This window comes from Hemiscyllium ocellatum, chromosome 26, assembly GCF_020745735.1.
Source record: "Hemiscyllium ocellatum isolate sHemOce1 chromosome 26, sHemOce1.pat.X.cur, whole genome shotgun sequence".
NCBI lineage: Eukaryota > Metazoa > Chordata > Chondrichthyes > Orectolobiformes > Hemiscylliidae > Hemiscyllium > Hemiscyllium ocellatum.
In genome coordinates, this window is record NC_083426.1 from 36,314,696 (window position 1) to 36,558,488 (window position 243,793).

Here is a 243,793-nt window from a genome sequence, read left to right on the forward strand (position 1 = left end):
GAAACTATGGCACTGTATATCCTGCCTGATTTCATATGCAGTTACATCCTAAAGATTCATTACATTGATAACTGTATCAGCGCAATCTTGTCTCCCATGATGAAGTTGAACACTTCATCAACTTCACCAACACATTCCACCCTGACCTTAAGTTCACCGTCTTAGACACCTCCCTCCCCTTCCTGGTCCTCTCCATCTCCATCAACAGTGACCGACTCAACACTGACATTTTCTACAAACCCACCGATTCCCACAGCTACCTGGATTACACTGCCTCTCACCCCACCTCTTGTAAAAATGCTATCCCCTATTCCCACTTCCTCCACCTCCACCTCATCTGCTCACAGGAAGACCAATTCCACCTTAGAACACAAGGTGGGCTCTTTCTTTAAAGATCGCAATTTCCCCTCCCACATGATTGATGATGCCCTACAGCGCATCTCATACACTTCCCGCACCTCTGCCCTTGAACCCCTCCCCTCCAACCACAAGGACAGAACCCAACTGGTCTTCACCTTTTACCCACCAATCTCTGTACACATCACATCATCCTCCGCCATTTCTGCCACCTACAAACAGTCCCCACCATCAGAGATATATTTCCCTTCCCACCACTTTCCACATTGCGGAAAGACCATTCGCTCTGCAACTCTCTCGTCAGGTCCACGCCTCCAACAATTCACCCTCCCCTCCCAGCACATTCCCCTGCCACTGCAGGAATTGCAAAACCTGCGCCCACACCTCCCCCCTCACCTCTGTCCAAGGCCCCTAAAGGGCCTTGCACATCCATGAAAATTTTACCTGCACTTCCACACATCATTTACCATATCCATTGCTCCCTATGTGGTCTCTTCTGCATTGGGGAGACCGAACGCGTTCTCTCAGTGTGTTTCAGAGAACATCCCCAGGACACCTGCACAACCAACCCTCCCACCCCTGGGCCGAACACTTCAACTCCCCCTCCTACTTAGCCAAGGGCATGCAGGTCTTGGGCTGCTTCCATCACCAAACCTGAAACAGCCGAAGCCTGGATGAAGAATTCCTCATCTTCTGCCTAAGGGCCCTCCAACTCTCAGTACTCATGTGATTTCACCAGTTTCCTCATTTCACCTTCCCCCACCTTATCCCAGTTCCAACCTTCCAACTTGGCACCACCCTCATGACGTCCTACCTGCCCATCTTCCTTCCCACCTATTTGCTGCACCCTCCTCTCTAACCTATCACCATTCTTGCCACCTCCATCTAATTATCGCACTCTCAGCTACCTATCCCCCAGCCCCACCCTGCCTCCCATTTATCTCTCCACCCCTGAGGCTCCCAGCCTCATTCCTGTTGAAGGGTTTTTGCCTGAAACATCAATTCCCCTACTCCATGGATGCTGCTTGACCTGCTGTGCTTTTCCAGCACCACACTCTCGACTCTAATCTTAGGACTTACAGAAATTTTACCACCAGTATAAGTCCTGCAGAAGCTCAACACTTTTTCCAGAAACTACACTGTATTAACTTTTCATCCCATCCACAGGCTTAAGCAATCAGGCACAATTACATAGATCAGATCAGATCGGATCAGCGAACAGAGTGACAAAATCAAAAATGGATCAACTATTACTAAAGGCTACAGAAAACAAGGTTTCTTCTCTACTTTAATATCCGGCCATGTGAACATTAGAATATGAACAGAATTTTGTTCTTATGCTGTCCATGGTTCCACAACTTACTTAAGCTCACTACCCATTGCCGCACATCACCAGCTGGATAAATGGCAGATTTCAATTGGAGGTCAAGAAACCATATCAAGCTGGAGTCATTGTTTCTGAGAAAGGAAAGATTAAGTGCTGAGCAAATAGGGAAAGCAGCATCCAGAGATTTACTGAAGCCACCTGTGTAACCTACATGAGATATCCAGCAAGGCTGCCATTTCTCTGTGTCTTTGATTCCCAAAGGATATACTGTCTTCCCAGGGCTGTGCTACTGTGACTTAAAAAAAAACGGATGAAGAGAAACAAGAAGAGCAAAGTCCCTCGTCATGCTAACTTTCATATTGCATTAAGCAAGGACAAATAACATTCCACATTTAAAAAAATACATAGCTCATGCTTTGTTTTGGACTATTTTGTATGAGAAATAAATAATTTAGCAAACATTAATAGTTTGATCTGATTGAAAGGCAAATATTCCAAGCATGAATGAAATAAAGACATGGGACAGAGATCAGTGATTACACACGCTGATGGTGAGAACTTTTGTTTCCCAGAGTGGCTGTCAGGTACCCAGGTTAGGTCACAACCCACAGTGTGGATGGTCTGATATCCGAGAGGAGGTGTTGGGTCCTGGAGGAGTAGGTGATTCGGGTCCTGTGGGAGTAGGTGATTCGGTCCTGGGGGAGTAGATGAGTCGGTCCCAGGGCAGTAGATGAATCGGGTCCCAGGGGAGTAGGTGAGTCGGGTCCTGGGGGAGTAGGCGAGTCGGGTCCTGGGCAGTAGATGAGTCGGGTCCCAGGGGAGTGGACGTGTCAGGTCCCAGGGGAGTGGGCGTGTTGGGTTCCAGCCGAGTGGGCATGTCGGGTCCCGGGCAAGTGGATGTGTCGGATCCCGGGCGAATGGGTGTGTCGGGTCCCGGGTGAGTGGGTGTGTCGGGTCCTGGGAGAGTGGGTATGTCAGATCTTCACAGGGATTCAAGTCTCAGGGCAGCTGTTGGTCCCTGCAGTGGGATGTCAAGTTATGGTCAGATCGAGGGAATAACTAATCTGGCGATGTGTATGATAAGTGTGTGGTCAGTTTACTGGTTATTAGGTGTTAGACTATGCATTTAATAGTTTAACGTTTTCTGAGTAAATATTTTGCATCATTTCATAGAAACCCACCAAAATCTCTGATTTAATAAAGGTTTTCAGAGAATTCCAGGCATGGAGGAATTGTCCAGTGGAAAATTCAATTTCCCTGGTAATTCCTTCGGAGTCTGCTATGATGGGCGTGCCACAGGGTGTCCATGCATAACTCCTGTCTATGTTGTAACAAAGACTGTCTGGCCATTGGAAAATCTGCCCCATTATCTTTAGAGATAAGTCTTGGGATTTTGGTCCAGGTCTTGTTATGATCAACTTTTCACTCCAGAAGTGAAGTAAACAGACTCTCGTGCTGACTTCTCCAGAGCAACGATACTAATGTTTATTCGAGGTCTTCAGATCCCCTCTGAAAGTGAGTTATTGTGAAAGTACACCACACCCATACATCCAGAGAGACTTCTGACGTTTTGTACAATTTGGCCTGTGGTTTATTATATTAATCAAAGAGGTGGAGACCCTACCCTTGGAAATGTTAGGTGAGAGCCTATCCCTATTTGGACACTCTATCTTAAATGCTGTCACTCTTTTACTTGACTCAGTTAAGACATTTTTCCTCCCAGATGTGGGGTAATCTAACTTCCAAGAGGACTTGAACAAACTAGTGAATTCTCTGGACTCAGCAGCACCGCTAGGCTCAATGGCCAATGCAGGGATTACAGTCAATCCTCAACAAAGATCACAATGGGCCCAGCCTTTGGGCAGAATCTTATAGGAGCCCGAGGACATGGGCTCTGGCGAGAAACGCGCCAGAATTGTGCTGGAAGTCCAGCGAGGCTAGTCTCAACATTGGGAATGGCATCTTTTATCTAAATTCTGAATGTCAAGATGAAGTTCTTGCTAGGCAATGGAGAGTTGCCTTAAAAGGGGGCTTATTGCTTGTTAATGGCTTTATTAACTGCTCATCTCACCTTGTTAATGTGCAGCTTCCTATTGTACCACCTATTGTCAGCAAGTTTTCAACATGGAATTCAGGGCAGGACTTGGCAATTTCAACAGCCACATGCTAAAAGGTTGTCCCTGATGGGCACCACATCCACAAATCCATGTGCCAGGTTCTAAGATCCCCCATGGCGCTTTCCCAATTACAGCACTAATGGACACTTTTCACTCATGATAAACACACAGCTCATGGACCTGACCAAGCTTCAACTCTGGGCTGTTCACTTGCTCTCTTAGCACTCACTCACTTGGACCTTGCTGGATGCTCACCGCATTCCCTGACTTTCCATTTTTTGCTGAGATTTTTGTAACTTGTCTCTCGGCCAGACATAGCAGGCTCATTGTACTGCTATGTGGCATTACCATTTAGCACAGACACAAAGCCAGGAAGCTTCCCTTGGTTATTAGCAATCCTCAGCTAGGTTAAGGGAGATAGGTTAGGAATCCTGGCACAGTAAGTCAAGGACAGCTTCTGTTAACAATCCAGGGCTTGGACATAGGCATTCAGCTGCTTTGGGCCATCGCAGCCATGATCCGTTTCACATAAGAATGAGGAGCTGAATGTTGAGAAGCAAAACACCGAACTGGGTTCCTTCTGTCCTATTGTGGGCTGTTTTCTCTTAGAATACGAGACAGGCAGATACTAAGGGAGATGAAAGGGAATGATACAGATGTTGCTTTTGGTGTAGATCAGGAGATTTCCCACACGAGTGAGTTGGCAGCGCACGTGGCATGCAGGGTTAGTGGTGTTGGAGTTTGGGGTGGGTGAAAATGAGTGGGGAAGATGTTGCATGCAGTAGTGAGAATGGAAGAGAATGAGCTTTGGTGAGAGGTGGGTTCAACAGCAGCAATAGAGTGAGTGAGAGGTTTTGGAAAGAAAGAAGTGCACAGGCTGTTAGAATGAAGAAAGACATTTTTCCTACATTGCTGTACGTTTGTCTGGAAGGCTGAGACTGCACCAATTCAGATGGCATCCTTGGATCAGACTGGCATGGTCTTGTGTTGTAATCTCCAATACCAGTGTTGGAGAACAGGATATCTTGCCTGTGCAGCACACAATCCAGCAGGACTTTCCAAGTGGCTGCCCATGAAGAGGAGTGCCAATTTCTCTTGTTTGCCAGATCCTGGACAAACGTCGGGAACCACACATGGCCGATTCTCAGTGACAATGCTTGTCTGGGTGCACAATGGGCATTTAAAGGAGGTGCCAGCATCAGGAAGCCATTCAGTCTGGGATATCCCAGCAATGGTGAATTGTTCCAGTAACGATGTGTGGTCAGCACCATTCCCACTAAGACGTTCTACGCAAAGCAATTTGCGTGGTATTGGGATCACAGCATTGATTTCCTGTACTGCAAGATGCTGCCACACTCAAGCTGTGGTATGTCCATCCAGCCGGATAGAAAATTAAAAGGAAGGCTATTGGCAAGATGTGGTTAGAATTGGTTAAAAGGCATGGCACTGGGATATGGTCAATCGTCAATGAGAGGAATTTGTTAAGAAACAATGAGAAGCCTTTCTAAGCCTCATGGACAGATGATACAGACACTTAGCCGAAAAGCTTAAATTCAGCCCTTAAAGCATAATGCCTGTGACTGGGCAAGGGCCAGGCTGTAAGTCTCATATGAGCAGAACGGGAGACTGCACTGATGAGCGTTGCGGATGGGATGGAGTGGATGCAAATGCTGGGGAGTGGCCTCCATTTGGCATATAGTGCCTGATCAAGTGATATCACCCTTAGCCAGCACCAAGTTCTCCAACTGTATGTTTGGTCCTCATTCTTGAAGTTGTGGAAAGCGTCTCAAGATAGGCAAAAGTAGTCCCTGAGGACTTTAATTATGTCGAGGTTGTACAGACAGTTCACCACTTCTGTCTGTTTTGTGTCACTCAGCCCAACCTTTTAATACATATAGCCACTGTCACTTGTTTTGTTGTTGGGCTTCAACTTTGCTGGCAGGTCCATCATATGGCACTTTGTCAAAAGCCTTTTAAAAGTTTATGTTCAAGATATTAATCTCATTATTCTCATAAACCCTTTCTATTCTCTCACCAAAAACAAAAGTACAACAGAACTTTTCACAAATTAACAATTCTGCTCTGGCTTTCCTTTTATCAGTATTTATCAAAATACTATTTTTTTTTTACAAATGATGGTTTCTATAAAGCTTTCATGATTAAACTGACTGCCTCATTGTTGCTGGGTTAATTCTTATGCTTACTTTTTTCAACAAGGGTACAAAATGCAGTCGTATGGTCCTCTGGCTCTTCCTCTGTATCTAGGGAAGGATAGAAAGATAATGGCCAGTGCCTCCACAACTTCACCTCTTACTTCCCTCAGCATCTTCAGTTACATCTCATTCTAATTTTAGAACATACAAAATAGGAGCAGGAGAAGGCCATCTGGCCTGTCGAGCCTGCTCCACCATTCTGATCTTTTCATGGACTCAGCTTCATTTACCCACCTGCACACCATAACCCTTACTAATTAAAAAAAATATCTATCCTTTCCTTAAAAACATTCAACAAGGTAGCCTCAGCTGCCTCACTGGGCAGGGAATTCCACAGATGTACAACCCTTTGGGTGAAAAAGTTCCTCCCCACCTGTGTCCTAAATCTGCACCCCATTATTTGCAGGCTATGCCCCCTAGTTCTGGTTTCATTTGCCAGTGGAAACAACCTCTTTGTTGACTTGTCCACTTTAATTACAGACAGCCATTCTCCTCTTTATCATTTTTTCTAACTCAGTGTCTCAACTGCCTTCTCTTTCACTCTAACTTCAGTTGCACCTTCATCTTATCAGTGTTGTCAACTAGGGTTCACTGATGTTTAGATTATTTACAGTTGGAAACAGGCCCTTCAGCCCAACACCAACCTGCCGAAGCGCAACCCACCCAGACCCATTCCCTTACATTTACCCCTTCATCTAACACTACGGGCAATCTAACATGGCCAATTCACCTAACCTGCACATTTTTGGACTGGAGGAAACTGGAGCACCTGGAGGAAACCCACACAGACATGGGGAGAATGTGCTAACTCCACACAGAGAGTCACCTGAGGTGGGAATTGAACCCAGGTCTCTGGCACTGTGAGCTGAAAATGTGTTGCTGGAAAAGCGCAGTAGGTCAGGCAGCATCCAAGGAACAGGAAATCCTGATGAAGGGCTTCCTGATGAAGGGCTTATGCCCGAAACGTCGAATTTCCTGTTCCTTGGATGCTGCCTGACCTACTGCGCTTTTCCAGCAACACATTTTCAGCTCTGATCTCCAGCATCTGCAGACCTCACTTTCTCCTCTGGCACTGTGCCACCGTGCCACCCGGTGTTGCTTGCTCTTTTGTTTTGCCCATCAAGGGAATGTAATCAATTTTATTCAAACCAACTCCACATTAAAGGCAACCCTGTTACAGTTGCAATAATAGCTTGAATTTTTGCCTACCAATCTCTGATCCCAAATTACCTGAGTCAGCTCTCTACCTACCCATTGAAATTGGCATTCATCCACCAAAAATGGATATAGAACTAATGAGGCACAATATTAAAGGAAATAATGTTCTTTGGTTTTTAAAACCTAAAAATGTGTAAACATATACATTTAACATCAATTTCAAAATTCTTGGAGGAACAATATTGGTTAAATAGGATGGTCCATCACAATAATGCCTCATACAGCTCAGCATAACTCAAAATGGTTCACTGCACAGTGTAGTTGCTGCTATAATGAAACAAACATGGCAGTCAGTGTGCATGCAAAATGGTTCCACAGAAACAATGTGATAATCACCAGACTATTTGTTTTGTTGATGTTATTAAGGGAATGATGTGAAAGGTTTTTTTTACTGGAGTTCAACGTGTAAGTAATTCCAACAGTAACTTTCCATAATGCCATCTTTGAATTAAGGTATTGTTTGACATTTTGTAACAAGCTACTGTTTTCCAGTAAGCTGTCGAGGGCTAATAATTAAGTTACTTCAAATTCACAAATTGAACATGTATTTTGGTCTAGGAACAACATAATTGCAAAGATTGCCATAATAATGGTTCAGAAATGTTTATGTAATCCTATAACACTGTCTAGTGGACAGCAATGTGTTGTATTTTTGAGCAATTTTGAAAAGCAATTACAAATTAACTGTATTAGTCCTAGTAATTTGTTCACAATTGATTTGTGAAATTGGTCAACTAATCAACTAAGATTGAAATGCCAAGTATCCATCAAATCAAGATTTACAATAGCAATGTTTAGTGGAAAACTGTATAATTTAAAATTGAGACATTAAAAAAATGCTAACATTGAAAAGCTTGAAGCAGTACCCATTATTTTTAATTTCATTATTTTTTTTCCTGTTACGTATATGAAGACTGTTGTAATTTTATCAACTAAATTAATTTTACTTAAGTAGTCGCTTCTCTACCTCAGCCAGTCTTGCCATTTTCATTGTGAATTGAGCTAAAGAGTAGCTATTTATTCCTTCCTCTGCAGTGCACCATAGCCCATCACATCGGCTGTGATTATGGACAATAATATACTGAAGGATGGAGGAGGATTAGCAATGTGATTGTGGAACTGCAATGAAAAAGAACATGTGACTTAAGCACACTGTTAAAACACCTTTATTCGATTATGCCATCTTAAAGCATACCACCCCTTTCAGCCTCAAGAAGTATGGATTGGAAATATAATATAGATTATGTTTTTCTTGCTATGGATCGAATTGTGCGAAACCTTTACTATCCATGAGGTTTAAGAAAGTGGTCTCAGTGACATGCCCATTGACTTTCTGTCTTTTTTCATTTGAGTAATGTCTAGCTTTCAGTCACTAGCTCTCACTCAAGTCTCCAATGTAACCAGCATCTCACTGTGCATTGAGTGATAAGCACAAATCTACATTGCACTGTTATGTGGTACATTAGACCATTGAGCCAAACCAATGTGCTATAAAGTAAGATTTGTTGCCCAGCCTGGGAACAGGACAAATAATGAGTAAATCGGACACTAAATTCTAGTTGTCAAATTCTTCCTTTCAGTAGTCATTGTGCTCACATTTAATGTTTCCCACACTCTCCCTCAGAGCAATATATCCTTATTTATCACAGGTACCTGGGTCAGCATTATATATTCTTTTTGTTTCCAAATAATGCAATGGTATCATTAAGTGCAACATATTATGTCAACAGTCAAATATAAAGGTGGTAGTGAATATTATCATGTATTTTGTAAAGACGATCTCATTTTATCTTCTGTATTTTTGATTGCGACCAAAATGAAAAAAGGACTGTTTTAAAACCAAGGTCTGTGGAAGGAATTGTTGCACTTTTTAAAAAAAATTCAAGGTAATGTGAAGTGTGTTGTGTCTGGTGGTTACACTGTGTTTTGTTCAGGAAGTGAGGAAAGTAGTTTCTAGATGGCATAGCACTGGAGGGTGTGTGCAGAATACAATTTGATTGGAAACAAGTCGCTGACTGGTTAGTGTAATTATGACCGGTTGTGATACCAATGTCATTAGCTTGATGACAACTTGCTGATCTTGTTCTGGACAACTGAACATTTGAGGATGTGAACAATTTGTCGAGAAATCTTCAGTCCACTGGAAGGGCAGGTGGTCTCGTCCCCTCTCTCTCAAAAAGTAAAAAATGCTTGGAGAAAAGAGTTTGAAGAACAGAAAATCTGAGCAAGGAGGAGGAACATCTCTGCAGATCCCACTGGATTGATTGAACTATGTTTTCCATTTGTTTTTAACCAGCTCAGAGACCGCTTTGTTTATCTGAGTCTGTCTGTATGTGTGTGCAGGGATTTTATAAGGATGTTAGAATTGGAACTGGTAGCACTAGATGACAGTACATAGCTATTTACTTGTAATTGGAATCTAAATTTGTAATAAACTGTAGTTCTTATTGAATACAAGAATCTGGTTACCATTAACTCGATTCTTACACAGATAAATCAGGGATTTCATGTGCTTTGATTAAATCACTAACGTTATGGTAACCCCTGGAGTCAAGGGGGTTGAGAATTGGCATGTTTTCCCAAGTGGGTTGTAACAATTTCTCATATCAGTATGCAGAATTCCCTTTTATTAATGAAGATTCAATGAAGACTTTAAGTTGCATTGATAAGTGTCAAACTTGCGTAAAGTATTAGTGAAAGTTACAGTAGGAAGCCAAACAAAATTGCAATTAATCATTTTGACACATTTGTGTCTTGGGTGAATGCTTCTCAAACGTTACTTCCTTTTGTGATTATCACATTCTAAATACGGTGCTGCTCCAGCATTCCAAACATCACCGATTGTTTCATTAATGGGTAGCAGCCATTGGCTACTACTTTTTATTTCATGCTGACTTTGCTAGGTAAGGATCTGATACATGGCCTTCCCTTTAACTTATGATATTAAGTGAAGGACAAACCTGTATCCTGAAAAACAGAATCACCAGTTTTATTGTCAGAAGCTCTCAGAGTAGTTTAACACAGAAGCCTAGTCTGTAAAAGGATGTACATGCAGCAACAACAGGGATTTTGCTTTCAAACACAATAGAATGCTCTAACTAAGTTTAGGTTTTATGGTGTGTGTCATTACCATTTTCAAGAAAGTAATTTAATTAAAATAGCTTTCTTCCCTGAGGGTTAAGGTTTCAGTGATTTTGTGCTTTCTGCTTACAGTAATGGAAAATATTGGCAGGAAGAATAATAGGCAATGCCATCATTGCATGATATAAATCTAAGCATTTTGTCAGTTTTTTTAAGAAAGCATTCTGGCTGCATTATTTTGATGGAATAGGTTTCCGAGTTTTTTTTTAACTCTTACCTCAAAATGTCAATTTAAATTATTTTTCCAACCAATTTTTTTTAATATCAGGCATCAACACAGGTAAATGTGAGCCTTAAAAAGGGGTGTAACAAAGGAAACTATTTCTTACAAGCTTTTTCTGACTTCTGTGAAAAGCGAGGATTGACTAGCAGTTGCATAGCACTCCCCCACAAAGAAAAATGTTCTTTAACCAACCTCTTGAATTCCAAGGGCAATTAACCCTGGTATTTAGGTCAGGATTTGCAACAATGGGATTCTGCTGCAGATTTGATGACAATGCCTGGTATGCAGCAGATATTGTACTGACAGCTAATTTTCATCCCATTGATTTTGGTGATTATCAAGTTGTGAAACAAGTGAGTGATCCAATCTGTGAGATTACCATTAATCCACCCAAGGCTCAGTGTATGTTGAACTGAACATCTCAACATTTTTCTTCTTTCTTGAGAAATGACTCACAGTCCTCGTTTTGTTTTGTTTTTATGTTCCTCTTATTTGTTATGATTAGTTTTAGTGATGTGTGTGTCTATATCCATATCGAGCAGTTCTTTATATCTATCAGGAGGTCAATAGATGGAGTGATCAATGCTGCAAGCAAGATGCCCAAACCATGCGATTCCTGGAGCTGATGGGAAGCCCATGTTTTTTTCCACACTGATAGACAGCTCACTAATTGTGAGAGGGAAGAATTACATTGGTTCATTCGCATAGACAGCCCTTGCAGAGGAGCCTTAAAAGTGATGCAAACCTAGACAAAAAAGGTAGGCACTCAGGACCATTTTACTGTCACTACAGAACATGCCATTATGCTCCTGCTGCCAAAAGAACCTTCCGCAAAATCTAAGCAATTTTCAGTGCTGTCTTCACAGCATGCTGTTTGGTTTCTATTGAGTTCCTTTGAAACAATATAGCATGAATATTGCTTTAAAGCAGCCAAGCAGCAATCATAAATAAACCATGCAGGTCACAAACAGGTTCTACATAAGTTAAGTTCTCTTTGAGATATGATCATGCAATTTCACATTAGTCTTAAAGGAATCACACAATGCAACATACCAGACCTCGTATGGCAACAGATGTCAGAAGTACATTGTATATATCTCTTGCTTTGTGAATAGCAATGATGCTGCTCTCTGTTCTCAATGGGGAACCAGCTTCCTATAAAGCAAACCATTCCAAATTCGCCGCATGTACTAAGGTAATAGAAAAAAACAGTGGAATATTTCATGTTGCAAAATTAGGCTGGCTGGATTAGCAGTTGCGTCAAAAGCAGCCTGTATCTTCTGCTTTATTTTTGAAAATGCTAAGGATAACCTTTCAGGTTATTATAAATACAAAACAATTTGTGTCACAACACAACTTGCAGGATTTATATTTATTATTGATTGTGTAAATGGAATTGTCTTGATGATTCATTTGTTGCTACCTAAGCCAAAAATATGCATCAAATCACCAATTTTATTTGAACAACTGAATACTTTTCTACATTAAAAAATAATATAATATAACAACCATTATTCTTTTTTCAATTGATTATATATTAGAAAACACATTGAATTTCTTTGGGTCTTGTGTTCATTTATAATTATGGGACTTTGAAACTATTTCCTTCAGAAATAAAAATATTTTAATCTTTAATTGTCGGCATGGACAAGTTGGACAGAAGGGTCAGTGTCTGTGCTGAATGTCTCTATAACTCTATGATTCTAATAAAGATTTGCTTCAATATTCTGTTCCTTGCTGAGGCCTCATACAGTTAAGTCATGGTGATAGAATATTGGGAGAGATTACACTCATGTAGAATACACTCATGGTCCTTCCTTCTCTTTTTTACAGAAGGAAATTGGGCATGAAATTGGTCTTCAGAAATATGAAATGAGCACAAAACAAACTGACAATTTCATCTCATGTCCAATTTTCTTTTCTTTAAAGTCAGTGGGAAGGGAAGCGAGGTGCAGTGCAATGGGTCTTTTGATTCACCATGAACTTGCTTTGCAAAGTTGGTGAAGATTAATTTTACCCCCATTATCTGGTTAATAGCTCATTGCCTTTTAAGGTCTTGTGACAATTAAAGTTCTCTGTCTAATCATGACACTCTTGTATTAGTACTTAGACTTAGAGATATATAGCATAGAAACAGACCTATTAGTCCAACTCGTCCATGCCAATCAGATTTCCTAAATTAACTTAGTCCTGTTTGCGAGAATTTGGCCCATATTCCTTCAAACCCTTCCTATTCATATATCCTTTGGATCCCTTTTAAATGTTGCAAATATGATGCCTCCATTACTTCCTCCAGCAGCTGATTCCATACTCTGCATGAAAAAGCTGCCCCTTACATCCTTCTTTTATATCTTTTCCCTCTCACCTTAAATCTATGCCCTCTAGTTTTAGACTCCCCACCCTGGGGAAGAGACCTTGTCTATTCATCTTATCCATGCCCCTCATGATTTTATGAACTTCTGTAAAGTTACCCCTCAGACTCCAATGCTCCAGGGAAAGTAGCCTCAGCCAACTCAACCTCTCCACTAAGCTCAAACCCTCCAACCCTGGCAAAATCCTTGTAAATCTTTTCTGAACTCTTTCAAGTTTCACAACATTTTTCCTATAACAGGGAGACCAGAATTAAATGCAGTATTCCAAAAGTGGCCTAACCAATGACCAGTACAGCAACATAACATTCCTACTCCTATAGCAAAGTGCCCTAGGGATATATTTTGTACAAATTCAAACTTTTCTTATGCGGAAATAAGGCAAATAGATTACAACACATGAATCCCCAAGGTTGGTTATCAACTCAGTGTATTCAATATGTAAAAACAGGGATAATATGGAATTCCAGTAGAAGGTCAGCAAAATACAAATGTTGAAAGATAGCAGATGTTTGGTAAGAAATCAGTTGTGTTTCCTACTAAAATGATTCAAAACACAAGTATGAGAAACTACTGCAAACTGTTACTCAAGTCTTTATTTTGATGTTAACAACATGATTTTGTTTTAAATGGTTCTAATACTCTTTCACAAACTTACAAAAGCATATTTTACATCCATATTTTACATGATATACATCCTCAAATTATTCTTGAATAAGACTAAGTAATGCTGAAAATAATTTGTTATTAATTACTTATAGTTTTTGAGGGTGATTTGACTGTACTATTTATATAGTTATTGATCTAATTGAAATATGCCTATGTTGCTCTGTAAGTAGAGATAATGCAAATACCACCGACCTAAGAAATTATACAGTTAAAGACATGCCAGCAGTTTTAACCCTTTGAAGGATGTAGCAGAATAATTGTAACAACATTAAAGCACCTTATTGAACTCAGCAGTACTGAGTTTTTAAATTGAGTTATTAAACTCAGCAGTACTATTCTAAAGTTCAAAGTGTTATCTACGTCTATTTGGTGTTTCAATTCTAGTATCTAATATTTTGAAATCTATGAAAGTGTTGCTGCTTTGATTCCAAAAGTACAATGCCATTGTAATGGTCTTTTGTGGGAATTGGTTAGTTTAGCAGCTTGTAAACAGGAACATCATATATCATCAAAGTTACTGATCGGGAGAATTAACCATACTGATCAATGTGCGGAGTCTCAGGTAAGAAGCAACACACTAAAGATTGCATCTGTCTAGAAGTGCGATAAGGGAAAACTGAATTTTTAAAACCTCACCAGGTGGCAATTCCTCACTTATATGCCTGGTGTGTTGGGGAGCCTGCTATTTGATTATGACTACACCATTGCTTTGATTGTGAATAATTAACTGTGCATTGAACTTGCTGCCTTCCGTCTGGCCCAGTATTACATCACTCAGCATCTTTCTGCAGTGAACCTTTGCAGGCAAGCTTTTACATTTTCAGTAGATGCAAGGACAGTACCAACTTGAAGAATATCGCATAGGACATTGAGAGAGAAAAGGGATATACTCAACTTCAATTTTAAGAAGATGATAAAAACACAAAATTGAAATCTTTTTTGAAGCTATATCTAGTGAAATGCTGCTATTAGACCTGATATATCAACACTATTTGGTGCTGTTTTTTCATTCTGCTCCCAGGTAAATCTTTCCTATCACTCGGACTATGTCTACAGAAGTTTTAATACATTGTAATTGCAATCAAAACTGTTGAGCCATTTTCATGTCAGGAGCCCTATGAAATTCACAAGGATTTTGCCATTAATCTTCAGCTAACCAATGGCACAATTATCTAGCATCTTGGCTCTTTGACCAATTCAGGGTTGATGTACAGGATCACACATTGGACCTGTAAGTTAAAGGTTTCTAGTTAAGGTGACCACAGGAAAGACTCACAAGTGCTTAAATTTTGAGACTGCAGTAACAATGGAATGAAGAAAAGACTTAGGAATATCTTTCTCACCTGGACACCCTATTATAAAATTTGGCAGACTGGAAAGAAAGATGAACTCTTTAGTTGACAGGGGGAACAGGACAACTTCCCCAACTAAGAATACAATAGTGGATGAGCCAAAATATTAACCAGGAACAATATAGTCCCTTCAACACGAAGAAACCTCACCAGGAGCTTAGAGACTAACAAAGACAGGAATTATGTGTGACATAACAATTACAGGTGCCAAGTACCACGCGTTAACTTCTCAGCATTATCCTGAACAGCATTTTTCAGATTTTTTCACTGTTAATTTGATATAGTCCAGAAGGTAAATTTTTGAAGGATAGAACTGGACCCAGTTTTTACACACTTTTATAATCATCTATTTAAGTGTAAAGATTATCAGCATTTACCTCCTAACTCAATAACCAGAATTTTCTCAGTAACTGAAAATGGAAAAGTGATTCTCTTTTCACTGCTTTTAGCTAGTCTGATTTCACAAAAATGCCATATGACAAACAAGTTAAAGGATTTCATCAGAATCTGGTATAAGGATCTGGTACAACCAGGGAATAGTTTTTTTTGACAAAGATTCAGATCCAGATTAAATTTTGGATTTTTTAAAGACTATGTTAACATTCATAATTATAATTGATTTTGTGTGGTATTTTATGGGTTGTTTTATTTTGAATGTTATTGATTGGTTTAGAATGCCCCGGCTTGTTTCAGCTACTCGGGTTTAATTTGTCACGGCAGTCAAAATGTGAGCAGACTTTTCAGAGCAGGTTGCCTGATGTGGATTAGGCTGAAGTTCCCCAGTGATATGAAAACTCCTCATAAAAATGTGTTTTGTTTTTTTCAGTTTTCAGCTACAAAGCATCAACCAGGCAGAATAAAACCTCAAGAGAAATATGTGTAAATGTAGTAATGTTGCATTAACACGTACGATGGAGATATGCACTCACTGAGTACCCTCTGAATTTTGTTTCAGTCCATGTATATTTAAAGAGCACAAATGAATCCTCATGTAATGCCCACTATCTGAATCTACTATTAATGAGTGTTTGTCTGTCTGTTTGAGACACGGTTTTTGTGGACTTTTAATTAAGCTTTCTGAGGTAGAATGTGATACATGAAAATGACAACCTGAGTTGTTAGGCTAATTAAAATTCAGTTAGCATAAATCTCCAATTAAAGGAACAGCAAAATTGTTTTGATGCAGGAGTACAGGGCTTTTACTGAGAACATCTTTCAGAGGATTATCCAGTAAATGATGGTCTTACTAAACAATTCCTAACAGCACTCTGATAACTCTCATTCATTGTAAAAATCAACACTATAACTTTGATTCAATGGCCCACCATGCCAATTAGCCCAATTAAACATAAATTATAAACAATCAACAAACCTTCATTTGCACTTATTCATTTCTCTAGATACCTTACAACTCCATCCAAACAGGTTGAGGCAGAAACGTGTTTGATGAAGGTGGGAGAGCATGGTTGGTCCTCCATTCAGAGAAAGGTGACGGAGCAGTGCTCCCGAAAGCTTGTGACTTCAAATAAAGCTTTCGAACTATAACCTGATGGCACATGACTTCTGACTTCTGCCATGAAAGTGTGAGCCTTACTGAGGCACTGCTACTCAGAGATGATTGTCTCTCCATAGAGTTTGTGCTGGTGTCTCATCTACTTCCAGTCTGATCTCTATCTATTCCCTCTGGCAATTAGAGCATCGTGTAACTGAGGAGAGAAGGTGTTTGTGCTAATATTCTTCCTACTGCTGCAGATATTGCCAGTGCTGTAGGTGCTGATGTTTCCCAAGTTCTTCACCAGAGGTGCAGGGTGGAGTTGCAATAATTATCCTCGGCAGGTGTAAAGAATGAAATCAGGAAGAGCAACTGAGGATCAATGCAATGCTAGACAGGTAAAGTGCTTTCCAAGAACTTGGAAGTCATCTGTCAAGCACTGAAAAAACTCTCTGAAAGAAGGAGTACTACAAATAGCAACTTTTCATTCTGGCCATAGCTGGAACCTAACAGGTCCATGGTCCAAAGTTTCCCACCTTTTCTGTTTTGCTGAAGAAACACTCCAAGTATGCACCACTTTTTTCACGCTACCAAGGTGTTAATAGATCAGGAAACATGTGCCCTGGCTAATAAAGCCAGAATTAATTATTTATCATAATATAGAAATATCCGCATAAGTGTTTCCCTGCTTACCATCAAATATATCTGGGTGAATCCCAAAAGAGAGTCAGGATCTGAATCTGATGTTATCTTTCAACAATTATTGATCCCACGATGCACCCAAACCGAGCTTTGAGCAAGGTCCCCGGTGTATCAGTATTCAAATAGTTAGCCTGAAAAAAGGACCATGCCTAATTTATAAAGCAGCTACTTAAGGGTTGTGAATGTTTTTATGCTTTTCGGTGTTATTGATTTCAGCACTGATCTAGCTCCTCTAGTCGTTTACTATAAAGGCTTATTAAAACTTCTTAGTACCTCACAAAACAGCTGGAGTTAGAATCTTATGCTTCAATATCATATTTGATTTGTGCCTGAAGTTCATACGCAGGTCTGAGCCAATCTCTTGGGAAGGATTTGCATATTGATTCCTGGGGAATGCCCTTGAATGTGCGTCCACGCCTGTCATCTCTGCATGCAGAGCTGTGTGAGCAGCATCGCAAGCAGGAAGGCAGAGAGCTGCATGTGTATTATTGCGGGTAGTGCTTGATAGACAACCGGATTGCACACAGGAAAGGGACTGCAGGTAGCAACTGATAAGCAAAAAGGTTGATTATCAAACTTTTCGAGGAGGATACCAAAATCTGTCTATATCTGGTGAGTGACAAAGGCTTTTAATGTAATTTCCTTTTTTGCTAAAAATTGCCTTTTATTTTCACTTCGCAGCCAACTTTATTAATCAGATCTATGTATTCAGTGTCAGAATAAATAATTTAAAAATGTTTTAATAGCTGGGCAGTTCAGAAAAGTGGTGTACAATGAATATTTCTGTGCTACATTTTCTTATTTTGTAATCATGTATTTCTCTAATGGATTTGATAATGGTCTTTAAAATTAGTTAAATATGTGTGCACGCATTTGACCATATTGGCTGATTAATATTAGACAGGCATAATCAGATTTACTCACAAGGATAGAAATGAGTCCACATTTCTTCTCCTGGATCAGTTTTATTATTGTACTCAAGGACACAGCAGTTGTACTGTGAAATATTCTATCACATTCTGTACAAGAAGTAGCAGACAATCACGGGTGGACAGTGTGGGAGATATAAGTAACTGGTATAAAAATATGGGGAAAGAAACTCGAAGGCTTGGTACTGCAGTGATGTCAAAATGCACCTGTACTTTCAAGTCTTGTACCATAGTGTTAAAATGTGTAATGTCTGCATCAGCATAATCCCATATCTTGCCTATCTATGAAACAAAATGTATTTAAAAATTAGGCAAGATCAAGCTATACCTCCACAAGCCTGTTAATAGAAGTAACCCATGGGTTCCCATTAATCAAATACTATATCGTAAATGAGGTTGGGACTTGTGCTTTACCAAATATTCCGTTTTCATTTGCCTTACGGCTACTGCTTTTAAATTCTGCCCATTGTTTGCTGATAGCTATTAAATTTTAAAGTATCATATTCCTTTATATTAAATCTAGATTAACAAACATAAATCTTCTATATTTAAGGATATTAATTCATACGCTGAGACGAGACATCTTTGATAGCACAGTTTACATATGTAACAAGTATTCAGTGCAAATAAATGATTCATTGGATAAATCTGAATATATATATATAAACAACCAAGAGCTTTACATTATGAATGTATAATGAGTTTTATTCCTGATGAAGGGCTTTTGCCCTAACCATTGATTCTTCTGCTCCTCGGCTGCTGCCTGACCTGCTGTGCTTTTCCAGCACCACACTGTCGACTCTGATCTCCAGCATCTGCAGTCCTCACTTTCTCCTGGTATAATGAGTGTCAACTATTGCAGTAATAACAATCCTTTGACTAACTAAGAAGATTCTAGGTTCTGGTCTACGCCAGATCATAAATATTTCAGGTAGGCTAACACTTCAATCATAAGGGTGTGAATCATTGTCAATAATGCTATATTTAGGGAGAGACATTGAGCTAAGTCCCTGCCTACCTATTCAACTAAACATCAATGATTCTGTGGTATCATTTGATGTTACTAGTAAGTTCGTTTGGTGTCAGGAATCACTTTTGTTATTCAAAGATCACCAAAGATGGAGTGAATATCATCATCTGGGTGTTGTTTGTGAACCTTCCTCAGTGAAATTTGCTGCATTTATCCAAACAAAAGAAGTGTATTAAACTCAAAAGCAATTGATTGGATATAACGTATTTTAAGAACATTCTGACAATATGCAAAGGTCCTCTGTACATATAAGTTCCTCTATTTTCTCCATTTGAATGTCCCTTCAATGATGGCGTCATTCCGTAAGAAAGGGTCAATGTTTACATGATATCCAGCTACGTTTTCAACCCTCCACCATTCCTAAACTGTCAGACTACATATTTGACTTTCGGTGCTATTTCCCTCAATTAAACATTTACGGGAGTAAAGTTCATTGCCTTTGATACACACCACAGGCTCCATTCCCTATTTAGCAACTCTACCACTTTCCCTAGAACCTTCTGAAGATGCACAAGATTGATCACACCTTTGGTGTCATATATTATTCTGAAATGATCCGTCGATCATATATCCATATTGTGCTCTGCAGGCAGATGTTTCCATTTCTATAACATCATCTGATTTTCTCCTGCTTCACCTCATCCAGTGAAGCCCTTATCTACGACTCTGAACTTCTAGGTTTGGGGCTATTCTAATGAACCCATAGCCATCTCCTCACATTCTGCTCCTATTATAGCATCTTAAATGTTGCCCATATCTTAACTTTGCCAGGGTCTCTTTTCTTATCACCCTCATGAATGAGCTGGCCTAAACTGTTTCCCAGTTTTGCAATGCCTCAATTTTAAAATTGTTACCTTTATCTTTAAATCCCTTCATGGTCTTGTTATGGCCAATCACTATACCCTTCTTCAACACTAAAACCCTCCAAGATAACATTTTCTCTAATTTTGAGCCTGTAGCACCTGCAATTATAATTGCTCCATATTTGGTGGCCAAGCCTACAGGTACCAAGGCCCTACTTTCTGAAGCCCCTTCCCTGAAACTATTTATTTTTATTTTCTACTTAAGATGTTCCTTCAACCCTACCTTATCTGCTCAATATGTCCTTAAGTGGCTTGGTGTCAAACTTTGCTTTATAATGTCACAATGAGGTATCTTACAATTTTTCATTACATGAACAGCTACCTATATAAAGTTATTGTTGTAATGTGTAATATACACCAGCTTTGTCATCATCTGGGTATTGTGAACCTTCCCCTGTGCAAATTTGCTGCACTTATCTAAACAAAACAAGAGTATTAAACTCAAAAGTAATACATTGGATACAAAGTATTTTGAGAACATTCTGACAATATCCAAAAGTCCTCTATATGTACAAGGCCTTCTAATTTTTCCATTCAGGTTAGAGGATTCTGTTTCAATGCCTGGTCTGTGCTGAGCTAATTCATTCTACCTCAGTCAGGAACTGATATACTCGGAAAGATAACCTCAGTCAAAATAGAGCACATGCAAAACAGACAATGTTGTCAAGGACACTAAAAGAGTCTAAATGGAAACACTCCATGGGTTCCCACTAATCAAAGCCCTCCCAATACTGTGCGAAAATAGGATAGTCATCAAGTGAGGGCAAGATCAGGCTCAGCCGGGAGCTAATGTTTCTGGATGTAGAATGCCCACTTGGATTAAGGAATGACAAGTAGCTGGCACTTGTGTGAATCTTTTGCAAGAGCTAGAAATAGGCATCTAAACTGATTTTATTATTTATTAACCAGCTTGATTGGTAGATAGTGTCATTTCTAGCTTTGATTAAAATGTAAATGCTTTACAAAATTGCAATATAAGCAAATTGCCAAAGCTGCAACATGATTCAAGAATTTGAATGTAAATAGTTCAATTTATTGGTAATGAAATGGGCAAAACAAGTTTTTAGAATTTATATAAATAATTTATTTTCATTCAGAACTTGAGTAGTGTTGAGAAAAGACATATTTTGTTGAAGCTTTTCATCCTGCACTCAGCAGGCCATACGTAAGGAAACCAATGAATGTAAAGCGACACAATACTTTTTGCTGTATAGGAAGAGAGTGCTGATTGGTTGGCAGGCAGTGTGGTAGAGATGTTGTCATGGAGGGTTGGATGATGAATGACAGTTCTTAGCTTTGTTTAAATTTAAACCAGGCAAATTGGTATAGATTAGTCAAGACATTGCTATGATGAATGTGCATAAATTAATACACTTGACCCTGTATATTGCAGACAGAGGAAACATTAAGTTTCAACTTAACAAAACAGTTCACAGCTATTCTCTGGTTCATTACTCAATATAATATTAGAATGAATAGCTAAATTGATAACATCTCTATACAATATATTCCAAAGTCAAAATTATCATCATGCGGGCTCTTGTGATTAGATTAGATTAGATTACTTACAGTGTGGAAACAGGCCCTTCGTCCCAACAAGTCCACACCGACCCGCCGAAGCGACAACCCACCCATACCCCTACATATACCCCTTACCTAACACTACGGGCAATTTAGCATGGCCAATTCACCTGACCCGCACATCTTTGGACTGTGGGAGGAAACCGGAGCACCCGGAGGAAACCCACGCAGACACGGGGAGAACGTGCAAACTCCACACAGTCAGTCGCCTGAGGCGGGAATTGAACCCAGGTCCCTGGCGCTGTGAGGCAGCAGTGCTAACCACTGTGCCACCGTGCCGCCCCGTAGTGGTAGTGTCGTCCCTTTAAGCCCAAGAATCCTGCATTCAAGTCTCATCTGCTCCAGATGTATGTTATAACATTATTGATTCAAAATAATAAAATTACAACCATTATGATATTTCAGAAATTGGCAAGAATTTTTTAAAAATCATACTTCTTCAGTAGAATCTGAGCAACTGAATCTTTTATTTTCCAGGAGCTTGATAAACAGCAGCATGGTGGCACAGTGGTTAGCACTGCTGCCTCACAGCGCCAGAGACATGGGTTCAATTCCCGCCTCAGGTGACTAACTGTGTGGTGATTGCACATTCTCCCCATGTCTGCGTGGGTTTACTCCAGGTGCTCTGGTTTCCTCCCACAGTCCAAAAATGTGCAGGTTAGGTGAATTGGCCATGCTAAGTTGCCTGTAGTGTTATGGGTCTGGGTGGGTTGCGTGTTGGTATGGACTTGTTGGGCTGAAGGACCTGTTTCCACACTGTAAGTAATCTAAACAGAGGTTGCGAAAACACTTTGAAATGTTAAATGTGCAACAAATCTATTGCTAATAATGCTGTTTTTCTTTATCTGGAATGGGTTGGGCAAAATAACTTTTGTGACAACTGTTGCATTTTGGGGATAAAAGCACTGTTTTTCTTTTCTGAGATGTCCCTTTTAAGTCCAAAGTGAAACTAAGATACCTCTGGAAAGGGCTGTTAATTTTAAAGGTTTTTGTGAAGATTTCTAGTTGGGATGTGGATCTGGTTATTGGTTTGTTGGCTGAGCTGATGGATTGCCATGCACACGTTTCATCACCATGCTAGGTAACATCAGAGGACCAATGTAATATGCAAAATTATGTGTAACAATTGCCATAAACACTACATCAGACAGATTGGCAGAAAACTAGCAAACTGGATGCATAAACATCTACCGGTTTCCTCACACAGTCCAATGATGTGCAGGTTAGGTGAATTGACCATGCTAAATTGCATATAGTGTCCAGGGATGTGAAGGTTAGGTACATTAGTCAGGGGTAAAATGTAGGGTAATAGGGTAAGGGAATGACTTTGGCTGGGATAGTCCTCAGAGGGTCAGTATGGACTTGTTGGCTGAAGGGCCTGTTTCCACACTGTAGGGATTCTATGAACTAGCAGCAAACAGCACGGCCAACTCTCCCTCATCTCAGTACATGTAGACAAGGAGGGCCATCAACTTGACTGGGAAAATGTAACCGTCCTATGACAAGCTAACCAGAGACATGCACAGGAATTCCAACAGACCTGGTTTTCAACCCAGAATGCCATCAATAAGCATGTAGAAAATGACTCCAAATACAAACCACTGCAGAGTAAAACCAGAAATGACACCACCCACCTTAACTGACCAGATCATATGAATATCAAGCAGAGTAAAACAACAATGCTTCATGTACGTATCACTGATGCTCCCTAGCATGATGACAAAACATTTGCATGGCAACTCCACAGTTGGGCAAGCAAATCAACAACCCCAGGGGGGCTGGTTTAAAAACAGAAAGAACTGTGAATGCTGGAAATCAGAAACAAAAACAGAAATTGGATGTAGGTTTGCTTGCTGAGCTAGAAGGTTGTTTTCAGATGTTTTATCACCATACTCGATAACCTCATCAGTGAGTCTCTGGCTGAAGCACTGGTGGCATGGCCCTCTTTCTTGTTTATGTGTCTAGGTTTCCTTGGGTTGGTGATGTCATTTCTGGTGGTGACATCATTTCCTGTGGTGATGCAATTTCCTGTTTTTTTCTCTCAGGGGTGGTAAATGGGATCCAAGTCGATCTGGTTGTTGATAGATCTATCAGAAATGACATCACCAACCCAAGGAAACCTAAACACATAAATAGAAAGAGGGCCAGGCCACCATTGCTTCATCCAAAGGCTCACTGGTGATGTTAACTAGTATGGTGACGAAAAGTCTGAAAATGAACCTTCCAGCTCAGTGAGCAAACCTCCATCCAGAACCTCAACCTGAGCTACAAATCTTCTCAAAACTCACTAAAACAGAAATTGCTGAAAATGCTCAGCAGGTCTGGCAACATCTGTGGAGAAAAATCAGAATTAACTCTTCAGTATAGTGACCCTTCCTCAGAACTAGGTCTGTTCTAAGAGAATCTCTCATCCTCATCATCACTCCATTGGTGTGCTACCATACCCAATTAGGTGCCAGCTGTGCCAGAACAGTAAAAGTAATCTCTCTGATCAAGACCTTCATGCCGTCTTCCAAGCTATATGAAATCAAAGCCTCAGGCTTCCATCTTTTGAACCACAAAGCTGAATTCCAACAGCGGTCATATTGTCAGTAGGGTGTTTGCATAGGCACTGAGCACCAACATTTTTTAAATTGGGATGTATCAACAGTGTACAGTGAAATGAAGATATTCCAGGCAAGATCAGTTTGTCACAACAATTCTCTTTCCAACGTGCTCAGTCCACAAACCTAAAGCAGCCTCTGCTCTTACAACCTCATCCTGATCTTCTTTCCATAAAGGATAATGACTTTTGCCACACTGAAACAAACAGAACAGCTGTGCTATGTCAATAGCTCTGCAAACCTTTTGCAATGAAGTTGGCCACATGGTCCAAATTGTATTCTTGCAGAAATATTACCCTTGTTTGCCTCGTGTGGCCTGTACATGTACCTGGTCTCTGCAATGCTGACTGATTTCCTGGTTTTGACATAGTGCTGTAGCTATAGTTAGTCTGCTGTTATGATGGCAGAGAATAGAAGGTCCAAAGGAAAAGCTAATCTTGTTTGATGTTGATCAGAGTGAAAGTTTAAAGTTGGATGTCAGCATTTTGTTTAAGAAGCTATTTTTAAAGGGCTCCAGAAAATGAAGACCATGGGAGTGATATCAAATCGGAAAGGATGGATTAAAACCAGCTTGTCAGAAACCTGTAATTGGTAAATGAATGCGGTGCCCTCTTCAGCTCACTGACTCCTCAATTACACTTGGTGATAGTAGCTGTTCTGTTTGATTTTTTCAGTTATACTCTTACACTGAGTGCAAGAATGGTGTAAAATCAGAAAGTTTTGTAGTTGAAATAATAGACAAAGTAAATTAACATTGAGGAGATTTGCAAGCAGAAGATTTGACCTGTTTGAAAAATCAATAGAGCTTAATCACAAATACGCTAAAGCACACTTTATTTGAAATAGAGCATTAGAGATACACAGGACAAAAAAATGGCCCTTCAGTCCATCAAATGTGCACCAGTCCAAAACAAAATCACCTGTTCAAATCCATTTTCCAGCATTAGAATCCACAGCCTTGCTTACATTGGCATCACCATTGCCCAACTAGAATCACAGAATCCCTACTGTGCAGAAAGAGGCTATTCAGCCCATTGAGTCTGCACTATTCAGCCCATTCAGTCTGCACTAACCCTCCAAAAAACAGTCCACCCAGACCGAACACCTCCCAATCCCCATAACTCTACATGGGATTTTTATCATGGCTAACCCACCTAAGTTCTCAAATATTATGAGGGTTTCTGTCTCTATGACATTTTTCAGGCTGTCAATTCTAGAGTCCTATCACCCTGTGGGTGAGAAATTGTTTCCTCACATCCCCTTTAAGCTCGTGTATTCACCTTTAAATCTTTTTCCCTTGGTCATCGCTCCCTCTACCAGGGGTAAAGGCCCTTCCTGTCTACCCTACCTATGAGGAGAAAGTGAGGATTGCAGATGCTGGAGACCAGAGTTGAAAAGTGTGGTGCTGGAAAAGCGCAGCAGGCCAGGCAGTATCCGAGGAGCAGGAGAATCGACGTTTCGGGCATAAGCCCTGCTTCAGGAATGAGGCTGGTGTGCCAAGCGGGCTGAGATAAAAGGTGGGGGGGGGGGGGTTGTAATTGGGGGAGGTGCGCTGGGAATACGATAGGTGGAAGGAGCTGTGGGTGAGGGTGATAGGCCGGAGAGAGGGGTGGGGTGGAGAGGTTGGGAAGAAAATTGCAGGTCAAGAGGGCTGTGCTGAATCCAGGGGTTGGGACTGAGATAAGGTGGGGGGAGGGGAAATGAGGAAGCTGGAGAAATCTACATTCATCCCTTGTGGTTGGAGGGTTCCTAGGCGGAAGACTAGGCGCTCTTCCTCCAGGCATCGTGTGGCCAGGGTCTGGGGATGGAGGAGGCCAAGGATCTGCATGTCCTTGGCGGAGTGGGAGCGGGAGTTAAAGTGTTCAGCCACGGGGCAGTTGGGTTGGTTGGTCCGGGTGTTCCAGAGGTGTTCCCTGAAATGTTCCGCAAGTAGGCGGCCTGTCTCCCCAATGTAGAGGAGACCACATCGGGTGCAGCGGATACAGTAAATGATATGTGTGGAGGTGCAGGTGAATTTGCGACGAATATGGAAGGATCCATTGGGTCATTGGAGGGATGTGAGGGGAGGGGGGTTGTGGGTGCAAGTTTTGCACTTCTTGCAGTTGCAGGGGAAGGTGCCAGGAGTGGAGGTTGGGTTGGTAGGGGGGTGTGGACCTGACGAGGCAGTCACGGAGGGATTGGTCTCTCCAGAACGCTGATAGGGGTGGGGAGGGAAATATATCCCTGGTGGTGGGGTCTGTTTGGAAGTGGCAGAAATGATGCAGGATGAAACGATGTATCCAGAGGTTGGTGGGCTGGAAGGTGAGGACCAATGGGGTTCTGTCCTGGTAGCGATTGGAGAGGCCGGGTTCAAGAGCAGAGGTGAGGAAAGTGGAGGAGATGTGGTGGAGAGCATAGTCAACCACTTCGAAGGAGAAATTGTGGTCTTTGAAGAAGGAGGCCATCTGGACTGTACGGTATTGGAATTGGTCCTCCTGCGAGCATATGCGGCGGAGGCAAAGGAATTTGGAATATGGGATGGTATTTTTACAGGGGGCAGGGTGGGAGGAGGTGTAATCTAGATAGCTGTGGGAGTCGGTCGGTTTGTAGTAAATGTCCATGTTGAGTTGGTCGCCCAAGATAGAAATGGAGAGGTCTAGGAAGGGGAGGGAGGAGTCTGAGACTGTCCAGGTAAATTTGAGGTCGGGGTGGAACTTGTTAGTAAAGTGGATGAACTGTTCAACCTCCTTGTGAGAGCATGAGGTAGCGCCTATATAATCATTGATGTAGCGGAGGAAAAGGTGGGGGATGGTGCCAGTGTAGCTGCGGAAGATGGACTGTTCCACATATCCTATGAAGAGGCAGGCATAGCTGGGGCCCATACGAGTGCCCATGGCTACTTCTTTGGTTTGGAGGAAATGGGAGGATTGGAAGGAGAAGTTGTTAAGAGTGAGGACCAGTTCAGTCAGTCGAAGGAGGGTGTCAGTGGAAGGACACTGGTTGGTTCGGCAGGAGAGGAAGAAGTGAAAGCCTCCATATCGTACATGGAGCTTAAAGTAATCCAATAGGCATTTAGTACTGGAACCAAAAGCTTTAATTCCCTTCTCAAAGCCCCATAAATTAGCACAATTAACAGATTGTGATGAGTTTCTGACCATAAACAAACTAGCTAATGAGTACATAACCACAAGCACTAAACATTTTTTGAAAAAAATAAGTTTAAATTTTAAAAATAAGCTGCTTAATATGTAGCTACTTATTAGCAACTTCATCATGATTAATTTGATCTGGAACATCACAGGTTTTGATTACAAGGCTAGCTTCTACTACAATGTTAGTTTAAAACAACACATTGTGTTTTTTCAAAATATTGTTCTGAATGTAACTTGTTCTTAAAATTCCTCTTTTTGCTAAAGTCAGTTGGGCTGGAAAATGTCACTGGAAACAAACCAATGTAACTGAACAGAACATGTGTAAAATAAATATTATATGCGGCAGGTTAAACTGTTGAAAGATGCAGTTTGTTGGATTGTTATGGACAGTTGCTGATGGAGTTGCTTTTATCTTTGAAAGGACTATACAATTTGAGAAGCTCACAGACATAATATATATTAAATTCTTATACCACAGCATAATGAGGCATAAGTTATTGGTTAGTAATTCTCTTAAAAGCAAGTTTTAATCCAAATCAGGCCATAAAAGAGGGTTAGGAAATCTACAACTGTAACAAGGGAGCAAAATTGATGTGCAAGTCACAGAATCTACTCATCTGAATCTTAAGTGGTTTTGGCAGTATTATTTCTATTTAAATTGTGAATCACTCTCAAATATTCCAATTCTGAAGGTGAAGTACCTTTGTGTCAGCAAAACATCATGTCTTAAATATCCTCTTCTACAGCGTTCAGGGTTGCTTTAGTCCTAGAAGGAGAAAAAATGCAAGATATGGAATAGACTGGTGCAACTAATTTTAGGAATGATGAATATTCTCCTGTGAAAGTTAAGGTTTAAATCTGAATTCCTTTAAATGTGCTCTGACCATTAACAAGTACATAACCACAAAAACTAAGCATTTTTTAATAAAAAAAAGTAGAAACTTTATAGCTACTTATTATCAACTTCATCATTGTAGGACTTTCAAAAATGGTGAAAATGGGTGAGCTGGGTATTGAGTTAAAATCAGTTCTTTATGTATGAGGAGACTCAAACGGAGATCTTTGAAATAAAGAGAGGCAGTTACAGGCCTTCAGAAAATCAGAAACACAATGCATGCTCCACACAAACAGCTCACCAGACAGTCAGTTGAGCAGTCATATAGAACAAACCGTAGGGTAAATAGTATCTAAATGACAATTCAATTTAGCAGATTTTCTCTTCTTAATGGTTAATGACTGCAAGTTTCTCTCTGGTCATTATAAAATAACATTCTTCTTGGTTTTGTTGTGCAGTCTTTGATGTTGAATTAGGTTTGGTACAAACATCTGGTAATTAAATTAGATTCCCTACAGTGTGGAAACAGGCCCTTCTACACCGACCCTCTGTAGAGTAATCCACCCAGACCCATTTCCCTCTAACTAATGCACCTAATACTAGGGGCAATTTAGAATGGCCAATTCACCTGATCTGCAGATCTTTGGACTTAAGAAACCGACAATACTTATGAAGCTCAATACAATCCAGATCAAAGCAGCCTTCTTACTTAGCATCCAATTCACCATCTTCTACAAAAAATGCACAATGGCAGCAGTGTCTACCACCTCAATAAACCCATGATGACTCCTTCAAGAGCACTTTCCAAACCTCCAAATTCATGCATCACCTGCAATTTCTCCTTCCTGCCAGACACCACCTTGATTTGGAAAATATTGCCATTCCATCATGATCACTGGGTTGAACTCAAGTAACAGCCTGCTCAGCAGCACTGGGGTGTACCTACAACCTGAAATGATAGTGTTACAAACATACAACTCATCAGCATCTTCTTCAGGGCAGTTAGGGGTGAACAATAAATGGTGCCTAACTGCCCCAAAGGACAGAACATCCCTTCTTCCAGGAAAATTGTAAATCAGTTTCTGAAAAAGTATTCCTTTATCTAGGTACTTATTTTTTATTCCTAAGCATTTTAAAACCTCCACAAGCACATCAAAATAACAGGAAACCTGCATTAACCAGATAGAAAGACAATGGGTAACATGCAAGAAGCATTTACCAATACCCTGACAAAAATATGAAAAGCATAACATTCAGGAAAAGCTAAGGAACCTGTGGCTGTGTTGTCAGAAAAGAAAAGATCCGAGGATGTGACCTGATCAAGTTCTTTAAGATTATGAAGAGCTTACTTGAGAAAGGATGTACTGGCGCTGGAGGGTGTACACAGAAGGTTCACTAAGTTCATTCCCAAGTCAAGAGGTTTGGCTTTTGAGGAGAAATTGAGTAGACTGGGAATATACTCATTGTATTTAGAAGAATGAGGGGGGATCTTATAGAAACATATAAAATAATAAATGTAGTCACAATGTGAGCTGGTTACTCTTTTTGTTGAGGTGGTTTAACAAAAGTGATTGTCCCAGAGATTCAAATCATGAGAAGATCTAAGGTTCACTGGAAAGCTTCCAATGTCTTTCAGTAAGTTGCTCATGAAGGGGAATCACATTGGATATGTATATCTAAACTTCCTCTTGAAACATTGGATTAGAGTATAGGCTGTTGAAATTTCTTAACATGAAGGATTTACTTTCAGTTTGACACTTTAACAAGGTTTAAGAATTGTTACTTAAAGGTCACTATTGTTCTTCATATTGTAGTAAAGAAAAACAGTGGTAGTCTCTCTACCTCGGATGCTCAGCCTATACTCATTGGTGCTTCTGCAAAAGATTGGATGACATTTAGCATGATGTCATTGTTCACAGTTGGATTGTTTGTGATTTTAGAGTTAGGAGCTGTTGGTGCAATTGTCTTCTGTCCCTGAAATCTGGGTATTACTGCAGAAAACTGACCTTTGAGAAACAGTGTTAATCCAGGGTTTGCTGAGATGAGGTCGATACTCCAGTTCGTTTGTAGTTTTATTAAAAATAATCATCTGGAAGGAATGGTAAGAGATAACCAGCCAATATTTCAATCTTGGTCTGAAAGATGTGTGTCAGAAACCCTCAAGTATCCTAATCTACAAGCTATGTAGTAATTTCCCAGGAGGTTTCAATATATGATAGGCAATTACCTTGTGAAAAGGGCCACCATGCTTTGTTCAAGTCAGAGTTTTTGAAGGCTTGCCAGGAAATGTTCAAGAGATTGAAACCTGCTTTTGTTCCTAACTAAGCAATACTGTTGACCCCCAAGTCACCCACACTTACTTCTAAGACATTCACAGTGAACAGGAATTCATTCTCACTGACAATCAGAATACTCTGGTTGACACCTCCACCATGATTGCAAAGCTCCAACCCAGCCAACAGTCCACACTTACACACCATGAACCACCCATTCCCAGCTCCCACCCTTGGCTCACTTGCCACTGATTGCATCCACAAGCATGTGAATATCCCACCAGATATCTGGCCATTCCCCTGCCACCTAGCCATTGCCATCTTGTCACCAAGTTCCTGCTGCTGAGACCCTTCACTAATATGCCTCCTTTTCCACTCACCGACCTGTCACTCCATCCATAAACCATCCTACTGCTTGACCAATTATCTGCCAAGCTACACTTCACCCAACCATCTGTCACTCTTCACCCTTTGGTACTTGCTATGCTGCCCCTCCAAACTGAACCTCTCCATTGACCCTCAGCCTTGTCCTTTTATTTGACTGGTATCCTAATTTTTGTCCCAATGGCACTCTACCCTTTACTCACCTTCCATCATCTACTTGGGATGTACCACTTGAACAAATGACATTACATTTTTAACCATCTGTCGGGCACCAAGGCCCTTACCCCTCTGCAAACTTAGGTACTCCCCCACCTTTCTGCTACCCCATCACTACACTCACTTACCAATTACCTTCTGTCACCAACTTCTCAAAGTGGCTTTGGCACCTTTTAAACCTTTTACTTAGCGGATTACAATAATTATTGATATGAAAAAGCAATAATGGTCTTGCAAGGATTCAGTGCAACGCTGCATTATTTGATAGACTGAGTCTGTGTCTAACTTCCCATCAGACCCAGAAAATCATGCAAAGGTAAGAAGGCAACTTCCCGACACGGAGACAAAAATAGAAGTTACTAGAAAAGCTCAGTAGGTCTGACAGCATCTGTGTAGAGGAATAAGATATTAATGTTTTAGATCAAGTGACCCTTCCTCTGAACATGTTGACTCATCTGGGTTGAGAATAGGATTGGAGCCAGTGGCTCAGGCTCCAGTTAATGTGATCAGTTATTATTATGACCTTTCTCCTTATATACATGGTCAGTAACTATTCTTAGGGTATGGTATAATTAATGCTTTTCTCCACATCTGCCTCCAAGACCTTGTAAATTCATTATAGGCTCAGAGGGCCGCATGGCTGTGCACTCTTATCAGAGAGAGAGAGGGAGACAACTGGTGGTGGTTTAACCTAAGGGTCACTATGCCTCAGCTGAGGTTGAAAATGTGGATCTGCATGCTAGCCCTTTTAACCCATGAATAATTAATCATTAAAGTGAACCTTTTGCTCACACTTTCTCTCCTCAACCACACACCCATCCATCCCAAGAAGTTTCTTTCACTTAAGGCATCAGTATCCAACAAGGCTCTCACTTCTCTTGAAGGATGTAAGGATGTATGTGTTCTGTTTTAACAGTTCCTGGTGTGATGTGGGATGGTATTTCTCTGCAGATAAGTGTATTCTTGGAACTCTATTAGAAAATAGAAGTGTATCAGTGTTGATCAGGACTCCTGGAACAAGATCTGTAAGAAGTTCCTGCTCAGCATTATGGTGTACAGTCTGTCTGATACATTGATTTTCTTCCTCATGTATTGTAAGAGGTCATTCTTTGGGTGACCTTCATCATTAACAAGAGCTTGCTTCTCCACAATAGTCTTCTGTAAAGAGAAGCAAACTTTTTTTTTGTTCTCTTTCTCTCAAGATTTTATTTCTGAATCTCAATGTTGTCAGCCATGACATTTCTTTGTGCAATTTCTGCAGAAAAACGTTCTAAGTGCAATTTTTTTCTCCATACCTGTAACCATCTCCAATTTACTGAAATGTACTACTCACTGTAGCTGATTAATTTCCTTATTCCTTGCTGGAATCCCTGCTGCCTTCTACCATCCTGGTATATGCTTCCATATGTTATACATCTGGGACAGATTACCCTTCACTGGGCTGTCATTGCACTTATACCCACTTACCTAGAATTCCATTGGTCCTATTAACATATGCCATGTAGTAAGATGCAGCCTGCACATTTGTTAATGAACATTAACAAGCTTCATTAAACTTAAATATATAAAAATCATTAATGGAGGATATTGTCTGGAACTCTGCAGACTCAGACTCCAGTATGTGATCTGTCAAAATTGTTATGAAGGTGTAGGTGTGAGAGAGAGGAAGCTAGCAAGGACTGACTGAACGCTAGGGTGTGCTGAACAAGATAAAAATGTAACACTTGATTGAAACAAATGGCTGGAGTTGCATTGCCATGGAACAAAAACAAATTAAAATTTTGCCAATCAGTTTAAATTATGCCCTAGATACCAAAGTTCAATCAAATTTGAATTTGGTGTTTTGATGACATCAAACCGATGACATGATCTGATGTTTTGGAGTATAAAACTAGACATTTTGAAGAGTTAGGGGGAAAATTGCCAAGAAAACCAACAATTATCGACTGCAAGTTGAATAGCTCTCTGAAAGATTATAGAGTCATAGAGTCATAGGCATGTACAGCATGGAAACAGACCCTTCCGTCTAATCCATCCATACCGATCAGATATCCCAACCCAATCTAGTTCCATCTGCCAGCACCCAGCCCATATCCCTCCTAGACCTTCCTATTCATATACTCATCCAAATGCCTCTTAAATGTTGCAATTGTACCAGCCTCCATTACTTCCTCTGGCAGCTCATTCCATACACGTACCACCCTCTGTGTGAAAAAGTTGCCCCGTAGGTCTCTTTTATATCTTTCCCCTCTCACCCTAAACCTATGCCCTCTAGTTCTGGACTCCCCGACCCCAGGGAAAAGACTTTGCCTATTTACCCTATCCATGCCCCTCATGATTTTGTAAACCTCTATAAGGTCACCCCTCAGCCTCCGATGCTCCAGGAAAACAGCTCCAGCCTGTTCAGCCTCTCCCCATACCTCAGATCCTCCAACCCCGACAACATCCTTGTAAATCTTTTCTGAACACTTTCAACTTTCACAACGTCTCTCCGATAGGAAGGAGATAAGAAATTTATGCAGCAGAAGGCCAAACCCGACCTAGAAAATCTACAAAGGAGAATTGACAAAGCTGACTGGTTTTGAAATGTGATTTTTGTTTTGTAAATCTTAACTTTTTTTTTAATCAGACCAGTATTGTCGAGTGGGAGGTAAAAGATAAGTTTAAGAGAAAGGAATTGTAAACAGTTGGCTAATGTTCTCTTTTGGACTTCAAGAATAAAATTGTTAATTGTTACTTTAAATAGTGACCTCTAGAATAGTTCTTAGCCTCTCGGAATTTAACCAATTACGGCATGAGATGAGCTTCTCCGTGTATCGGTTTTAATTAGCAGAGGGGTTTACCCCATGTCGTAACGTAACGCTGAAATAGCTCATTTTGCATACGTAATAGCTCAGTGGGTATTCTTAAAGTAACGGTGTAATTAACTACACAGGTATGCCTTTGCAAAACTTGGAAATATGAACAAAATAATCACATTTTTTCAATAGCCTGTATCATTGGTTGTAGGTCCAACAGTTCACTATTTACATTTTTTAAAATGTATTAATGTCTGAAAATAGTATGATAACAGGTAAGTAAAAACTTCTTATGTTTGAAAACAGTTCTTGCGCATTGATCATATTCTACTCCTTGTCTTATGATCAACAACCAGTTCAGAAATGCAAGAAGCATTCATTTAACTATTTTCTACTAATTTACAAGCTCTGCACAAATGATATTGCATCATTCAGACTGAACATTTCTTTTTTTCTCTCACACACAAGTGTTTGATCAAGAGCTCTAGATTAACGAATAGTCTAACTAACCTTGGTTAGCAGTTCCAACCCCAGATTTTTAATGTAAGGAAATATAAAAGTATATATTTTTCTTTAGTTATTGAGTTGCAGCAGTTGGAGCAGCACCGTGTACATTGCTATAGTCTGGATCTTCATATAAATCCACTAAAGCAATTCTCAGATTTGCTGGGGAAGGGCCAGATTTTAAATGGGGTGGATGTGAGCCACACGTTGATATGTCAGAGTAATTAGGAGAGATTATATTTGCTGCATGTAAAAGGATTTGATTACTGTACAACACATTTTAATTCATAAAAACCAAGCAGGTTGTCGTGGATAATTTTTGGTGAAGGGCCTGATACTGTCAATTCTTTCTAGGTCAGTTAGATCCCATTTTCCAGAACTACAGTTGAAGCAAGCAGTCAAATGATGAAGTATGGTTTGTTTAGGGTAACAGTGTGCTGGTAATTCTACCTGACAGCATATTTCTGGTGTAGACCAAATGTTGGATGAAATTTAAAATAACACTGCTCTGTCAAAAAATGTTTAAAATTTGGCTTTAAAACTGTTATCAAATGAAAATGTGCAGCACATGTAACATGGCTGTAAAAGCAAGGATTAGTTTATATTCCTGTCAGGATTTTACAGATAATGGACAGTATCACAAACTTAGATACTGTACTTCTTACAACATGGACTGTAGACAATAGCCTTCAATTTAAATACTGAGGAAAGCGTATCTCTCATCCAGCAAGATATTTAATTTGAAACTGCTGCGGTCTTGGCATTACTACTTTATGAACAGCAGTGGAGAAAACAGAGTTCAACTGATTTCATGAGATTTTGGAGTGTCACCAATATCTAGAGAACTGTATCACAACCTCAGGGAACACTTTCACGAGTGAAGAGGATAGTATTGAAGACAGGGTAAAAATGTGAGCCCTGAACAAGAAAGAGAAATCAAAAAGTGTTGAACATCATTTTAGCTCTTTAGTTGCTCTAATTCAGCGACATATATATCTTTGAGCCCTGTGGGATTAACTGGCCCTATGGACATGGCCACTGGTAAATGCAACCAGAGAGAAAGAAAATCAATTCCAGAAACAATTTTGTAGGAGTGAAGAAGCAATTGGGTACATAATGCTCCCTGTTGGTTTTGAGTAGAGAAACCAGATGTGTCAAATTCTTTTCTTTTTTCCTGTGTGATACACAGTTGATGTTTTGCAGTCCAGGCAAATATATGACATGAAACTGATTTTTGATAATACGGGCGAGTGACATATGGCCAAATCTCGACCAGGAAAATTTTGTCAGCAAAATTTTAACGATATTCAGATAAAGTTCATACATTCCGAAACTGAAAAGTGACTATTCATTCTTAGCCATAATTTTCAACCCTGAGAATGTGAATTTAACTCCTATTCTAACCTAAGAATATATTGACATAGTTACTAGAAAAAAGATGTTTCTAATCTATGAGGGATCATGAATTGAGCGAAATAATGTGCCGTTCAATTGAACTGTCAGTTGGGTGAGAAAGCAGAACCATGGATCAAAGCAAGAAAATTGACAGCAATTTGGTGAAAGAAATATTGAAGGAGAAATGCAATTTGACACCAAAGTAGCTTTCACTTCGCTAAAACAGACTGTAGAAGGAAACAGTTGCTTCATGAATTGTAAGGTTGGGAATGTCATGGAACAATACCAATTTGAATTATCCCAATTTTACAATATTAACGGTTTGGAAAATAACATTTTAATGTAGAACAAAATAAGTGGGTTTTTTCTTCATCATTCCTGGGAACAAAATCACAGGAGTACACAGTTTTGAAGTTTGATTCCACAGCGTGTGATTTCATTAGTGACAATGAGGTACTAGTATCCAACTGTTACATTGCCGGAATAATGATCCCTTGATGTTTCCTAAGCAGTTTAATAAGATGTTTCGCAGCTACAAAAATATAAAAGTTTAGTAATTCAGCTCAGCAGAATCCAATTTTGAGGGAAAATGCAAATTTGATGACCAGAGGAGAAAATATCAACTATTTGGAGAATCCAATCAGAAGAGCAGGAACAATGCATTACTTAAAATGCAAAAGTATTTTTACAGTGAATTTCAGAAAGCACAAAATTCCCATTGTATTGAAGCTGTCAGCCACCCCCACCAGCAGAATGGCAAATCTAACTGAAGGACGACTCGGATAAACCAAAGGCCTGGATTGGTAACTCCAGGTTAGTCTTGTGCACATTTATCGTATGACTATGTCAACCAATTAGAGAAGAGGTATGCCATGCCAGAGTGTGAAGTCATGGGTGAACAAATATGCACTTTTTTTAACAATGACGCAATGAGACTATTTTACCGTCTTTTGCTAGATCACTCTTGAAATTCAAGGTGAAATATGCAATGATGGAATGTGAATTAAAGAGCGTGTTTCTGCATTAACATGAATGGCACCGAAAAGGTGCTATCTATTGTGATAGGAAGTTTGATAGGAAATTGCTTTGCAAATATAAAGACACTGTCCCTGCTGTAGAGAGGAAAAGAACTGCCTGGATGACCTCCATGGATCTAGAAAGTATCAGGCATGAATCAAGAAAGTGGACAAAATATATCAATGCAAGAAAAGGATTAGCCTTCTGATGATCTGAAGCCTGCCCACTCACCTGCCAGATTCTCTTGCTGGAGCTGCAAAGACTGAGATACTCCAGGATTTCACACTGCAACATGAAAACATGGAAAGCGTACTGGACTGTAAAGAGCAGGGAGGACCTGTCCAAAGACAACACACTCAGCAGAAAATGAGGTATGTTTTCTGGAGCTAATCCCTAACATTTCTCAATGCCCTTTTACTCTGCAGGTTAGAAGTGTGAACATTTGAAAAACAAAGGCATTTTTAACATATTTACTGTTTCATTATTTTAATTTTTCATGTGGAACATGCTAATAGACAAACAGTTCACGTGGGGGCTCTCTTTGCTCTGTTGAAGATTTGCTTAACACAAGCTTCTGCAATTCAACTCCTCTCAATTTTACTGTATGACTATTCAGTGACAATGCAGAACATCCATGTGTAGCAAGCAGAGCTATTTTAAAAAAAACACATATGCAATAAAACCTAGACTAATGGAAAATTTGTGCCACATGGCTGATAAAGTAATATACTAATATTAAAATACAAGTACAGAAACCAGAGGTAATTCTGTTAGCAAGAGGATTTCAGGAAAATTCTGTGACAAGGGATTGAAGCATGAATCATTAAATGACCTAAAAGGGTTGATGGTGTAATTGAGACAAAGACAATGATGATGGAACAATAAACAAACAAGAGTTGGAGCCAGAAAGGCTCAGATGGCAACAGTAGAATAACTGTCAGTACCTACCAGCTGATAAATTGGAGCAGTGTTTATGATCTAGAGACGTTGGACTCAATATTAAAGCTAGAAGGTTCAAATTTATGATGTATGATCGATTTATGGTGTACTGTTTCTCAGGCTTGTGTTGAATACATTTATGATTTTCTGCCCCTATAGCACAGAGAAAATCTCCTTCTCTAAGATATTTTACCTTTGGTGTAATTTAAGACCACAAACTATAGGAGCAGAATTAGGCATTTCAGCCCATTGAATCTTTTCTGCAATTTGATTACGGCTGATAAACTTTACAACCTCATTCACCTTGATCCTTTTACTAATCAAGAACCCATCTATCTCTGTCTTGACAATGATCAATAATTTGGCCTCCACAGCTTTCCACAGCATGGGTTCCACAGCTTAACCGTCCTCTGGAAGAGCTTCTTCCTCACTGCTGTTCTAAAGGGTCTTCCTTTCACTCTGAAGCTGTGACCTTGGATCTGAGACTTTCCTACGAATGAAAGCAGCTTCTCCATGTCCACTCTATCCAGGGACTCTCATTATTCTGTAAATTTCAATCAGGTCCCCCATTGACCTTCTAAACTCCAGAGAGTATAGACCCAGAGACCTCAACATGTACTCATATGACAAGCCCTTCATCCCCTGGATCATTCATGTAAACCATCTTTCCAATGCCAGCACATCCTTCCTTACAAAATCACTTACAATATTCTAAATGCAATCTGATCAGAGCCTTATAATGTCTCAGCAGTACATCTTTACTCTAGTATTCTAGCCATCTTGAAATAACATTGTACCTACCTTCTTAACTGCCAACTGAACTTGCATGTCAACCTTAAGAGAAACCTAAACTAAAACTCCTAAGTTCCTTTGAGTTTCAGATTTCCAAATCCTTTCCCCATTGACCCATCACATTGTAAATGTCATTTTGCCTTTATGAACACTAGGTACAAAACACTGTTTAAACGATTATTGATCATCTTGGAGATGGTGCACAGCACAACAGAATGAAAAGGATAGCCGTGACACAGACCAGAAACTGGCCAAAATTTTAAAAACAGTGCAGCTAAAATGTAGTTGTGAAATATTGTACTGTTCTATAATTATCTTACATTGTCTATTTTATAAAATGGCACTCTGATTAATGCTTCAAATAGTGATGTTTCTGTGATTTCTGTGTTCATCAATGTCAGAAGGAATAACCTTGACAAATGCAGACATTGACAACAGCAATCAACAATTGCTCAACCAGTCTTAATGTATTCAAATTCATTTAAGAATTCATACATTTTCTTTCTCCATTTCACACTGTCATTTAACTTTATCGCTATGATCAAGTTTGGACAGGTCACTGTATCCTTTCAAATCCACTCCTGCACTGGTCATAACTTTAACTAGATAGACAATATTGTAAAGTATAAAGATCTCAGATTGTCAGGCTCAGTATAAAGAGCTGAAAATGTGTTGCTGGAAAAGCACAGCAGGTCAGGTAGCATCCAAGGAGCAGGAGAATCGACGTTTCGGGCATGAGCCCTTCTTCAGGAAAGGGCTCATGCCCGAATCATCAATTCTCCTGCTCCTTTGATGCTGCCTGACTTGCTGCGCTTTTCCAGCAACACATTTTCACCTCTGATCTCCAGCATCTGCAGTCCTCACTTTCTCCAGGTTCAGTATAAAGACTAAGTCAGCTATGTTTTTTGAAGACAATAACGAATAACTGGTTTACATGTATTTCCAAAAATAAATACCTGCAATAAACATGCAAAAATGGTTAACAAACAGTTTTGATTGTGTGTGTGTGTGTGTGTGTGTGTGTGTCTGAGGAGGAATTAAAATGGAAAAGTGTTAGCCTTTTAAAATACTTTGAGCAAGTAATTGTTAGTTCATGAGAAAAAAGAATGTCATGGATTGTCCCAAATAGTGTTTTGAATTGAGGTTATTCATACACACAAGCTGCTGGCTTTGGTTGTCTTTCTGGAATAATTGTATTGGCTGAATTAGTTGTTTCAGACAGCCGGGTTGATTCCAAGAAACTCTTCTTTGGGAACTCTCCAGCAATGGTAAAGATAACTCTGGTTGGACTTTTGGCTCTCATTTTTTCACAGAAGAGCATTGAGCCATTGCCTCTCAGGCCGGTCACACATTCTGCAATAGTCTTATTCACAAACTGGGTCATGTGGTCTGTCTCTGTAAGTTATCCAAACTTCATGACTATCACAACTTCTTGCTCTCTACAGGGTGGAACATCATTGCTGATGGAACCAATGCCTTTTCCTCAGCAACATGACTGTCCTTTAAAACTTATTTATACCGATCCACGTCAGTAAAGAACAAATATTATTTGGATTATATCTCTTCATAACATGATTCATCTTTGAAAACTGTTCTCACTATTCTGGACATTTTGCTGCCCTATGCTGCCTTATTCTCTGAAAAAGATTTATTAATTATAAATCAGGAACAGTTCTATGCTGCAGGTTTGTCTGCTGGGAATAAGATTGAAAATGTCCAAGCTGGTTTCACTTCAGGCAAATAACAGCTGTCAGAGAGAAGAGACTTTGATCCCATAACATAGGTTTGCAATGAAAAGATAAGAGAGACAATAGGATTGTTCTGTTCAAAGACTTTCACATCTTGACAGTTTACGATTTAATGAGAATGACTTTGTTACAGTGAGATGTGTTTTGCTCTCCTGAGTCTATTCAATGCTAATGAGTAAATAGTTGTATAAATTGCTTTGTCATTTAGTGTAATGTCTGTTTACTTGAAGAAGTTGGAGGATTTCATTTTTTGAAAATATCAGATCCTTTTTTCTCTTTTGCATTCGTTCATTTGTAAATCAAAACAATTAAAGTAATAGTTGACTATTTTTAGACATCTACATTACTTTTATAACTAATAAGATAGAATATACGGGTGTCCCTCTGCATCCACAAGTGATGCGTTCCAAGACCTATTGTGGATGCCTGAAACCGTGGATAGTAGCAATCCCTATCATTTAAATGGGAAATTTACCTCCCCAGCAGTCCTCGGAATTATTTCTGGAATGTTCCATGTAATATTTTTGGGCTGCAGTAAACCGTGGATAACTGAAACCATGGAAACCAAAACCACGGATACGGGGGATTCTACTGTATTTGCATAATATATATCTATCAATATTCCATAAATGTTATGTTGGTGTATAAGTTAAAATAGTTATTGATTGTTATTTCAATATTTCTGTCCTTTTAAAATGTTATCCCACACATACATCATTCCCAGCTGGATGATTTTTTTTCTAAAACTCTGCATCTGCTATTCTGAAGGCAGGACAAGGAAGCTTGTGAATATGATTCAAGTTAGCACAGCCTCAGCTCTCCTTCCTCCATGTAGCTATTGCACAATAGAATTAGTAAATAGGTCTAAGAAGTGAAGTTTCAGATTGATGTGATAACATTGTAGCACAAATGGAACGAGCCCATGAGCATTCCGAATTGAAAACCTGTTCGAGCTAGTCTTTCAGAACATAGTGTGATGCTGTTTATTATCTGAGATTTTGCCTGAAGTTCCACATCCCCAGAACGCTAGATCATTAGCTTTTTGCAGAGACTGGCATAAGTAGAAGAACTCTCTGTCATGTTGGACATTATGCATAATCAGTCTCATAATGTTCTTGATTATATTCATCTATGTCTCACAACTTGCATAATCTATTACTGCTTCAGTTTGGGTATAGATTCAGTATATCTCTTGCATATGTGTTGCACTTCCAGTTGTTTTGTTGTTTTCCCATTATCGGAACTTTGGTAAATGTGATATATTATTTTTCCATGTTTCCTTGCTCTTTGAGAACTTAATACCATAATTTCATCCTTCTATAAATTCTCAATATCCCACTGGTCACTGATGTCAAATTTGTCAGAGCTGGAGTATATATTCATTTCACAGGTGCAAAATTTCTAGATTTTGACACCAGTGATAAAGTTGTGAGGTGACTGCCTAGTGGTATTATCACTGGACTGTTAGTCCAGAGTAAAAAGTGAGGTCTGCAGATGCTGGAGATCAGACCTGAAAACGTGTTGCTGGTTAAAGCACAGCAGGTCAGGCAGCATCCAAGGAACAGGAAATTCGACGTTTCGAGGGCTCCGGCCCGAAACGTCGAATTTCCTGTTCCTTGGACGCTGCCTGACCTGCTGTGCTTTAACCAGCAACACATTTTCAGCTCTGTTAGTCCAGAGACCCAGCTAATATCCTGGGGACCTAGGTTCAAATCCCACCACAGCAAATGGTAGAATTTGAATTCAATAACAAAAAACTAGAGTTAAGACACCAATAATAAAACCTGAAAAATGTGTTGCTGGAAAAGCGCAGCAGGTCAAGCAGCATCCAAGGAGCAGGAGAATTGACGTTTCGGGCATAAGCCCTTCTTCTGTTCCTTGGATGCTGCCTGACCTGCTGCGCTTTTCCAGCAACACATTTTTCAGCTCTGATCTCCAGCATCTGCAGTCCTCACTTTCTCCTAACCAATAATAAAACCGTTGTCCATTATCAGGAAAAAAATCACTAATGTCCTTTAGCAAAGGAAACTGCTATCCCTATCTAGTCTGCTCTCTGGGCAATAAATGCTGGCCTAACCAGTGGTGCCCTCATCCTCTCAATGAATATAAGAAGAAACTCCTGGAAACAGGGCATCATTGATTGTGCTGAAGTAGTCATCAAGGCACCTAATCAAAAATGCCAGCATCCCACTAAGAATTTCTTTAAAATCCATGCGGCCTTGGATATTCCACGCCATCCGAAAGGATGGATCCTAAAAGACGAGGGATATCCCTTGATATCATGGCTACTCAATCCTCTTGAAAATCTCGAAAGAGGCACAGGTGGTGCAACCAATGCTATGTAGTTACTCAGCAAACTAGGAACATGAATTTCTGTTGCATGATCACTTTCCAATACCCTCCTGCATTTGTTGCTGTTGTTGTTGTGGTCTTCTGCACTTTCTAATAACATTGAGGACAGTGAGATCCCAGAAGGACAGAGGTCATTCGGAAAGCAACAGATGCTGAGGGAGGAAGAGGAGGTAGAGCAAGATGATACTGAAGAGGCAGGTGCCATACTGTTCAATGAGACAGTTCTATCTTGTCATGCTATGGGAAGGGAATCTGCTTCCTTTTCTTTATCGCCTTCGATGTGAGATGTGATCCACAATAATGAACAAGAGATGCCCTGGTCTTCATACCAGACCTGCAGCTCCCCTTTGACATCCAGTTTTACTCTCTGCATTCACCTTCACCAGAACAAATCAACAGCTTTCACTTTCAGAAAATGCTGCCTTAAGAAATTTAAATCAGCCTCACACTTGATCTACTTCACCTCTGCCGCCTCCATTGGTTCTAAGTGAGCAAGAAACCAAAAACATCAACTCCAACTTCTGCCTCCTGCTTCTATGGAAGATATTCAAGGTTTTTTGAAAATTGAGAAGACAAATTAAATGTTTTCATATATTCCAAGGGGAATGGGATATAATAACATGAGTCATTTTGCCACAGTTGTATAGGACAGGATTGAGTCCACATCTAGACTATTGTGTACAGTTTAAGTCGGCTTATTTAAGAAAAGACAGAATTGATTCAAAGCTGTTCAGAGGGGGTTCACTCATTTGATTCATGGATTAAAATGGTTATTTTATGAAGAAAGATTGAACAGGCTGGGCCTGTATCCTTCAGAGTTCCTAAGCATAGCAGCTGATCTTATGTAAATATATAAGATTCCAAATGGACTTGACAGAGATTGTTTCCCTTTGTAGTAGAGGTTGGAACAAGAAGACATTGTTTAAAAATAAGAGATCTCCCATTTAAGACAGATTAGGGGATTTCTTTTACCTTCAGAGGGTCATGGGTTTGCTGTGTTCTCTTCCCCGGCACAATCATTGAATACTTTTAAGGCAAAGACAAGTAAATTCTTGAATAATAAGGGAGTCAAGGGGGAAAGACAGGGAGACAGGAAAATGGAGTGTAGGCCACCATTAGTTCAGTCATGTTCATGTCAGGCCACTGTCAAGGGGCCAAATGGCTTACTTCTGCCCCTAACTTGTATTCTTATATACAGAAAAGGGACCTTTATATTTCTTTTCTTGAATTTTATCAAGAATCAGAGAAATAAAATAGATAGTATATTGCAAAACAGAACACAACATTTTATATATTATCATGCAGAAATATATTGTCTCGATAATTAAGCCTCACTGTTTTTTCATTCTCAAATGTGTTTCTGTACTTCACATTAGTAATTTCTAAATATGGCTCATATAATTACAATAAGTCATTTTATTATGTCACATATGGGATTAATTGAAGTAATATATTGAGGAGAAGACAACTGAAGGACAGAAAATTGCTGTGAGGAGTGGTAGGTTTGCAAAGCTCTGCACTTTGTTGAATTTAGCTTTTGTCTGAGCAATGCAATCTGCTAAGTGATATTGGTGATTGTCATACATTATTCATGAATGTACCAGTAAAACCTACTTTGCCAAGCACTTTTTTTGTGCAAAGGAGAAACCATTATTGTTAAAGGCAATAAGACATGCTTTATACTAATGTCCATAACTTACTAATGTTCCATCAGATAGGTTTTAGGATAATGAAAAATAATGTTGGACCATCAAGACAAATATGCAACAGTAAAGAGTTGATTTTTCAGTTGGAGTCTTGGAAATGAGAAATTTTATCCCGAGACGTTCAATATGGAGAAACCTGTCCAATCAATTTACAGTACTGATATGCCTTGGGACCTGAGGAAGTCCCCAAACAAAATGTAACTGTTATACTTACATGTGGAATTTTAAGCTTCTGATCGAACAGATTTCTCTCTGATTGGTTAGAACTATGCAGGAGCTTTGGAGTGTTTGTGCTGAATTTATCTTGATTTTCATTGATTTTAATTATAGCAGATCTACAATTTGATTAGGCATGAAACTGTAACTAAACTGGAATGTCAAAGTATTGCAGCAACCAAAGCAATGCTCAGGCCCCACGCCTCTTATGTTCACCCCCTTCCTGTATAGTCAACACTTCACAATATCCTGCTCCACATCCTTGCCCCTGGTCAGCATTCACCTCCTTTCCACTCCCCATCCCCACCCTTCTGTAGCATATGTACTGAGCACCCCATCCCTTCCCTAAACATGTGAACCACAGAGAGTGCTATTTTGAACCATGGATAGTTGATGGATGAAGATTGTGGTATTTGTGAAGATGAAAGCCTCTTCCTGGACTGGTTTGAAGGGCCTATTTGGTTTGCGTTTGTAGAGAAGAAACCACTAATGTTCTACCAAGAAGAGACTTGTAAAGTAGACATTGTTTATTGCGTGGAAGCAATTAGCTTCAAGAAACATTATTACATTTCATATAATTACTATGACTCCAAGGAAATTTGTTGATATAAATCAGTACTCTGAGTTCCTAAAATGTTCTGCCTAATCCCAACCCAAGGCAGTGTACTATCATCAGATTGAGCAGTGTTTAATGTAGATAAAATCTTTTCAAAATAGTTCCCTTTCTGTAAACTTTTGGACAAAGTTCTGAAGGGGAAAATTAATTTCTATTTCGAGAGGCCAGGTTTGATCAGAGGTAGTCAGCATGGCTTTATTAGTGATGTCAAGCCTAACAAATCACCTCAGAGATAAGTTTCTAACCAAACAATAATCCCACCATTTGCATCCTGCTTCTGTGAGTAAACTTCAACTGTTTGTTTCAATTGAGAAGGCAAATAGAATGTTGTCCTATATTTCAAGGGGAATGGAATATAAAAATAGGAATCTTTTTGCACGAGTTGTAAACAACATGGTTGAGGCCACATCTAGAGTTGAATGTCTCCAGGGGTTGACCAAGCATGTAGATGATGGTTGTGCAGTTGATGTAGCTTATGTGGATTTCAGTAAAGCCTTCGACAAGGACCCACACAGGAGATGTTAAAGAGAGTGAAAAAAAACATGGGATCCAGGGTAACTTAGTAAGTTGGACAGAAAGTTAGCTTAGTGGCAGCAGACAAAGTATGGTGGTTGAAGGTTTGTGTGACTGGAGGCTGGAGTTCAGTGGTGTACCACAGGGATCAATGCTGAGTCCCTTTTATTGTTTGTGATATGTATTTTGCAGAGAACACAAGAGTTGGTCCTGGGTTACAGGACAATATAGGTGGCTTGGTCAGATAGGCAGATCAGTGGCAGATGGAATTTAACTCTGATGAGTGTAAGGTGATGCTCTTTGGAAGAAGTAACAAGACAAGGGAATAATCAATGAATGACAGGACACTAGGAAGCTCAGAGGAACAAAGGGATCTTGAGAAGCTTGTCCACAGATCCTTGAAAGTGGCAGAGCAGGTTAAAAGGGTAGTTAATAAGGAATATAGGACCCTTGCCTGTATAAGTCAAGGCCTAGATTATAACAGCAGAGAGGTATCTTAAAGCTGTATAGGATTTTACAACTGTACTATTGTGTGCAGTACTAGTCTCCACAGAATGTGATTGTTAGAAGGGGGTTGCGGAGGAGATTCATCAGGATGTTGCTTGGAATGGAGCATTTCATCTATGAAGAGATGTTGGATCAGCTCAGGTCATTTTCTTTGGAGCAGTGAAGTTGAGGCAGGATTTAATAGAGGTGGATAAGTTGATGGCAATAGACAGGGTGGATAGAAAGCAACTATTCATCTTAATTGCAAGGACAACAACAAGGGGGCACAAGATAAAAGGCGGGATAGTTATTGAAGACTTCAATATGTGTTTCCCACCAGAGGGTGATGGGAGTGTGGAATTCATTTCCTGGGAGGATAGTTGAGGTAGGGAACCTCATAACCTTCAACAGTACTTGGATGAGCATTCGGATGAGAGTTGGTGCAGCTTTGGCAATACAGACTCAGTGGGCTGAAAGGCCTCTTCTATACTGTCTGATTCTATGATACAAAACTGGAAAGTCAGAGAGGTGGGGTTAGAGAGTACACTGAACACTGGGACAGAGGGAGGAATGAGAATGATATCTACAAAGGGATGCTGGGTGTGCAGAGGTTTTATCATTAAAGAAGTGCTGGCATGAGATAATTAATTATAAACAAATTTTTGAATTTTATTTTACTGTGAAACAGAACTAGAAATGGCTCAATCAGCTCTGGGACATATAAATTCTTAAAATGATGTGGCTTCCCCCAGCTATCCTACACCATGAAGGAATAATTGAATTCAATTGATGGTCTCCATTCCTGAAGGATCCAGGATTCTAAGTCTCAGCCAGAAGTATGGAGCTGGATCATGGCACAAAACTATAAGATTGGAGTGGGGTATTCTACTTATTTGGAAAATTCAGGCCATAAAGTTTGGACTCAGGATTTGGGAACATGAACTAATATTGTTTTATAAACCAGTTGTTTTCTTCCATAATAGTACAACATTGTTGTAAATTTTGCTGTGCTCTTAGCAATTATTCACATTTGGCCTGTGATAAATTTGGAATAAGAATAATAGGTAACCTTAATTCAGTTGAGCTGTTGAAGAAAAATGTTTGTATTAACATAAGAAGATAAGAAATAGGAGCAGGAGTACATCATCTGGCCCATCAAGCCTGCTCGGCCATTCAATAATATCATGGCCAATCTTTTTGCGGACTCAGATCCCCTTACCTGCCCGCTCACCATAATCCTTAATTCCTTTACAGTTCAAATATCTATCTATCTTTGCCTTAAAAGTATTCAATGAGGTAGCCTCAACTGCTTCACTGGTCAAGGAATTCCACATTCACAACCCTTTGGGAGAAAGGGATGTGAACCCTTTAGGATTCAATTTAATCCTAAATCTGCTCCCTTATTATCTCCTACCATTGCACACTAAATTATATTAATAAGCTGATCCTTCATTCTGAGGCACAAACTTTGAATTAGCATTCACAAATGAGATTAAAAGAACACCACTCTATAATAGTTCAGAGAAATAAATGTAATAAATGTGAGCAGCTTAAATTTTGTTCCTAATAACTACTGATCATAGTGTAATGCTGGTAGGATAGTTTGCCTTGGAATAAAGTTGGCAAATGTACACATTTTTACATTGTAAAAAGTGTGCTATGAATCCGATTAGGGACTATTTATGTTGACTCTAGAAAAAAAAATCAATTTCCCAGTGTCAATCTTTATGAAGACAAAATGGAAATATGTCTTTATTTTTTCTCATTAGCACTTCAGCTACAGATAACCTCCATTTGGGTGGGAGTGTGAGTGGGAAGAGAGAGATTGTTCAGTAAGCTCATTGGTGATATGTTTTGTTTCATCTAATACTTAAACCGTTAAGCAGTTGCACTATTCAATACTATGACAACAATATTTGAAGGGAGCTTAGTCATTGCTCTGCTATAAGTTTGACATTGACATGCACACTTGGTGTCAAACCTGTATGACTCAAACTGGAATGTACTGCTTCAGAATAAGACAGCATTCCGAAAAAAGAGGCAAAAGAACCAGCTTCCTGATATTTAGATGTCTGTTAATACAGTTTCCTCTGTTTGTTATTGCTTCTATATAATGTACATTGTACAGAGAATATAAGTACTGTACTCAGATCACTTGTTCTGATATCAGTTTGGTATTCCCTCTCATTCATTCAGCTGAATACTGTACTATCTAAAATAGATTAATTTAACATAAACATCGGGCAAATAATGACAATTGAAATATGAATCCCACAATGACCCCTTTTCTCCTTCAAGCCCGATGCTAAGACTGGTTGAAATTTACTTACTGATGTTATAAAACCTTCAAAGGATTCAAAACATTTTGTTGAAGAATTTACTGCCCTCTCATCATTTCTCTATATTGAATTGATTTTGTCATCAGTGCAATAAAACTACTGGAGTGGCACTGGGTGTTGGAAAAAGATCCATCTAAAAGTTCTGCTTCAATGCCTTCAGAATCAACCCTCTTGTGTGCAAATAAAGATTAGAGGAAGCATGCAGAATTCATTCAACTTGCCCAGTTTATTAAGGTTTAGTCAGGAGGAAAGAATCTACCTCAAAACCGAAGATTAATAAAGCAATTTATTTCAGACTGTGATAAATTCATGACCAGCAGTTCAATATGTTGACGTATTAAGCATCTTGGAATATTTCCAAAACTAAAGACCAATTATATGTAAGTTGCTGTTTATTTGTATCATTTTGTTGATTTTAACTTCAAAGCCTGAGTGTGGCCTAGATAAGATGATGGAAACAGTGTTGAGGGTGGGAGGTGAGCACACATGTCTTTGATGAGAGATCTAGTCTCTCCAATACCATTTCCTAATTGAGAGTCTCACCTGATGATGGCTAAAGGCAGTACAGTAGGTTAGACTCGATTCCCTACAGTGTGGAAACAGGCCATTTGGTCCAAAAAGTCCACACTGACCCTCTGAAGAATAACCCACCCAGACCCATTTCCCTCTGACTAAAGCACCTAACATAATGGGCAATTTAACATGGCCAATTCACCTGACCTGCACACCTTTGCATTGTGGGAGGAAACCGGAGCACCCAGAGGAAACGTACGCAGACACGGGGAGAATGTGCAAACTCCACACAGACAATTGCCCAAAGCTGGAATTGAACCTGGTGCTATGAGGCAGCAGTGCTAACCACTGAGCCAACATGCTGCCCATGTATTTCAATCTCCACAAAGATCAACTTCTAGCCTCTGTCAAAGAGAGCCTGTCATGATAATAATACTGGAATGGTCATGTTTTGGAGACACAGGGCGAATCCCACAATGACAGATAGTGAAATTTGAAGCTTTTGTGGTGCAGCAGTTGTGTCCCTATCTCTGAGCCAGGAGGTCCAGCTTCAAGCGCCATTGCTCCAGCAGGGTATAATATCATGTCTGAGCAGATTGCTGAAAAACTAATTGGAAAATGACACACAATAAAGTCCAAAACGATTTTTCCCTTTGCCTTTGCAGCAGCACAGTTGTTCAGTGGTTAGTACTGCTGCCTAACAGCACCAGGGATCTGGTTGGCGGTCTATATGCAATTTGCACATTTTTCCCATGTCCATGTGGGTTTCCTCCGGGTGCTCCAATTTCCTCCCGCAGTCCAAAGGTGTGCATGTTAGGAGGATTGGCCATACTAAATTTGCTCATAATGTTCAAAGATATGCTGGGTAGGTGGATTAGCCATGGGAAATGCAGAGTAATCTGGCTGGGTTGCTTTTTGGAGGGTCGGAGTGAACTCAATGGGCTGAATGACCTGCTTCCACATTGTAGGCATTCTATAATTTGCAATTTCGTTATCCTGACTTTGATATAGAGGAATAACCGAATGACTCCATTCCTGGTGAATGTTTTCTATTTCAAACAGCTTCAGCATTTAATGTTTCAAATAAAGAAAAGAAATAAATCAATAAAAAAAATCCAAACAAACAGAAAATTTGCTGTTGCACCCACCTTACCTACTTCCACCACCCCCACACTCCCTCTCCCACACCCTCCACCACCCCCCGCCCCCCAGCTCCCAGTTCTCAGCGATGATTAAAGAGGAATATGAGCGTGGAGGATACAATAATAACACTGAAAATATATGACTCTCAGAAATCTGGGATTGGAGAATGTGCTCTTCACTTGATTTTGTGGAGGAATCTGAAAGCTTTGCAACACAAACCAATGTTTAGAATTTTAATGCTAGCAATGGTTGTTTATTCTAGTTGAGGCTGTGTCCTAGTCTCGTCACAATGGCTTTGCAACTCTATTGCAACCACACAGAAAGCAGTATAAACACCATAGCTCGATGCATATCGAGTGAAAGATGCATACACAGCAGTTGTACAAAATTCAGTAAGTCACTTTAGTTCCTTGAAATTAACGTTAGATTTCAATTAGCTCCAATTGTTCACGTTGATCTATTTTAGTAGGGGTATTCAAACTGAGAGACATTGGTAAAATATCGCTCAAAGCTCAGGTCATGTAATCCTACTCAGTTGTACATTGTTTGCTAGTTTACCTCATTATAATTTTTTTCAGGATTGAAAAAGAACACTTGTAACGCTGACTAAATAAATCCTTAATCAGAAATCCGAGATGTGTGCAAATTGTTGAGAAGGCAGATTTGAATTTTGTGTTTGCACAATGTTCTTTATTATACATCTATGGGTATAAATTATTTTGGTTGTTCTATTGATAAGAATATCAGTCAAGATTTTTTCAGCTGTATCACCTGAACTCAATCTCGTCCATTGCTATTAAAGTGTCAAGACCCTTATTTCTTAAATGGTCGTTTGCTCACGAGACTTAATCAATAGTCATTTCTGTGTTATCTAATCCAATACTACACTTGATTCTTGAACTGTTGGCTTTTAGGTATGTGTAATTTCTGCTCTTGCCTTTGGTGAAGTGAATTGGCCAGTGTTATAGTGTCTATGGAATTGCAGGGTATTTACACTGCTAAGGTAGCATCTAGATGGTTTTAGGGCATTTACCTGAAGGTGAATGTCCATGCATTAAATGAAATCAAATTGATTTGACGGTCTGGTCTGCAAGGATCAACTAAACTAGCCCAAATTTCATGTTCTGAAAGAAAACAAGAATATGTGTCTCTTCCATTAAAAGCCTGATTTCCATGTATTATTTCCAAAGTGAATATTCACTGCCATTTCACCAAACAGGAATTCCCTATATCTGTCACAATGATAATGTCTGCGTGTAATCTTATGAGACCTACTGGCTCATCTGTAAAGGATTTTCTTCAGATAAAGGTCCAGGTGCTCTTCTGCAGTGCCATGCTTTCCGTCCCACTTGATGAATCTTGACACTGTTATCAGCCTGTATACTGTAGTTGTTCCATTTTTCTGTGAGACTATTTGAGTGTACATTTGCCAAAGTTTGTGCTTCACTATTATTTTGCAAGATAATCCTTATAATACAAGCATATTTAATAAATGCTACATGAAGCAACTAGTATAATAGGAGAAAATGAGGACTGCAGATGCTGGAGATCAGAGTCAAAAAGTGTGGCACTGGAAAAGCACAACAGGTCAGGCAACATCCAAGGAGCAGGAGAGTTGACGTTTCAGGCATAAGCCCTTCATCAGGAACGTTCCTGATGAGGGGTTTATGCTGAAACCGTTGACTCTCCTGCTCCTTAGATGCTGCCCGACCTGCTGTGCTTTTCCAGCACCACACTTTTTAACTCATAAAATAGTTCTGGATCTGGGTTTGCTCGCTGAGCTGGAAGGTTCATTTTCAGATGTTTCGTCACCATACTAGGTAATATCTTCAGTGAACCTCTGAATGAAGCCCAGAGAGTGAAATATAATAATGCCTATAAAAATGAATTGATTTTATTGTATTGTATTGATCTCAGAAAGCTTTACAGCTCCTCCTTGAAGTGGTGCTGCATATTGCTAACATGTTGTGGCCATTACATCATACATTTAACAGAAATGCACTGTGTCCTATATTTATCCATATAAGCTATAACCGCAAAAGAGTTAATGAAGTCCATATTGTGATAAATATTGCATAAAAATTGAATAGCTTTCATTGTGAATCATTAATTTTATATTAAATGTGATAGCATAGATATGGGCTGCACACTAGTTGGTTCATTTAGAAAATCCATTGGAACCAACTTTACAAAGTATTGAATAGTCCCAAAGCAGCTGTTGATTCTTCTCTGGAAAGCAATGCATAAAACTCCTCTTTACACTCTGCTTTAAGTGCAGCTCTTTTAGATTTCATGATCAAATAAATGAGTATGATCTCACGCATAAAGTCTGTCAAATGTGAACCAAGGTTTCATAAACTGGCAAAACATCTGAGAACTGACAAATCATTGTAGTTCTCTCCTTGTCCTGGTATAAGACGAGGAGATTAATAGCTCACTGCTTTCTGAGTGATATTACTTTATTGCTTTTGTAAACCCCCCCAGTTGAATACAGAGTCTTGAATTCAGGAGTGGACTGGTTATTCATGCACAGTTAACAGTTTTAGAAGTTTTGACACTCTGCACCTTTTTACAAGGAGATAAAGGAGACCAAAGTGCTATGCCCCACAATGATAGTAAGCATGACAGTGATGGTGAATTGACATTGAAGTCCAAGAAAGTAAAAATCAGAAGTGATATATAATGGTTATCTGATCCAACAGTGACTCAGCTATACTACTGCTTAAAATAAACTTTCCCCTTAGGTTGCACTCAGATTTCCACCAGTGAAAGAAGGATAAGCTACCCAATCAGATCTAAGGATTCAGCAGGAAGAATTAAATGACCTCAAGCATTTTGATAAAACTGGTATTTTTTAAAATGCACTGCTTTTGAATGTGCAGGGTGACTTACAATCATCCTTGCTGGGAAATCTAATTGATTTTACTGCAAGGAAGCACAAGACAGTTTATTTAATTGTGGGAATAAAATGAGAGCCTTTCTAATTTGTTAAAATATAATCAAATATAATTTCCAATACTATGCTTTGCTAAATTGCAGCTTGTTTTTTCAAAATGTTATGATTTTTATTTTATTTTTCCTTTTTAGTCAGAACTGGGCAAGAGAAGCTTATGGATTCAGGTTTTACTGGTAGATAGATCCTTTGTCTTCAAGGTACTTAATATACATCATCAACTGTAATTGTGTCATGTTCACAAGTTTATTATTATACATTAAGGGACATGTTGTCAGTGTACCTTTAAGTGACATGATATGATCCATCATTATATCATTGTATGTGGCCTGATCATCTAAATGTCTCAGACATCATCCTAACATAAGTGATCTTGAATAACTAATTGCTTGATCTTTCAATACCACATTATTCAAGCCTAGTCTCCTTTACTATGATGTGAACATGCCAGTGTTGAACTGGGGCTGATAAAGTCAGAAGTCACACAACACCAGGTTGTAGTCCAACTGGTTTATTTGAAATGACAAGTTTTTGGGGCACTGCTCCATTACCTAATGAAGGAGCAGCACTCCGAAAACTTGTGATTTCAAATAAACCTGTTAGACTGTAACCTGGCGTCATGTGACTTCTGACTTTGTCCTTTATTGTGAGGATAGCTGCACTGGGTAAAGGTACCTTACTAAATGGAAAACCCACATCACAATGTGTAGAAAAGCTTGTATTAAGGCCAAAGAAATGATAAAGGCAAAAGTCCTTGGCCTAGATACCAGAATGCTAGACCTCCAGTTAGGTATGATGGAGGATACTGAACTTGGATGTTGTGATGTTTTTAAAATCTAAGTATTCAGGCTATATCCTAGAGAGTTTGGATCTGTCACATGAGGAAGAACACCAGAGATGTATACAATCATATGAGAGGCTTGAGGAATCTTTGTGTTTTCTCCAAGGCTCTACAGAGTAATGTATTTCTCAAATATTCTTTCGTAAATTGTTACTCAAATACTGCATGTATTAAATCTAACTTTTTATGGTTAAAACCACAACATACTTTCATGGAGTCAGCGTTGACTATTGAACAGAAAGTCCAAAGACTTTAAATTTTAGTGCCAAGTGAAACCAAGAGTTGGTTAATGATTATTGATGGACTTTGGTGATGTACATTGAAGCCTAAGATTGACATAATTGACACCACATAGCTGGATAAGGAAGGAAACGTTAGGAGAATACAGTACATTGTGACCTAGCAGTATTTTGGCAAAATTCATTAAGGATGGTGGAAGTGTGCAATTTTACAAGAGCACAGGATAATAAGTTTGAAAAGTAATGAGTAACAGAAGAATAGGTATGAGTTTTATCCAGTCTATAAGACGACTTGGATGAAAAGATGGTAGGAAAGAGAATTAATGTGGCAAGCTTCACTTCAGCTGATGCAAATCTGCATGGCTCCTCGGGACAGGCAGAATTTCAATCCATCAATGCCCCTGATATCAGAAATAAAATGCTCAAGAGCCAGAGAGTCATAGAGGTTTACAGCAGTGAAAGAAAAAGAATGAATTTTCATTTATGTGACCTCCATGTGACAAAATGACCAAGATGCTGGGTGAACCCAATGTACATGCTGTCTGAGCAGTGCCAGCTGGTGTACCCAGAGGTCTGGGCCCAGTCAGAAATAAAAATTACAGCATCTTGATTCTTTTTGGTGCAGTTCAGGCCAAACATATAAACATCTCTAGCTGCTGGCATCAACAGCAGTGCTAGTGGCTTGCCAACTGCTTTCAGCAAGTCCCCAGTACCCAATTCATCCATTCGGCATTGATATGGATACCTGACTCCAATACTTTAGTCGTCATCAGACATGACTCTGATACACTAGCAAGATAAAGAGCAAAAGCCATCACTGCCCACTCTGCCATGTTTCCAAGTGTGAAATATTGTTAAAGGTTTGTGGTTTCCCATCCATTAGTTTATCAACTCGCCTGTTTTATTTTGCAAATAAAAAGTACAGCTCTGAAATCCTGCCACTTGGAATTGTGTTTTGTACACTGTAGTTAAAAATTTATTATAGAATACTGGAAAATATGTACCATATTAATGTAAATATTGAGAAATACAATCTATTGCAAAGACTTCCTACAGTGCCACATTTATTTATTTTCATATTTTTTGTAGTCACATTTACTAGACTCTCTGTGAGCAATGCCCTGAATCTACAAATGTCCCGAACGTTTTGAAATGTATTTAAAAATTCATCCATTCAAGGATATTATAAGCATATGGCATTTCTCCAACATATCTTTTGTGTTTTGCTTCTGCTGTATTAAGTCATTGAAATACATAGAACATAGAACATAGAAAAATGCAGGGCAGTACAGGCCCTTTGGCCTTCGATGTTGCGCCGACCCAAGCTCACCTAACCTACACTAGTCCACTATCCTCCATATGCCTATCCAATGCCCATTTAAATGCCCAGAAAGAGGGAGAGTCCACCACTGTTACCGGCAGGGCATTCCATGAACTCACGACTCGCTGAGTAAAGAATCTACCCCTAATATCGGACCTATACCTACCACCCCTTAATTTAAAGCTATGCCCCCTTGTAATAGCTGACTTCATATGTGGAAAATGATATCCCATCATACTGATGCTAAAATGAACCGAAGATTGCCTCCTCCCTAATAGTTACTTCTTGTGTGTAAAACCTTTGTTGTCTGCAGTAAGACAGGTGTGTGAGTGTGAGTAGTGTGCGTTGTTGCCTGTCTCAAAGTCCACCTTGGAGGCCAGTCACCAGAAGGTCCACGGTTGAATGCCCCAGACTGGTAGAGTGTTCTTCGAATGGGAGGAAATACTCCTGTCTGTTGATTGTTGTGCGGTGTCCATTTGTCCATTGTCATAGCATGTGCTTGGCCTCACCAATGTACCATGCCTCAGGACATCTTGCCTGCAGTGTATAAGAGACAACATTGGCTGAGTCACATGAGTACCAGCCATATACATGGTGGAAGGTATCACCATGTGTAATGATGGTATCCGTGTCGACACTCTGACAGGTCTTGCAGTGGCTACTGTGACAAGATTGTACGGTATTGTCCTGAAAACATGGAAGTTTGCTATAAACAATTAGGCAGCGCGATGGCTCAGTGGTAAGCACTGCTGCCTCACAGCACCAGAGATTCGGGTTCAACTCCTGCCTCAAGCAACTGTCTGTATGGAGTTTGCACATTCTCCCGTGCCTGTGTGGGTTTTTTCCCACAATCCAAAGATGTACAGATCAGGTAAATTGGCCATGCTAAATTGCCAAGTCAGGGGTAAATATAGGGTAGGGAATGGGTCTGGGTGGATTACTCTTCAGAGGGTTGTTGTGGGCTTGTTGGGCCAAAGGGCCTGTTTCCATACTGGAGGGAATCGAATCTGATCTGCTTGAGGTTTGGTGGTTGTTTAAAGGCAAGAAGCGGAGGTGTAGGGAAGGTCTTTGCAGGGTTCTCATCCTCACTGATAATGTGTTGCGGGCTGTGAAGAACATGGCAAGCTGAAAAACTATGCCAAGTTCTTCGCAGCCTGAAACATATTATCAATGAGGATGAGCACCTCACAAAGAATTTCCCCACGCCTCCACTTCTCACCTTTAAATAACCACCAAACCTCAAACAGATCACTGTCTGTAGCAAACTGCCTGGCTTTCAGGACAACACCATACAAGGAGCAAAAGCTAGTGCTTCCAAATAAACCTGCTGGACTATAACCTGGTGTTGTGTGCTTTTTAACTTTGTACACCCCAGTCCAACACCGGCACGTCCACCGGCATGTTTATAAAAGTAACAACAAGGTGAGGGTAGTTTATTTAAAAAAAGGTCTAATTCTGTAGAGTGGGTTGATCTGAGCTTTAGTAGTATAGCTTAATACAAAATGGCCAAAGTACCAACAAAATATAATCTTACATTTTGATTTGAGGGATTAATGGAAAGAAAATTGGTATTTATCACAGTTAGAAAGAACACAGCTCAAATTTCACAGTTAAATGCATATAAACACTTCTCTTTTCCTGATCTATTATTCAGTATTGAAGTAAACACTGCAGAGAATTGTGATCCATGAATGTAATACTGATTAATGTTCTTTCTGTCAAGTTGGAGGATTTAATAGCAGAGCAATTTAAATAATATCTTTCTAATCCATTATAGCTCATCAACAAGGTTATTTCTTGTATCTTAAACTATTGTCAAATTATAACCATAGTCAGTGACTATATTGTTCTAGCATTTGAAGAGAAAGAATCAGAATTAGTATTTTTAGATTGTGACCTTTCACCTCTTATTTTCTCTCAGACATTGCTATACTTGCTGAATATCTGTTTATATTTCACATATCCAATATCAGCAGAAATTTACTTTTGTATAGATTCTGCTAGTTTTGTATAGATTCATCTAGCTGTCTATCTATTTTTTACATATAAACTAGCTAACTGCCTAGGCTATAAAATTTGGCACACTCATTCCTGCAGTTTTCACTATGGAAGCTAATTAGATACAAAAATGGCATCTGCACCACAAAGACAAACTTCTGACACAGCACATTCCATATGTCATCTTTCAGAAATATGCAGATCATAATGTCGGTCAGTATGTATGCCAGCTCTTGTGCACAGATGTTCAACCTCAGGTAAAGGCACGGATGGCACTGCCAGTGGCAGTGAAGGTGATTGTGACCCTGAATCTCTTTGGGCAGGGGTCATTTCAGGGTAGATGAAATGACATGTGTAACATCATGAGGATATCATCTACTGTGGCATACGAGCTATGACTGATGCTCTTTAAGATAGGAAAGAGGAGTCATAGCTTTCTCTGACCAGAGATATGCAGGTGGAGCAGGTGGCTATGCCTAGATAGTGGTATTTCCCACAGTGTGGGGTTCCATTGACTATATTCAAATGACTTTAAGGAAACAACAGTTAAATGCTGAGGTGAATCAAACCCACACAAATTACGACTCAATGAATGCACAGTACAGAGGTACTCAGCACATCTTGTGTCTGCTATACTGCTATTAGTCTTGATGTTTTCATTCAGTGCTACTCATCAAGTAAAGCATTGAGATCTGGAAGCAAAGATTACACTGCCAGGAATGCTCTAGAGGAGCTGTCCAATACTCACCTGAGTGAATATCTTGACTCACCTACTACATTCCTCATGACTTGAACTACGTGAGGATACAGCAGTTATCAGCATGGTCATGATGGACAGTTCACGAGGAGGAAGAGGAGCAGGAGTAGATGGAGTGGGCAGAAGATGGCAAAGGACACCCTATTGTCAGGTGGTTGATATCCATCTCATTCAACTGCTATGTCACTCAGCACAAACCTCAACTTCCCATTGGCATTGGTCATGCCCTTAATGTCTGTTTTATAAAATTGCAATTGTGGTCTTAATCTGGAGAACATGTGAGAATCATACCTCGGGTTGAGTACTATTTTCCATCTGCTATATTACCACTGCAATTTGAGATGCTGACAGGTATAACACTACGGAATGGTCTCATCTGACATAAGACAGCCACTTGATTGCTGGTATGACGTAATTACTTTGTGTGGTCAAACAATAGGCATTTTAAACCAATTGGTTACCTAGCACATTACCTGTCTTCAGATCATGACTTTGAAAGCTACCATTCCTCAGAGAACCACCAAAGCATTCATAGTAACAATGCTGCCACACTACCAATTCATACCATTGGTCTCTATCAGATCACTCCAAATTTCATACAAAAATATGTGATGACCTTTTTATATTTCCTTTGCCACTGCCTACAGGTACATTTGTGTCCATTGCAGTGTTACTGTGATGTTCAGCATGGCTAGTGGACATCTGTTGACTTTCATCGGAGGAAACTACAGATTGTATTGCAGGGTGATCTTGCAGAGTTCTGGATCTGGAAGTCTCTGTTTTTGACTGCATCCTGTTATTGTGCATGGCAGCCCTTGGCTGGCCCTCAAGCAACAACAGGGACACAGGAGAGTGGCAGTGGTGGTAACATAAACCTTGTCACTCTGAGAAACGATAGCAAGTTCATGCTTCATCACATCATTGTGACTCCTCAAGCTTAGAACCTTACGTATCCGAGTAATCTGCTGCGCAAGAGACCACAGGACCACAATGCGATTCTTCAAACCCCTTTTGAGCACAGGTATATGCAGCTATGTTGATAGTTTATCGACTCTGCATGGTGAAAAAACCTGAGATATCAGATTCACAGTCATAGTCAGGTTGCCACCCCACTCCTACCTTTTTTCCATTAAGATAAATAGAATGTAGGGAAATAGATGGTGACATCTTGAAAAATACTCATATTACAGAGGAGGAAGTGCTGAATGTCTTGAAATGCATAAAAAATGGATAAATCTCCAGGACCTGATTGGGTGTGCCCTAGAACTCTGTGGGAGGCTAAGGAAGTGATTGCTGGGCCTCTTGCTGAGATACTTGTATCATCGATAATCACAGGTAAGGTGTCGGAAGACTAGAGGTTGGCTAACGTGGTGTCACTGTTTAAGAAAGGTGGGAAGGACAAGCCAGGGAACTATAGACCGGTGAGACTGACGTCAGTGGTGGGCAAGTTGTTGGAGGGAATCCTGAGGGACAGGATGTACATGTATTTGGAAAGACAAGGACTGATTAGGGATAGTCAACACGGCTTTGTGTGTGGGAAATCATGCCTCACAAACTTGATTGAGTTTTTTGAAGAAAAAACAAAGAGGATTGATGAGGGCAGAGCTGTAGATGTGATCGACATGGACTTCAGTAAGGTGTTCGACAAGGTTCCCCATGTGAGACTGGTTAGCAAGGTTCGATCTCATGGAATACATGGAGAACTAACCATTTGGATACAGAACTGGCTCAAAGGTAGAAGACAGAGGGTGGTGGTGGAGGGTTGCTTTTCAGACTGGAGGCCTGTGACCAGTGGAATGCCACAAGGATTGGTGCTAGGTCCACTACTTTTCATGATTTACATAAATGATTTGGATGTGAGCATAGAGGAATAGTTAGTAAGTTTGCAGGTGACACCAAAATTGTAGGTGTAGTGGAGGGCGAAGAAGGTTACCTCAGATTACAATGAGATCTTGATCTGATGGGCCAATGATCTGAGAAGTGGCAGATGGAGTTTAATTTAGATAAATGTGAGGTGCTGCATTTTGGGAAAGCAAATCTTAGCCGGGGGTGGGGGGTTATACAATTAATGGTAAGGTCCTAGGGAATGTTGCTGAACAAAGAGACCTTGGAGTGCAGGTTCATTGTTACTTGAAAATGGAGTCGCAGGTGGATAGGATAGTGAAGAAGACTTTTGGTATGCTTTCCTTTATTGGTTAGAGTATTGAGCACAGGAGTTGGGAGGTCATGTTGCAGCTGTACAGAACATTGGTCAGGCCACTTTTGGAATAGTACGTGCAATTCTGGTTTCCTTCCCATCGGAAAGATGTTGTGAAACTTGAAAGGGTTCAGAAAAGATTTACAAGGATGTTACCAAGGTTGGAGGATTTGAGATATAGGGAGAGGTTGAATAGGCTTGGGCTGTTTTCCCTGGAGCGCCGGAGGCTGAGTGTTAACCTTATAGAAGTTTATAAATCATAAGGGGCATGGATAGGATAAATATACAAAGTATTTTCCCTGAGGTGGGGGAGTCCAAAAGTAGAAGATATAGGTTTAGGATGAGAGGGGAAAGATATAAAAGAAACCTAAGGGGCAATGTTTTCACTCAGAGGGTCATACATGTATGGAATGAACTTCCAAAGGAAGTGGTGGAGACTAGTACAATTGCAACATTTAAAGGGCATCTGGATGGGTATATGAATAGAAAGGGTTTGGAGGGATATGGGCTAGGTGCTGGGCAGGTGGGACTAGATTGGGTTGGGATATCTGATCAGCATGGACGGGTTGGACCAAAGGGTCTGTTTCCATGCTGTACATCTCTATGACTCTATGACTCTATATAGCAGGAAATTCCAATTGTAACTGGCCTGACATCTAACAGGTACTCCATTGTGCAGGATAAAGAGCAAATCAAAACATATCCCTTTTTGTATCAGTCAATGTGTTGTGTTCTGTGATTTTAAATTGCCAGTAGTGCAGCCAGACGGTTGGATAGCAGTTGTGAAAGAGCAAGTATGTAATCTAAGTGTGGGGTGAGGGCAATGATTAAGTCTTTCGGGTGCCAAGTGGGAAGAGTTGCCAGTGTGCAGGTGACTAGCATGCCAGTTAACTGGTGAGGTGTTTAGTGTAGGACAGGAGGGCTGGCAGTGGTGATAGGTTGAGGGAAGTCAAGGCCATCAGGTGAGAGAGTTGTCTGGGGTATGGGCGAGAGAGCAGTCCAGGTCAGCCAGTGAGGGGGGTGTTGCGGCCTCTGGAGCATAATGGGAGTGTTGGGGCCAGTAGGGGGTGCTGCTGGGGCTGGCAGGTGAAGCAGTTGACATGGCCAATTGAGCAAGAAGGTCAAGGGGTTGGGATTAGGTGAAGTAAGTAGCTGATGATGGGATGGTGTTATCTGGTTCTGTGTGGGTGAGGTTGACATTGTTTTGAGGTAGTTCTGTCTGGCTGGTTGGTGTGAGGGGTTAATTATCAGGGTTGCTGGTGGTTCTGTCTGTCTGGTTGGTGTGAGGAGTTAATTGTTAGGGACGCTGGTGGTATAAGACATCACAGGAGCTCTAGATGGTGCAGGAGGATGTGATAAGTTAGAGGGCCACCTTACGATTTAGACTAACCTTTTTCCAGTGCAACTATAAATATAATGGAAGCAGAACCCTCCATTATCAAGGAACTAAATTGGAGGGTTCCATATATAGGGGAATGTCCTTCAGGATCTTTTCCAGGAAATTCCTATAGAGTTTGTTTTGTCTGGGATTCTGCAAGAGTCTTAATGCCCAAATCCGGTCTATGCTAGTCCATCTGGCTATTGGAACATGCGGGACCAGTATCTTCTCCAGAATTTCTGCTGGTCACTAAGTAGTCAGCTTCTGGATGAATGCCAACATGATTCTTTGTATTCATGTCACAAGTGATGAGAACTCACTGCATTTCTCTCTTTTACACTGAAGACTTGGCAGTGTTTGCCTTGCAGTGTCACAATTCCAGAAGGAGTACAACAGTACCTGAGGCTATGTGATGTTAGAAACTGTGAGAGAGTGTTTCCTTTCTGTGACAACAGGGACCAGCAACACTTTGTGTAACTGACTGGTTTACTTAGACAAAATGGTGGATGGGTTGTCACAATCAAATACTTGCAGGCCATAATAATTTTCTCCTTCTATTCTAAAAGCCCTAGTGGTAATGTACTTAATTTCCATTTGCTATGACATAGCTTTGTCGCTAATATGGCAGAGATTGTCATCCTTAGAAAATTACAAAGCACAATATTAGGAAAAAGTTGATTAGAGAATAATTTTAAAAGGACTTTTTGAGCAATAGTTTATTAACAGCCCTTTTTGGGGAGGAATATATCTTTCACATCAAACTAAGTTAGACTGTTTTGATTTTGTTTCCTTTGAACACTGCTAAGTAGTCAAAATTAACAAACACATTTTGGTATATTCCTCCATCTTTTATATAGATGAACAAACCATTGCCTAAATGTGTCAAGTAACTGCAGAGGTAGTGAAAACTGTAAGTGAAATAATATAGGAACATTTCATCATAAAGATCCACAGTAATCTTCTCTTATGTTAGCACTGCTGCTTCACAGCACCAGGGACCTGGGTTTGATTACAGCCTGGGTGACTGTCTGTATGGACTTTGCACATTTGCCCCATGTCTGTGTGGGTTTCCTCCTGCAATCCAAAGATGTGCAGGTGAGGTGAATTGGCCATGCTAAAATTACTCAGTGTTGAGGGATGTGCAGGCTAGATGGAATAGCCAGGAAAATATAGGGTGAGAGGGATGGGATGGATCTGGGAGATGTTCTTCAGAGGATTGGTGTGAAATCGATGGGCCAAATGACCTGTTTCCTCACTGTAAGAATTCTATAATTTATAACATTTTCAATATTATATCTCACCTATAAACTTTGCTCATACCTATAGTTAAAACATTTTTAATTGTAAACACATAAACCTATGATTTATTCTCTGATTTCAAGTGCTTTTATGTCCCATGAATATTCAGGAAGTTATTCAATGATTTGAAAAGTTGCATTATTTTTACAAATTAATTTCTGTGTAAGCAATTCCCAATTTGTAGATTATTTAAGAGTAATGAATGCAATTAGACCTTTAAGTGCAAAATCAGGGAAATGTCGCCTATTCTTAATAACTCCACTCACAAATGTGAAACAACAAGAATAAGAGAGAATGGATACATTTTGATATAATGAAATATAATCCCTTTATAAGATGTTAATTACTCAAATGTAGACTAGAAAAACAAAATGCGTAAGTGTAGAAGAGGGGTGAATTTCTGATCTGCATGCAGGATCAATAGCTCTCCAAATAAACAAGGGCAAAAGCTGTTTTGGATCAGGATTGGGAAAATGAAATAAGAGAGTGCATTACAATACACAACAGATCATTTCACTAACAATGGCTACAGTGTAATTTGAATTAACGTAATTGTGGAAAAAGACTGAATAATAAAAAACTAAAATACTAATTTCAGTGATCTATGAAGGAACTGAGCATAGGGATAGTGGGTGAGGTCAGTATGGAGATTGAGTAGATAAAAGGAGAGGATCTTTAGCTTTTGCAAATGTCCTACAGGTTCAAGAATCTTGTATGGAGGAGAGCTGATAGGTGGATGAGTTAACTAGTGATTGCAGCATGATACAAGAAGCTAATCAAGTGAGGGAGATGAATGTAATGGTATAGGGGACAGCACAGACAGGAGGATAGACAATTTGGGAGGCTTTGGGATATCTGCTGCAGTCAGGATTGAATCTTGCAGCAGGATGGGGAAGATCCAATTGTCACAGTCTACGTGTGTACCAGCAACAAGGATAAGATTAGGGAAGACGTTCTGCAGCTGTGGACCAAGATAAAAAGCAAAACCTCAAAGGTGATATTCCAGATCCACAAGCACTTTAGCATTGAATAAATAAAATTAGAGAGATGAATGCATGCCTTAAAGACTGGTGGAGGAGAATTGTATTGCAATTCTTGACACGCTAACACCAATACTGACACAAATGAGAGCTGTATGTTTTGAATGGGCTGTACCTGACCCAAGCTGGGATCGGTGTTCTGGCAAGTCATAGAACTAGAGTGGGAGAGAGGGTTTTACACTAAGCCATGGGGGGAAGAGATCAGAGAAACAAGAAGATATTAGAGCAACGAGAATCTAGGGCAAATCCAAGACCAGTGTTTTAACCCTGAATAGAGGTAACTATAAGTGTTTGAAGACACAGCTAACTAAAGTGAACTGGGAAACCTGGTTCAATGATTTATCCCAGAAGTAATAAAGACACGTTGAGAATGATACATGGCAGAGTATGAAAGGTACGAATGGCATCAAACTGGTTTAAACAAAAACTGTAAAAATCTTCAAAGATCATTGGAAGGTCAGAAGATTTTACGAATCAGCAAGTAATGATTTAAAAAAGAAAATAAATATACACAAAGTAGACATGAATCAAAATGCTAGCTGGTAATGTATAATGAGAGAAGACATTTTACAAGTATCTAAGTCAAAAGTGTGTAATTAAAGCCAGGGTTGGATATTTAAAGAGCTAGACTACTTAATTTGATAGTGGGAAACAATGAAATGGCAGAATGAAATCTGTGTTGATCCCTCACTGCAGAAAACTTAGAAAACTTTCCAAAGATATTTGAAAATTAAGTGGAGAACAGGAAGGAGGAATTTAAGGCAATCACCATCTCTATGTAAAAGTTTGTGAAAAACTATTGGCTGTAGGTACTGACAGGTTCCCAGGACCAGATGGCCAGATCTTAGGCTATCAAAATAAATAACAGCTGAGACAGTAAACACGTGGATTATCTGGGCAAAATCCCACATTTGGTTTACGCTAAGTTCAGGTTTTGTAGATTTCTTTGGAGGCCTTTTGCCATAAGGTCTCACGAGCTTTCTTATTGCATCTTACCAAATTTGCCTACCCATCTCATCCCTATGGTACCTATCATGTCCAGTTGCAGCCCCATCTTGCCACATGCTGTTCCCTGAACAATGTGTCACTCAATGGGTGTCTAACATACAACCAGGATCCCCTTGACCTGTGCCATCTTTGAAAGTGGGCTGTGCACCTGGGCAAGTGTTGGCAATTCTATGTTTCCCCTCACTGGCAATGTAATGGCACAGAATCCACAAACCAACTATGACACATAAACAGCATGACTGAGACTCACATGCAATGCAACCCATTCTCATATCCTATTGGTTAACCACAACACCACACTGTTTACCTGTTCAAAGCTACATCCCATCTGAACACTCACTAAGTTACTGCTGTGCTGTTCCCAATGCCTACTGGGTACCTTTAGCTTGTCATGGTCCGGTGGGGGAACATCAAATGCAAGCAAGCCATTAGACAAAAAGAGGTTTTATTTACTGATAGTAAATGGGAACAGAAACGAAACCAACAGAGGCTGAAGTACTTGCCCACAATGCAAACCAAAGTCCATTTTGAAGTCCATGATTGTCTGCAGCACCCAACTCCCATCTATTGGAACTGGGTGTCAATCAGATTCTGTCTGGCTTGTAGCATCCAATATAGCTGAGCTATCTGATTGATAAGGGCAACTTTGAGCTTTTCAGTGTTGTGCCCTTCCATCTATTCCCGTTTTCATTCCCCAGCTCCTCAGCATTCCGTGCCTCATTTCTTGTTCTAATTCTGCAAATCAAAGCTTGTTACGTTAATGTTCAGACCATACCAGAGGGCCATCTAGATTAGTCCAAACAGTAGAGCTGCATCTTCAAATGCAAGTAAACAAATAGGGCTTTGGACTTTAGTTTTAAGACCAACTCAAAGAAGAAATTAAAGCCATACCTCCCCCCTTCTCCCACCTCATAACACAAAACACAAAATCAAAATAAAATTGTATGGCATTCCTGACAAGGTACATCAAGTGAGTGGTTAGGAAAATGGAATGTTGGCATTTATTGCTATAAAGTGGAAGAAAACATATGAGGATTTACTGCAAATGTACACCACCCAAGTGAGAACATCCAAAGAAAGCCTGAGGGACCTGATTTGCTGGATATTAGGAGGCTATCTCTTCTTGTAGAACAGGCTAGAATGAGGGGGAACTGTTTAAGAATAGGACCTCTCCTTTTAAATATGACTTTTTTTTCTCAGAGGAAAATTAGTATGTAAAATTTTCATTACCAGAAGGGAGTGAATGTAAGATTATTGAACTTATTCAAGACAGATTTTAGGAGAGGTTTGTTGGAAGTGGGAGTTGTGTTGTAGGGCAGATGAGAAAGTAAAGTTGACCTTACAACCACACTGAGCATGCTTTTATTGAATGGCAGAACATTCTCAATAGACTGGCTAGTTCCTGCTCAAAATCAATGTAACAAATGGAAAAAGAGGTAGGAGCATCCTTTGCATCTTCGACCAGGCCCATTTGATTGGATTATATTGTAATGTCAAAAGAACAGAGAACTTTGAATTGAATACAGTTAAGCTAGATATATGGTACTGAGTTATTCAATGAACAACAGAATTCACCAATTAACTTCCTTTCTGTCATTACAAAAGGGTTAATTACACATTTGTGTCTTCAAGGAAGCAATATTCCATAAAACATTCAAACATATTTTACTTTGTCATGGGAATGGTATTTCAAGTGAAATAATCTCAGAAAGGAATATTTGGTATGCAATTTCTATCTCTGTTTGATATTAAAAAGAACATTTAACTCAAGCTAATCGATCACTATGAGTACTGCTTGAAACAGGTCACTCAGTTTCATTCTCTTGCTAAATGAATGAATGTATTTGGGTGTCCACAAACATTTACAAAGCAGCAGATCAATGCACAAGATAGATGAGCTAACTGGTAGCTGAACTGCCTCTCCAACTATCATGACTCATCTGAAATTCAATAAGATAAAGCAGTCTTGAATACACAGAAGAAGCGTACAGAGTATGAGTGTCAGAGAATGAGATCAGTTCTGGCTTTTAAAAGATCTGTGATATATATTTTAAAAAAGTTACAAAGTCTGCCTTTAAGAAGGATTTGTTCTGTCATGTTTGTTTTGAAAGCAAGTGTTATAAACTTGGAGCAGAGCTGTCTGTTCTGAGCCCAGCAATGTAGTGAGTGTTGTTTTATTTTAGCAGACAAAGATACATAAATGGGTGTGGTCAAGTTCCCACAGAAACATTTTTGTAGTTTAACTGACATTAGCTGTTGGTGTTTGTAAACTGCTGTACATCGCTCCCTGCTACAGTAAAATTCTTGAGTTCCCTCTCTCTCTCTCTCTCTCTCTCTGTCTGCATTTTCTCTTGAAGTTCTTTCCTCCTGGATTGGAGAATTGCATGTGAGACAATCTATTTCGCTGAATTTGCCCTTGCCAAGGGTGTGTTATTTGGATATTACTATATTAGAACAGTTGCTGTTTAGTAGTTAAATAATCAATTATTCTGTTAAGTTAGACAAGTCCTTCTTTCTTTTGTTCATCCTTTAATGATAGTGAAAGAATAAAATGTATTTTGCTTCAAGCCTGGGAATTTGACCAAGTGAATTGCATCTGGAACAGAACGTCTTATACTTGCCTTTAAAATTAAGAAAATGTTTGAGTCTAGACAACCATCTTATTATGTTTTGAGGGGGTTCAGTCTGGCGCATAATAACATATTATTTTTGGATTATTTATGTGTGATTGTTAATGACTGTACAAATTACCTACGTTGATCTGTAACCATACAGTTCAATAGCATTTACAAAGTTCTCAGGATAGTTTAAGCAACTGAACAAACTACAGTCAAAGTATTTGCATGGTATCCAATCTTCAGGGAGAAACAGAGCTTTGAGCCATTATGGTATTGCATTGAATATTCTCCGAATTCAGTCCATCCAATGACCACACAGGGAGATTCACTTCCAATTGTTTTTACTCAGCACAGATGATGTGTAAGAGACATGGTGAACTAACTTGAAAAGATTTTGTATGTCCCACTACAATGAGTCACCTGGAGTTGGATCTAATTACAAGTTAAAATAGTTAAATGTGTAATTCATCACTCATTGATGCAAGAATTTGACATCTGTGACTAAATATAGGAAAATTCTTGAAAGACATTTCTGTCATTTTCTTCAATCATTATACAATACATGGCCAGCAAAATATCAACTTTGAATATTTTTCCTGGTATTGTAGCAGAAATGACTGTACACTGAATTGAGGAGAAGAGGAGAATTGCGTGTTTGACAGTTCATAGCCTCCTTGCAAGAAATCACCAGAGTCTGGTAATTCAAATGAACCCAATTGGTCTGCAGCCCTCGAGACATTGCTACAAAATTTCAGGTCTGAAGGTGAAAACCAAGCTAAGTTGATTAACCTTATTATCAAGCAGAAAAGCAAAATAACTAGTGCCTCATGTCTTATCACATGATGACTGTTGCTCCTTGGGCAACATTCAGATATCCAGTCCTTCGAATCCTTACAATACATGTACACAATTTTTGCAGCAAGTCAACAGTTGTAGGAAGTAGGAATTGACCTATATTATCCTATGTACATGATCGTGAACCACCTTTTAATGATGAGCAAGTCGAAGCCATTGTCGTTTATGAATGCAAGGTCATTGTACTCAAGCCACAAAGCTCTGATCAGAATACTTGGTGCTTTGGGAATTGATGCAGCACACTATTATGAAAGTGGAGAATGTATTGCCCTGACGAATGAAGGATCAGTGTTGTACGTGTCCATGGCAGATTGACTAAAACTGCAAATGGCCTCATTAACAACTCAAAGATCCTAGAGGTAACAAGATTGAAGGTAGTCTTGACTTTGCCTTTTTTTGATTTTGCAGTTCCTATGATTAATCATTTTGCAAATGTGGTATGCATGCTTTATCACTACTACTTTTGGTTAACCGAAATGTGTAAGGACAGCATCCCTTCTTATAGTCCCAGAGGCTGTGTATCTAAGAACAATGAACAGTACAGCACAGGAACAAGCCTTTCAGCCTTCCAAACCTGTGCTGACACATTTTTCCCTTCCATGTTAAAATTTTCTTCACTTACAGGATCCATATTCCTCTGTTTTCTTCCTATTTATATATTCATTCAGGTGCTACTTAAAGTGTGTCTGTAAGTTGTATCTTGATTTTTGTTTCTGGACTGAAATTGGAAAATGACTTTTTTTAAGCTAAGGATGAGGATTCCTGCTTTTCCTAAAAAGCAAATAAGCTGACATTCACTGTAAAGGTTTTTCACATTGCCATTTATTCAAATAGTGTAAGAAGTTGCTGCAGGTGAACTGGAGTTAAAGAATGTGTATGAAGGAAGATTTGGCTAGCAACAAATAGCTAATTGGTCTGTAGTTTGAAGACCACTTGCTGATGATGAAGACCTTCTTCCTACCAACAGCTATGTCATTTGCCCCAAGGTAGCTGAACATTCTGTGGGTGTGAATGTTTGCTCAAAAGGCATTGATCCTCAGAAAGGAAAGACCTGCCTTTTCTGCTGTAAATAAAAAAAGCCTCAATCCTGAAAAAAGCCAGTTTATTTCCTGTCATCACTTACGGTAAGTTGTGGCTCATAACTCATAAGTCAGAGCCTTTATAAGTATGAATTAATCACCGTGTGTGTAGTGCAAACAAGTGAAAACACCTGGACCCCAGTCTTCTCTACATAAGTCTCCATCTGCCCACCTTCCCTTCCCTCAAACCCTGGCCTATAGGTAACCATGCCAGGTGTGGTCGTATTGTATCCCCCACTTAAAGCCAAAGTGCTCTTGAATCTGCAGTTGCAAAGCCTACCCAGAAGAGAATTTGGATATTTGGGAGCTTCATCAACATGTAGGAGCAGATGCTGGAGACTAAGAAGCATTCACTGTTGTCTTCTGCCATTCTGGAAATTCACACTGAGCAATGGAGAAGAAAGTGACAGTGACAACACTTAGAAGGAACAGGATAAATGTTTTGACCTGTGAGGGAGGAGATTAGAGGGCTCATCCAATGTGAGACAATTTAAAGGGAAACCACATCACACACAGAACCATGTACTGTACAGATGCACAGCTGTGGGAATCTCATATTCTATGCCATCCTATTGCATTATCCCCTTGTTTTTTGTGCACTTCCCTCTTCCAGACATTGACACATTCACAACATCTTTTAGACACAGAGACCAGAGAATGAATAGGAATGGTGTAGGACTAGGTACAATTGTGTCAGCGAGGCCTATTGACCCGAATACAACTTGTTCCTTTTGCTTCCAGATTGTGTAGCAAGTTCTCACCACAAGGTATCCATCCATGGTACTTCCAGTTAGTGTAGGCCCAAATGTAACTTATCAGTAAAATGCCTAGCTTCATGTCCATGTAGAATGTACAGAAAGATGTATGACCAATGGTTGAGGCAGGGGAGTATAGCTGTGTGCGTCTCTCCAGCAGGATTGGAGAATGCTAGACTTGGATCTCCATGGCAGCCATCTCCTGTACATCAATGCAGACACACAGTCACATGACTCATTGCACTGTTGTTGCTTCTAGGCAATGAGGACCATTGCATCCACATTCTTGTCTGCCCCTCCTGTTCCTCAGAAGACCATGATCCCTAACCCCACTGGATCCTCATTTGCCTGGGCCTGAGCAGGTTGCTTCTCTCTGACAATCCTCCCAGTGCCAGCAGCCTGAGACATTTCTTCCTTACCTAGCTGCAAAGCTGTCACAGTGAGGTGCTCACCAGTTTGTGGTCACTGACTTTGTTGCCTGTCTGATGCTTTCTCTGAGAACTCTGATATTCTCACTTCAGAGGTCAAGGAGATGACTTCTAGGGAAGCTAGCCATTTTACTGCAGTTGTTGTGGAGATGATGGTGGTGCCTGCAAGATCAGAGAGAGAGAGCAGACATTGTAGCCAATGGTTAGAAGTGCTGGACAATGTATAGCACCGACAGTGGAGTTACTGTGAGAATTGCAATAGAATGAGGAGTGGCCCTTACTTAGTTGGTGGGATATGAATGTTGTGGCATCCTTACAGGAGTGGACCCAATCTTCTATGAGAAACAGGATTCTCTCCTCATGCTGGATGAGGAGTCTGATCTTGGGCATCTCTTCACCCATATGGGCACTCTTTGCCCTGTTTCATGGTGGTTTTCTGCTGCAGTGAGAGAAAGAGAGGAATTGACTGAGATGAAAGTGGGTAATATGGCTATTAATACTGGTTCAGGTGGGAAAGATGTGGTGAGTCGTCCCAAGCGAGTGAGTAGACTGCACAGAGGGTATGCAACCTTAGGCTGTGGGAGATTGGTGGGAGATTGCATGTGGACAAGGGAGAAGTTGCAGGAAAAAATGAATTTGCCAGAACATGAACCTTGGTGGGAGATGTGTGCAGTAGCAGAGAGCGAATGAGTATGAGGTAGCAGAAAGAAGAGTCAAGAGTGTGGTGCTGGAATGACACAGCAGGTCAGGCAGCATCCAACGAGCAGGAGAACTGAGGAGCAGCAAACAGAAGAGTGTGGCACCTATCCTGACAGAGTGAAGGCAGCCATTCACCTTTGTTCAGCAGTGCTGACCATTTCCTTGGCCATTGAATATGTTGGTGACTTCAGACCAGGCTGCCAGGGTCAGGTGGTGTACCCAAATTCTCCAGGAAGATCACTGCTCCTCTGCACCAACCCTCTCGACGGGTACCTCCAGGTGCCTCTTAGAGCATCTTGGTGCTTTCTTCCCCTTCTCAGACATGTCCATCCCCAACTGAGCAGGTCAGTTTCAGAAGGTCACTGCTCATCTAGGCAGTCCTTTGGCAGACATTTGCCGAGTAGCAAGTTGTTCTGGGAATGACGCCAAGTAAGGTGGTGCTGGAATCGGAGGTGAGAACACTGTAGTGGAGGGGTGGATAGTTAATGCGGCTTTTTGTAAGACACTGGATGAAAACCTTTCTGACCTAATAGTGAAAAGGCTTCCAAAAAACTTAAAGCAACTCGCACTTAACAAAAAAAATCAGATTCAGCCCATGGAATTTGTTTCTCCTGTATGTGAAGTCTCGAATCACATTGGTACAGTCTGAAGCATCGATCATTTAGAACTGAATGCTAAGTAATTCAGAGGGTGTGAATCTTTGGAATATTTAACTCCAGAAGTTTTGGATTTTCCATTGTTGAACATACTCAAGGCTGGAGTACAATTGGTTTCAATCTTGCAGAGAATCAAGGGATAAGGGGAGCAAGTAGGAAAGCAAAGCTGAAGGATGAATTGACATATTCTTATTGAATACTGGAGCAGACTCAAGGGGCCCTGTGGTCAAATTCTGTTCTCATTCTTTACGTCAATAATGTCATATGAGGAAGATCGATTCCGTGCAAAAGTTAAGAAGTATAGCATTCAGTTTCCTGAAGAAGGGCTTATGCCCGAAATATCGATTCTCCTGCTCCTTGGATGCTGCCTGACCTCTGCGCTTTTCCAACAACACATTTTTCAGCATGGATGGGAAGTAATCCTATTGCTTGAACTGTAACTTGCTTTTTAGTGATAACATGAATTGTACGTTATGTCGTTCCAATGGCGTGTTAATGCCAAATTATTCTCATACCTGTTTACTCTCTGTAGTGTAGAAGGACATGAGATGATTTCAATGAAATGAATAAAATTATTTGACAGCTTTACAAAAGAGATGTTGAGAAGTTGTTTCCTGTGGCTGAAGTGTTTACAAGCAGCTGAACTACTCTCAGGATATTTATAGGACAAGGATCAGAAAAAAAATGTTCACTTCAAGAACCTTGAATCTGTGAAATTCTCTATCCCAGTGGACTGCAGGTACTGAGTCATTGAATATACTAACTGCTGGGATGGATAAACAGGGAATCAAGGATATGCCAAATAGGGAGAAAAATTAGTTGAGGTAGAAGAACAGCAATGATCTTAAATAATGACAAATAGACTTCAGGTAGTGTCTGGTCTATGCCTTATTCTGATGTTCTGATGTTAACTATTACTGTATAGAATTATTAAAAATCTGTTTAGCATTCTTAAAACAATATGTTAGACCAAATTTGAATCCAATTTTCTTTTATCATAATACGTATTAATTAGAAAATAGACTGCTTTGAAATTTACACCAATTCTTTATCTTAGATAATGAAATTACACTTCTTCCATTATGAAAATAAATTGAATTTTCCCAATGATTTGTCATTTTTATCAGCTTATTGATTTTTTTTACATGGCAGTAAAATCATACTTGTAACATGTCAAGTTTAAAATATTTCAGGAAGACAATATGAATTCTGAAATCTGTCAGGTATTTCTTTTTTAAGTGGATGATTTGTGTGATTTCCTGAAAAGATTAATTCTGATTTAAGAAGCTATCTTTATCAATCTGAAAAATGGCTCAAGTATGTAGAGTCACGCTCAACTTTAGTCCAGTTCCACGAGTCTCTTTTCTTATTCTGTAATACACAAGATCATGTTCCAGGATTCAAATAGTGTCATGCCTAAGGGCTAAATATGTTGTATGATATTTGTGTGCATGTATCCCGCAGCAGAAATTTGCTGCTGTTTATATTGGAGATTGCCTCCCCCGGCCCTCAATACTGAAGTCTTTAAAAGGTTTGTTGTTATAGTAAGAAGGGTTTTCTCTATTTTGTGAAATTGGTCTGTCCCAACACCAACACCTGATCCAACATTAAAAGTTTATTTTGAGTTCATAGTTGGACTGCAGTCAACTCGCAGATGTAAGGATCACTCTTGGGCAAATCCTTCAATGTCTGTCCTTATTCATCTATTCTATTGCTCTAATGTCTTGTAACCCAGACACTACAGGTTTTCAATGATGCTTCAGACAATAGTGATGGACAATCTCAACAATTTTTCGAGTTGTAGCATCTCAACATTGACTGGGAAAATCTAGCACACTTTAATATGGGCCCAAAGAAAGGAGGGGAGTAGATGTACTGAGAGGATGTCAATTGGTTTTCTTGTGCAGTCAGTGCCACTCATCTAAGTATGTTCATCCACAGTCATGCTGCTGTGCTTCAGAACAGAGTTCAGGGATGAAAGGACAAATCTGGAAGCCACTGTTAACATTAGATGCCAAAAGCAATGTGGCAGCAATCTGAGCTGCAAAGCACTAAGGTGAGTGGCAACAGAAGCTGACAGAGCTGTCACTGGAATCTCCATAATGACAGACCCCAGTGAAAATGCAACTTAAATTTTCTATTGCAAGTCAACATTACAATTATTTTTTTCTGTAAGTTGACTTGAGGCTATTAATAGTTCTCTCATACTTTACCAGATGGTAGTGCTGCTTATGTTTCAATTCTCCAACTTAAAATAGACCAAGCTTGAAAAGTGATTTAAATGGGTTGTTGAGAAATACTCTTCAAATCCAATCAGTGCTGACATTTTGAATGTGCAAGGAGTGAAGGAATGGAAAATGCACATTTTCATCCACCTGCAGTCTGACCTAGTTTGCCAGGCGGTGACTGCTAAATGACAGTACTGATAGGCTCATTATCATGTCTGTCATTGGACCTGACCCACAAACCAGGTAGGAAGGCATAAATCCTGCTACATTGAAGCATCCCTTCCTTAACCCTTTAAACATAGGAGCACAAAATTAAATTAAAATGATCTTATGAAGAGTGCCCTCATGAGGAATCTGGATACTTTTAAAATTTATTGTCCAAATGAATGAATAAGGAAACCGTCTTAAAGCCTGAATAATCCTGTGCTGCAAGTTTAAGGTAAGATAATAGGAGTTGATTTTCTTTTGAAGACAGGAAAACTGAACTGCTGACTTCAGCTTAGTGAGCCCATTGAAATAACTAATATATTGTATAGAAGGATTAATGTGTGGCTAATCGTTCTTTCATATCTGCACTGGCTGAAACAGGTTTCCATGAGATTCAGTTCCATCGCAAATTTGCCTAAAGGAATGTTGGCTATACAGAAAAGATTATCTTTATGCAGAGAATGGCAATGTGTTATCCGTTTTGAAAACCTAGTACTTCCTGAGCAGGGTCAAGAGGACATTTTTATATAATTTAATTTTACCTTCAATGTCATTTATCTCCCTTCATAAATCTTCCAATTTTCTTTTCCTTAAGGGAAATGAACAGCAGCAAAATTTCTATTTTGCATTCTTCTTCTTTTCACAGAATTTTACTCTCTCCTTTAACTCAAGCCTCAGATGCCATTCCACAAATCATCTTTATTTGAACCCCTTAAACAGACTTCATAATGGTTATAACAATGGTTAAGAAGGCAATAACCCTCAGAAGGTCAGGGATTATTACCTTCTGATTTGCTTTCCTCCCTGAGGATACATAGCTTACACTCAGGATGTTGATTGAAGGGTTGGTAGAGCTTCATAACTGAAAATGTGTTGCTGGAAAAGCGCAGCAGGTCAGGCAGCATCCAAGGAACAGGAGATAAGCCCGAAACGTCGAATCTCCTATTCCTTGGATGCGGCCTGACCTGCTGCGCTTTTCTAGCAACACATTTTCAGCTCTGATCTCCAGCATCTGCAGACCTCACTTTCTCCTCGAAGATCTTCATAACTATCTTATAGGTGGAAAATGACAGTGGGATCTTTTGGTTCTGTCAAGGTCTAAGTCAGCATTTAATAGCAGTCACATTGAGCGGTAAGTTTCTTCAGAAATAGATACCATTATACTTTGTTCAAAAAAGTTGGTTTCATTGGGGAAATAAATTCTACAGTAGTTCTGGACATTTCTTTGATTCGACAATGTTTCCATCCAGTTAGATGTAGTTATAACTAACATATTATTATTAGTAATCTGTTTACAGAGAAATCAGGAGTTAGCTTTAAACAATATTGTCAATATTTTTCTATGTTCTTAGCTAACCAGCAAAAAAAGGGGTAAGTATTTAGAATAAAATTTCCCTATCTACATGTTAATCTTTCATATTCAGAATTTCATAGCAACTAGAGAATTCAACATTTACCTTGCCTGATCGCAGAAGAATATATTTATTCTCCCATTGTCCCAGTGTTGGGCTGAATTCTGCAAGGAAGGTTTTGGGAAACAGAAATTTCAATGTAAAGAAAATGACCTCTTTGTCAAGATGGTGACAGCTGGTTGATTTCTGTAAAAATATACTTGACCATAGGTGCATGTCATCAAGGGAAGAAACAAAACTGCTAAAATTGGAATTTGTTGTAAGGGTATAAAATATTCTTGTAAAAATTGCTCTGACAAACATTTTATTCAAAACATTCATGGAATATTTTCCTGTAGCATTTCATACTTTTAGAATCACTTTTCTGTAGTTTCCTATTATAGGCCTGTGAAACATATTATAGTAATTATATTGTTATCTGGGGATAGAATTAAGGATTGGACAGAATCGTGTGATGCAATCGCATGGCTTTATGTAGAAAAATGGGAACAGTGGTTATGAATTGAAATGCTGGACTCCACGGTGAGTCTGGCAGGCAGCAATGTATCTCAATGATTCAGGAGGCACTGTTTCTCAAGCTTCCATTGACCTTAATTTGAATAGTAGAGGTCACCAAGGACAGAAAGGTCAGAGTGACGGTAGCATGGAGGATCACTGAAGATGCACATAGTTGGTTTTTACTAGATGTCACTCTCGGCTAAGAAGCTGCAGATTAAAAGTGGAACCTGTTGTGGCAAAGTTGGACTTGACTCGCACAGGTATTATGACCGCCAACCTCTCTCATTTCTGTCAGGTTAGCAGAATTAAAATAGCAGTTATAATTTAAATGATTCAATCTGGCGCCTATGTAAAATAACCCCCAAAACATCATAACTTAAATGCACTATTAATCAATGATCTTTGTGTATCATGCTTTAATTTGAAATGATGACATTTTATTTATGTGGAAACAGCATAATTTCCAATACTTCCTACTATAAATATAATACTATGAATAAGAACAATTCAGTTAATTATACACATTACTGATTGACTACAGTTTTTGTCAGCAGACAAAGATCTCTAGCTTAAGAAAGGTGTGCGATCATGTTCATTCACTGCAAAATTTATTCAGTGACGATGAGCAAGTTCTCCGAATGCCACTCATGATTTTTTCAGTTTTCCTATTTTATGTAAAGTAAGTCCTGTTGGTTTTGCAGTTCAACTCATCTTCCATATTTGTGATATAACATAGGATAAAATGGCAAGATTCTTCTCACAAATTCTGATATAGTTTTAACTACCTTGAGAAACATGATCTCTTTGCATTGTATAGATAGTAACTGACTTGCCAAGCTAGTTGTGTAAAATAAATCATTACAGATATTCAACAAACTTTCTGAGAGAGAAAAATGAACTGGATATGTAGAAGCATATATCACGGAAAACAGGCTTATTTCATGCTTTTTATTGAAATCCCTCCAGTAATTTCATCCCATCATAACCAACTGGGTTTTTGTCAAAGAATTTGTCTGTAGCACATTGAATTGGAAAACCTAACATTGAATAAGGTACTTGCTCCTCACAAACTTCAATCAGCCATGAAATGAAAAGCTGTGGCCAGGAGAGAAATGCAGCAACAATAGTCACAATTGCACAATCCTGACATATGGGCAACATTGATCCCTTTAAATTGAGCAATTACAGGTACACCAAAGGAGGGTAGATTACGTATGTTGGAACAGCCAAGATGTGTGAAAGTTTGCTGATATTAGGAGGAAGGTAATGCTACATGTGCTCATCACATTTGTACCTAGTGGAACTCATCAAGGATGGTAAATGAGATTGATACCTCTGCACAAAAAAAGTACCGAATTTTCAGTTTATGGGTCCTGAATCCATTCATTTCCTCTGAGGTTTTTCAATATTACATAGTTAAGGGAAGTCAATGAGATGTAATAGAGAATTGGCAGTCTGTTACCAATTCATGTATTGCCATATTAGTGTGCTTAATTTCTACCATTGTTGATTTATATATTTACTTCTGGTGCTTAATTAGGCATGTCATCCTCTTGATACATCTATTATCTAAAATCAGAACATTGACCCCAGAAATTTGATGTATAAATGGCAGTGCCTAACTTTAATATAACTCCTATTGTCCATGTCCATCCATGAAGAATAGTCATTGAACAAGGTATTGAAAGATATTTAATGTCCACGGAACTGTAATTGAAATGTCAACACTTTCAAGAGGAAAGGAAGTGAATGAAGTGTGAAGAAAATAAACTTATTTAAAGAATTGATTGTAAATATGGAATGCAGGTATTAAAGACTTGAGATAAATCTTTAGGTACACTTTGTTGAACTTAACCAAATATGCAGAAGTCTTGAATTCAACTATGTGCATTTGTTTGATTTTCAGATTATTGAAGCTGGCTAATACTTCTGATGAATTAAAATTTAAATGAGTAAATTGTTAAATATTCAGTCTAATCTCTGTTCTTTAACTACTCTAATTCCAGTTTAAAATAATAATTCACGTGAAGAAATCAACATAATGCTCATCGAATTAGCGGTATGATTTGAGTCTTGTTAGATATTGATGCCAATTTGGATTTTGCACATGGGATTTTCCAACCTAAAACCAAATGGCTATAAATGAAGCATTCCTCCCACCATTGTGTAGAAATAATACAAATCAAAAAAGTTATTTGTTGTATTATGTGAACCATACTTGTGGAAAGATGTCAGCTGTGCTATTTCACTTTTGTCTGGTGTCTCAAATGGAGAGCTGTCTTGGGGTGAATTTAGGAAAGAAGTTAAACAGAACATAAGACGCAACGTTAAGATAATCTACTAAACAATAGGATTAAAATGAGTAGAAGTTGTCCAGAGATCAAACTTACTATTTATTGATTTATGAGTGCTGTACATGTTTCAGAAAGTTTTTGTTGCAGCCCAGAGCTTAGTAAGTCATCCACGTAGTTATAGAAGGTGCTTTTTAAATTGAAATTGGCAAAGTGATTATTAAGTATCTTTCTGCTTCACTGCGGTTTTATTACTGCATGATGTACCATGCCTGTGACTGTGTATTTGGCTTCCTTTTGCCACGCACTACAACTATCCAACTCCTTCCCAATGGGAATGTGGATGAACAATGGAAAAACAAATTATGTAGATGTCTGCATTCTATACACTGTTGACATGCAACCTTTGGCAAGGATCCATTGGCAGTCAAGCTTCACTGAACTGGAGTTTCACTATGTTGGAAAACAAATGTGGTCTCCCGTTTTGTAGTGTCATTTCTTATGTTATCTTTTAATGAATTGAAATCTTCCTTGTCTGATATTATCGCTGACATTTGTCCTTTTGAATCTAAAATTAGAATAACAGGAAAACACTATCTTTTCTTCATTCTTTTATAACTGTGGGAACAGTTAATTTATGCCTACTTGGACCATCTGTATTTCTAAATGATTCCCCGCAAGGGAGTTTTCTAGCCCATCTGTTTAGACTACATTCTAACCAAATACTCAGAAGTCTTGAATTCAACTATGTGCATTTATTTTTGATTTTCAGATTATTGAAGCTGGCTAATACTTCTGGTGAATTGAAGTTAAAATTGCTAAATATTTAGTCTAATTTCTGTTCCTTGACTACTCTAATTCCAGTTTAAAATAATAATCCATATGAAGAAATCAACGTAATGCTCATCTAATTAGCGAAATGATTTGAGTCTTGTTCAATATTGATGCCAACTTGGATTTTGCCAGCAAGTCTCCATTAAGTGTCGCTGTGTAATACCCATTGGATATAAATACAGGTACACAATCCTTTATCTGAAATTCTGAAATCCAAAGTTTTCTTCGTGATGTTTTTTTCTTCCCAACAAGGTTGTTTGGTGTGCGGACAGGTGACACAACTCTACACCCACGTCACTTAGATGTGATATGGTGGCGTTACCCAGTACTGGCAGGTGTCAATTGTGTCTCAGTGCTCATTCTAGTCACATGTGGCCCTGCTGTTCACTAAGTTTTTTTTATTTTACTGTGAAAATGTCATTTATTCTGAAATGTGAAAAACAACTGGCCCCAAGGATTTCGGATAATGAATTGTGTACCTGCATAAACAGTGGCTCAATTGTAAGTATTTGAGTAGGTAATTTGGGATTGACACTCTGAGTACTAAGGCCCTTCTTAGCTGATCAGGCATGTATATGCTCCAAGACCCACATCAAAGTGGCTAACCTTTAATTGTTCCCTGAAATGGCCAAGCAAGCCATCCAGATGTATATGTGTAGGCAGCAAATGCTGACCTTGCCAGCTACTTTCACCCACATCTGAGTGACTACAAAACAGAAATATTCAGTGTAAATGCCTGAAAAATATTGATAGTAGTTTCTAGGCCACCAAACAGTACTGTTGGGCATGGCATAAGTTAGGAAATTAGAGGTGAAGATCGCGAGGGGAATTCAATAATTATGAATGCCTTAAATCTTCTTATAGACTGGGTAATTCTTGTGTGCATTAATATTATGAAGGAAAAATTTTAGAAATGCTTTTGAGAGAGTTTCAAGAGCAATATATTAATGAATCAATTAGGCTTTAGGTTATTTTATATCTAGTGTTATGCAATGAGAAAAGGCTAATTAATAAGCTTTTCTGAAAGAACCTTAAGGGGAATAGTATGATAGAGCTTTTCAATAAGTTTGACAAAGGTATAGTTCAAGCTCAAATTAGGGCTTAAAATCTTAAACAAGGGTAATTGTGAAGGTAGACGTTGGATTGGATATGATGGATTGGAAAATTCTTCAAATTGTTTAACAAGAATTGGTCAATGGCTAGCACTTAAAGAAATGCTTAATTTTCATAATCAAATATATATTCCTTTAAAGCAAAAATACAAGAAAAGTGGGAGAACATTGGCTGACAAAGGCAGTTAAAGTTAGTATTACATCAAAACAGGACATTTATAAAGAGCGGAAACAGTTGTAAGCTCAAGGATTTGGACAACTTTAGAAGTCAGTGAAGGAAGATGTGAAAATAGAATAAGAATATAAAATAGCAAGAAATATAGAAATGCATTGTAAAAGCTTCTGTTGCTGTTAAAAAGGAAAGCATTAGTAAGGACAAATCTGGGCCCTTTAAAGCAAGAGACATGAAAATTAATAACAGGAAATATAAAAATGACTGAAAAGATCTATGAGAACGTTGTTTCTATCTTTTACAGAGGAAGAAATAAAAAATGTCTCCCTGAAATAACTAAGATCCAAAGGTCTATTGGGATTGTAAAACTGGAATAAATTGTAATAAATAAAATATTAATATTGAAGAATTTAATGAGATTTAGAGTTGACAAATTCTTAGGACCTAATGATCTTCACCATATGTGATGAAAGAAGTGATTGGATGCATTGATGATCATCTTTTAAAATTCTATCAATTTTGACACATACACGACTCCTACAGATTAGAAGGTTGTAAATATAGTACTATTGTTTCAGAAAAGAGGAAGAAAGCGAACAGAAGATTATGGACCTGTTAGCCTGATGTCAGTGGTAGAGAGAATGTTAGTATTTACTGTAAAGGTGTTTACAGAATATTTAGAAAGTAACTTTTTGGACAGAAGTGGCATGGATTTATGAAGAGGAAATTGTGTTTGACTGATTGAACTGAGAGTTATTTGAGGATGTTGTGAGCAGAATTAAGGGGGACCAGTGAACGTGGTGCATTGGGCTTTTTGGACTTTTGGAACACTTTGATAAAGTTCCACACAGCAAACAAAATTAAAGTGCATGGGATTGGGAGTGTATTAATATGCAATGAAGGTTGGTTCACAAGCAGAAAGCAGACAGTAGGAATAAATGGGTAATTCTCAGAATAGCAGACTAAACTACCAGGATCAGTACCAGGCCCTAGTTGATCACGATCTATACCAATGATTAAAGAGTGAGGTGATATTCTAATCTTCCCAAATTCACAGATGACAAAGCCCTTTGTGTGTTATTTCTTTTGAAAACATTGAACTGCTCTGGTCAATTGGCTGACTAGCATTTTTATGCAGAATAGTGTCACATTAGAACAGAGGACTTGGTCCCATATCAAAACTCAATAGTTGCCAGTCATGAAATTCACTTTATAGACATTTGAATTTCAAATTTAGGGTTAATATGGCAAATCCCAATATATTTGGTACTTTCTGTACAACCCATCATAATGTATATCCAAAATCAATTCGGAGGTTATCAGTTTCTTTCTCTACCCTGCAGCTGGTGTTTCCTTCATATTCAACATCATCTTCCTCAGCAACTTGCCAAACCCTCCAATCATTAAAATCTTATTAGCTGTATCATCTGTGTGGCAAATTGAAAAGTTATCCCCAGAGCTGTTACATTCATCACAGTATATTGGGGATTAGTATCAAACGTTTGTCCTTCCAATTAGTACCGCACAGTAGCCCTGGGCTGCACTCCTCAAGGAATGTAGCCATGTTAGATTGAGAATTCAATAATAGAATTAGAAGCAGCAGCAAACATTGTTAGGAGACTGCAAAAAAAAGTAATTCTTCACCTAAAATCCGATGACATGTATAGTAAATACAACCTTGAATTCCTGATATAGCTCTAAAACCAGGCATCTAGATACTAATACATGTACACAAACCATTTTCTATAGCCCTGAAGCAAACATTAGTTTCCAATATTCTGTAATACTCTGTTTCCTTCACGAAATGCTATTATGAACTTTCTCCAGGAATCTTCTTAATAAATTCAAGCCGTGGGCAGGCCATTTGCTGACTATTATCAGATTTTATTGTCTGTTTAGATTAACTTAAGTTCACTCCTCCAGGCCATATATCTAGAGATGCTAACCTTAATATTTGTCCACTGTGTCATATACCCTTCATTATTTCTTTCATATCAGCAAGAAGCCTGCGTCGCCAAATTTTTGCAGATAGAGAAATGGATCTTTCTCCTTTGTACTCATACTGACATCACTCTGTCCTCAGGACTTGAGATTTTTTAGATGGCCTCTGTACCATTACTATATCTCATTTACTTGCCTGATATTCTGGGAGAGATTTTATGATTCGTAGCATTGATGATAACTGTATATGTCTTTGCAAGAAAATGACAGGGTCAATATTGAGGAGTGCCATAAGCACCGCCCACTATGATGATGTTATGTGAAATTGTGGGCAGGACAGCTTATGTCTTAAAGAGTGATCCTCTTTGAAACCTCTGTAACAATGTTTAGCATATTAACAATAGTTAGTAGTGTGCAACAAACTACCATGTTAACTACAAGGAATTCTACTAGTTAGACTAGGAAGTGTTTTTTTTCTTGAAAGCACTAGCCTACCTTGTAATTTTCTACAAAATAAAAAGGTTGATGACAAAAACCTTCGTCAAGAAGAGCAACTCATATATTGTAATCAGCTGACACACTCCAACAACATGTAGGCAGTGGTATGGATTTGATTTGACCCCCCTCTAACAATAATGTCCTTCCTAGGGGTCCATGGTAGCCAAAGTCATGAAGGACATCCTTCGAATCTCGTGCTCTGTTTCTGGTTTCGTGTTATGACTTTTCTGAATGTAAGCATCTGATCCTATTTCTATAAAATTGATCACAGTGACTATTTCTGTAGCTTAATTTTATGAAGAGTGACAATATCACTAGCAACACAATGAAAAGTAATATGTAAAGGCACCATGATGCTTGTCAAGCCAGTGATCACCTTAGTTTTAAAATTTATTCGTGGGATGTAAACACTACTGGCAAGTCCAGCATTTGTTACCCATTCTTAATTGCCTTTGAGGAGATGCTCATGAACTACAGTTGGGCTGGTGTAAGTAGACCCACAATGCCTTTAGGGATGGAATTCCAGGACGCTGATCCAGTAACGCTGAAGGAACAGCCATATATTTCAGATTGGTGAGTGGCTTGGAGGAGAACTTGCAGGTTGTGGTGTATCCATGTATCGATGTATCAGCTGCTCTTATCCTTCTAGATAGTACTGAACATGGGTTTGGAAGGTGCTATCTAAGGAGCATTGATGAACTCCTTTAGTGCCTCTCATATATGGCACACACTGCTATTCGGCGTCAATGATGGAAGGAGTGGATACAATGCCAATAAAGCGGATTGCTTTGTCCTGGTTTGTGTCAAGCTTCTTGAGTTTTGTTGGAGCTGCACTCATTCAGGCAAGTTGGGAGTATTCTTGACATGTGCCTATAGCTGATGGACAGGCTTTGGGGAGCTAGAAGGTAATGTCCTTGCTGCATAATTCCTTGTCTCTGACCTGCTCTTACTGATTTAGCACTCGTCCATTGTTATATAGCTACTCCAATTCAGCTTCTGGTCAGTGGTAACTCCCAGGATGTTGATAAAGGGGATTCAGTGATGGTCATTCCTTTGAATGTCAAGGGATGATGGATAGATATTTTTCTTGTTGGAGATCAACATTGACTGACACTTGTGTCTTGTAAGTGTTACTTGCCCCTTACCAGCACAAGCTTTATAGCATTTGGACCTTGAATACTTCATTATTTGAGGAATCATGAATGATGTTGAATATTGTGCAGTCATCATTGAATATCACCATTTCTGACCTCATGACGGAGAGAAGATCAGTAATGAAGCAACTGAAGCATCCTGGCCAAGAATGTGACCCTGAGGAACTCCTGCAGAAATGTCCGGGATCTGAGTTGATCTCCAACAACCATCTTCCTATGTGGCTGGTATACTCCAACCAGAGAAGAGTTTTCCCCTGATTCCCATTGATTTCAGTTTCATTAGGGGTCCTTGATGCCACACATGGTCAAATATGGCCTTGACGTCAAGGGCAGTGACCTTTGCATCACCCCTGAAAACCAACTCTTTTGTCCGCGCTTCAGCTAGGGCTGCAATGAGGTCCGGAATTGTGTGACTCTGCCAGAAAACATGTGCTACTTGAGAGCAATGCTGAAGACACCTACCATCACTTTCCTGATGAGCAAAGATAGACTAATGGAGCAATCATTGGTTGAGTTGGATTTGTCCTCCTTTTGTGCATAAGATATCCTGGGAAATCTTCACATTGTTAGGAATATGCCAATCTTGTCACTGTACTGGAACGACCTGACTGAGTGTGGCGAGTTCTGGAGTATATGTCTTCAGTATTATTGCCAGAATGTTGTTGGGGTTAAATCCCTTTGCAGCGTTCAGTGCCTCCAACAGTTTCTTGTTAGAGGGAGTCAAATGGATATGTAGAAGACTGACGTCTGTGAGGATGGGAACTTACTGAGGAGGTATAGATGGATCATCCACTTGACACTTTTAGATGAAGATTGTTCCGAATGTGAATACTTCAGCCTTATCTTTTGCACACATGCGCTGGGCTACCTCAATGAGGATGGGAACATTTGTGGAGCTTCCTCCTCCAGTAAGTTGTTTGATTGTTCAACATCATTTACAACTAGATTTGGCAGTACTTCAGAGATTAGATCTGATCTTTGGGTTGTGGAATTGCTATCTCTGTCTACTTCTTGCTGTTTGGCATGCACGTAGTCCTGTTTTATAGGTTCACTAGGTTGACACCTTATTTGTATATGTGTCTGGTGCTGCTCCTGGCATGTCCTCCTGCAGTTTTCATTGAACTATTATTGATAAAAGGCTTAATGGTAATGGTTGCATGGGAGATAATGACAGGCCATGAGGTTGCAGATTACATTGAAGTACAGTTCTGCCGGTAATAGTTCACAGTGCCTCATGGATGCCCAGTCCTGAGTTGCTTGAACTGTTTAAAGTCTATTTCATTTAACACAGCGGTAGTGCTACACAACACAATGGTGTTTTCTCAAGGTGCGACCTAGTCTCCATAAGGGCTTTTCTCTTCATAAATCCTTAGATATCGATATGAAAAGACATTATACATACATAGGTACCTATGATGCAACTCTTTGCACATGACTGAATCCTGCCACTCAATGCAATAATTGATTGGTTTATTGTCACATGTATCAAAATACTGTGAAAAGGTTTGTTTATGAGCAGTACAGGCAGATCATAGTAAGCAAGGATATACAGGTCATAGGGTGATGACAAACTTGGGCAGAGGCATACAGGTTACATTGTACAGGGTGTGCACTAGGCAAGATCAACATTAACGAGATCAGCATTATTTAAAGGAAAAGAATCTATTCATCAGTCTAATAACGAGCAGGAAGAAGCTGTTCCTGAGTTCAAGCTTCTCTGTCTTCTGCTGATGCAAAAGGTTGTAGCAGATCATTACCTGGTTGAGAGCAGTCCTTGATGATGTTGGCAGCCTTTCTGCAGCAACAAGCTATGTAAATGGAGTCCATGGATGGAAGGTTGGCTTCTATGATAGTCTGGGCTGTGCACACCACCTTCTGTAGTCTCTTACAGTCCTGGGCAGAACAGTTGTCGTACCCGGCTGTTATGCATCTGGACAGTAGGCTTGCAATGGTACATCTGGAAAAGTTGGTGAGGTTCGGTATGGACCTTCCAAATTTCCTGAGCCGCCTGAGGAAGAAGAGGTGTTGTGTGTCTTCTTGACCGTCGCATTTACATGGGAAGTCCAGCACAGGTTATCAGTTATCATCACTCCAAGGAACTTGATGGTCTCCCCCTTCTCAACTTCAGCTCTGTTGATGTAGATGACGGTGTGTTCTTCTTGTTGCTTTCTGAAGTAGATGATCAGTTCTTTAGTTTTGCAGATGTTGAGATGCCACCAAGCCCTCCTGTTTTAAAGTTTCCTTTCTACAGAGTAGATTATAAAGATTCTGCCCCTAGTGAGTAGATCTCACTTCCCTCATATGGTGTATGCTTGGTGTGCACAGATTGAAAGAAGGCAAAAAAAAAGATTCAGATTGTGAAGTTGTATAGGAATAATAATCTTGGTTTGCAACTGAGGCAGAAGTCCAGCAGGAACACCAAGAAAAGTTTATACTCAAACCGTGTATGTGGTTTGAGTTCAGGCTGCTTAATTCAAACTACATACATGGTTTGAGTATATGTGAAGTGGACAAGCAGCTGAGATTATGTTCATTCACTTTCTGTCAGACTCCTAAAGCCAAGCTAGACTTTCACCATTATTACTTCTGCTTATGCTCTGTGGTTCTGTATTTACTGCAAAGCACCAGTTTTGTAAAGAGCAGGTACAAATTATACCTCCGAGACCTTGAAGCAAATTTAGTCGAGAACATTAGATACAATATTCATTAATCACCGGCAATACTTTTATCACTTCTCTGAATAGAACACACAAAAAAGCTGCAAATTATAAAATTAGGCTACAGAGGTTGCCTGACTTCATGAGTATGTATAATAAGTTTGCAAAGATAAATCAACATTAGGATCATGCTGTTATTGCAGCAAACTCAGATGGAGGCCAGATGCAGAAATGATAATGCAAATTAAAAACGCATAGTAAACTAAGGCAGATTCATTTGGCAACATTGTGGTCAAGGAGGTGCAGGCTTTTGAATTAGTACAGCAGGTAATGTAATGCATAATTACACTCAGTTGAAGATGCAATTAACTATTCATGAGTGAAAATCCAGGAGACAATTGTTGTAACAAGGTAACTGATTCCCCAATGATTGAGATTTTGAGTTGCAGAATAAGAGAATACAAAGGAGTAAGAGGTAAGCTGACTCCTTTGCTTATGATATCCATTGCTTAATTGTGATCATGAATTGGCAATGTCTTTCAGCAAGGCATCCACTGGGATAATCTTTTATAATGTACAGACAATACTAACTGTGAGCATGGAGAATTATGCATCAAAGCAATCTAATTTTATATTATCATTCATGTACATAAATTGGGTTTAGAGATCATGCAGGCTGAATTGTTTATGATCAAACATCTGGCTCAGAACTAACACCAGGATTCTGGGCCATGCCTGCTTGGAAGGTCTGAGGTTTCAGATGATATTGGGCCTTGATGTAACAACCAAAGCAAACTGTCAGAGCTGGTTACATCTTTAGAGATAGATTGTTTGTTCTTTATTTGAGTTGTTTGTTTTACCTGCAGTAACCATCAATACTTGTTGGGATTGTAAAAGTACTTTCTAGAACATTTCAATCTGAGCATTTAACATTACAGGAAATGCAATAGGAATGAACTTTTCTCAAATGGCATATTGACTCTGAGCTGCCTTATAGCTTTTATTTCAATTCATATTTACATTGAAATTTTAAAATTTTATTTGTATATTTGTTTTATTTATATTAAAATAGTTACATTCAAGGCATTTATTGCATATGATATGTGTAATATACATTCCACGAGGGGTTTAAAATCTAATGGGTTTGACACAGATTCGAACCCTTGGTGTCCTATGTGTTAAATATGTTAAAGGCCTTAAATTGTGTTTTTTTTCCCCACAATGCCTTTGTGGTACTGTCCCCAGGACAGTGCCTCCCTCACAATGTGGTCTGCACCCTGGAAAGTGACAGTCTGCAACAGTCATTAATGAACAACTCTCTGCACTAGATGACCAGCAGGTTTTTCAGACACAGATAAGCCCATCCTTTATTAATGGTCTTCTAGTTACAATTGATGTTTGGCTTTGTATGCACCCCTAGCAATAGTCTAGACAGCACACAATCCTGCATCATGAAGCTGCTCAGAATAAGCCTCAGAAAAAGACATGGTATGTCTTTCCAGACCTTCTTTGCAAAGGTACCTTCCACATGGAGGACTATCGTCTCTTCAATTATGGCTGCGTCTAGGGCAATGTGCAGAAAGGTTGAGATTCCTTGCATGCAGGGTGGATCTGAAGGGCATTGTTCGTCTTACAACCAAGCTGTATTTTGGTGCTTAAAATTCTGGTAATGAGACATTCTGCCAATTAACTTGCAGGGAAACATCTGACAGGATCCACCATCTCCTTTTTTGTACAGGGAGCCTCACTTATATTACATGCTGACTCTGCACTTTAGATTTGTGGTCAAAGATATTTTTCCTGCATAAAATGATCCGTGATGGATAAGTGTGCTATGGCCTAGTCCAAACAAATGAAATACTGCATGGGAATTTGAAGGGTGGTCAGTGATCCTTTTTAGAAAAAGACCACTGATCTCTCCCATCTCCACTGAAAATTAATTTTTCAAAAAGAATGTGTTTGACAGTGACCAATGGATAGGCCTCCAGAAACTCTGGAAAACCAAAGCATGGTTGAAACTTGTTTCACAAAAGTCACTGATCTTTAGCTAATGTTCTCAACCAAATGTTAGGATACGTATTAAAAAAATTAGGGGGGTTCAGACCAGTTTAAGGTAGTTGCCAGGGTTACCTAACAAAAGGGCTTCGGATGAATACAGAAGTCACCCAAATGCAAGTAGAGAACCAGGCAGATCGCACTGCTAGATTAACACACAAACAAAGCATGTAGCACAGTGTTTAATTTCTTTCATTGCATGTTTTGTTCCAATTGATATAATTTTTCCAATTTGTGTCAGAATTCTCAGGATTGCAAATCATTCCCTAATAGTTTTTTTCTGTGTCAGTGACCTATAATTTGTCAATTATACACTATAATTGATTGTATGCAGGTGAGGCATGATATGTCATTGCCTGTGGGAGCATATCTGATACCAGAACTTCCCAACTTCATTATTCGTGGCTTCAAGTTCATTGTATCACACTGCATAACTGTTATAAGTTAAAGATGAAATTTAATTCCATAAATTTGAGTAAAATTTGCACTGCCTAATCAAGTAATGAAATTCAGTGAGTTGTTATTGCAACAATCAAAATATATCACAAACAAGTTCACTGTCACGGTGCATTTGAAATGACATTGCTTCTGGAGAACTTTGTTTCTTATAAAATATCACCATGACCCAGATTTTGCATTAGTAATAGCAGTGTAACTGACAACACCTTCTGAAATCCGTAGATGCACAATTAAATAATTCTTTGCTTCTCTAGAGAGTTTACTATTAAGGTCTCTTTCCTGACTTCAGTCAATTGGAAATCTTTGAAATAAAGAGACCTTCCACACTTTAATCTGGTTTTATTGAATGATAATGCTGATTTTTTTGACCTGCAACTTCATTGAATCTCTTGCATTGTAAAGCCTGTCTCCGCTCTCCCTTGTCTCTAGAATTTAGCATTTTGAACGATGGCTTTAATAGATCAACATGACGTATTTCTTTAATTGCTGCACAAATGCTTTGATGCTCCATTCCACTTCTTTGAAAATGACAAGAAAACTACTTGCATCAAAGAAGTACCATTATAAAATGCCACTAAAATCTAATTGGATTATCATAGTGCCAATCTCTATAATGTCATCTTGACATTACATTTAAAATCGTGTATTTTAATAGGGATTGATGCAGTTTACTCAGGACGTTTGGGTTGCTGTGGTAACATACACATAGCCTATAACCATAACAAGCAGCACAGAAACCTGGTAAAAACAATGACTGCAGATGCTGGAAACCAGATTCCGGATCAGTGGTGCTGGAAGAGCACAGCAGTTCAGGCAGCATCCAATGAGCAGCGAAATCAACGTTTCGGGCAAAAGCCCTTCATCAGGAATAAGGGCAGAGAGCCTGAAGTGTGGAGAGATAAGCTAGAGGAGGGTGGGGGTGGGGAGAAAGTAGCATTGAGTACAATAGGTGAGTGGGGGAGGAGATGAAGGTCAGGGAGGAGAGGGTGGAGTGGATAGGTGGAAAAGGAGATAGGCAGGCAGGACAAGTCCGGACAAGTCATGGGAACAGTGCTGAGCTGGAAGTTTGGAACTCGGGTGAGGTGGGGGAAGGGGAAATGAGGAAACTGTTGAAGTCCACATTGATGCCCTGGGGTTGAAGTGTCCTGAGGCGAAAGATGAAGCGTTTTTCCTCCAGGCGTCTGGTGGTGAGGGAGCAGCGGTGAAGGAGGCCCAAGATCTCCATGTCCTTGGCAGAGTGGGAGGGGGAGTTGAAATGTTGGGCCACAGGGCGGTTTGGTTGATTGGTGCGGGTGTCCCAGAGATGTTCCCTAAAGCACTCTGCTAGGAGGCACCCAGTCTCCCCAATGTAGAGGAGACCGCATCGGGAGCAACGGATACAATAAATGATATTAGTGGATTGCAGGTAAAACTTTGATGGATGTGGAAGGCTCCTTTAGGGCCTTGGATAGAGGTGAGGGAGGAGGTGAGGGCGCAGGTTTTACAGTTCCTGCGGTGGCAGTGGAAGGTGCAAGGATGGGAGGGTGGGTTGTAGGGGGCATGTGGACCTGACCAGGTAGTCACGGAGGGAACGGTCTTTGTGGAAGGCGGAAAGGGGTGGGGAGGGAAATATATCCCTGGTGGTGGGGTGTTTTTGGAGGTGGCAGAAATGTCGGCGGATGATTTGGTTTATGCGAAGGTTGGTAGGGTGGAAGGTGAGCACCAGGGGCGTTCTGTCCTTGTTACGGTTGGAGGGGTGGGGTCTGAGGGCGGAGGTGCGGGATGTGGACGAGATGCGTTGGAGGGCATCTTTAACCATGTGGGAAGGGAAATTGCGGTCTCTAAAGGAGGAGGCCATCTGATGTGTTCTGTGGTGGAACTGGTCCTCCTGGGAGCAGATAGGGCGGAGGCGGAGGAATTGGGAATACGGGATGGCATTTTTGCAAGAGGTAGAGTGGGAAGAGGTGTAATCCAGGTAGCTGTGGGAGTCGGTGGGTTTGTAAAAAACAGCACAGAAACCTGTCCTGTTCTTACTGCCTGTAATTGGCATGTGTTGCAAGGATTTGCAGGTTGACATTCAATCTGTTTTTGTTATGAAAGCACCTTCTGTGACCATCAGGTCCTCGGACTGTTCTCAAACCCCAGGTTTCCGGATGCGCAGGAGGGACACTATGTACTCTATCACAAGATCTCTTATATCAAAGATTAGATCATTAAAATGCAAGCACAGCAGTAATTTAAATTGGCTTGAACCCATTTTCGAGCACTAAATGTTCCCATTTATACAAACATAGATAAAACCATAAAACTTGGACATATGTGATTGGGAAAATTAATCCAGACCCTCATTTGAATTGACTAAAAAAATCCACCAGGTCCAGAAAATAGCATAGCTGTGTTGCAGTTTCTTCACAAGAAGGTGAAAAAATTAATTTAACATAGTCTGTACCACTTAAAGGGGAGGTGCAAAGTGGCTTATGTTGACTCAGTTCTAGCTTACAAAAGCAAAAGTGGCAGGAAGAGGATGAGCTGCAAGTACCCTCCACTTTTTTTAACCGCATAGAGGTTGGGAGAAGGAGGTTAAGCATGGGAAGAAGCTCCTAAAGCAAACTGGATAACAAAAGTGAGCAGGAGTGATAGAATGGGTGTGGGTCAGGAACATCATTTCAAGTTCCAACTGCAATTACAGATGACATATGAGTTAACAAGCTTTGATGAGATAAGACACTTTATTCAACACTGCATTAGAGGCCGTTTCCCATGACAGCACTCACCATATCTCTTACAAAGTCAACTGGTTTCTTACCCCACCCCCTGAATCCCATTGTTGTTATCCAATCAATGCAGCACATCTTAGTTCATTGTCTTCTGTATTTGATTTTGAGCCAGGTATTGCCTCAATATTAGTTTCATTATTTCTTCACATTCTGCCTGCTTTTACACACCAGCAACAAACACTAAATATTTCACACAACAAGTATTCACACAAGCCAAGCTCTCGTGTGATGGAGCAAACAGGTTCTGAAGAATGAGCCTCCATACATACTCTGTATCATTTCATTACTGGAGAACTTGACAAGGAATGTAAATTTCAACACTACTTCTTCAATTCCTTATTTTTATGATTTACTTTTCTGTGTTTTAAGATGGCACCGGAGAGTGGCAATACTATACAACGCTTTTCACTGTATTTTGTAAGAAAATACATGTGACAATAAATAAATATTTGGAATCAAAAAAGAGTTAAGAGCAACACAAGTTGTGAGGCTGGAGGACAATTCCTGAAAAGTTCTGTGGACTGTACCCTCTTTATAATTGAAATCTACATGAAAAGGTGTGGCTCCTCTCATCTGTTTCTGTTTACATTTTACTCCTTTCCTCAGTTAACGTTTAGTTGTACAAGAGGAATGGAATCACAAGCCTGAGACTAAGATGTAGCTTAGGTCCGTTAGCCATGATAAATGCAGGTTTAGGGGATGGGTCTCAGTGCGATGCTCTTCAGCGGGTCAGTCTAGACCCAGTGGACCAAATGGCCTGTTTCCACAATGTAGAGCTTCTATGGAAGATCATGTTTTACCAGGCAGTAGTGATCCTTGGTTCCTATTTGCTTCATAGACTTGGACAATAACAACAGGTACTGCAAAGTGCTGGTGAAGTACCAGCAGATGTGCCTTTGCAAATCCTGTGGCAAGAAAGATGACAACAGCAGCATTCTCTTTCAAGACAACATGCCCAAAATTGAAGCAACCTAATCACTCAAAAACAGCTCTGTTTCTTAATACATGTCATTTGAAGCCTACTAGACTCCAGAAGCACTGTTCCACCAAAGAACTTGGTTGCAGCTGGAGAATCCCAGAAAGACTGCAAAAATGTCCAAAAAAAATCCCAGAAAAGGTCAGACATCACAGCTGATCCCAATATGTGTCATTGGCTTATGACAAACAAAAACGGGGAAGGTTTATTCAGATGGCATCAAACACCTTAAGAAACTTCATTAGGAGATCAAAGAGATGAAGTTGAAGCTTTGGAGCAAGGAACCTCAAAATATCTCATCAAACCCACCCTTCAGCACTATCCGCTGCACACGTTGCCAAGTCTGCATTCAGGTTGTCAGTGGTACCAAGTCATCTTTAACTCTGCCTAAGACAATGAAATGCTAATCTTAGACTTCTAGAGGATAACAGATAATAAAAATTTGGAATCACACTGATACATTATCTGGTGCTTGGTTCCAATGTTTGTTGAAAAATGTGTTGCTGGAAAAACGCAGCAGGTCAGGCAGCATCCAAGGAGCAGGGGAATCGACGTTGCGAGCATAAGCCCTTCTTATGCCTGCAACGTCGATTCCCCTGCTCCTTGGATGCTGCCTGACCTGCTGCGCTTTTCCAGCAACACATTTTTCAGCTCTGATCTCCAGCATCTGCAGTCCTCACTTTCTCCAATGTTTATTGCACAAGGTGGAATACATTAGCCCATGCCTCCTTGTTGAGGTAGTGTTGTTTCTTTGAGGCTGAATGCAGATGCACTGTTTCAGACGGCCGGCCTATTATATCTCTTACTCTTTGACCTCTTCTTGCATTCCTCACAAATCATCACTGACTTTCTTGTTGCTGATACTCATCCACTTCCTTCTGCTAAAATCCAGTCTGTATTAATTTTCAAACAGACAAACAGCATCTAAATGGAGCTGCTGCATCCTGCTGCTTAAGTGTTCCCTGGTTTGCGAGGTGGCCTAACAAAATAACATATCAAACAGACAATATCAGGCTCCAAATTTTCAAAAGGGCCCTGACTCAAATAGGGAATGCACTATTAGAAAATTCTAATGCGGGTTGCTTTTAGTTGGATTTTAGGGATGCTCAACAAACACCCAACATTCAATCACATTTCTGATGCGGTCCAAATACAGCACCTGTCTCAGCAAAATTTATTTTCTTAACATCAATTTTAAGCCAAAAAACTGAGGGAAGTAATGTCCCCTTCAACTCTGGAAACATTTTCTTGATGCACAAGGGAGGCTTGCTATAATGTAGAGTGCATACTCCTGCCATGCTGTATTAACTTTTGAATTGATTTGCAATTATGTCATTCTTCCTTAAAGATTTTTCCTGTCTAGTTCATGTTCTGTAATTACAAATCTGAAAAATACATCTTTGATGAAAAGTTCCTGAGTGTAGAGGCTTGAGATCTAGAACCTGCTTTGAAAACCCTGCTCTCATTTCGACAGATGTGACAAAATTGTACTGCAGCATGTAAGTAAAATTGACTATTACATTCTAAAACTTCTCCCTGTCTCCCAATGTGAATGGATTTTTAAAAAATCTCTATTTGGATTCAGATATGCATCTTTACTAAAAGTTACTAGTCTGTTCTTTCTTGGGCCATACCTTATCTGCGTACCACATAACACTGAAATATATCCTTTAGTTTTAGAGATATGTTGTTTACTGACAGAAATGAGCAAAAATGTTACACCTCTCCATTTTAGAGATGGAGTAATGCCTGACCTGTGATATATGCAGAGAGTTACAGACGCTTATAGCATAGAAACAGCTCATTTGACCCAAGTAGTCCACGTTAGTTTTGTTTTATGTAACACATGTACACACTGCCACTATCAGCCAGTGATAGTGTATTACTGATAACACATTTCCTCATACAGAATAACATGATATCTTGCAGGGCCACATTTTGATTAAAGAAAGTAGTTTTCTTGGATTAAATGAGAATGATTTTACAAAACAAAGCAGTTTCCCTTAAAATTAAACAGAAGGAATTTCTGAAAGTTAGCATTTTTTCATGAACCCTTTTTAAAATGCATTTGTTTCAATGAAAACATTGCTATATTTCATGAACAAAAAAAACCTGCTTGGTTCTGTGTCATTTGCAACAAGCACAGTAGGAAACTAATTTATGGGAATACGAACTGGATGAAATGTGGGGTAGATTAAGCAATCTATCATTCAGAACACAACTTCCAACATTGTAGATCAAAGCCTGGAATAAAGGAAGAATCAGTCAATGTATTGAATTCATTCCTGTCAACGACACTGTACAATCTTCACAGTTGTGGAGTCTCACTCTTTTGAGGGATATTATTATATGTTGTCACTAATCAGCTCAATTTATTTTTGTAGAGTCCAGTGCTATTTCTTCATCAGTGATTTGTCCAGATTTTACAAAAGAATAAATCAACAAATGTGTTTTTTTTTCCATAGTGATTGTTGAACATGATTCAAAAGAGCTTCTAGTGAGCAACAATGAGGGAAGACATGCTAATCTCAAGACAATAGATTCTGCATTCATATGTTTCAGTTGTGAGGATATAGGTTAATTGAAATAATTTCCTTCGATTTGCATCATTCATGCTTTTCAACAGTTAGTTTCTCCAGTGGTAAAAAGGTCAACTCAGTATTTCTCTTCATAAATTAGCTTTATGCAACAGAGACGTCACTTTTGTTCTACACTATTAAATTGATACAATCAGTGGCACTCTCTTCTGGATTTCTAATCCATGATCTTCTAATCTATAAATTGAGTTCGCAATGCATCCTCGCACTCCAGGTGCTTCCCAGAGAGTGCAGCACTGTCAGAGAGTGTATCCTTTGGCTGAGACATTAAATGGTTCAGTCTGTTACATCTACCTGTTCTGAATATTCTGGTGAATGTTAAAGATCGCTTTGCATTTTGCCCTCATGAGCAAGGAATAACACCATCCTCACCAACTTTAATCTCTTAATTAATACCATGAAAAAAATAACTAACTGGTCATTCATCTGTTTGCTATTTGCAGTATGTTGGTAGGAATGCTGTTGTAGTTTCTACAGAATAATCATTGAATTTCAAAGCAACTTTTGTATGAAGTTCTTTGGAATACTTTTAATCATATCTACAAGTACTAAAGTTTATTATAATATTTGTATGATATATGCAAGTTGCACACAATTGAAATCACTGCATTATCAATTGTCGAGTGTTTGAAGCTAACTTCCTGCAAGTTTTTTAACTATCTGAATTGTAGTCAAAGATCAGGAACCTATCAATGATGATTCCTTAAATACATTGTCACGTATCACAGGATTTTATTTGAAGGACTGGAAATTTCCAACCATTATTAGCTTGCTGCCAAGCAGAATATGAAGATTGAGTATTGGTTGAAACTAAAAGCTGTGCATAATTCAGATGTCTTTTAAACCCGAAATGAGTGACAGCAGAAAAGTATTTCTCAGCAAATGCAGTATGTCACTAACATAAGGATTTTATCACAAATTAACAAATATGTATTCATGCTTTTCAAAATTCATGATATTGCGATAAGACTGGTATAATTTCACAAGTACTCCTACAGAATTCAGTGCAAAATTAAAATTCCAACTGTAAATCAGGAATTATGAGATAGATACATTTTAATGTAGCGAAAGAACAGTTTAGAACAAATGTACCTAAAGCTGATGTATTTTACAGATCTTGCATACATTCTGAGGAGCTAGCAAATTTATGCTTCCTGAAATCTGCCCTTTAACCCCGAGGATGCAGTGTTAAACGGCCACAGCAACATACCATCAAAATCTAACATACCCTTTTGACTAGTTTTCAAATCACTCCATGGATACTTAAAGAATCATAACAGTCATAGTCATAGAGGTCTACAGTACTGAAAAAAGCACCCTTTGGTCCTTTCGGTCTGTGCCAGTCAAAACAATGACCTGAGTATTCCAATACCATTTTCCAGCACTTGGCCCACAGCCTTTTATGCCTTGGCATCACAACATTTAAATACTTCATAAATGTTATGAGGGTTTCTGCCTCTACGATAATTACAGGCAGTGAGTTCCAGATTCCCACCACCCTCTGGGTGATTTTATTTTCCTCCTTCCATCTCCTGTCCCTTAAACTTAAATGTATGTCATCCTGGTCATTGATTCCTCCAAGGAGAAAAATGTCTTCCAGTTTACCCTTTTGATATTTCTCTTAATGGTATCTCTTTCAGAAGCCAAATATTATATCCTAGCATATTAAGCAAATAATTGTGCATCACCATGTATCAAAGAGGTGGTGTGCTACAAACTTGCACACATTACAAGATCATTTCAATATATTTTTGTACATAAACTGATGACATATGGAATGACACTCCTTTTGTGATCTTGAATAGATGTGTTCTTATTTAAATTTAATTATTACATTATTTAAGCTGAGAAATACAAAGTGTTCGGGGCTATACATGAAGCTCGAAACATTAGCATGCAAGTACAGCAAGTAAATAGGAGAGCAAATGGAATAATGGTCTTTATTGTAAAAGAGCTTAGGACAGTTAAGGGATGAGAAAAGAATGGGTATTTTGGCCTATCCTCATTAGAATGTTGAGAAATGACAGAAGTTTTTATTAAAACATCTAAAACATTAGCAGGATGTAATCCCAAGATGGGAGAATATCTAGAATTAGATGGTGAATGTTCAAAGTAGTCTATTCCAGATAGCTGTGCAGACTAAGTCATAGAAAAGTTAAGAAACACATGTTTTAACTGCAGGACTTTGAACCCTGAGCTTCAGGATTATAGGGAATAGGCATGAAAGTGGAGTAGATGCCATCAGATCAGCCATAATCTTAGTAAGCTATGGGGCAGGTTCGAGAGGTGAGAATGTTTACTCCTGTTTCTACCTTGTATGTTTCTACATGGAGAAAACCTTCCAAGTGGAATTACTGCTGACTGATCCTCAACTTCAGAATTGTCCAATCTTAAGCCAAAAGGACGAAAATCCAAGATTACAATGGCTTGCTGTTTGTACTGTACCTATACGCATCAAAGTGGAACAATCAACTCAGAAGCTGCAAGAATGAGAATTAAGTAGCCTCATGGGCATAACCCTGCTGATAGGATGTCAATCTTTTCTTTTTCGTTTATTATCATGGTTCCTTCTTTCCCTGAGTGCTTCAAATTGCTCAATTGCTCCCAAGGGCCTCGTATTTCATATACATCTATGTCTCTGAATCATTTTGGACTATTGACAAACCTAGAAATTCAAACAAGAAAAAACTGATAGAGAAGATTTTCAAAAATAATCGAAATGTAACCAGGCTATTGAAGAATGCTTGACAAATATAGGATTGGTTATTTACTATGTACATTGAGTCACTTAGACTGAAATATCTGAACACAAAATTCATCAAATGAGATAGAACTAACTAGAGTCATGTGTTTGGAACATGCTATCAACTGTTTTTGATGTATTTAAGCATTGGAGGGCAGTTCTTTTCCTCTTCTCTGGTTTCATTATACATTTCACAGTCATCAGATAGTCATTTCATTTTAAACAGGGCGGCTGAATAATAGAGCAAGGCTCCTACTGTGCCAATTGGCTTCAGTCATGGCCATTTATTTTTCTGCCTAAAAATATACTTTATATTGTGGTGTGCACATAAAGGCAGCATGAAGGATGTAGATTTATGACCTGTGTCCACTGACGTTGCGTTTTACTGTTTGTTCCAAGCAGTAGCAAGCGGGTATGAGACAATCACTTGCACGGTACAGATTTGATTTGATTTATTATAGTCATGTGAAAAGCTTTATTTGTGAGCAGTACTGGCAGGTCGTAGTAAGTAAGGACATACAGATCATAGGGTGCTTAGACAGACTGAGGGATACAGGTTGCACTGCCCAGGAGGTGCATGGAGCAAGATCAACAGTAACAAAATCAACATTATTTGAAGTTAGAGAGTGCATTCATCAGTCTAAAAATGGCAAGGAAGAAGCTGTTCCTGAACCTGTTGGTAAGTGTGGTCAGGCATTTCTACCTTCTGTCTGATGAAAGAGACTGTAGGAGAAGATTACTGGGGTGGGAGGTGTCTTTGATGATGTTGGCAGACTTTCCGTGGCAACAACATGCATGGGAGGTTTGGGCCTTCGCTATGGTCTAGGCTGTTCACACCACCTTCTGTAGTTTGCTATGATCCTGGGCAGAGCAGTTGCCGTACCTGGTCGTTATGCACCCAGACAGTATGCTTGCTATGGAGCATCTGTAAAAGTTGGCGAAGGTCCTTATGGATGTGCCAAATTTCCTAAGAGCCTGAAGAAGAAAATTGAAGGGGAAGTGCTTTTACTGGTTAGATTGCTATTGCCTATTTTTGATGGAAAATGCTGTCTCATCTTATTTATTCACTCCAAGTGGTCATCTGTAATGTTGATTAAAAGAAGTAGTTAGCACTGCTGCCTTACAGCACCAGGTGCCCAGGTTTGATTCCAGCTTTGGGCAACTGTCTATGTGGTATTTGCACATTTTCCCCATGTCTGTGTGTATTTCCTCCGTACGCTCCAGTTTACTCCCACAATCCAAAAGATGTGCAGGTGCTAGATTGCCTAATGTTCGGGGATGTGTAGGTCATAGGTAAATGTGGAGACAAAGGGTAAGGGAATGGGTCTGGGTGGGTTACTCCTCCGGAGGGTCAGTGTGGATTTGCCTGGCCAAATGGCCTGTTTCCACACTGTAAGGATTCTATTCTTTTCTATTCTATTCAGTATCTAGTATGCCACAGGGATCAGTACTGAGGCTCCAACTTTTACAATTTAAAAGGGTCCGAAGGTTGCAAATTTTGTTGATGAAGCAAAGACCGGTAGAATCACATGATATAGAAAGGGCATAAGGCTGCAAAGGAACATGGATAGGTTAAGTGAGATTTGGCAAATGGTATATAATGTGGGAGACATGAAATTGTCCATTTTGGCAGGAAGATCAAAAATATGTCATCTAAACAGTGGGAGAATAATAGGATGCAGAACAACCTGGGTGCTCACCTACATTAATTGCAAAAGGCTGTACGAGTACAGCAAGTAATTAGAACTGCTAAGAGAATGTAAACAATTATTGTGAAGGGAATTGAATACAAAAGTGAGGAGGTTATTCTTCATTTATATAAGCCATTGGAGAGATTACATCTGGATTACTGTGTTCAGTACTGGTATCTTTGTTAAAAGAAGAATGTAAATGCATTGTAGACAGTTCAGAAAAGGCTAATACCTCAAATAGGCATGCTATCTTAAGAGGAAAGTTTGGACAGGTTGGGCTTGTATGTCCGCTGGTGCTTAGAACAATCAGAGACGATCCTGATGGCCCTGGACAGTGGGCACGAGGAAAGGAAGCTTCTTCTGTGAGAGAACTAGAGCTAGGTGTTCCTCATTTAAAACCGAGATGAGGGGATTCTTTTTTCTCTGCAGGGGTCCTGAGTTTTTCCTCAAAAGGCACTGAAAGCAAAGCTTCTGGACTGAATCTTCACAGATCCTGAACAATAGCGGCTATGGCCAGAAATTTGGGAGAACAGTAAGAAGTAAAACAAGGCCTTTCTCAATGTTGGGACCAACAAGTCGTATTTTCTGGTCAAGTGCCAGAAATTGGCGAGATTCTTGCAGGTGAACAGTGAAAGGCCTATTTAGAAGTCATTATCACCTTCACAGCTATAGTATCTTGTCTCATTAAAATGCAGGCACCCATTCTTCCGCCCACCGATACACTGGGAATTTCTCGCATAAAAGTCTGAGCTGGTATCTGTCAACTCTCGCTCACTTCATGAGCTCCATCTTGTGTACCAGTTAGCACTATCTCAGGGCCCATTCCTTGGTCTATGGCTGCATACATCACCTCCATGGGCGTTGGCACCTGGCATGTGCCAGCCTCACCGCACCCTCATGATATATCTCCAGTCCACATACAGTAGCATGCTTCTGCACAATGAAGTGTACCAGCACCTTGCAGTACAAGGCTGCTGAAAGGACACTTTGCACTCAGAAACCAACTCCCAGCTCAGACTGGAGCAGAGAGCATCATCTCAGGGGAGCTTTTTCACTCTGTCAATGTGCAAACGTCCTTTGATCTACCTGGATGCTCACAGCGTCCCTGCCTCCTTTTGTCTTGTCTTGTATTTCAGTGCTTTGCCTCATCAGCCTCACTTTAAAGACTCTCAATGTTTCTGTCTTGTTTGCAGTTTAATGCAGACTCCAAGCCAGGTAACTTGCCATGTTGGTCACTTGTTATCCACGGGCATTTAGTTATGTAACAGAATGCTATCACAGATACACCATGTGTAAGCCACATAGGCAGCGAGTACATTGCATTGCTACAAACAGACATTCACATCTCAAAGACGAAAGGAAATAGATCACAGTCAGGTCAAGGGAGACAGCTCTCAGGCATGGGGTCCAAGCACAGTGGTCAAAGCTAGCATCTACAATCATTCCAAGGGCTCAGGCACAGTCAGCTGCTTGGAATGGTCAGGATCAGGTGAGGGACTCAATGTCATGCACCACATCACCCATCATGGCTCTTTCTGATCTATTGTGGACTATCTTCTCTTGTTATGGGAGAAAAGGAAGGATGGAGTGAGATGAAAGCTATTGTTACTTGTGTAGGTGGGGGGAATGGTAGTGAATTGTCCTGAATGGATAAGAGATGCAGAAACCAGGCACAGTTAGTAGTTTAGTTGGAATGGGTGAGAGTGTTTTGAGGCAAGATGTTGTAAGCAACAGTGAGGTTGATATAAATAAGTTTTGTTGGGAGGTGGGAGCAGTAGCAGAGATAAGGAGTGTACAGTAGCAAACAGAATATGTTAGCCCTTACTCTGGTGGAGTGAAAAACACTAATGACTTTCCTTCAGCAGATCTGCACATTCCTCCAAATAGTTGACTCTGCGCTGAACCAAGTGGCAACCTCTGAACAAAATGGCAGGGTCTGGCATTGTGGCCTCCTCTATTAGTTTTGGGGAAAAGTGGTGGTCCTCCTCTGCACAACTCCAGCCCATCAGGACAGCCTGTTTAAAAAGAGGTGCCGATTTCTCCTTATCTGTTACATTCAGGACAATTATCACAAACCTGAAGGGCATTTGAGACTGCCAATGCCTGATTGGGTGCGCAACAGCCTTTTTAAAGGTGAGTTGGTTTCAGGGATCCCAGGATATCCTGGTACTTCCAGTGACAGTAAATGGGGGAATCCATCTTGCATCAGAGAAGAGGGGTGCCACATAGATATAATCGGTCATTAATGAGATGTGTTTGGGACAATTATATGAGTAAACTCATGAGGCCTCATGGAGGGAATCTTCCATGAAATTCTATGTAAATGAAACAGCCAAAATGTGGGAGGATTTATTCCCATTATTAAGTGATGGACCAGGCTCGAGGGGATAAATGGCCTACACTGCTCCTATTTCATATATTTATTTCCAAGGGAGCTCCTGCCAGAGATTATCCAGCATCTAGTGTTGTGAGATGGAAAGGAAATAAAGAGAAAATAACCTGAAAATGAAGAGGACAAGAACAGAAATACATAATTACAAATGGCAACTAATGATTTTAGTTTCAGAAAGACAGAAGAACAGAAACGTAAAATCGCAAAAGGAAGAACATGCACTTCAGGCTATTAAGCTACATTGACAATGTTGGAAGCTAAAGGTATTGTCTGAAAAGACAGCAATTATTGACAGTTACAGCAAACAACCCACCAGAGCAGCAAATAGACGAAATTGTGATTTTAATACAAGAGTGTTCTTAGGAATCATTTTAATCCTCCCAGCGTGATATCTGAACTGAATAGACATATTAGTCATGTGCACACAGCACCTATGGTTTTTCAGGTTTTTCCTAATTTCAAGTTTGTGAATTCAAGTCCCACTTGAGAGACCTGAACACGTCTAAGCTGACATTTTAATGCAATACTGAAACAGAGCTCATCACGAGAGATACTAGCTTTTTCGGTGAGGCCATGTATATGTGGGTCCTGTCTGCCTTCTCAAGTAGATATAAAAGTACTCTTCCCTGATACTCTCTGGAAAAGACCAGGGAATTCCCCTGATGTCCTAGTCAGTATTTGTCGCTCAAGCAACACCATTAAAAACACTTTATTGTTTATCTCATTGCTCTTTGAGGGACCTAACTATGCAAGGGACCTAACTATGTTCGTATCTCTGTCTGAAAACTGAGCAGACATGTAGAAGTTATCTAAGACAGGGCTAAGACAAACAAAATGGCACAGGAAGACTTTTAGGTGGGGTAAAGTACCCAGTGTCATCATGCTGCCATGCTATTTTGCTCACAATGGGAGAGTTGTCAGATGAGCCATTCTCTGGTAACTCAATTAAGCCATGCAGGTGGTCAATTGGGGATCACTTTCTGCCTCTGGGAATACTCTTTGTGTTAGCTGGGCCTAATGAAACGAGCAGGCTCTGGGAGGGCAATGTGACATTTATTTTGAACACTCCATGTCCCACAGAGGCATCTGCCCATCAACAGCAATTTGCTTGTGTGCCTCCCTGTAACAATGGTACTACCACCTGTAACTAATGACTCCATCCTTGCCAGCCATCTCACTGACCAAACCAAAGTGAGCTCACTTTCTGCTTTTGACTGCAATACAGTGACTTCTGCCAGCTGTACAAACCCAGCCCAATAGCTACATTCCATGCATCTCATTGGCTTGGAAACACTTTAGGACATCCTGAGGTTCCGATAGATCGTATATAATTGCACATTTTTCTTTCATATTCGAATAATTGATACTGTTGAGTAGGAATTTACTTACTGGAAACAATAGGAATTGTTTAGATGTATAATATGACCTGATGTTTCATTGTTGATCTTCCAGAAATGAAGAAAACTTCATATAAGTTTCATGCACTATACCTTTTTCTCTGATCCAACTATTTGTATCTGTGCTACACTGAATTCTCATATTTAAAAATAAAGTAAAAGTTTTGTAGAAAAGTTGAAAGTCAAGATGCAGCTGCTGGCAGAAAAGAGAACTGATTGAATTAAATGCCTTTTAATGAGGTTGGGATTAATTAGTTTAGGATCATTGAACAACAATGTCCAGTCTGCAATACTGTTCTTGTGCCTAAGATTATTAAATATTCATCTTCTATCTAATAAAGCTTACAGCAATTAAAAATGAGCATTTTGTGCCATCGCTAGGGTACAATAGCTACTCAGTCAGAACTCTCTTTAATTTATCTATATGGGATAATTTGTTTAATTTATTGTTTTGATTTGTCAGCACTATAAACTTCCAAAATAATTGCAACCACTGTTCAAACTCCTTCTCAAGATTGCTTCCATAAATTTTCCATGTTCAAATTTCATAGTATACCTCAGAGTTATAATCTGCAGTATGAGAGTAAAGCTAATAAACTCCTATTCTTTCGATCCTATAATTGAGACCCAGCTTGAAACTAAAGCTACAAAATTGCAACGCGTCATATCACTAAAGACAACAGGAGCCTGGAGAGGTGAAAATGCCAGCTATTCTACTGCCACCATCTTCTGGCATGGCCTACATGGACACCAGGATGTGGTACTGTGGGCATCCCACGTGTGTATCAGAGGATAATAAGACTATAAAAACCATAGGAAATAGGAATGGTAGTAAGCCATTTGGACTCTCCAAATGGATCATGACAGATGTGACAGTCCTTAGATCCACCCTCCTTTGTTTTCTCTGCAACCAATAATGCTTGATCAGTCAGGAAATCAAGTTATCTCAGCCTTAATTAGACACAGGGACTCTGCCCCCGAAGCTCTCCATAGCAAGGAGTTCCAAAAAACTCAAACCCCGAAAGAAGAAATTCCTCCTCATCTGTCTTTACTTAGTGCCGTTTTATCCTGAATCTATATGGTCTGATACTAGACCCTCACATGTACTCAAGTACAGGGGTACATGAAAGCAGTGAAAAGTGTACAAAGTCACCATTTGCAATACCATCTGAGGTACAAAGGTGCCTAGGTACAAAGTCTTAGGTATAAATTAGATAAAGAAATGAATTGGAAAGTTCAGCATGACAGTCTGTCTAAAGTAGAGAAAGGGAGAAAAAGATAAAAGCAGACAAGATTCACACTGGGCTTCAACGCAGGCCTATGCTGGGCTTCACTGCACTTGGCTTCCCCTCATGGCCGGGAGTCCTTTGCTTCACCACTCACATTTAACATGCAACCACTGGCCAGCCTCCTTGCACCATGCCCATTACAATGTCAGCTTGGAACCTCTTGATCATCCTCCATGCCCTGTGCTACATTCACCCAATCGCAATCAAAGCCAGGCATTGATGAACACTTCCCAAAGGTCACAAAGGAGAGGTGTCTCACTCTGAAGCACTGGAAAATAACAGCTTGCTTGCTGCATGTTTTTATTATGCAATTGGAGATGTGAAGGCATGTTGATCTTGCTATAGCAGTGCCTGGGATCACCTGGCATCCCTCCCTCTGACTCTTTGTTCCACTAATAATGTTACTATTCCCTTTGACTAATACTTTTCACTGGATTTTGTGGCATAAAATACACCTCCCCTTTTTGGTGATCAGACAAGATGCAACTGATTCAAACTGTATCTGAGCAAGCAGCCAGCCAGTCAGTCAATAAGGCATGTTGAGCTGTGTGTCAAAGTCATTAAAATGTTCAGGCAGTGTGAAGTTTGTTCCCTGTATCACCTCAACCAACCCTTGGATAATCAGGGATTACAATCTCTCCATCCACTGAAGGACCTATTTGAATTTTCAGTCCATTATGCCTTTTCTTTTTGTTCTCAATATTGTTGCAAACTGAAATATTTTGTTTAGATTCTTCACAAGCAATCGTATTACACTTAGTGCCTCTGTGTAAAATTATCAGCAGTGAATGGCTTCATTGTATGTTCACTGAACTGCACCTCAGAATAGTATGACAAGCATTTGTCACTCTGCCATTCACCAAATGAATGATTACTCATTTCAGTCGTGTTGTTGTAGATAGGACCAATCCTAGGTCCAGTGTTGATCATCAGGAAGATGGAGTGAAACAAAGGGAGGCTCAGGTTTTGTGCATCACTGAGTCTAAGGTTCAGAATGAGGTTCTTATTCCTTCTTTTCTACTGGTTTTCTCCCTTTCCTGTTTTCAAGAAATTGCCATCTAGTGGATTATAGTTTCATTTTGGCTGCAGCCCTCTTGTACCTCATCTGAGAATCGTGTTTCACTTATGTGCCAAGTGCATGCATTTCCAGACAATAGCATTTAACACAGACACACTATTTTCACTCTTCTTTTATATATATTATGTTCCAGAAGACCTTCAATGGATAGCAAACTGGAACATGAACTCTAACTGACCTTTCCCCTGTTCTTGACCAGAAATGCTGAGGCCAATCATTACACTGCTTGCGACAGGCTACTTCAGTCAGATCAGAGAACAAATCTGGCATTTTCCTGATACGTTTCACCCACACAGTAGATTTACTTATTAATTTCTGTTCACAGGAGTGGTAAACCTCTTCAGTTACTACAATATTCAAAATCCTTTTGTGAAATTATATTAATTCCCACAGTGAGCTGTGAGTGAATCTCATAATTCTGTGTTTGACAATGTGGAGACTTCATCATGCAATTTTTGATTCAATTTCAGTTTCATTATGGATTATAATCTTTTCATTGTCAGTTTTATTTGCGGTAAAATCCTTCATTATGAATCCCCACAAAATAAGAAGTTACAAGTAAAACATTACAAACCAACGGATATATAAAATGGAGATACATACTGTGAACAGTTAATCACTTAGGAAATCTTTGAATACTTCAACATAAATAAATATAAATCCATACTGTACTCTGTTAGTCCACTCTCTATTTGAATCTACATTTTCTACACACATATATCAATCACTATCTCTAGTTGTTAAGCCAATAAAGAGGAGAACATTTCTTTCAGCAAAGTCAGACATTCTGTAGATATAGTTGTATATTTCAAATGTGTCAGCTTTGGAGCTTTCATTCATTTTATGTTAGTCAAGCACATTTACGTTTCTGAAGTCTCAGTGAGTGACTATGGAATCAATTTGTTGCAAGTCAATTCATTAGGAAAAATAACCTACTTCTTCAGTGGATAATCAAAATACTGCAAATCTGAAGTAAAAACAAAATGATAGAAATAGTCAAGTTTGACAGCATCTGTGAAGAAAGGAAAATGCAATTAATATTCCTGGCTGACAAATCACTGTCGAGGAAAGTTGTGGAAAGAATGTTCCATTTCAGGGGGAATCTAGAGCTAGGGGCCACTGTTTTAAAAATAAGAGGTCGTCTAAGAGAGAGAAAATGCATTATTTTTCTCTCAGAGGGTCATGAATCCTGTGAAATATTCCTTTCAAAGGCAACAGAAGTACAGTCCTTGAACATTTATAGGCCAGGGACAATTGTTGAAAACAGAGGTTGAAAGGTTATTGGAGATAGATAGGAATGTAGACTAATCAGCTCAACCCTGGACTTACTGAATGGCGGAGGAGCCTCAAAGCATCAAATAGCCTTCCTTTGTTGCTAATTCACATGTTTACATGTATCAGCTGTGAACTAATTGGATAACTGGATAGAATCCAGGATGAATAGCTTGCCTCTGTTCTTCGATGAATCCCAGTCCTTGGTGACTGTTCAATCACTCCAGATTCCATTAATGAGCTATTGTTGAACTGATGCAGCACGTGTTGATGATGCTCCAACAATGCTTTTATGTATTAAGCACCAGTTATTTAACACCTTGATTGTGAAGGATTGGTAATATACATCCAAATACTAGGATGATCCCCTTTAACAGACCAGCGGAGAAATTATACCTCCGTCACCAGTAGGATCTCTACAAAATTGTAGTTCATATAATTGTTTAGACATACTTAAAACTAGATTTTTAAGACAGTTAGACTAAGTGGTTGAATATCTTAAGAAATATAAGTAGGAATATTCCACTTGACCACTAAAGCCCACTCCTCCTGTCAATATAATCATCAATGTGGTCTGATCTCATCTTATCTCCATTTTCTTGCCTGTCTCGAATAACCCTTGACTTTTTTCTAGATCAAAAGCTTGTCTAACTCCACCTTGTATGTTTTCAATGAACCAGCTGTTAGCTGAGAGAGAGAATGTAAAGTACTATGACAGGAGAAATTCCTCTTCATCTGTCATTTAAGTGGAGGACTTTTTATTTTGGAAATGTTTCCCTAGATTCTGGAATGCTTTTAACCCCTGGAGTTAGAAACCGTTCCATCAGGTACCCAATGATCAAAGCCATCCAACTTCCCATGAAGGCTATTTGATGCTTTGAGGCTCCTCCGCCATTCAGTAAGTCCAGAGTTGAGCTGATTAGTCTACATTCCTATCTATCTCCAATAACCTTTCAACCTCTGTTTTCAACAATTGTCCCTGGCCTATAAATGTTCAAGGACTGTACTTCTGTTGCCTTTGAAAGGAATATTTCACAGGATTCATTACTTGGCTGTAAAATGCTTAGGGATACCCTGAGGATGTGATGAGCACTGTAGAGTTACAAGGGTTTCTTTTTTTCTCTTTCTTGAGTGTTAGGAGATTGGGGAATCTCCCTTCACTCTAAACACTTCTAGCTTTCAGGAGACTGTTTTGCACAGTGACAACTCCCAGTTAAAACAGGACAATCAAGGTTCCAGACAGAATGGAACGAATTGTCTGAAACCTGTAGCTAGAATAGAAATGTTCTGTATGTGGAAAGCTGACACATTGTTTTGAGAGATTTTAGTATTGCATGAGGCCTTCAATGAAAGTAATGTGACAGACATCTTTAACTATTATTAATAGGATATCTGAAAAAAAAAAGCAAAATCTTTAGGGGTTACTCATTTTGTCCAGTACTACATGGGATTGTCGAATACAGTGGATATATTCTTGATCATTTAATTACACGACCTCCAACACCTAACCAAAATCAATGCCCAACTCTAATAATTTTCTAATCGATAAACAAAAGCGTTTAAAGCATTTTTTAATGGCCCTCTGATTCTGCACTAGGTGTGCTCAGAGTAGTTAACTAGGAGATTAAACAGTAATTCTTGGTGACTCCAGGATGACCTGGACTGTTTGGTATCCCTAGCTATTGGTACAAATGGCAGCTTCCACATTTCTGTTTGAATATAAACTTCATAATCTAGGACCAAATATTGATGCTGTCTTAGAATGGTATTGCTATTTAAGTAAACTATTATTCAGTCATAAGAATTCTCCACAACTTTCTGGCCAACAAAAACAACTACCTGTACCACATCAGCCAAACCTGAACCTCCAATTAAAATACATCTGTGGGTTAGTTGCCAATTTTGAGGACTTAAAAGTTGCCACCTGTGACTGGTTGAGACTCTCTGGAGCATAACATGCTCTTCTTTTCACAAATATAGTAAATTTTTAATTCAATTTAACTTTATAGGTCCTCATTATATATTCTGTTTACAATGTATGAAAGGAATATTTTTCCATCTCATGCAGAAGGTTTCTTTTAAAAGCTGAATCTTGGTAATGGGCATCTCCAGCAAGGTTAGCATTTATTGCCCATTCTGAATTGTCCTTGAGAAGGTAATATTGTTGAACTGATGCAGCACATGTTAATGATGCTTAAACAATGTTGTGACATTGTGACTGAGTACCAAATATTTAACACCTTGATTGTGAAGGATTAGTAATATATATCCAAATACTGGAATAATCCCCTTAACTGTCCAATAAAGAAGTTATATCTCAGTTACCAGTAGAATTCCTATAAAACTGTAGTTCATATAATCATCTCGACATACTTAAAGCCAGATCTTAAAAAAGACAGTAAGACTACCTGCACTAAAGAGATGCCAAAATACTTTCTCAGTGTTTGGCACGATGAAGATACAATCGGTAACCGCACAATGTCATTAAGCTAGTACCTGGTTTTGCTAATGATACTATCATACCTGTTTTAAAAAATTCTGAAACAACATATGAGGAAGATGGAATGATATTTAATCTGAAATTAATTCAATATTTTAAAAAGCCAGTGTCTTGCAGTATGTCATAATTTACTATTGTAAGATATATTCTTCTGTAAATCATAAACAAGAATAGGCTGCATTCATTTTATTCCTAAATGACAAATAAAACAATGGGTGAGATGTTAAGCAATATTAAAACAAACTCTCCTCAGAAATATAATCTCATTTTCAATTTATTTGTCAGTCAAAAGTTATTGAAGTATAAATAAACGGCATTAAATCTCAACACTTTTATGATCAGGGTTGTTACAGAAATGCTTGAGTACCAATTTCATTGAATTTTGTTTCACATCATTGTCCATCCATGAATTAGATGGAATAAATGCAATAAAGTAATTTGATTTCAATGTTATGAAATCTGTTGTGAGTAAACAATGAAATACTTAGATGCTGGGAGATGATAGTTAACAGGTCCTGATACCTTTTGCTTTCTTTTGGCCATTGCAATAACGATATTCATGATTTTTTTACATTCTATCATTCTTGCAGATTATTATTAGAACTTTTTTTTGAAAAGTGTTTCATTTATTAGGAGATTGCACCAGTTAATGATGATTGACAATAAACCACCAGTCTTTTTTTTAAACTTGATGCTGAAATAGGTATTGAAATGGGATAATTTGTACCCTGAATAGATTATTTCTTATTACATATTACACAAGCTCATATACAGACTTAAATCCATCATGTTTGGTCATTAAAATGTACCCAATTACCTCAGATTACCCAAAGGTAAATGATTACAAAAGTTGGAGCAACATGCAACTATGCAATAGTGACACAAGTGGTGTTTGCCACTAAAAGAACGCTACTGTCAAATTAAAAAGACATTCTGCCTATCAAATGGATGAATAATGTGGTTCACATGTTGCAGTGCTAGTGTGATGTCATTTTTGTAGGCCATACATCCCAAAGATTGCCAGATTGTATCAAACAGCAAATCCCTCCCATTCTTTGCAACAAGCAAGGTTCTGACTATACCCAACCAGCACGTGCTTACTAAACTGTTAAGAGTGTCTAACACTTAAATGTGATTTTGCAATTGGACGTTTACTGATAATCCTGATTGTGCAAAGAATTATGCTGACAACCAATTTATGACTGCCAGTTGGGTTCAATGTGGTGCACCTGCGTGTGCTGGAAGCTATAAGATAGGGTCCTGTTCTTTGCATACAGAAAGGACATATACACACCACACCTGTTCCACCTTCACAAAATACGTCACATCTCTTCATTAGTTCATTTCTCAGAGAATTGTCTCAACAAATCAATGTCAACCTGCCTGGTTAAAAATGAAACAAAGCCTGGCAGTTAACTCTCTATCATCACTAATTGGTGTATTTCATGGCAATGTCAAGCAATCAGCACTCATAAGGTATAAATGTTGGTCTTTCACCTTAAATTGGTGTTTTTGTGATTGGTAGTTGAGTGTAAGGTGAAAAACATTGAAAAAAATGTGTATTTTTTCGACAATACTCAAGTTCCAAACAGTCAAAATACTATATTTTCATTGAATGGATCGGTAAATATATCATCAGGAAGATATCCTTCCTCACACTATAATTGATGTTAGTTTTCCAAACATCTTGGACTTTTCTCACCATAGCTATTGCCTGTGGCCTAGAAATTTTGAGGAATTTTTAACTCAAAGTCAATTTTCCAAGTTATCTACAATTGTGAGCTCAAGGCATGGTGATTGTTAATATTCTAACTCTCCAAATTTGATTCAATAGGTAAACTAGATATCCATACATTCATTCTGCTTTGGAACTATTTGTATCTTCACTATAGTACAAGATAGTTCAAGAAGCAGAATAAATAAGAAAAGTGAAAGTTGTGCAGTCTCCCTTCCTGTTGGAAGAAGATGAAAAGAGATCAACTGGGAGAGGAAGGAAGGAAGGACAGATGAAGAAATTATTATAGAAAATATTGCATATTGGCACGGCTCAATTTAATAATTTATAACTAACATTTAAGAACGTGAGGAACCTTGTTTCGGTTTATTATCTTAATTTGAAAACAATATTTGCTTTCAGACTTACAATTTACATCACATTAGTAATGACAGATGCATTTGCTTCATGGTGCGCAGAACAATATTAGCAGCTTTCCACTGTATACAACTTCTCTGCTTCATTGACTAATATGACTTCATTCCAGTAGAATACATCAATTGCCACTTTGAGTCAGCATTAATTTTTCTTTTTGTTTTGAATAATAAATGAGTCTAACAAAGTGTCAATGTATGATTCACAAAGACTAATAAAGAAGTCAGAAAGAATTTATTAGTTATAACAACTCATGACTGAAATGTATATGTTCCTGAATACTGAAAAAAATTGTTCTTTTTCTCCCATCAGCTGTTTTCAAGATGAAGCCTCGGGCAACCAATCCACAGGCTGTGGTGGCACCTATTGTCACAACTACCATGATGCCAGCTGATACTGGAGATAACTCAACAGAGGCTGGAGGCCTTGGAGAAGGGAAAAATGATGTTTTTGAGAAGCTGAAAGAGAAATTTATGAATGAACTGCAGAAAATTCCATGTGAGTATGTCCTCTGTCAAATTATGAGATGGTATTTTTTCTTTTGTCACACAAATCCTGTTTTACTTGAATCCATTTGCTCTTAGTTTTATTTCAAGCTCCTCCAGGTTAAAAGCCTGCATTTGGTCACAAATACTTAGCCACATCCACTGACACTTCAAAAGCTTTCCAGAATAAAAGTAATTTGAAGAAGAGGAGGAGGGGAAAGAGAGGGCCAGTGATGTATTTTAGCAAAAAAGAAGAAAATTCATATGGAAAATTAGGTTTTGGTTTGTTAAAAGTATTATCACAATAATATTAAGTCCCTAAGTCAGTGTTAGAATGTAGAAATGCCATGTGTTTTAGTAGATTTCATTGATTTCTTAAAGTTAATAGTATTCCATTTAGATTTGAATAATCATTCAGGCCCCATTCTCACAGATGAGTGCTGAGGGATCCAGTACAATACGTGTATATTTCTTTCACACCAGATATATGATCTTATTGCCATCCAACATGCATACAGTACTCCATAGGCATCAGTGAAGTGCCAATTTCCAGCAACTTCTCAAAATTGTTTGATGCCTTACAGCAAAGAACAGGAAACACAGCAGTCAAACTGATGCTTTCAAAGGGACGATTAAAGGCTGCTTTCAGGAGGGACAGTATTTACTAACCTGATGCAAAGGCAGTTAGAGCAGGAATTGTCCCTGAACTATGCCATCAAAACTTGGGCAACAACCAAACACCCAGTCTCACTCTCTTTCCACATTTTTGACTCATTCTGCTCTTGCTCCTCCCCAACACGGCCAGCTCTCGGTTACGCTGGTAGCGTTGTTAATGTCAGCTAATGGCCATCTTCTGCATGACAAGTATGACTGGTCTCTGTAGCATCACTCCTTGATGTTGTGAGGAGGTCAGTTTTAAGAAGTCTTCAAGCTTTTAGCTTTTGGCATGTAATTGGGCTAAATATTGAGTGTACACCACTTGCTCCGCTGGAAGTGTTTAACCACAGTGAGCATTATGGCCTAGTTCACCAATTAAAGACGCTTCCCTTAACTATACCACCAGAAAGCTATACATTCTAACATATAATTGATGCCAGATAACTAATTTTTCAAATCCATTTGCCAGTGCCTCCTTGGGCTTTGATCGCCATAGCTATTGTCAGTGGCCTGCTTCTTCTCACCTGCTGCCTCTGTATCTGCAAGAAATGCTGCTGTAAAAAGAAGAAAAACAAGAAGGAAAAGGGCAAGGGGAAAAAGAATGACATTAATATGAAAGATGTGAAAAACTCTGGTGGAAATCAGGTAATGCAGTGAAGAGAAAGTGTAAGTGAATGTTTAATTGAATCTAAGTTCAACAAACTATGGTGTGTGCAAATTAAAATCATTCTGTAGCAATTGCATGTTACAACTAATTTAGGTGCAGAAATATTTGTCACAACTATTTTATATTTCCTCTCTCTAAGATCACTGTTGTTCAGTCAATAAATTCCTGTTTGATTCCATGCCTGTAATGGCTAATTCTGACAGTTCCTAATTTAGTCCATGATTGATGGAGTTGACCACTTGCAACTTTAAATGATGAAACTGTGCAGCGTAAAAGGCAGCTTTGACATCTGATTGGTTCTCATTTTCAACTGTTCAGAGCAGCACAGAATCGGTCCTAATGAAGCTGAGTTGCAATAGTGGATTTTAAACACATTAGAAAAACAAAAAGGATAAATGAGTTCTAAATTTCCAAAATCGACTACTGTTAAACCTTAAAGCTCTCAAAGAAAACTTTAGAAGGAATGCTTTGATTATGAGCAATCTCTGAGGAGCCAGATTATTATGTGATTCTTCTAAATTCGCATCATATCAAATTGGTTTGTAACATCCGTGCTGCCTTGTGTTTCAAGGGGAAAATCTATTACCTTGATCTTCATCTGTTGAAGTAGGACATTGATTTCATGTCTTATGGGAATTGTCAAAATGCATTGCAGGAACAATAGAAAAATCCAAATAGCCGTGCCAAATGAATGTGTTGCAAAACCTACGCAATTATTCATGGATGTGATTCGCAAACACTTTGGCCCCATCTGTTCTTTGATTGATAAAGATTGCTTTGTTTCAATGAAATTTGTAATATGATTTTCACAAAGAACATATGGCTGTAACTTGTATAATTTTGCTTTCTTTTAAGTATTTAATTACTTCAAGAAAACACCACAGTGATAGGTCCAAACCATGAAATATATTGTTTTACGATAACATTATCAGCATGTGTACATACAGAGAAACAACTAAAGAGATGTGGTGTATCTGTCCCCTGAGCCCATCACTTGTAAGTTCTTTAAAGGTGATACACACAGCTGTTTTTAAGCTGTTAATTCCATTATCAGCAGCATTTAATAACTGACACATTCTGTTTTACCAAAAAATACTTAACGATTTTGCAAATGTGATTACTAACTATCTTGCCTTTAGCTTGTTGTTGTTGCCTTAATTAAAGAGTAGGAAAAATCATGTTTGAAAATTTGGTTGGTACTGAATGCTGTTTATGTGTAGACAATAATGTGCCAACCCATGTCATGGTTGTTAAACAGTTTAGTGCAAAACAGAATTTGGTACATGACATTAAAACACTCCAAGTAACTGCTGGTTACTTTTAAATGTACTTGCTGCATATTAGTTTAAATTGAACCTTTAATGCAGTTCAAAAATATATAGTGACATATCAAAATCAATTCAAAATCCTCTTCTACCGACGTAAAGCAATAAAATAGAAACATATCTCTGGTGTTGGCACGATGCAGGCAGTATTGCAGACTGGCTATTGTATACTCCACTCCTCGAGCTTCATTCACTTTGATAGAATTGATACTAACTAATTGGTGTTAGCAGGAAGCGGATTCAGACAGTTGCATGCTGTTATCCAAGAAAAAAATCATACCAGCTAGACCCAAAATATTCATGGGACTGTACCTCTTCTCACAATTGAAAAGGTTGATTAACATAGTGCATTGTCTGGGCAACTCAGTAAGGTCATTGCTTTTTTGTATTTTGTTCAAACCTTTAGCAAATTATTTTCATGTCCTTTTATAAATGACTGTTATGTAAACGTGTTTTGACTTCTTGAGATATGACGGACCCAGATTTACATCAAAGTAGCTTAAAAATGCGTATTTATAATTTTTAGTATAAGACATCCCTGATTTTTGCAACAATGAAGGCATTTTTAGAAAATAAATTCTTTTCTAAAAGGTTTACTTAGGCTGCAATTCAAATACCCCAAAATTTACTTCCGTGCCTACCTTTTAGTTGGTCATTGTATGTAGTCTTAGCTGCTTTGGGTCACAACAAGGTTTTGTGATTTGTTTGGAATATTGTCTCTCCTTTAACAGTGCAGCACAACTATGATTGACGGGAATCCTTTCCCAGCAGAAACCATGCCAGTAAAATTTGTCAAGTCTATACTTTAGAGTTTCAAGAACTTGTTTACAAGTCAAGCAGGCCTTAAGAATAACAATTTTTACTGTGAATTCATTGATACTTTAACTGGATCTCTGATGACCCAAATAGTCCAGCAATCACTGCAGCATCAGATCTGGGTAATAGACTGCAAGTCGGCCCTGGGATGAGGAGGAAATGGCCAGCGAAATCAGGTGAGTCCTATGTTTTGGATGGGAAGTGATTGGGGACCCTGAGAATGAAAAGCAAGGTGAGTGAATAATTGGGTTTTGAAGAATAGGTGGGGAGAAACAGAGAGAGAGGGCAACATCTTGCAGAGGAGGTGTTTCAGATGCATCCAAGGCCTCCCAAAAAAGAAGCACACCTTTTTTCCCCATCTTTTCAACAAAATTAACCAAAATATTTTTGAATCTCTTGCCTCCTGCCCACACCAATCATTGAGGCATGGAGTATATTATTAATCACTCAATAGCTATCGTAGAGCGGCACATTATTCCAGTCAATTGACTTGTTAACATGCTCAATTTTCCATTTTGTATTTAGACTTTCTTTAAAAATGGTGGCGGGGGTGGGATGGAATATACTGCAAGGTGCCAGGGTTGGAGTAGGCCTGGTGGTGGTTAGCGGAATATGCTGCATAATCAGCCTGGATTTGAGCACATCTATGATCAAAGACTTAAAAGATTGTGTGTGTGGCTGTCAGTGAGGTGAAGGATAGGTACTATTCTTTGGCTGACGACCATGAAATCCAGGCTACCAAAAACGAATATTCCTCACAAACAGTAGGTGCTTACACCAGTAAAGACACTCTCAAATCTCAGGGTTAGCTGTAACTAACATGTCTGCAGTCAGCCAAGTCCATTGCAGAAGATTCTCATTAATTCAAAAGCAAGCTTTAACAACTTAAGACCCCGATGAAGTTCCATGGTTAATTTACCAATAGCTTAAAATAAAACTATCCAGTGGTACTTTGTATCAAACATACCAAAGAAAAAAAAACATTCTCTTAACTCAATTAACTCCTCAAAGTTTGGGAGAAGATTTGTAGCTTGCGTGCTCGTTGTTGTGGTTCTGTTCGCTGAGCTGGGAATTCTCATAGAACATCTCGATTAACTCTTCTGGTGAATTTAGCATAAATGTTTTCCTCAAGTTTATTTTGCAACTGGACTAAATCTTGCCAAACAAAAGTCATATGGAATTTTAAGTTTTTAGCTTGATTTGGATGTCAGACTGCAGGAAGAGTTAAAGTGGAGTTCACCAGGGATTGATACTGAGATATTTGCCCTTTCAGATATATATTAATTAGACTTTGGTGTACAGGCACAATTTAAAGATTTGCAGACAACAGGAAACTTGAAGGTTCAGTGAATTTTGAGGAGAGAAATGTTAAACTTCAAAAAGAAATTGATAGGTTGATGAATTGGACAGACAAGTGGCAGATAAAATTTAATTCAGGGAGGTGTACTGGTTACTTTTATAGGAATAACACAGCCAGTGGACGTCAACCAAAGGGTACGATTAATATGAAAATATGGATCATGAGCAGAAGTAGAAGTAATAATATGCCTTCTTATAATTTCTGTCAACAATATGAATAACTTTATATTTTCCCGTAATAAACTCATAGGACAAACAGGAAGACAGTTAACCACCAGGATACACGAACACCAGTTAGCCACAAAAAGACACGACCCTCTCTTCCTCGTAGCCCTACACACGGAGGAAAAAAACCACCGTTTTGACTGGGACAATACATCTATCCTGGGACAGGCTAAGCAAAGACATGCGAGAGAATTCCTAAAGGCCTGGCACTCCAACCACAACACCACAAACAAACACATAGATCTAGATACCATCTATCAACTCCTCAGAAAACGAACAGGAAATGACATCACCACAAACCCCAGCAACCCCATCCAGGACAAACATATAAATAGAAAGCAGGACACAACAGCTTCGCTTCACTTGGAGGTTGCCACTGATGATGTTACCTAGCCAGGTAATGAAATGTCTGGATATCAAACCTACAGCTCAGCGAGCAAACCTACACCCTAGGTATTCTAATTATGAGGGACTGGCAAAAGCAGATAGAGAAATGGTTCCCATTGGTGAAAGGATTGATAAAGGTACAGATTTAAAATATTTAGGAAAAGAAATGAAAGATATGGAGAAAATCTTTTATGCACGACGATTAACTAGTATGTGGAATGCATTCCAGAAAGGGCAGTAATAGAAGCAGGTTCATTTGTGGCATTCAAAGGGAAGTCGATCATTAACTTAAGAGAGAAATTTCTAGACAACAGGAAAAGTACAGTGTAGTGGCGCAAGATTAATTGCCCTTGCAGAGAGCCAACATGGACATGAATGGCCGAATGGCCTACCTCTGTGCTGTAACCATACAATAATTCTATGACATATGAACCACAGTATTTGCTTAGACAAGTTTGGTCAGCTCCCTGTCTCCAGGAAACACTTTGATGATACAGACCAAGATAAGCTTTATATAACTTATATTTACGGGCATCATAAATTACAGTTGAAGATAAACAATTTTGTGGATTTCACTATTTGGAAAATTAAGTTATAAATTGCAGGAGCATTATTAATTTTTCTCTAAACATGTGTTAGAAATATGTCGTAGCTATCACTTGAATTTTCTAATCCACAACCTCTGAAAAGGCACATTATCATTCACATAAAGAGTTCCTTTTATTTACAACCCTAATGAAGAAGTAAGTATTGTCCATCGATCGGGTCAGCCTGAGTTTCTTGATTCCTCTATTACTACTTCACTACAACATCTAAGCAATGCTGATAAGTAGAAAACTATTTGAAATGACTGATATCAGTGTCATACAGACACCCCTGTAAAGTGATTTGACATGAAGACTCCTAATAAAGCTTAAAAACCCTTGGGATCCCCACACTAGAGCATGGAGAAAGGAATTGGGAAAAAAGAGAGAAAATGGTACTTGTGGAAGATAAGTGCTCCATCCTAGAAGATGTGTTAAGTGAAGATCTACCTTCCACCCTTACAAGGCAAAAATGCTTTGTAACCCTTTTTTTTGCAGCTCAAGAGATCATCTTGAAACTCAGACCGCTTGTAAGTTTGTCAAATTTGTCAAAGGGTAGAGGCATAGGAAGTAATTTATATTTTGGAGAAGATAATAGTAATCTAGTTTAATCATGATCATCTCCATTTAGCAACGAAAGCTCTTAATTATTCACTTAAAGTATTCCCTGTTGACTAAATGTGTGTCATGTTCATACAATGAATGAAATTAATTTGCCATGGCAGGCTTCAAATCTAGTAACAATAGAAGATACAATCCATCCAGTCAACGTTACAAAGCATTTTAAGAATAGAATGTTGGACTGAGTGGAGTAGCCCTAGGATCTGTATCAAAGAGGGAATCTGTTCATGATAAAGAGTATGGGAGATACGATGCTGTCTTTGACCTTCTCATAAAAGCACCATTTCTTCTGGAAGTACAGGGTTGTGAAATCACTCCAGCATGACCATAAGTCTACAATATAAGCTTATACAGATTCAAGTTCTTTAATATGCTGGTCAGGCCATAACATTGTTATGTTCAGTTTTTAACAGTATAATCAGCAGATGATGTATATCCAGCAAGCGGAAATCTTCTATGAAGAAAGAATAGTTTTACAACTTGGAAAAAAGGACATTAATAGCATGGGTCAGACTGGAACCAATTTCTCAATAAACAAGAGAGGAAGGGAAAAAGGGTAGGAAAAGTGGGAAAAAGGAAACATGGACTCAGTTTATGAGACATATTACCTTCTGTCATTTTGAATTACAGCCTATCAACCGACATGCAAGGACAGATATTGCATGTTACACATTAAGCAAACAGAATCCCTCATTACTCTCTGAGAAGTTTTTAACAATCCATTCTGTGTGCGTCATATCTCTTTGTGGTGTTTGTGAAGCTTCACAGCCTATCTTTTGTCTTTACAATTTTTTTTTCTGTGCTCTTCCTGATCTGTATTATCTGACTGTATTTTCTGACTGTCCTGGATTTCAACTGGATGGTAGGTTCTTCCAAGAATTTGTTTTGTATTGGCTTTAAGGTTTAATTCTTACATCTGCACATATACCTTTCTATTATTGTCTGTAAAATAAGAAGTTTTAACATCAGTGATGACATAAGGATTAAGATTGTTCAGATTGTAATAATTGATTGCAATTTAGAAAAAAACATTATTTTGGACAATTAAAAGCAATTAGAGTTTTTGAAAGGCAATATTCTCTGCAGATATAAACAGAAAATTTGGCTTTTTAGAAGCAACCACAATCATCAGAATTGTGCTGATGTGCTCAAACAGAAAAATATTTTAATTTGGATTGTGAATGAAGTCAATAACAATTTAAAATAACTTATTCACAAAAATGCTTCTAATCACAGCATTGCATTGCCAAAGAGTGTTCCTTTGACACAATGTAACCATGTTGTTTTATTCTGGTCTAACAATATTTAGAGAAAAACATCACCGTTGAATCATAGGTGTTGGTTGGATCCATGCACAATAGAGTTGATGGTTGTATTAAGCTGACAGATAAATATTTGTTAATCCACCTGGCATGATTACCATACCTGACAATCTGCAATGCCATTGTCCTTTTCCTCAGTCAAATTGCAGAACATCAATTTCAGTTAATGCCTGTCTAACTAGCATCAATCAACAGCCAGTAAAACATTTAATAAATGTGTAACTCAGGGGTAACTGTGGCCTTCACAGCACACTAATGCTTGAATCCAGGAGGATACACATGAGAGTATTCAGTCCCAGTACTCCACTCCAGTAAAGTTGATTTTTTTTAAACCTCAGTCCTTGTGTATTCTTCAAAGGGAAAAAAACACAAAATTTCTCTGTAATTTAGAATATAATCTTGCTGTTGAGTTCAGGTTCATCAGCCCCTTATTATTATCTTTGCAGTCATACTCCAGTCTGTTTAACATTTCTTTGACACTGTAGTTATTACGTCCCATTTGTTTCACATAGGTTTTGATTAACACCTACAGTTTTCCTTTGTAGCGTCTTCTTGTTAAATATCCCATTTTGCAATTAAGGGATAAAAATGCCTCCAGTATTTTGGGGTTCTGATCCATCATCATAATTGTCAATTGGAAAGTTTTCAGCTAAAGATGCAAACAAAAAGGCATAATACTTTCAATTGAACATCACATTAGAATTCTGAACCAGTAGTAAAAATAATACAAATCAATAGTTCTCTATTTTGAATTCTTCTCTAATGATTGATATCTAAATATTATTTGTTAAATCAGAATATTGGTAATTATCTTTTTTATTGCAAGATTGCTACTGACAGTAATTGCCATACACACGTTACCAATTGAGAACCATGTAGGATTAATTTTGAGTGATGTATGTCCAATAAATCTTTTGCAAACAATATTTCTCTGTAATAAAACTTTTAGTATTTTGCCATTGTAGACTGGAGTCCACTGTGAGAATCATAACAAAATTATGTTTAACTGGTCAAAACATCACCAAGTATTCTACACAATGAGTTATCTTTGAAGAAGTAATTATTTCCAGGAAAGCACTTTAGGGTCACTTTGTTCAAACCACACATCTCAAATGTCTGATGACTAGATGTGATAAGATTTTAATGATGCAGCTTACTCCCAAAATTATAAATTTGGTCTTTACACTGAAACCTTTTCAATAATCTGAATTAAACTATGTAAAAGATGCAGAAAAAAGTATGAATTTATGATTGAAGATAGTTTAGTTGTCAGAAGACTCTGAATTAAACAACTTTAATCAAAAGAGAATGGGCTGTATAGCTGAAGAATATGCTGAAATGTAGCAATTGTCAGATTTTCATCAGCCCATGTCATGGAAGCTGTAAGAACTCTTGAAATGAAATGATTAGTAAGTTTAATTATTAGGCCACTTTGACAGGTGAATGTAATCTGTCGTGCTGCTGATCAAGAATTTTTTTTAAAGGCTATGGCTGTAAAAGAATTTTTTTTTAAATACCAAGTCCATATTTATTTTTAAATATATTTCATTAAATCAGGTCTATTAGTTTGAAGTTATAAAGAGAAAATACCATAAACTATGCTTGCTTTGGAAATATATCCTAATAGAATTAATAAAGTAAGATAATTCAATTCCTTTGTTGCTTCCAGTTCCCAGAAACAATTTCAAATACTGATATGATCAGTCATTGAGATATCGCACAAAAATGTAAAACATTGTCCCACTGTCTCTCCTGTAGCTCCCACTACTTGATTTCCCGAACACTATCTTTTTATTTTCTTTCTCTCAAACTCCCTCTCATCAGTGCCTCTACATCTGTTTATCTTGACTCCTGTTCTTATTTTGACAGTCACCTTTTCTGTCAGTTTCTCTGTGCTGCTTCTTTCTTTTTGTACATTTTTATGAAAAGTTTTCATACTCTTCCTCTGTCTCTCATTTTATGTTATTCACCTTTCCCAACTCTATCAACTCAGTGTCACCTTGCCGATAGCTATGGAATCGATCTTGTCTTTTAAATAATTCACTGGTTTCTAGTGTTCTTCCATTTGCATGCTTTCTAACCTTAGTCTGTCAGTCCCAACTTTCAACTACACCTCTTATCCGGTAACCAGGGATGTGTGACACATGTAGAGATCTGAAGTGGCCACAAAATAGCAATGGGAAGTGTCAAAAGTGAGACATGAGCAGTGAGGCTGGAAATGCTGTTGGGTGAGTGGTAGCAAGTCAGAAGACTAGGGCTAGAAAGAGAATGAAATAGGGTTATAGTCAATCAGGAAGAATTGATCAGTAAGTTCCATAGCATATGGGTCACAAGATGGCAAAGCAGTCAAGCAAGGACCCATAATCCGATCAGGAGAAAGGTATTGGGGCTTTCTTCACTGTATGTATGAAAATTTTAATGTAGGTTTTGTTATTTCTGGAGATTTGTATGCCTTTTTTTCTTGGCATAGAATTGGTTACACTTGTGACTAAACCAAATGGTTCTTTGGACTGATTGGTCAAAGGAACACAGCAACCACGCATCATCAAAAACATAAAAATTGCTACATTGTCCTAAATAAAATGGATTTCTGCCAACTTTAGGCTTTCTGCCAATTACAAACAGTGTGGAACTCATTGTCTTAAGGAGATCAGACATTAGACAAAACAGTTAGTCTCTCTTAAGCAATCATGCACAGAGAGTCACATGGGGATTGTCAATCCATACAGACATCTTTGAATTTAACTCTTATGCGTTTGGCATAAATGTATTGAACTCTTAAGACATTTGATGAATAAGATGAGGCATGTTGGACTGCAAATTGCACATGAATGTAGTTTATAGACCTGAAGCTGTAGCAATGCAGAAAAATACCATCAAGATTCTTTTAATGACTCTAGTATTGCTTTGCTCCCTTTGAAACATATTATCATCTGCACGCCTGATTATTAATATTCAATCGCATCAGCTTTCTTCAGATCTGCACTGCAAAACCACTCAGCCATTTAAATGGTAGATTGCCTTTTCTGGCCCATGTTTTCAAGTTCAGTTGTTTCAAAAATCAATAGTAGACTCAAGTTTTGTCTCATAAAGTGATCCATGATGCTATTAAAGTTCAACACAGTGTTCTTGAATTCAGTTCATAACTGAAGTAGTGGTTTTAATTCACCTCTCAGTCAATATGGCAAACCGTTATCAGTTGACTGAGCTGAAACCACTTTGTATTTATGAAAATTATTAATCTAATGAAATCAGTACTATATTAAAGCTGGCAAAAGGCATACTCTACTGCATCCACAGCCTATCTTACAAGGTTATTAAAAAAAATCTCCAAATCATTAAAAAAACATGCTTTCTTTAAATCAGGAATTTTGCTATCAAGGTATTGTTCACAGGAAAACACTATCTGTGGAAACTCAGCAAAATTTTGCTTCCTCTTCACAGACCAAACAGGATGATGACGATGCAGAAACTGGTTTAACTGAAGGTGAAGACAAAGATGAGGAACCAAAAGAGGAAGAAAAACTCGGAAAATTGCAATTTTCACTGGACTATGACTTCCAGAATAACCAGGTGAGATGCAGTAATCTGATTTCACTGCAACAGCAACCTTAGAAGATATTGTAGAAGTTCGTGGTGATCAATACATTATAGTTCATTCTAACATTCAGTTTGTTCTTAGGAAAGCTGCTTAGAAAGATTTCCCTCTCTAAACTGGAAGAGAAATGGGTCATTTAATTATTCATATGGCTGGGCCTAAACTGAAGAGCTGCAACCAAGAGATGGATTTGAAATCATGAATCTTTTTGAAAAGAAGTGAAATATTTGAGTATTGAGCTGTTGCTTATAGTAATTTGTCAGTCTTCAATCTTCTAATCATATAAAGTAGCCACTTAATAAGACAGATTGGTTAGGGATCACTTAGCTCAGTTGGTGAAGTGTTTGGTGAGTGATACCAGCAGCATGGGTTCAAATCCCATTTTAGCTGAGGTTGCCATGAAGGTAATCCTTCTTAACCTCTTCCCTTACCGAAGGCATGGTGACCCTCAAGTTAAACTACTACCAGTCATCTCTGTCTAATGAGAGACTAATGGTGACTTTACCTTAATGTATGATTAAAGGTCATTGAAGTAAAAATCTTATTTACTCATTCCTTTTATATCTTCCTATACCACTTTGCAAGTTCGATCAGTCAAATTAAGTTGAATGATGCAACTACTTGGTCTCAGTCAATTTTATTTTATTATGACACATTGTAATACGGTTGTTACTGATTAGGCGAGCATTTATTGCCGATCATACTTCCTAGAGAAGGTGGCAGTCATTTGTCGCCTTGAAGCACAGGAGCCTGCATGGTGTGGAAACATCAACAGTACAACTAGGAAGGGAATTTCATGACTTTGACCCAGAGAAGGAGCGACATTAGGCTGGTGTGTGATTTGGAGGTAATCGTGCATGAGCTGATGTTCCCATCCATCTGCAATCCTGCTTCATGTAGGTTGTAGAGGTTGAGAGTTTAGAAGATGCTGTTCAAGGACCCTCGATAAGTTGCTATGGTATACGTTGTAGATAATGTCACTGTATACAAGCAACAAACCAACTTACTACAACATAAGAACTAGGAGCAGGAGTAGACAATTCAGCCCCTTGAGCCGACTTCACAATTTGATATGATCATGACAATATCATTTCAGCCTCAACTCCACTTTCTAGCCCACTCTCCCTAACACTTCAATGCATCACTAATTATAATCTCCTCCTTAAATTTATTCAATGTCCCAGAATCCACTGCACTCTGGAGTAGTGAATTCCACAGATTCATGATTCTTTGAGAGAATCCAATCCAATATATACAATACCATGCTGCACATGAACTGGCCCTCCAGTCCATCAAGCCTGCGCTGATTTCTTATCCTTATTCGGACCTGCTACTTATTGCCCAGGTGTGGTATCCAACCCTCTGTTTGCCTCCCATTCATGAATGTATCAAGGTATTAAACGTTGTTACTGTGCCTGCTTCCACCATCTCCACTACTATTGGTGTGAAACATTTTCCCCACACTTCTTCCCTAAACTTCCCCCCTCTCACTTTGAACCTGCACCCTTTTGTAGTTGATCTTTCCAGACTGGGAAAAGGTCTCTGACTATCCACCCTAACTGAGCTTGTCATAATTTTGTAGACCTCTAACAGGTCATTCCTCAGCCTCCATCTTTCCCATGAAAGCAATCAGAGTTTATCCAACTTCCCCTCATAACTAAAGCCCTCCAGACCAGGCAATGTTATAGTAAATCTTCTCTGCATCCTCTCCAAAGCATCCATGTCCTTCTGGTAGATTGGCGACAAGAACTGCATGCTTTATTCCAAATGTAGTCTTATTAAAATTTTATATAGTTGCAACATAAGATTAGATTAGATTCTCAACAGTGTAGAAACAGGCCCTTTGGTCAAAAAGTCCACACTGCCCCACCGAACAGTAACCCACCCAAACCCATTCTCCTACCCCATATTTACCCCTGACTAACATACCTAACACTGTGGACAATTTAGCATGGCCAGTTCACCTGACCTGCACATCTTTGTATTGTGGGAGGAAACCGGAGCACCCGAAGGAAATCCATGCAGACACGGGGAGAATGTGCAAACTCCACACAGACAGGTGGGAATCAAACCCAGGTCCCTGGTGTTGTAAGGCAGCAGTGCTAACCACTCAGCCATCGTGCCACCTAATTTTAATATTCAGTGCCCCAACCAATGAGGGCAAGTGTGCTGTATGCCTTCTTAAATACCTTATCGAACTGTGTTGCTATTTTCAGGTATCTGTGAACATGTAGGCCCAGAACCCTCTGTATGTCAATGCTCCAAAGGGTTCTACCATTTATTGTATAATTTACACCTGAATTTGATCTTCCAAAATGCATCACCTTGCATTTGTCTGAAATAAATTCCATCTGTCATTTCTCTGCCCAAATCTGCAATCAATGTATATCCCATTGCTTCCACTGGGAATCCTCTATTTTCTGTCTGCAAGTCCGCTAATTTTGGTGTCATTGGCAAACTTACTAAACAGACCACCTACATTTTCCTTCAAATCAAATCATTTTATATATAAGAACAAAGATCCCAGGACTGGTTCTGATCTTCATGGTGAAAAGCACTCTTACACCCTTTCTGCTTTGTCTTCTATGACAAAACTATATTCATCTAGCCAGGGCACCCCAGATCCCATGAGACCCTACCTTCCGTACCAGCCTACCATGAGGTACCTCATCAAATACCTTATTAAAATCCAGTAGACAACATCCACTGCTCTCACTTCATCATTCTTGTCACTGCCTCAACAAACTGAATCAAGTTGGTGAGACATGACCTTGCCCGCACAAATCGATGCTGCCTATTACTAACAAGTCCATTTGCTTCCAAATGTGAATAAATCCTGTCTCTTAGTATCTTCTCCAATAGCTTCCCTACCACTGACCTCACTAGCATGTAATTACCTAGATTATCTTTGTTTCCTTTCTTCTTCAAAGCAACAATATTGGCGACTTTACATCCTCTGAAACCTTGTCTGAGGCCAAAGAGGATGCAAAGATATCAGTTGCCTCCTTCCGGATCCTGGATAGATCATATCTGGCCCAGTGACTTGTCTACCTTAATACATTTCAAGACACCCAACATTTCCTCCTTCATTATGTTGACCTGTCTGAGCGTATTCACACACCTTTCTCTAATCTCAACATTCCTCACGTTCCCTCTCTTCGGTGAATACCAATGTAAAGTACTCGTTAAGGATCTTACCTATTTCCTCTGGCTCTACACTTAACCTTTATCCTTTATTTTTGAGTGGGCCCATTCCTTCTTGCTCCTAATATGTGAATAAAATACCATTCTCTTTAACCCTGCTGGTAAGGGCATTTAATGGCTCCTTTTTCCCTCCTAACTCCCTACTTGAGCTTCTTGTTACTTTCTCTATATTCTTAAAGGAATTTGTCCATTTTTGGTTGCCTAGAACTTAGATATGCTTCCTTTTTTTGACTTAGCTGATTTTTTTCCCCTGTCATCCAACGTTCCTAGATCCTGCCATTCCTGTCCTTCACTTTCATAGGAGTATGCCTGCCCTGCACTCTAATCAACCAGTTTTTAAAAGACTCCCATGTGTCAGATGTGGATTGACCCTCAAACAGCCAGTCCACATTCTCCAATTCTTGCCTAATTCTGTTATAGTTGGCCTTTCCCCAATTTAACACCTTCATCTGAGGTATATTCTTGTCATTATCTGTACATATCTGAACATTTATGGAATTATGCTCACTATTCTCAAAACTATGGTCACTACTCCCTCATTGGACTGTCCACATACTGTTTCAAAAAACTGTCCTAGATCACCCAACAAACTGCTCCCCATACAAACCCCCAGCACTAAATTTGGGGCAAGTTAAAATCACCCACCACAATAAACTTGTTATTTTCACATCCTTCCAAAATCTGAAAGCACATCTTTTCCTGTATTTCTCTGGCAGCTAAGAAGTCTACTGTTGTGTCACCATAGTCTTACCAGACCATTGCGACTGCTCTCTCATTTGAGAGAAGTCACTGGTGGTGATTTAACCTGAGGGGCACCAGACCTCAGATGAGGCAAGAGGTTGAGAAGGAGAGTCCTTCATGGTAATATCAAACTGGTGATGGGAATTGAACCCACACTGTTGGCATCACACCGCACTGTAAACCAACAATCCAGCCAATTGAGATAAACCGATTTGGGAACTCTATAGTACAATCCCATCATTGTAATAGCTCCCTTCCTCTTCGTGATTACAAGATCCCTCAGAGGTGTCTTCCCTCAACACAGATGTGATATATTAACCAGTAATGCAACTCCTCCGCCTCTTCTGCTTCCTCCTCTGTCTTGTCTAAAACATCATTAACCTGAACATTAAGCTGTCAATCCTGTCCCTTTTTCAACCATGTCTCTGTGATAGCAACATCATCATAATTGCATGCATTAATCCAAGTTCATCCATTTTACCTATTATACTTCTTGCATTGAAGCAAATGCAGGCCAAGCCTCCAGTTCTGCTGAGTTCAGCATCCTCTCCTTGATTGTTCTTCCTCTTAGCTATATTTGCCTTGGTCTCAAGCTCTTTCCCGGTCTCTATACTTACTCACCTGCTGCTCTTGTTGCCACTCCCTGCCATATTAGTCTAAACCCTCCTGAGTGGAACAATCAAATCTCCCTGCTAGGATATTGTGCTCCTCCAGTTTAGATGCAACCTGTCCTTTTTGTATAGGTCCTACCTTCCATGGAAAACATCCCAATGATTCAAATATCTGAAGCTCTCCCCGCTATACCAGCTCTTTAGGCATGTGTTCAATTGTACTCTGTCTCTCTTCCTAGCCTCAGTAGTATGCAGCATGGGGAGAAATCCTGAGATTACTACCCTAGAGATCCTGCTTTTTAAATTTATAACTAACTCACTGAATTGTTGTTGCAGGACCTTGTCACTCTTCCTACCTGTGTCATTTGTGCCAATACAGACAATGACTTCTGTCTCTTTACCTTTCTGTTTTAGGATACCCTATATTCACTCAGAGACATCCATGACCTTGGCACCAGAGAGGCAACATATCATCCTGGAGTCCCTCTTGTGGCCGTAGAAGTGTCTATCTGTGCCCCTGCCTATCAAATGTCCAATTACTCTTTCTCTATGATGGTTTGTCCTTCTCCTCTATACAGCAGGGACAGCTGTGATACCACTGCTCTGACTACTGTTGCTGTCATCTGATGGGCCATCCATCTCATCATATCCAAAACAGAATAATTATCTGACAGGGGGACAACTACAGGGGACAGCTGTGCACTGACTGCCAGCCCCATCTAGCGGTCACCGATGTATCACTCTGTACCTTGTATGTGGCCATTTTCTCTAACTTCTACCTAATTTCTTCTCTTTAGTGATAAGTCTGTTACCCCTTCTCCTAAATCTCAGTCTAGACTGCCCACATGAAGAAAGATCCTATGTTTACATTGTCAATCCCCTTTAGCATATATTGTACCTCAATTAGATCTCCTCTCATTTTTCTAAACCCCAGACAATATAGGCCTAAACATCACCATTTTGTGTTTTATATGACAAACCCCTCATGTATGGAAACAACCTAGTGAAAGTCCTCTGAGTTGTCATCAACACAAATATCCCCCCTCAAGAAAAGTGACCAAAATTGTATACAATCCTCCAGATGCAGTCTCAAAGCCTTGTACAGTTGCAGCAACACTTCCCCATTTTTATATTCTATTCATTTAGCAATAAATGTCAAAATTCCATTTGTCTTCCTTATTACCTGGTGTATCTGCATACTAGTTTTCTGTGATTCATGCACATGGATACCAGATCCCTCTGCACTGAAGCACTTTGAAATTTCTGTCCATAAGATTGTCTTTCTATTCCTCTGAACAAAATGGATAATCTCATATTTAAACCTTACATTATATTTTATCTATCAAATTTTGACCTATTGCCCCAATCCATTCATATCCTTTGGTAAATTTCTGATTTCAACACTGCAACTTATTTATTAATTTTAGCCTAGTTTAGGTACTGAAAGGTGTGAAATAATACATGGGCGATATTCAACTTTTTTTTCCCTACAAACGTGTTCTTACATACTTAGGAGAAGAACCTATTACCAATTTCATGACTTAATCTGGAGTTCAAATCCGTTTACGTGTTTTTGTTCCATATCGCTTGATGCACTTTCTTTTTATTAATCCATTACCTTCAGTCTTGGTAAAGTTCGGCTGATCCAAGATCCAACCTTTTGTGAAAGAAAGAGTTCCATATTTCCACTCCCTTTTGCGAGAAGAAGAGATATTTTGTTAGCCAGTTTTCTGACCCCAGAGACACTCCACTGATTACAGCTTTATTACCTGAAAGTGAACAGTTATATCTACAGTCAAATTCTCGATTAGTTGTTACTCCATGGTTTTAGCAGAATGTAGATAGTACAGAGGGAGAAAAAGAATATAAACTTACGTTGTTTTGTTGGTAAGGTGAAATTAAGTAAATCGATTGGATGGAGGCTCATGTGCAACATGAGTATGAGCACTGATGGCTTGAAAAGCCCGTTTCCAATATCAATTCCATGTAATTCTTGGGTCCATTCCTAAATGGCCTAACACTTAATTTTATCTTTAGCTTAACATATCAAAAATCTATGTATTCTTTTCTTCCTGACGTCTTTCTTTAGGGTTTCCTCAAATGCAGAATGCTATCTGCTTTACCCACTGCATGTAATAATGATTTTCATTATCCCTTGTTACAGACACTCCAGAGGAATATTTTTTGTTGTCTACACTATCAGACTATTATCTTCATTGTCTTGATTAGATTATCCCTCAACCCTCTAAACTCAAGCTAATATAAAATTTACCCTTCTAATTTAATATTTTTACTATAAAAATAATTTGGTGAATCTGCATTGTATCCATGGCTAATACATGCGTCCTGCCTTTTCTTGCTCAAAGCTGAACACATTACTTCATCTGATACATTGATAAGGCCAACATTCCACTGGATACATATCTTATTGTCATTATACTCAAGCATAGGAGTAGAGTGAAAAGTGTACAAGACGCCATTCTGTGGTATCATTTTAGAGTACAAAGAGAGGATTAAAAACAGAAATAAAAGAAACAGCCAAGATAAAAAAGTGAACAGCTCTTTCCTCCACCAGAACCAGGAGGCCTTGCTGCCAGAAAAGTAACGCCCCCCCCCCCCCCCACACACACAAATGGTCATCCCTCAGTCTGTGAATGCCACCACCTTTACCGGTACCCAGACCTAGCCATTGTCTGAAGCCGTGTTGCCATTCTTCGCCACCATGCGTCTGCTGAAGCTGCAGAATCCTGAACCAGGCTCACGCTGAAGCAGCCAGTGCCAACGTTGCTGCTGCCACAAAACAACATCCTAGAACATATGGAAAAGTCAGGAGAATGATAAAGTCATAATAATCAGTGAATAGATGATGAATATATGATGGGTTGAATGAGCTTCTGCTGGTCAACATGGACAAGTTGGACCGAAGGGTCTGTTTCCATGCTGTACATCTCTATGATTCTATAATCTTCTGTGATCGTGAATTCTTCTGGTGAAATGTTGTACTGCTTACCAGATTTCAGTACATGGACATTCAAATCCCTTTTTGTTTTCAAAGCACCAAGTTTCTCATCAGTAAGAAAATATTCAGAGTCACTTTATTTAAATATAACCTGTCTGACCTCAATTCTCCACAATCATCTGCTCTAGTTCTTCCACTCATTACATTTACTCAAGCCTCTTTATAACCTCTGGTTTTCATCAACACCATGCCTCTTCATTTAGTGTCATCTGAATACTTAGATATACAGTTCTGTATTCAAGTAATTAATAGATGTAATATGACTCCAGTCTAACTCACAGGGGTAAACCACTTGCCATGATATCATACAATGTCCCAGACAACATCATCATGATCCCAGAATGTTCTCTCTCAATGGCAGGACCAGCAGAAGTGGCAGCACAGTGGTGTACAGTCTGGAGGAAGTCCACCAGACACCATGAAGTCATCATATTAAACAGACACGGAAACCTCCTGCTGAGTATCATAAACTGCCCACCATTGGTTGATGAATCAGTACTCCTCGGTGTTAAATACCACTTGGAAGAAACACTAAAGTCTCCCAAGTATTCTTACCAGCATCAGAGTACATTCTGCAATGTCCATTGCCAAGAATGGTTTGGCAGCAACATTGTTGAGTAAGTTGATGGAGTTCCCAGAAGCCAGACTGGATCAGTGACTGGCATTGAAGGAATCATCAAAAAGGCAAAACATACTTGATCTATCCTCAGCAATCTGTCTTGTATAGATACATCTGTCCATGACAGTAAGAGTCCCATCATCATGTTGGAAATGCCCTCAGTCATGGTGTATGGCACTTGTACCGTACTAAATGAGAAAGACTTTGAACAGATCTAGAAAATTAAGACTGAGTACCTATGAAGCATTGTGGGCCATCAAAAGCAACAGAATTGTGCGCTAACACAATGTGCAAACTCATGACCTAGCATATCCACCATTCAACCATTACCATCATGCAAGGAGATCAAGCCTGATTCAATGAATAGTGCAGAAGTGCATGCCAGTAGCAGCTCCAGGCAAACCAAAATGTATCATGAAACTAAAACAGGATCACTACTGTGCCAACAACCTAAGCAGCAAGTAGAAAAAAAGATAACTGAGGTAAGTTACTCCTCAACCAACAGATGAGAACTAAGTCCTGCTATATCCATTCATGTATTGTGGAGGCATCACAAGTATCCTTACTCTCACTGATGAAAGAGAGAGAGTCCAGGAAATCAGTGCAAAAGATAAGGATTCAAAACAGGGAGCAGGATATGATCCAGCTTGGTCTCCTGCAGTGGGCCCCAGCATCGCAGATGCCAGAGTTCAGCCAATTCACTTCCCTCCATGTCATATTGAGAAATGGCTTGAGGACTAGATATTCAATAGGCCCTGGCAACTTTCTGGCAGTATTAGTGAAGACATACGCTCCAGAATTTGCCACACCACTAGCCGAATGGTTCCAGTACAGTTACAACACTAGCATTTAGCTGACATTGTGAAAAATTGCTTGGTATACCTCGATTTAAAAAAGTAAGTTAAATCCAACCCGACCAATTACTGCCCCTCAGTATAGCCTCAAATATTAGAAAAATGATGGAAGATGTCATTACAGTGCTATCAACTAGTACCTATACAGCGATGACCTCCTCACTGAAGCATATTTTAGGTTCCTATTACCAATGCCACTGATTTCTATCGATGCCAGCATTAGTAGAGCTCTGGATCACAGCTCCCTCATCCATAATGAAAATAGAAAACGGTGCAGAAACTCAACATCTGTGGAAGGAGCAACAGATGCAAAGAGCAAACTGACTCTACTTAGAATTGTTGTCTATGTTTTCTTTTGTCTCCATTTGAACCACAGCTGTAATGAGGTCAGGACCTGAATACCTCGGAGGAACCCAAATTGAGCTTCAGTATCTTCTCAATATCAATGAAGTGATGGAAGATGTCATGACACTGCTATCAAGCTGTACCTACTTAGCACAACTGGCTCTCTGAAGCTCATTTTGGGTTCCTCAGATACTGACGCAGTCCACATCTAAATAAAGCAAAACCTGATCAATATTCAGGTGTGGGCTGAGAAGTTGCAAGTAATATTTTCACCAAGGAAGGGTCAGACAATGACCATCTCCAACAAATGAGAATCTAACCTTCACCCTTTGACATTTAATGACATTGCGAGCACTGAATCTCCTACTAGCATAATCCTGAGAGTGACAATTGACCACAAAATGAACTGGTCTAACAATAAATACTGAGGCTACAAGTGCAATTCTGAGGCAAGGAACCCTGTAACAATAATTCACCTTCTGACTCCCCAAAGCCTGCCCACTATCTATAAGGCAGGAGTGTGATGGAATACTCCCCCTTCCCTGATCGTATAGCTCCAACAACATTCAAGAAGCTTGACTCCATCAAAGATGTGCAACCTATTGATTGGCACCATATCCACAAACATTCATACTCTCTACCAGCAATGTTCAGTAGCAGTAGTGTGGACCATCTATTGGATGAACAACTAAAATTTACCTAGACTCCCTAGTACATTCCAAACCCGTGACCAGTACTATTTTGAAGGATAAAGCAGTAGATACATGGGAACACTATAATATGCAAGTTAGCAATCACCGTCCTGACTTGGAAATGTAATGTTGTTCCTTCAATGTCACCAGATCAAAGTACTAGAACTTCCTCCCTCATGATATTGTGGGCTTACCTACACCAAATGGCCTCCATGATTAAAGATGATAGCTCACCACCATGTACTCAAGGACAACTGATATGCTGGCCCAGACAGTGATGCCAGGATCCAATGAAGGAATTAAAAAATCTTGTGCTCAGTGGTGTTGACATAGTGACAATGACATTGGAGTAAAAATTCCAAGGCCCGGGCAAACGTTCTGAGGCAATGGGTTCTAATACCACCAACACAACTGATTAAATTCAATTTCAATTGATAAATCTGGAATTAAGATAAGTCCCAAGTAATGGTGACTATGGACTATCATCAATTGTTGTAAAGGCCCATCTGATTCATTCATGTCATTTAGGGAAGGAAATCTGCTATCCTCACTTGGTCTGCCCTAAATGTGATTCCAGATTCCGGACTCTGTACAGCTTGCTGTAATGGCCCAGCAAACCAATTTCTCCATGGGTCATAAGGAAGGGACAACAATATGGGCCTTGCCAATGACAATCATTGACCATTTTTTAAACTCTTGCTCACACCTGCAGAAATTTCTAATGAAATGATATGGTAACTTCATCTCCCAGTTGTAATGGAAAACAGACTGAAGAATCAACATTCTGCACACACATTGGCAGTATAAACTCCTATTGTGTAGTGTACTTGAGTCTTAGTAAAAGAAGGCTTGTAATTTCCATCTAATAGTGATGAGCTTCTGTGCTACCAACTCACTCCAACATCGAACCACATTCCTCTGTATTTAAACATGACAAAATCTCTCACAAGGCTTCTTGCCTTTGAAACACTACATAGATCATTGAAAATGGGTTCCAATGGTCTGTTACACTTCTGTTGCCCTGCATCTGCATGTAACTGATCCTAATTAAGGTCAAACGACAATAAACATTTGAGTGCTCACTGGAGGACACTGGAAATGCCATCATTGCTGGCTACGCAACATGCCAAAGATATAGTTGACATTTCATTCACCAAAAAGGCTTTAAAGAGGCTCACTTCTCTGCCTGAGATTTTCATTTCTCACTTAAAGAACTGTAATACTCGAGGTTATAACATGTTAATGAATGGCAGGGACAGCATGTCACATATCGCTCTGAATCAGTTTGCTGTGTATAACAGAGAATCAAATCACAAAATTCAATTATTTCTTCCAAATTTCTCTCTATTTCTCTCCAAAATGCATTAACATTGCTGAAGACCTCAGAAGGCACTTGATGACCCTTCATTAATTTATCAATTACCATTTCATACATGTTCTAGACAGTGAGTATAATCAGTTTCCAGTCAACCGCATAGAACATAGCAACTGGAGGCAATCCAGCTGTCACCTAGAGCAGCGGATGAGTGGTCAGGAGGGAGATACATCTCCCCAACCAGCAAATAAAGGTAGTGACACAGTTAAAATTGTATACCCATTCCCCTCCTAATTAGATGACCAGTATACCCCACACTCTAGCATTACCATCAAGCCAAGGGATCAACCCTAGCTCAGTGCAGGGTGCAGTGAGCCAGGAACAGTGTGATGCATATTGAAAAATTAAGTGCCAATCTACAGATGTTACAACACAGGATCATGAGCGTTAAAAACAATGGATGCGGCATGAGATAAACAAGATTTGGTGATCTCAAAAATCAACAGATCAAAAATAAGTAGTGCAGTACTGCCACATCTAATTGTGAATGGCTCTGGATAATTAAATAAGAAATTGGAGGAGGCGGCTCCACAGATATCCTCCATCCTAATCAACGGGGCAGCTTAAGTTATGGACTAGGCTAGACCACTCTAAACATCCTTAAGCAGGCAGCTCGAGACCTAACTTTGTCATTTGTTTCGCTAAATGTACAGTGAAAATTGCCCGGAGTAAGATGGCTAGTTGGACGACTAGATTTTAAAACAGACAAAAAATTTACTCAAAATTACATAATGAAACACAAAGAACAAACTAAAGAACTCCTACAGAACTCAACTTATTCAGCTAGACTTAATTATGCTGTTCTGAATGCACACAACAGTACCAATAAGCAAACTCCCTTTAAAAACCAGTATCAATGGAACAAATGCTTACAGGTTGAAGTTGAAGGCAGAAGAAGAGAGAGTTCCCACACAGCTCCCTGTTGAATTTCCCAGTTCAAGATTGAACTAAAACTGCTCAGCTCAGCTAGCTACCTAGAGAGTTGGTCACTCCCCTTTCCTTATACAGGTGACTTCTAAAACATGACCACTTTGGCCTGAAATCTCATCTGTTTACCACCAAGCCTGCCTTCCAAAGTCAATCAAACAAGTCCAATAATGTTCCTTCCATGAGTGACTAAAAATCACCAGGTCATCAATGGAAACAACACAATTGGATAATCTGGAAATGATCTTATTCGTCAGTTTCTGAAATGGCATGACTTTGAATTGATATAGTCCATTTGGCATTACGAAAGTTGAAATTGCCTTTGCTCCCTCTGACAGGGGTACTTGTAAATAGCCTCTGAGCAACTCCAACTTAGAAATGTAAGTTGCTTATCCCACTTTTTCGACACAGTCCTCCAACTGTGAAATTGGCTATGCATCAGTCTTTGTAACGGTGTTGACTTTGCGATTGTCCAAACATAACCATTGGATATATCTGGCTTTGGCACCATGACTACAGATGAGCTCCAGTCACTGTAACTCACTTCGATTATGCCATCTTGGAGCATGCGCTCTCTCCTTCTGAGCCAGCTTTAAAGGGTTATGCCCATAAGAATGTTGCTTAATCGGAACAACATCTCCTATCTCTACATTATGCACAATTAGTTTAGTACTTCCCAGTTTATTTCTGCATGTCTCCTTATGTGATAGTAATAATTCTTTCAGGTCATTTCAATTTTCTTGTGGAAGGTAACTCAATAATTTATCCCAATTTTCCTCATTGCCCAATTTGATTTGAGGAATGTCCAATTCAGAATCCTCTGAACTTGGTTCTTCCTTCTGCGCTATAATCATTAATACCTTCTCCTCGTGCATTCTTTCCCTATCAAAATACCTTTTGAGCATATTCACATACACACTCTGTGAGATTTCTTCCTGTCTGGAGTCCTTATCAAGTAGTTCACCTCACTCAATTTCTTCTCAGTTTGTTAAGATCCACTTAAAGGCTTTTACAGACTACCTGCTACTGAAATAACCTTATCCCCAATTGCAAAATTATGATTTTGTAATTTCTTATCCACTTCTTGTTTCAATGTATGCTGTGATACTACTAAATGCTGTCTAGCCAGTTCTATTTAATTGTTCTCTAAAATTTGACACATAGTTCAAATGGGTGGTCTCTGAATTCTGACTTATTAAATTTTCGTTAATCAATTTTAACGGTCCTCTTACTTCATGTCCAAAAGTTAATTCAAATGGACTGAATTTGGTTGATTCATTCGGTGCATCTCTGATCACAAAAAGTTTCTAATGGAACTCCCTTATCCCAATCGTCTGTATACTCCTGACCATAAGCCCTCAACATGGTCTTTAGTGTTTGATGCCATCTCTCTAGTGCTCCCTGTGACTCTGGATGGTACATTTGAATTGCTTTATTCCCAAGTTATCCTTAACCTCCTTGAATAGTCAAGTTTGATCCTTGATCTGACTGGATCTCTATTTGCAGTCCATACCTAGTAAAAAAATTCAGTAATTCTTTGACAATCCTTTTAGCTGTGATGTTGTGTAATGGGATTGTCTCTGGAAATCTAGATGACACATTCATTACTGTTAATAAATGCTAATTCCCACATTTTGTTTGAGGTAGGGGACCTACACAATCAAATAAGATCTTATCAAATAAGATAAGTAAAAGCTTCATTAAATGCTGGAATAGGTAGTAAAGGTGTAGAGTTTATTACTGTCTGTGGTTTTCTGATTAGCTGACATGTGTGATACATCTGGCAAAATTCAACTACATCCTTGTGTAGTCCAGGCCAATAAAAATGTCTTTGTATTTCAGTCTGTGCTTTCCTCTGCCCCTATATGACCTCCAAGTGATAGCTCATGCGTCACTCCTTTCTGTACTCTACTGGCAGAACAATTTGATGAATCTCTGCCTATTTTTCATCTGCTTGAATGTGTGATGGTCTCCATTTCCTCATTAAGACATCATTTGTTCAGTAATAACACACATGAATGCATTCGCTTTCTTTCTTTGTAAATGCCTTTTGGTGTAACTGTTTTAACTCTTTGTCTTTGCTGTAATTCAATCAGCTTAGCAGAGCTATAAATGCTGGCATGTTTACCTATTTGCTCCTTCTCTGTTCCACTTATCTGACCAAATCAAGTTTCGGATAACAATACATCAGCTACCTTATCTGTGCCTTTTGATCCCTCCTGCTTCAGCTTGTGTCTCTGTGATCTTATGATCATACAATCAGGGAAAATTGCTGGAAAAACATTCTCCAGGTCTTCAGTTGCCTTCGTCTCCACTGCCTTTCAACTAGGGTAGGCAGCATGCCTCCCAGTGAATCAGCTACTCAATTGCAAGGACAAATTGTATTCCTGGAGTTAAGAGTTTGTCTAGTACTCCTACTACAAATTCTTCACTCTTCTCTGGACTCTCTAGCCTCACTTTACATAATTGGGCATTTTTTGTCTCACCATGAATTCCTGTTACAAGTTCCTTTTCTGGCAATAGACCCTCAGGAGTGCATATCTCCTCATCCTTCATCATCACAGACTAGAGGATCCTATGTCCCTTAATATTGTAACCTCCTTACTTGCTGCTCCTGGTCTATGTGAATAAATTTTACCTTAGTATATATATATTTTTTAAGCAGATCTGGCACTTCCTCCTTTACCAATATCTGATCATCTTGTACTCTCTGAGGCAGTTGTCTAACTTCCCTGATGCTTTTTGTTACTAGTCCAACAAAACTTCCTGGCTTGTCTGGTTTTCCTCCTCTCTGAGCCTACTTTCAGCTTTTATTTCTAGCCTTTTAAGCTGAGTTTCCTTTTCAAGTGTCAGTCTTTGAAGTTCAAAAGCTCTCTCTTTCTCTGTTCTCTCTTCTTCCCTCTCTTCTGCTGCTAATTATAACTTAAACGGTTTCATCTCTGCTACCCATTCCTTATCTCTTGCCTCCAACTCAAGCTACTTCATTTGCAATTGAATTCTTGCCACCGCTATAGATTCTGATGGTTCCTCCAGCAAATTTAAATGCTGAGCTACTAATGCAATTATCTGTCCTTTCCTCACAAAAGCAGGCAGGTCCAATTCCAGCTTCTCTGCTAATTCCTGCAGCTTGGTCTTATTCACTTTTTGCAAAACTTCCAAAGTCACCACATTCACATCCAGAAAATGTCTGCCGACTGAAAAAGCCATTACTATCCCAAGCCTCGTCTACCCAACTAAACCAACACCTGAAATAAAGACACTAGCACCTACCACTTGCTGTTCAAAATCCCGCAAAGAACCCCCAACCGGTTATGGAGTAGGCCAGACCACTCAAAACATTCTTAAGCAGGCGGCCCTAGACCTAACTTTGTAATTTGTTTCGCTAAGTGTACAGTGAAAATTACCCAGAGTAGGATATCTAGGTTGACTACTAGATTTTAAAACAGACAAAAATTTATTTGCAAAATTACACAATGAAATACAAAGAGCAGAATAAAGAGCCCCTACAGAACTCAACCTATCCAGCTAGACTTAATTTTGCTGTTCCAAATATACATAACAGTTCCAATAAGCAAACTCCCTTTAAAACAAGTATCAATGGAACACATGCTTACAGGTTGAAGTTGAAGGCAGAAAGAGAGAGAGTTTCCACACAGGTCCCTGTTGAACTTCCCAGTTCAAGACTGAACAAAAACTGCTCAGCTCAGCTAGCTAGAGAGCTGACCATTCCCCTTTCTTTATACAGGTCACTTCTAAAGCATGACCATTTTGGTGTGAAGTCTCATCTGTTTACATAAAAACAAAAGCCCTCTCAAAATCCTTTTCATCTCTGTACCAAACCAGACTGATCGGAGTCCCGACCGGTTTATTGCCCCTCTGAAAAGTATCAAGGACAGAGTCTCCTTGTGCCAAGGAACAGCTTTTAGAAAAAAAAGGGACTAGCTTTGTGACACCTAGTACATCAGGACGAAGCACGGGCATCAGACAGAAGCGTCAAGTGAACTATCAATCTCAGTCTTCACTGAAAGCCCAAGTATCACAAATGCTAGTCTTTAACTACTTGGATTCTTTTTTATTCATTCATTGGATGAGGGCATCACTGGCTAGGCCAGCATTTATTGCCCATCCCTAATTGTCCAGATGGCAGTTAAAATTCAACCACATCGCAGAGATTCTGAACTCACATGTTGGCCAGACCAGGTAAGGATGGCAGATTCCATCCCTCAAAGACATTAGTGAACCAGATAGGATTTTCCTGACAATTGACAATGGAATGGTGGTCACCATTAGACTGTTATTTCCAGATTTTTACTGAATTCGAATTCCATTATCTGTCTTGTTGGAATTTGAACTTCAGACCCCAGATCATTACCTGGGTCTCTGGATTAAGAGTCCAGAATATTGAGAAGTAGCTAAAGGCACTGGATACTGCAAAAGTTATAGGTCCTGACAATATCTGCCAATTTTATGACCAAATCCCAGGCAAGGCTGCCCAGTTTTTTATGGTTCCAAACAGGATAGCCCAAGCTGCTAAAACAGGATTAACTGGCTCTCCACCCTTATTAAGTCATTCCCTCAGTTGATTGCAACAAGGTTAGTTTAGGAAAAAAAATCCCTTCCTTTGCAAATACCTTTCTGCCAGAGCCACATGAACTTATATTTTAAAAATACCTAATTTAACCAGCTAATGTCTTGAATTAACAAAAATATTGAGTTTATTAATCACTGCACGAGAAGGAATACTAATGCAACATACATACACACAAGTTAGAAATAAGAGGTGAATCCAAAAGTTCAATAAAAAGTATGATGAGTCTCAATTGCTTGTGAAGAGTGGATGGTTGAATGTTGCAGCTATTCCAGTAAAGTTTATGTTGTTAAATTAAACGAATACACAATCCTTAGTTTTGCAGATTGCATGAAGTTCTGTAGTTCTAATTCCTTTCGACTGTAATTGTATTCCAGGAATCAGAGGGTAGGAAAGCAAGAGAGAGTAGTTTTGTTGTCCTATTTCAGTCTGTCTGGTTTGCAGCACTGCAAGGAAGAGAATACCTTTGCCTGTAATGCAGGGGTGATTTGAAAAACTAGCCTGATTGTGGCTTTCACAGTATGTTAATACTCAAACCCCAATAGATACACAAAAGAATATTCAATCTCACTGGTACATTCCATTTGTGTTGGGACTGGCATTTGAATCCCTGTCCTTGTGTACTCTTAAAGGGAAAATTACTAAATGTGTCTGTGGGACAAAACCTCCAATTGGTGGCTTGCTATTGAACAGGGGTCATCAGCCTCTCATGAGGGAAGGCAAAATAATGGCTCAATGATTCGTGGTGGTGTGGGTGTGCAGAGGGATTTTGGAGTCCATGTACATAGATCTCTGAAAGTTGCCATCCAGGTTGATACTGCCGTTAAGAAGGCATACGGTGTTAGTTTTTATTGGTAGAGGGATCGAATTCCGGAGCCGTGATGTAATGCTGCAACTGTACAAAACGCTAGGAAGGATTTGGAAGCATTGGAAAAGGTGCAGAGGAGATTTATCAGGATGCTGCCTGGTCTGGAGGGAAGGTCTTATGAGGAAAGGCTGAGACACTTGGGTCTGTACTCATTGGAAAGAAGAAGGCTAAGAGGGGATTTGATAGAGACATACAAGATGAACAGAGGATTAGATAAGGTATACAGCGTAAGTCTTTTTCCTAGGATAATGATGTTGTTTTGTACGAGCGGGCATAGCTACAAATTGAGGGGTGATAGATTTAAGACAGATGTTAGAGGCAGGTTCTTTACTCAGAGAGTGGTAAGGGCATGGAATGCCATGTCTGCCAATGTAGTTAACTCAGACATATTAGTGAGATTTATACAATTCCTGGACAAGAACATGAATGATGATGGGGTAATGTAGGAGAACGGGCTTAGTTTAGTTCACAGGTTGATGCAATATCGAGAGCCGAAGAGCCTGTCCTGCGCTGTATTGTTCTATGGTCTATGTTCTATTATCCTTGAAGTTACAAGGGTCACAGTCTATTCTGTTTGAATCTTTATTTATTAGGTGTTATGTTCCATCCTACTCTTTCTTCAGACAAACACTTTGTTTACTTCGTAGCCAAGTCTGTCTGTATGAACCTTCTTATAAAAAAGTTAATTACAAGCTAAAATTGTCCACAGTACTTTGGGGTTCTTACCTTCTTGTGCTCCAGTAACCATGCCTCCAGTGAAGCTATTCCATTCCAGCTACAACACTGGCATCTACCTGGTGACATGGAAACTTGATGAGGGCTGTCCTGTGTACAATAAGCTGGACAAATCCACCCCAGCCATTTAATGCCCTCTCAATCCATTTTGATCATCAAAGTGATGGAAGAGGTCAATGACAATGCTATCAAGTGGCACACTGAGCAACAATAATTTCTGTTTAGGTCACTGAGCTCCTGGCTTCATTACTGCCTTTACAAAAACGTGAACAAATGAGCTGACCTCCAGAGATGAGCTGAGAATGACTGTACTGAACTTCAAAGAAGCATCTCACTGACTATGGATCTCTTGCAAAACTGGAATCAAGGAGAGAATTCTCTACTGTTTGGAATCATACCTAGCACAAAGGAAAATGGAATAAAACAAAGAACTGAAGATGCTGGAGATCTGAAACAAAGGCCAGTTCTGTGGAGGAATCACTGGACTTGAACCATGAACTCTGCATTTTTCCCACCGACGCTGGAAGACCTGTTGAGTTTTGCCAGCAATTTCTGTTTTTGTTACCAAGAAAAATGGTTGTAGTTCTTGGAGGTCAGTCATCTCATGTCATGGACATCTCTACAGAAGTTCCTCAGGCTAGCATGGGCCCAGCCCAACCATCTTCAGCTATTTCATCAATGAGCTTTCTTCCAGCAATAAGGCCAAAATTGGGAATGTTAACTGATGATGCATGATGTCCAGCACCATTCTCAATTCTTCAGATGTTGAAGCAGTCTATGTCCAAATGCAGCAAGATGTGGACAATATCACGATTGGGCCAGTAAGTGTAAGTAAAATCACACCACTCTCAGTTCCTGGTCCTGACCATTAACCTAATTCTAGCTGGGTAAGGCATGGGTGACCATCAGCTACTGGGATTTAACTGTTGGAGGCAGATAAGAGGAACATATGCGGCATCCTGTTCAATTGCAGGAGGCCCAGTCAGTTTTGAGGGCTGTGGCAGACAATGATTATCTCCAACAAGAGAGAAACTAACCATCTCCCCTTACCATTCAATGGAATTACAATTACAATTAATACTATACTATTATTATCCTGGGGATATCATTGATTAAAAAAAAAGTCTGAATTGGACAAGCTGTATAAATACAGTGGATACAACAGCAGGTCAGAGGCTGGGAATTCTGTGGCAAGCAACTCACCACCTGTCTCTCCAATGCTTGCCTATTATGTACAAAAGGAGAAAGTGAGGACTGCAAATGCTGGAGATCAGAGTTGAAAATGTGTTGCTGGAAAAGCGCAGCAGGTCAGGCAGCATCCAAGGAGCAGGAGAATCAACATTTCGGGCATGAGCCCTTCATCAGGAAGAAGAAGGGCTCGTGCCCGAAACGTCAATTCTCCTGCTCCTTGGATGCTGCCTGACCTGCTGCACTTTTCCAGCAACACATTTTCAGCTATTATGTACAAAACACAAGTTAGGACTATGATTGAATACTCTTCATCCACCTGGATAGGTACAGTTTCAACAACATTCAAGAAGCTCAATACCACATACCACAGTGGCAGCAGTATGTACATCTAGAAGGTGCACGACAAAAACCTCACCAAGGCCCTTACAAACCTGCAACTTTACCACCCAGAACTGTAGCACATGTAAGAGAATACTGCCACTTGCAAGTTCACTCCAAGACATACACCATCCTGACTTGAAACAAAACCACTTTTCCTGGATCAAAATACTGGAACTCCCTTATTAGCAGCAATATAGGTGTGACTGCACCTCAAGTGCTGTACCAGTTCAAGATATTGGCTCACCACCACCTGACCTGAATGGGCTAAAAGTGTTGCCTACTCAATGACGCCCATTTCCAATTAATCCATTTGAAAGTCACCTCTCTGATATTGTACCAGCAAACAGCAGCAAGATAATCTCTTGGCACCCACAGTTTGCTAACTCGTGAATAATGAGGCACAGTCCTCAAAGCTGACTGGGCCTCCTACAATTGAACAGGATGACTCATATGTTCCTCTTATCTGCCTCCAACAGTAGCTGGTCACACGCGCCTTACCCAGCCAGAATTAGGTTAATGGTCAGGGTCAGAAACTGAGAGTAATGTTTTACCGAACCCTAATTCATGCGCTGACACCAATTGCTGGCCTGGCTAAGTGCAGTTAACTTAGTCAGGTGTGTTGTTATGTGAACCAGTGCTTTTGATTTGATAAAACCACGATGGAAGCATTGAAAGAGCGACTTTCAGATGATATTAGGGAGAGAAAATCATATAAAAAGATCTGTTGTATAAATTATCCCTAAATGTTTAGTGTTACATTCCGCACAGGGATTGTTCAATAAACTACAGCATTTAATACTTTGGAATTAACCATCTTCAGTACACAGTATGATTTCCACAGAACACTTCATGAATAAAGAATCAGCTTTTATTTTGTCACAGTTTAGTCTGAACACCTGACATTTCATTATTATGAGCACCTAACACCAGAAAAATCCTATTCAAAGACAAATTAAAAAGCAGCTCTCACCCCATGTTTCATCAGAACATCTGAGTACCTATCATTGAACTTGGTATAGACTACATGTTCTTTCTCTATTCTCAGCTCCAGGAGGGTGCCATCCTGAGCTGCCCACGGTACCAACACTCAGCTGGTTGTAAATGATAAAATCTACTTGTGTCATTTAACTTCTTGGTGGGAGAGCTGAAGTTAGCAATTTAAATTTTATTCCCATCCTATTATTGCTTATAATTATATTTGCATTACATTAGAAAGCTGAAATGTCATTACAACAATCTCATCTCTGTGAAACTCCTTATATCCTGTCAGCCCTATCAATGCATATAAATAATTGATTACTTTTAGGAGATTGAACTGATGGGAATTAAAAGTTAGACTGACACCAAGTAACATATCAAAAAATTTCAGAAAGTCCATAGAACATTTTAGTTGTAGTATCTCAAACACTTGCATTCCCCTGCTACTTCTAGGGATAAGTGCTCATCAAACTAAATTGAGCAAATAATTAATGCACAAAGTTTATTAGGAACATTTGATTCTTGAAGTCATTCTCTTTTCAAATAATCATAAATTCTTAGAATTTGGAGCACTTCTCAGAACTTGGATTGACCCTTCAAAAAGGCATAATTTTGCTGCTTGATTTAATCATCCCAGGTCAAATTTCCACTGATTCAGATAAGTCTGAATTTCTAAATGGTAGTGTAATTTTTTTAGGGTCCATGATATACTGTGCTTAGGTTGCTATGGATATAGCATTCAGCATTATGGAATTCACCTGTAACTAAGTACGCACATCAGTGATCTAACCCTGTTCAAGAACATCATTAGTTTGTCATTCTTGCCAACTCTCATCAATACATTGTCTATATTAATCAACTGCCATGGTCTGTCCCCTGTGTGCAGGAGTGAGTATTTTACCATCTGGTCGTCACAAAACACCACCTCACATTGGAATATACGTACCAATGCTTTAAGAATCATGTTTTTTCCAGCATCTCAAATTGGGGAATTTCCATTGGGAAGTTTGTCAATGTAACACTGCAACAGAAGAAAAGACGGAAGAGATTAGTGTAAGGAAATAAGTTACTACTTAGCAGAAAAGAAGGTGGAATTGCAAAGTGATAAACCAGTAAATAAGAACTGTCCCTACTTGACCTTTAAACATTCTTTCTTGTGCAATGGAACCCCCAGAAAGATGTTGAGAGTGAGGAAGTGCTCTGAGCAGGGGAGTTTGAGTAGTTGTTCTGATGCCTCCTGTTGCAGGTGGCAACAGTGTGAGGCATGTCAGAAGAGTCCTTTGGACCCTTTATGGAAAACAGGGTGTTGTTGGGGATAGGAGGCCTAATGGGGAGAAGAAATAGGCACAAGCTGAAAAATGTGTTGCTGGAAAAGCGCAGCAGGTCAGGTAGCATCCAAGGAGCAGGAGGATCTACGTTTCGGGCATAAGCCCTTCTTCAGGAATGAGGAGGGTTGGGACTGAGATAAGGTGGGGGGAGGGGAAATGAGAAAGCTGGAGAAATCTGCATTCATCCCTTGTGGTTGGAGGGTTCCTAGGTGGAAGATAAGGCGCTCTTCCTCCAGGCGTCATGTTGCCATGATCTGGCGATGGAGGAGGCCAAGGACCTGCATGTCCTTGGCTGAGTGGGAGGGGGAGTGAAATTGTTCAACCACGGGGTGGTTGGGTTGGTTGGTGTGGATGTCCCAGAGGTGTTCTCTGGAACGTTGCGCAAGTAGGTGGCCTATCTCCCCAATATAGAGGAGGCCACATCGGGTGCAGCGGATGCAGTAAATGATGCGTGTGGAGGTAGAAGGATCCCTTGGGGCCTTGGAGGGAGGTGAGGGAGGAAGTGTGGGTGCAAGTTTTGCATTACTTGCGGTTGCAGGGGTAGGTGCTGGGAGTGGAGGTTGGTTGGTGGGGTGTGTGGACCTGACGAGGGAGTCACGGAGGGAGTGGTCTTTCCGGAACACTGATAGGGGAGGGGAGGGAAATATATCCTTGGTGATGGGGTCTGTTTGGAGGTGGCGGAAATGATGATGGATGATACGATGTATCTGGAGGTTGGTGGGGTGGTAGGTGAGGACCAGTGAGGTTCTGTTCTGGTGGCGATTGGAGGGGCGGGGTTCAAAGGCGGAGGAGCGGGAAGTGGTGGAGATGCGGTGGAGAAGGAACAGGCAGCCAAGGGGTTCCTCAATTTAATGTAAACCAGGTTTTATTCCAAGCAAATACTTCCTTGATTAGCTGGATATTTATTTTCATGTTTGTAATGACCTGATGCAGGTGGAGTAGAGAATCTTGCTTCATGGTCTTTGGGCTGTCATTGTGACAAATTTTATATTAAATTTCTGGTACAGTCAGCAGGATTCCACAGCACTGTCTTGTGATTGCCGATGAGGTTGGTAGTGCCTGACAGAGTTGATGTTGGAAGAGTTGAAATTATCTGTGAGGGACAGTGAAGCTACTCCAAGATTATTGGGGACTCAGGAATTGACAGAGGGAATCAAAACGAAAGGCCAAACTCGATCAAAGGTTCCATTTTGTGTTCCCTAGATGTTCACTAGACAGCAGGGGTGATCCTGGTTAACAACATTAAATTTTGCCAAATGTGCACTATAGAAATGCAGGTAATTGCTGGAGAAATACTGTTTTGGGGAAGAACTCCTTTTGAGCTACAGCTCTACATTGGAATGTTATTGAAACAAATTAAGTTAGTGCATGACCACTTGAGTTCATCGAATATTATAATAGGAAAACCTTGGAATCTGGCTGTAATTATCTACTCTAAGAGATGATTAGATGCTATGACATTATTTTGACCATCCCAAATGGTTTGCCTGTAGTTCAACTATACAATAATGCATCCTCTTTTAGGATTAATTTTAGACAGAAAACAATGTCTCATGAAGAGTCGCTAAGGTTTCATACTGTACTGAAATCAATAACTCCATTGCATCTTTGCTCCTTTTACTAGTCTCAGTGGAGTTTGCCCACGTGTATACACAAGATGTCATTCTGCCAACAGTAATAAAGGAGCTGTATTTGAAATATGGTCTGTGGATGAAGTGAAGGTTAAGTAAGTTACATTGACAATATTCCTTGTAAAAATAACTGCCTCCTGTCTTTTATAACCTTGTGAAAGGACGGCAATGTAACAAGTCTAAAGAACGAACATCATAACTTTGGCAAGGTTACTTCTTCGCTTTTTTTGAAAATCAGCTACAAGGTTATCAGTTGCCTTGTTCATATTGGGCAGGTTCTCTTTGTAGGTGCTTTCTTCAAGCATGTTGGTAAAAGAAGAAGAATGCCATCTAATATTCCCCACGTTCTCATTTACTTGGAAAACAAATGACTGCTTCAGCTGACCTACTGTGCAGCTCCTGAAATCTGACAGTTTACCCATCTTCAGTGCAGCTCTTCAAGGTCAGTACAGGCTTAGGTGGAGTAAGAGAGGAACTGCTGATGGACATCCTCCAATTATTAATGATTAATTGTAGGGCAGGAAGTTGCTGTCTCAGTTATGGATCTTCTGCAACAAACAAGAGAGCTAAAAGCACATTGCAAAATTTCTAGGTCAGTGCCTAGTGTAAGTTATATCTTTTCTGAATGTTCAATTTGCAGTTCATAAACTTTTTTTGTGAATATTATGCTGAAGACGTTATCAATGACAGCACTGCTCCATGGGCATGCGCCTGTCGGCACTTTGGAGATCATATCAAGCCCTTCACAATGATGGATCCATAAACTAGATAAAACCTGAATGGTTACATTAGCATGAAGAACATAATAGCTTTTGTTAAGAGTTTGCAAGGTTGACAGGCATGTAATTTGCATAGAGTCAGCAGGTACATGTGTCAGTGAGGGTGCATTCAGCCATAACACCCAGCAAGGGGGAACCAGACTGTTGAATTATTCATACCTTTTGGAAGTTTGAAATTTCTGTTAAAAGTCAAATTGCTTCTCACTTTGTTGGTCTCTGCCAATTGCCCTGCAATGATTCTGTCCCTTGCCAGGAACAATGACACTGGGGGAAGCAGCAGTACCCAAGCCACTCAGCTCCCATTGGAATACCTTATGCTTTCTGTATCATCTTCTTTAAGGAAATGTGATTGTCATTATAGAGCCTTTACTGTTCTCCATATCTTTTGCAGCTAACTGTGGGAATTCTTCAGGCAGCTGAACTTCCTGCATTGGACATGGGCGGCACATCTGATCCTTACGTTAAGGTCTTCCTGCTTCCAGACAAGAAGAAGAAATATGAGACGAAGGTTCAGAAAAAGACTCTCAACCCTGTCTTTAATGAGTACTTTACATTCAAGGTAACATTTCAAGGCAAATAGTGATACATTGAACAAGTTAAACTCCAGTTTCCATTCTGTTTCAGTTAGAGACATGTTTGTTAGTGATCTTTTTATTTTGTTTTTAACAGTTGTTAACATTCAATCCAATCTATCAATAAAGCTCATTCATGGGATTCTGGAAATCTTTGTTCTAGCTAGCTAATTTTCCAAGAAGTCTATTATTTTTAAACTCCTTTAAAAGTGTCATTTGTGGAATTTTGTCAAAAGTCTTAACATTCAGGTAAACTGCATTTATTTCATTTAACTCTTGACATTTTAGTTAACAATGAATTCAAGAAGATTCAAGTGGCTTTATCTATTAATGGTTTGAACTCCGTACTGACCACTCATTACCAATGATTCTTGTAAATGTTTTTCCTCTCTCTCATGTGTGCAGCCCAGTAATTTTAATGTGCAGTTACTTTAAACTTTTTGGTAAAGCTGCATGTGGTGTAGCTTAAAAGAAATGGTTTGTGAGTGGCTTGCACAGCAACTTCACAAGTGTTGCACTACTAAAGGGACACGCTGATTAAGTAAATATAGATTACATTTTACAAACTACTCTTGAACATTGTCCTCACTGCAGATGTTAAGCTAAGTTATAATTCTGTAGTTACTAACACTTCCCTCTTGGATGACATTCACCACAATAATCACATACCCTCCAGATTCAAACTAAAATGCTATTTTAATTCAGGCTTAAAGATAACATCTCCTACTCACTTAATTAAATAGACAATGTAATTACTTCAGGCACTGTTCCTTTCCATCTATCTCACTAATACTTAATATAACCTTGCCCCAACTGTTATATTATTACTAATAATTTTGCTTATTAAGCACAATATGAATCCAGACATTTTACATGATGAGTATTTGTTATATAAACAAGTTTATGGGGTGTATCAATACATTATTTTATGAAATATGGCATTAGTGGTAAGGCCAACATTTAATGTCAATCTCCAATTCCTACTGAGAAGATGGTGCTGAAACACTTCAAATACAACTGAGTGGTTTCTTGACCATTTAGCAGAACAATTATGAGTCTGTCACATTGCTGTTAGTCTGAGGTTACGTATGAACCAAATTGATTAAGAATGGCAGATTTTCTTCCCTAAAGGACATTAGTGAAGCAGATAAATGATAGTTTATAGGAGAAAGTGAGGTCTGCAGATGCTGGAGATCAGAGCTGAAAATGTGTTGCTGGAAAAGCGCAGCAGGTCAGGCAGCATCCAAGGAGCAGGAGAATAGACGTTCCGGGCATGAGCCCTTCTTCAGGAATGAGGAATGATAGTTTATAGTCAGTATTTCTGAAAGTAGCATTCTATCTCAAATTATTCTAAAAACATAACATTGCTATTATATCCTCAATAGGTTCCATTAGTGGAACCACAGATATATTTTATTCAGAGGAATAGAGGATGAAATCCCAATTAACCTTTCCTCCCAGTAAATGATACGACTTGATCCTTCTCACCTATTCCAGGCCTTTCAACACCCAACACTATTCTTTGTTGGTCATCTGCCTAGGCCTGATCATAAATTCAAGTCATGACCATTCAAGTTTCTCCTCACTAATGTTTACATAAAATAACATTTGTATGGAGTACAAAGTTAAAGTGCTTTTTTTGGCTGGATTATTGTTACACCTTCCATTCATGATGAAACCTCTCCACCAAAGTCAAGAGAGTAGATGTGTCAGGTTTGCTTGCACCTTTCTTTAAACAGCTTTTAGTTTACGTGCAAGTTTAGTCCAATTAATTTCTGTTCAATGCTACATACAGGAAAGCAACAGACCTGAATAATTTGAATGCTCAGTCCAGAGTAAATGCTTTTTTCAGGGTTCTTTTCTGAGGGAGTGCTGCACTGTTGCAATGCACCTTTTTAAATGAATGTTAGACTGAGGCCCTATAAGCCCTCCACTTTTATCGAGGATGTCAAAGTTTTGAGGAAGTAAAGCTCCATAACCTAACCAACAATTATCATTCAACTGATGTCACAAAAATGGATTATCTCATTTCTATTTGTCGGCATGTGTAAATGGACTTCCATACTGCCTACATTACAGCAATGAATTCAAATTAAAAGCACCTCTCTGGCTGTGAAGGGTTATCCACAGGCCACAAAAGGCAAATGATTTAAATTGTATGAGATTAAAAAGTGATAATCTATCAATAGACTTCATTTACCTCTGGTAGATTTCTTTTAGATTATATTGAACCTTAATTACTCATTTTATATATGATGTTCTAATAATTTCAACTATTTTATATATGATGTGCACATTTGAGAATACCATTTGATCTGAGTCATTATCACAATAAATAACTGAAACATTACTGCAGTGATGAACATTGGTTATCTCATATAATAGACATATCATTAAAACCATGATGATGTACTTGGAAGATCAATATGAATCCTTCAGGGTTTGTGAATGTGATTTCATCCACAGCAAATGCCGTTGAAAACCTGTAAGGATATTTTTTGGAAAGACTTTGATTCAGAATCCTTGCTTTACTATTCAAAATTAACAGGCTTAGAACTCCTCATTCTGTATGAAGCAGTATAACATTTGCTGAAACAGCAGATTTTCACATTGATTAAATGAAATGTGTTGCCAAAAGCCAGGAATTTCTGCTTACTTTAATGAAAAGTTAAAAATAAAGCCCTCAAAGTTACATTGAGTTTATGTTCCTGTCATGTGAAAGGAAAACTAACTACTAAAGCAACATGAATTTATTGAACATACTAGAGAAGGCGATGAGAGAATTGTGTCATGTCTGAAATTCATCAAGATTGGTAGGCAGAGGGATAATACTAAGGCCTTTGCTGAGTACATAATGCTTAGTATATTCATTGAAACTCTGTCAGTTGATCTTAGGAAATAGGAGCCGAAATTACTGAGTGGCCCCTAAATAAATTACAAACAAGTTTCCATGATTTGTAGCTTTTTTCTTTGACACAAATTGAAACCAATATGAATTAAACATGAACGAACAAGCAAATGATACCTTAAATGAAAAAACTTTAAATAGTCAATACAACAAAAATGTATCTATCTCAGCTGGCTACAAACACCCCTGCACACCTAACAGCTATGTTGCATCATATGTTTGTTTCTAAAGGTTTCTAACTCAGCTACTGATATACATGATCTCTCTCAACTATGTTCCTAAATTGCTCCAAGACTTGGAAATGGGCCAAATGCTGGCAAATGGGACTAGATTAATTTAAGTTATCTGTTCAGCATGGGCAAGTTGAACCGAAGTGTCTGTTTCTGTGCTGCACAATTCGATGATTGTATGACTGTAGCTGTATTCTAACAAAGTTCTCTGATAATGTTTAATACTTAACCTGCACACTCCTACAGAAATGTCTTAGCTTGATACATGAGAGTATTGATGGCATAGATTCCCCAAACTCCTTCATTCAATCTCTTTGACAAAGCCTGTTAAATAGTCTGATTGGCTTGACAAAACTCAGCAGTGGTAAAATTGCCAGTCATAATCCCTGCTCTAAGTCTGCCTTTGGCTTTCAGCCCCGTTTAACTGTAACACACACACACACACACACACTTCCTTGTGTAATAACCTTTCACTGTGCATCATCAACTGCATTTTGAAAAACAAAATCCAATGATTCACTGTTATGGATTCCCTATTGCAACCTCAAAAAACTCAAAAAGATTTTTCAAAGATGATTCCAACTTCACAAATCCATGTTTGATGCTTCCCAGTTACATTATGATTTTCAAAGGGTCATACAAACACACCCCTAATAATGAAATTGAGTTATTTTTGTATTACTGACTCAAACTAATTGACATTTGGTTCCCATACATCGAAGAGAAAAGTTCCATTTTATACCTGCTAATTCATAGGAACTATTTTAGAAACTATGGAATTTTTGAAGATCTAAACCAGTATGCATAATCACTGCATCCGGTCATTTAAAGCATTAGAATGCAGGCCATCAGGTCCAACTGATTTATCAGACATAGCCACAATTTTTCCTGTCTAATTTCTGTACAAATAATTTCAGTTCCTCGTTCTCACTAAATCCATTATCCCCCCGCTATCATCAGAATATTTTCAATATCTCCTATTCTGAAGACAGATAGGAAGTATTCATTTAATACCTATACCATTTCCTTACTCCCCATTATCATTTCTCCTGGACATGCCTCTCAAAATTCTGCAAAATCAATTGACAATTTCTTCCTCTTTTGAAAATTTATCTAAGCTTTAAACTCTGTATTCTCCAATCAGACGCTTCACATCAGTTTAGCTGAATAATTTCATCAGAGCCATTTCAATCCAACAATGATAAAGTCGAGTGAATGAAAGGCCTCACAAAAATGAATAATGCAGATGCAGTTATCAAACTGATTTATATAACTGGAACTGTTTGCAAACAATGTTTCAATCAACATGTTCAGTCACTGCACAGTTTCCAGGAGGCTTTTGAAAAATGAGGATTATATTCATAATTATGTTACTAGTGAAGCAAATCTTAATGTATAAGAATTCCCTGTTGGTCAGGATAGAACACATCAACATCATGAAAATTTAAAATGCCAAGTAGATGGTTTACAGTATTTCCAAAAGATCAATGAATTTTCCACTCTTTTCCTTACTATCTAGTATAAACGCAAATATGATTTTACCATTCTAATCCATGTTATAAACCTAATAAACCTATATACCTAATAAACACAAATGGTAATAAAAGAGTGTGACGTTGAAACTCAAATTTGATGAAGTTTGTAAGATTGCTATATGTTGGTACTGTATCTCTGTTGAAGAAGTCTGCCTGTTGGCAAGTCTGAGTGGTTTGATTGTTTGAGATCAAAGTGGGTCCAGATGATTTTGAGTAGAAGAGGGTGCAAGGTTTTTATACTTAGAGACATTAGCAAACAGAATTTTGCTAATAGTGGATAGATTGTCAGCCTTCAAAAACTAAGCAAAATGTTGAGGACGTCAGGTTGTAATCAGCTCTCTTTTAAGCTATTCACTTATTTCCAAGGTAAAAAACAGTTGAGGTGTCTAGGATAGTGGTAATTAACATCTCTAACTGGATACGAGGCCCATATGATTCATGTTGCCATGGAGAAGAAGGGAGGATCTGAGGTGTCCTTAAACTCTCAGCTTAGGTATTCTGCCAGGATCAAGGAGAAAGAGACGGCATCTTTAACCACAGGTGGGAGCTAGTGTTTGAATTGATAAGGCTGAATACATGAAGAATTAAAGGAAGGCTATAAGTTTTACTAGCATGTGCTAAATAAGAATTTCAGGGAAATAAATTTCAGCATGAAAAATTACGCTTTGAAGTTCCCAGGCTGAGAAAGAAAAGGATGGAAGTAAATCCTTGGGAGCTAAGAATCACTTTGGGAGGATTTCAGGAAAATTGAATGTCTACTTGAAGGGCACTTTGAAGCATATGAATGAAGTGTGTATTCAGTTGTGCAAAAAGCGGAATATTCCATTGTGTGTTTACACAATAGAATGTTTACAAAGATAGTATTTAGCTAATAGTGCTGTTAACCTTTTGAAACAGTGAAGTCTTAAAATGAGAAATCTTGTTGCCTTTTACTCAAAGTTTGATTTAAAAAAATAATTATTGCTGTGTATGGAGATCAGAAACACGTAGTTCTAGCACATGTTGATTACGTTGGAAAATCTAACTAAGGTCAGCTCAATGACATTGCAGCAATAATCTCCATTCAGACAGGCCAGTTACAATCTCACCATGCAGTTCCCAATAGAGAATGCTATCTCATTTCAGTAAAAAGTCCAAGATGTACTTTTGGTACCTGAAGTATAGCGAGTTTATTTTACCTTGAATACAATTTTTCAAACTCTCCCAATTTATTTTTGTGATTTCTTGCCCCCTCCTTCACACCTTGTCCTTCTTCCTGATGGAAAAATTTTGTGAAGCTGTTCCAAAAGTGCTAGCACTCTAACTCATTGAATTTTGGCAGTCAATCAATGTTGACAGGCCAATTAAAGAAAGGAGTCATAATAACCTAGCAGTTTAAACACCCTTATACAGAATTCCTCTAGGAATTGCTAGATTGCAAGTAGACTACTAACCCTGGCAAACCTTCCCCCAGCCCAGAAATGGTAAGAAAAAGACATATCATTCACATCATTAACTCCACTAAAATTGGCCAACTTAATGCAAGGGAAGGACTGAACTTAAGTCTTTTCCTGGCCACATAGTGGGGAAACTTTTCATGTTTCAGACTTCCATGCAAAATTTCACACACCAGGCACACATAGTGGGAATTCAGCTCATGTGTGAGGTTGTAATTTCCCATCCATGAAAATTAATGAGGCATACACTCACATTTTTGATATGTATTCCCAGTGGGGGAGGTTCTGCACTGGTAGAACTAAAAATGAAGATTCACTCCAGTATCCGCTGTCTGGTTTGTTCATGAATTATTCATCTTTTAGCTCCCAAAGATGCCATCACATGGAACCAGCTTCCTTGAATCATGTCACAAAGACTGTGGTAGCAAAATCTGACTACAGAATTCATCATATAAAATATAAATAATCAGTACGAAAGGTATTTTTTTTTAAATACTGGAGTCTATTCCCTATTGGCAATAAATAAATTACCTTCCTACAGGTCGTAACATCAAATAATGTTCCATTCATATGTTGCAGTAAAAACAAAGACTTTATTGTTTTCTTACCGTCAAATGTCTGATCAGGTTCAAGGTCTTTCTTTCAAACTGAAGCATGGTGTTGTTGAGAGTCACTAGCAAATTTACAAAGATGATGTTGGGAAACTGTCGACCCTATTTAGTGCTGCAAGATATTTTCAATTAATGAATAGATTGCTTTGTCAAAACTTATTAGATGCTATGAGTTTTTAACTGTGACTGAGGGTTTCATGATTTTGTTTTGATTCTGTAGTCTCAAGATACTTTGATATGTTGATTATATTAAGCAACATGAATTCAACAGACAATAGACAATAGGTGCAGGAGTAGGCCATTCAGCCCTTCGAGCCTGCACCACCATTCAATATGATCATGGCTGATCATTCCTAATTAGTATCCTTTTCCTGCCTTATCTCCATAACCCTTGATTCCACTATCTTTGAGAGCTCTATCCAACTCTTTCTTAAATGAATCCAGAGACTGGGCCTCCACTGCCCTCTGGGGCAGAGCATTCCACACAGCCACCACTCTCTGGGTGAAGAAGTTTCTCCTCGTCTCTGTCCTAAATGGTCTACCCCATATTTTTAAGCTGTGTCCTCTGGTTCGGCACTCACCCATCAGCGGAAACATGTTTCCTGCTGGCAGAGTGTCCAATCCTTTCATAATCTTATATGTCTCAATCAGATCCTCTCTCTGTCTTCTAAACTCAAGGGTATACAAGCCCAGTCGCTTCAGTCTTTCAGTGTAAGGTAATCCCACCATTCCAGGAATTGACCTCGTGAACCTACGCTGCACTCCCTCAATCGCCAGAATGTCTTTCCTCAAGTTTGGAGACCAGAACTACACACTGTACTCCAGGTGTGGTCTCACCAGGGTCCTGTACAGCTGCAGAAGCACCTCTTTGCTTCTATATTCAATTCCTCTTGTTATGAAGGCGAGCATGCTATTAGCTTTCTTCACTACCTGCTGTACCTTCATGCTTGCCTTCACTGACTGGTGTACAAGAACATCCAGATCTCTCTGCACTGCCCCTTTACCTAAATTGATTCCATTGAGGTAGTAATCTGCCTTCCTGTTCTTGCCACCAAAGTGGATGACCATACATTTATCCACATTAAACTGCATCTGCCATGCATCTGCCCACTCACCTAACTTGTCCAGGTCACCTTGTAAACTCCTAACATCCTCATCACATTTCACCCTGCCACCCAGCTTAGTATCATCAGCAAATTTGCTAATGTTATTGCTGATACCATCTTCTATATCATTAACATATGTTGTAAAAAGCTGCGGTCACAGCACGGATCCCTGCGGTGCCCCACTGGTCACCGCCTGCCATTCCGAAATGGAGCCATTTATCACTACCCTTTGTTTCCTATCAGCCAACCAATTTTCAATCCAATCTAGTACTTTGCCTCTAATACCATGCGCCCTAATTTTACTCACTAACCTCCTGTGTGGGACTTTATCAAAAGCTTTCTGAAAGTCCAGATACACTACATCTACTGGATCTCCCTCGTCCATCTTCAGAGTTACATCCTTAAAAAAATTCAAGAAGATTAGTCAAGCATGATATCCCCTTCTTACATCCTTGCTGACTCTGTCCTATCCTGTTACTACTATCCTGATGTGCCGTAGTTTCATCCTTTATAATAGACTCCAGCATCTTTCCCACCACTGAGGTCAGACTAACTGCTCTATAATTTCCTGCTTTCTCTCTCCCACCTTTCTTAAAAAGTGGTATAACATTAGCCACCCTCCAATCCTCAGGAATCTATCAAACTCTGGAAAATAATCACCAACGCATCCACGATTTCCCGAGCCACCTCCTTCAGTACCCTGGGATGTAGACCATCAGGCCCCAGAGACTTATCAACCTTCAGACCTAATAGTCTCTCCAACACCAAATCCTGGCAAATATAGATTCCCTTAAGTTCAGGTCCTTCAGCCACTGTTACCTCATGGAGATTGCTTGTGTCTTCCCCAATGAACACAGATCTGAAGTACTCATTTAATTCTTCTGCCATTTCTTTGTTCCCCGTAATATATTCCCCTGTTTCTGTCTTCAAGGGCCCAATTTTAGTCCGAACCATTTTTTTGCCTTGCACATACTTTAAAAAGCTTTTACTATCCTCCTTTATATTATTGGCCAGTTTATCTTCGTACCTCATTTTTCCTCTGCTTATTTCCTTCTTTGTATTCCTCTGTTGCTGTTTAAAAGCTTCCCAGTCCTCAGTTTTCCCACTTGTCTTTGCTATGTTATACTTTTTCTCTTTTAACTTTATATGTTTCTTAACTTTCCTCGTCTGCCACCGCCGCCCATGCCATCTCTTGGGATCTTTTGATGAACTGATCCTGCAACTTCTGCATTATACACAGAAATATCCGCCATTGTTCCACCACGGTCATCCCTGATAAGGTATTACACCATTGAACTTTGGCTAGCTCCTCCCTCATAGCTCCATAGTTCCCTTTATTCAACAGAAGTACTGTCACTTCCGACTGTACCCTCTCCCTCTCAAATTGCAGATTGAAGCTTAATGTATTATGGTCACTACTTCCCAATGGCTCCTTCAATTTGAGGTCTCTGACCAATTCTGGTTCGTTACACAATACCAGATCCAGAATTGCCTTCTCCCTGGTCGGCTCCAGCACCAGCTGCTCTAAGAATCAATCTCTGAGGCACTCCTCAAAGTCTCTTTCTTGAGGTGCAATACCATCCTGATTCTCCCAGACTACCTGCATGTTAAAATCCCCCATAACAACTGTAGTAACATCTTTGCGACAAGCCAATTTCAGCTCCTGATTCATCTTACATCCGACATCCAGACTACTGTTTGGGGGCCTGTAGATGACTCCCAAGAGGGTCTTTTTACCCTTAGTATTTCGCAGCTCTATTCACACTGACTCTACACCCCCTGACTCTAGGTCCCCCCGCGCAAGGGACTGAATATCCTCCCTTACCAACAAGGCCACCCCACCCCCTCTGCCTGTCAGTCTGTCCTTACGATAGCACATGTAGCCTTGAATATTCATTTCCCAGGCCCTGTCCATTTGAAGCCACGTCTCAGTAATTCACTAATGTATTGAGGCAAATCAAAAGCAATGCTTTAGCTGTGTTATCAATGATGGAGTTTTTAAAATACCTGGCAAATCACTACAAAGTACACATTTCATCTCTATTAATACCACTGACTATTCAAAATGTTTCCTACTACAATTCAGAGATTTCTACATTCCTTTAAGCATATTTCAAAAGTTATCAAATGTCCCTGCCTGGTAAGTAAATTTATAACTGATAACAATAAAGTGGCCATGCATTAGGAAACAGACAGCAAACACGGAAGGAGATTGACAGATTTATGACATTTAATCTTCCCTTTAACTGAACTTTCTCTGCAGGTTCCTTATCAAGAGCTGGGTGGAAAGACCCTGGTGATGGCCGTTTATGACTTTGACCGATTTTCCAAACATGACTGCATTGGTCAAGTGTTGGTACTAATGACAAAGGTGGACCTTGGTCAACAGCTTGAAGAATGGAGAGACCTCGAGAGTGCTGAGAAGGAAGAGGTAGGCTTTAAGGATCCTGAAATTGCCTAATATCCATACAGTGGCACACCAGAGAATCAAAATAGAATTGAAAAGGAAAGGGTATGGCCTGGAATTTTCCATTATAATGACATTGAAATTGTTTACAGTGGTGGTCACTACTGCATGAAACTGACAGCAGCTTCTGATATCAGTGAATGGACAGTTAAATATGGACATTTGGAAATTATCAGTGTTGCCTGCTGCCCACAGGACAGGTGCAATTAGCACCACCAGTAATTTGACATGGGTTTCAATGTTTTACACAGATTTATGCAGATTCACTGTAAAAAAACAATTGAAATGTTCATCATTGTTTAAAAACTTAGTGACATCTCATTCAACAAAGTTTTAAGTGATAGATACTGTTGCACAACTGCAAAATCTTGGAACATAGTCATGCGCTATAAAGTAAGTTCAGGATTTAATGCTGAAAATCTTGCATCCAAACAGTATAAGTACAAAGATTAGCTTTCAAAATTGTCAGTTTAGCAACAGGTAAAACATTAAATAATGTTTGGATTTTGATGTGGAATTACATCAAAATCTGTTGATGTCTGCCCTGTTGGCTGCCCTGTTTCACTGGTAAGATAAGTTCTTGCATTATAACCTGCAAAGATTGTGATAGTTACGTGATTCAAATATTGCTGGTTTTCCCTGCAGCCGGAGAAACTGGGAGACATTTGCACCTCTTTGCGCTATGTTCCAACGGCAGGGAAACTCACTGTCTGCATCCTGGAAGCAAAGAACCTGAAGAAAATGGACGTGGGAGGACTCTCAGGTATACAGGACAATGGGTTAAATCTTATAGGGGTCTTGGAGATATGGGCTATGGCAAAATGTGTAACAGAATCAGGTGACATGTGTTGTGAGGTCTATTTCGACATCAACATCATCTCACTCCATCTTTTATACCTTTCACAAATAGTGAAAAGAAAGATTGTCACTCTGTAATAGTGATGTGCCAACTGATGGTCATTATTGTTTGTGAAATACCTTGTTAATGCCACAACTTGCCTCTCTAATATTTAGTAATCCATTTTACAAGCTAGATGTCAAGAAAACTTGACAATGAAACCAGAGCAAGTACCTAACTGATTCAACTTGCCATTTGCTCCAAAAGATTTCCTTGTTGGAAACCAGGCACAAACATCGGAGGGCATGTTCCATGGACACTAACCAAGCACACACCATGTCCACAGATATTGGTATTCAACAAATACCAGCCTCTTATAACCTCCATGACACATCTCCTGATTCATATACAGGTCACTTCTACACTTCAATGCTTTGTCTCTGGTTGTACTGGCAACTATCATTGTAATGTTGCAGCAAGGAGACACAAATATGCTCAGGGACAAGCTGTATACGAGGGTCTTTATTTGCTATCATTGACTCACTCACCAGAGATACCAGACTTGTATTATTACTGTCTTGCCTTGCTGTTTAATGAAAGGAGGTGCAGCAACTAGAAGGACAAATGGTATTTTGACCTCCAATGCAAGAGGATTGGAGTCCAAAAGTAGGGATGGCTTACCAAAATTATACAGGGCCTGGGTAAATAAGACCACAACTGGAGTATGGTGTGCAGTTATGACTGTCCTCGTTATGACGATATACTTACCATAGAAAGAAAGCAATGAAGGTTCACTAAGCTGATACTGGAGATGGCAGGATTGTCATACAATAATAGATTGGTTCAACTGGACTTGTATTCACTAGAGTTTAGAATAATAAAATGAAGACAGGATGAACATATAAAATTCTAACTGGGCAGACTAGATACCTCCTCTAATTTGGGAGTCTAGAACTCAGGATCACAGGGTAGGCAATTTGGAACTGAGATGAGGAAAAACTTCTTCACTCAGAGGGGCGGTCAACCTGTAGAATTTACTACCAAAAAGAATTTCAGGTCACTTAGTGTATTCAAGAAAGAGTTTAATAGTTATTTAGATATTCAACGCCTCAACAAGTATGAAGACAAAGTCGAAACATAGTGTTGAGGTTGAGAATCAGCCATAACCTACTGAAAGATCCAAGGTCAAAATAGCCTATTCTTACCCTAAGTTCCTATTTGGCTTCAGGAATACAATCAAGATAGGAGGGACCCAAAGGGTAGCTATACCCTTTCTTGTATGGCATCAAGTTTGGCCTGGTAGTAAGTGTGCACAGATCATTGCAGGCACCAGAACTTGTAGAGAGAGCAGTTAATAAAGCATACAGTGTCCTTGACTTTATTAATAGAGTCATTAAGTACAAGTGAAAGGAGGCAGTGTTGAACTTATGTAAGACACTTGTTGACTTGAGCTGGAGAATGGTGTACAGTTGTAGCAAATTATATTTAAAAAATGTGAATACATTGGAAAGAGAGCAGGTGCAATTTAAAAGAATGCTTCCAGGAATGAGAAACTTTTGTTATGAGGTTAGATTGAAAGAGCTGGGACTGTTCTCCTTGGAGAGCAGTCAGCTGAGAGGAGATTTGATAGAGGTTTTCAAAATCAGGAGCGGACTGGATAGAATAGATAGGAAGGAACAAAAAAGAGAGGGCATATATTTAAATTCATGTGAAAAAGAGTATTGTGGAGGCTTAGGAATGCACTACCTGGGAATGTTATGGAGGCAGGTTCATTTGAGGCATTTGAGGTGCTACTGAATAATTATTTGGACAGAATTATTGTTGAAGGGTATGGGAAAAGTTTGGAAAATTGCTACTTGGTAATGACGCTCTTTTGAAGAGCTGGTACAGATGGGATGAATGGCCTCCTTCTGCACGGATAAGATTCTGTGAAGTTTAGCAAAGATATTGAGTCAGGAACCTTGTCATAGTTGTCAACAGCCTCAATCAAATGGGACATTCTTTGGCTACGAGATCCTGGCACGGTGAATAAAGCTGAACCATGTCTTAATAGGAATAGGTGAAGAGTTAGTAAAAACGTGGAATGATTAAATCAGGTTCTAAAGATATTGAACACCATGTTGAGGTGTAGGGTGCCCAAGTGGACAGTGAGATGTTGCCCTGAGGCTCACTGGAATACTGCAGCAGGCCTGCAAGAGAAATATAGGTTTTGGATGTAGGTTTGCTCGCTGAGCTGGAAGGTTCATTTCCAGACATTTTGTTACCCTACTAGGTAAATCTTCAGTGGGCCTCAGGCGAAGCAATGCTGAAAATTACTGCTTTCTATTTATATGATTGGGTTTCTTTGGGTTGGTGATGTCTTTTCCTGTGGTGATGTTTCCAGGAAACAACATCACCACAGGAAATGACATCACCAACCCAACTCAAAGAAACCCAAACACATAAATAGAAAGCAGGAATTTTCAGCATTGCTTCACCTGAGGCCCACTGAAGATGTTACCTAGTAAGGTAACCAAACGTCTGGAAATGAACCTTCCAGCTCAGCAAGCAAACCTACATCCAAAACCTTAACCTGAGCTACAAATCTTTTCATAGCTCACTAAGAAATGTTGGTGTAGGAACACAGTAGTGTGTTAAAGTGGAAGCTCGGGTTATTTTTATGGACAAAACATAGGTGTTCTGCAAAGTGGACACCAAGTGTACTTTATGTCTCCCCAGTGGAGGGGAGACCACATTATGAGCAATGAATCCAGTAGACTAGATTGAGACACTGGAGCAGCCTCGATACCAGTTCTAGGCCTGGTGTAAAGTGGTAAGAATCAGGATCCTCTCCTCAAAAGAGATGCAAATCACCTGTCTTGAGTCTTTCTGCCCTATTGTGGGCTGTTTTCCTTTTGGAGGTAGAGAAAGGCAGGTATTACAAGAGAAGAAAGTGAAGGATTAGCTATTAATATTGGTGTAGTTGAGGAGGTGTCCCAAGCAAGTGAGTAGGCAGCAGAGAAGGCATGCAGTGTTAGTGGTGTTGGAGGTTGACTTGGGTGAGAGTGAGTAGGAAGATGATGTCAGTAATTGAGAGAGTAATGAGGCGAGTGGGTACAGTAGCAGAGATAGAGTGAGAGAGAGGTATTGGAGTAGAGATGGTGGATCTTACTCTAATGGAGTGGAGAAGGACATTGGTCTTCTTCCTACAGAGCTGGGTATCTCTCCAGATTGCTAAGACAGCTTTAACTCAGATAACAACCTCAGAGCATACAATTGTCATAGGATGCTACTGTGGTTTCTAATGCTGGTGCATGGTGTAAGAGAAGTCCTGCACCTGCACCACTCTATCCAGCTGGACCTCCTGGTATATGTCGCCACACAATGGGATGCTGAATTCCTCAGTCTGCCAAGTTCAGGACAAGCTTCAGGAATCATGCAGGGCAGGTCTATGCTGGCTGTGATTATCCAGCAATACAACAGGCTTTTAAAGATGGCATAGATACAAGGGATGCCGATGAATTCTGTGATATCTGCTGAGTGTCTAGTTGTTGTGAGAATGGAGCATGGTGAGATAGAGCGAAAAAAGGGTGTGAGAGTCTCCAGAGGGACGTGACAGACAATTAATGAGGCAAATAGGTAATACAGGATGAGAGTACTCCCTGTACCTCAGTGACAAAGCCCCTAAAAACCTTGCCTTCACCTAAAATAATCTAAGACTCAGTCCAACTGCTCTTTTGGAAGTACCAAGGCCTAAAAGGGGCATTAGAATTTGCATTAAGCACACATGCATTCAGCAATGTATCACTAGCTCTCCATGAAAGAAAAATCAACTGCAGTCTATATAATCCTTGAGTAGATCCCTCAGGAGCCCTTGAATTCTTATCCCTCACTTTCTAGACAATCATTTGATCAAAATGAAATACCGGTTACTGTCAGGAAAATATTAATAGCCAACAGTTGATATTAAGAAGATCTTTGTAAACATTCTGTTTTAGATACAAAATCTTTAGAGAAAATAATGGGTAGGGCCTTTGACACAAAAGTAATATCAACTTTGTTCTAAATAATACTTTCAATCCAAGCTGATAAATATGAGGTTTGATAAAATTATGTCACCCACTCATTATCTAGTTAAGCAACACTCGACTTCAGAATTCTCGCCTCATTTTTAAATTTGTCCTCAAGCCAGTCACTCCCTAACTCCATAACCTTCAGCTACTCCTTGGGTTAATAAGGCCCAAAGCTCTGTAATTTCCTCTCCGACATGACTTTCTCTAAAACCTGTCTCTTCAACCAAGCTTTTCATCTCCTACTTTGTTACGTCCTGTGACTTGGTGTCAAACATTGCTTCATAATTTCTTTGTGAAGCATATTGGGGTGCTTTCTTCCAAACAAGCGTGCTTTACAAATACAAGTGAGAGTTGCTGTGGTTGATAAAGCTTGATCAAAAACAACACTCAACAAAAAATATTAAAGTTGTTTTTGATTCTTTAAGAAGAATAATTAATAAGGAAACAAATATGCAATTCTGCATTTCTTGGTGTACCATAATATTTGTTGACAATCACGCATTGGAAATATAGAAAATGTATGGTACCTAGGGGCCCATTCAACAAATCACAGCCATGCTGGCTAAGAAAAAGCTGTCCAGACTAGTCACACTTACCAGCTCTTGGCACATAGTCTGTAAGTTATACCATTTTGATTCACTCTGCAAACACTTCGGTTTCAGCCTTATTGAGATACAGCCCATCCACGTTGTGTGTTCCATCAGTCTCAAATTTATCCCCAGTCCACAAAATCTGAAACACTCCTTCCTGAATTATTCCTCCAGCAGAGGTTGGCATTCTGTACTTGGTTCATTTGAGTCTCAGGCCTTTAAATATATTTAGTGGGCGGCACAATGGCACAGTGGTTAGCACTGCTGCCTCACAGCACCAGAGACCCGGGTTCAACTGCCACCTCAGGCGACTGACTGTGTGGGGTTTGCACATTGTCCCCGTGTCTGTGTGGGTTTCCTCCGGGAGCACCGGTTTCCTCCCACAGTCCAAAGATGTGCAGGCCAGGTGAATTGGCTATGCTAAATTGCCCGTAGTGTTAGGTGAAGAGGTAAATGTATGGGTGGGTTGCGTTTCGGCGGGTCGGTGTGTACTTGTTAGGCCGAAGGGCCTGTTTCCACACTGTAAGTAATCTAATCTAGTTATTTGGCAGTCCCTTTCCCCTTGTCCCGCTGCATTGAATTCCCACTCTCACCATATTCCCATTGCCTCATGGTTTAGTAAACCATTCATTTTAGTAGGTTCACTCAGCTCTGTACTTTAATAGAAGTCTCAAAAAATATATGGTTTTAAAATATAGAAGCTGCAATTGCTCCATTGATTGCTGTCACTATTCATGGTTTCCAGAGATTTGAAGTATTGACAACATCATGGGTCAAAGGGCCCATTCTGTGCTGTACTTTTTCTATTCACACATTTGGACCAAAACGGTGGAACGTCACTGACTGTATTTCTTAGATCACACCATGTGCTGCAAGCTCATACATTGTTGGTCCAATACCTGGACTGTAATGTAGGAGTGATACTCTGGATAGTTAAATGCATAAACACATGAACATATAGGGTAGAACTGTCTGTTGGCAATTGGTGAGAAACTGAAAATGAAAAGTAATCAGAATTCCTACGTCAAGAAATGTTTCCTTTGTGGTTCAAATGATGAGTTTAGAATCCCATTCCTCAGTGATGGTTACCTTACTTCCATGCATTTGTATCTCATTATTAACTCAACTGGCTTCAAATTGCTTTCTCCTTCCCAAGAAACCAGATGGCACCAATTCCTAAATGGAAGTCAGAGAGGTCCATCGCTTGTTTCTACAAGTCTTTAGTCAACCTTGTCTTCACCACAAGATCCCTGAATCCTCCTCCATTCTTCATCCAAGCATTGGTTTAGTACCATTCACTCACTTTGTGCTAACTTGGCAACTACCTGTCGCTGAGGCTTATGTTGCCTTTTAGTGCAGAGGGAGCTTAATAATGCAGGAGGACTAAACAGCATTTGTCTCTGTGTGGCACTATGCACTGTCAGTGTCACACCCACAGCATATGCCAATTATTGTAGCAAACTATGTGGTCTCCTATTGAGAAAAGTCAACTGTACATTTTTTTTCCTCTGTTAAAATCTTCCTTGAGCCCACCTCTTTGGTTCGGGTTTCGTTCACCTGTCCTAATGTCTCCTGAGTTTATCAATAATTCTATGAAGCATATTGAAACATTTTGCTACAAAAAAAGGTAGTATATGAATACAAATCATTGAAAGAAGATGAAAATCCCAATAGAGCTGTTCTATATTTTCCCTGGAGACAGAAAGATAAGCCTTGCATATTGAGAATCGTTGGCATGTGTGGCATACTACAAAGACTTTGAGCAAAGTCCCCCAACAACGGCAAAAACTCAGAAAATCATCCTTGTTGAGTTAAAAGAGAATTTTTTTAAAAATTCTGTTCTATTCTGCTGCCTCTATCCTTAAATTAAGTAGCATCAGTAGCTTTGAAATCCTTGAGTAAGGCTGCAGGCCAAGTTCTGTTAAGCATTCTGAAACAGATTGTACCTTTTGGCAAGAAAACAATGACGTTGTTTTCCAAATGTTGTGCCGCAGTGAACCTGGGAATTAAACTTTCCCGGTTGGGCATTGGGAAGTTGATTTTACAAGCATGATGATTAGTTGGAAAATAATTTCTGCACACAAATAGCAAATGGTGTTGGATAGATTACAAAAGTCCAATTCAAAGGGGACAGAGTATTCAGTGCAAGCAACGTCAGAGAATCAGTTAACTTATCATAATGAAATCTTCAACAAAATTGTGTCTTGTGGTTTGATAGTGTTTTCCTCTCTTTCACAGCACAAAGGTCAGTTCAGATTGAGTTCTTTCTCTGTTTATTTGAAATTGTGGGGAAATGAAGCAGTAAGTTGTAATGCTGCCTCATTGTCCCAAGCTCAAAAAACAGGTATCAAGATTCTCTTCTCTACGTCAAAATATGAGGGTATGGAGCCTAGCCTGCTCCTTGCTGATCCTATTATAATTAATCTCCAAGACTCCCCAGTAAAAGGTGACAGTAAATCTTTGGGTATTGCAACATAGCTAGAATAAAGCTCCTCTGTCTGCTTTCTTCTTCCCTTTCCTGAAGAAGAGCTTTTGCCTGAAACGTCGATTTTCCTGCTCCTTGGATGCTGCCTGGCCAGCTGCGCTTTTCCAGCAACACATTTTTCAGCTTCTTCCCTTCTAGGCCTTGATCTCTTTGGAAGCCTACATGGCCAAAATCCCTTTTCTTCTTTAGAGATATTTGGCCCTCAGAGGGTGTTCCCATCTCTCGTGCTGCTGCAGCAATGCCAGATTTCTCTCCAGTTCTAGTGGCACAAACCCTGTTTATAGCTTCCCCTGGTTGGCAAAGGAACCAAACACAAGGAAACTGAGAACTGCTGAGGGGAGCAAAGGTATTCAATTGCCATTACCCCATATTGGCGAAGTAGGGAAGCTACCTTTTTCTCATGAACTACTACTATGATTGAAAACTCATATTACTACCAGTAGTTTTCACATTACATCAGAACATCGGAATTTACATTCTAAACATAAGAAGAAGAATCTGGCTGAATGTTACCAAAGTTGGTGGTATTAATTCTGAGGAGTTTCCTGGAGATTTTCTCTCAGAGTTCCATTGAGTTCTCTCATACAATTCCCCGGTGTTCACCTTATCATGGGCACATGCCTTTCCAGTGCCATACTCACACTATTGCACACTTACCAGTAGCAGAAGGGTTTGCCATCTCAGGTCCTTGTGGGATTCCTGTCTGTGGCACCATATTTAAAGCCTAGCCATGTACGAGATCAAACACTACTAATAGAAATAGCCCCTCACAGTACACGTAGTGGGAGGGAAATGAAAAGCTTCCGAGAGCACATATGAGGCACAGGTGACACATCATTGGAAACGGAAGATTAGGTTCATTAGTGTATTGCCACTTTCCATCATCGCCAGGTCTGATCGACTGTTCTAACACGGGCAGCTACAAGAATCAAACTTCAGACACACTGAAGCCTAAGCATTATACCTATCTGAAGGAGTGCTACTCTTTACCTAACACCCAGCAGAACATAAGATATTATCATGATTGAATGTGTGAGCAGCACATAAGAACATAATAGGAGCAGGAGTATGGCATCTGGCCCCTTGAGTCTGCTCCACCATTCCCTAAGTTTATGGCTGAACTTTTCATGAACCCAGCTCAGCAACCTGCCCACTCACCATAACCCTTAACTCCTTTACTGTTAAAAAAATCTACATTTGCCTTAAAAACATTCAATGAGGTAGCCTCAACTGCTTCACTGGGCAGAGAATTCCACAGATTCACAACCCTTTGGGAGAAGAAGCTCCTCCTCATCTCTGTCCTAAATCTGCTCCCCTTATTTTGAGGCTATGCCCTTTAGTTCTAGTATTAGCTGCCAGTGGAAACAATCTCCCTGCTTTTGTCTTATCTATTCCCTTCATAATTTTATGTTTCTATAAAAGGTCCCCTTTACTCTTCTAAATTCCATTGAGTATAGCACCAGTCTACTCAATCTCTCCTTATACGCCAACTCTCAACTCTAGTATCAACCTAGTGAACATGGCCTGTACCCCTTCAGTGCCAGTACATCCTTTCTCAAGTGAGGAAACCAAAACCATACACATTTTGTAAAGCTTTCAAACAGTTCTAAAGGTTCACTTTGATAGAACAGGAAAAGCAGAAGAATAACAAACAAAAATATAGCATTTGATTCTGGGACTAAACATAGGCTGCTTCACTTTTGACCAATAAGAAATTTACAATGATGGCTTCACCCAACTCACATTGATGTCATTGTTTTGTTGTACTGAATGATACAACTGTTCAATCGTAGTATAGGTAATGTCCCTTCTGCTTAATGTTCTGACCTTCCTCCTTTGAAAACTTGACTTCCAGCAGCTATCCTCATGAGATATCTGGCCTTTCAAATGGAGCAGGAATGTGGGAGGGTCTGGGAGCAGGGAGGGTATTGGTGTGGTGGCGCTAGATTTGTTCAAAGTCTGTCCCATTCAATGCAGTAATACAGTGCCATACAACACAATGGAAGGTATTCTGTATGTGAAGGCGAGACTTTGTCTCCACAAGGACTGTGTGGTTGTGACTCTTATTAAGACTGTCATTAACAGATCCATTTGCAGCAGGCAGATTGTAAGGATGAGGTGAAGTATGTTTTTCCCTTCGGTTGGTTCCCTCACCATCTGCCGCATGCCCAGTCTAGCAACTTTGTCTGTAAGGACCCGATCAGCTTGATCTGTGGCACTGCTGCCAAGCCACTATCGATTATGGATATTGAAATTCTCCATTCAGAGTATATTTGTTGCCTGCTCTACCTCAGTGCTTCCTCCAACTGTTGTTCAACATGGAAGAGCATTGATTCATCAATGATGGGATGATGGTAACCAGCAGAAGGAAATCTTTGCCTGCGTTTAAACTGAAGCCATGAGATGTCATTGGGTCCAGAGTCAATGTGGAGGACTCCTTCCTCACTGTATACCACTGTTTCACCACTTCTGCTGGGTCTGTCCTCCTGGTGGAACAGAAGGTATCTAGGGACAGTGATGCTGGTGTGTGGGATATTGTCTGTAAAGTACGATTCTGTGAGTATGACCGCGTCAGTGTGTTGCATGACTAGTCCATGAGACAACTCTCCAAATTTTTGGCACTCGAACCCAGATGTTAGTAAGGAGGACTTTGCAGGGTCAAAAAGATTGTTTCTGCTGTTGTCTTTCCCGGTGCCTAGGTCGATGCCAGCTGGTCCGTCTGATTTCATACGAGCTTGTGCTAAAAGGCAGGGCAAGATCGGGGTACTGTGAGCCTGTATGTTCTGAATAATGTGGCAATGAACAATTAGGCAAGCCTGAGATGCTGTAAGCATCCAATTAGGCACAAAGTGAGCATTAAGAAAACAAATGAACAGCCCAGAGATATGCACTGCTCCAATGCCAGTCCCTGTGTGCACAAAGGCCAGGCAGCCACATTACAATGCAAGGTGCTGTCGGGGTTCAAAGTGCAGTATTGAAGTAGTGAACAAGAATAAATATGATTGGGAGATGTGCCATGATGATGCAGTGGGGGTAGTATACCTAATGTCAATATCCATGGACAACAGATAAAAGCAGCCATTGTCCATGGAGATATGTGGGAATGTTGCCAAAATGGAGACTTGCCATTGTCCACACCATTCAGGGGCTGGAAAGATTCAGCCCTGAGTTTAAACAGAACAACTTCAACACATTCCTGGTCCAATTGTCTCATTTTGTAAATTCACTTTAAGTAAAGATGTATTTAGTCCTGTCCCTCTTCCCCATGCAAGGCTATTGTCAATCAATTGCCTAGATGGATCATTTCTTCCACAGTATAATTTCCCAATGTAAAATGAGATCTGCTTCAACCAGCTATGTTTTGGTTGAGGGATCTGCCTTCAAGCAATTAGTAAGAATTGCAGAAAATTTTTTTTCCCCAGAGCTACTTCTGACTTTTTGTGTATTGTTTGATCCTTCACAGAACCTCATTGAGATATTTATCTGGACAACTCACACTGCCAATTTTAAACTGCTGTATCACACCTCTTAGAGAGACACTAATAATGTAAAAAGTCTTATCAGCTGAAAACAGAATGGATCTCTGCTTAGTTACAGGAGGTAGATGTTAAAAATGACCACAGTGGTGTCATTTTTCATTTACAGTAGCAAATAATCTTGCTAACGTTGTAGGAGATAGATAGAAATGTCAAAGATCCCATAACTTTTAACCTGCACGTTTCCTGGTAAGAAGTCCAACCTAATAATGGCTAACAACATGCTTTTGTTCTATTTTCTGTTTTTTGTAGTAAAGTGACAATAGGTTATTATGGTAAAATATAGATGAATTTATTCAATAACCATAAGTGTTGACCAACTGTATTTGCTACAGCATGCTTATAACAAAATAGAATGTGCTTCACTGAAAACGAATAGAGTTCGGTGGCTCAGTGGTTACACTGCTGCCTCACAGCACCAGGGACCTGGGTTCGATTCCCACCTGTCTGTGTGGAATTTGCACATTCTCCCCGTGTCTGCATGGGTTTCCACCGGGTTCTCCACTTTCCTCCCACAATCCAAAGATGAGCAGGTCAGGTGAATTGGCCATGCTAGATTGCCCACAGTGTTAGGTGTGGTAGTCAGGAATAAATATAGGATAGGCGAATGAGTCTGGGTGGGTTTCTCTTCGGGAGGGGCAGTGTGGACTTGTTGGGCCGAAGGGCCTGTTTCCACACTGTACAGAATCTAATCTATCTGTACAAATGGGTCACTTTCAACCTGAACAGAGGACTAGGTCTTCATAACGGAGACCAGATTGAATTCTCATTAATATTCCACGCACTGTGCTGAGTCTGACCTTTTATGACAATCTTGATATCCTATAGGGAGGTTTTGTTTTAAGCATGTATACTTCTAATATGCTAATCAGTGACTTCAAAAGGTCATTGCAGGGACATAGTTGATGTTTGGCAATACACCAAGTGCATCAGAAGTTGGATGGAGCAAACTTACTTTTTCCATTCTGTTGAATCTCAATTATAATTATTTATATCCACTTCAGTTTATAGTGCAGAGTGGTAGATCAGTCAGAAATTAAGAGAATGAAAATCAAGACAAAACAGATTGATTACATTTATGTTCATCAAATGTCTATTTGAAATCAATGTGATTCTGCAATGCAAAATCGATGGATTGGAATGTTTTTCCCATTGCACCATTTGTAAGTCAGACCCACAAGTGGAAGCAGCAGGACTCGGAAGGTTTGCGAGAATGAACTGGCTATTGGGACCTTCATTAGTTAAGGGTGATGGGCAGCTTTTGAAATTGGCCGGACTATATGGCTGTTCAGCAATGCCCACTTGGGGTAGAAAGGAAAAGGACACCATATGAAGAAGGTAGCCTCGGAAAAGTTTTCAAGGTTTGTAAGTAGCAAGCAGCTGTGGACTTTGGTTCGGCCGTATTTGGAATACTGCATACAGTTCTGGTTGCCACATTACCAAAAGGATGTGGATGCTTTGGAGACGGTGCAGAGGAGGTTCACCTGGATGATGTCTGGTGTGGAGGCTGCTAGCTGTAAAGAGAGGTTGAGTAGATTAGGATTATTTTCATTAGAAAGACGGTGGTTGAGGGGGGACCTGATTGAGGTCTACAAATTCATGAGAGGTGTAGACTGGGTGGATAGACAGAAGCTTTTTTCCCAAGAGTGAGGGACTCAATTATTAGGGGTCATGAGCTCAAGGTGAAAGGGGAACCGTTTGAGGGAAATATGTGTGGAAAGTTCTTTATGCAGAGGGTGGTGGGTGCCTGAAATGTGTTGCCAGCGGAGGTGGTAGAGGTGAGCATGATAGCATCGGTTAAGATGAATCTAGACAGATATGTAAATGGGCAGGGAGCAGATGGATACAGATCCTTAGAAAATAGGCAACAGGCTGAGATAGAGGATCTGGGTTGGTGCAGGCTTGGAGGACTGACGGTCCTGTTCCTGTGCTGTTATGTTCTTTGTTCTTTGTTCTCTGTCCTGAATCTTCTCCCCCTAATATTGAGGCCATGTCCCCTAGTCCTAGTCTCACCCACCAGTGGAAACAACTTGCCTGCCTCTATCGTATTGATCTCTTTCATAATTTTATATGTTTCTATAAGAATCTCTCTTATTCTTCTAAATTCAAGCAAGTACAGTGCTGGGTGGCTCAACCTTTCCTCAAAGGGTAACCCCCTTATCACCGGATTCAATCTGGTGAACCACCTCTGCACCGCCTCCAAAGCCAGTATATCCTTCCTCAAGTAAGGAGACCAGGTCTGCATACAATAGTCCAGGTGCGCCCTCACCAAACCTTATACAATCACAGCAGAACCTCCCTGCTCTTAAATTCAATCCCTCTCACAACGAAAGCCAATATACTGTTTGACTTCCTGATTACCTGTTGTACCTACAAATCAGCTTTTAGTAATTCATGTACGGGTATTTCTAAGTATCTCTGCACAACAGCATGCTACAATTTTTCTCCATTTAAATAATACTCTGACCTACTATTTTTACTTCCAAATTGGAATAACCTCACATTTACCAACATTATACTTCACCTGCCAGACCTTGCAAACTCACTTAACCTATCTCAATCGCTCTGCAGACCATCCACATCCTCAGCACAGTTTGCCTTGCCACTCAATTTAGTGTCATCAGCAAACTTGAATACATTACACTCAGTGTCCTCTTCCAAATCGTTTATACGATGAACAGTTGTAGGCGCAACACCGACCCCTACAGCACCCTGTTCACCACTGATCTCCAACCAGAGAAACACCCAAGTGTCCAAACTCTCTGATTTCTATTGGTTAACCAGTCCTCTATCCATGCTATTACATTCCATGCATTCTTATATTATGGAAGTGTCTTTTATGCAGCACCTTATCGAATGCCTTCTGGAAATCTAAGTATACAACATACACCTGCTCTCCTCTATCCACCGCCCTTGTTACATCCTCAAAGAACTCTAGTAAGTTTGTCAAAGATGACTTTCCTTTCCTGAATCCATGTTGCATCTGCCTGATGGAACTCTTTCCATCCAGATGTCTCACTATTTCTTCTTTAATGTTAGCCTCCAGCATTTTCCAGACTGTAGATATTAAGCTAACTGGCCTATATTTGCCTGCCTTTTACCTTTAAGGTGTGACATTCATGGTCTTCTAGTCCACCAGGACCTGCCTGGAGTCCAGTAATGCATCTACTATAACTTCCACCATTTCTTTCAGCACCCTAGCAGGCATTTTATCAGGACCAGGGGACTTATCTACTTTTCGACCCTTAAGTTTGCTCAACACTACCCTCTTAATGATAACAATTGAATTGAGGTCCTCACCTCCCATCATATCCTTAACATCATTCTCTGGCATGTTAGACACATCATCCACTGTGAAGACTGACACAAAATAGTTATTCATGGCCTCCGCCATTTCAGTATTACCTAATATTAAGTCCCTTTTCTCATTCTACAAGGAACCTATGTCCACTTTAGCAACTCTTTTCCATTTTATATGTTTATAAAGATGTTTCCTTCCTGTTTTTTACATTCTGTACAGGTTTGCATTCATAATCTATCAATTCTTTCTTTATTGCTTGCTTTGTGGTTCTCTGTTGCTTTTTAAAGTTTTCCCATTTTGATTTACATATTGATAAATAGTCAAATGAATTTATAAATACATTAGTCATTGGTTTGAAGCTTCAAAAGAAAACAGATTTGTAAAACTGAAAGTATTTTTTCAAGATGCTATTAACTACGGTGCATGTATATAATAACGAACCACAATATAACTGACAAATGATGTACCTCTCTGATAGTGAACCTGGTGGAAGGTTATTTATAAGAATACTTTTTCTCTCCCAGTCGGAAAGATTGATTAAGTAATAAATGCGCAAGATGAATAGGTGGAAAGTACATTAAATGATTGCAGTTTATTAGTTTAATAAAGTGATTCTTGGGGACTGGAAGCCATATTATTAAGATCACAATTACATTTTATAATTAAGAAAAAAGCAAATTGTCAAGATACATGTAGTAGAGTATGGATTTGCAATTATGAAATTTAAATAATCTTTGCAGAATAGCCTCATGAATTCTAAATATAAAATTGACAATAACTACAGTTAAGGAACATTGTTTCAGTGATTAAAATATTAATGAATGTTGCTGATAAATTCAAATATGTCTGCATATTACACTACAACCCCTTCATGAACTCAGAGCAAGTGAGGACTGCAGATGCTGGAAATCGAGTCAAAAAGTATAACATTGGAAAAGTACAGCAGGTCAGACAGCATCCAAGGAGCAGAAGAATCAATGTTTTGAGCATAAGTCCTTCTTTAGGAACCTCACCAACTCATCTTCCTTATTAATTCCTGCTCTCTCCAAATACATGCCACCTTCTAAATGAAAGGAGGAAATGTCAGTGAGTGTTGAGCAACATGTTTGTAAGATGTGGTGATCACAGTTGAAGAGATGTTGGTGTGTGCAAGACGTGAGCGTGAAGCTTGCTACAATGTTTTGATTTATTATTGTCATGTACTGAGATACAGAGAAAAGTATTGTTTGGCATGCAATCCAGATAAATCACACCTTAGATGAAGTACATCAGGGTATTAGAACAGAATGTAGAATATTATGTTAGAGCAACAAAGAAGGTGCAGAGAGAGTTCAATCATCATACATGTGAAATCTATTCATAAGACTGAAACAGCAGGGAAGCAACTGTTTTTGAATCTTCAATTCAAACTTTTGTATCTTCTGCCTGATGGAGGAGGATGGAAGGGCGTTTAACAGGGGTGGAGGGCTCATCGATTCCATTGGATGTTTCCTGAGGCAGTGGGAAGTGTAGACGGAGTCGATGGATGGAAGGCTGGTTTTCATGGTGGACCGGGCTGTTTTCTGTAATTTCTTGCGGTCTTGGGCAGAACAGTTGCCCATACTAAGCTGTGCTGCATCCAGATAGGATGCTTTCTATGGTGCATCTACGAGTATTGTCATGAGTTATTGTGAATGTGTCAAATTTTTTTACCCTTCTGAGGAAGTAGAAATATTGGTGTGCTTTCTTGATTATAGCATCAACATGGATGGAGCTGGACAGATTGTGGGTGATAAATCCTCCACACCATGTCCTGAAATTGAGGACAAGATCCTTCATTTTGCTGACATTCAGGGCGAGATTGTCTTTACAGCGTGCCACTAAGCTCCCTATTTCCTGTACTTTGTCTCATTGTTGTTTGAGATCTGATCCATGATGATGGCATCATCAGCAAATGACAGCTCAATAAAACATATGAATGTTAGCTATGTGTCATTACTGATAGAGCTTATTGATGGGTGGTAATGCAAATGTTGTGAATTGAGCAGTGAATGAGGTTAGTAATGTAGTTGAAAGATCAAGGCATATGAAAATCTGCTCATTGACTTTGATAATTCATATGAGATCATTAAATGTCTTCCTGCACTACAGCAATTCTTTGAAGGTAAATCCCAGGCACTGACCTCCTCCATTAACTCTTGCTTTCTAAACATGGGGCTAGAGGGACTGAGAACCTCCACGTCCCTCCCGCACCCCCAAACATAAGACGAACAAGACAAATATCCAACTTCCACTTCCTTCATGACAAAGATGCAGCATCCAAAATCCTGGTCCACATTTTCTTCCAACATCAGCCACTATAGCTTCTTTGAAAAGAACACATAATCACTAGCACTTACAACCAACCCCCCCTTTAAGAGATGCAGACTGACTTTAAACAAGCAGTAACAATATTGCCCCTTATTAATGAATGCAGGCAATTAACAGGTGGACTGTATGCATAAATCATTGAAATGTGCAGACAATGTGCAACTAACGTTGTTTAAAAAAATAATATATAGGTATTATTGGCAAGACCAGCATTCATTGCCCTTAAACTGTATTAGGCAAGAACTTTCAAAAGCTGATAGGGGACAGATGTTTGCAGGCAAAGGGATGGCTGGAAAATGGGAAGCCTTCAGAAATGAGATAATGAGAGTCCAGAGAAAGCATATTCCTGTTAGGGTGAAAGGGAAGACTGGTTGGTATAGGGAATGCTAATGACTAAAGAAATTGAGGGTTTGGTTAAGAAAAAGAAGGAAGCATATGTCAGGTATAGATAGGATAGATCGAGTGAATCCTTAGAAGATTGGAAAGGCAGTAGGAGTATACCTGAGAAATCAGGAGGGCAAAAAGGGGTCATGAGATAGCTTTGGCAAATAGATTTAAGGAGAATCCAAAGGGTTTTTACATATACATTAAGGATAAAAGGGAAACAACAGAGAATAGGGCCCCTCAAAGATCAGCAAAGCGGCCTTTGTGTAGAGCTGCAGAAAATGGCGGAGATATTAAATGAGTACTTTGTATCAGTATTTACTGTGAAAAAGGACATGGAAAATATATAATGTAGGGAAATGGATGGTGACATCTTGAAAAATGTCCACATTACAGAAAAGGAAGTGCTGGATGTCTTGAAGCGCATAAAGGTGGATGCAGGTGATCAGGTGTACCTAGAACTCTGTGGGAGACTAGGGAAGTGATTGCTGGGCCTCTTACTGAAATATTTGGATCATCAATAGTTACAGCGAAGGTGCCAGAAGGCTGGAGGTTGGCTAATGTGGTGCCACTGTTTAAAACAATAAACAAGCCAAGGAACTATAGACCAGTGAGCCTGACGTCGGTGATGGGCAAGTTGTTTGAGGGAATCCTGAGGGACATGATTTACACGTATTTGGAAAGACAAGGACTGATTAGGGATAGTCAACATGGCTTTGTGCATGGGAAATCATGTCTCACAAACTTGATTGTGTTTTTTGAAGAAGTAACAAAGAGGATTGATGAGGGCAGAGTGGTAGATGTGATCTACATGGACTTCAGTAAAGTGTTCCACAAGATTCCCCATGGGAAACTGGTCAGCAAGATTGGTCTCAATGAATACAGGAAGAACTAGCCATTTGGATACAGAACTGGCTCAAAAAGGTAGAAGACAGAGGGTGGTGGTGGAGGGTTGTTTTTCAGACTGGAGGCCTGTGACTAGTGGAGCGCCACAAGGATCGATGATGGGTCCATTTATTTTTGACATTTATATAAATGATTTGGATGTGAACATAAGAGGTACAGTTAGTAATTTTGCTGATGGTGGTGTAGTGGACAGTGAAGAGGTTTACCTCAGATTACAACAGGACCTTGATCAGATGGGCCAATGGGCTGAGATGTGGCAGATGGAGTTTAATTCAGACAAATGTGTGATGCTGCATTTTGGGAAAGCAAATCTTAGCAGGATTTATACACATAATGGGAAGGTCCTTGGGAGTGTCGCTGAACAAAAACCTTGGGGAATGCAGGTTCATAGCTCCTTGAAAGTGGAGTCACAGGTAGATAAGATCATAAAGAAGGCATTTGGTATGCTTTCCTTTATTGGTCAGAGTATTGAGTGCAGGAGTTGGGAAGTCGTGTTGCGGCAGCAAAGGACATTGGTTTGGCCATTGTTGGAATTTTGTGTACAATTCTGGTCTCCTTCCTATCAGAAACATGTTGTGAAAGGGTTGGAGGATTTGAGCTATAGGGAGAGGCTCAACAGGTTGGAACTGTTTTCCCTGGAGCGTCAAAGCTTGAAGGGTGACCTTATAGAGGTTTACAAAATCATGAGGGCATGGATAGGATAAATAGACAAAGTCTTTTCCCTGGGGTGGGAGAGTCCAGAACTACAGCAGAGGTTGAGGGCAAGAGGGGAAAGATGTAAAAGGGACCTAAGGGGCAATTTTTTCACACAGAGGGTGGTTCATGTACGGATGCCAGAGGAAGTGGTGGAGGCTAGTACAACTGCAACATTTAAAAGGAATTTGGGTGGGTATATTGAATAGGAAGAGTTTGAAGGGTTATGGGACGGGTGTGGCAGGTAGGACTAGATTGGGTTGAGATATCTGGTCCGCATGGATGGGTTGGACCGAATGGTCTGTTTCCATGCTGTACATCTCTATAGGTCACTTTAGAATGCAGCGGAATCAACCACCTTACCGTGGATTAGGAGTCACGTACAGGCCAGATAACAAGGGCAATACTGAAGAAGATGGATTTTATAATAGTTTCTTTGTGCTGGCTTCACATTCTAGGTATTTTATTAACTGAATTTAAATTCACTATAAGTTCACTAGCTACCATCAATTTCAGCTCTGTAGCAGGGAAAGTGATTACTGGGCTCCTCGATGTAACACTTGTATCATCGATAGTCACGGGTGAGGTCAGGAGGACTGCAGGTTGACTGATATGGTGCCATTATTTAAGAAAAGGTGGTAAGGAAAAAGCCATGGAACTGTAGACAAGCAAACCTTACATCCCTGGTGGGTAAGTTGTTGGAGAGAAGTGAGGGACAGGATTTACATGTATTAGGAAAGGCAAGGACTGATTGGAGATAGTCAACATGGCTTTGTATGTAGGTAATCATGTCTCACGAACTTGATTGAGTTTTTGAAGAAGTAACAAAGAAGATTAATGGAGGCAGAGCGGTGGACTTTGTTTTAAATGGACTTCAGCATGGCCTTTGACAAGGTTGACACTTAATTGTAGACTACTTGGCAGAGTTGGATCATACAGATTACAGAGAGAGCTAGCCAATTGGATACAAAACTGGGTTGTAGGTAGTAGACGGGGGTGGTGGTGGAGAATTGCTTTTCAGACTGGAGGTCTGTGACCAGCAGTGGGCCACAAGGATCAGTACTGGGTCCACTGCTTTTCATTATTTATATAAATGATTTAGATATGAACACAGGTCGTATGGTTAGTAAGTTTGCAGATGACGCCAAAATTGGAGGCGTTAATGGACAGCGAAGAAGGTTACCTGAGAGTACAATGGGATTTTGATCAGAATGGCTGTTAGGGTGAGGAGTGGCAATTGGAATTATTTGGATAAATGTGAGGTGCTGCATTTTAGAAAACAAATCAGGGTAGAACTTACACACTTAATAGTAAGGTCCTGCGAATACTGCCAACAAGAAACCTCGGAGCACAGATGCATAGTTGCTTCAAAGTGAAAGTGGTGTTTGGTAGGTTTGCCTTTTTTGGTCAGTGCATTGAGTAGAGGAGTTAGCGTATCATGTACAGGACATTGTTTAGGCCACTTTTGAAATTCTGGTCTCCCTGCTATAGGAAGAGTGTTGTAAAACTTGAAAGAGTTCAGAAACTCCACTTTCCCTAGACCATCAGAGGCTGAGGGCTGGCCATATAGAAGTGCACAAAACCATGAGAGGCATAGATAGGATAAGGAGCGATGGCAGGGGGGTCCAAAACTAGAGGCATACGTTTAAACTAAGAGGGGAAAGATTTAAAAAGGGACTCACGGGGCAACATTTTCATGCAGAGGGTGGTACGTAATGGAATGAGCTGCCATAGGAAGTGGGAGAGGCTGGTACAATTACAAACCACTTAAAAAAGGCATCTGGATGGTTATATGAATAGGAAGGGTTTAGAGGGATATAGGCCAAATGCTGGCAAATGGGACTAAATTAGTTTAGGATATCTGGTCGGCATGGCCGAGTTGGACCAAAGGATGTGTTTCCATGCTGTACATCTCCAAGACTCGTGACTTAAGGGTCACTGAACCCAAAACCTTATCTCTGCTCTATCTCCACATAAGCTGCCAGATCAGAGTTTTTTTCAGCAATTTGTTTTGTTTATGGTGAGAAAATAGCTTGGCAGTTTCAAGATACCAACTAATAAGGATTAACTGTTATTCAACACCTTATTGATGGCACAACTTACCTCACTAATATTTAGCCTCCCATCTAACCACTTACTAAACTAGCTTAATCCAGTGACACTCAACAAAGGAAATCAAAGTGAGCTCCTGGATTCAGCTTGCAACTTGACATGAATGACCTGCATGTTAGAAACCAAGCACCAACTTCTCAGGGCCTAGTCCATGGGCACCAGGCACATACTCCATGTCCACAGCATCTAACATTCCTAGCCTCTAAGGACTCTCATAGTCCACCTTCAATCCACATACAGGACACTTCTGCACTTCTTAACTATCATTGTAATACCCCTACAAGGACATTGCGCAGTTAGGGTCATAAACCTAGTTTATGGACTGGACCAAACTGCATCTCTGGTCTCTTTGTTTACTACGATACCACTTACCTACTTTGACTCTACCTGTGTGCTCCCAGGCCTTGCATTGCCTTGAAGTTTTCCATCCAGAAAAAAAATGAGGTCCATATTAATCCTATCTTGCTGTACCATTTAGCACAGACAACTCCAGGTAGCTTGTTAAAGGCCTTCATCAAGGGGGGATAGCTGCTCAGGAGTTCCCAGCACAGTGAACCAAAGGCAGCCATCACGTCAAGACCAGGTCTTGTCAGAATCAGGATCATCTCATAAGGAGTGAAGCTCCAAATATCAGGCAACACTACCACTAATCTTGGCTCTTTACACTGTATTGTGAACTACTTTCCTCTGGAACATAAGAGAGGCCAGTATTATGAAGGACGAAAGTGGGTGGCTTAACTACTACTGTTGCTGCTGGTGGAGGTGGTTCTCATGTGAGTGAGCAGGTAGTATAGAGTTGAATGCAGGGTTAGTGGTATCACAGGTTAAAGATGGCATTGAAAGCAATAGTGGGTCGTAGCTATTGTAGATATTTAATGAGATGAGTTTGGTAAGACGCAACAAGAAAACACATTAGGCTTTGCAGTAAGAAACTATTCAAAGATATCAAAACAATTCAAATTCTCCAAAATAGTAAAGTTTAGCCCTGTCAAACTATTAAGTTTTACTCCGAATACAAGTATAAATTTGTTGTGCCAACTTCATAGGTGTTTCGCTGAATCTTGGAGCAGAGTCCACAGTAAAGACACAGGAATATCTGTTAGGACAAATCTTGCTTTTGCTCCAGATCTGTCTCTTTCAACCTCATCAGTCTCCATACCTTTTAAGAGTGAGACTTTAATTTGAATATTTGCTGACTGGTTGAGCATGAAGTACTCCTAGGAGAAAATGAGGACTGCAGATGCTGGAGATCAGAGCTGAAAATGTGTTGCTGGAAAAGCGCAGCAGGTCAGGCAGCATCCAAGGAGCAGGAGAGTCGACGTTTCGGGCATGAGCCCTTCTTCAGGAATGAGGAGAGTGTGCCAAGCAGGCTAAGATAAAAGGTAGGGAGGAGGGACTTCGGGGAGGGGTGTTGGAAATGCGATAGGTGGAAGGAGGTCAAGGTGAGGGTGATAGGCCGGAGTGGGGGTGGGGGGGCGGAGAGGTCAGGAAGAAGATTGCAGGTTAGGAGGGCGATGCTGAGTTTGAGGGATTTGACTGAGACAAGGTGGGGGGAGGGGAAATGAGGAAACTGGAAAAATCTAGGTTCATCCCTTGTGGTTGGAGGGTTCCTAGGCGGAAGATGAGGCGCTCTTCCTCCAGCCGTCGTGTTGCTATGGTCTGGCGATGGAGAAATCCAAGGACCTGCATGTCCTTGGTGGAGTGGGAGGGGGGGGTTGAAGTGTTGAGCCACGGGGTGGTTGGGTTGGTTGGTCTGGGTGTCCCAGAGGTGTTCCCTGAAACATTCTGCAAGTAGGCGGCCTATCTCCCCAGTAAAGAGGAGGCCACATCGGGTGCAGCAGATGCAATAAATGATGTGTGTGGAGGTGCTGGTGAATTTGTGGTGGATATGGAAGGATCCCTTGGGGCCTAGGAGGGAAGTGAGGGGGGAGGTGTGGACGCAAGCTTTGCATTTCTTGCGGTTGCAGGGGAAGGTGCCGGGAGTGGAGGTTGGGTTGGTGGGGGGTGTGGACCTGATGAGGGAGACACGGAGGGAGTGTTCTTTTTGGAACGCTGGTAGGGGAGGGGAGAGAAATATATCTCTGGTGGTGGGCTCTGTTTGGAAGTGGCGGAAATGACGACGGATGATACGATGTATATGGAGGTTGGTGGGGTGGTGGGTGAGGGCCAGTAGGGTTCTGTCCTGGTGGAGATTGGAGGGGCGGGGCTCAAGGGCGAAGGAGCGGGAAGTGGAGGTAATTGCGGTGGAGGGCATCGTCGATCATGTCTGGGGGGAAATTGCGGTCTTTGAAGAAGGAGGCCATTGGGGTTGTATGATATTGGAACTGGTCCTCCTGGGAGCAGATGCAGCGGAGACGAAGGAATTGGGAGTATGGGATGGCGTTTTTACAGGGGGAAGGGTGGGAGGAGGTGTAGTCTAGGTAGCTGTGGGAGTCGGTCAGTTTGTAGTAAATGTCCATGTTGATTTGGTCACCCGAGACAGAAATGAAAGGTCTAGGAAGGGGAGGGAGTAGTTTGAGACGGTCCAAGCAAATTTGAGGTCGGGGTGGAAGGTGTTGGTAAAGTGGATGAACTGTTCAACCTCCTCGTGGGAGCACGAGGCAGTGCCGATACAGTCATCGATGTAGCGGAGGAAAAGGTGGGGGGTGGTGCCAGTGTAGCTGCGGAAGATGGACTGTTCCACATATCCTACGAAGAAGCAGGCATAGCTGTGGCCCATGCGGGTGCCCATGGCTACCCTTTGTACCCAGTGGGTTCACCCAAATATTTTGATGTTATGGTTCTTTCCATAAAATCAGTAGTAATGACCACTTTTTGTTCAGTGAAATTAACAGCATGAGTACCACGTACATTTTAAAATTGGGGGTGTGAGCACTGTACATTCTCTGAAAGCAGCAATCTGCCGACCCAAACTCAGTGTGTGACAGAATAACTGGATTAAACTATTCATTGTGCAGGAAACTGAATAATATTAGTGCTAGATTTGCAAGCAGAACCCCCCAAATTACATGCTGTAAACAAACTGATGGTGTATCTCAAGCCCTAGTAGCACATTCCAGACATTTTTAAGCTTTCTAGCTGACTCCGGTCAAAAGTAGACAGAGCTTGCTTTGACTGTCCAAAATGTGGGTCGTTTGATAGTTTCCATGTCCGAGAATCCAGCTCGCACTTTGTTATACAAGCTAGGCTCTGTAATTCCAAATATACAGTGTTGTGTCCAATCATTCAACATTAAACTTAATAACACTTTGGAGAAATTAAGCACTTTATTATATTAATATAAACCAACTGATTACTCATCCAATTATGATTTTAAAAAGGATCAACATTTGTGGTACTTTTGTTTAGCCTTCATTCCGTAACACTCCTTAACCCAAATAAAATGATAAATATGCCACAATGCCTCTGGCTTACTAAATAAGTTGAAATATAAATGAGAGGTGGCATTTGACTAATTGTGATGGCTGAAGCCAAATCACGTTGCCCAGCACCCATCTGCTCTCTGAAGTTAACCCCAAGTGAACTGCGCGAAACTGTATCGAGGATGCTACCAACTTTCTTAGATGACCAAATAAATCAAAAAGATCAGAAAACATGTTAGTTCTTGTTTAAGTGATTAGTAACTCAAATTATGTACTTGTTGGGTTTCTAGATTTCACATTTTAAAATTTATTTTATAATAGACTGACAGAGCACAGAATTAGTCTCAAAGCAAGACTTGGATCAAATAGTTGAAACAACATTCTCCACACATACATAATATATTCCAAATTCAGTAATTTAATTTTTAATATTGTTTAACTATTACAGTTTACTCACAGAAACAAATTTGTAAACTCAAATCTGTCACTAACACAAAAATGCTTCCACTTGTTCACTCTCATGCACTTTTTGGATTCGCATCATGGATTATGGATACTGAAACAACCCAATAATTATCATTTAAAACGCAAAGAACTGCAGATGCTGTAAATCAGAAACAAAACCAGAAACTGCTGGTAAGGCTCAGCAGGTCTGGCAGCATCTGTAGAGAGAAATCAGAGTTAACATTTTGGGTCGAGCGACCCTTCCTCAGAACCACAAATGCTGCTAAACCTGTTGAGCTTTTCCAGCAATTTCTGCTTTAGTTTGCAATAAATATCATTGTCAGAACCATATTAATGAAAAATAGAGCTTACATCTATGTACTTCATTTCATGATGTCCGAAGAATTACTTAGTTAATTTCCAAGCAATAAGTGAGAATACCATCTCTTAGTGCAAAGCCAGAGTCAAAAAATATATTTGATGATACCATATGTTTAATAGGATGGTACTTTACTCCTTACCTAGCCTAGTTTAGTTGGGTGCAGAAAGCTCTGCTATGGAGTTGCCTGCATAAGTGACAGTGGCAAGTGGTCCCTTTAAATAGCTTTTTAATAAATAGCATATGTTTTGAATCTCAGAAGTTTTTATTCTACATTACAGTTGAATTAAATAGTAAATGTTACATCCTTTAAAATTGAGGAAACAATCAGTGTCCAACTCCAATTTTCTTCAGGCGAATGACCTATTAAAGTCAGGAGTGAGTACAAACTTCAGCTATTTTAACAGGGACTAATAAAGAATTGCACTTTGTAAATATCACTGAAAACATCTGTGACCAATCTACTTGCTATTGGTAGCAAGTTTGTTTTGAACTACCAAAAATGGAAAAGACACAAATGATGATCTTTCTACCCAATAGTTAATAGTAAAACTCTGGCTGAATTTTGTTTTCTAATACTTTGGTCTTTTGGTGATTTCTCATACTCATCTTTTTAGTCAGATTTCCACTTTTGAACAAATGATTTAGATGACACTGGCGGAGACCCCAAACTTCACTAAATGTATGATTGCACTTATCTGTTTAAAAAAAAAACGGCGCAAATCACATACTTCTCCTCATGACCTTGATGATTTTTCACCATGACCTTCTATCCAGCGCTGAACTCTAATACTCATGCTTCGTGACTGACTTCATGTTATCTTGCATGACTTTGACTTTGTTGTTGACAATAGGCATAAGGCAGCTAAACTTTGTCCAGGGACTAATCCATACATTTAGTGAGCAGTTGTAGTTATTATGTAAAAGATATGTGTTAATGACTTGGAGGAAGCAAGCAAATATACTGTAAACAATTTGCAGGCAACAGAAAGATAGATGGAATAGTTAAAGTTGCAAGAGGGATACAAACAGTTTACAGAGAGATATTGATAGGTTGAGTAAGTGGACAAAAAGCTGAACAAAGGAGTATGATGTGGGAAAATGTGAATATCCATTTAGAAGGGAGAGCAAAAGAACACTATTGTTTAAATGCAGAAAGCTGCAAAACACAGGCACTTAGGGGAATTTGTACATGAAACACAGGAATCTAGCACATAGGTGCAGCAGGTTATCAGGAAGACTAATGGAATGTTTCATGGGGTTTCCTGATGAAGGGCTCTGGCCCGAAACGTCGAATTTCCTGTTCCTTGGATGCTGCCTGACCTGCTGTGCTTTAACCAGCAACACATTTTCAGCACTGATCTCCAGCATCTGCAGACCTCGCTTTTTACTTGAAATATAAGAATAAGGAAGTCATACTGCAACTGTACAAGGTGCTAGTGAGACCACATCTGGAGTACAGTGAGCAGTTTTGGTCCCCTTATCTAAGAGGGAAATATCATTTAATTGGAGGCCATTCAAAGCAGGTCCGATAGGATTATCCCAGTTTGGAGGGATTGACTTATGAACAAATGTTAAATAGTTTGGGACTCTACTCATAGAAGTTAAGAAGAATGGGAGATTGAAACATATTGAATTCTTAAGCAGTTTGACAAAGTCAATACTGAGAGGATGTTTCCTCTCATGGGAAAGTCTAGGGCCAAAGGGTACAGTCCCAAAGTAAAAGAAATGAGGAGGAATTTCTTCTCTGAGGGAGAGCTTCCACAATGAGCTGAGGGGGCAATGTCCATAAGGCTGTAATAGATAGATTCTTGATCAGTAGGAGAATCAAGTGTTACGGGGAAACGGCAAGAAAAAGTGAATGTGAGGAATGTCAGATCAGCCATGACCCTGTTGAATGCTGGAGCAGTTTGAGACCCAAACAGCTTCTGTCTCATCAGAAAGTCATCCAATCTGTTCCAAACCAAATGTGAAAAGACTATTGCCCAACTTATTAATTTGCAAATATTTCTGCAAGGCTCTCTTTTCAATCCATACACACTTCTTTCTGTAACACCATTTGAGGCTGAGTGATATGACTGCGTCAGTGTGTACTTGACTGGATTCTTAAATCGGACGTTATCTAACAGCAACATACCTGTTGATTCATAATTTGTGAACCAAGTCTCCAACCACAGTAGTTTTGGTAAGTGTCACAGGGCATAGATTCAACTTAATTTATCCACTTGTTTTAGCTATCAACCAAAACAAAATACTTCAATCTAAATGTACTCATTCCACACGTTTCTTGTGATTAGGAAAAATATGGCCAATCAAGTGAGCTACTTATTCATTGCTTCTACCTGATCATAAGTCACTTGTCTGGCCTTGTAAAATTTCAATTCTGTATTGCATAGATCTTGACTTCAACTTTGTGATGCATGACTTTACCATTTTGTCCTGTTTAACTAGGCACCACGTTATTCTTTTAACATTTTTGCAATGTCAAACATACCCTTACTGGTGCCTCCAGTGTATGAGATAGTCCATTTTAACTATATTTTCTTATGGGAGATTGTTCGGTCCTTCTACTACTGGTGGTGAATAATACAGCGCTTCATCATATCTTACTTTAACACCAACTTGATCTCACATGGGAATGCAGTTATTGAAATAAACTTGTCAGTTTCCCAACAGTTTTCCAGAATGAAAAGTGGCTTAGAGATTGCAGTCATGGCTGAAGCTACATCAGTGATGAAGTAATTTGTAAATTTCCAAATTTCCTGTCTGCTGAGGCATTGGAATTTCATCTTCAGCTCTATTGTTCCCATCTCGCATTGCTGTGTTCCTTACTCTGAATAAGCATTATTTTTAACTATCTTGCTCAATAAAAGCAAAATCGGTTTTCACATCTATCATATGTGCATCTGAGAATTTCCAAAGTAGAGTTAGATTTCAACTTACCAAGACGTGAAGCTGGACGATGGTTGTGACTTGGAGAATTACAGTTTTGTTTACTCCTGCAGGTTGTCAGGATGTGGCTGACTTTCCCTCAGGCAAAGCATTTAAACTTTCATTGGATATAGGGGCGTTTAGATAGTTTGTGGATGCCATGGTAATGGTAGCATCTAAACTTCTGACTGAAACTGTCACCTTGATTGCCATGGCCTGGAAATCTTTGGATCTTCTCTACTAGGGTCAGAAAAAAAAACACTCTTACAAATTGCAACTCTCTCTTTCTGCTATTTCCGTGGTTGTGACCTCATACTCTCCTTCCACATTAGCTCATTGCCTTTGCTTAAAAGCTTGGTTTGGATTTCATTGTTCTTTGGTTCTCCCACAAATGTGTCTGTAACATCAATTTCTAATCTTGCGCTATTCTTATAAGTAATGAGAGATTTTCTTTAATTCTAGAATGTTACATGTCACAGTTACACTTGGTAATTAATTCCTTTTAATAAATGCTACTTTCTGTATCATCTCATTTTTGGTTTTGCCTTAGTATGCATCCAGAATCTCATTAGATTCGAAAAGTCTATAGTACTGGGGCCTAAAATGCATCTTTGATTAGACATAAACTCAAAAGCACCTGGCCCATTATGTTGAGGAAAACATTTACTTTAATCCTTATCTCCTAACGTACTTGCTTTCAATCAAATGTGCAATCTTTTTCCATAGTTACACCAAACAGTTTTGTTCAGGTTGAATTCCTTTATTATTCTCCAGATATGCCTTCAGGACCATTTTTTTTCAATTACACATCATGCTGATGTCCTGAATATGGAACAATCTTTAGAATTGCTCAGATGTCCTCAAAAGCAGCTTCAGGAGGTCCAAAAATGTGCGAGTGTTCTTCAGTCCTTAATTTCTCAACTGATAAGTAAAAGAAAACTCTATCCCAGCTTCAGCCATTTTTCTGTGATATATCTTTCAGCTTTTATTGAACCACCTTTATTCAGACCTCCCCAACAGAGAACAAAATGCTCAGATCTTGCAATGTTGCATGATTTCCATCACAGTACGCCTTGTTTTCAGGCAGTGCTTCGTGAGATAAGTGAAGAGTAGTCAGTTATATTCAGTTTGATTTTATCTGCAAAGATTTCATAGCCGGAGGGATGTCAGGAATATGATGGACACGTCTCCCAAAGATGAGAAAGCAGAAATCCAGCCACCAAGCTGTGCCAACTCCTGCAAAGACACTGCAGGTATCAAGTAGATTAAGGCTATTATAAATAATGGCAAAAACAATGATAATAAATAAACGTTATCTGTCACCCGAAACATGGCTGCACCTCCTTGCAACTTTAAGTTTGAGGATTATATCATTGGAGATATGGAGGTAACTCTGTACAATTTTTTAACTTTTTCTTCACCTCTAACTGAAATGTCTTGGATTATCTTTCCCTTTTAACTCAGCAAATGGCAATTAATGAGACATCTGAGATATCTTTCAACCCTCATTAATATAATGTTTTGAAGTGGTTATAATAATGATTAATGAAGGAAGGACAGTGGATGTTGTCTGCTTGGACTTTACTAAAGCATTTGATAAGATATCTTATGGCAGGCTGGTACAGAAGGTAGAGTGTCATGGGAGCTGGCTAGACAGATACAAAACTGGCTTGGTAACAGAAGACAGAAAAGCGGAGGAAAGGTGCTTTTCAGAATGGAGATACGTAACTGGTGGTGGTCTGTAGTGATCAGTGTTGGAACTTTTCCAGAAGTAAAACACATAAGCTACACAGTGACTAGCACTGTTGTCTCATTGCAACAGGGACCTGGGTTTGATTCCAACCTCAAGCAACTGTCAGCATGGACTTTGCACATTCTCACAATGCTGAAACTGGTTTCCTCTGCATGTTCTGGTTTCCTCCCACAGTCCAAAAATGCGCAGGTTATGTGGATTGGCTATGCTAAATTGGCCTGTAGTGTCCAGGGTTGTGAAAGCAAGGTGGATTAGTCATGGGAAATGCAGGGTTACAGGGAGACAGTAGGGGTGTGGATGCTCTTCAGAGGATCATTGCTTCCTCAATGTAGGGATTTTATGATTAAATATCTATTTCCTCATTCTTAATGAGACACTACCTTCAATGTCATCACTCCCCATTTAAATGTCACAAGTCCAATTTTCCACTTGCATACCTGAAGCCAATCAAACCCATTACCCCATAAAAAAGTCTACTCCTTTTTGTATCTATCATTCACCAATTTGTCATTTGACTGTATGTTCACAAGCATCAAGAGATTAGAGTATTAGTTGTTATTGCTAAAATGTTAGTAAATCCAGAAAAAAAATCTACATGGTACAATTATAAGCAGATGATCTGCCTTAAATTTGCAAAGGAGAAGTCACAGACAAATGAAACCAATGCTGTCAAGCTTGCATACATCAAGTCAATGTGTACACGTCTACTGAATTCTCTCATTTATGACAGATAAGCTATCCTCTATGTTGACATGCTGTTATTTGCAGTTTGAATTTGTTGTTATTTAGAAGAACAGTTGATGTGAAAGAGCAGATGTTTCTGGTTTGTAAACCGAGCTGTGCTGTTAACATGTGTTTAGAAAGTGAATAAACCCTTACCTTAATGTGACGTTTCATCAAAGATGCAGAAATTGCTTTGCTTGGCACTGTTCTGAATTCACATACACCTCACTATTCACGCTGAGCAAATTTCAAGATTGTGGTCATGCAGGTTGACACGTTTAGAATAGTTCTGTTTTGAAAAAAAATAAATTGCTACAGCTAAAGTATTTCATACAAAAGGAAATCAAATCAAGTCTGTAAGCTCTTGAGGTGATAACATAAAGGCTTATGTTTCCGGCTGATTTGCTGTTTCAGCAGACACAGCCTGATTGCCATGAAGTTCCACATGATCCTGGAGGATGTAAAATATTAATCAAATGTTTCAAAACTGCCAGGAGTCACCAGACTCATTTTACTGACTTCACCCACTTAGCCAAACCATCCCTAGTTCCTATCATACTCCAGACTTGAAATCTTCTCTCATTTCAATTACATTTGCCTCATTTAATTCAAAGCTCTTCGCATCCATGATGCCAAATACCTGCTCTTCCAATTCCGTCCTTTGGGGTCTCAACTCCTTCTTTGTCTCATTCTTCTTGATATTTATGACTAGTTCTCTTTGCCTCAGCAGTATCTAACCTCTGCTAAAACCATGGCTCCCATCACCACCTCAATCTACCTTCAGTCCTTTTGTTCTCTACTGTCAGCCTCTCTTTATTCCTCAATGTCCTTAAATGCAAGGTTGTCTCCCAACTCCATGTTCACTGTGAAGAAAAGCAGTCAATAATGTAATGATAATGAAACCATGGCATAAACAGAATTGTCTGAGATGGAGTCAAAGGCAAACAACAATGAATTAGACTTCAGCCTAGATACAGAGTAAACAAAGAGTTCAATAACTTTGCCAATCCTGGGAGGCATGGTGGTACAGTGGTTAGCACTGCTGCCTCACAGCACCAGAGACCTGGGTTAAATTCCCACCTCAGGCTACTGCCTTTGTGGAGTTTGCACACTCTCCCCGTGTCTGCATGGGTTTCCTCTTGGTGCTCTGCTTTCCTCCCACAGTCCAAAGATGTGGGTTTCAATGTAGGAGTTAAGGTAAATGTAAAATTTGAGGGTTGAGGGTGAACCTGCAGATGTATCTCTGTGCATTATAATGTTATCGGCATTAATTGGAAAAAGCACACATGATAGGACAAAGAGCAGAGATCAATAGGTCAAAAAACATAATACATCCATTTTCCCTGAAATTTCAATATTTTCATAATGGATGCAGTTAAAATTAAAATAGGGAGGGGTTTTTAAAATGTTTAGTTTTGAAATGGTTAATGCTCAATGGAGATGCCATTGAGTTCCATACAGTGATGAAAAGAGACATCTAACTCAAGGTTCTGTTGGTAACAGATGTGTAATAATGTCCTGACAGTCTAAGTTCATATGTTTAAGTAGCCAATGCAATTTACACTATCTCCTTTCATGAAATAAACTAGGTATTTGTCAGACAAGTCCCTCTGCTTAGGACCCAATATTGGTTTATCATCTACCACTGTTAACCAACTAGGACTTTAAACTCAGTACAGAAAGGCAGATTTATGGCAGCACTCTACCCCAACCATTATCTGGTAATGCTTGGTTCCACAGCTCAAAAAAATGAAGATGATCAGCAATCAATGGAGAAAATTAAATCTAAATCTGAGCAAGTAAATGCACAATTTTATTCAATAGGAGCTGTAGCTAATGATGACATTATAAGTTGCAAAAATATAAAAATGGCACAAATATAGGAACAGGATTAGGCTATTCACCCTCTCAATCACATTATGGCTGATTTGTGGCCTAACTCCATATACTGCCCTTGGACCATATTCCTTTGTTTCACAAAAAAACCTGATTTAAAATTAGCAACTGATCCAGCAAGATAGTTTTGAAGAATTTCTTTGATAACTCCTTTAATCTGAGGACAAGCAAAATTTTTGAAAGAGTTAAGGTTAACAGAAGAGTTCAGCATCCAGGGAAATCTGAAGATAATTTAGTTAATGATGTCTACAGATTAATGGAAGACAGAATATGGAGCTTTCAAATCAGAATTCACAAGAGATAAACGTGTTATTGGAATTGTTAATGATTATCAGAACTATTACAATCCAAACAAGATTTAAGATTAGATCAAATGGAATAGACAGAGACCTAGCTATTTGGATACAGAACTGGCTCACAGGTAAAAAGGCAGCAGGTGGTGGTGGTGGTGGAGAGTTGCTTTTCAGACTGGAGACCAGTGGTGTGCCACAAGGTCCACTGCTTTTTGTCATTAACATAAATGATTTGGATGTGAATGTCAGATGTATGGTTAGTAAATTTGCAGATGACACCACAATTGGGGGAGTAGTGGACAGCTAAGAAGATTACCTCAGAGTACAATGGGATCTTGATCAGATAGGCCAATGGGTCAAGGAGTGGCAGATGGAGTTTAATTTAGATAAATGGGATGTGCTACATTTCGGAAAGGCAAATCAGAGCAAGACTATACACTTAATAGTAAGGTCCTGCGGAGTGTTGCTGTACAAAGAAAGTTTGGAGTGCAGGTTCAACGTTCCTTGAAAGTGGAGTCACAGGTAGATAGGATAGTGAAGGCAGCATTTGGTATGCTTACTTTTATTGATCAGTGCATTGAGTACAGGAGTTGGGAGGTCATGTTGCAGTTTACAGGACATTGGTCAGGCCACATTTAGAATATTGTGTGCAAGTCTGGTCTCTGTGCTATAGGAAGGATGTTGTGAAACTTGAAAGAGTTTAGAAAAGATTTACAAGGATTTCAGCTATAGTGAGAGACTGAATATGCTGGGGATATTTTCCCTGTAGCATTGGAGGCTGAGGGGTGACCTTATAGTGGTTCATAACATCATGATGGGCATGGATAAGATAAATAGACAAGGTGTTTTCCCTTGGGTGGGGAAGTCCAAGACTAGAGGGCATAGGTTTAAGGTGAGAGGGGCAAGATTTAAAAGGGACCTAAGGGGCAACTTTTTCACACAGAAGGTTGTGCGTGTGCGGAATAGCTGCCAGAGGAAGTGACGGAAGTTGGTACAATTACAACATTTAAAAGACAGGCATCTGGATGAGTATACGAGTAGGAATGGTGTGGATGGATATGGACACATGCTGGCAAATGGGACTAGATTTATTTAGGCTATCTGCTCAGCATGGACGAGTTGGACCAAAGAGTCTGTATATCTGTATGACTGTTTGACTTTTGATGAAACTATCCAAATTGTCCTTGAACCAGAAAAGGACTTACGGAAAATACTGAGAGAAGAAAACCTCAACACAGTACCACAGCAGTATCCATTCATTTTATAGTATATTAACAATCTAAAGACATAATCAGTCAAGCCAATACAAAGAGAAGGTCAAACAGCAAGATACTAACACTCAGTGTCAGTGTTGTGGAACAATAAATTTAGACAGACACAAACTGTGCTATGGTGGGCGGCACGGTGGCACAGTGGTTAGCACTGCTGCCTCACAGCACCAAAGCCCAGGTTCAATTCTCGCCTCAGGTGACTGACTGTGTGAAGTTTCCACATACTCCCCATGTCTGTGTGGGTTTCTTCTGGGTGCTCCGGTTTCCTCCCACAGTCCAAAAATGTGCAGGTCAGGTGAATTGGCCATGCTAAATTGCCCGTAGTGTTAGGGGTAGGGGAATAGGCCTGGGTGGGTTGCACTTTGGCAGGTCGGTGTGGACTTGTTGGGCCGAAGGGCCTGTTTCCACACTGTAATCTAATCGAATGTCAGGTTTATAAAACTATAGATCATGTCCAGAATTTGTATAGATATAGGACATAGTTTTAGGACAGCAAAAAGCCAAACATTGACTCATGCAAACATGTTAGTACAATAGTATCATTTCCATTGGAAAAAGGTATCCAAGGCATTCTTAGGGGAAACTGGGAATTCAACTATCTCAAATTTAATGGAACCTGCATCTGTCAATAGAGAGCCAATTCATTTTAAGCTTCATACAAGGTGAATGTCACTCCTGATTCAAGACATGCTAAGGAACAGAAGATGGAATTATATGGTAAGGGATATTGCATTTGGCCAGACTAAGGTTTCAGCAAATTGACCATGGACTAATATCATTTCACAATCATAGATGACTTACGAGTGGATGGTAAAAGATTAGTAATTGAAATTCAGGAGGATTTCTCAGAAAACATATATCGGGGATACGTAGGCATTGCCCAGTGTCAAGCTAGGGCTCAGTCAGCAGTCTGGTGGCCAGAGATCAAGAAAGATTGAATATCACAAAACATTTTGTTAAATCTGTGATTGCGCAGGATTGTCAGGACTGCAAAATAATATCACAAAGAAGAAAATCCAGAAACAGTGAGGTTTGAGAGAAAATGAGAATGAGAAGGAATGGAATGAGATGTTCAACTCCTTTGAGCTCAATCATAAACTTTTAATTAATTATTAATCAGAATCCCTACTGTGTGAAATCAGGCCCTTCAGCCCAACAAGTCCACACCGACCCTCCAAAGAATATCCCACCCAGATGCATTCCCCTACATTTACCCCTGACTCTTGCACCTAACCTGTACATCCCTGAACACTATGGCAATTTAGCATGGCCAATTCACCTCACCTTTGGACTGTGGGAGGAAACCAGAACACCTGGAAAAAACCCACGCAGACACGGGGAGAATGTGCAAACTCCACACAGACAGTCAACAGAGGCTAGAATCGAACCCGTGTCCCTTGTACTGTGTGGCAGCAGTGCTAACCGCTGAGACACCGTGCCACCCTTACTGAACTTGTCCACTGAGTAGTATAGTGAACAAATTAATGCAGAAAAAACCAAATCAATGAGAGATGATGAGACAATAGAAGTTCAAAAGCAACAATTCAATCCTCCATCTTCCAAAGAAGATTCATTTATAACAATAACAGAAGTATGGCTAAGCAAGCAGCAGTCCTTCAGCAACACAACTAAAGGCATGAAATGTTTAGTTCATCAGGAAGACCAGCATAGAGATGGAATAAAGACATCCAACTTACTCAACAAGTTGAAGTAAAGCACTTGCACACTTCAACACATATATCCACAATTTGAGAATGAATATATGCTTGGAGAAAATGAAGATGAGCTACAAACAACTCCATGGAAGCCAGACAAACATTCACAAATTCAGCGTTGATTAAAAAGAAATTACTTTGCTTAGAAATCCACGATACTGCAAAAGGAAAGCAATTGTTTCCATATTGCAGCTTTCTTCCATGATGGGCATTCAAGACATGAAAGATCCCCAGATAATTTCATGGGAACTACTTACATTAGCAAGGAGAAGTTCCTCTGCAAAGGAAACACAGGAAACTAAAAGTCCCCCAGATAAGGTCATTGATTAACTATTGAGTTTCAAAGATACATCTTGCACAAAGAATCCCCAAGAGAAGAAAGACCTTCCAGGAGAGAAATGATTCACAACCAGTCAAGATTGTAATCAAAACCAAGGTCAACATTCCTCAAGCCAAAGTCTGACAATCTTCAAAAGCTGAAGAGAATGAGTTCCAGAAGGTATGTGAAACCACTGGACAATTTTGGAAATTTAGAGAAAGATGTGGTGGTGGCAAATGTCCAAGTATTTTCTATAGGCATAAAGAGAGCTTAGCAGAGATATTGTACAAGATGAGATTTCTGAAATGATTCATGTTGAAGATCACATTAAACTGTACCCAATGTGATGATGCCATACAGTTTTGGATGAAGAAAGAGAAAGACTGCTTGAGCTCCTGATGGAATCAAATGTGTCATCGTAGCCAATAATTCTCTTAGTTAATATGTCTAAGAAGCCAATAGAACTTGTACATATTGCTATCATGTAATAAATTGCACCTTGTTAAGGCAAATGGCTTTTCTCAGTGCAGAAATAGCGATTAGTGGCAACCCTCCACTAGCAGGTAATGATTGGTTCCATGATAGGATATGATAATGGATATTGTTCAGGTAGTTCCTATACATAGGAGTGTGAGGGGATTTGGGCAAAGTCTCTTTGGCAGCATTGCCTCATTATTCTTTAGGTAATTTACAAAGATTACCTACAGAGTGTGACACCGAGCTGCAGACCTGAGTAATACTGCAAAGTTTCCTACTGTTTTCTCCACAGTTTCAGTGATGTTCTGACCATATATCATGCACCCATATATTTACCTGTGCTCACTAGCATACAATAACAGTTAAATTTTAATGGTAGGAAAGAACAGTGGAATCACTGACATCAAACATTAAATTTGGTCTTGTACTAACTTTGCATAGATTGCTTCAGGCCCCTTGCTCAAGTGTGGCTTTGGTTCAGCTGAGATCTTTCATTAGTTGCTCTGCACAAATTGCAGATTGAATTATAATGGCCTATTAAAAAACAGGATTTGTACATTAGTTTTTTTGTTGTACTACATAAAATATTGGGGAAATTACAGAAGATAGATAATGAAAAGGATTCAGTCTTTTTTTCCCCCAGTGGTGTCATTGGTAGCCTACTTTGTTTTGCTCTTTGTTGATTCCATGTTGCTTTGCTTCCCAATTAACTTTTCTTATCACTCATTTTTTGAAAGGTGTCATATGTTCTCAAACCCACTTTTCCTTTCACTACTCATTTCTATTTCTGAAAATACTGTTGGTGAACAGAAAGAGAGTCACCATTTATTAGTGGTGTTGCTCGGAGACTGAAAAGGTCACACGTTGTTCTTCACAGATAATGGCAAATTTTATCTGAACACTTCAAATGCTGCCGTTGAATTTCTCACAAATCAAGTGGGACCAAAATGACATTTCCTTCAAGTAACACACGAGAATAAAGCAAAATCTGTCCTTCTATACATTTCTTTAATTAGTCTGCAAAATGATTGTAATTAAGTTTGGAGTTCTATGATGGGGTACAAATTAGAGATCTGCAATAAGAAAAATGTTAGGATCATCCTTTTTAATTAGATTAATTTCTTTGGGCTGGTATAAAAGTCAGCATTCTTTATACAAATTACAATAAATTTGATTAACTTAATTTGAAAACAAATAGTTTCTGATTAAAAATAAAGACCAGATCAAAATAGAGGATAGAATTCCAACCATTAATGTCAGGAAGCATTAGGATTGAGTAGTGTATTCATGACTAAGTTGAGTAGATATTTGATTGATAATGCGAGTTAAGGCTTAATGGGGGAGAGGTGGTATGTAAAGGGGCAGCAAGAAAGTGGGCATACGATTGCAATCAAATAAGCTGCAAACAGACTCCATTTGCAATGTAACCCCTCAATCTTAAGTATGGAGAATATGTAAAAATCAGAAAATATTTCCTGGCAAATTAAACCCTGTGATTTCTTCAGCTTAATATGGTTAGGATAGATATACAAATACACACCACAACTGATGCACAGGTTGATTAATTGTTGTATATATTCTGTTGGTTCACTGTCAGTTTGAAACCCCTTCTTGATTCTTTACAATCTTTTGTTACAAAAGTAACAGAGTAGTATGAATCTTGCCGCAGCTCCTGAGATTCCAACTTATTCCTAGATGGATTTCTACATTTCTTACAGTAAATAATGAGTTATAAGGAGAGGCTGGATAAGTTGGCACCTTTTTCACTGGAACGTAGGAGTTTGAGAGGTGACTTTTGAGGTTTATAAAGTTATGAGGAGGAAAGATAAGGTGAATGTCAGGTGTCTTTTCCCTGATTTGAGGAATTTCAAGACTAGAAGGCATACTTTTAAGGTGAGAGGAGAAAGATTTACAAAAAGGTACGAGGCAATTTTATTTATTTACACAGAGAGTGGTTCGTGCGTGGAATGAACATCCAGAAGAAGTGATGGATGCGGATACATTTACAACATTTAAAAATCATTTAGATAAAGTGCAGGCAGATGGGACTATTTAGTTTAGGATTATGGTCAGTTGGACTAAAGGGTCTGCTGCAAGACTCTGACTATAATGAAGTCAAAGAGAAAAAAAAAGTTATGATAAAAACAAAAAAAGGATAACATCACAACTTAAAGGTTCTGCTATTCCTGAATGTGGTCATCTTGTCAACATTCAAAGAAAGCCTACAAAAAAAAGGAGCCTCATGACACAGATTTGGCACAGCAAGTTAGCCCTTGCATACATCCAATGATGTTTAGCAACTGCTGACAGTTACTTCTTATAGTAAAGTTATTAAGGGGACATTTAAATTCTCTATAATTTTATTCAAAGTGCTTGGTGTGCTCTCAAAAGTTAGGCATTATTACTTTTTCACAAACATGCCTGCACATTGGTAATGGCAAAATAAAAAGCAACAGACTGAGTACTTTTACAGAGTGCTTTTCATTGCTTTCAGATATTTTCAAATGTTAGTGAAGTACTTCTTGAAGTGTAGTCACTCTTGTAAATGTAGGAAACTCAGTCAATGTAAACAAATTCCCAAAAATAGCTATGACCAGATAATCTGTTTTTGTTATTTTGATTGAGACATAAATATTGGCCAGGACACTGAAAATAGCTCCTCCACTCTCTTCAAAATAATGCTATTGGATATTTTCCATCCACTGAGGCAAGCAAATAGGACTGCAGTTTGACATCTCATCTAAAAGACAACACTTCCAATAACACAACTCCTCTCAGTACTGCACTGAATTGCCAGCTTTAAATTTTATACTCAAGCCTGGAGTGAGAAGTGAACTTGGAGCCTTTTAACTTGGGCAAGAATACTAGCCACTGGACTTGGGCATACACCAAAAGATTTGAGGCTGAACAGAAAAAAGATTGATCAAAATTTGATGCCACCAAAACTGGGGAAAAAAATCTTGTTTCATCTTCCAATTAAAATCTTTGTCCAATTTATTACATAATCATAGGAGTCATTGGAGTGAATGGAAAATGCCCAAAAATGGAGCCAACAAATTATCCACCAGATTTCCACACCATTTAAATTAAACAAATCACAGTTTATGTTTCTCATGTTTACCTTATTTGGATTTTTCCAGGACTTTGGAATTGTTCTCATGTTGTTTGTCAGCTGATTTCACCTTCTTTGAGAAGTTGACCAAACAGGTGGATAAGGGTAAAGCTGCTGAAGTGGTGTATATAGATTTCAGTAAGGCATTGATAAGGTTCCCCATGGTAGGTTACTGCACAAAATATGGAGGCATGGGATTGAAGCTGATTTAGTGGTTTGGATCAGAAATTGGTTAGCTGAAAGACAGAGGGTGGTGGTTGATGTGAAATGTTCATCCTGTAGTTCAGTTACTAGCGGTGTACCGCAAGGATCTGTTTTGGGTCCACTGCTCTTTGTCATTTTTATTAACGACTTGGATGAGAGCGTAGAAGGATGGGTTAGTAAATTTACAGACTAGACTAAGGTTGGTACAATTGTGGGTAGTGCTGAAGGATGTCATAGGTTACAGAGGGACATAGATAAGCTGCACAGCTGAGCTGAGAAGTGGCAAATGGAGTTTAATGCAGAAGAGTGTGAGGTGATTCACTTTGGAATGGGTAACAGGAATACAGAGCATTTGACAAATGATAAGACTCTTAGTAGTGTAGGCAAGCACAGAGATCTGTGTCCATCTACATTGATCCCTCAAAGTTGCCACCCAGGTTGATAGGACTGTTAAGAAGGCATACGGTGTATTAGCTTTTACTAGGAGAGGGATTGCGTTTTGGAACTATGAGGTCATGCTTCAGTTGTATAAACACTGGTGTGGCCACACTTGGAGTATTGTGTGCAGTTCTGATCATCGCATCATAGGAAGGATGTGGAAGCTTTGGAAAGGGTTTGGAGGAGATTTACTAGGATGTTGCCTGGGGTAGAGGGAAGGTCTTACGAGGAACGGTTGAGGGACTTTAGGTTGTTTTCATGAGAGAGAAGAAGTTGAGAGGTGACCTAATGGAGACATACAAGATAATCAGAGGGTTAGATCGGGGGACAGTGAGAGCCTTTTTCTTAGGATAGCGATAGCTAGCATGATGGGGCATAGCTTCAAACAGAAGGGTGATAGATATAGGACAGATGTCAGAGGTAGGTTCTTTACTCAGAGTAGTAGGGCTGTGGAACACACTGCCTGGCAGCAGTTGTAGATTTGCCAACTTTACAGACATTTTAAATGGTCATTAGATAGGCAGATTGATGAGAATGGAATAGTGTAGGTTAGATGGGCTTCAGACTGGTTTCACAGGGCGGTGCAACATCGAGGGCCAAAAGGCCCTGTACTAAGCTGTAATGTTCTATGTTCTATCTGGTAATCTCCCGCCCCTCACTACCTCCAATTGCAGTCTCCCAAACTTACACAGCCTGCTTCTACCTTCTTCCCAAAATCCCCAAACAGGACTGGCCAAGCAGACCATTGTTTTTACCTGTTCCTTTTCCTGTTCCCTACCTCAACTTGATTGATTTCTCCCCTTCTCCAATCCCACATTACTAACATCCACGCTTCCTCTGATACATTACATAGTTTCAAAATTTCCAGTATGCGGACTCCAGCCACCACCACTCTCCTCCTCTGTCTGGCCGAGCTCGTCCCATTCTGAACCATTTCTCCTTTAACTCTTCTCACATTCATCAGGTCAAAGGTGTGGCCATTGGGTCCTGCATGGGCCCCAGTTATGCCTGGCTTTTTGTGGAATATGTGAAACATCCCTTTTTCTAGTACTACTCTGGCCCTCACCCACAACTCTGTCACTGGTATGTTGATGACATCATTAGAGCTGCTTCCTGTTTTCATCCAAACGTTGAAAGGTTTTTCAATTCCGTTTCCAATTTCCTCTGCCTCCTCCCTTCTCTTTCTTGACATCTGTTTCCATTTCTGGGGATAGGCAAGCAATATCCACTACAAACCCACAAACTCCCATAGTTTTCTTGGCTATACACCCTCACACTCTGTTTCCTGACTGTGTTCAAAATTATGAACAATTTTGACAGGATAAAGAAAGATGTTCTGTTTCCACTAGTTGGTATGTCAGTCAAAAGGAGTCACAACTTCAGGATTGTCAGCGAAAGCTCGAATGAGATGAGAAACGTCTTTACTCAGTTGTTGATATTTGGAATATGCTGCTTAGAAGAATGGTGAAGGTGGATTCTTTACCAAGTTTCAAAAGAGAACTAGATATATATTTCAAAGTGATTAATTTAGAGGGCTGCGGAGATCGAGCTGGAGAATGAGACTGGCTAGGCTGCTCTTTCAGGAGCTGCTGCAGACACAATGAATGGCCTTCTGTACTGTAAATTTTATGATAATTATAATGGAGCTGAAGGATTCTTCCCTCTCGTGTACTCTTATCAGCAGAACGATCTTGAATATTCAGTGAACGTATTTATTAACAGGTGGTTGTGCATGTTTAAAATTGAAACAGTTTGCTTTCTTGCAGCCCCTAAAGTTTACTAAAGCCATGGAAATTGGTGAGGGCAACAGTGAGCTCTCTTACATTTGAATTCATATACAATATAGATTTTAATGAAAGAATGGAGATTCTATGAATGAGTTTTCAAGACGTTAAAAGCACTCATCAAGTAGAAAAGATCATTAAGAACCTAGCCTAAGATTAGATTTTATGGCAAGATGTAAATCAAGGTGCAATGGTGATTCCATATAACTATAATAAGAGCCACAGTGCATGAAGGACACATGTAGATTTGGGAATGAGATTATAGGAAGTTGGCTGATGTATTTGAAATTTTAGAAGCACAGATTTATTATGAAATTCTGAAGAAATGACCTCGAGACTCAAAACATTAACCATATCTCTGTCCACAGAAGCTGTCAAACCTGTTGAGTTACTCCAGCAATTTCTGTTTTAGTTTCAAATGTGCAGTTCTTTGTTTTAATTCATTACAAGGATAACTGGTAGAATGTAATACAAATACATATAACTTGAAAATTTGTGGTTGTTCTTGTTAGAACAGTAAAAATTAGACAGTAATTTATAATGGTAATTAAAATCACAACAAAGTAAAATGAGAATGAAATAGAAACTGGTTATTTTCTAATTAAGTTGAAGTCTAGAGCAGAGCACGACAGATGTGATATACAGGACATTGGTTAGGCCCCTATTGGAATACTGCGTTCAGTTCTGGTCTCCCTGCTATAGGAAGCATGTTGTGAAACTTGAAAGGGTTCAGAAAAGATTTACAAGGATGTTGCCAGAATTGGAGGGTTTGAGCTGTAGGGAGAAGCTGAACAGGCTGGGCGTATTTTCCCTGGAGTGTCAGAGCTGAAGATTGACCTTTCAGAGGTTTTTTAAATCATGAGGGGCATGGATGGGGTGAATAGCCAAGATCTTTTCCTCAGGGTTGGGGAGTCCAAAGGTAGAGGGCAAGAGGTTTCAGGTGAGAGGGGGAGGATTTAAGAGAGACCCAGGAGGCAACTTTTTTCACACAGAGGATGGTGTATGTATGGAATGACCTGCTAGAGGAAATGGTTGAGGCTGGTACGATTACAAAATTTAAAAGGCATCTGGGTGGGTACATGAATAGGCAGGCTTTAGTGGAATATGTGCCAACTGTTGGCAAATAGGACACGATTAATTTAGGATTTCTGGTCAGCTTGGATGAGCTGGACCGAAAGATCTATTTCCGTGCTGTCCAGCTCTATGACTCTATACAGCATAAATGCAAAATATTTAGGACAGGGAGAAGCAGACTACAACAAAAGATTACGAGGCTGTGAAATTCAGTATCAAAGTTTATGACTGAAGCAGAAACCATATCAACATATACAAGTAGACTGGAAAGGAGATTGAAAGAAAATTGATAAGTGGATATGGGATCAGGATATCAACACAGTATTTGGAGGACAGCCTGTATGAAGGATAAGCACCACTAAATTTATTTGTCTTAGTCACTCCACGGAATAGTGAATTCCTTACTGGATTTATTGATGACTTTCATGTTTACCACACGGAGTTTTGAAGTTCCCTACAATATGAAACATTTTCTACACATCTACCTTCACAAACACCTTCATAATTTAAAAAACCTCCATCAGATCACATTGATCCTAAGCTCTTTAAGTAGAAATAACTTGTATTTGAGGTTTTCAAATTAAATGAGGTTCGATTTCATTTTCGCCTGCTTTCAAAACCAGATAAAGCATAAAACCAGTGACTAAATATGATTACCAAAAATGTATGCTTGTTTTGAGGCAATAGTACATTATAGAGCTCCTTTGTACAATATATTTTAAATTTGCAACTTGTAAGCATATTTTAATGCCACTGGGATCTTTCAACTTGTGCTTCTTATTCCAGGGTTTCCAATAATTTCCTTAAAAGAGGTCTTAAAATAAATCAAGCTGTAAGCAGAGTTGGCTTCTTTCCATTCTGAGCAACTGATACCGAATGTTACGATCCCAGCAGGGAACTCATTAATCAAAATAATCAAATTTACTAAATGACCCTCAAATGAAACAGTTGCCAATGAAATTCTAATTTTTGTACTTTTTTCTTCAACATGAATCAGAATTATTGTAAATTAAACACAGATTAACAGGTAAATGATATTTAAGATACAAATTAATAAGTTACTATCTCAGGCTAATGTTTTTGGCACTTAGATTCAAATCCCACCATGGTAGATGGTGAAAGTTGAATTTGGTTAAATCTGGAGTGAGAAGTCAGTTTCATGGTAACCTTCTAACCATTGTTAAACTGTTATAAAAACTGATCTGTTTCCTTTAGGGGAGGAAATCTGCCATCCCTATCTGGTCTGGTTTACAATCAGTTTGAGGGTGAGCAATGAGGGTTTCAAACCAGTGTCCTTACTTTAAATAAAGGTAGTTATAGAAGACAGATAGAAAGCTGTCAAAAGCAGGTTGGGAAGATCAACTAAGGGGAAAGATAGTGGATGAGGAGTGACAGACATTTAACAGATATTTCAGAATGCTCAGAAAGGATGAACCAACCATGGTTAACAAAGGCAATCAAAGAGAGTATCCAACCAGAGGCTAAGGCACACAAAGCAGCAAAAACCAGTGGTAGGCCAAAGGCTACAGCTGGAATAAAGAGGAAGAAAATTTATTCTGAAGTAAATGAGCAAGAAATGTCAAAACAAACAAGAGCCTTTTCAAGCTATATAAAAAAGGAGAGTAGCTAACCAAAATGTAGGACCCCTGGAGGATACAACTAGAAAATGGTAATGGAGAACAGGGAAAAGATGATAAGTTAAATCAATATTTTGCATTGATCTTCATGATGCAGAACACTATAAACATCACAAAGTTATCACATAAGCAAGTTTCATAATGGGAGGGAAGATGTTGTGACAGTCTCTATCATGGGGGACAAAGTATTTACAAGCTATAGATGGATAAATCACCAGGACTTAATGGCCTGCGTCAAGGATTTTAAAGGAAGTGGTCACAGAGATAATTGAGAAATTGATCAAAATATGCTGGGACAGTTCAAGCATCTTGGAAAACTGCTAATATGATGCCCTTTTTCAAGAACAGAGGGAAACAGAAAAATGGAAAGCCAGTTAGCCACTGGAAAAATATTAGAATCCATTAAGGAAGTAATAGCAGGGAATTTATGAAGACCTCAACTCAATCAACTAAATAAATACTACAGATGCTGGAATTCTGAAGCAAACATAGAATACTAGAGAAACTCAGCATGTCTGACAGCATCTGTACAGGGTGAAACAGAGTTAACATTTCAAGTCTGGGTGTAATTCTTCTTCAGAACACTTCTTTACTTGTTCAGTGAAAGAGAAATCACATTTGACAAATTTGTTGGAGCACCTTGAGGATATAACCAGCAGAGTTGATGAAGGGGAACCGAAACATGTTGTGTATTTGTGTTTTCAGAAGACATTCAATAAGATGCTAGATAAAAGATTATTGCACAAGATTGCAAAGTTTTGTTAAAACTGTATAAAGGTGTTAGTGAAGCCACACCTGGAATACTGCGTACTGTTTTGGTTACCGTATTTAAAAAAAGGACTTGTTGTCATTGGTCGGAAGAGAAGTCACCAGATTCCGGGGATGAAGAAGTTGACTTTTCAATCATGGCTAAACAGGTTAGGCCTTTATTTATTAGAGTTTAGAAGAATGAAGGGTGATCTCTTTGAAATGTTTGAGATTCTGAGGGCTTTGACAGTATAAATATTGAGAAGATATTCCTAATGTGAGATATTTGAAATGGGTACATTGTTACAGAATTAGGGACACCCATTTAAAGCTGATATGCAAAGGAATTTATTCTGAGGGTAGTGAATGTTTGTCATGTCTATCCCAGAGAGTAGGGAGGTTAGATCACGGAAAGTATTTAGAAAGGAGGTCGTTAGATTTATGAAATATTAGGGAGTTTACGGTTATATTGAGTTGGCATGGAAGAGGAGTTGAGGCCTGGGGCAGATAAACCATGATCTTGTTGAATGGTGGGGCAATATTGAGAACCGAATGATCTACTCTGCTTCTGTTTGTTATGTACATGTGATTCCAGACTCACGCCAATGTGGTTGACTGTTAACTACCTACCAAACTGGCCTAGAAAGTCATTCAGTTGCATCAAACTGCTACAAAGTCTAAAGAAAGGAACAAAACCAAACCAAATGGACCACTTAGGATCAGAACTGGAAAGGCACACGAAATGATAACAGCATAGAACAGCTCTAAAAATCCTCTTGAACAATGTGTGTGTGTGTGGGGGGGGGAGGGCTCATGACAATAATACAAGTACTGTCTCATTGACTAGTCAAGCCTGACATTGTCATACTTATACAATCATACAAACAGTGCCCCAAACACCAACAGCAGCATTCCAGGTTCTGTTCTATCCCAAATCCACTGTTTGTGGCACAGTGGTACAGAGTGAGAAAGGAGTCACCCTGGGTGTCCCCAACCTTGACTATTACATAACCCATTAAATTTGACAGCATCAGGTCAAAGATGTGGAAGGAAGTCTCCTGCTGATACCAAAAATGCCCATCCCCAACACTGGGCTGAGTATGTACTCCTTCATGTTGAATTCCATTTGGAGGCAGCACTGTGTGTGGCAAGGATGCAAAATTACTTTGAGTGAGTGACTTCAGTGGCCATCACCAACTGGGCTAGTAACTGAGCTAGCTGTCTCCTCATGCATATAGCTGATAGACAAGGTCTGTGGGAGTGGTGAAGGAACAAATATGAGTGAACAATTTACTTTATCTTCAGCAATCTACCTATCACAAATATGTCCATCTGTGACAGTATAAATAGGAATAGTCACTGCATAATCCTTGAGAGGACAAAATCCTGTCTTCACATTTTGAATTCAATCCATCATGTTGTGTGGTACTACCATTGCGCATAATGGCACAGACTTTGAACAAATCTAGCAACTTACAGTGGGGATGCATGAGGCACTAGTGAGCAATTAACAGCAGCTAACTTGCATTCAGGCACAATTTATAACCTCATGGCTAACAAATGTCCCACTCTACCATTATTATCAATCTAAAAGACAATCCAGGTCCAATGATGAGTGCAGGAAGGCATGTCAGGAACAGCACCAAGTATTCCTAAAAGTGTCAACCTAAGGAAGCTATGACAGTGTTGCCTGTGCCAAACATGAGATATAGCCTGTTAAAGACAGGGTTGAATGATCTCACAACTAACAATCAGATCTAAACTCTGTAGTCCTGCCACATCCATTTGTGAAAAGTGTCTAGGATTTTAAAATAAATTCACTGGAGATGGATGATCCACAAAGATATTCACATAAGATAATGCTGACACACTTGCAACCATCTTCAGCTGGAAATGCCAAGTAGATGATCCTTCCTGACTTCCTTCATAGGCCCTTAACATCACAGATGCTGATGTTGAATTAATTCCATTCACTCCAAAAGATAAAAGGCAATGACTGAATGCACTCATACTGCAAAGGGTATAGTTCTGAAGATTTAGATTCCAAAACAAGCTGTTCCCTTATCCAAACTGCCCTTGTATAGCTACAACACTGGTATATACCCTACAATATGAAAATTATGAAAGTACATTCTATAGACAAAAAATATCAAAACAATTCCAACCTACCAATTACTATGATATCACTCCACTCTTCATCTTCAGCAAAATAATGGAAGGGATCATGGGCACTGCTATCAAAAGTTATTTACAAGAGAATAATCTGGTTAGTGTGGATTGCACTAGGGCCACTCAACTCCTGATCTCACTACAGTCTTGTCTGAATATTGAAAAAAAGAGCTGAACTCGAGAGATTAGGCAAGACTGAGCTGAAGTTAAGAGATTAACCAAGACTGACTGCCTTTGTCATTAAGGCAGACTTCAACTGAATGTGACATCAAGGAGCCAAACAAAATGGAGTCAATAGGGTTTAGTGGAAAATCTTTCTGTTTGTTAGAATCATATCCAGTACAAAAAAATATGGTTGTGCTGGTTAGAGGTTAATCATTTCAGCTCCAGGCCATCTCTGCAGGAGTTCCTCAGAGTGGTGTTCTAGGCTCAACCATCTTCAGCAACTCAATGATAATTCCTTCATAATAAGGTCAGAAGTGGAGATGCCTGATGATTTCACATTACATTGCACAATATGACACTATTTAGTGAAGTAATCCATGTCTATATCCATCAAGACCTGGACATCTAGGTTGAGCCTATAAAATGGCAAGTAACACTCATGACATAGAAGTATCAGAAATTACTATTTGAAATAAGAGAATCTAACCACTGTCCCTTGATATTTACTGGCATTCCCATCACTGAATCCCACTGTGGTCAACATCCTGGGGGTTACCATTGATCAGAAGCTGAACTGGAGCAGCTAAATAAGTACTATGGCCACAAGGGCTAGGAATACTGCAGCGAGTAACTTACCTCCTGACACCCCAAAGCCTATCCAACAAGGCACAAGTCAGGAGTGTAATGAAATACTCCCCACTTGCTTAGCTGACTGCAGTTTCAAAAGCACTTAAAGACTGACACAATCCAGGAAAAGAGGAGAAAGTGAGGACTGCAGATGCTGGAGATGAGAGCTGAAAATGTGTTGCTGGAAAAGTGCAGCAGGTCAGGCAGCATCCAAGGAGCAGGAGAATCGACGTTTCGGGCATGAGCCCTTCTTCAGGATTCCTGAAGAAGGGCTCACACACAATCCAGGAAAAAGCAGTCCACTTAATTGACACTTCAACTTTCACTTCCTTCAACACTTATGCATCATGGTGGTGGCCATGATTTGGAGGAGCCAGTGTTGAACTGGGGTGGACAAAGTTAAAAATCTCACAATAATCTAACAGGTTTATTTGGAGTACTAGCTTTCGAAGCACTGCTTCGTCATCAGGTTGTTCACCTCCAAATAAACCTGTTGGACTATAACCAGGTCTTGTGTGATTTTTAGCTTTCTCCCTTTAAGCCACACATCATCCTGACTTGTGATTATACTCTCGCTCCTTTGCTGTAGCTGGGTCAAAATCCTGTAACTCCTTTCCGAGCAGCATTCTTGATTATCTACACTCCAAATGCTGCTCAAAATGGCAGGTCACCTGCAGGGCACCATCAGGTGGGCAATGAATGCTGGTTAGCCAGTGATATCCATATCCCAAGAGTAAATTTGTAAAATTGCATACTCTTAAATAGCCCTGCCAAATATTCATAAAAATCAATGACAGATTCCACTGTATTGTTTCCAGGTCAGATGTCATCTCATAAATCCTACTTCACATTGTGTTGATATTTCAAGATTAAAAATATCTAAATCCGGTTTGACTTCATGTAAGCTCATATCTGTATTTCAACAACAGAATTTCCAGATTATAAATCTAACACTTAAATTCAAGCTAGAGATTTTTAAAAACTCTGGGGTGTGACATTCACACTACATTGGTCAATATGTTAGCAACACACAATATCTGTACTTTGCAGCTCTCATGTATAAATACCTGAACTTTTTTTGCATTTTCTAAGTACCTTTCTACCTTACCTATATTTAAAATATTTAATATCTATATTTTGTCACGTTTGAGAAGGATAACAAGCAGATTTTACCTCCCTCCCTCTGAAAACTGAGCTGTTAAAATGAATATATTGTGCACATTAGTAACACGGAACCCTGCAGTCTTAATTCATTAGTGCTGCTCTGAGTGCCACCAGTAAACAGTTCAGTACAGTACAGTCATGCATCCTTTTCGCATAGAAAATTGGCTGCCAAAGTGCCCTATAGCAGAATTCCTCACAGATAACATTTCCTACCTGTTAAACAATTCACCAGTGATATTATTACTGCATTTATGGTTTAGATATACAATACAAGTTAATTAGCATAATTGTTTCTAAACTTTCAAGGCTGGACACTTGCTCATAAAGTGGGATAATAAATTGGAAATTCTTTCAAACAACACATTCCTTAGTTTAGTTCACACATATCCATTCAAATGTGCACAAGATAAACACGGTGTTATCCTGTTAGTGTACTCTGTAGTTCATTAACAACTGTGTCTGCTGTGCTAATTTGTGGAATAAAGTTAACCACATACTGATGCCATGAATGCCAAATGTTATAGTCTGCCTTTATCAACCTATTGAGTTATCTCCCTCTCACTGATGTATTCAAACAGACACTTAATTTACAAGAGGCAGGCTGAGCAATACTTTTAAAAATATGCCTCAAAAGAAATTTAAATGTGTCTTTTAAACTCACTGATAGCTATGAAATGCAAATACAAAGCTTCTCTGAACTGAATGGATTGTTCTTTTCTTCTTCAAAGGCAGTGACTTTCATTTGTTAGTCTGAATAGGACACTACACAAAAAAAAGGTAAAAGGCATTTTTTTAGCTGCCTGAGGCCTATCTAATATAATATAGACAGGATTCAAACCATTAACAAAAATTCCTACTCACAACTTAAGACCATAAGACCATAAGACATAGGAGTGGAAGTAAAGCCATTCAGCCCATCGAGTCCACTCTGCCATTCAATCATGGCTGATGGGCATTTCAACTCCACTTACCCGCATTTTCCCCGTAGCCCTTAATTCCTTGTGACATCAAGAATTTATCAATCTCTGCCTTGAAGACATTTAGCGTCCCGGCCTCCATTGCACTCTGCGGCAATAATTTCCATAGGCCCACCACTCTCTGGTTGAAGAAATGTCTCCGCATTTATGATCTGAATTTACCCCCTCCAATTATCAGGCTGTGTCCACAGGTCCTAGTCTCCTCGCCTAACGGAAACAATTTCCTAGCGTCCACCCTTTCCAAGCCATGTATTATCTTGTAAGTTTCTACTAGATCTCCCCTTAATCTTCTAAACTCCAATGAATACAATCCCAGGATCCTCAGCTGTTCCTCGTATGTTAGACCTACCATTCCAGGGATCATCACTGTGAATGTCCGCTGGACACGCTCCAGTGTCAGTATGTCCTTCCTGAGGTGTGGGGACCAAAACTAGATACAGTACTCCAAATGGGGCCTAACCAGAGCTTTATAAAGTCTCAGTAGCACAACAATGCTTTTATATTCCAACCCTCTTGAGATAAATGACAACATTGCATTCGCTTTCGTAATCACAGACTCAACCTAGAGAATCCTCGACTAGCACTCCCAGATCCCTTTGTACTTTGGCTTTATGAATTTTCTCACCGTTTAGAAAGTAGTCCATGCTTGTATTCTTTTTTCCAAAGTGCAAGACCTCACATTTGCTCACATTGAATTTCATCAGCCATTTCCTGGACCACTCTCCCAAACTGTCTGGATCCTTCTGCAGCCTCTCTACTTCCTCAGTACTACCTGCCTGTCCACCTAACTTCGTATCATCGGCAAACTTCGCTAGAATGCCCCAGTCCCTTCATCCAGATCATTAATATACAACATGAACAGCTGCGGCCCCAACACTGAACCCTGCGGGACACCGCTTGTCACCAGCTGCCATTCCAAAAAAGAACCTTTTATCCCAACTCTCTGCCTTCTGTCAGACAGCCAATCCTCAATCCATACCAGTAGCTCACCTTGAACACCATGGGCCCTCACCTTGCTCAGCAGCCTCCCGTGTGGCACCTTATCAAAGGCCTTTTGGAAGTACAATATTTCATGTGGGATTCTCTGTCAGTTGGAAGGTGCCATACAACTTTACATCTCCGATAGGAAACTCAGGGTATTGGGTGAAAAGCAAGTTATCCAGTAATACCAAAATGAATAATTGCAACTAAAATAGGCAAAAAACACACAAATTCATTCTGAGCAGGCCAGGTGGGGTTTGAAAGCTCATTATCCAATAAACATATTCCCACTCACTACTGACCATCACGGATCATGAAACTGGGGTAGAATTTACAGCCCCCACGAGGCTTGAGATCAGAGGTATACAGAAGCCAAAAAATACCCCGTCACCCATCCCATCCTGTCTGTGTGTCTCTGGGCCATTTCTGCAGGGTGTGGAGTGCCGTGGGAGAAGCAAGTCTATCTGCCCATATGTAGAAGGTAACTAGCATGGCTCATTATAATAACTTAGAGTCAAATAAGTGAAGGCCGAGTGAGATTTTACAATTTGTATCCAACTTCCTGCAGGTAGCTGGGGCCAGTATTTTCTAGAGAGTACAGCATGAAAACTGACCCTTCAGTCCAACCTGTCCACGCCAACCAGATATCCCAACCCAATCTAGTCCCACCTGCCAGCACCTGGCCCGTATCCCTCCAAACTCTTCCTATTCATACACCCATTCAAATGCCTCTTAATGTTGCAATTGTACCAGCCTCCACCACATCCTCTGGCAGCTCATTCCATACACGTGCCACCATCTGTGTGAAAAAGTTGCTCCTTAGGTCTCTTTTATATCTTTCCCCTCACACCTTAAACCTATGCCCTCTAGTTCTGGACTCCCCGATCCCAGGGAAAAGACTTTGTCTATTTATCCTATTCATGCCCCTCATGATTTTGTAAACCTCAAAAAGGTCACCCCCCAGCCTCTGAAGCTCCAGCGAAACCAGCCCCAGCCTGTTCAGCCTCTCCCTCTAGCTCAAATCCTCCAACCCTGGCAACATCCTTGTAAATCTTTTCTGAACCCTTTCAAGTTTCACAACATCTTTCCGATAGGAAGGAGACCAGAATTGCACACAATATTCCAACAGTGGCCTAACCAATGTCCTGTACAGCCACAACATGACTTCCCAACTCCTCTACTCAATACTCTGACCAATAAAGGGAAGCATACCAAACGCCTTCTTCACGATCCTATCTACCTGCGACTCCACTTTCAAGGAGCTATGAACCTGCACTCCAAGGTCTCTTTGTTCAGCAACACTCGCTAGGACCTTCCCATTAAGTGTATAAGTCCTGCCAAGATTTGCTTTCCCAAAATGCAGCACCTCGCATTTATCTGAATTAAACTCCATCTGCCACTTCTCAGCCCATTGCCCCATCTGGTCCAGATCCTGTTGTAATCTGAGGTAACCTTCTCTGTTGTCCACTACACCTCCAATTTTGGTGTCATCTGCAAACTTACTAACTGTACTTCTTATGCTTGCATCCAAATCATTTATGTAGATGACAAAAAGTAGAGGACCCAGCACCGATCCTTGTGGCACTCCACTGGTCACAGACCTCCAGTCTGAAAAACAACCCTCCACCACCACCCTCTGTCTTCTATCTTTGAGCCAGTTCTGTATCCAAATGGCGAGTTCTCCCTATATTCTATGAGATCTAACCTTGCTAATCAGTCTCCCATGGGGAACCTTGTCAAACGCCTCACTGAAGTCCATATAGATCACATCTACTGCTCTGCCCTCATCAATCTTCTTTGTTACTTCTTCAAAAAACTCAATCAAGTTTGTGAGACATGATTTCCAATGCACAAAGCCATGTTGACTATCCCTAATCAGTCCTTGCCTTTCCAAATACATGTACATCCTATCCCTCAGGATTCCCTCCAACAACTTGCCCACTGAGGTCAGGCTCACCAGTCTGAAGTTCCCTGGCTTGTCTTTACCGCCCTTCTTAAACAGTGGCACCACATTTGCCAACCTCCAGTCTTCCAGCATCTCACCTGTGACTATCGATAATACAAATATCTCAGCAAGAGGCCCAGCAATCACTTCTCTGGCTTCCCACAGAGTTCTCGGGTACACCTGATCAGGTACTGGGGATTTATCCACCTTTACCCATTTCATGAAATCCAGCACTTCCTCCTCTGTATTCTGGACATTTTGCAAGATGTCACCATCTATTTCCCTATAGTCTATATTTTCCATATCCTTTTCCACAGTAAATACTGATGCAAAATATTCATTTAGTATCTCCCCCATTTTCTGTGGCTCTACACAAAGGCCACCTTGCTGATCTTTGAGGTGCCCTATTCTCTCCCTAGTTACCCTTTTGTCCTTAATATATTTGTAAAACCCCTTTGGATTCTCCTTAATTCTATTTGCCAACGCTATCTCATGTTCCCGTTTCACCCTCATGGTTTCCCTCTTAAGTATACTCCTACTTCCTTTGTACTCTTCTAAGGATTCACTCGATCTATCCACATCTATACCTGACATAGGCTTCCTTCTTTTTCTTAACCAAGCCCTCAATTTCTTTCATCATCCAGCATTCCCTATACCTAACAGCCTTTCCTTTCAGGCTAACAGGAAAATACTTTCTCAGGATTCTCTTTATCTCAGGCAGCAACGAACTGCTGTGCTCTTCCAGCACCACTGATCCAGAATCTGGTTTCCAGCATCTGCAGTCATTGTTTTTACCCAGTATGGAATATATGGAAGCTAATTTGGCTGTTATGTAGTTAACTTAGTGGAGTAATGCATACATAGGATCATGTTACAGATGAGCAATAGCTGGACTCATGTAACAGATAATGGTAACACACAATGATAGGCTAGTTAAATAATGTGATAGATGAGCTAATGCTAAAGACAATAGTAGTGTAAAGTAGCCAAGCAGTGTGGCAGAAGATGATTAGTTTAGAAACACAAAGCAAACTAGTATGATTGGTAATGCTAATGACGCCAAATACGCACAGGTGAGAAAAGTATAAGCTGGAGAGACCCCAAGAATGTGTAGACAGACAGGGAAGACATTTTCTGACTGTCACAGCTTTTGTTTGCAAATAAAAGTTTCACTTTGTTCAGGATTTTCTGCGTCTCCTGGTAATTTTCTCAGAGCGCTGGGTGATCTTCCACACAATAGCAAATAAAGGCTGTTGCAGTTGACAGTTTTTCAGAGACTTCAAGTTGTGAGAGTGAAACACAAGTCCTAGCTGCTTAGTTGATGCCCTATTTCCTCACAAGTGGCAGAGCTCATACATATCTTTTACTCAAACAATGGAGGTTTTCTAAGTTTTTTTCCATCAGCACTGGTTTGCTGAAATTGAGCTAGACAGGGGAGAGTAGAGATTTCTGTATCTTTGTTGCATTCAGTCCATGTTGCTTTCTCACTCTTTATTACTCAAAGTGAGCTACTGAAGTACAGCCCATTCATATATTTCAAGTCTAGCTCCATTGTCTTTTCTGCACACACCACAGGTAAATTTTCATCTCCAAAATGTAGTTATTACAGAAGTGTGAGTAAAACAAAAGATTTGAATTTCTTGGTACCTCACTGAGTTTCAGTGAATCAAATATTTATATATTTCATGTAGGTTGGCTGGGCTTGCCCAGTGATCACTGCAACCATTTTAGGGCAGCAGTGCCCTTTTTAGAAAGAAACATTTCTAGTCCATGGAAGTTTCAGGAAACAAAATCTGTCATCAGTCAATATATAGGTTTACCTACAGAGGATTACCACTTGTGAATGGTCCATAAAGTTGCTGGTGCCTCAGGGGTTAGTATATAAGAATGTTAGAAATAGGAATGAGAGCAGGACATTCATCACCTCCAGCCTGATCTGTCCCAGGCCTTAAATCTGAAATACAATTCTGAAATCTGTACTGGGGAAAAAAAAGTGAGAGATCACAGTGGGTCAGACAGGATCCACGGAGAGAAACCACACTAATGTTTTGAGTTTAGATATCTAGACTTGAAATGTTAGCTTGCTTTTCCTCCATGGATGCTGCAAGACCAGTTGTGATCTCCAGCACGTTTTGTTTCCAGGCCTCAAATCCTCTTTCATGCCAGCTCCTCAAAGCCCTCAATATTCCAAAAGTCTATCCACTTCCTCTTTCAATACTTTATATGATACATTGATTTCAGGAAACAATTCCAAGCGAGGTGGGGAGGAAAAAAGATTTTGAGAATTCAGTTCTTTCCATTAATGGAACTTTCTCCCTCAGATTTCTGAATGCATGAGTATACTACAAAACACTTAGATAGTGATGCTTTGCTGCATTTCTATCAGAAACAGCTTACTGTGAAAGTTAAGCAGCCAAGCAACTGAGATTTGGAGCAGTTTAGTTTCATTGGGAAGGTTTTGGATGCTTGGTAGCAACTGTCTATGTTATTCGGTACACTACAGTCCAGGGAAATGAAACTAAATTCATCTCTGGTGCTATTTCATGAGTAAACAGTATGGCATCAAAGGTTTGCAACTAAAAACAGACTATCTTACTGAAGCTAGAGCTGTTCATTTGTTTTATTAATTAACTCCCTCAGGATTTCATTCTCTAAGTCAGTTTACTGTGTGCAATCACATATCCCTAACTTACTCTTCACGATCCAGCTAAAACAGTTGACTAGGAATTGGCTGAGGATGAGACAGAAGGTTTTCCAATGGTTGGCAAGAGAGCATTTCTCTCTAAAGGCAGTCAATCCCACTTTATTTGTTTCTTCCTGATGGAGATGAGTTCCACTGGACTGGACGCAAATCACGAGCCTTCAGGATAATTAACGTGGGAAAGAGCCCAAAGATCGCTAGCCCAAACAACTATTTAATCAGTGCACTGATTGCAAAAAGCCACACAGCCAATTTAACTGGTAAGAAGTCAGCCCCAGTGGCTAGCTTATAACATTGTCAGCTCCTGCCTATGACGCAGTGCAGCAATCACAGCCCCAGTACACCAAACCTGCCTCACATTGATCAGCACAGCATTGCCTCGAGAGAGTGTTTGAATATCAGCTGTTGCAAAGACTACAACAATTACACAGCATCCTGAGTATATTTAATTGTAAACATACAACCTCAAAGGAAATTGTCTTTGCCAAACTGCACTACCACAAGAAATATGGATACTACAATAACACAGCAATGTTCTAGAAATTTATTAATTACTTAATGGAAAAACTACCTTCGAGTTGGCCAATATACACTGAACATGGGGAAGAGGATGTATTGTTAGTCGATGGGGTTTGGCTGGTATGTGTATACTGTTGAAGTGAATTAAAGCTGAGTACAGAGTACTTGGCAACATGGATTATTAACTGAAATCAGTGTTGGCATCACAATTTGAGACAATTTGCCATTGTTCTCAAATGGTAGCAATACTTAATCAATCTAAATACTAAACACTGATTTTTGTTTTATTCACATTGGTGTATAAACAACAATGGGTCTTGAAGAGCCCCAACAAAGGACCTTTATCAGAAACATAATGATTGAACCCAAACTCAACAAGGTTATCATTCAAATTCATTGGAAATCAAGTTATGAGATCAACCAATCAGAAACTAAATCACAAATATTGTTACTTGAGGAATATAAGCATAGCAAGATACTGAGAGGAACAGAGAGAGCATTTGGGTGTGCATGTGCACAGACGTTTAAAGGTAACAGGACAGGTATGTAAGAGAGTTAAAATGGTATGCAGGGTCATTGCATTGAATTAAAAAGCAGAAAGGATATATTAGAAAAGTTTAAAACAATAATTGAGTCATAACTAACACACTACATACAGTTCGGTCACCACATGATAGATGAGATTACACTAGATAAGATACAATTGACTTTTTTTAAGATTAGATTACTGTACAGTGTGGAAACAGGCCCTTTGGCCCAACAAATCCACACCGACCCTCTGAAGAGCAACCCACCCAGACCAATCCCCCTACATTTACCCCTCCACCTAACACTACAGGCAATTTAGCACGGCCAATTCACCTAACCTGCACATATTCGGACTGTGGGAGGAAACCGGAGCACACCCACGCAGACACTGGGAGAATGTGCAAACTCCACACAGACAGTTGCCTGAGGTGGGAATTGAACCTGGGTCTCTGGCACTGCAAGGCAGTAGCACTAACCACTATACCACCATGCCACCCAGAGGGATTTACAAGGATGTGTCCAGACTGAAGAAGTTTAATGAGCAGAAAAGATTGGAGAGGCTGGGTTTATTTTCTTGGCAACAAAAGATGCTGAGAGATTTAATTGAGGTGAATAAAATAATGAGGGCTTAGAGTAGGTAGGAAATACCTACTGTTATTAGCAGAGAGGTAAAATACCAAGGGGGCTTTGATTAATAGATATGATAGAGAGCGGATGAGAAATGATTTCAGCCAGAAGGGTTTGCAAACTGCTGGCAGAGATGGTGACAGAGGCAGAGCTACTATAACATTCATAAAGTACCTGCAAAAGCATTGGAGATGATATATACTGCATGGCTTTGAACCAAGAACTGTAAATATTTCTACTGATCCAACACTATAGTCTGCTTTAGGATTCCCAGGATATGCTAAACTTTTTGTACGTCTTTTGAAGGAAATGTGGAAAGAGAATAGAGTTTGCATTTCAGGTCAATGAAAAGTCTCTCTCCACAGATAACCTTTTGAGCATTTCTAGCAGTTTCTGGTGCAGATTTCAAGAATCCTCAGTGTTCTGCTAAACTGGCATACAATATTTCATTTCAGCGGAATCTTGTTTTTTTTTAGTCACGACTGCTGTTTGGAAATTCCTGAAATAGTTAATCAAAGTAGTTTGAACTGCAACACTTCAGCTTGCAGGTTTGTTTTCTATATAAGACTGATCCTCAGCATTACTCCAGGGATAATCCAGGGAAGAGAAGCTTGCAATCCAGCTGTTTCAACTAGAGAGTCATTCCTCACACACAGTTGAGTTCTATGCACCTCAGTGACTGTCTGGTGTTAGCTTTAAACTATTCATTTCAAAAGCAGATGGCTAAGTCTTTAAGCCCCAGGAGTGCCTGTCATTCAAAGTTAGCAGTCAGAAGCATAGAACCTCTACAGTGTTGAAGTAAACCATTCAGCCAATTGAGTCCACATTGACCCTCCAAAGAGCATCCCACCCAGAGCCACCCCGCTACCCAATCCATGGCTAATCCACCTACCTTGCACAGTGTGGGCAATTTAGCATAGCCAAGCCACCTAACCTGTACATCTTTGGACTGTGGGAAGAAAGCGGACCCCACAGAGGAAACCCGCACAGACCGTGGAAGAATGTGCAAACTCCCCACAGACAGTCGCCCAAGGCTGGAATCAAACCCGGGTCCCTGGCGCTATGGGATAGGAGGGGTAGCCACATGTCACCATTTATTGGTGGAACAAATTTCGGGCAATTGATAAAGTGAAGAACTTTGAGAGGGGCGAGCCAGAGGGGGCCAGATAGACCCCCTCAAACACAAATTCAGTCAGGATGGCATGGTGCCTCAGTGGTTTGCATTGTTGCCTCACAGCTCCAGGGTCCCAGGTTCGATTCCAGCCTCGGGCAACTGTCTGTGTAGGTTTGCTCCAGTTTCCTTCCACAATCCAAAGATGGACAGGTCAGGCGAATTGGCCATATTAAATTGCCCGTAGTGTTAGGTGCATTAGGCAGAGGGAAATGGGTCTGGGTGGCTTACTCTTCGGAGGGTCGGTGTGGACTGGTTGGACCGAAGGGCCTGTTTCCACACTGTAGGGAATCTAAACACACCCCTCCAGATGATCACAGCTCGGACCATGTATGTTGCTCTGGTTGTCACACACTATCCTCACAGGGGATATCTTTGAAAGAAACGTAAGCAATGTTGAAAGTACAAATTTGAGCTGATTAACAAGTTGGGGTATTTTAGGAATAGCATGAATGAAAATGCAAGCTTTAGAAATGTATGAAATGATTATGAATGTTCCTGACAGCATAAACCAATAGAAACAAGCAACAGAAGGAGGCAATGTGTGCCAGCTCTTTGGAAGATATTTCTAATTAATCTCACTCCTTGAAAATTTCAATTACAATGCATATCGAATTTCCTTTTGAAAGTTACTATTGAAATTGCTTCCAGCAGCCTTTCAAAAAGTGTATTCCAGATCACAACTCATTGCATCATGGAATTTTCATACAATCCTGGCTCCTTTTTGAGTCATATGAATAAAATGTTTCTCATATTACAATAAATGTCAACATGTTAATATATCCTGGAATTGCATTTTGAAAGCTGTTTCATTTTAGTTATTTATTTCATTCCAATCTCCACTCCCACTTAAAACCTTCCTGTAGCCCACTGTACACCATTGACAAAGTCACAGATTGGAGAATTTAACAATCTGAATGCTGAGTTTGAAGCAAATGATTATTGTCATTCAGTCATGGAGTAGCCTTCTTGAGTCTGCAGTCTGTGTGTTGTATAAGTGCACCCACAGTGCCAAAGGGGAAATCAGCAGCAGTGAAGGAGACAGTTCCAAACTAGGCTAGCCTGTGACTTCAAGCAGAACTTGCAGGTTGTGGTGTTCCTCGTTGCTGCCCTCGTTCATCTGAATGATGGAGGCTGTGGCAGATTGCTACTGTGCATCATGTGGATAGTATATGTTCCTGCTCGTGTGCACAAGTGATGTTAGCTTCTCCCCGTGTCTGTGTGGCTTTCCTCTGGATGCTGCACTTTCTTCCCACAGTCCAAAGATGTGCAGGGTAAGTGGATTGGCCATGCTAAATTGCCCATGGTGTTCAGGGATGTGCAGGCCAGGTGGATTGGCCATAGGAAATGCAGGGCTACAGGGATATGGGGGTAGGTCTGGGTGGAATGCTCTTCAGAGGGTTTGTTTGGACTCAATGGGCTGAATGGCCTGCTTCCACATTATAAGGATTCTATTATTCTACAGAATATGCTTGGTTATGGTCAATGGTGACCTGAAGTTTGTTGATGCTAGGGGATGACAGATTTCATAGAGACTTTCTCTTGTTGGCGATAACCATTGCATGGCACTTGTGAGACATGAATGTTACATGTTACTCATCAGCTCAAGCCTATATGTTGTCCCAATCCACTTCATTATCAGAGGAATTGCAAGTCCAACTAACAAGGGTCCAGTCATAAATGCAAGTCCTTAACTTTGCTCTTAAGTTGGAGAAGGACCATTGATGAAGCAGCTGTCAATGGCTGGGTTGAAAACATTGCCTTGAAGCATGATACACAAGAATAGATTGAGGAGACATGACCTATAGGCTAATATTGTGCTGCCCAGCCTGTCATCTCTAGCAGAATTGAGATTAGGAATTGTCATATAAGGAATCAGAGAAGCGAGTGTTCATCCTATGAAACATACCACTGTGTCATAAGACTTTATTTCAAATATTAATCTGCTTTACCTTCTTATTTGTGAATTGATTACTAAGTGACAGATATTATTTCTTCCAGATCCTTACGTAAAGATACATCTGCTGCAGAATGGAAAACGACTGAAGAAAAAGAAAACAACAGTTAAGAAAAACACACTGAACCCTTACTACAATGAATCATTCAGCTTTGAAATTCCATTTGAACAAATACAGGTACTGTACTAATAATTAACATTTAGCACCTGCCGTGAGGTCAACAAAACAAATACATTCTGATTGAATATCTGAAGGATGCTTTATAGTCCATCAAAATAAATTGTTCAAACTTAAGTGATTTGTGGATATACACATTCCCTTTCTCACTACATCATGTTACATAACACTACCTTTCTGTGTGGTTTGGTACAAACTATCCAATCACATTAAGTGTTTGACTATTATCCACAAGAAGACTGACCCTTCTTTCTAATGGTTGCTCCTTTAAGAAAATAATGATCCAACAAATTTACTAGAAATACCAGGCTTGCGAGTGTTAAATTGTGAGGGCTGGTTCATAAATGTGGCAGGCAAAAGTGAGGACTGGATCAGTGGTTCAACAAGGTAAAAACAACTGATCCAGAATCTGGTGTTCAGCATCTGCAGTCATTGTTTTTACAAAAGTGAGGACTGCAGATGCTGGAGATCAGAGCTAGATTAGAGTGGTGCTGGAAAAGCACAAGCGGTCAGGCAGCATCCGAGGAGCAGGGAAATCGAGGTTTTGGGCAAAAGCCCTTCATCAGGACTGAAGGCAGGGAGCCCCCAGGGTGGAGAGATAAATGGGAGGGCAGTGGGGCTGGGGAGAAGGTAACAGTATGTGGATGGGGATGAAGGTGATAGGTCAGAGAGGTGGGTGGGGGAGGGTAGCAAAGAGTACAATAGGTGGATAGGGTGGGGATAAAGGTGATAGGTCAAAGAGGAGGGTGGAGTGGATGGGTGGGAAGGAAGACTGGCATGTAGGACCAGTCATGGGGATGGTGCTGAGCTGGAAGTTTGGAACTAGAGTAAGGTGGGGGGAGGGGAAATGAGGAAAGTGAAATCTGCATTGATGCCCTGGGGTTGAAGTGTTCCGAGGCGGAAGATGAGTCGTTCTTCTTCTAGGCGTGAGGGAGCAGTGGAGGAGGCCCAGGACCTGCGTGTCCTCGGCAGAGTGGGAGGGGGAGTTGAAATATTGGGCCACGGGGCGGTGGGGTTGATTGGTGCAGGTGTCCCGGAGATGTTCCCTGAAGCACTCTGTGAGGAGGCGTCCAGTCTCCCCAATGTAAAGGAGACCACATCGGGACAACGGATACAATAAATGATATTGCTGGATGTGCATGTAAATCTTTGATGGATGTGGAAGGCTCCTTTGGGGCTTTGGATGGAGGTGAGGGAGGAGGTGTGGGCGCAGGTTTTGCCATTCCTGTGATGGCAGGGGAAGGTGTCAGAAGGGGAGGGTGTCAGAGATGGTCCAGGTGAATTTAAGATCAGGGTGGAATGTGTTGGTGAAGTTGATGAACTGCTCACCCTCCCCGTGGGAGCACGAGATGGCGCTGATGCAGTCGTCAATGTAGCGGAGTGGTGCTGATGTAACTACGGAAGATGGACTGTTCTACGTAGCTGGCATAGCTGGGGCCCATAGGTTTGGTGGAAGCAGGAGGATTCAAAGGAGAAATTGTTAAGGGCGAGGACCAGTTCCACTGAGAGTGTCAGTGGAAGAGTACTGTTGGGGACGTCGGGAGAGGAATAAACAGAGGGCTTGGCAGTCCTGGTCATGGCAGATGGAGGTGTAGCGGAATTGGATGTTCATGGTGTAGATGAAGCATTGGGGGCTGGGGAAACGGAAGTCTTGGAGGAGGTGGAGGGCGTGGGTAGTGTCTCGAACGTATGTGGGAAGTTCCTTGACTGGGGGATAGGACAGTATCGAGGTAGGTGGAGTTGTGTTTGGTGGGGCAGGGGCAGGCTGAAACAATGGGTCAGTTGGGGTGGTCTTTAAAACCTCTAGCAGGTTTGCCAAGCACAATTTCCCCTTCATAAAACCATATTCACTCTTTGCAATCCTGTTGCAATTTTTAAAGTGATCTGCTGTTACATCTTTTTTAATAGACCCTAGCATATTTCCCACTCTCAATGGCAAGCTAACCAGACTATAATTTGTTGTTTTCTCTCTGATTCTTATCTTAAATAGTGGAGTTACATTAGGCCCTGGGGATTTGTCTGTCTTTACTCCTGTTAATTCCCCCAATAACATTTCCCTAGTAATAGTAATTTCTTTAAATTCATCCTTCTCATTCAACCTTGAGCTCGCCCCGTAATTTTGGGATGTTTTAGTCTTTCTTTGTGAAAATATATGTTTAATTAGTCTGCCGTCTCTTTGTTTCCCATGATAAATGTCCCTGCTTCTGACTGTAGAGGACCTACATTTGTCTTTATTAATATTTTTGTCTTAACATACCTATATAGGCTTTCACTATTAGTTTGTATATTTCCTGAAAACTTGCTGTCACACTCCACTATCCCATCTTAATCAGTTTCTTTGTCTCCCCTTACTGTTCTCAATCCTTAGGTCTTTTGCTTCTTTTGGCTAATCTGTATACCTCTTCTTTGAATGTAATACAAATCCCTAATCTCCCTTTTGAGCCATGGCCTGACTACATTTCTTGGTTTATTTTAATGGAATGAATAACTTTTGCAGGTTGTCCAGGCACTGTTAAAATATTTGCCACTGTCTACTTACCATCATCCCTTTAATGATCCCGGTTTATCATAGCTAGCTCACAACTCATAGACGGAATTTCCTTTTTTAAATTCAGGACCGCAGTCTCTTTGCTATCTTTCCTGAACACCTTTTAGGCAGAAATATTTAATTCCTAGATTTCCCCTTTCTTTAGCCAGGTCTCTGATATTGACACATCATAATCCCATAAGGTAACTGCACCTGTAACTCCCAATTTTATTATTAACAATACTCTGTATTCACACGTGTCAGTGTAACCCTGATTTAAATCTTATTACTTTCCCCCTTATTCCAACTTCACATTTTAACTTAATATCCTCTATTTTGGTGCTGTCTATATCTTGTGCATTTTGTGCACTCTGATCTTATTCTTTCCTGGCTTGCTACACCCCTGATGGCTTAGTTAAAACCTTCCCCAATAACACTGGCAAAAAATCCCACAAGGAACTCAGTCTTAGTTCTGTTCAGATAAAAATCTTCAGCTTGTTCAGAAATGGCCTTGAAGAAACTAAATCCCTCCCTCTTGCATCATCTTTTCAGACACACATTAATCTACCTTTCATCCTCCTTTTTCTGTACTCCCGTGCATTTGACACTGGGAATGATATTTCAAGCCTCTGTTTGCTAATATTATACCATCCTGCCTACATTATACTTGCAGGACCACATCCCCTTTCCCTACTGAGTTGTTAGTAGTACAGAGGAACCTCAATTATCCGGCATTTGACTATCCGAATTTCGGATTATCAAACAAGATCGCGAGGTCCCCATGCTTGGTTAAACTGCGTTATCTGGCATTCGATTATCTGAACATTCAATTATTCAAGCAAAATACTCCCCCGCCCATGTCATTCGGATAATCAAAGTTCCTCTGTAATGAAGAGATCAACTTATGGCTATTCACCCTACCTAGAAGAATGTCCTGCAGCTTTTCTGTGAAGTAATTGACCTTTGCATCGGGGGAGATGGTGGGTGCAGCACACCTGGAGTCATGTTGATAGCTGCAGAAACATCTGTCTGTTCTCCGAGCAAAAGGAAACATTATCAGCACAACCCTATCATTCTTCTTTCTTACATACTGTACAGCTAAGCCACCCTTTGTGTCATAAGCTTGGCTCTTGTCTCATCTCTCCGAGGATCCATCCTCACTAATGTGCAGGAAAGGAAAGGAGCTCTTGTATTTCCTGCCTGTTTATCCTGGAATACTTGACATTAATTTATTCTAACTTGTCTGACCATCTCAATGAATGTACTATGATCATAGTTCTCTACCTCTCAGATGTCTCTCAGTGGCCACTGCTCAAACTTTAAAACCTCAAAATGAAATTTATGTAGCTGGTGGTACCACCTCACGTCGCCCCATTTAAGTCTTTAAAAGTGTCCACAACTCTTTATAAGCCACAGGATGGGCATTCTATTTGGTCAAACTGCCCTGCCGTACCTTAATCTTAAATTTTAATTTAAATTTTCACTAATTTTAACTTTTGTTACTTTTGCTTGCTTTAGTCTTTCTCTTCTCCCAATATGTATAAATTGGAGAATAATAGAAAATAGATAGTCACAAATCAGCCTGTGCTTGTAAATTACTCCCCATTGCTAGTTTAGAAATTTACATTTTCTTTAGTGGAGTTGAAACTCAGTTCCTTATATTATTGCTTAACAATCAATCATCTCACAGCATTGATGTGATGTCAACCTGAGTTTTTTTCTTCTTGACTTATTTTATCTGATTAACTTTCTCACACCACTTTAACTGGTGTCCACTCTCTACCTCTCATTGCTTTATCTGATGTCTCTTCTCTCTCTTGCTATACTATCTTGTGTCTGTTCTTTTTGTATAAGGCAATGGAAATCTGGAATGCTCTTCCAAAGACTCTGGAATCTGGGCAAATTGGAACTTAGTTAGCAGTTAGTTAGATAGGGCTACAAAGGGATGTGAATCAAAGGCTGGCATTGGGAGTTAAGGTACATGACAAACATATTCTAATTATTTGACAGGGCAGGCTTGAGGTGCTGAATGGCCAACCCCTCTTCCAAACCCTCAATGTTGATTCAAGTTGTAGTCTTCTATGATTGCTGTTTAGGAATGAAATAAATAGCAGGAATTTCCCATCCCTAGATGTGATGAGAAAGGTAAATAATTGAGTGAGTTGATAATGCCAAATATCCAACCCCTTCTTACCACTTGAGTGACTTCCTTGGTATCCACCAGTGAAGGTCTAAAAATGGTCAACCAGGGCCTCAACCCAGTCCAATTACCTGCCTTCTTGGAAGATGAGAAAGGTGGCTACCTTCTCAATAGAGAGACCCAGGCAGCCTGCCTACTGGGTTGAGGGTGAGACAGGGACTCCATTAGCTCTATCTTTAGCACGGATTGGGGGTGGTGCAATTTGGTGACTGCTGAAACTCATGACCCAGTGCATATCTCCATCATTTCCTAAATTCCCCATGACCTCCAGGCTGTGGTGTCCTAAAATAAATCCACTCACCATTCTCACTATTACAATCCTTTGTTGCACAACCTCAAACTCCAAGTCCCAGAAGGTGCCCGTCTCTGATGGACCATCAGCTCCCAGTGGGGCAAGACTCCAGTGTCCAGGCTGGTGCTAGATGGAGAGGTTTGCCGCCCATTGATAGATTATCTATTTGGTAGATTGAAGTTTGCACCACAGGACTTTCTCACTGACGGGGACAGGAAAGTAACCACATCTGAGGATGCTCACACTTAGTGCTCGGTGCACAAAATCTAGCCAGGATTTTTTTTAATGTTCTTTTTCCTTAATGTTAATTAATACCATTGAAATACAGAAGAATTTCTATATATTCTACTCTGCTGCATATTATCCTTGGAAGTGGAGATAAATGCAGCGTCTACATTGGCCATTTCAGCATCAAATCCTGAGCGAGTAGCTGCCGTTCAGAATGTCAGACATTGACTCAAAAGGAAAAACCATTGGCCAATGACATATACTATTCTAATGTGTCTTGCATACTTCAAATTGAACAACTTTGATCATTGTATTGATTTCCAAGTATTAATGTTTTCTTGGACTGTTTTTTCCTTGAGGGAGGACAGATGTTTGTAATACTGGGCTTCCACCATTGCAGAAATGCATTCCAATTTTTGCTGTCCATGTTCTAATTTTAAAGAAAGCAGTCTCTATCACAGTTTCATGCCAATAAAGTTTCTTTTTAGCAGAGTGAGAGCATCAGCTGGAATTGCTATTAATGGAACTTTCTAACAGAAGGGAAATTTGTTCTTGTTGTAGAGATATATGCATCATATCACTAGCGAATTCCATTACAACATCTGTCTACATTCACTCCCAATAGAACAGCCAAGATGACCTTTTATGGTATTTGAAAAGGCTTGTATCATTTAGTATCTTATTATCTCTCACAGTAATACCCCTCAGAATTTTGTATGCAGTGAATTCTGAGGAGTAATAACTTCTATTATAGCTGAACTGCTCGGAGAGGGTGATGCACTTCCTGGGGAGATTGAAGGAAATTGGAAGTGCATGTCAACCCATTTCGTTCTAATGAATCTTCTAGCAAACTTATGGGTAGAAGAGGCTTATGTTACTGGACATTAATAGACGGGACATTTTTCATTCAACTTGCACCATGACATTTTGAATTTGAAGTCAGTTGATTGGACAAAGTTGGCATCAGTAAAAGCAATCATGAAGATGCCATGTTGTGTTTTAACAGTCAACTGATTTAATATCATTTAGAGAAGGAAGCCTACCGTCTTTACCAGGTTTGGCCACTTTGTGTCTCCAGCCCCACACCAAGGTGGCTGTCTCTTAAGTGCCCTCTAAGTCACTAGCAAGTAATTCCACAGTATCACCACTTTTAAAAAAGAGCTATGGACAACTAGTCCACGCTAAATTGTAAAAGCCTTGCCAGTGATGCTGGATACTGGGAAATAACTTTCAAAAATAGTATGACTCTTCTGCAGGTAACTTGTCAATTTTGAATTTTGAAAGCTCATGAAGCAAAATGAACTCACCTCCATTTTTAAAAGCAAATTACTGCGGATGCTGGAATCTGAAACCAAAAGAGAAAATGCTGGAAAATCTCAGCATGTCTAACAGCATCTGTAAGGAGAGAAAAGAGCTGATGTTTTGAGTCTAACTGACCCTTTGTCAAATTGGCAGTCAGATCTTCTAAAGTTTCCTGCATGGAGTACAGTTAATAAGTCTGTTGAGATATTGTCAAAGCTTTGACAAAGGGTTAGTTAGACTCGAAACGTCAGCTCTTTTCTCTCCTTACAGGTGCTGCCAGACCTGCTGAGATTTTCCAGCATTTTCTCTTTTGGTTTCACCTCCATTTTTGATCTTCCTATCTCACTCAGCATTCACAAGTAGATAGTCAGCCCAACAGGTTTCTAGCACTGACCATGTTGTGGTTCTGTTCGCCGAGCTGTGAGTTTTTCTTGCAAACGTTTCGTCCCCTTTCTAAGTGACATCTTCAGTGCTTGGGAGCCTCCTGTGAAGCGCTTCTGTGCTGATTCCTCCAACATTTATACTGGTTTGAATCTGCCGCTTCCGGTTGTCAGTTGCTGTCCGTTGCAGTGGCTGGTATATAGGGTCTAGGTCGATGCGTCTGTTAATAGAATTCTTGGATGAGTGCCATGCTTCTAGGAATTCCCTGGCTGTTCTCTGGGTGTATCTGAAGAAGGTACTTTAGAGATCAGACACGTCATGAAGACTGACCTGAGCGTGAGGACCATTCCGATATGGGTATGCCATTCCATAGCTATTACTCAAGCCCCTGAGTAAGAAAGTTGTATGTTCACACTCAACCTTAGAGACATGACTACAAAATCTAACCTGGCACTGCAGTGCAGCACCTAGGAATTTTATGCTGTCAGACGACGCTTTTTCAGACTCAATATCACTCCATTCTGCTATCTTAGGTGGACATAAAACTTCCAAGGGCAATATTTTAAGATAAATAGGAGAATTCCCTTCATATTTATCCTTCAAGAACAACATAAATATAGATAATCTGGTCATGATCTCAGTTCTGTTCATCGGACCTTGCTGTGTACAAATTGGCAGTCAGATCTTCTAAAGTTTCCTACATGGAGCACAGTTAATAAGTCTGTTGAGATATTGTCATTGTGAAAGTGATAATTAATTGCAAATTCTCTTTATCTTTCAACTGATATATAGTGTCTCCATCGCCTCTCTTTGAAATTTGAATTATTGAACATTTCAGTGAAGTCGGAGTTTGAAATTATATTGAGCAGTATAGATTGTAGTTGCTAAAGTGTTAAAACAGATTCACTCCAAAATCAGGACTTTCTTCTCATCAGGTCACAGATGGCTAAATAAATATTTTAGAACAAGGACCATATCTTGTATTAGCCATTTGATTCCATTTCTGGTCTCCAAACAGGCACCACATTAAATGAATTCTCATTTTAAAATAGATTCTCTCTGATTTTGGTCTCTCAGTGCTATTTGGCAGCACTTCTATCCAAGTGTCTGATGTCCTTGTAATTCACTCACATCTCTTCAGTTGTGAACACCCAAGTGATTTCAAATTATTTATCTTTGCCTTATTGGTGCAACTCACATCCCAAAATCTGAAGAATAGCTCAGTTTATCAGGCTGCAACACTAGTCCTTACCCCAAACCTTTAAGAGGAAGTTAAATATTGACATGATACAGTGAGATGAAATAAGGTGGAAGGAAGCGAATGCACATTATGAACACTGGCACTGACCTGTTGACCCAGTTGGCCTTCAGTGTTAGCTATTTCAATGTAGTTCTGTTGTGTTTACTCTCTATGGAACTTGCTAAGTTGTCATTTTTCATTGCCCTGGTGGTTTGCAAGATCATCAGGAACAAACCTATTAGTCACAAAGCAGCAAGCATCAGCAAGGTCCCATGTTTGATATACAAATGACTGTTCTCGTGCTTTCAGTGATTCTTGGAGAAAGTGAGGACTACAGATGCTGGAGAGTCAGAGTTGAAGAGAGTGGCGCTGGGAAAGCACAGCAGGTCAGGCAACAGCTGAGGAGCAGGAGTGTTGACGTTTCAGGCATAAGCCCTTCATTCTTGTCAGTTTCTGCACATGCATCACACATATTGTCTTCAAATTATATTGGTCATTTCATGCTATGTGCATGTGTTGTTGGTCATTCCTTTCCAGGTAGTGTCGTTCCTGTGTCCTTTGTTGTTGCCATGGTACCTGCTGTTATTTTGTTTCCATTGTTGTGTCAATCTGACCTTATGGTTGTGATGGTTTATCTGTGAACTGTACAATTGGTACATTCACATCTCACTGATCAGCTGCTTAAAGTTGAGGAACAGCTTCTCCCCTTGTGTTATGTGCCTGTGGTTGTGACCTTCACTTCGACTGTGCATGACTGAGGTGACAACTGCTGCACATAGGTCAAAAGTTGCCATTTGGACTGACTCTTGTTGAGAGTTTTGAACATTTGTAACCTGATTGGCTGTCCATTGCTCAACTCTGGTTATGATTTGGCAGTTTGTCAAAGTGCAATTTGAATTTATGCTGTTTGATTTGTCATTCACACCTGTTACTATTTCTAGGTTCAGTAACTTGTTTTGCTCTTGGAAGATCGATTTGGGAGCAGCATGAACTTAGTCTTTGCACTAGGCTGCTCACCATGCCTTCAGTTGGTGTGTTTCTCCACTCAAGGATCGCCTGGATTTACTTGGTTTACATGTTCCTTTGGCGATTTTCACTGCCAATACAAGCTTTTCATTTAATTAGGGATAGTGTGGAGATGATGTGTGGTGTTAAATTTCCCAAGTATTTCTGAAGTGGCTGAGTTCTTCGTTCATGAACTGAAGGCCATTGTTACACATCACACTGCAGGAATGTTGTAATTGGTTATAGACAAAAAAACTGCATATCCTGAAGAAGGGTTACACTTGAAATGTCGACTTCTCCACCTCCTGACGCTGCCAGGAATGTTGTAATGGCTGAGATGAGCTTTCCAAATTGTTTCACTGCTCCCATGGTGCTGATCCATTCTGTAGGAGTTGCCACTTTCTTGACTGTTCCTGCCTTTCAAGCTATTCTATCTTGTTTGGCCTTGAGGACAGCTGAAACTTTCCTCAATAGATGCTGAATTGATCTTAAGACTGTCATCTACTTCAAGGTGATATTCTCCTGGAAGACATCCTAACACTGGAAACACATCCTCGGATTCTTCTTGGATCTGTTGCATGGTCAATGGTTTAGTATGCTGCCACATGTTGCAAATCTCTTTCAACACCCAGAGGATTAACAGCCCAAGCTTTAGACTTGCTCCTGCTGTAACATGTGTCTTTTGCTTGCCATTAATTATCTTTGTTAGTGTTATTGCATTGGGCCAACAGAGCAATCTGTCCTCTCAGCATGGGTGTGTTGCTAATATTTCATCTCAGTGTTACTTTTGAGAGCTTCATTTTTGAAACACCATCTTAGCCATTTTGTACAGGCCTGTTGTATGGCACAACACTGTCTGTGACTTCTATGTCGACCTGATGATCTCCTTCTGCAGTCCTTATTCTAACAGTCACTAATTATGTCTCACCTATTTTTTTTGACTGAACTTACATGTTACATTGTACAATGAAGCGTCAGAATCTTCAGCTGTTATTTCTCCGGGGCAACCTGGACCTCTTTGTTTTGCTCCTTTCTAACCATACAATTATGTGCAAAAATGATTTGACTTCCTGCAATGAGAATATGGCTTTCTCTGTGATGACATGAGGTGAGGTGAGAGACACTGCTCTTGACATTAAGGCTGCATGTGGTTGAGTGTGACATCAAAGAGCCCTAGCAAAACTGGGGTCATTTGGAATGGAGGGAAAACTGGTTGGAATCATAACTGTCACTTTATTGAATCTAGTCCATTGTATTCACTGCTCACAATGTGATCTCCTCTACATTGGTGAGAAGAAACACAGACTGGGCAACTGCTTTACAGAGCACCTACATAACTCCGCAAAAAAGGCACTGCACTTCCTGTTAACTGCCACTGCAATGCACCACAATGTTTCCTGGTCAACATCTCTGCCTCAGGCTTGCTACAGTGGTCCAGTGAAGGTCAGCACAAGCTGAAAGAAAGGAACCACATCTTCTGCTTGATAACCTTGCCACCTCAGGACTCGATATCAAGTTCAATAATTTTAAGCCTGAGCACCTTACTCCACACCCCCACACACCTGGCCTTGTCATCACATGGAATGCTACCACAAACAACCCATTGTCATCTATTAATAGTCCCCATTAGCTGCTGTTGATTCTTCCAGGCTGACCTCTACCCATTCCTTTGTCTATCCTTTGTTCTCTCTTTCTGGGCTCCAACTCCACCAAACATTTACTCCTCTCCCTTCCTCTGCCATATATACTTTTCTTGGCTAGAATCAGTTCTGAAGAACGGTCCCTTGAGCTGAAACATTAACTCTGCTTTCTCTACAGAGATCTGCCAGACCTGTTGAGTTTTTCTAGCACTTTCTGTTTGAGAAAGAAAAGAGTAATAGACTTTCAAGACTTTAATTTCCTTTAGTTTGTTTCTTCTGTTGTTCAGTGATTCAGCGTGGAATACATTCTGAAACAGCCTCTTCCCTACAGAGTTAAGAATGCAGTTAATCTCTGCTGCCCTGGTTTTTTAAACAGATCTGTTGCTATTTTGTAATTTTGCCATTGCCTATGGGGAAAAAAATGGACTTTTTTGACATCACATTTAATTTCAGCTGGAAAGAAAACAAACTACAGCCATGTTTCAGCTGGAGCCTGTTCCTTCATTTTAGTTAGTTTCTTCCTAAATGTTTATAGCAGCTTTCACATCTCCGAAATTTCTCTCTTTCGCTTCATCAGGAGCTGTGCATTTTTACAGCTCTTGTATACTCATCACTGGACAGAAGCTTCGTATGTCTTGAAGCCTTATAAAATTGGCAGTTGCAGTCTATAATGCCTCATGGCAGAGGTCAGTGATTATAGCAGACGAGGAAATCCATTTGTACAGACCATATTTCAACAGAGATATTTATACACTAGATAAAACATCAGCCTTTCTTCTCCAGCATCCCCCAAAGCCTGTAAGTGAGTGTATTTAGCAGAAGTGTACTTTCGTAATTAGTTCAATCGGGATCTGGGCAGTTTAGTAGGTGTGGCCAGCATCTGACCCAGTGCTTTGCAAACAAATGCAAAGAAATCAACCGTGTGAACTTGAATTTTCCTGAATGAAATTTTCCATTAAAATTCCATGCTCTTTTGTGCTGGTTTTGCCTTTTTTTCCGTTAATTGCACCAAAGCAAACCTGTACAAATTGAAGAAACTCCAGGTGACACAGCTGTGACTAAAAGCCAGTTCAGACCAGGCTTTCAGGCGGGAAGCTTCCCTGGTCTGTGAGGCACCATGACCACCAGGTGATGCAGTTAATCACTGAGTTAAACCTGAAAAGAAAGGCAAACTAATGTAATAAAGCAAAGGAAAAGGGATAGGTGAACCAGCAAATGCACCTTCAAACCAATCATGTCAATTGCACTTTTGATTCGCAGGATTGATTTGGGATGGTGTACATTTAGTCATTGCATCTGACTGATTACAACATCTGAAGTTGCCATAATCCATTCCTTACCAGATCGCGTAAATGTTTTTCAATGCCATTATGTAACTACAGCATGCACTACTGATTGTAACACTAGCAAAGTCATGCTACATTCACATACCACTATTTTCAATCCGTCCCAACTCTTAGTGTTAGAAAAGAATGAAATTCATACAACATTCTTCCGAAGTAACTACTGCCCACTAGAGACTGAAGATCTATTTTTGTTGTTCCATGTTAGAAAGGCAGGCAGCTGGTTACAGGGATTTGTGCCAATGGATCGGCAGAGGCAGAATGTTATAAATTGAGGTGGTTAGATGAGAATAGACAGAACATTATGACTCAGTCTGACAGAAAGAAGCAAAATGTCAGGGCTAAAATAGAACAAGAGAAATAAACTAAGATACCAACTGGGAAATATAAAGGCAAGTAGAAATGATGCATCAAAATCCAGGTTACAAATGACTCAGAAACATAGTTGAAAGATACTAATGTCTTTTTTGTGAACACAGGTTAGCAAGTACCTGCAATGCTTATGGCATGAGAGACAATTTTACGCAGCACTCAGAACAGGCTGTGAAATTCCCTCCCACAGTCAAAGAGTGGATTACAATGAGGAACTGTCTCCCTGTGTCTGCATGGGTTTCTCCCCCAGTCCAAAGATGTGCAGGTTAGGTGTATTGGCCATGCTAAATTGCCCCATAGAGTCCAGGGATATGTAGGCTACAGGGATTAGCCATGGGGAATGCAGGGTTAGAGGGATAGCATGAGGTGTGAGTAGGAAGCTCTTTGGAGGGTCGATGCAGACTCAATGAGCCAAATGACCTGTATCTGCACTGTATATATAGCATTAAAAAAATGCTTAATTATTAATCTAATCAATGCAACTAACCCTAAAGATTATGATTTATGATAAGCAATTACATGGCCTTGAACAATCCATAGCCTCCTAGTTTCTACTCCATTCAAACTGCATTTCTTATAAATGTCATCAAAGTTTCAGAGCCAAATTTTGAAGAACGTAGGACATCACATATTTATTTGATTACTAACCCCTTCCTTAAGGGATACATAGATCCTAATAATAGTTAACTTCCTGTTAAAGATACATCATGCACTCTAATATATTAATTTAAAAAAAGCAACATAATTTAAAATTGTGAATTTGTGATTAATGAACACAGTATTTAACAAATGGGATGCATCTGTTAAATATGTTCCGCAACTTCAGAATACTGCTTCAAGTAAAACACAGACCATCTGCTCAGCATAATATGTGCCCGTGAGTATCGAGTGATGATTATCCAATGTAGAAAGCTTTATTTCACATTTCTGGCAATATTTCCTTAAAGTATTTATGCAAATAAAGTGATCTTCCATTTGCATAGTGAACCTGAGTCAAAATATTGATGCCTGAATTATCTTGTGATTAAATATTTCAGCACTTGTATTTTAATGAAACATTAATATTGACAATCATGGTTCAGTGGTATGTAATGGCTGGTTGTGTACTTCAAATTGGACTGCATGTTGCTAGGGTGTAATCTATTTTATTATTTATTTATTAATTATTTCAACTAGTGGCCTCCTATAATGTTACAGATGGAAGTTCAGAGCAAAAATGGGGAAGCTGATTAATGGCATAGCATTAGTAATCCAGACACTCAGACCAATGGTGTGAGAAAATTAGTTCAAATCCCAAATGGCAGCTGGTAGTATTTGAATTTGATGAATAAAATCTGGAGTTGAAAGTTAGTCTCAGTAATTGCGACTATAAAATGATCATCGATTGCCATTAAAAACTCCATTTGATTCACTAATCTTTGGGGAAAGAAATTTGCAGTCCTTACCTTGTCTAGTACCTATGTGTGACTCCAAACCCACAGCCATGCAGTTGACTCTTAACCGGTCCCTGCAATAGCCAAGCAAGACACTCAGTTCAATGCTACTTTGGGACGAGAAACAATTTCTGGCCTCTCAGCAAGGCCTACATCCCATTATACAATATTTGGACTGAACAGAGTTGGAAGGTGTGGTGATATTAGAATCAAGCCAGGGAAGGAGAGGAGGAGTATGTGGAATGAAGATAAATAGAAAAGGAGAATGAAGGTGAGAGGAGGAGAGTGGAATGATGAAGCAAAAAGGAGTGAAAGAGAGTTAATGTAAAATGGGAGGGAGAGAGGAGCAGATGTTGTTGGGAGTTGGAGGGGAGAGAGAAGCTGCTTGATTTTCTGAGATGAAGGGAGGCTTGCTATGCCGTAGCAAAGTTAGGGGAAGAAACTTGTGATACGTGAAAGGAATAATAATGGATGAAAATATAGAGAGGTGACACATCAAAACGTCAGTTACAAACAGTGCAGAATGTCTGATGAAATTTGTTTGTCTCATTTTGCCGATCAAAATATTTAACCCTTGCCCAATGTCAGCGAGTATAGATTGGAAAGAATAATTAATCTTTATACAATGCCTTTATTTAGATAAATATTCTGAGGTTCTTCAAGGAGACATGATCAGAAACAAATAGGTGGCAAGCCAAAACAAATTCAAGAGCATGACTAAAAGCTTGATCATGGGTCAACTTAAGAGGGGCCTTAAAAAAGAGGAAAGATAGGGTGAGGAAAAGATACTTCCGAGGCTAGGGGCTTGACATCCAGCCAACAGTTGTGGGGTGACATGAGAAAGGAATGCACTAGCAATCAAAAGATGAGGAAAGAAGCTTTTGAACAGAAAAATGTAGATGATTTCAAAAACAGAGGGTAACAAAAAGGATAGGTAACTTTCCTGAAAGCCTGACTGTCTATCATGTCCTCAGAGAAACGGGTAAACAATTCAGCAAAAGCAATAAAATTTGGCAACACCATTAATTGTTACAATCCCAGCGAGTCAACACTCTTCAAAATAATAATCTAAATCCTACGAAAAAAATCCTTTCAGTGCCTGAATTGAATTAAAGCCCACGTTTATTGCTTTAGTTCTAACCAAAGCACTAAAGGCTATAAAGACTTTTGTGAAGACAGTATTCCTGTGTCTCTAGCCTTTAGAATAGAAGTCAGAAAAAGCAGATTTACTTATGCACAATGGGTAACAATGAACTCAGCAGGAGTCTGGTTTATATTTCAATCCAATTACAAAGCCACAACATTATAGCTCAGCGATAACTTAAGATGGCTTGTAAATGATCTAATGTATACTAAGATGATCCTGGAACTGTGGTGGAGTGAGTGAGTGGGGGTAATTGTTGATGAGGAGGGAGGGGATATTGCAAGGAAGAAGTGAGAAGGAAACAGTGCCTTCAGAACTTAAACCTGCAAAAAAAATTATGAATAATGAATTTTTAAAGATGCCTGGGCTGCATTAAATTCAAAGATGTTATTTTAAATCCAAAACACCCAGTGTCAAGAATATAGTTTTGACCTTGTAAAATCTTTGCAATAAATTGATAAATATTTCATGGTTCTACAAACAAGTTCCAAAGTCCCGTAGCTAAAGAAGCATATGCATCTAATTTGGTACAAAAAGAACTTTTAGCAAATGCTTTTCCTGCTGTGGATCACATGGATTTTCATAGTTTTACAGACCAAACCAAATTGCCCAATGATTTACGAACAAAAAACAAAGAACTGCAGATTCTGGAAATCTGAAACACAAACAGAAATTGCTAGGAAAATGCACCAGATTTGGCAGCATCTGTGGAGAGAAAACAGAGTGAACGTTTCAAGTCCTGTGACCCTTCTGCATTCTCTGCAGAGATGCTGCCAGACCTGCTGCGTTTGTCCAGCAATTTCTGTTTGTGCCCCCAACAATTCATCTGTTTTTTCTGAATGCTGTACAGGCGGAAAAGGGGAAACAGTATTTTATTCATGCCCAGCGATTTATTTTGGGGCATTTCTTTATGATGCCCCTCTGTAAATATTGGCTCACTCCAATGGACACCAACCCCTTGCAAATACAGCTTAGCTTTCCTGACTGTCTGTAAGTATTGGTATAATCTATTGGTCATCCTCTATATGTAGGCAGAATCTAGTGAACCCTCTCCATATGTTGGCACCTTCTTATGAATCTCCAGCAAATAGTGAAACTTTCTCAGAAACTCTCTGTAAACGCCAACATATTCCCAGGAACATCCTGTTTAGATTCCGATAGTGCCAGCTACACAAAGAAAACACCATCTCTATTACAGAAAATATTCCCATCATTACACTGTTGCAAAAGATAGGTGACTAATACTGACGACAGAGACAGAAATCTGAAGACTTATATAGCCAACAAAGTTCCTGGTGAATTTTTGTTGAGCAAGAAAATTTAAATTATCTCTGAACCAGGAAAATCCACAAAATCCAATCGTCCACCTCCATTCAAAAATATTCTTGTAACTCCATTTATTTTCTGAATTGCTATGTCATTCTGCTTTGACTTTGTGGACTCAAAGATTTGTAAATAGCTCTTTTAGGTGTTGTTGCTTCATGGCTATATATCTCCTCACTGGCATTAAGAGGACTCAATCATAATGGGCTGAAAATGTGTTGCTGGAAAAGCGCAGCAGGTCAGGCAACATCCAAGGAACAGGAAATTCGACGTTTCGGGCACAAGCCCTTCATCAGGAATGAGGAAAGTGTGTCCAGCAGGCTAAGATAAAAGGTAGGGAGGAGGGACTTGGGGGAGGGGCGATGGAGATGTGATAGGTGGAAGGAGGTCAAGGTGAGGGTGATAGGCCGGAGTGGGGTGGGGGGACGGAGAGGTCAGGAAGAAGATTGCAGGTAAGGAAGGCGGTGCTGGGTTCGAGGGATTCGACTGAGACAAGGTGGGGGGAGGGGAAGTGAGGAAACTGGAGAAATCTGAGTTCATCCCTTGTGGGTGGAGGGTTCCCAGGTGGAAGATGAGGTGCTCTTCCTCCAACTGTCATGTTGTTATGGTCTGGCGATGGAGGAGTCCAAGAACCTGTATGTCCTTGGTGGAGTGGGAGGGGGAGCTAAAGTGTTGAGCCATGGGGTGGTTGTGTTGGTTGGTCCGGGTGTCCCAGAGGTGTTCTCTGAAACGTTCCTCAAGTAGGCGGCCTGTCTTCCCAATATAGAGGTGCAGGTGAATTTGTGGCGGATATGGAAGGATCCCTTGGGGCCTTGGAGAGAAGTAAGGGAGGAGGTGCGGGCGCAAGTTTTGCATTTCTTGCGGTTGCAGGGGAAGGTGCCGGGAGTAGAGATTGGGTTGGTGGAGGGTGTGGACCTGACGAGGGAGTCACGGAGGGAGTGGTCTTTTCAGAACGCTGATAGGGGAGGGGAGGGAAATATATCCCTGGTGGTGGGGTCCGTTTGGAGGTACCAACCTCCACTCCCGGCACCTTCCCCTGCAACCGCAAGAAATACAAAACTTGCGCCCACACCTCCTCCCTTACTTCTCTCCAAGGCCCCAAGGGATCCTTCCATATCCGCCACAAATTCACCTGCACCTCCACACACATCATCTATTGCATCCGCTGCACCCGATGTGGCCTCCTCTATATTGGGGAGACAGGCCGCCTACTTGCGGAACGTTTCAGAGAACACCTCTGGGACACCTGGACCAACCAACCCAACCACCCCGTGGCTCAACACTTTTTAACTCCCCCTTGCACTCCACCAAGGACATGCAGGTCCTTGGACTCCTCCATCGCCAGACCATAACAACACAACGGTTGGAGGAAGAGCGCCTCATCTTCCACCTGGGGACCCTCCAACCACAAGGGATGAACTCAGATTTCTCCAGTTTCCTCATTTCCCCTACCCCCACCTTGTCTCAGTCGAATCCCTCGAACTCAGCACCGCCTTCCTTACCTGCAATCTTCTTCCTGACCTCTCCGCCCCTACCCCACTCCGGCCTATCACCCTCACCTTGACCTCCTTCCACCTATCACATCTCCATCGCCCCTCCCCCAAGTCCCTCCTGCCTACCTTTTATCTTAGCCTGCTGGACACACTTTCCTCATTCCTGATGAAGGGCTTGTGCCCGAAACGTCAAATTTCCTGTTCCTTGGATGCTGCCTGACCTGCTGCGCTTTTCCAGCAACACATTTTCAGCTCTGATCTCCAGCATCTGCAGACCTCACTTTCTCCTCAATCATAATGGGGCAGATTTTCTGAGGAACAGCCATTCCATGCAGATTGCCACTGCACCTCTTCGTTTTCACAAAAGAAACAAACTCCATATACTTCCAAGCAGAGACATTGATTAGGTTTTCCTCAGAGTTATACTTCCATTCTGATGGTTCATTCATTACAGTGAGACCGTCAGAGGGATGCAAACCCTCCCTTTTCACGACAGTCAGCTGCCATATCCTGACAGCTTTGACAGCTGCTGGCAAAAGTGAAGTGCAAAAGGTAAATGTGAGATAAGAAATTGGGCTGGGTATGATGCCAGATTGGCATGGGCTAGAGTACCAGGTAAGTAGGTGGCAGGTGGGTTGGTGGAAAAGGGATCAGGTAATTGAGACAGTTTAAGGTAGTTCAGGGTGGGTGGGAGAAATAAGGTATGGAGGAAGGGGTCGAGTGTTAGGTCCAGTTATAGCTGAGGAATGGGGGTCATGTCACACAGCATTAGGGGTCATCAGAAGTCAGGTGTTGGGTATGGCAGAGGCTGTAAAAGGGATGGTGCTATCGGTGGTCTCGGGTTGGTTTAGTTTGGAAGGGGAAGTTGTGAGGTAAATGATGGTGTGTGTTGCTTCGTGGCTAGATATCTCCTCACTGGCATCAAGAAGACTCAATCATAATGGGCAGATTTTCTGAGGAACAGCCATCCCACATAAATGTATGAAAATATAGAATTAAGGGTCAGTTGAGCTTGTTGAAATATTGACCGAGTAAATACTAAGATGTTTCTCTTCATGGGAGAGTCCAGGTCCAGAGGACACAGTTTCAGAATAATTTGAGAAGGAGAAGAAATTCCTCCTCATCTCCAAGAGCTTATGACACTTTGAAACTCCTTGCCACAGAGAGATGTAGGGTCAGAACCCTTGTGTACATTTAAGGCTGAAATAGATAGACTATTGATCAGAAAGGGAATCAGTTATGGGGATAGGGCAGGAAAGCGAACATAAGGAATGTCAGATCAGCCATGATCTCAACTGAATGGCAGGGCCGGCACAAAGGGCCAGATAGCCTACTCCTGTTCTTATTTCTTACTGTCTTACAGCAATAAGCTTGTCATTTGTCTGCTGGTTTGAGTTCTATCTGGAGTGAGGGTAGGGCAGAGTGGTGGCAGCAGCCACTTCTTCCCCTTTCCCCTACACACTGTACCTTTCTGCCCAGTCTCAGTGCTCAGAACTAACCATCTTTGATTGTAGAAAACAGTGAGCTGTAGCCATCAGCGTGTTTTGATACAACAATCCAGATTCTTCCATGAAAGAAAATCATACAATTCATGGAAATGTGTCACATCCTTGCATAGCTGATGATTTGCAATTCTGTATTGTTGTGCAGAAAGGTGGAGGGTGGACATAGCTGTTTGCGGTTACCCACTGTCACTTAATTTGGTTACTATGGAAAATGTAACTATTGAGATTGGAGGCCATGAGAGAAATGGACCACTTGCTTTGCTTGAGAGACATTCAAGTATTAACTAAAAGGGCACTCAAGATCTTTTCAATACATTTTAAATACAACTTATGTTGTCTTTTCATTTTATTATATAATTTTTTAAGCGCATCTCAAGCCAGTCGAACATATGTACTGTCAAATCTAATCTACCACTGTGAAATCAGCAGCACAGAAATTTGGGAATACATCAAAAGTCATGTTTTTGTAATAAATAGAATTTAAAATGGAATAACAAAATCTTTCATGATTCTATTTGTCATGGAAGGGGAATGGGATAACCACAATCTGCTTTGATTTTTATGCTGCAGAGTTTGCGTTTATACTGGAGAGTGAAGTGCTTTTTAAAGCAAAAAATCTGCTCTTACTATGATTATATTAATGAGGCTAGCATTTTCTTTAATTGAAGTTACATTTCTCTAGCTGCTACAGTGAGATTTGAACTCATATCTCCAGAGCAGTAGCCACCAGATTACTAGGGTAGTAACATTATCATTATGCTACCATTACGTTTTACTGCAGGTTTTATTGAGGTATGACTAAATAGTGAAGAGGAGTGCTAACACCTGATTATTCCCTTATCCATCCAGCTGAGACAGCTCAAAGTTAGAAAATAGCACAAACAACGAATCAAATCTCAAACATTTATGGTCTGTATCGGTTAATCTTATGCTGAATACCCATTTATGAGAAATCCCTAGGCTGTCAATGTATTTTTCGTGTGTGTTCCAGGTTTAAGTGAGAGCATTTTCTGTTGTGGCCTTGTGTTCCTAAGTGTGGGAGTTGTGAACATATAATTCATGTTGCATTATTCTAAAAGCATGTTTACATTCAATTTAAGAACATTCCTCTTAGGTAACAGTGGGATGTGAAATTTTTATTGAATGTCTTGTTGCTGTCTGAGATGCACTGGTCCTCAATCCTTCATCTCTGCATTAAGCTGACAGTGGTGAAGCAGAACATCGGAAAACAGCCACAGATTTGCTGCCTTCTGACAGTGAAATGCCCCACAGCTGTTTTACAGGAGACTGCAATATCTCTATGACTTGCATCATGAGAAAAGTATTAGTTCTGCTTGGAAACGGATAAAATCTACTGGTAGCATGTCTGACTGATATGCCTGGATTCGACATTTTTTCCCCTATTGCTTTGTTGAGCTTAAAACTAGCACCTCAAATTAAACTATAATGGAGTGATGATTGTTTTTAAAAGTATCCAGCTATTATTGACTCGCAATAATCTTCTCATTGTTATTTCTCAATTCAACATGCAGAAAGTCCAGGTTTGTGTCACAGTCTTGGACTACGACAAGATCGGCAAGAACGATGCCATTGGCAAGATTTTTGTTGGCAGCAATGCCACCGGAACGGAGCTTCGTCACTGGTCAGACATGCTGGCAAATCCCAGGCGGCCTATTGCACAATGGCACTCTCTAAAACCAGAGGAAGAGGTCGATTTAGCTCTTGGCCTCAAGAAGTGAAATCATTCCCACCATCACACAAACTTCTCATTGATCAGATGCTATCAATACCTCAGTTTTGCGCCATTCTCCATTAACCCTTTGGGGGTTACTGTAGCATCTTTGCACCATGACAAATATATATGCAAATTTAATGTGTTTTGTATTTTTTTTCTCATTTTTACAATTACTGTTAAAAAAGAGTTACAAAATTTGTGTTTTGTACTTTAGAACCTCAAGACTTAAACCTTATAATTTTACACAATCTTGTAAGTTAATTATTAATGGAATCTCTATGTTTTGAAAGGTGCAAGAAAATCCAGTACTCAAAGGGTTAAGACATGATTAATTTTGGTACACATTAACCACCATCGTTCTGAATAATAAATAAGCCATCTGAGCCTCCAAGTTGTATTCCAAATTTCCCTAAATGCTCAATTCTACTTTCTGCAGTTTTAGCTCTACTATGAAATTCGTGTTGATAATGCATGATGACAATTTACTGTAAATAGCAGCATGTTCAATGCAAACTCTTGTGTAGATGTAAGTTGTCTATGGTTTACAATCACATGCATCTGCTGTATATTTTTATGATGATGCTTCTATTTTACATAATGTGAATGGACTAGATCGAGCTAATGTGAAAAACCATTTACTTAATTTACACTCAAAGACTGGTAGAGCATCGACATCATATCACAATTCTAAGCTAAAGCCTTTGGTGGTCTACCAGGGGTGGTGAAAGCTGCCATTCCATACCTTAAATATCCAGTTA

At 39.8% G+C, this 243,793-nt stretch overlaps 1 protein-coding gene across 1 annotated transcript; it reads left to right on the forward strand.

Annotated features, from left to right (window-relative positions):
* Nucleotides 1-112,904: 112,904 nt before the first annotated feature.
* Nucleotides 112,905-243,039, forward strand: LOC132828207 (synaptotagmin-B). Its single transcript, XM_060845154.1, has 8 exons — nucleotides 112,905-113,079; nucleotides 114,193-114,368; nucleotides 124,483-124,602; nucleotides 149,885-150,052; nucleotides 160,155-160,322; nucleotides 161,004-161,121; nucleotides 221,739-221,872; nucleotides 242,833-243,039. The coding sequence occupies exons 1-8, from the start codon at nucleotides 112,905-112,907 to the stop codon at nucleotides 243,037-243,039; spliced, it is 1,266 nt and encodes a 421-aa protein (XP_060701137.1).
* The last annotated feature ends 754 nt before the right edge of the window (nucleotides 243,040-243,793 follow it).

Coding starts and splice junctions, on each gene's coding strand:
- LOC132828207 (XM_060845154.1), top strand. CDS start 112,905: ATGAAGCCTCGGGCAACCAATCCACAGGCTGTGGTGGCACCTATTGTC. Junction 150,053..160,154: donor ATGAGTACTTTACATTCAAG/GTAACATTTCAA, acceptor CTTTCTCTGCAG/GTTCCTTATCAAGAGCTGGG. Junction 221,873..242,832: donor TTCCATTTGAACAAATACAG/GTACTGTACTAA, acceptor TTCAACATGCAG/AAAGTCCAGGTTTGTGTCAC.